The sequence below is a fragment of the Oryctolagus cuniculus genome, chromosome 13 (assembly GCF_051225735.1).
Source record: "Oryctolagus cuniculus isolate XC-2025 breed Fujian yellow rabbit chromosome 13, ASM5122573v1, whole genome shotgun sequence".
NCBI classification, from domain to species: Eukaryota; Metazoa; Chordata; class Mammalia; order Lagomorpha; family Leporidae; genus Oryctolagus; species Oryctolagus cuniculus.
Genome location: NC_142879.1, coordinates 22,427,130 through 22,663,309, shown reverse-complemented (window position 1 = coordinate 22,663,309; position 236,180 = coordinate 22,427,130). Strand labels below are relative to the sequence as shown.

Sequence of the window (236,180 nt, the reverse complement as noted above, 5' to 3'; positions counted from 1 at the left end):
AACATCTAAGGGGAACACCTGTGCAGCCCCTGAGAGAGCCGGCCTGCGGTGTGCCGCTCCCCTGCGGAAGTGGGGAATGTGGCAGGGGGAACCGCCCTTCCACGGAGGTAGAAGGGTCGGTAGCCCACCCGGGAAGAACCAGCAGCAAACCCGGGGAGGGCCGAGCAGACGAAAGAACAGCGCAGGGTCCTGTGTCGTTCCTCCACGAAGACGGGGAGCGACACAGCACAGACCCAGGGCAAAGACAGGGCAAGGGCTGTGGCTTCCAACAGTGAAAGAATTAGTGGGGCCAGTGCTGTGGCAGTGTCCTAAGCCTCCACCTGCGGCACTGGCATCCCATATGGGCACCGGTTTGAGACCTGGCTGCTCCTCATCTGATGCAGCTCCCTGCTATGACCTGGGAAAACAGTGGAAGATGGCCCAAGTGCTTGGGCCCCTGCACCCACGTGAAGCACCCAGAGAAGCTCCTGGCTCCTGGCTTCAAATTGGCTCAGCTCCAGCCATTGCTGCCATTTGGGAACTGAACCACCAGATGGAAGACCTTTCTCTGTCTCTCCCTCTCACTGTCTGTAACTCTACCTCTCAAATAAATAAATAATAAAATATAAAAAAAAAGAATTAAAGAATGGAAAAGGAAGGAGCATGTAGATGGCACCTGCTTTAGTCTAGTTGGGATTCTATTCTAGTCTAAGCTGAGAGCTAAGAAACAAAACTAGAGCAGAATAACCTTTTGGCCACTTTTCATCAAGTAATTTAAATGATGTTGGATGATATGAAGACTTACAGCTTCTATAATTTTTGTACTTTGAGATGAAGGCTTTAGAAAAGTAATTGTGTTTCTAAATCATCAAAAATACCAGTTTACACCAAATCCATTTTGGATCAAACTTTAGCAACAGTTTGGGGTTACATATGCATGTTTGGTACTCCAGTTATACAGTTATCCCTAGAGGTAGAAAAGTAACCCCATATGTTTTATTGTCTTGTAGAAGAAGTATCCAAGGCAATGCCATATTGTGGAGTATACATTCAATCTTCATCCCTGGTTGCTGGAAGGCCAACTCCTAAAATCTTCAAACTGGTATGTCTTTTTGTAAGCTAATGAGTTGTCTGCAGACTAGTATCTTCTAGAAAGCTCCGGGATGGGAGCTGGTCACCAAGATGACAGAGGCAGAATTAGAAGGTTGGAACTTTCAGTATCTACCCCTCTCCGTCCAAGTAACCTTCAAGGAGAGAGGGCCTGAAGGTCGAGCTGATCACTGGTGGCCAATGATTCAATCAACCATGGCTTTGTAATGAAGCCTCCACAAAAATTATAAAAGGACTGGGTTGTAAGAGCTTCAGGTCACTCAACAAGTGGAAGTTTCTGGAAGGTGGTCACCTGGAGAGGGCCTTGCATCGGAGCTCCACCCCTGCCTTCCCCCATACCTTGCCCTATGCATTGCTTCATCTGTGTCCTCTGTAATATATTTTATAATAAACCAGTGAATGTTCTTCCCAGTAGACCCTAAGGAAAGGGTTATGGGAACCCTGAGTTATAACTAGTGGCTCAGATGCATAGGTAAAGCACCTTGGAGCTTGCACTCAGCATTAGAAGTGTGTGTGGGGGGGAGGGTGGGTGAGGTAGTCCTGAAGACAGAACCCTCCAGCTGTGGGGTGTGGTGCTATCTCCAGGTAGACAGGGTCACTACTGAATTGAACTAGAGGACACCTGGCTGATGTCCCAGGCTTGCTGGGTGTGTGAGGACAATCTTCCCACATGAAAGTCTCATGTGCTGATTGTTGAGTGAGAGTATGGGAGAAAGGAGAAGCTACATCCATCTAGTCCAATCTTCTTGGAAACTGCAGTCAGTTTTTTTGGGGGGAAAGACTATTAAATGGTGCAAAGAAAATAATAGAAATCTCAAAATAAAGCCAGGTATTACCCCATTTTTTTTTTTTGACAGGCAGAGTGGACAATGAGAGAGAGAGACAGAGAGAAAGGTCTTCCTTTGCCGTTGGTTCACCCTCCAATGGCCACCGCGGCCGGCACGCTGCGGCCGGCGCACTGCGCTGATCCAAAGCCAGGAGCCAGGTGCTTCTCCTGGTCTCCCATGTGGGTGCAGGGCCCAAGCACTTGGGCCACCCTCCACTGCACTCCCAGGCCACAGCAGAGACCTGGCCTGGAAGAGGGGCAACTGGGACAGAATCCGGTGCCCTGACCAGGACGTGTGCCGGCGCCGCAAGGCGGAGGATTAGCCTATTGAGCCACGGCATCGGCCTACCCCATATTTTTAAAAACATACACACAACATGGATTTTAAAAACCTTCAGTGATATTAAACATCAGAATATTTTGCCAATAAGCTACTCAAATTTCAATAATATGAGTGGACACATTAATAACAATCTACACCCTAGTTACTCAGGTGCAGGATCTCAGGCTCCCCAGATCCAGTGAGTCGAGCATCTTAACATCCCCGGGTGATCTGCATGCAGGTTACAGTTAGAGAGGCACTTCTCTGAGTTCTAAGAAGAAAGGTATGCGCCACCCAACGTGAGAGGAGGAACCACAGCTATCAATATGGGACTCAAAGACTCAAAGCGTTAGGACTTCCATGTCCTGAAGCCAAACAACTCACCAAAAGAACCCAACTTTTGATTCAGCTATTATGCCTTTCTAATGGAGTATGTTGCTGTCCATCAAAGGGCAACTTATATTCTAAAAGATTTTACGTAGTTTATATTTTAGTTAAAAGGAGTTAGGAATGTCCTCTCTCCCAACTTTTGGAACTTTTTTTTTCTCAAGTTGTGCTTTTTTTTGTTGTTGTTCTTTTTTTTTTTTTTTTTTTTTTTGACAGGCAGAGTGGACAGTGAGAGAGAGAGACAGAGAGAAAGGTCTTCCTTTTGCCATTGGTTCACCCGCCAATGGCCGCCGCGGCCGGCGCGCTGCGGCTGGCGCACCGTGCTGATCTGATGGCAGGAGCCAGGAGCCAGGTGCTTCTCCTGGTCTCCCATGGGGTGCAGGGACCAAGCACCTGGGCCATCCTCCACTGTACTCCCTGGCCACAGCAGAGAGCTGGCCTGGAAAAGGGGCAACCGGGACAGAATCCGGCACCCCAACCGGGACTAGAACCCGGTGTGCCGGCGCCACAAGGCGGAGGATTAGCCTAGTGAGCCGCAGCGCCGGCCTCAAGTTGTGCTCTTGTAGACAGGATTCATTGTGGTGCATAAATATATAATATTGTCCCAAAAATATTTTAAACTTTTAATACAGCAATGTTCTGTTGGATACCCATGCTGTAAAATATTGGGTTTAGGAGAAAAAAAATCACAAAGCAAACTATCTTGGGATCTCAGATCACTATTGCCACTGAGACTTTAATTCGGGAACACAATGATCAGCTGATTGTTCAGCTTTAAAAAAATTTCCTAACTGGAAGCTAAGGAGGGTTTGATTGACACTTGCTAGAGAACCTTTAAGAATTTTGATGCAGTGATTTTTTTTAAAATAAGGCAAATGAGAAACAGCTATTTTGCTTCTCTTTGGAGTCATTTCTACACCAGCCTGTTGGAGTTGTAAAAAACAAAACAAAACAAAACAAAACAAAAAACAAAAAAAAACCCAAAAAACTCCACTGATTTTATTTCCTACTCACATTGTTGCACATATATAATTTAAAATGGGGTCAGCATTGTGGCATAGCAGGTTAAGCCACTGCCTGCAACACCCGCATCCCATATGGGCGCTGGTTTGTGTCCCGACTTCCTCACTTCCAGTCCAGCTCCTTGTTAACATGCATGACACATCAGCAGAAGAGACACAAGTGCTTGGGCCCCTGCTCCCCATGTGGGAGACCTGGATGAAGCTCTTGGCTCCTGGCTTCAGCCTGGCTTGGCCAGACATTTGCAGCCAGCTGGGGAGTAAACTAGTGGAAGATTCTCTCTCTCTGTCTTTCCTTCTCTGTAATTCTATACTTCAGATAAATAAGTCTTTAAATAAATAAATATATACACATACACAAATGACAGAGATATCAAATATGTATATCATGTGTTCCATAAACACAAGATTTAAGATGAAAAATGGGTGCAGGCATTGTGGCCTAAGAGAGTAAAGCGTTGCCTGCAACACTGGCATTCCATATAGGCGCTGGTCCCAGTCCCAGCTGCTCCACTTCCGATCCAGCTCCCTGCTAATGGTTTAGGAAAAGCAGTGGAAGATGGTCCAAGTGCTTGGGCTCCTGCCACCCACGAGGGAGACCCAGAAGAAGCTCTTGACTCTTGGTCAAGAGCTGTGGCCATCTGGGAAGTGAATCAGTGAATGGAAGATATTCTCTCTCTCTCTCTCACTAACTTTTGAATCAGTCAATCATCTCTAAACAAAAGATGCAAATGAAGGAATTGTGGGTACTTAGAAAATAACCAGTATGAAAAATGTTTGAGCTTTTTGTGAATGAAGAATATACTTTTCTTATATAGCTCAAAAAGCACCAAAAAATCTTAAAATTACTAGGTTTGATTTTAAAGTTATTTCTAAAGCTATGGGGAAAAGCAAAACAGTAAAAATGCATATTATCCTTCAGAAATCCCAAAGCATTTAACTCCAGGATTTATCGCTAATCTTTTATTAAATTGTAAACACTTTCATTTAAATTTAAGTTTGATGTTTCAGAACTCTTTTCCTTAGAAGATTTGTATTTTTGCATTTTTTCTATTCTCCCCCCTTTTCATTTTTATAGTTAAAACCCCATCAGTCATTCTGCAGCCTAATAAATTAGGAGAATATAGAGGAAAGTCAAATAGTGTTGTCATTAACTTCCCAGTTTGACATCTATGAGTAGCTCCAAATGAAATCAAATTGGATTATCTAAATGACACACCTATATAGTTTCTTACAACTAATTAGGTTATACAGACAAATGGAGGCTTGCATCATACAAATTTCAGGGAATACAACTATCAAGACCTCCTTGGAGAAATGCTTCCATTTTGGCTACCAGTCCATCCAGGAAATGTGTTATACGTAAAGTAGAGTCAGGGTGGCCTTGTGGTGGTCCACGATTCACTAACAAACTAAAACGTCAAGCCTCACAGAAGTCTATCTTCTAGTCTAATAGCTGCTGAAGCAATACTGCCCAGATTCCACACACTGCAATGATGTTAGAAGTAGTTGAAAATATTTTTAGAAAGGAAACGCAGTTTTGTAGGGCACGTGAGTGCTGGCACATTTTTAAAGAGAGCATGCAATTTAGAGGACAAACTTAAGCGGCACCCAAGTGTGTCAAGGAGAAGAGGGGCCAGTGAGTTGGAAGAGACATGCTTTAATTACCCTTTCTTCTTCCGGCCATGAATACATTTGTACAGGCAGGTGCAGCATACTGCAATCCCAGCAACTACAAGGAATCAGGAAGCAAACAACATGTGACTCTGAACACGACTTACATTGATTCAAAATCTACCAGAAATAATTTTGGTTCTATTTCAGTGATCAGAAAATGTTATGTTATTGAAGCACCTATACATTTCTCTTCCATCCAGACTCGTCATTACCTAAACCCTGTTTCCTGCAATTGCTTAGTCTGCAGGAAGTCAGAAGAGAAGCCTTGCTTAATCCAGAAGATTATTAAAAGCATATTTGGGGAGCAAACTGGCATTATGAATCATCTTGAGGAAACACATATTAGGAGTTCTTACTAGGAGGGTATATAGAGTATGAAACAATGTGAAACTACCAACTCAAGGTGGTAAATCATGGAAAAGGTCTCATTCCTCTAGGTTGGTTTACTTAAGCTAAACAAACTATAGAAACTGAAAAACATTAGGAATAAACACATTGAGTGGGCATTTAGCCCGGTGGTTAAGACATCTGTGTCCCATGTTAGAGTGTCTGGCTTCGATTCACGGCTCTGGCTCCTGACTCTGGGAGCTAACGCAGACCCTGAAAAGGAGTGGTAATGGCTCAAGCATTTGGGTTCCTGCCACCCCAGTGGGAGAACCAAATTAAGTTTCTTGTTCCCAGCTTCAGCCTGGCACAGCTTTGGCTGATGGAAGCATTTAAGGAAATGAACAAGCAGATGTGAACTTTCTCTTTCTGCCTTTCAAATACATAAAAATTAATTTTTTTAAATTTCAATTCTTTACAGTAACATTTCAATTTAAGTGGTTCAAACGGGGGATACTTACTTGCAGTAACAACAATCAGAGCAATGAGCCATGCATCTAAGAAAAAACAGAAACAGTTTGAAGATGTTGAACATAAATGAGTCTCTAGATAGCAGCTGTATTTTCATTTACATCAGCTCACATAAACCCCACAGCAAAATACAGGCTATCTGTCTAGTTCTAGCACGATGCCTGCTAGTGCACCTAAGTTACTCTGATCACAGAACCCTTCTAAGCAAGTTTCTGGGTTTAGGATCCAGTTGTGAAACCCTTAATGAGGGGCCGGCGCCGCGGCTCACTAGGCTAATCCTCCGCCTTGCGGCACCTGCACACCGGGTTCTAGTCCCGGTCGGGGCTCCGGATTCTGTCCCGGTTGCCCCTCTTCCAGGCCAGCTCTCTACTGTGGCCAGGGAGTGGAGGATGGCCCAAGTACTTGGGCCCTGCACCCCATGGGAGACCAGGATAAGCACCTGGCTCCTGCCATCGGATCAGCGCGGGCGCCGGCCGCAGCGGCCGTTGGAGGGTGAACCAACAGCAAAAGGAAGACCTTTCTCTCTCTCTCACTGTCCACTCTGCCTGTCCAAAAAAAAAAAAGAAAAGAATATCACTTTCCATTGTATGTTCTGAGCTTCCACATCAACTTATTTAGTAAAGGCTCTTAGAATTCACTAGAGAAAAGTCATTCAAAAAATATATTATCCCATTGTCTGCGGTTTCATTCTACATCCATTCTATCATTTCTGATTTTTAGAAGATCCCCAAGATGGATCTGTAGAATAAGTCATAAATAAATTTCTAATACCATCACGCAGGCACTATTTGTGGGGTCTTCATAAATAATGAAGACCTTATCATCAACTCCTTCCTCCCCAACTCTACTCGCTTTAAGACATAGTCCTTAGTACTAGGGAGATTCCCTCTAGAAATGGAAATGAAACACCAGGGTACATGGGCAAAAGTTATGCAGAGAAACTTCAATGTACATTTGTGACTAGCCAGAAAATACTAAATAATCCTACAAAATCTGAATTCTTAGAAGTGCTTCTGTTAGCAGTTCCTTTGCTTCTGAATTTTTACTTTTACTGAGTTGCTACAAGTCAGAGCATAAACTATTGTGTTTAATCCAGCGCCTCTCATTTCACGCAGTTACCAAGCATTGAACAGCTTAAAAACAGCACTGGATTTATTGATAACAATGACAGTTTGACCACAGAGGTGGAAGATAAAGTGTAAATAGATAGTCCCTAACAGTGGTTGGTTCAACTTGGCATTTTTTTGACCTATGATGGTACCGGAGTGGTAACATTCAGTAGAAACTGCACTTCAAATTTTCAATTTTGATATTTTCCTGGGTGGGAAACATAGCACGATACTGTGTCCAGACGCTGGGCAGGAAGCAAGCCACGGCTCCCAGCCAGCCACGTGATCTCAGGGGAACCGGCCAGTACTCCACAGCGGACTGCTGAGCCAGGATGCTGAGTGGCAGGTGCATCAGTGCACTTCAACTCGCAAGGAGTGTCCCGGAGGAACCCCATCAGGAGTTGAGGAGCGTTTATAAAGCTGTATTCTCTATTTGAAGGTTACACATCTGTGGATTAGTGAGTAGCCACAGAAAATATTTTTAAAATCACTGCATCTGTACTGAACATGTGTTATTGATCCCTAAACAATACACTATGATACCAATTTATATACTTTGTTTGTACACTGAATTAGGTATTATCAATGGCCTAGAGATGACTTAAAGTATGAGAGGTTATATGCAAATACCATATATCTTATATAAGGAACTAGGACATCCTCAGATCTGATATCTGTGAGAAGTGGGGAGGTCCTAGGATCAGTCAGTGGATACTAAGGATCAACTGTACTAAAAAACAAGCCAACAGTGAGTTTTATGAAAAGACTAGCCATTACTAAACTACTCTACTAAATGGAAAGTAATGGATTTTTGTCTCCTTTTCATTATCAAGAAATCCTTACATTTCAGTGAACTTTAATTTTCACAATACACTTCATCAGTTTCTTTAATATATTGTCTGAAATGTGTAAACCTATAGAAAGTATGCCAAACTAGCCTGTTATAGAAAAAAAACTAATGCAGCTCATACAGGATGTAATAAGAAAGAAAATGTATCAATTGCCATTGTAAAATAACACTGTCATGTGGAAAATGAGTTGTGTTTTATGTATTTTAACCTACATATAAGAACAGAATTTAAGAAGGTTACATCCCCCTACTAGGAATCCTCTTGGGTTCTATTGGGCTTCTATTTTCATTTAAACTCTTAAGACAGGAATAGAAAATGTCTGGTCCATGGGTTGTATAAGGCCCACAAAATCATTTGATCTGGCCCTGCCAAGGCAACTGCGGGCAGCACTCAAAATCCATTAAATCTATAGCAGGCTAGTTTGGTGATTTTGTATGGTCCTCAAATGGTGTTATAAATATCCAAATGGCTCTTGGCAGAAAAAAAGTTCCCCACCCCTGCTCTAACATATCATAATGCAGGATTAGTAACCAAAAACAGTAACCTATATCCTCGTTAAATATTTCACGGGGTTCAGGATATCCTAGGGGGAGAAAGAAAAGAAGAAAATGGGGTCAGTAAAACCACATGAATAATAAAATAAAATAATAAAGCTTAAAATCCTTTAAATTCATAGGTTGATTTTTTTAGCCTGGTATAAACCTTCTTAGAATTTCATTTTCTTATAAACCATATTAATGTTTCTCATTTAAAGTAGTGTCATAAAATTTTATGTTTATATTTAACATCATTATATATATTTTATGGTATAACATGCAAATTTATCTTTAATATTTCCTGAAAATCAGTCTGCGAATTCAAGGCAATTTTAATTAAAATTTAAAGATAGAGGCAGGCTCAATAAATGGTTTAGAAGGTGATCTGGAACGGAAGGAAACTTCCTCAACATAATAAAGCCCAGAGATGGAAATCCCACAGCTAACATCATTCTCAGTGATAAACAGCTGAAGGTCAGGAGCAAGACAGGGCACCCATGTTTGCCACTTTTGTTCAGCATAGTACTGGAAGTTGTAGCCAAAGCAACTAGGCAAGAAAAAGAAATAAAAGGGATCCAAATTGGGAAAGAAGTAAAATTACCTCTGTTCACAGATGACATGATCTTTTATGTAGAAAACCTGAAGGAGTCCACATACACACACATGCAAACACCTATTAAAACTAATAAATGAATTCAGCAAAGTTGTAGGATTCAAAATCAACACACAAATATCAGCTATAGTTCTGTACACTAACAATGAATGATCAAAAAAGGAAGTTAAGACAATAATTCCATTTATAATAGTATCAAAAAGAATATTGCTTTTGGGAATACACTTAACCACAGAGGTGAAAGACTTGTGCACTGAAAACTACAAGACACTGTTGATAAAAATTAAAGACATAAATAAATGGAAAGACTTCCTGTGTTCATATTTTTAAGCTGTCCATACTACACAAAATAATCTACAGACTCAATGTAAACCCTATCCAAATCCTGATGGTACTTTTTACAAAAACAGAAAAATCCATCCCCAAATTCATATGAAATCTCAAGGAAACCCAAATAGCCAAAACAAGCCTAGAAATGAAGGGCAAAATTGAGAGGACTCTTGATGTCAAAACTTCTTGATGTCAAAACTTACTACAAAATGGGGATGATGTGGTGCAGTGGATGAAGCCACTGTCTGTGGCACTGGCATCCCATATGGGCACTGGTTCCTGTCCTAGCTGCTCCATTTCTGATCCAGCTCCCTGCTAATGGCCTGGGGAAAGCAGCACAAGATGGTCCAAATATTTGGGTCTTTGCCACCCACATTTTGGTCATCTGGTGAGTGAACCAGTGGAGGGAAGATCTCTCGCTCTCTCTCTCCATTATTCTTTTAAAATAAATAAATAAATATTTTTTAAAAATTACTACAAAACTATATTAATCAAAACAGAATGGTGGGAGCTGGTGCTGTGGCATAGCTGGTAAAGCCACCGTCTGCAGTGCTGGCATCCCATACGCTTGCTGGTTTGAATCCTGGCTGCTCCACTTCCAATACAGTTCCTGTTAATGCACCTAGGAAAGCAGTGGAAGATGGCCCAAGTGGTTGACCCCTTATACCCACATGGGAGACCCAGAAGAAGCTCCTGACACCTGGCTTTGGATCGGCTTGGTTCCAGCTGTTGTGGCCATCTGAGGAGTGAACCAGTGGATGGAAGACCTCTCTCTCTCTCTCTGCTTCAGCCTCTCTGTAACTCTGCCTTTCAAATAAATAAATAAATCTTAAAAAGAAAGAATGGTAGCAACATAGTGATAGACATGGAGCCCAACAGAGTAGAATAGAAAACTTAGCAGTTAAACCCTATTGAATAGCTCAATGATTTTCAGTAAGAGTGCCAGTAGCAGTCAATGTAGAAAGAGTAGTCTCCTTAACAAATGGTATTGGTAAGATTGGATATACACGGCAAAAGAATGAAGTTGTACTGTTCTCATATACTTAACTTCAGATGGACCAAAGACGTAAATTAAGAGCTAAAGCTGGCCGGCGCCGTGGCTCACTAGGCTAATCTTCCACCTGTGGCGCCAGTACCCCAAGTTCTAGTCCCAGTCGGGGCACCGGGTTCTGTCCCAGTTGCTCTTTTTCCAGCCCAGCTCTCTGCTATGGTCCAGGAGTGCAGTGGAGGATGGCCCACGTGCTTGGGCCCTGCACCCACATGGGAGACCAGGAGGAAGCACCTGGCTCCTTGCTTCGGATCAGCGCAGCACGCCGGTCATAGTGGCCATTTGGGGGATGAACCAACGGAAGGAAGACCTTTCTCTCTGTCTCTCTCTCTGTCTATAACTCTCTCTCTGAAAAAAAAGGGGGTGGAGCTAAAGCTATCAAACTCTGAAATGAAAACACTTCATGACAATGTATGATGAGCAACACTTCAAACCTTTTGGGGAGAGGCAATAATGTTGCTTGCCTATTGGGTGGGGTGGGGAGAACCTTGTCTCACTCCATAAACCACAGTGAATTTCAAATGTAGCAATAATCTCAATGCAAAGCATGAAGTCAAAACACATGGTTGAAATTTTTACCCGATTCCAGCCTGGAGAAGTAAAGTTTCATGAGAAATACACAAAACTCAGAGTCATTGGGGAAAAGTTGACACATGCACCTGCCTGTTTGTATGAGATTTCTGAACACATCAATGACTGTGGGGAGCAACTCGGACTATACTGTTACTGGAATTAAGACTTATTCTATACATCTGCTCTCCCACAATATGGCGCTGGGAGAGGAGCAAACAACTTCTACCCAGCTGCCTCTCACCAACTTGACAAACTGCAGGAGCTGCTCCTGATTGGAGGAGAGCAGCGTGCTCAGCGTGTGGGTAGCAGAGCACGGATTGGTGGAGAGGACTATATAGGAGGAGAGAGACGGCATGGTGGTGTGGGTTGGTTGGAGAGTGCGGTGGAGAGTTCGTGGGGAAGTTCGTTGCTTCGTTCTTTCTCATTTCTCTCTACTCATTCTTGCTTTGGGAGTTCGCTGTTTACTTATTCTTTCTTTACTATAGAAAGGACTTGTAAAAAAGGGGAACAACAAGCGTCCGGTCCGGTGCGGCTCCTCCGCGTGCGGAGGAGCAGCAAATGGTGCCGTGACTCGGATATGAAGCCTAGGCAGGGTCCTGTGTCGTTCCTTCGTGAAGAGGGGGAGCAACATAATGGTGCCGTGACTCGGATATGAAGCCTAGGTAGGGTCCTGTGTCGTTCCTTCGCGAAGAGGGGGAGCGACATAATGGTGCCATGACTCGGATAGGAAACCTAGGAGGGAAGAAGTGGGAAGAAGTGGGAAAATACCGGAGAGAGAGACTAGCAAAGAGCCTAGGGAAAAGCCGGACGGAAAAGGTGCCGGAAGAAGCTATTGAAAGCCTAGGCATAGACTCGGATACGGACTGTGGGAAAGAAGTTAGGATTTAAAGTGAAAGCAAGAAGAAACTTAGACTCAGATACGGACTGCAGGTTGAAAGCGAAAGTGAAACCTAGAAGAAACTTAGACTCGGATACGGACTGTGGGGAGAAGCCAGGAGAAATGAGAGGGGAATATTGTTGGAAGAAAGGTTAGGAAACATACCGGGTAGAGAAAAATATGTTAGGGAGGATGAAGCCGCGGGGGCAGGCCTAGGCGGAGACGTAAGCTATCTTGGGATTGTCAAGTCAGCCCGGGGAGCAAAAGGCAAAAATCTGGAACCAGAGGCAGAGACGTGGGCCGCCAGGTTGGAATCCGTCAGATTAGCCCAGGGAGCAAAAGACGGCAAGCCAAACCGGGGGGCGCAGACGTGAGCTAGGTTGAATTCGCCAGGTTAGCCCGGGGAACTTGGACTGAATGCCGGTGGCGGAAACGTGAGCTGGGCTGTGTGACTCGCAGAAGCCGCCGCGTGCAGAGAGAGCACGCGGGGCACAAACGGGGAGAGCGCACGCTAGCGTGAAGGCCGTGGTGAGGGCACAAAGGGCGCGGAGACTGCGGAGCGCGCAGAGCCGGGAAGCCGCCGGCGGGTGAAGCGCCGAGAGGCAGCCTCAGGGCAGGCGCCGGGAAGCCGCGGGGATAAGAGAAATAGAAGTATAGAAGTAAAATGAGAGAAATAGGAATGCTGGCAGATAGAAGTAAAATAGGAGAAATAGGAATGCCCGGAGATAGAGAAATAGAGAAAAATAAGGCCTCCCCACAACATGGCAATGAGAGAGCTTGGATTCGGTCTGCCTGATTAGTAAGACGATAAGTACCTGTGGGCGGCTGCAGGTCACCGAAGACAGGCACGTTATCAACACCAATAAGTCTCCCACAAGACGGCAATGAGAGGGCTTGGATTCGGTTTGCCTGATTGGTAGGGCTTGTAAGCACCTGCAGGTAGTTCTAGCAGAGCAGAGCATGCGCTGCAGGGCACCGAACACAGGCACGCATCAGCGCCAAAAAACCTCCTCACAACATGGCGAAGAGAGGACCCGGATTTGGTTTGCCTGATTGGTAGGGCTTGTAAGCACCTGTGGGCAACTCTAGCAAGCAGAGCAGAGTGTGTGCTGTGGGGCACGGAAAACAGGCGCGTATCAACGCCAAAAATAAAAAGAAAGGGGGATCTGTGGGGAGCAACTCAGACTAGACTAAGTTACTGGAATTAAGACTTATTTTATGCATCTGCTCTCCCACAATATGGCGCTGGGAGAGGAGGAAACAGCTTCTATACAGCTGCCTCCAGTTCAACCAATAAACAGCAGGACCTGTTCCTGATTGGAGGAGAGCAGCGTACTCGGCGTGTGGGCAGCTGAGTTGGGATTGGTGGAAGAGGACTATAAAGGAGGAGAGAGACAACATGCACCAGGAACATCTATCTGAAGGAACACCTGTGCAGCCCCCGAGAGAGCCGGCCAGCGGTGTGCCGCTCCCCCGCGGAAGCGGGGAAAGTGGCTAGGGGGAACCGGGGGAACCGCCCTTCCACGGAGGTGGAAGGGTCGGTAGCCAACCCGGGAAGAACCAGCAGCAAACCCGGAGAGGGCCGAGCAGACAAAAGAACAGCGCAGGGTCCTGTGTCGTTCCTCCACGAAGACGGGGAGCGACAAATGACCACTTGTAGAGTAGTTGAATTGTGGCACATATTCAAGTCACCATTACAAAAGCCTGGGAATCTAAACAGAACCTCAATCCAAGACACAAAATGGAGAAAGTGCAAAGTGTAGGTAATGTTATTTTTGTTTAAGAGGAGGAAAAAATACCAGACTATATGTCTGACTGCTCATAAAAGGATGCTGATGTACAGAAACATAAAAGGAAACCCTAAGCCACTGGCAATGATTTACTCAACGAACTTGAAAGAGAAATAATCCTTACTCTATACTTTTGTAATGTCTGAAATTATTCAAAAACAATTCATATGATACTCATGTTGGTAAAAGTTATAAAAAACAATCTGTGTCCAATTGTACAAAAAATTCTTAAAACTGACTAGTAAATACAAACAAACAAAAAAACCCTAGGAAGAAAATGTTCATATGAAAAAGATTCAATATGGCCGGCGCCGCGGCTCAGTAGGCTAATCCTCCACCTTGCGGCACCAGCACACTGGGTTCTAGTCCCGGTCAGGGCGCCGGATTCTGTCCCGGTTGCCCCTCTTCCAGGCCAGCTCTCTGCTGTGGCCAGGGAAGTGCAGTGGAGGATGGCCCAGGTGCTTGGGCCCTGCACCCCATGGGAGACCAGGATAAGTACCTGGCTCCTGCCATCGGATCAGCACGGTGCGCCGGCCGCAGTGCACCAGCTGTGGTGGCCATTGGAGGGTGAACCAACGGCAAAGGAAGACCTTTCTCTCTGTCTCTCTCTCTCTCACTGTCCACTCTGCCTGTTAAAAAAAAAGAGAAAAAAGAAAAGAAAAAGATTTAATATATAATAAGCTCTCCAAAACTGGCCACAAAAATAATTTTTGAAATATAATAGAAAATAGGGCAGAGGCCATGAAAGAATAAATACAGGTCAAAAAAAGTTGGCTTTACTGAGGCTTAAAGAAATCCAAGTTAAAACATCATTTTTAATACATGCCCTATGAAGTTAACAATATCAGTAGGATAAAGAGTTACTGAACCTGGATAATTATAAACTGGAGGCTTGGTTGGATGAGTAGGCCTAGGACCTAGAAAGACAAATTTGATTTTATCAGTTCATTAGCCTTATCAATATATTATTAAAGATTTAATTTTGATAATTGATTTAAAAAAGATTATTTATCAAAATGAAAAATACATATTTTATGAATGTTACAGTTCTGGGAATTTAACTTGTATGTATATTTGCACAAGTGTGTATGCATATATGCACAAAATACTCATTTGTATTTTAGGATGGAAATCCTGGAAGTTAGATAATAATAAATCATATAAGTAATGTGTTTGGGGAAAACACATTTTTAAAATAAACAAGAATCCTAGTAGTATCATACTATATAATTTACATGTTACTCATTCTGCTTGGTATTTCTTGGACTTTTCTTTCATATTAACAAACTTAGATCTATGTTAACACCATTACATATTGCTATGGATACTTTTGACACAGTCTTTTGCTAGTGATGGCAAAAAGTGATTGACAATCCTCAGGAATTTTTGAGTTTTTTAAAAAATAAATTCCTGTGGTTTCTCTTCTTTATAATGTTTTTCTCATTTGATTCCCTCTTCACCTTTAAGCACTCAGCTAAATCACTGTTTTACAAATTCTTTATGAAATAGTTATGGTCAACTCTTTGGACAGAGAGTTATCAACAAATGTAATATACCATATACCCACTCAGAACACATAAGCAAACACAGATGATTGATTCAAAGAGTATAAACCTCACATATAATCTCAGTCCACCAAAAAATCATCACCTCCCTACCCTAAACCCCTTAGAACTCTGAGTACCTTAATTAGGTACTCAAAGAGGCTAACAGGCACCAAATTCTTATAAAATTTTAAAGAGATATTCTGATCATTATGTTACATGTGCAATTCCCCTCCAATCTAAAATATTAGAAATAGAAAGTATATTCATACAATGAGTCTGCAAAAAGTTAATGGAACATGTGTACTCTGAAAAAACTACACATGGTTTTCCAATTTTTTGCATCAAGATCTTTGAATTTCATTTTCCATGACCTTTTCAAAGTCTCTTTGTAGAAACAAATTAGGACACAATAGTTGAGAATTATTTGACTTCAAAACCCTTATTTAACCACAGGAAAAGTAAAGCCCATTGAAATGATGGTAGTTGAGTCAAGTAGAGTCCAACTAGGAACCTGTGTGCCCAGGCTAAGGCTCTTCCCACCATTCCTTTTGCCTCTTCTGCTGCAACCAAAGTGGAACCAGAGACAGCAGCACCGAAGTCAGGAAGATAATTCCTTCCTTCATACTGGAAAAAAACTCTCCAGCTTGAAGCTCAACAGTTGATTAGTAGCACCTGCAAGTCCTTTCCTTTTCATAAGTAAGGACTGTTCCTTCAAATAAAGCTGCTCCATAAAGAGATAAAACAACAATTATATGAGGTGGAGAAAAGGGCCAGGGAGGAGGTACAGAGACGGATCTCTTAGGAGAAAGCAATTTCCCAGTTTAAATGCACCGCATAAAAGAAACTAGGACATTCCAGGAAATGGGACATAGTCCTGCCTGGGAAGATCCCCAGGTCAGCTGTCAACAGATCTATGCAAAAAAGAGTAAAATAGCAAAGTTGAGGAAGCAGTAAACACATATTAACAAAGAGAGGCCATGGCAGGAGTCACTGTGCACTTGCTCCCCAGGTAGTGGACCTCTGTCCTTAATGTGTTGTACTATGAGAAATAACAGTACAACCAGTCTTCAAATGGTACTTTATACTTTGTGTGTCTGTGTGGGTGCAAACTTGAAATCTTTACTTAGTATAGAGTTAATCTTCTGTATATAAAGATAATTAAAAATGAATCTTAATGAAGAATGGGATGGGTGAGGGAGTAGGAGGTAGGATGGTTTGGGGGTGGGAGGGCGGGCTTGGGGGGGGGGAAGAACGCTATAATCCAAAAGTTGTACTTATGAAATTTATATTTATTAAATAAAAGCTTTCTACTAAAAAAACGATGCTGTAGGTCCTCCTCTTTATTGATATTAACTCAGTAGGGACATGAGCTAATATATTCGCTACCTTTAAGAGGTCCCTACCTACCAGGCACTGTGCTCAACACTTTAAATGCATCCTGCTTAAACCTTACTATCACCTAGTGAAAAAGGTACCAAATCATTTTACATGAGTAAACACACTTAAAATTTACATAACCTTCCCAAGTTCACATTCCTATTCATCTCTGGATGATGGCAGATAAACTTCCAGGATCACTATGAATAGCAGCTAAAATGGCTGTAAAAAAAAAATATCCTTCCTCTTTCATTCCTAACAATGAAATGGGTGGACATCACCATAAACTTATGGGATGTGTGAAAAAATCCCCAGGAATTAAAAGGATTGTTGAAAAATACAAGCAGGAATTACTAAACCTGAGGCAGTGGAATGGAGAGGTTTTGTACTGGGAAGGATCACCACTAGGAAAGAAAATACTGTAGACTGGATCAACCACTTGGGGGTTAATGTTCACATTTCACTCACATGAACTACACTTTGCATTTTTGACTTACTTAGATGAAAGTGCTCATGCTTCAATTTACTCTGAAAATGTTATAATCCACTTTTTAGAGGTAAAATTATTAAATGAGAAACTTACATACCCACATGAAGCACATAATGTGGAAAAACTTACAAAATCACAACAGCAGAGTTCTCTAAATTTTATGTCATACACCTGGCATAAAAATTAATACGAGACAGAGTTAAATGCTACAATTTATTCTTTTCAATTATTCTGTATAATTGATGATTAATGCCAAATAAATAAACTCTAAAAAAAACCAAGAAGAAAGACAAACAACCTTTGTACCTTTCACACATGTTGGAATCGGGGGCTCCCAGGTGCTATTGCTGTTACAGACAACAGTGTCACTGCCTCGAACATGATAGCCCAGGTTGCATTCAAACATAACTGTTGCTTGGTAGTAATATTTCTTCCTAAATCCTGTTATCTGTCTTCCATTTTTTAATTCTGGATATAAACACTTGACCACTGAAAAATCAAGAAACCTCAGAATAAATGGAAATACGTTTTTTAACATAGGGCCAGAAAAATTAGTACAAAGTAATCATTTCTAGTGGGAACAAAGTGACAAGGAATGGAATGCAAACTGTTAAAACAAAAAAGAAAAACTTTCATGTTAAAAAATTGTTTTATGTCAAGGCCAGTGTTGTGGCGTGTTGGGTAAAGCTGTTGCCTGCGACACTGGCCTCCACTTCCCATCCAGTTACCTGCCAATGGCCTGGGAAAAGCAGATGTTTGGGCCCCTGACACCCACATGGGAGACTCACAAGCAGCTTCTGGCTCCCGGCTTCAGCTTGGTCCATCCCCAGTCATTGCATTCATTTGGGGAGTGAACCAGCAGATGAAAGATCTCTGTCTCTCCCTTCTCACTGTAATTCTGACTTTAAAAAAAAGTAATGTAAAACAGTTTAATTCCAAAAAAAACTCCATAGAAATCTAATGACCATTCCCCCCCCCCCAAAAAAAAGAATATCATTATAGTTTATTGGTCTTGTTTTTCCCCATTGCTGACAAGTTTTGAGAAAGGTCTCACTATAAGATACAAATTTGGCTTAAGTTCAAAAACAAATTTTTTCAAGTTCATACTGTCATTAACAGTTCTCTACTTTTTTGAAAAGGTAGGAAAGATTTTTCTAAGAAGGTAATAATTTAGCTCAAATTTAAAAGTTGAAAAGAAGCTAGCCGTGCAAAGATATACCAAGAAAAGTTCCAGGCAGAAACAACATATACAAGCTGTAATGTTCACGGGATAAAAATGCCTGTGGAGTTAGGGCAGGGTTTTAACAACCCAGAGATCAAGCAACAAATCTAGACACAAGCAGACAGGCCTGAAATAAAAGTTAAAATCAATGCTTAGCTTTCAAATCAGTGGACTCTCATATTTCCCATTTTGCCCTATTTCTTTTATTTTTTTATTTTTTTTGACAGGCAGAGTGGACAGTGAGAGAGAGAGACAGAGAGAAAGGTCTTCCTTTGCCGTTGGTTCACCCTCCAATGGCCACCGCGGCTGGCGTGCTGCGGCCGGCCCACCATGCTGATCTGATGGCAGGAGCCAGGTGCTTCTCCTGGTCTCCCATGGGGTGCAGGGCCCAAGCACTTGGGCCATCCTCCACTGTACTCCCTGGCCACAGCAGAGAGTTGGCTTGGAAGAGGGGCAACCGGGACAAAATCCGGCACCCCGACCGGAACTAGAACCGAATGTGCTGGCGCCGCAAGGCGGAGGATTAGCCTAGTGAGCCACGGCGCCGGCGGCATTTTGCCCTATTTCTTAAGACATCAAATGTGGCTATGACCTACTAGATTAATTTCAGGATCTCGTTCATGGGCTTGGGAAAATTGGGGAAACAGAACAAAAAGGCTGGGCTGGGCACAGTTAGGGCGAGAGAATATCCCACTATCTTAAGTCTGAGCCATAGGCCGGGGCCGGATAATGCACAGACTGCTAAGCCAGGCTGGTGACCTTCCTTTTCCCCCGTGGATTGGCATTTCCATCTGGTATCATCTCCTTTGAGCCTGAAGAACTCCTTTCTGCAATTCTTGTGGTGCAATCTGACTAGCGACGAATTCTCTTAGCTTTTGTTCATCTGAAAATGTGTTCATTTATTTCACTTTCAGTTTTCAGTTTTCAAAGAGTCTGCCTTGTTATAGAAGTCTGGGTTTAAGTGTTTTGTTTTTCTTTTAGCACCTTTACAAGCATCACTGTGTTGTAACTGAAATTTTTTATGATTTATTTATTTGGAAGGAGGGGGAGGGAGGGAGGGAGGGAGAGAGAGAGAGAAAGAGAGAGAGAGAGAGAGAGAGAGAGAGAGAGAGAGAAATTGATCTTCTATTTACTGATTCACTCCCTTAATGGCCTCAGCAGCAAATATCTGGGCCAGGCCAAAGCCAGGAACCAGGAACTCAATCCAGGTTTCCCACATGGGTGGTAGAAGTCCAAGTATGTGGGCTATCTTCTGCTGATTTCCCAGGAACATTAGCAGGGAGCTAGATCAGAAGCAGGGTAACCAGAACCTGAACTGTACTCCCATGTGGGATGCCAGTATTGCAAGTGGCAGCTTAACCCTCTGTACTACAATGCCTGCCCCTCTGTAGTTTATTTTATTTTATTTTTTGCCAGGCAGAGTTAGCGAGAGAGAGAGAGAGAGTTATAGACAGTGAGAGAGATAGAGAGAAAGGTCTTCCTTCTGTTGGTTCACTCCCCTAATGGCCACTATGGCTGGCTCTGCACCAATCCAAAGCCAGGAGCCAGGTGCTTCCTCCAGGTCTCCCATGTGGGTGGCAGGGACCCAAGCACTTGGACCATCCTCTGCTGCCCTCCCGGACCACAGCAGAGAGCTGGACTGGAAGAGGAGCAACCGAGACTAGAACCCAGAGCCCCAACCGGGACCAGAACCTGGTGTGCCGGCGCCGCAGGTGGAGGATCAGCCAAGTGAGCCTTGGCACTGGCCACCCTCTGTAGTTTCTTAAGAGAACTCAGCTGTGATTCTAAATTGTCCCCATCCTCTTAAATGTAGTATGGATTGTTGATGTTTTTATCCCTCTTACTGCTTGCTTTTTCTCTTAGCTTTGCTTTTTAGTAATTCAAATAATTCTCCACTCCCCTCTCTCTTCTTTTTCTGATTCTCCAGTTACCTGAATGTTTGACAGCCTGATGCTCTCCCGCATGTCTGTGAGGTTCATACTTCATGTCTTTCTTCTCATACCATGTTGGATGTCCACTGCCTTGTCTCAGGTCACAGATATTTTCTTATTGCTGCTGTTGTGTCCATTTGCACCTAATGATTTTTTTTTTAAAGTTGGGTTTATTGGATATCATTTACATGCAGTACGCTCACTGTTTTCAAGTGTACAGCTGTATAGGTTTTCACAAATGTGAATAATCTTCACATAACTGCCACCAAATAAACATAGAAAAGCTCCATCACTCTTCAAAATGCAGTCATGCTTCTTTATGACTTATCTTTCCTGCCCCAGCCCTGAAACATGCCAACCACTGGTCTCTCCACCTGTCCAGCTTTCCTTAGAATGTCACAGACTAGAGTTATAACCTTCTGATAGTGACCTATTTCACTTAGATCAATGCTTTTGAGAGTCGTTTGTGTTGCTGCATGAGCTGGTCACTCACTCCTTTTTGTTGCTGAGTAGTATTCCATCATTTGGATGTAACATAGGTTGTTCCTCCAGCTGAAGGACAAGTGGTTTCCATTGTGGGGTGATGATGAATAAGACCTCTGTGAGCATCTCCACACAGAGTTCCGTGCGCACATTTTAGTTTCACGCGGGTTGCTTGGCCGTCTCTTGGCCCAAAGTGTTCCAAAGTAGTCATTCCACTTTGATATCTTACCAGTGATTTTTGAGAGTTCCATCTCCTGGATATTGTCAGTTGTTTATGTGTTTAAATTCTAATAGGCATTTAGTGGTATCTCCTGGAAACAGACAATTTGATTTCTTCCTTTCCAGACCATACACCTATTACTTTCTTCTGCTTATTGTACTGGATATCACCCCAAGATAACGGGAATGGAGTGGTAAGAGTGGTCATCCTTGCCTTGGTCATTCTTTAATCTGTTTAATTTTTAAAACAGTTTATTCATTTATTTATTTGAAATTTTTATGTGGTTTTGGTATCAGGGCCATGTTGTCCTCATTATTGGGTTGCATCTTCTTGAAAATCTTGTGTAGAGTTGCTATCATTTATTCTTTACATCTTTGGGAGAATTCCCCAGTGATGCTGTCTGGGCCAGCAGTTCTCTTTGTGGAAAAGTTATTAACTACAAGTTGTATTAGTTTAATAGATACAGGACTACTTAGGTTATCTATATCTTCCAGTGAGTTTGAGTATTTTATATCATTCAAGAAAATTGCCAATTTTTTAAAAAATGTTTTATTTATCATTTTATTTGAAAAGCAGAGAAAGACAAACAGACACACACACACACACACACACACAACACACACACACACACACACAGATTTCCCATCTGTTGGTCCAGTTCCCAAATGCCTATAATGGCCAGATCTAGGCCAGAATGAAGCCAGCAGCCCCAAACTGAATCCAGGTCTCCTACATGTGTGGCAGGGACCTGACTGAACCATCACCACTGCTTCCCAGGGCATAGATCAGCAAGAAGCTGTGACTGGAAGCAGAGCTGGGACCTGAATCCAGGTGTTACAGTGTGAGATGCAGGTATCTGACCTGCTTGTCTCCACCCCCCAATTTCATTTACAGATATATAAATAAATATATATACTGCCAAATTTATAGATATAAAGTTGCTTGTATTTTCCCTATCATCCTTTAAATAGCTGCTGGTTATTGCATGGTATCCTCTTTTTCACCCTTGATATTGGTCAGTTCTGTCTTTTTTCAATCTATCAGTTTATTCATTGTATCAGTCTGCTCTAGGAATCAGCTATAAGTTTCACTAATTTTCTCTTCTTTCTTTTTTTTTTTACTTCATTGGTTTTGTTGTTATGTTTACAATTTCCTCATTTTGTATTTAAACTTTTTCTTCATTTTTAGTTTCTTAAGGTGGAAGCTAAGCTTACTTGAAACTTCTTTCTCCAATGTAAAGTTTCATGTTATAAATCTCCCACTAAGCAATGCTTTAGCTGTATCCCACAAATTCTGATATTTTGATATACTGTGGATTTGTTTCATTCATTTCAAAATAATTTCCTATTTTGCTCCTTTTTTAAAAAAAATACAAGTTATTGAGAGATTTCTCATACAAATTTCACTGATTTGGGAATTTCCTAGATATCTTTGTTACTGATTTCTACTTTCATTCCATTGGGATTAGATAATATACTTTGGGTTTTTAATAATTTATTTTTTAAAGATTTATATATTTATTTAAAAATGAGAGTTACACACAGAGAGAGAAAGGAGAGGCAGAGAGAGAGAGAGAGAAAGAGAGAGAGAGGTCTTCTATCCGCTGGCTCACCTCCCAGCTGGCCGCAAGGGCCAGAACTGCACCAATCCGAAGCCAGGAGTTTCTTCTGGGTCTCCCACGTGGGTGCAGGGGCCCAAGGACGTGGGCCATCTTCTACTGCTTTCCCAGGCCACAGCAGAGAGCTGGATCAGAAGTGGAGCAGCCGGGTTTCAAACCGGTGCCCATATGGGATGCGGGCACTTCAGGCCAGGGCATTAACCCACCACGCCACAGTGCCAGCCCCAGATAATATACTTTGAATGATTTCAATTTTTTGACATTTATTAAAAGTTCCCTTATTTCCCAGACTACTCTTCACCTAAAGTATAGCCTGTGTGCACTTGAAAAACATGTACACCTGCTCTACAGGAGCGCCTCTTCCAAGGTGCAAATTCCCTCCAGTGTCTCCCTGCGTTTGGTCACTGTTCAGTGCCTTAAACACTGGAAGTTTAGTTTTTAAATTTAATTTTTATTTTTTAATTTATTTGAAAATCAGAGTTACAGAGGGAGAGAGAGAGAAAGGAAGGGAGAGAGAGGGAAAGAGAGAAAGATTGAGATCCTCCATCTGCTGGTTCACTCCCCAAAAGACCACAATGAACAAGGCTGGGTCAGGCTAAAGCCAGGAGCTTCTTCTGGGTCTCCCACATGGGTGCAGGGGGCCATCCTCCAGCACATTCCCAGGCACATTACCAGGGAGCTGGACTAGAAGAGGATCAGCCAAGACTCTCTCCGGTGCCCATATGGGATGCCGACTTCTCAGACAGTGGCTTTGCCTGCTACGCCATAACACCGGCCCCCATTTGAGGTTTAAAAATATCTTTTGCCCAGAGTTTGTCATTCTCATCAGTGAGAGATTTAGTTTGTTAGGATCTTTGCTACCTTTGTCTATAGTCAGACCTCTTACATTTCTTGCAATACAAGATAAAACTTTCTTGTTTTTAAGCCAATAGGTGCTGAATTTTTTGGTTCTTTCAAAGCAATCCGAACTCCCACGTACACACAGAAGTGCAACAATGTACACGACAGAATGCCAAGAGCACCATGAGGTGAGGGGTATGGCTTTCTACAACAAGAATTATTCTTTGACTTGACCTATACTCAATTGAAAGCCAATGCTACAGTAGGAGGAAGCACACATATCTTAGGTAAAATGTTCCCGAGTATTAACAAATGACAAATAGAAGGAAATAAACTGGAAGTTGATTACCTCTGCATTCGGGAGGACTGCTGCTCCACACTCCATTGGCGACACAATACAGCGATTTTTCTCCAACGAGTGAGAATTCATCTTCCCCATGAGAAGGATCACAGCTATAAGTTACTGACTCAGCATACTCAAATATATCTACATCACTAAAGGTGTATTTTCCATTTTTTATTTTTGGAGGTGGTGAACACAAAATCTCTTAAAAAGAGAAAAAAGGGAATGTAAAGGAAAGATGAAAAACCGAGGCAACATCAGTGAACTTCTATAAACTGACTTCCAAAAAATTTTCAATATAGGAGTTCCTCTCTTTTTTAAAAAATGTTTTAGTAGATTTCACAGCTAGTTAGGAATTCAGTATCCATTTATAAGAGAGTTTCTATGAAAAATTTTCTTATCCCAAATTCAAACTATTAACATAGAAATGAACTTTCAGAGCAAGACTCAAATTCTTAAGGTGTAAAACACCTACATTTATTTGCAAGGCCATGCTGTTTTGTTCTCATCACCATAAGAGATGCTGACAATTTGATGAGAAAATATGTTTATGATTAAAAATAAAACTGAGGCTGGCGCCGCGGCTCACTAGGCTAATCCTCCGCCTAGCGGCGCCAGCACACCGGGTTCTAGTCCCGGTCGGGGCGCCGGATTCTGTCCCGGTTGCCCCTCTTCCAGGCCAGCCCTCTGCTGTGGCCAGGGAGTGCAGTGGAGGATGGCCCAGGTGCTTGGGCCCTGCACCCCATGGGAGACCAGGAAAAGCACCTGGCTCCTGGCTCCTGCCATCGGATCAGCGCGGTGCGCCGGCCGCAGCGCGCCGACCGCGGCGGCCATTGGAGGGTGAGCCAACGGCAAAAGGAAGACCTTTCTCTCTGTCTCTCTCTCTCACTGTCCACTCTGCCTGTCCAAAAAAAAAAAAAACAAACAAACAAACAAACAAACAAACAAAAAAAAAAAACAAAAAAAAAAAACACTGAGTGCTGGTTGAGAAATGCTTTACAATTTATAAATATATCCATTCTCTAATTGGCGGTTCATGATAATACCAAGATAGCTTTTTTCATACTCACTCTTACAAGTGTACATTGACTTTTCCCAGAGGCTACAAATTATGTGCTAACCCAAGAGGTCAAATCCAAAAGTCTTTCTTTAAGGCAGACATGAAGAAATTTGCAACAGTTAAAATCAATGTTACTATCCTGACTATATATTTTGTTTGGGGGAAATTTTTATTTATTAAAAGATATGTTACATAGGTTAATATTATCAATTTTTTATTCATAAAAATGAATTAAATAATTATTTTTAAAAACTCAGCTTTAATTCTAATGTAATAAACACCAACAGATATAACCCACATTAACAAAAGCTCTTTAGAGTCCTCCTTAATCTCAGATCATAAGGGATCCCAGAGGCTGACACATCTGAGAACTGCTGGTCTACATTTTACAAGAGTTCACTTACTTTCACATCGTGGGACAGCATGGCTCCAGAATGTCCTTGCTCCTTTAAGCTGACAGAGTATAAATTTTCTACCAACTAGGTAATAACTAAATAAAAAGCAAAAGTTACTGTTTTCTTTAGCAGTTAATAAAAGGCACAAAATAACAAAAGGGATCTTCTATGGTTGTTTATCTATGCTGCCTAGCTTAAGGGAAAGGTTTCTTAACCAACGTATAATGAAAATGCTAAATAAATCTGTGTTTAATCCAGTAAATATTTGCGGATTAGAACACACCCTTGCCATCAGCATAGATGTCTAGAAAGATCTGCTGTGGCTGCCAGCCTGGATTCTCTGCTGTTTCCCTGCGTGCTCATTTCTCTACTTTGACTCACACATTCTGCTCAGCAAGGATGAGGACTGGGGAGAGGGAGGAGGCCCTGGAGCTGTCTGCCTGGCTTCCAGTCCTGGCTCCACTCCTTACTGGCTACTTGAGCTTGGGCAAACCACTGAATCTTGTCTTGCTCACTTCCCTCCCTCGGTGAAAGGAGGATGTCTTGCACAGACTGCTGCAAGATGAGAAGAGTAAGACCCAGCACATGGTAAGTGCCTGGTGCGTGTTAGCCCCGAGTGATAATCCTGCTATCAGAATCTCATCCTGGGAACAGCTCAGGAATACTTGCTCCCAGTGAATTCTCCCCTGATAATTTACATACTTAAGAATCTCTCCTCCTCCTGGGCTCTCACTGTCATGATCATGTGGCATTCTCTTTTGTGGTATGTCTCATTCACTGTTACACTTGGGCAGCTCTCCTTATAGAGTGTGCTTCTCAGTAAGGCTGCCACTTCTCTGAGAAGGAGCCATTGTCTTAAACTTTTGGTTCCCGAAGTTTCTAGTGAGCTCTATGTAACATTAGCTGAATGTTCCAATATTTTTACTTGATCAGGTTAAAAAACAGTCAGTGAAACTGCTTGTACGTTGTCATAGCTGACTTTTTCCCTAAGGCTCATTGATTTATTATATTTCCATGCACTCTATTTGTTCCCTAAAAACAGAGTTTTCATAAATGCCCATAATCCTCAATATATGCTTCTAAAGAACCTCACAGAACAGAGGTGAGTATTTGGGGCCCAGTGCCCCTTTTAGATGTGCTGCCCTCCTTTGTAGCAGTCTAAAAAACGAGGTTTTCCAACTGAGAGATCTTGATGAACATGATGGTAAAGACTAGCCGGCCAATTTTGGTTTAGTTAACACCTTATAGCATTATCTGGATATAAGAAAATCCTTGGCTGGCAAAATTCTACCTCTTGGTACTGCTTTGTGGCAAAGCAGGTAAAGCTGCCACTTACAGTGCTGGCATTCCATATGGGTGAGGGTTCGAGTCCTGGATGTTCCACTTCTAACCCAGCTCCCTGCTAATGTGCCTGGAAAAGCAGCAGAGGATGGCCCAAGTGTTTGCACTCCCCTGCACTCATGTAGAGACCCAGAAGAAGCTCCTGGTTCCTGGCTTAACCTGGCCATTGCAGCCATTTGGGAAGTGAACCAGCAGATGGAAGATCTCTGTCTGTCTGTCTGTCTCTGTCTCTCTGTAACTCTGCCTTTCAAATAAATAAAATCTTTCCAAAAAAAATTCTACCTCTCATTTTTGAGAGTCCTATTCAATTCAAGAAGCTAACAGTTTCAAACAGCGTTCACTTGGTTATGAAAGATAAAGTCATCATGATTATCATAGGCTTATTATTATGTATAGCAAATATTATTCAATTTTGCTTTCCTTTGATTTCATTTTCTTTCTATTTATTATGAACCCCTCTTGTCTCTATAAAACGTCCAAGAGTTGTTTGGCTAGAAGTACAACCTCTTTGAGAGGAAGCAGAATGAAAGCAAGTTTATATGAACACTTAAGAACAGGAGCAAAACAGAAATGGAGTTAGCAACATTTACCTTACATCCTCTAAGGAGCAACTTACTCACCCCTCGTCACACACAAAGTGAACCTGATGGCCCCACGCGATAGTTCCATTTACAAGGTGTTCTCTGCAGTGTGGGATGGTTGGCAGTTTGGGGCATTTTAGCTCTAAAAGAAAATAATTTTAAAATAGTTCTCAAAATCCAATTTCAAATATTTGAATCAAAACCAAAATTCTACATTGCTCTTTTGAATTTGTGGGAATATTGGTTTTTGCTGTAACTATTGCAAAGGCAAATCTAAGCTTGGCATTTACTCAGGCAACCAATTGCCAAGAAAATCATTCCCTGGCAATTTCTCAAAGCGCCGCCCGCCAGATATATTTCTATCTAAAACCTCATTTCACATGAGAAAATCATCATTGTAATAGTGGAATATGCACCCTAAAATGTGAAAATATTTAGAGCAAGCAAAAAAAAAAAAAAACCCTGTTTTATTTACTTACTTTCACAAGCCCAATCAGTGATAGGAAGCCATGAGTTGTTCAGTTCACAATATGTAGTTGTGGTAAACGTATATGCATGTTCCCATCCTTGTTTACACTTGTAATTTACCTGATCTCCAGGAGAATAAGAGGGCTTTTGTTTACCAACCATCTCCATAGCCTCAAATTTTGGTGGTGGACCACAGGCATCTAAGGACAAGGGAATAAAAATAGGAAGATAGGTGAAATATTGATACCATTGTCACCAGCCAGGAATTGTGATTTGGCAACAAGTAGTACAGAAAGCACGGATATCATATGTCCTTGACAAGCTTTCAATCAGTATTCCATGTGTTTCCCCAAGGTAGTAGTAGAGGAAGGTGACTTTTTTAAAATAAAGATTTATTTATTTATTTGAAAGATAGAATGAGAGAGAGCAGAGAAAGAGAGACAGAGAGAGAAAGAGAAAGGAAGGATCTTCCATTCGCTAGTTCACTCTCCAAATGTCCTCAATGGCCAACTCTGGGCCAGGCCGAAGCCAGGAGCTTCCTCTGGATCTCCCACATGAGTGCAAGGGCCCAGGGACTTGGGCCATCTTCCACTGCTTTCCCAGGTGTGTTAGCAGAGAGCTGCATCGGACTTGGAGAAGCCAGGACTTGCCTACACTGGGACATGGGCACTGTAGGCCTCAGCTTAACCCACTGCACAATGGCACCAGTTCTGGAATGTGCCTTTTAAGCCAACCATTTTAAGTACATACTATTTGTTTTTGGTTTGTTTGGGAAGAAACTGAGTTTTCATTCAGTGGTAAATTGAGCAGACTGTATCAATGGTTTTGATCTTTAAAATACATACTCAGGAGCCAGTGCTGTGGCGTAGAGGGTAAAGCCGCTTCCTGCAGTGCCAGCATCCCCTATGGGTGCCGGTTCAAGTCCCAGCTGCTCCACTTCCATCCAGCTCTCCGCTGTGGCCTGGGAAAGCAGTAGAAGATGGCCCAAGTCCTTGGGCCCCTGCACCCGCATAAGAGACCCAGAAGAAGCTCCTGGCTACTGGCTTTGGATCAACACAGTTCTGAACATTGTGGCCATCTGGAGACTGAACCAGCGGAGGGAAGACCTCTCTCTCTCTCTCTCTCTGCCTCTGTCTCTCTGTAACTCTGCCTTTCAAATAAATAAATAGATATTTTAAAAAAAATACAGGTATGTATCTTTCCCTACTTTTTCTACGTTCATTTCAAAACTGACCTCTAAGAGATCTTCTACAGTATGAACTCATATCACTGCTCAGATGCCTCTTGTATGCTTGGAAACACAGACTTAGGACAGCTGGTCACTTAAGATTCAGTCTCCGCCTAGAAGGAAAATTCCTGGGGATGGGCCTTGTGGTGCAGTGGGTTCAGCCACTGCCTGTTGATGCCAGCTTCCCACTGCTCCAATTCCGATCCAGTTCCCTCATAATGCATGTGAGAAAACAGTGGAAGAGGACCCAAATGCTTAGGCTCATGACACCTATGTGGGAGATCTGGATGGCTCCTGGATTTGGCCCAGTTCAGCTCCAGGGGTTGCATTCCTCTGGGGAGTGAACCAACCCTTACTCTACCTTTCAAATGAATAGAATAAATCTTAATAATAAAAAAGGCAAGTTCCTCAAGGCCAGGGACCATAGTGGTCTTATTCACTACATGCTGGCCCCAGACCCAGCAGGTACTTGAGAAATGCCATGGAGAAGTTGTTATTAAATAAGCATTGTGTGTGTGTGTGGGGGGGTGGACATTTGGTGCAGTGATTAAGATGCTGCTCAGGGGCTGGCACTGTGGCATAGCAGGTAAAACAGCGGCCTGCAATGCCAGCATCCCATATGGGCACTGGTTTGAGTCCTGGCTGCTCCACTTCCAATCCAACTCTCTGCTATGGCCTGGGAAAGCAGTAGAAAATGGCCCAAGTCCTTGGGCCCCTGCACCCATGTGGGAGACCTGGAAGAAGCTCTTGGCTCCTGGCTTCAGATCGGCCCAGCTCTGGCTGTTAAGGGCATTTGGAGAGTGAACCAAATGGAAAATCTCTTTCTCTCTCTCTGCCTCTGCTTATCTGTAACTCTGCCTTTCAAATAAATAAATAAATCTTAAAAAAAAAATATGCTGCTCAGACACCTGAATCCCATATCATAGTGCCTGGGTTCGAGTCCTAACTCTACTTCTGATGCTCCTGCTATGTACACTCTGGGTGGCAGCAGGTGATCACTTAAGAAGTTGAGTATTTGCTACCCGTATGGGAAACTCAGATTGAATTTCCAGCAAATTACAGAGCAAGGAGTTAGGCAAGTACTGCTTAATTCCCGACTCAAGGAAGTAAAGGCAGTGCATCAAAGTTGGGGGTGAGCAGGGCGTGACCCGCTCCTGTGTGGGGCCCTAGTTGGTCCACAGTGCAGGTGGCCTTCCTCTGATTGGCCAGTGATGGGGCCAGTGTGTTTCCTTTGGAATGGCAATGGTGAACTCCAGTCTGGGTGGGTCTGAGGGTAGACTGGGATTACTTTGATTGGGGTCTGTGAGTCCCTGCAAATCTCTCAGAATAGAGGCTGACATGGAGAAGTGGACTATTTAGGGCCCGTTATACTTGTGGCACTCCTTTAACTTAGTAAGTTTATCTTCCTAGAGGATCTGCCAGCTAAGGCAGGGACACTGATAAAGTGAACATCAAAAGCAATAGGGGCCGGTGCTGGCTCACTTGGCTAATCCTCCGCCTGCGGCGCTGGCACCCTGGGTTCTAGTCCCAGTTGGGGCACTGGATTCTGTCCCAATTGCTCCTCTTCCAGTCCAGCTCTCTGCTGTGGCCTGGGAGGGCAGTGGAGGATGGCCCAAGTGCTTGGGCCCTGCACTCACATGGGAGACTGGGGGGAAACACTTGGCTCCTGGCTTCGGATCGGCACAGCGTGCCGGCTGTGGCAGCCATTTGGGGGGTGAACCAACGGAAAAAAGGAAGACCTTTCTCTCTGTCTCTCTCTCCTCTCTTTCACTGCCTAACTCTGCCTGTCAAAAAAAAAAAAAAAAAAAAAAGCAATAGAGATAAGGGTCTCAGTGTTGCTCTCATTTCATGTCACATTCTAAATTCTAAGCTTCTCTCTGTATACACAGTCCAACATTTTATTTGATTCATGTCCTGCAATCTCTGTGTTGTCGATGAATTTTCACCGTTTGCACAGTGCTGACCTTGACATCTAAATTTCCTCAGCCTACCACCTAAAACAAAATAAAAGCAAAGAAAAGCGAACCCATTCTAGTAATTAAAGCAAACAGAGTTAGTACAGAGTTAAGTTTTACTGCTAACATTAAATTGACTGAGTACCCTGAGCCAGTCATTTTCAGTTTACAATAGGAAAAGGAGGGAGGTAGGGAGTCCCTAGGAACACTGTGCAATTCTGCTGTAGATACAAATGCTAACATTATTATAGAATTTCTTGGAACTGCCAAGATGGAAATCAGGTAACAGTATGTCAAAGACAAAACTATACACGTATTCTTTGTTTTAGATGTTCAATTTGAATAACTATGGACAGCAGCTAAAGAGTACAAACTCAACTCACACAAACAGTGCTCTGAGTGAAAGAAGAAATGTCAGTTAGATGCTTTAGTCCCATGTAGTCCATGGGAATTTGAAATATTTGAAATATTCTTCTCCCTAACACATATCAAGACAGAGATATGCTTCCAACAATATTCAGAGTTTTAAACCTTTTGACTGGCAACTAGTGGGTTACAAGCCTTATACCCTGTAATAAATAATTACCTCACTTTTTTAATAATTCAATTTCTTCTCTTCCTCAGATCACTGAATTTTCTTCCTGTGAAGATTCTTTGAAGTAAACACCCCCAGCTCCAGGAAAATTATCTTGAGTTCTTTTTCTAGATATTTTATGAAGTGGTTAAGTTGCACTGCTACACTTTAACGAGAGATGTCACTATTTAATATGATAGGCTGTCTCAGGCAAGTTTTCAAAAAGTGATTTCTCTCCCTACCCTGGATCTACTGAATCGTTCACCTTCTCTACATTTATATCTTCTTGCAAAAATTAATTCTCTGTCACACCCACACTGCACCAGAGGGTCCATATCATCAGGTGTGCACACCAGAATGGCGATGAAACATGACAGCAGGTCATTTCTGGTCCTCAGCTGCTCTGTCCTAGCTTGTTAAACGTGTTTGGACAATAATTTCGGTGTTACCTGAAGGCCCATGTGTTAAAGTCTTGATCCGCAGGGTCTTATGTGAATAGACTAAGGATGGAACTTAATGTAGTTTCGGTGTTGAAGCTGGGGCTTGGAAAGTGATTAGAGTGGATTCGGTTTTTGGGAGCACTTATGGTGGAATCATTGTGGCTATGTGGAGAGAGACACATGCATGTGCAAAGAGTGAGCATGCTCCCTGTATCTCTGTTTCCTGACTCACCATGTGACCATCATTCTTCCATCCTCTGGATTTAGCAAAGGCCTGAGCCAATGGGGCCACCGAGTCTTGGACTGTTAACTTCCAAAGCTGTAAAGCGAGACCTGCTTCCTTCCTAAAGCTCCTCCCACCCGGAGGCAGGAGGAATATTTTCCTGGGCTCTAACCTTGGTCAAAATATTCTCTATGATCTCCTAGTACTTAGTAATTATGAAAGAGTGTTGAGACTGAGGCAATAAATAAATAAATAAATAAATAAAGGACACCTGGAGCCACAGGTGTCACCACACAGATATCTGCATTCTAATAGGGAGCAACAGAGAGCAAAGATAGCTTTAGAAGGGAGATTAAAAGTGGGGTGGGGGTGGGCTTTGAGCAGGTCTGATATCTCTGAGAGAGGGTGGTGGGGAAGGTGAGGGGGGCGGTACAGTGAGGGAAGCCTGGCCTGCCTGGTGCGCAGAATCTTCCCTGCTCCTGTCACTGGTCTGTACTGTTAGAAGATCATGCACTTTCCTCCAGGGCCTGTCTCTGAGTTTATGGTCCATGTTTCTGTCAGTATTAAGCCTTGGGTCATGTCTGCCACTCCCTGAAAGTTTTAGCAAACATTTTTTGATTGTGTTCCTGGCACTGGAGATTCACCAGTGAGCAGAGTCCCTGCTCACACTCACGCACATATGAGGATGCTTCAGAATGTTTGTGGAAAATGAAATTAACAGGTGAGAGATTTTGAAATCCACGCATAGTTTTTTCATAATAACTTTTCAGGAACTTTTTGAAGAGCCCTGTAATATGTAATGGGATCCTAATTATGATAGCTGGGGCAAACACACACAAAGTACATAGAAAAGCACACAAAAAATACCAAAATGTTAAAAGTGGTTTTTCTTTGTGTGCGGTGTGCTCAATATTTTAAATGTGCATTTTAAAGTATTTATTCATTCAATGAATGATTAAAAGAACAGATTTAATTATAAGGCTGTAGGGAAAACTCACATTAACATGATTTAAGTCCCTTTCTTAAAATACTAATTTCTCACTAGGGTTGGCAACAATGTGGTTTATGCTCCTCCGGATCGCCTCAAATGTGACTCAGCCTTATGAAAACAAGGAAAATAACGCCAGAAACTCTTTAGGTGATAGAATCGGATACTGTCTGAATTGATTAGGAATGGGAAAAGAACTCCGTGGTTTATAAAAAAAAAAAAAAAAAAAAAAGAAAGAAAAGCAACTGTTTGTAAGCCAAGACTCATACAGTGTCTTGCTTCACTGGAGGTTCCGAAACGGTGGCGTGCTCTTACCGTTCCTCCAAGCAGGTAGCTCCAGGCCTGCAGAACCGCAGCCGGAGCACAGGCCGAGCGCGAGCCGGCCCGGAACGCAGGACAGCGAGCACTGCAGGGCGGGCCGCTTCGGCCACGCAGACTCCGAGCAGCCCTGGCCAGCGCATCTCAAACCCCGAAACCCAGCACAACCGGGCACGGCAGGCTCGCGACAGCCCGAGACTGTGGGGAGCAGCCCCACTCACCGACGCATCGGAGCAGGCAGGGTAAGCTCAGCGCGGGCCGCAGCAGCACCTCCACGCACCTGGGCAATCCCAAGTGCAAGAAGGCCTTTACGTGGTGCACCTGTTCGTGCTCAATCCCGGAAATGCATTGCAAGCTTGGGCTAGGGACAGTGCCAGGCGCCGGGGAGACGCCCCCGACGCCCGCCACTCGACCGCCAAGCACACGGTCGCTCGGGTGCTGCGTGGTCCCCACAGTCCCCCGCTACACGCGCGCGCTCCCGGAGCACAGGCACTGCACCTGCCCGAGCCGCGCCCGCCCGAGCTCCAGCCTCGCGGCCGGCGAGCGCGCCCTCTGCAGGGTCCTACCCGAGAAAGTGAACAGCAGGAACCCCACAGTCACCAGGAGCGTCCCAAGCACGCGCCACCGTGAAGGAAGCGGACTCTCGCGCCGGACCGACGGCTCCTTGCTCGGCGCGGAAGACGCCGTCATTTTTCCAGACCTGGGCGAGGAAAACTGGCAACTAACTGAACAGGGGAGCCCTTTTTGAGTCTGGGGAGCAAACGCAACAATCCCCAAACTCACAAAGTGTCAAGGTGGGGGTGGCCACGACAGGTGGGCGTGGCCTGGGCGGAAGTGACAGGAGGCCGAGCAGGCTGGGGCCAATTGGAGGGCGGAGGGGCGGGGCCTCAAGCGGACGGGCGGGGCCTGGAGGTGCCGGAGCGACCCGGGTCGGCGGCTGGCCAGGGCCTCGCGGTTCTTTGCAGACCGCGGCGTTTGTAAACAGGGCCGCTGCCCTACCCAGGAAGGGTGGGAAGAAACCAGCTGGTGCTGTTGTCATCGTTTCTGGGAACTCCCCCTTGAAGAATGAAGCCTGTCGGCCTAAAGAGCGAGACCCGGAGCGCAGGCCGGGGGTGGCGGTGGAGCCGCTCCCCTCAGGCCCCGAGGCTGTCCGGAGCGGCGGCCCCGGGGATGGCCGTTGTCAGGCGTGCTGGGGCGCCGGGGGGCCGGGAGCAAGCTTCGCTAGCACAGAGGCGTGGGAACCCGAGGACGCGCGGTTCCGGGGCCTCGGCGAGCGGCCGGCCGCGCTGAGGAGAGCGGCTGAGGAGAACTGTGGTGGACCGGCGAGACCGCACAGGCGCTGTGAGGGAGCCTGCGTGACGACAAGGGAAAGTAAAGAGCGCGTGGAGTGGCCGGCACGAAACCAGCAGACAAGACGGGCGGACGTGTTCTTCCTGTCAGACAGGCGGAGAGTGAAAACATCAACCCGTGCGAGTGGCTTTTCAGGACTCTTAGAGCCTTGAAGTGAACAAGCCTTGTGGGCCCCCCGTGCCCCTCAGTTTACACCAAAGACATCAGAGCTCTGAGCGAAGGTTTATAATTTCGGGAAAAAATAGAAATCCTAGAAGTGGCGAAAGCATTAAGGAATTTATGGTAGGTATCTTTATGTGTTGGAATTCAGGGCAGCAAGTATTGTAAGAGTATCACCGTGAGAAACTATGATATATTTGTATGCCGGAAAAATCAACTCCAAATCCGTACACGGCTTTTATTAACACAAACGTATCCTGTTGTTACCCATAAAGAGAGACATTGGAAATACACCCACAATAACATCAGCTGATAGGATTGTAGACATTTCATTTTCTTTTGCATTTTCAGCTTTCTGCGTTTTCTGTTGATCCTATGTTAGGTTCAGAATAAAATAAAACGTTTAAAAAAATTCAACCTGTATATCAAAGACTGTTTTGTTCATAAAATCATGAATTACACAAGACTGATGTAGGAGAGGATGGCATGGAAATAGAGGGTAACCATATAGATCTCAAAAGAGGTCTTCTGGAATTATAGAACTTTATCTATCGCTACTACAGCTCTGTGTCTGAGAGGTACTGAAGACTTTCTGGTTTCACCAAATCATGTAATTACTTTTGTCAGAACAACAATGAAGCGATTGATTCTAGGCAGAGCATAAAATACACTATGCCTGAAGGTGATGTATAAAATCAACACCTGAGAATCTTGGAGGATAAAATCCAGACACATCTCAATGTCAAGGAAATGAGGTATCGTTGAGAACACATCGATGAAGAATTATTATTTCTATTAGTGCCTAGGGTTATGCAAGGCAGACATGTTTTGTGACTCAGTGTCAGCACTTACTGGTGAAAACAGAATCAATTTGTTTCTGTATAACAATAAATGCTAAAAATGTCCCAGGCTTGGTAGTAAGTCACTTGTATTTTTTCTTCCAAGAAATTTAAAAAGAAAAATACATGGCTAGTGTTTAGTTTCATGTGCTGGATTACATTGATGTCTTTCTTATTGGAACTTGTTTCGATCAGAATTTCTGTCCCTCTGGTTTCTCAAGCGATTCTTAATGTACTTTCACATGGAGTTTTGTAAAACTAATTGTAATTTGACACAGTAGAGGCTCCATTTGAAATGTTCTGAGCCTTGTTCCCAATTTTGTGTGCAAGTTCCATGAACCAGGAGTAGAGTTTTCTTGCCATATTTCCGGTGCCAACTCATCTCAAATGAACACCTGGTAAACACTGTATGAGATAAATGAGTCTTGTTGTCAAGAGCAGTTAACATATCTCTGCCAGTTCTCTCCCAGCGTGAATGTATCAAATGCTAGAAAAGTTCTGACTTTCAGTAATTTTAGACACTAGGAGAAAAAGTGGGATTTGCCTCTAAAAGGAATGAATGACAACTGTCTGCACAGAAAACTGTCCCAAGTCAACCATCGTAAGCTCACTTGTAGAGTGGAACTACTGTCTAACCCATTAGCCTTGAGATGGTTTTAGTGGCTGAGTTCAAAGGGAGAGTTTTGAGAGTGAACTTCCTGAGGGGTAGAACTCAAGAGTCAATGCTTTGAATGAAATAGGGAATTAGATACCAGTGGTTCCACTGATTCCCCTCAAAGATTTTGTCAAATTGTCAAAGAGAAGAAAAGGGGAGAATGGAGGATCTAGGTATTTGTGGGCCAAGGTTTAGAACCATGTGTACTTTCCTTTAAGGCTTTATGAAGGGCAATGGAGTAGGGGTGACATGGAATGCCATTAAATGGTAGCCAACTTGTTTAAAATTTAATGTTAGATGATTCTCTGCCTCTGAGTCTATTTACATTATGCTTTTCCAGAAACGGATGCTACAGCATGAATGGACATCTGCTTGTACCTGGTGAGTACCAGCCAGCCAGTTGGCTTTCATGTTTAGTTGTGCCACAGTCTCTTTCCCCTTAACCAGCAAAAGCATTACTGTGGTATGCCATATCCAAGACAGGGATTCTGATAACAATCAAGGAGAGCAAGAAGGACATTTCTCAGAAAGGACATGTATTTATTTTTGTGTCTTCTTTGCTAGTAAAGGTTTTAGAAAGGTAAATTGATAATAGACACTATATTCCATAAATAGATTTGCAGTTAAAGTCTCATTCCTTTCTCATTTTAATGGTGGAGACAGAAAACTATTTAAATGTCATAGATTTTAACCAACTTACATCTCACACTTAAGTGTACAAAAAGAAAAAAAAAACAGTACATGAAAGAAAATAAGCCAGCATAGAAATATCTTAGGAGAGTAATTGGACCAGCCTGTGCTTTTCAGATAAAAAATAAGACCAGAGGTTAATAGAAATGCTTAAGAATACAAGTCATGCTAGACAAAATAGCATTTTACCCACAGTGTATATAGTATTTCCCGTGATAACTGACAAAATAGAAAAAAAATTGTGTGTCTTTCTTGCAATTAAAGTCACAGGCATCAGATACTTATTAATCATATTGCTCCAGACTCTATTCTGAAAGGAAAAAAATTTATTTTAATGACAGAAAGGCAAATTCTCAAACAACTGATTTCTAGCCCTTCTTTGAGTTACTTCTTCAAAATCCCAGGAAATAAGAGATTCATTAAAGATGCAACTTTAAGGGGCCAGCGCTGTGGCACAGGCTAATAACCTGGCCTGAAGCGCTGGCATCCCATATAGGCGCCAGTTCGAAACCTGGCTGCTCCACTTTCAACCCAGCTCTCTGCTATGGCCTGGGAGAGCAGTAGAAGATGGCCCAAATCCTTGGGCCCCTGCACCCACGTGGGAGAGCCAGAAAAAGCTCCTGGCTCCTGGCTTCGAATCGGCGCAGAAGCCAAAAACAAGCAGAAGATGGCCCAAGTACTTGGACCCTTACTACCCATTGGTTTCATTGCAGGACTGAACCAACAGACAGGAGATCTCTTTTTCTGTCTCTCCTTCTCTGCCACTTTGCCTTTCAAATAAATAAATCTTTTTTAAAAATGTTTTAAAAAAAACAACAGAAATTAGCAGTGGCCATATACAAAGCTGTTATTAGAACACCCAGAAAGATTCTGACATTTTCTAGAGATTATTAGCATGGTCTGTAATGCCATAAAAATTTTTTTAACTATAGGAGCGTGGCCTGATTAAGGATCACAGGGCCACTTATTTAAAAAGTGTCAACCCATGTTTATTAACTTGATAAATTCTTTTTAATTGACACATAAGAAATTGCACATATTTATGAAGTATATGTATTAATTCTTTGAGGTGAAAATATTAAAAATCCTTTCTTCTAGCTTTTAAAAAAGATTTAATGCATCATTGTTATCTGTAGTCACCTTACTGTGCAATAGAACACCGGCACTTATTTCTCCTAACTGTAACTTAAAACCTGTTGACTGATATATTTTTTTTTTTAGATTTATTTTACTTATTTGAAAGACACTGTTACAGAGAGAGGTAGAGACAGAGAGAAAGGTCTTCCATCTGCTGGTTCACTCCCCAGATGGCCGCAACAGCTGGAGCTGTGCCGATCCGAAGCCAGGAGCTTCTTCCGGGTCTTGGACTTGGGCCATCTTCTACTACTTTCCTGGGCTATAGCAGAGAGCTGGATCACAAATGGAGCAGCCGGGACTAGAACCAGTATCCACAATGGATGCTGGCGCTTCAGGCCATGGCTTTAACCTGCTGTGCCACAGTGCCGGCCCTGACTGATATATTCTTAACACTTGCACTTATCTCGTTAATGTAGGATATCCTCAGTCCATATAAAGGTGAGCTAATGTGGCCAGTGTTGTGGTAAAGCCACTGCCTGTGATGCCAGCATCCTGTATTGGCACTGGTTTGTGTCCTAGCTGCTCCGCTTCTTTGCTAATGGCCTGGAAAAAGCACTGGAGGACAGCCCAACTGTTTGGGCCCCTACTATCCACATGAAGACCTAGATGAAGCTCTTAGCTCCTGGCTTTGGCTTGGCTCAGCCCTGGCTTTTGTGGCCATCTGGGGAGTGAACCAGGAGTTCGAAGATCTCTTTGTCTCTCTCTCTCCTTTTACTCTTTCAAATAAATAAATAAATAAATATTTTTTAAAAATATGAGCTAGTGGCCGGTGCCGTGGCTCAATAGGCTAACCCTCCACCTGTGGCGCTGGCGCACTGGGTTCTAGTCCTGGTTGGGGCACCAGATTCTGTCCCGGTTGCTCCTCTTCCAGTCCAGCTCTCTGCTATGGCCCGGGAGGGCAGTGGAGGATGGCCCAAGTCCTTGGGCCCTGCACCCGCATGAGAGACCAGGAGAAGCACCTGGCTCCTGGCTTCGGATCAGCGCAGTGCACCAGCTGCAGCAGCCATTGGGGGGTGAACTAATGGAAAAGGAAGACCTTTCTTTCTGTCTCTCTCTCTCTCACTGTCCACTCTGCCTGTCAAAGAAAATAAAAAAAAGATGAGCTAGTTACCTTTAATAATGATTATTTTAATTTTTAATACAGAACATAGTATAAAGTGCTTTTGAAATAGATTATGAAATATCCTAACTTTCATTGTTTTCCTACATATTTTTCTTGTGTAGTCTTGACCACTGTCCCCAATAATCATTCAATGTATTTTTAGCAAAAAAATTATTTTCCTTTCCTAGAGAAATGAAAAACTTATGGAGCATATATTTATTCCAATCTATTTAAAAGAAATAGATTTTGCTCCATAAAATACAAGGGAACTTTAAAGAAGACATGTGTATATAAAGAAATACATAAATTAGTAAAGATTGGCAGAAAATGAATTAAAATATTAACAATGGTTATCACTGGTCATAATTATATATGACTTATTAGTGTTTGTATCTCTCTGCATTTCCCAAATTATCCTTAATGAGCCTATTCTATATTATAAACATTTTAAAATAAGAAAAATGGAAAGCTCCTCTGCATACCTTCTTCCTTTAGTAATGGAAATTATTTTCTATACCCTAAGTGTCCTCTGTCTTTCTGAGAAGATAATGTGTGCATTAGCACCAGGGAGGGAGTGACAGACAGAAATGCAAACTAAGGGGAGGGAAGCTCTGCTAGATATGGGAAAGCTTCAGCATCTTCTAGTGCATATGTTTGCCTCTGTGAAGTCGCTTCAAAGACTGTGAATCTCAGACCTCACGTTGTTAAAAAGACTTGGCTCTTTTCCAGCCAACATTTAATTCAAGGTCTTTTCCAGTTCAACAAGTACTGTGTCAAGGAAGGACACTGAGATAATAAGGTATTTTTATTTTGATGACAGCATTATCAACAACTGAACTGCTGAAAATTTATAGGCTGAATTTACATGCTTATTTTACATCATGATGTTAACATTACATGTAAATTTCCAGTTTATTAGAAGTGTTTATTGCCCTCTGTTGTGGTTGCTATGTGTGGGCACATGAAAGTATGGTGTAAGTTGAGACACTGAGTAAATAAGAGACTAACAGTAACTTGACCTTTTCCTTTTTTTTTTCTCTTCTTGGTAAAAGAAAAAAATATCCTCAGAGTTGAGCAACTAAAAAAAAGCACTCTGCCTTTCAAATGAATAAATTTTAAAAAAAAAGAACCTTCTTCCAGAACACATGCAAGTTGTTCCTAAGGCATAAAACATTTCCTTGAATGTTCTTCTGAACCATAAGGAGAGTCTGCTTCAGAAAGCAAGTCCTCTTCCCCTACTTACAGTAAAGCATGAACCAGGGAAGTATAGTTGGTCCAGTGTATCCATATTCTTCCCTGGCCTTGCTGGAACCTTTCTCCCCAAGACCAGGAATGCTGTCCTTGTACCAACAGATAGGCCTCCTGATGAGGCCCACTGGCTCACCTGATCCTTGGTGATTACAGCCATGTAATTCCTCATCATCATTCACTTCTTTTTTTTAAAGATTTATTTACTTATTTGAAAGGCAGAGTTACAGAGAGGCAGAGGCAGAGAGGGAGAGAGGTTTTCCATCTACTGGTTCACTCCCTAAATGGCTGCAACAGCCAGAGGTGGGCCGATCCAAAGCCAGGAGCCAGGAGTTTCTTCTGGGTCTCCCAAGCTGGTGCATGGGCCCAAACACTTGGGCCATTTTCTACTGCTTTCCCAGGCCATAGCAGAGAGCTGGATCAGAAGTGGAGCACCTGGGACTCCACCCAATGCCCAAATGGGATGCCGGCACCATAGGTGGTGTCTTCATCCCCTGCGCCACAGTGCTGGCCCCCATCATTCACTTTCTATGTCACACCTGCTACCTGCATTGCCTCCCAACATGTTCTTGTCGCGTAACACAGCGGTGTCTCTGATCAGAGTCTGCCTCTGCCTGCGTGACCCACTGTGCTCCAGCACCTGACTAGGGTGCATAGAAGGTATACTTTGTGTAAACTTTTAACTCATTCCTTGTCTGCCATATGTTATCACAAATGATTAACCTCATTCCTGTGAAACGTGGTTAAAATTCCAATGTTAACAAGGAAAGACAAAACTGTTCAGGACTTCCTATCTTTGTATTGACAGGTGATCAATATTCAATGTACACAATTTGAGGTATACTCTGATGTAAAAGAGTGATTTCAAAAACACTTATCAAAATGAAATTTTGATAAATTCATTTGAAAGCATTTACTGAATACCAGTTATTTGATTAATTCTGTACCCAGATGTTTTGAGAAATGTTAACAAATGGTCTTTACTCAAAGTCAATAATTTGGCAAGGGAAAGAAAACACACATAGGTACAATGCATGGTACAATATATGTGGCTAATGAATATTTACAGAATGAGCAAACGAGAGAATGCAACTGAGTTAATAGGCAAAAAGCACATAGCATGTTGAATACTATGGGAAGTGATTACATGCAGTTCTAATGACTGGAGAAATGGTTGTCATTTGGTGAAAAACAAAGAGGAGTCAATAAGATACAATCAATGTAATCTTAAAGCATAATCCTACAAATGTAAACTAACATGCACAGAAGTTTAAAAATACAAGGTTATCAGTAGACTGTATTGCAAGTAATTTTTATATTTTAATTTTCTCTGTATTTTCTTTTTTAATAATGTGCACATATTACTCTTACAATTGTTTATTTTAAAGGCAGTACAGTCAGGAAATGCTGCGAGATTCAAAAAGAGGCATCATTTTGGACTGGTGTTGTTCAGCAGAGCTTCTTGGATGAGTGAATTCTGAGCTGGGTCAATGAAACTTGAATAGGAAGAAAGGTGGAAGAGAGTTTTAGGCAGATAACCTGGCAGGAATGTGTCTAGATCAAACAATATTTTAAGCACCTTTGTGGAATATAAAAATGAACTCTTACGAGAATGATCATTGTCCTCACAGTCTACTGTTACTTTATCTGTTTGTAATTCATGGTAGTGTGGCTGACCTTGAATCAGCTCTACACAGCTTTTCTATCACAGCTCTCCAAGAGCAAAGGAAAGTGAGGGCCTCATCTAAGAACTTGGATGCATAACTTAAAGCATCCCTAAAAGTGCAATACCTTTGGTCTTCTTTTATCTTAAAACCTGCTGCATTATTTTCCTTTCACTCCCTTACAAGTATATTTGTGCTAATATAGAAATAATGCTATTTTCCTTTCAAACTATTGGAATAGCATTAGGAAAAGATATTCTCATAGGAAGCCATGCTATTGTTATCTCATGACTTTTTAAATCTCCTTGGTATTACCAACAGGCACCCCAAGGCATATGCTAATACCTATTAGAGAGGGGTCAGATTAGATGACCATTAAAGGCCTTAAAAAGTCCAGATCAATTCTGAATTTTTAAAGAAAAGAGTGCATATTTCATTTGCTTTTGTAAATAGTAGTGAAAAACAAATTATACAACAGAAGCAAAGTGACTAGGAAGCCAGAAAATAAACAGAGGGCACTGAAAGTTCATTTCTGTTATAGCAGAAAATACGATGCAGCCAGTATTTTTGTTATTTAGTGAAATTTGAGTTGCCTTTGCTTCTATCTTGGTTGACTATAACATATCTTTTCTATCACTTTACCTTTCCCTGGGACCTCTTCCATGTTCTGCCGCTGAATTTAGTATGTTTGACATCTGTGTAGAAATAAAATGCCAGGTTCAGTTGAATGCACATGGATATGAGAAAGAAGTAGGATATAAAGAAAGTACATTTGCTGACCGATGTGACACTGTGTCTGTATTAGGAGTAGCCTAATTCCATTTTAGTATACATAGCCCTGTGGTTTCTGAATATGTCCTGAGGATCTATGGAGAGGATATTTTAGGATTCCTGGGCCTAGCCAGAGTAAGCAAGGGCCAAATGAATTGCCCTGTGTGATGACAAAAAAATGCAGTTTTAAATTTGCAAGAGGCCCAAGAGTCAGAATGAGGTACCCTGAGAAGGCAGTCAAGATTTGAACAAATGAAAGGTGCATCTAATGAGAGAGAGGCCTGAGGAAAGGGTGGGAAGATGAGACTGAAAGAGACTGATAATATGCTATTGTGTAGGGGGCAACAGCCTCTTGCTGAAGGGCCAGCAGTTACAAACAGCATCTGGAAGTGAACAGGAAGGCAGGAGATCTCTGTCTGTCTCTCTGTGTTTCTGTCTCTCTCTGTCTGCCTTTCAAAGAAATAAAAATATAATTAAAAAAAAAGAGCTGCTGCACATTTACAGGAAATCAGAGTAATCACAGCAAATGCTTGTGTTCCTCAAGAAAAGGAAAAGCATGCTATTTCCCAAAAACTCACCTCATAAACACATAAGAATACAGGGTTGCTTTGAAAACATAGTTCCTGTGCACAGCACTAACAGAGTCATCATCCCAAATCATTGGAAAAAAACAACAATCCAGAAAAATAATGCAGAGTTTCCAGCTCCTAAAGTATTCTCTAAATTCTTTGGTATCAGGAACCTACATAGTACAATATCATATTCAAGTTCTGTTTCCACTTTTAGCATTGGTTATTGAACACATTTTGAATTTAGTGTTTGTAGAGGTACCTGCTATGTTCTTGATCCGATAGAAGAGTTTGAGGATGAACACAAATATCTTCTTGAGGATGTAAGTGGATTCTCACTTCTTTACATTTTTCATCCATATTGTTGCTAATTGGTAGAGGGGAAAAATGGAATTTGCCTTAATCATGTAAGCTTTGGTTTTGAAAGAAATCAGCGACTTTCATTTTGAGATTTAAAGGATAATTTGCACCAAGTTCCTAATATCTTTGCAAGATATCTAAAAAAGACAAACATAACCAAATTTCATCTTTCAACACCAGGTAAAAACTTGAATTAGGGAATCATGCTAAAACCATCCTATGGGTTGTTCCAGAAGACTCTAAATTGTTTATAGCCAGATATCTATGCTGTAGAACAACACATTTCACTATTTCTAAAATAATCTTGATTAGTAAATATGACCCGCCACAGAGTTTGACACTTCAGGCTCATACTAGACATGACCGTAATGACCATAAATGACCGTATGGCAGCCTGAGACACAACTAACTTTGTCTCCTGCGGTGCAGAAGCGTGTTTTGTTTTCTGTCCATGCAGTACCAACAGTTGAGCAACAGATGATGTCATAAAGTTACAGTCAGCTTTCTACATCCACATGTTCTGCATCCACACATTCAACCAAGCAGATATTCAAAGTAATCGGGAAAAAAATCCCTTGCATCTGTACTGAACACAAGCTTTTTTTTCCTTGTTATTCCCTAAACAATACAGCCAACAACTATTTACCTAGAATTTACACTGGATTAGGTATAATAAGTAATCCAGAGATGGTTTAAAGTCTACAGGAGGATGTGTGTAAGTGAAATATAAATACTGCACTACTAGGAACTTGTTGAACAGCCACAGACCTACAGGGTGTCCTGAAATCAATCCCCTGTGGATATCAAGGGACAACTGTATATCAGAACTGACAGCAGAAAGAAGTATTTAATAATTTTTAAAGCATTACTAACAGTGATAGAATAGCTAACATGGTCTGACATTCATCTTAAGTGAGGTATTGTGTTAGGTAGGAACTATTATCTCCATTTTGCAGGCAAGAAAAATGAAGTTTAGAGAGAATCAGTGTCTTGCTCCAGTTCTCATAGCCAATAAGTGATTGTGAACACAGATTTACTAACAGCAAAGTCCATGCTCTCACATGGCACGCCACACTGCCCGTTTGTGCCTTATTTAATAAACACCTCATTTTATGTAAATGAAATGATAAACACTATAATAATAGTACCTTTTTTACACATGAGTTGGTATTAGGGATTTAAGAATGGAAGCACAAAGAGATTCACCACTTACTACTACTTCCTCATCACTCAGTAACTCTTTACATTCTCATGGATCTTAGACTGAGGGCAGCACTTGAGACAGAGAATAAGACTGAGCCAGAGGCCAGAGTTTACATGGGTTGCAGAGTCAAACTTGAAAGCCATGGAGGAGGAAGGGTGGCGTTATGTGGTCAGGTTTCATGGGTTTCCAAGAAGGCATAGGTAAGTGGTTAAACCAGTAACATATGAATGGTCTTGGGTGAGGACTGATACATGGGGTGTGGTCCAGTATGGCCTGAGTGAGTATAGGTTGAATGAATGGCTGTTGGTTGGTTATTGGTGGTTAACGTGAATATAGGAAAGTGCAGGAGCCTTTACAGTGGATGGCCTTAGTAGTTTGATCCCTCCAGGCATCATACCACTGAAGGCTTTTTCTGACTATGGAGAAGAGGACTGTTTTGTAAAATGGGAATGGGTTTGAGGCAGCAAGAAGAGTCCAGGATAAATGGGCTCTGATGGAGAAGTCTCATGGTATTCTTCCTTAGTGATCCGTCATAACTTATTCTGGGTAATGTTCATTACAAATAGCAAATGTATGGTGAAATATCAACATGTGCAGGTTACAGCTTTTTTTTTTTTTTTTTTTTTTTTTTTTGCTAATGCAGTGTTAAGCTAGTGAGGTGGAATTATAGGAGTAACTTGCAAATCTGTGTGAATGAACAGGAATGCTTTCATTAAAGCTCAATGTGGAGACATGCTCTTGAAGAAATAAATTTATTTTCTTTTAGGCTAGTAACTCAGAAAGGAGTCAAAAAGGAGAGATTACCTACAATTCCCTAGAAAGATACTGGTTCAAGATACCAGAGTAGCTAAAATAAATCCAGAAAAATATAGGGCAAAAAATATTGAAAGAAAAAAATACCCAAGCTTTGTATTATATATAGTTCTGGACATTATATTTCTGTGATACACGTTCAGATTCAGAAATAAACTAACATCAGCTAGCTTATGGGGCTCAGTATTTTGAATCAGATACTCTAGACTAAAACCCTCAATCCTAAAGTTTTCTGTTAGTATGACTTTAAGCAAGCCACTAAATATATCTGTACCTGAGCCTTCTCTACTTTGAGATATCATTATTAATGGTCTTACATACTTCACAAAGATGATAGTAAATGGGAAAGAATTTTATAGAAAACAAGTTAATAGTTTTTTATTATTACTTGACTACTATATAAGTAGAGATTTAAAAATCACTAAATAATAATTATTTTGTATGGATGTAGGTGGTCTCAACTCATAGTCTGGGGATGGTGCATGTTTAGGCCTGAGTGGAGATTAAGAAAGACAAGAGATAATGTTAATTGTGTGGGTAAGGCCAAATTGGGAGAGAGAGGTACACAAAATAATTAGATATAACAAATCTGGGAAAACTGAGGATTTAGAAGGTGTGTGAAATGATCAATAATGTGATCTAAATTAAGACAGGTTTGCTTTCCAAATTTGGTGTTGGTATAATGGATTAAATGTTGGTAGTCTGTCTCCCAAATTTATATGCTGAAATTCTCACTCTCAGTGTGGTAATATTAGAAAGTCTGGCCCTTGGTTAATTAATTAGCTTATGATTATGGGGTTCTCATGAATAGGATTAGTGTCTCCCTCACCCCATTTCTGCTGTGTGAGAACATGGTAAGAAGACCACATGTGGACACGTGACTTGTTAACTAAGAAGCCAGCTCTTACCAGATACCACATTTGCAGGTGCCTTGATCCCCAGCCTCCAGAATTGTGGGAAATAAATGATTTGCTGTGTAACTCTGTGGTATTGTTGTAGCTACCCACATGGACTATGAAAGTATATTAGAACATGAGCAGCCTTGAAAACAGGGGTAAGCTTAGGACAGGATGTACTATGGAACTTGATAGAGAGTTATACTAGAGAATGTTCCTTTTGTGGTAGTGCTCTTAGTGGTATTTTGCACACTTACTCATTTAGTAAGTATATCTTTGTGCCAGAGACATTTCAGGTTTGTTACATACTTGTGGTGAGACAAAAATTCCTCACTTCATGGAGTTTACATTCTATTGGAAGGACAGAAAATAAACCAAGGAATGTAAGAACTTAATTGAAATAAAAGGGGATATGCCATTAGATATACAGCAGGGTAAGTGAGATTGGGAATATGGGATGGGGGGTGGGGATGCAGTCTTTAGTCATTAAAGTAGGCCTTACTGGGGAATGTTTTTGAGAAGGCATTTCCATGTGTATTCTTTCTGTTTTTGTCTCATTTTAGTTTCTTGGTAAGTCTTCAGACTGCTTTTACAGTTTCTGAACTGCCTTCTCTATCCAAGAAAGATTTCTGCTTGCACCCTTTCAGGTCTACTTTGCTCTGACATCTCCTATAGAGTAGGCCAGTGCGATGTTCCTCTGTCTCTGTCAGTCTCTTTTAGCTCAGCGATAAACCACTCTTCTGGCTAGTCAGCCATGAAACTCTCTGCACCCTTCTGTCCTTCTCATATGACTTGCTTCCTCTTCACTGTGATGACCATTCGGTTCTAGTCATCCTGTGAGGAAAGCTTAACCTCTAGATAAAGAATAATCAATAATCCTCCCAGCTTAGCCACATCCACATGGCTATGGCTCCAGCCACTCAGGGAGGTGTAACTGAATGACTGATCAGCCCACTGCTTCCCATGAGAAGGGACTTCTTCATTCTGATTATTTCAATTTAAAACCTTGTCTCTTTAATTTGTTACTTTTATTTTTTTATTTGACAGGTAGAGTTACAGACAGTGAGACAGAGAGACAGAGAGAAAGGTCTTCCTTCCATTGGTTCACTCCCCAAATGGCCACTACGGCCGTCTCTGCGCTGATCCGAAGCCAGGAGCCAGGTGCTTCCTCCTGGTCTCCCATGTTGGTGCAGGGGCCCAAGCATTTGGGCCATCCTCCACTACCCTCCCGGGCCACAGCAGAGTGCTGGACTGGAAGAAGAGCAAACGGGACTAGAACCCGGCGCCCATATGGGATGCCGGCACCGTGGGTGGAGAATTAACCAAGTGAGCCATGGTGCCAGCCCCGTTATGGGTTATTTCTAACATGAAAATAAATGGCATTAGGGGGGGCAGCGTCATAGCCTAGCAGGTTAATCTGCTGCCAGTGACACCAGCATGCCAGTTCATGTTCTGGCTGCTATACTTCCAATCAAGCTCCTTGCTAAGGTACCTGGGAAAGAACTGGAAGGTGGCCTAAGTGCTTGAGTCTCTGCCACCCATGTGGGAGACCTGTAGGAAGCTCCTGGCTGCTGGCTTTAGCTTGGCCCAGCTCTGGCTGTTATAGCCATTTGGGGACTAAGCCATAAGATGGAAGATCTCCTTTCTCTTTCTCTCTCCTCTCTCTCTCTCTCTCTCTCTAACTCTGCCTTTCAAATAAATAAATAATTTGAAAAAAAAAGAAAATAATGACATTTTGTTGCATTTGTGCACTAATTATCCCAAGAAGCAAAGAGACCAAAAATGAAAATTAGAAAATGTTTTGTAAAAGTAATGGATTAGGGCCAGCGCTGTGGCATAGTGGATAAAGCCGCTGCCTGCAGTGCTGGCATCCCATGTGGGTGCTGGTTTGAGACCTGGCTGTTCCACTTCTGATCCAGCTCTCTGCTATGGCCTGGGAAAGCAGTGGAAGATGGCCCAAGTCCTTGGGTCCCTGTACCTGCATGGGAGACCCGGAAGAAGTTCCTGGATCCTGGCTTTGGATCAGCACAGCTCCAGCCATTGTGTCCATCTGGGGAGTGAGCCAGTGCATGGAAGACCTTTCTCTCTCACTCTGCCTCTCCTCTCTCTCTGTAACTCTGAGTTTCAAATAAATAAATAAATCTTTAAAAAAAGAAAAAAGTAATGGATTACATGCATGTAATAGCTTTTGTTGTAAGTTACTCCCTGACTTTTGAGGCTAAGGAGGGCTACAATCTTTTCTCCTACCATTTCCATGGTGGACACAAGTCAGAGAGAGAATAGTTTGCCAAAAACATTATACTTTTTTTTTTTTTTTGACAGGCAGAGTGGACAGTGAGAGAGAGAGAGACAGAGAGAAAGGTCTTCCTTTTGCCGTTGGTTCACCCTCCAATGGCCGCCGCGGCAGGCGCGCTGTGGCCGGCGTACCGTGCTGATCCGATGGCAGGAGCCAGGAGCCAGGTGCTTTTCCTGGTCTCCCATGGGGTGCAGGGCCCAAGCACTTGGGCCATCCTCCACTGCACTCCCTGGCCACAGCAGAGAGCTGGCCTGGAAGAGGGGCAACCGGGACAGAATCCGGCGCCCCAACCGGGACTAGAACCCGGTGTGCCGGCGCCGCTAGGCGGAGGATTAGCCTAGTGAGCCGCGGCGCAAAAACATTATACTTTTAAGAATGTGGAAAAAACAGGAGGCAAGTTTTAAGAGATGGAAAACATCATATGAGAAAAGATATATGTTCTGCTGCTGTTTGTATTAGACAAGACAACCATTTGTACAATAATTTTCAGAAATGATTAGTCTTGTTTTTGCCTAAGCATGATTAAATATGAGAAAACAATCTGAAATTAAATAGGTATAAACAAATAGATAGTTAGACTTGGGAATTTGAGCCTCCAGTTAACTAACAAAAAATAAGCCATAGGGAAGAGAAATAAAATGCTGCATAATGAACTCTGATCAATGATAGAACAAATAACCAACAGTGTTGCACAGACTGTGTCCCTTGGTGACCTCATAGCCATCTCAGTTTGTGCAAGTGCACTCCATGATGTTTGCACAATGGTCTTTTAATGACACCTTCCTCAGAACCTATTCCCACTGTTAAGCTATGCTTGACTGTTGCTAAAGAGAGGAGGTAGGAGATCACATTAAATATTTCCATGAGGAAGAGATATTATATTCCCTGGGTGGTTTTAACTAGAGATTGGTTTAAACATAGTGAATTAGAAGCCCCAACTACTTTAATTCAGCCATAATTAAAATTTTAAAAAATTAACTCACAAATCATAGTGATTCTGAGTGAGATATGTTAGGGGGAAGCATGTATTGATGAACATGGGAAAGAGTATTGTCATGTCAACCCACAAAATATAGAGAACCGTAGTTAGGAACAATAAAGATTTAACTTAAATGTAAATCTCTATTAATTCCTTATTTTATCATGCACTTTAGTTCTGGACCAGGTGGTTTCATGGTGAACATTTTCTTTTTAAAAAGTTTATTGACTCGGGGGCCAGCACTGTGGCATAGCGGGTAGGGCCACCGCCTGCAATGCCAGCATCCTATAAGGGCGCTGGTTCTAGTCCTGGCTGCTCCTCTTCCAATCCAGCTCTTAGCTGTGGCCTGGGAAAGCAATAGAAGATGGCCCAAATCCTTGGGCCCCTGCACCCACGTGGGAGACCCGGAGGAGGCTCCTGGCTCCTGGCTCCTGGCTTCGGATTGGCTCAGCTCCGGCTGTTGCGGCCATCTAGGGAGTGAGCCAGCAAATGGAAGACCTCTCTCTCTCTCTCCCTCTGATTCTGCTTCTCTCTCAGAGTAACTCTGACCTTCAAGTAAATAAATAAATCTTTTTTAAAAAAAGTTTATTGACAGGGCCAGGTACTGTGGCTTAGCCGGTAAAGCTCCATCTGCAGCCCCAGCATCCCTTATGGGTGCCACTTGAGACCCGGCTTCTCCACTTCTGATCCAGCTGTCTACTGGGGTTCCTGGGAGGGCAGCGGAGGATGGCCTGGGTTCTTGGGCCCCTGCACCCACGTGGGAGACCCGGAGGAAGCTCCTGGCTCTTGGCTTTAGATTCGCCCAGCTCCAGCTGTTGGAGCCATTTAGGGAGTGAACCAGTGGATGGAAGATTCATTCTCTCTCTCTCTCTTTCTCTCCCTCCCTCCCTCCTTCCCTCCCTCAATCCCTCCATCCCTCTCTGAGACTCTGCCTTTCAGGTAAATGAATAATTCTTAGAAAAAGTTTATTGACAACCCTGTGAAATAGCACAACTTCAGCATCTTTAAAAGTTGTTATAAGAAACCACATTCGTTTGCATTAGGCAAACTAATGTAATCTGTTCTAGTGAAAATAGCATTTGTTTGGGATGTTTGCTATAGGAAACTGTTCACTAAAAGCCATAAACTCTTTTTCTCAAGGGTATAGATTATGCTTGTAACCTTTATATCATTGATGTCATTGACTCTGACCTCACTTTTTTTTTTTAAGATTTATTTATTTATTTGAAAGAGTTACACAGAGAGAGGAGAGGCAGAGAGAGAGAGAGAGAGGTCTTCCATCTGCTGGTTCACTCCCCAATTGGCTGCAACAGTTGGAGCTGTGCCAATATGAAACCAGGAGCCAGGAGTTTCCACCAGATCTTCCACATGGGTGCAGGGGCCCAAGGACTTGGGCCATCTTCCACTGCTTTCCCAGGTCAAAGCAGAGAGCTGGATTGGAAGTGGAGCAGCCAGGTTTTGAACCAGCACCCATATGGGATGCGGGCACTACAGGTGGTGGCTTTACCCACTACACCACAGTGTCGGCCCCTCACTGATTTGGTTATAATTTAATCATCCACGGGGCCAGCACTATGGCGTAGCGGGTAAAGCCACCACCTGCAGCACCAGCATCCCATATGGACACTGGTTCGAGTCCTGGATGTTCTACTTCTGATCCAGCTCTCTGCTATGGCCTGGGAAAGCAGTAGAAGATGGCCCAAGTCCTTGGGCCCTGTACCCATGTGGAAGACCCGGAAGAAGCTCCTGGATCCTGGCTTCAGATGGGCCTAGCTCTAGCCATTGCAGCCACCTGGGGAGTGAACCAGTGGATGGAAGACCTCTCTCTCTCTCTCTCTGCCTCTCCTTCTGTCTCTGTGCAACTCTGACTTTCAAATAAATAAATAAGATCTTTAAAAAAATCATCTGTTACAAAAACTGGGCATGTTCTCCTCCATGTCAAAAGATGTTTGTTAGATCTTAATTTTTGCAAGGTTTCTGCAAGTTTAAAAAGTAAATAGAGGCCAGCACTGTGGCTCAATAGGCTAATCCTCCGCCTGCGGCGCTGGCACCCCGGGTTCTAGTCCCGGTCGGGGCACCGGATTCTGTCCCGGTTGCCCCTCTTCCAGGCCAGCTCTCTGCTGTGGCCAGGGAGTGCAGTGGAGGATGGCCCAAGTGCTTGGGCCCTGCACCCCATGGGAGACCAGGAGAAGCACCTGGCTCCTGGCTTCGGATCAGTGTGGTGTGCCGGCTGCAGCGCGCCAGCCGCAGCGGCCATTGGAGGGTGAACCAACGGAAAAAGGAAGACCTTTCTTTCTGTCTCTCTCTCTCACTGTCCACTCTGCCTGTCAAAAAAAAAAAAAAAAAAGTAAATGGTGTTTGCAAAATATCTATTTATTAAAAATTTTAAATGTTTATTTTCATCTATTCAAAAGGCAGTACGAGAGAGAGCAAGTGACTGAGAGCCTAATATCTTCCATCCACTGAATCACTCCTGAAATGCCTGCAACAGCCCGGGCTGTGGGAGACCAACACCTGAAACCCATAACTCCATCTGGGTCTCCCATGTGGGTTGCAGGGACCCAAGCACATGGTCATCATTTGCTGCCTCCAAGGATTCATTAGTAGGAAGTTGGATTGGAAACAGAGCAGCTGTGACTCAGACAGATATTCTGATATGGTATGCAAGCAGCCCAAGTGGCAACTCAACCTACTGTGTGACAATACTCAAGATTTCTTTATAAAAATGCCCAGTGAAGGGGCTGGTTTGAGTCCTAGCTGCTCTGCTTCCAGAGAGCTGCTGCTAATGTGCTTGGGAAAGCAGCAGCAGATGACCCAACTACCTGGACCCCTGCCACAAACATGGGAGACTTGGAGGGGATTGTGGGCTCCTGGCTCTGGCTTGGCCCAGCTCTAGCTATTGTGGCCATTTGGGAAGTGAACCAGTGGATGGAAGATCTCTTCCTGTCTCTTCTTTTCTATGTATCACTACTCTACCTTTCAAATAAACAAAGCTTTTTTAAAGAAATACCCAATGCAAAGTCTCAATTCTTCCACACTAGCAGACTAAAATATGGGTGTCAGTAGGATACACTGTCTAACAACTATTACCATCATGGAAGCTGCGTTCAAAGTTAGGGTCTGTAATATATCAGCAAAAACAGTATTCCCACCTCATCAATACATTTACCTTTTCCCCAAACTCATCGATTTCCTCCCTCTATAAAACTCAATTTCTTTCTAAAATGCTACATCTTAAGTGTTCTGCATATCATATATATTTCCTTTAGTGTAAATACTTCTCTGTGTAAAATGTGTCAAGGGCCTTCTGTATAAAAATTGCCACATCCATTATCTAGTTGTGGTTGGGTTATTTTTGTTTTGTTTTTGAGGTTCTCTTTTCCTTGCTTTTGGCTTCCAACAAGAGGTAAGTATATTCTACAGCTCTTAGGGCAATGTGGCTATACTTACCCTTTTTTGTGCTTTAGAATCATCCAACAGGAAACAATGATGGTTAAAAGAAAGAAGACCATACCAAAGGAGATGCCTAGGCAGTAAGACAAGGTAATTAAATCCCCAGGAAACATAACACAGAGGTCTTCAAACTCTATCTTAATATCTACTCCCACTATAGGCTGCCAATGATTTTTTTAGAAGTGACTCTAAATTGTGCTTTATGCCAGGTTTAACCTAAAGCATTAATTTTACTACTACAGTGTTATAGTTGAAGGATGAGCAGGGCAGTTTTGTCACCTTTAGTCCCACAGCAGCCTTTCAACAAGTTGGCCAAGGAGAACCAGCAATGGGGCCACTGGGCTCCAGCTCTCCACCACACTGCCCAATGCTCCGTGTAAGATGTAAGACATGGGCTAGTCTATGCCGCAGAAATTCTCTTGGAAGCAAACTCTATTACAAGAGCTTCTTATATAGGCAGATCATAGAAATGGACTCAGCAAACTGGTATTGTGGCTTTCAGTTTGTACAAATGGGCACGTCCACCACCCAGAAGCATATTCCCAGGCCATATGCCAAAGATGAAGCTATACTCTCCAGCCACATTAAGATAAAGAATTTTTGACAGCAAAGGACAATTATTCATTCACAGTGGTTCAAAGACAGTGAAGGATGCAGTCAGTGCTCATGAGGAGGCCAGTGTTCCTACATCCTGGCCCGAACTCACCATCATTTTCAATTTCAATTTCATTTTCAATTTCAACCATTTACAAGATATTTTGATCTTCCTTTTTACATTTCATTCATTGTAAGTGGACACTTACTGTTCAGGATGCAGGAATTCCTCAGCAAGCCCTTCAAACAACTTACCAAGTATGAGAGCATCACGCTGGCCTAAAAGGAAGACAGAAGCATCATCTGGCACCCAGCACACTGAACAGGAACTCACCAGGACAGTCCATCCTGGGTTCCCCTCACTACACAGTCCAATATTTTTTTCTAACATAAAGAACCATTGGGGCCGGCGCCGTGGCTCACTAGGCTAATCCTCCGCCTAGTGGCGCCGGCACACCGGGTTCTAGTCCCGGTTGGGGCGCCGGATTCTGTCCCGGTTGCCCCTCTTCCAGGCCAGCTCTCTGCTGTGGCCAGGGAGTGCAGTGGAGGATAGCCCAGGTGCTTGGGCTCTGCACCCCATGGGGGACCAGGAAAAGCACCTGGCTCCTGGCTCCTGCCATCGATCAGCGCGGTGCGCCGGCCGCAGCGCACCGGCCGCGGCGGCCATTGGAGGGTGAACCAACGGCAAAAGGAAGACCTCTCTCTCTGTCTCTCTCTCTCACTGTCCACTCTGCCTGTCAAAAAAAAACAAACAAACAAAAAAAAAAAACAAAAAAACACCATTGGTTTCACTGGTACAAGTTCATTTTATCTTGTGCACTCAATGAAAACTTTTTTCTTTTTAAATTAGTACTTTTATCATAAAAGTGGTGTAACTATAGAAATTTATAAAAAAAGAACAAGACTATCACCTATTATGCTCATCCCCCAAAATGTTTTGGTATCTTTTCTTCTGCTTCTTTGCATCTGAATTTCTATATATTTATATAATAGGAATGCAAATTACAACAGAGAAAAACTAATATAATCTATTCTAGTGAATGTGGCATTGTATATTTAGTAATTTTATGATATATTTGTTTCTAGTTTCCTTTGGCATGAAAGTCTTAATAAATCATATAAAATATTTTAATTTAAATAATTTGATTGGCTTTCTAGAAGAACTCACTGGCAAAGATATTTGTATTATCCTCTATCTGCAGTGTGCAATTATTTTTCATAAGAGTTTTTGCAAATTTTCAGTGGTACTATCAACATTTGAAGACACCAGTTTCATCATATTCTTGCTTTATGCTGGGTATTCACCCAGAAACCTTTTTGTTGTTTGTTTGTTTGTTTATTTACTTATTTATTTATTTATTTTATTTGACAGGTAGAGTTATAGACAGTGAGAGAGAGAGAGAGAGAAAGGTCTTCCTTCTGTTGGTTCACTCCCCAAATGGCCGCTGTGGCCAGCACTGTGCTGATCCGAAGCCAGGAGCCAGGTGCTTCTTCCTGGTCTCCCATGTGGGTGCAGGGGCCCAAGCACTTGGGCCATCCTCCAGTACCTTCCCAGGCCACAGCAGAGAGCTGGACTGGAAGAGGAGCAACCGGGACTAGAACCTGGTACCCATATGGGATGCCAGTGCCGCAGGCAGAGGATTAACCAAGTGAGCCACGGCACCTACCTATTGTTAGTTTAACGGGCACACACACAAAAATAAGATACCTTGTTCTTTTCTTTTGTATTTCTTTGGTTCTAGTGAGGTTAGTTTCCATATATTTATTTCACAGGGAAAAAGATATTTATACCTCTCTCCAACTTGTGCATTCTAAGACAGTTTCTGCTTATCCCTGCTCTCTTCCAGGGCTGTGTGGTGTTGAACCAAGCAGAACTGGAAAAACTCCACTTCCTTAGAAATGGCGTGAGGTGGTGAAAGAGGATCCTGAACACAAGGGGGCAAGAGAAGTAGCCACCATGAGCTGGTGGCTTTGAGAGACAGTCCAGGCAGGAGAGAGAGGAGCTGGGTTCATGAATGGGGCACAAGGGAACAGAAATGGGTAAAGTGGGTAGTTGTACCTCACGTCTCCCTGAGCAGTTCCAGTGAAGACTTCTCTTAGTTTTTACATCTTTTCTGGAGTTGAACTTAATTGTCTGGGGGGGGGGGGTCACACAGTTAAAATATGGGTTATGTGTTTAAGTCTGGCCTTAGGGGAAGCTGAAGACCAGTCAGACCATTGCAATGGGGATGACTACCTGCGAATTCCAGGAAATTCTTCATTCTCTGATGCCAGTAGGCAGAGATTCCTTGTCCTATTTTGAATTGCTATTCTCAGAAATTCCCTGTGGCATGTTACTCGCAGCCTGAAGCACCTCCACAGTTTCCTTCCTCCATTTCCTTTTGAGGAAGGCCTAGGACAATTATCTTGTACGATATGTCCTAAGCCTTAGGAAAGATACTGTCTCCCCACCTCTATTTTCCATGGTCTCATCTTTCTTTGCCTGCTCTACTTACAAAGCAGAAAAATTTCAAAGACGAGATGGGGTAAAGAGACTAGAACAAGGCTGCTAAGGGGCCTGCTTTTAGTCTGAGTCTTTATGAAGCCCAGAGGGACTAAAGAAGAGTCCATATAGGATCCAGCCCATCTCATGAGGAGTCTATACAAGTTCCAAGAGCCTATTGGTTAATAGTTAGCCCTTTCTTGCTCTTTATAGACATTTCCTTAGTTTACCTGAAGAAATGTTTTTCGTCTGGCATTTGGGACCTTGGCCTCAATAGCTTTTCATTTCACTTTGACTACTACTGAGATAGTCTCTCTTAGCTGATTATATATTTAGGAGCTTTGTCGATTTCTTTATTGTTCCAGTACACAGTCTCAGTGGATACATGGATTGCCTGGTTGAACCCAGGCCACCCTAATTTTGTAGACATGGGCATGTTACTTAAGTCTTCTGTGTCTCAGTTTCTATATCTGAAGAAGGTAAAAAGACTGCCTTCTTCGTAGGGTTTTTCTTTTCTTTTTTTTTTTTTTTTTTTTTTTTTTTTTTGACAGGCAGAGCAGACAGTGAGAGAGAGAGAGAGAGACAGAGAGAAAGGTCTTCCTTTACCGTTGGTTCACTCTCCAATGGCCGCTGCGGCCGGCACACCGCACTGATCCGAAGCCAGGAGCCAGGTGCTTCCTCCTGGTCTCCCATGCCAGTGCAGGGCCCAAGCACTTGGGCCATCCTCCACTGCACTCCTGGGCCACAGCAGAGAGCTGGCCTGGAAGAGGGGCAACTGGGACAGAATCCGGCGCCCCGACCAGGACTAGGCAGAGGTTTAACCTAATGAGCCGCGGCGCCAGCCATCAAAGGTTGTTATGTACATTAAATTAGCATTTATCTAATACTTAGCAGTAGTTCTAAGTCTTTAATATTTGTTAACTTTTACAACTTGGTCATAACAACTACTACTGTCATAACAACTACTACTTTTATGATAACACTATTAAACACTATTTGTTATATTCTCCATGTATTTCTACTTTATTGACTTCTTATTTTTCGAAGAACATAAATTCAAGGACAAATTAGTTGGTAGGACAAAAAAGACAATTTTTCCTATTATAACTCAGTTCAAAAAGTTGGTCTCCTTTTAGCTATTTGACCAATATTCTTTTATTTATTTATTTACTTATTTATTTTTGTTTAGCTTTTCTATGGTTTGATTTTTTTTAAAATATTTATTTATTTATTTGAAAGTCAGAGTTACACAGAGATAAAGGAGAGGTAGAGAGAGAGAGAGAGGTCTTCAACCTGCTGGTTCACTCGCCAATTAGCTGCAATAGCTGGAGGGGAGCCAGGAGCCAGGAGCTAGGCCCCACATGGGTGCAGGGGTCCAAGGACTTGGGCCATCCTCTATTGCTTTCCCAGGCCATAGCAGAGAGCTGGATTGGAAGTGGAGCAGTGGGGACTCATACTGGCATCCATATGGGATGCCAATGCTGCAGGCAGTGGCTTTACCCACTATGCTGCAGTGCTGGCCCCCTATGGTTTGACTTTCAGAAGTTTTAACTCTTTATCTTATCTCTATTTATTGTAACATAAAAAGAAAGGCTCTATTTTTTTTTGAAATCTTACTTTTCTTTCCTATGGATTTATGGTATCCCCTTATTATGAGACAATTTTATTTTTATTTCTAACAACCTTTTTTTAATTAATATCAATTATGGGCCGGCGCCGTGGCTCACTTGGCTAATCCTCCGCCTGTGGCGCTGGCACCCCAGGTTCTAGTCCCGGTTGGGGCGCCGGGTACTAGTCCCAGTTGCTCCTCTTCCAGTCCAGCTCTCTGCTGTGGCCCAGGAGGGTAGCGGAGGATGGCCCAAGTGTTTGGGTCCCTGCACCCACATGGGAGACCAGGCAGAAGTACCCAGCTCCTGGCTTCAGATCAGTGCAGAGCTGGCCGTGGCAGCCATTAGGAGAGTGAACCAATGGAAGGAAGACCTTTCTCTCTGTCTCTCTCTCTCTCACTGTCTAACTCTGCCTGGCAAAAAATTAAAAAATATATCAATTACGTCTATTCTTGCACTGTGGTATGAAGTAATTTATGTAGGATAGCTTTATATTTTATTTTGATATTTGGTAGGGTTAATTTCCCAATTTTTAAAAATTTTCTATCAGTTCCAGTTAGATTTTCAGAATATTCCAAAGGCAGAAAGTCAGTTAGTGACCAAGATTTTCTCAAATAAATGAATATAGTTTAATTTTAAGAAAGTGCCAAATTTATAATTTAGAATTATTTTTAAGATCAGCTTAGTTAACAGATTTGAGAACCACATATTACAAATGGAAGTCATAAGAGTTGGGAGAGGGAAAAGCCTCTCACTAGCTTGGATTAAGAATGGACGTTTGATAAAACGGTAAAGATGCTGTTTGGGACACCCGCATCCCATATAAGAGTACCTGGGTTCGAGTCCCAGCTCTGTTCCTGATTTCAGCTTTCTGTTAATGCACACCCTGGAAGGCAGCAGGTGTTGGCTCAAGTAGTTGGGTTCTTGCCATCCACATGGGAGACCCAGACTGAGATCTGGGCCCTTGGCTTTGACCTGGCCCAACCCCAACTGTTGTAGGCATTTGGAGACTGAACCAGTTTATGGGAGATCTCTCTGTCTGCCTTTCTTACTGCCTTTCAAATACAAAAAAAAAAAAAAAAAAAAAACCAAATATTTTTAAAAGAAAGGTTATGCCTTGTTAATTTGGCTCATCTGCAGCTCAGTGTGAACAAGTTTTAGGATTTCCTAGTTTGCAGTACCTCCCAGTTGCCAGTAGAGGGATACTCTCCTATGGAGCTCAGTGGATTTCCAAACATGCTACACCAGCTGTACTAGCCTAAAACCCTAGAGTCTACAATAGTGAGGGAGACAGGCCAACGCTCTCTGAATCTTGGAAGATGCTCCCTGACCCATGCTGAAAACATTTCTTCCTATTCTACCACCAATGTGCTTCTGGATTTTAAGGTTCACAGGCTGTATTACTGTGCGAGGCTTGCAACCACAGACTGATACAGATGGAAAAGTTAGAGGGGCTCTGAGGCGAGGTGGACTGGTGAGAAGTATGGGAGCAATTGGCTCTTTGGGAAGAGGTAAGGGCTCCTATTGTACTCTGTAGCTCCAAGCATATGCTATAAACATCACACTACACTAGATGTCAGTAGGGATGAATGAACGAACAGTAAGCATGACTGGGAAGGGCCTGTATTCCCTGCACTTGCACTTACGAGATGTACATATGGCCAGAGGAGGGTCCCATCTGTCATCCACCTGGCACTGACTCCGGGGACTGCCTTCCAGAATATATCCATCTTCACACTCCAAAGTTACATTCTCTCCATAGTGATAGATTTTTCTCATTTTCAACTCCTTTTGGATACCATCCATAAGCTGTGGGAGGCCACATTTTACCTCTGAAATTAGAAAAAATCAGAAAGAAATTGATGTTTTATCATTAGATGAAACTCACATAATAGAATGACCTGTGACCCCAGACCTGCTTTGTTCCTGGCTAAGATGGGGCACGTTTTCCATCAATAACTGTTGACCTTCCTCCCCGACCACCTAGTGAAATAAAATTATTTGTCTTTTATTTCTTAGGTAAAGTAAAGTGGTATGGAGTATACTATGTATCCACTTTTGATTATTAACAACTCTATGACTAGAAAGTTGTAGAAAGATTAGTAGAAGTTAAGATAACCATGTGCTAGCCTTGGGCCCAGGTCTAAGCAGGAAAAGAAATATCATATTCATTCACTTCACATACACAGCAGAAACTGGCATTTTTTGCTTTTGATTAAATTCATGTTTCTGGCCCATTTCTATACATAGAAGAAAGAGGTTAGTAAATCAAAATTCTGAATTTAAAGTACCACTTTCCACTCAATTTTCTTTATCTCACTTAACTCATCCTTGGCTTCCTCTGCCCAGCCATCTAATACCTCCTTCAACTTCAAGTGAAACTTGCTCTTCAGTTGAAATAGTATCAAAATTAGTCTAAAATATTTTTCCCCTTGTAAGGTCCAAAAAGATAAAATGGTATTTCTTGAAGTATGATCTGTGGTCTTCTTGAGAATATTCTGATTGGTAGGTTGGTTAAAATAGACTGCTGACCCTATCTCAAAACCGAGTTAGATTCTATAAGAATCTATTTCTTTAGGGGTTGGTGTTGTGGTGCAGTGGGTTAAGTTATGCAGTGGGTTAAGTAACCATCTGGGACGCCAGCATCCCACATGAGTGTAGGTTCAAATCCCAGCTTCTCCACTTCCGATCCAGCTCCCTGCTAATGTGCCTGGAAAAGCTGTGAAAGATGGTCCAAGTCCTTGGGTTCCTGCTACCCACATAGGAGACACAGATGGAGTTCTTGACTCCTGGCTTCAGCCTGGCCCAGCCTTGGCCATTATGGCCATTTAGACAGTGAACCAATGGATTGAAAATCTCTCTGTCTCTCTGTGTAACTCTGCCTTTCATAAATAAATAAATCTTTAATTTTCTCAGCTAATGCTGAAGATGGAGAAGCTCTCTAAAGCAAGCCTGAACAGGACAGTTACTAAGACAAAATTAATTTGACACAAGTAAAAACAAAGCAGTTTCCAAATTAATAAAATGCTATTCTTTGATTTCCAGGAAAAGACCCTTACCAGAGTGTTGGCTTGTATCTTTGAAATGTTTCCTGACTCGTCACACTTATGTATACAAATAAAGCAGGTTGGGGGAACTTCCAAGTGTCTCTGAAACCATGTGTCTTATGCAGTTTCTTCCTGTACGTAGCATGTAATAGTCTCTCACCATCTTGGTGGTGGGCCCAATTTTCTTTTTTTCTAAAGTGAGAGGGCTACGAGCACAAGGATTCCTGAGACTTTGAGGACAGGAAGGTCCCTATATTCCTGCAACCAGGGTAGGCGTAGGACTGGTTTTTCCTTAATGTTTGAAGCACAGGCATGTTTGAAGTCCCTCCTCCCTCATCTCTACCCTTCACCTAGTATTTTTTAGAAAGAAAGAATAGATAAGTCAAGAAACAAAATACAAAATCACCTAACTTACAGTTTTATAAAGTCAAAACAACTCTACTTCAAAGGAGACAGTGGGGCAGGCATTTGGCCTAGCAGTTCAGATATCCATGTCTTATGTTGGAATCCTTGGGTTTGATTCCTGACTCCAGATGCCTGCCAGTATCGACACTGGGAGGCAGCAGTGATGGCTCAAATAGTTGGCTTCCTGCCCCCCATTTGGGAGACCTAGATTGAGTTCCCCACTTCTGGCTTTGGCCCTGGCCCCAACTCAGCCCTGGCTGTTGTAGGCATTTCAGGAATAGAATAGCAGATGGGAGATCACTCACTCTCTTTCTCTATCTCTCTCTATTTCACTCACTCACTGTTTCTCTTTGTCTATCTCTAAAAATATACAAAAATAAAGTAAAATAAAAGAAGACAGTACACAGCACATTGTTTAAAAGCAGGGGCAGAGCTGGGAACCAATCCTGTGCCTCTACTCACAAGCTGTTTAACAGGGACTAGTTGCTGGATCTCTCTGACCTTAATTTTCTTCTCTGAAGGATTACAAGAATAATAATCCAACTTCATCAAATTCTTTGAGTGTAACACAAATGAATTTTTCAAAGACCTTAGAATCCTGATAATCATAGACTATTATTTTTAGCTTTTTAGAACATTGTCAAGGAAGATTTTAAATTGAGGTGTCATTTTTGCAAACATAGACAGGAATAAAGGAAATATTTCTTGGTAACTTTTTGCACAGAACATATGAAATATTTGCTTTTTGGTCTTGAGGACTATAACGAGGCTCCTTTCTTGGTAATTCTAGGAATCAATTGCTCTTGACCTCTTTGCTGCTGTATAGTGGATAAGACTTCACAATAAGGTATACTTCTAGTTCCTTAATTACCTTCTAAGAATACTTGTTAGGACTGCTCATAACCCAGTGAGGTCCTTAGAACTATCAGTTAAAAGCCAGTAAAGCATTTGAACTTGGTGTTTGTTGTTTGTTGGATTACTGGAAATTCCTTCGTATATTCCTACTTATTTGGTAGAGTTGGTGATACTCGGGCAGCCTTCCTTTCTATGTTTTGTTCTGCTTTTCTTTTCCTTAATATTCATTTCACTCTCCTCTCAACCTTATTAAATTACCACCACTTAAATGTTCTCTCAGCCTCATGCATCAATTTTTCATACCAACCCAACATGAAAAAGAAGCAAGATACCTTTGCAGTAATGATCCAGTTGGCTCCAGGTTCCTTGGTCTGAACAGAAAATGAAGGCCTTTCCCACCAACAGGTAGCCAGGGTCACAGGTATAGTTGACAATCATTCCAGGGAGAAAAGGAGCGTCACGTCCTCCAGTGTGGTGCCCTCCCTGGATCTTGGGTGGAGGTGGGCATGCTAGGATCAAGTTCCCACACAAACACAAGAAAAGACATTCAGTAAAACAGAAGTATGAATAAACATGCCAACACATCCAATCATATTCATATCTGGCTGTCAGGAGTACATGATAACCTGAGGCAGGCAGGTCACAAGCCACCCACTGTTAGCTGATCAGTCAGTGGAAGACTGATTCTTTAAACCGAGACCTCTCCGCATTTAAACGCAGTCCTTTGTAATCTCTGCCTGTAAACTCTTTCAGACCGGGACACTGCACTGATCTACAAGCTACCAGCTCAGTGCTGTTCTGTCTTTCCTGGAGGATGGAGCTCGTGTGGGCAAGCACAGCCACAAATGAGCCTGCGATATCAGGTGCTGTCATTTGAGGACATGCTGATTTATTAAAAGAATGGGCTACAGATGCCCAGAGCATAACATTAACCTCCATTTCTCTGGGACATTCAGTATTGTTACTGAAGAGGTGAAGGGCCAACCAAAAATAGTCAGTGGCTTGACCAAAAAAAAAAAAAAAAAAAAAAAAAAAAGACAACAACAACAAAAAAATTGGAAGTAACAAAACTAGTATAAATACCTACATCTGAGTTTCTTGAATTATCAATTCTGAAGTAAAGTATGCCATCAATATGTACTTTTTCTCAGCATACCCAATCTAATAAGAGTATCTTCTTTGGCACTTGTTTTCAGTGTTTGAAAATATTTTCTGTACAGTCCGGACCTCTCTAGTTTTCTCCATCCACCACCTCCTTACCATCCCATACTCCTCACCCCACAGGAAAAGCCATTAGAATACTTGGTTGTTTACCAACTGGCACCCAGCACAGCACACCAAGACCTCTCTGTCATTCACCTGGGAGATAATTCTGTCTGTGATGTAACAAAGCTATGTTCATCAGCAAAGATGATTATCACTGTAGAAGTCTGGACATTCTTTCCTGGACATTTAGGATATGTGGAAGTGATACTGACCAACAGGAACAGGAAGTTCACAGCTAGGGGCAGGGTCACTCCAGATCCCGTTCCCTTGACTGTCACTCATGCAGCGGATGGTGCTCTTCCCAATGAGGCTGAAGGTCATCCCTCCTTCAGGATGGGGGTCACATGTGTAAGATACTTCTTTTCCATAAGGAATATCTCCCAGAGGAGGTCCTGTGTGTCTTCCATTAAGAATAAATGGAGGATTTGGACAAAGGATTTCTAGAAAGAAGACAAAAGCATGTCAATCAAGATGACTACAATAATGGTATTCTGTGACAGTGTTTCTTTTAGAAAGAACATAATGAATATGAATGTAATTTAAATCTGTCAGGTTTTTGCTAAGCAGGAACAGAGGTGAGACCTAAATTAGTTTATTTACAGTATCCTTGGATCATTCAGATAGCTAAGTTTTTAATGAATTGGAAAGTAACTTGTCTTTTTAACTATCATTTTTTTTGCCCGCTTTACATCACAAATAGTAAGAGTCCTAGGTAAATAATGGGATACAAGACAAACAAGATTTTTGGCTCTCAGAGATTATAAATTCCAGGGAAATCTCTATGAAATTTGTTAAACATGTACTGTCATCTTCAGAAGATAAAAATGTTCCTTGGTGACTTTAAACAATTATCACCAGTAATAATATTAACATTCAATAATGTCATCAGAATACAGATACCTATTAGACTCCTTATACCCAGATTAAATAGATTCAGAGAGCTTTTTGTTTCTTTTTTCTTTCTTTCAAAAAGAGGAAAGCTGTGCTGTCATTTCTTTTTTTTTTAAAGATTTATTTATTTATTTATTTGAAAGTCAAAGTTACCCAGAGAGAAGAGAGGCAGAGAGAGAGAGGTCTTCCATCTGATGGTTCACTCCCCAGATGGCCGCAACAGCTGGAGCTGCGCCGATCTGAAGCCAGGAGCCAGGAGCTTCTTGCAGGTCTCCCATGCGGGTGAGGGGTCCAAGGACTTGGGCCATCCTCTACTGCTTTCCCAGGCCATAGCAGAGAGCTGGACTGGAAGTGGACCAGCCAGGACTTGAACCAGCACCCATATGGGATGCCGGAGCTTCAGGCCAGGGCGTTAACCTGCTGCGCCACAGTGCCAGCCCCCTGTGCTGTCATTTCTTACTGCTTTTAGTATATCTGGAGCAGTTCTTTTCCTTAAACTAATTAAGTGCTTCTAATCTGATGTGGATGTAGGACTAGATACCCAAGTTTATCAGAATTGTGTATATAAACAAAACAAGGGCCTTATTACATCAAATAATGATTGATTTTTCCTATCTGAATTATGTCTATCTATGTTGTCCAAAGTTTACTTATACATTTAATTTCAGCTTTATGTGTTTCTGGAAAGTTGAGTTTGTTTGATACCTGAATTTCCTTTGTATTGAATATTCACATAAAATTATACCATAATACTCAACATCCAAACAGATTCTATCAAGGTATTTTAACAAAAACCAAGTTAAAATGACCACCTTTCAATCATTCAGAAGATGGAATTTTTTGAAATGTCAGGTTGGAACTGTGTTTGGCCTACTGGTTAAGCTGTTAGTTGGGATACTTGCCTCCCATATTGGAGTGCCTGAGTTCAAGACCCTACTTTATTCCTGACTCCAGTTTCCTGCTAATGCAGACTCTGGAAGGCAGCAAATGATAGCTCAAGTCATTGGCTCCCTGTCACCCATATGGAAGACCTGACTTCAGTTCACAACTTCTGGCTTCACCCTGGCTCAGCCCCAGCCATTATGGGCATTTGGGAAGGGAACCAGAGGATGGGAGCACACTCTCACACTCTCTTTCCCTTAAATAAATAAATAAATAAATAAGTCCAGTTTAAAAAAAAATAAAAAAGGTATATCTTGCTTTAGTAAACAGAATAGGAAAATCAAATGTCTTGGCATATAAAATGTGTTCTTTATCAAATTCCGAATTCTTGGCATGCTTTATTTCAGCAGTGGTTTGAAAATGTAGGGTCCTTATCATTTCAGATGCTGACTCACCACCCCAACTTCCTGCACACGATAATTTGTCAGAGAATTGTTTTATCTATGACACATCATTCTTTAGCATACTATTTAATATGGCCTACTTTCTCAAAATTTGTTTATTTGTTTTCTTCTCTTTTGTCTGCTTCCCAACTGGAAAATAAACTTCATGAGACCAGGGCCAAGCCTCTCCTGTTTCTGACTCTTTCCACCCCTGGAAAGCCCTGGCACATGGGAAGCTGTTCATCAGTAAATATCAGAGGCTAAGCAGCAGATAGAACAAATAATGTAGACAGCTGACGGGGTCAAAGGACATAAAAATTTAAGAGATTGCTCTGTGGTGACAAAACTAAAAAAAAAAAAAAATGAATAAAGAAAATTTGGTATACCTTTATGTCATCTTCTTCCCCCCACCCAGAAAATTCAACACTGTCATTAAACTAGTGCTTTACAGATTAGAAACATAAAACCATGATCTAGAAGATCTATAAGACCTTCCTTGAAATTCTTTGAGCAAGGAAAAAATTTTTTATTAGCAATTCAGTTAAAGATCCAGATAATAGTCAATCCCATGAAGCATAACACACTGGAAAAAAAAAACACAAAAAAACAAAAATGAGAGCCAGGTTTCACAGGCATTCTTGCTACTCACGTTCACATATGGGAACACTGCTGTTCCAAAGGCTTTCCATTCCAGCCAAGACACAATGACTGGCAGAGCTGCCCCTTAATCGGAACCTAAAGGAAGAGGAGCATTGGCAAATGGGTGAGTAGCTCTCACTTCCCCCTTTAGCTCTTGAATGTTAGATGCTCAGCTTCCTCACATCTGCCTAGCTACCTTTGCTTCTCAGGTTTAGGCCCAGCTGAAAGTGCCAGTTCAGTAGCTGGTAGAAACTCAACGGCCAAGTTATTCTGAAGAAGCACAGCATTCTATGAATGGTAAAGCAATTACAGCTCATGTGCTTAATTGTCACACAGACTTCATTGTCCACTTTCATCTATGGAAGACGCTGAACACTGAACCAGGTTTCTCTTTGTGCACACGACCATTCCCTTCCAAGGTCATCTCTCACTGATGGCCCCCGACATCCACTTACTCCCAGGAATGGGTCGTGAGGAAGCACAGCTCTTGATTTTGGTGAGCAAAGCAGAGAACATCCGGAAAGACAACAGGCAATGTTCTATTGCTGGTGCATTTGTAATGGGCCAGAAGAAGGCTCGCAGAAAAATATTGAGCCAAATGTTCTAGGAAAAAAATGCAGGGGGTGGGTGCAGTGGGGAGAGGCAGAGTCTTTGCCTCCCTGAAATACCTAGATATTATCGGGTCACATGTCCTTCTGAAATTGTTCTGAATTAAGAAATCATTGGGCAGTAGACCAAAGATCTCTTGGAAATTATTAAAAATAGATGCTTGAGTGGCCAATCATGTTGCCTCCCACAGACAGATAGTACATACCTTCCAGAATAGCCGACTGACATAGAGGACTAATGATATTCCTTAAAACATTAATATCGCTGGCACCGCGGCTCACTTGGCTAATCCTCCGCCTGTGGTGCCAGCACCCTGGGTTCTAGTCCCGGTTGGGGCACCAGATTCTTCCAGTCCAGCTCTCTGCTGTGGCCTGGGAAGGCAGTGGAGGATGGCTCAAGTCCTTGGGCCCTGCACCCGCATGGGAGACCAGGAAGAAGCACCTGGCTCCTTGCTTTGGATCAGCACAGCGCGCCAGCCATAGCGGCTACTTGGGGGGTGAACCAACAGAAGGAAGACCTTTCTCTCTGTCTCTCTCTCTCACTAACTCTGCCGGTCAAAAGAAATTAATATCAAAGATTATGATCCCAGTGTTACAGCCTTCACTGAAATGAAGAAGCATGATTGGATGAAACATGCTATCCATGCACTGCTATAATTCTGTTATTGGCTGGGAGTGTTTAAAAGATTTATTTATTCATTTGAAAGGCAGGATGACAGAGAAAGAGAGATCAATCTATCTTCCATCTGCTAGTTCACTCCCCAAATTCCCATAATGGTGTAGGGTGGACCGGCATAAAACCAAGAGCTCCATCTAGGTCTTCCGTGTGGGAGGCAGAAACCCAGGTACTTGGGCCATCAACTGCTGCCTCCAGACACTCTAGGAGGAAGATGTATTGGAAGTGCAGAACAGCTGGGACTAGAACCAGGCACTCTGATATGGGCTGCAAGTATCCCAAGAGGCAGCTTAACTGCTTTGCCACAACACCAACCCCAACAATCAACAGACTGGCGTTACTGACTTACCATAGTGCAGACAAATTTTGTTTTCTTCATCAAAACTCTTTCCTGGCAAACCTTTAATATACGTTTTAGGTCTCTAAATAACAATTTAACAATTCATTTCAAATTCTAACCCAAATTCAAGAGCAGAGACTATACCTGTGTTTGTACTTGACACTTAATTATGTGTGCCATGGAGTCTCCACCTTTATTTCAAAATGTTAATCTTCATGGAAACTTCTTTTCCATTAGGGCATTAGTCTCCTTTTTGCATTAATCCCTGAACTCAACAGTCACTATCCAACACTCAGTATCTGCTCTCTACTACAGTTCTTACTCACCCTTCATCACAAATGAAGGTCACTTTTGCCCCAAGCTGGAGATTAAGTGGACGTACCACACGGCCATTGGGCAGTTGGTCCAGGAAGTCATCGCATGATCTCACTAGGAAGAAAGAAAAACAGGAGTAAGACTGCAGTGTGAAGGGCAAAGAGATTGATCTGGTAGCCAGACCAGAATCGAGGCATTTGCACATGTCGGGGACAGGGCGCCAGTCTCCTTGGAGTGTACAGCACGGAGAAGCATCCCCTCCAAGGTGGTAGCTGGGCTCACAGATGTAGATCACTTCCCACCTAGTGGGAAAACATCATTTTGCTTAGCGTGCACTCACCATGCAGGATTTCTGAAGGTGTCTGACATGCTCCATAAAGGACAGATCCAAAGTACTTTTTAATTATGGTCTGTGCCCAAAGCTGACAGTGCTCCTGGCTTAAAAATTATAATTGCAGAGTAAACCTGTAGATGTTAGAGCAAAAGTTCTAGTAGTTCAGTATTCAGGTTTTACTGACAAGGAAGCTAAGGATGCAGAGCAGAGCTCACAAACACCTTGTCTGTGTTTTTTTTTTTTTTCTGCTGAAACGTGCTCCTAAGACCTCAGGGCTTTCAGGTTCTGGCTGGTTAGTACACAGCTGTCAGTGCTGGTGGCTCGTCCAGCCTTTTAGTCTTCATTTAGGACAACAACAAGGGAAGCTTTTGTACAAGCCTCATCTAAGAGACTTCTAGCCTGCTGTGCAGTCAGTCACAAAGTCCCTTCATTTCCCCAGTTAGTCTTTCCACTACCACATGGCTCAGCTGGAAACTTCCTTTCTGTCCCTCCCCAGCCTCCCCAGTTCTGATTCCTCCCACTCCACTGCCATGCCAGCCATGTCAGCACAAGACCAGAGAAGCCAATGAGAACAAAATCCCTTAAAGGAAAATGAGCAAACTACAGTCTTTGTAGTGAGAGAACGTATTGCTTAGAGAATCCTTTGATTCAGATTTTGGCTGTATCCATACATACATTGCCCAATTGGTGTGTGCTCAGGGCACCAGCATGCCATTGAGCCTTGATCTGAACCACAGATAATTGAAAAAACAAAACAAAACAAACAAAAAAAAAAAACAGAACACGAAGATATTTGGATTTGAGCAAAGCATTTCTTCTTTCTGAGCCTGTTTTTTTTTTTTTTATTTGTTTGCTTGTTTTAGCAATAACATGGAAGGAGCTGGAACAGAATGATTGGCATCCAAGGCCTTTTTAATCCAATGCTAGCATTTTGGTTGCCATGGCTCTTCATCTGCCTACTGACCTCCATGCAGTGATGGAGATAGGATCATTTTATTATGCTTTATTGTTTGTCACGTATTTCAGTACACGTTATCTTTGGGTCTGGAGCAAGAAGGCTCTTGAATTAATAGATCTTGCTCTCTTTTTCACTAGCCCTTTGACCTTGAAAAATTTATTTCACATCGGCAAGACTCAGTTTTCTAAAGGTAAAATGAAGATCAGAATAGTTGCTACCTCATATATTTGCTGTATTAAGGCATATAAAATATGTAATACAGACATAGAATAAACCATTGTTTTATTATTACCAGATATAAAACATAGAGCTAGTATTACATGCATTATTGTTTATTCCAGTTTCATAGCTCTTGTATACACACACACACACACATGCTTATCGCTTCTATAATTTCAATGCCTACCATTTATACTCCCTTGTAGCCCCTGGCAACAGTCTCAGAGGATCAGACTCACCCCTGGAGCAGCGTGGCAGCTCAGGTCCCCATCTGTTGTTGGCGTAGCACTGCACAGTGTTGGACCCTTTCATGACAAAGCCAGGCTGACATTTAAATCTCACGATCTCATTGATCAAAAATAAACTCCTATTTCCTGTGACTCTTACTCCATTTTCAACTTCTGGAGCTGTGCATTTATTAGTAGAAATACACTGAGGAGGAGGGCTGTTCCAAACACCGAGATGACCGTCTTTGCTGGTACAATATATTGATTGTTCTCCCACAAGGTCAAACACCTTTTCTCCACCTGGCCCAGTGTGGCACTGGTAAGTCACCACCATTCCATAGGGAAAAAATGTTCCATTGTAGCTGTAGAAGGTTCCATTGGATATGACTGGAGGTGGCTCACAAGATATAGCTGGGGAAAGGGAGAGTATGGTAAACAGAAGCTTATTTATTTATTTTTCACTATGAATTATTTTACTGTGGATTTAAATAACAAATAACAAAGAACCAAATGACTTCCTAAACTGTGGCTAATTATAATACTGTCATTTTCTTCTAATGCTTGCTAATAATCATATTTTTAACATAGCTGAGATGTACATGTGTGTGATGTGAATTTTGTTTATAATAAATAATTCGTGTGAAAATCCCGTCCCCTGTATTATTACAGTTTACATATTTGTGATTTTAAGTGGATAAGCTATGTGATTTTTGTCATAGATTTTTAAGGTATTTACCTACTGCTGTATTATTTTTTATCATTTTTTTAATGTTTAAGTATATATGTATGTATTTATCTACTTATCTTTAATTATTTGAAAAGTACAACAGAGAGAGGGATCTTTCAGCTGCTGGTTCACTCCCCAGATACAACAACTGAGGTTGGGCAAGGCTGTAGATAGAAGCCTGGAACTCCATCCTGGTCTCCCAGTGGTGGCAGGGACTCAAGTACTTAAGGATCACCTACTACTTCCCTGGATGCCATTAGCAGGAAGCTGGATGGAAACAGAGTAGCTGGGACTCAAACTAGGTACTCTGATATGGGATGCAGGCATCCCAAGTGGCAGCTTAACAGGCTGTGTCACCATGTCCACCCCTTTTAATTGGTTATTAAAGAATATCTTTGCAGGTTAAATACACTGCCTCTGGTATTGCTTATCAAGAAAAAGAGAGAAGAAAATATAAAAGATAAGGCATGAAAAGTGAAATAACCACAAAATCAGGGATAATGAGATGAACACCATGTGTTAGGATTTGAATATAGTCCTGTCTCCCCTCCAGTGTAGTAGTTTAATCCCCAATGTCATATGTTAACGGTGTTAAGAAGGTGGAAATGTTATCTGAGTAAGGTGTTTAAGGTGGAACTCCCATGACTGAGTCCTGGGAGAGAGTGACAAACACACACAGACCCACATGCATGTTCCCTGTCTCTGCCAACCCATTGCCATCAAGTGACACAGCCAAGGGAGGCTCTTATGAGAGCCTGAGCCATGCTATCCGGGCTTTCAGCCTCCAGACTGTAAGCTAGATAAACCCCTTTTCTTTACAACTTAGCCTGCCTCAGTTATTTCATTGTAGTAATGAGAACCTAACTAATCTACTATGTTCAATAATAAGATAATGTCGAAAACATGGGTAAAAGTGACTGTACACATGCACACATATCAGCAATGTTGACTCTGAGTGATTATTGACCTATAGACATATTAATGGGATAATTTTTCACAGGGAAAACCCCCAAGCCAAGAAAAAATTTTATAGTAAACTGATAATTCCTTTGCCACTTGAATTTCTTCAGAGGATTTAAATAAAGTAAGCACCTTATATAGTTTCTCATTCATGTTTTGGAATCTTTAAAAGTCCATTATTTCAGCCAGCGCCGTGGCTCAATAGGCTAATCCTCCGCCTTGCGGCACCGGCACACCGGGTTCTAGTCCTGGTCGGGGTGCCGGATTCTGTCCCGGTTGCCCCTCTTCCAGGCCAGCTCTCTGCTGTGGCCAGGGAGTGCAGTGGAGGATGGCCCAAGTGCTTGGGCCCTGCACCCCATGGGAGACCAGGAGAAGTACCTGGCTCCTGCCATTGGATCAGCGCGGTGCGCCAGCCGCAGCGCACCAGCTGCGGCGGCCATTGGAGGGTGAACCAACGGCAAAGGAAGAGCTTCCTCTCTGTCTCTCTATCTCTCTCACTGTCTGCTCTGTCTGTCAAAAAAAAAAAAAAAAAAAAAGTATACTAGACTGCCAGTGTATCTCTTGGTCATTAGCCTTCCAGAAGTTTGTTCCCATCAACTCTGAGTGTGCTGCTGATTTCTTCATGGCCTTAGCACTCTGCCAATTTGCAATCATTCTTCCATGTTCCTCAAAGTTTTGGAGGTTCATTTTAAAGTTTCACATGGGAAAGATAGAGATCAATCAAGAATGAACACAAAGGAAGATTAGACCTCAAAATGGCTAGAGTATGGGGACACTGCTAAGAACTTTAAGATCTCTTATTATTTGGAATCAGAATATTAAGGAAGGGAGTAGCTCAATTTTTGGAATTGTGACATGTAAGAATTGGGAAAGACAGATATAATTTGGTATATCATCTTTAAAATTTACTCACAAAGGAGAGTGACCCTTATACTGGAGAGAGTTGACTATCAGCCTAGGAAAGTAGAGCTATTTTGTCTGAGTTCAAGTCCACTTTCAGATAATTCACCCTCTAAGATAAGGAAAAGCCAAGAAGACCTGAAGAGTGTAAATTCTATTTTCAAGTATCTGAGCAGCTGCATTGTACAAGACTTTGTAACTCCAGGAATAAGCAGGATCAAATGGAAATATATGGGAGGGGGGTTGAATATTTCAACTCACTCTCACAGATAGGTGCCTCCTTATCCCATGCCACGCTACTGCCCAAGAGGAGACAAGCAGCAGTTGGGGAACCAACAAGGCGATACCTAAAACAAAGCATGAACAATGATTATACTCTATACCTATTATGCACTCAAGTTACCATTTGGAAAATAATGAGTAGATATCACAAATTGCAGGACAGATTACAGCATGCCAGGCCTCAGAAGGAAGGAATTCCAACTCCATCTGCAAATGAGTCCCACATTTCTTAGGACAAGTTTCACGTTTTACCTCCAATCCATCTTTATTCATAGTCCCTCGCAGCTGAATGAGGCATTTCCCTTATTCATCAGTAGGCATTTTGGTACTTATTTTTCACAGGTGTACTTCCATCCAGGAAATGACAAGCTCCTTGATTAGCAAGGAACCTGTCTCATGGAAATACATAACACTCAATAGCTTGTAGCCTAGAGATCCTCACACATGGAGCGCATAAGCAGCCCCTTTTGGGGGACGAAAGGAATGATGTTTTATCCTGAAGAGTCAGAGAATGAGGGCCAGAGACAATAGCTAAACATCTTCACATTTTAAAGGTAAAACACGGGGATAGTCGCCCACACTGCTGTAAAACCATACAGAGTAGGCCACAACATTTGGAATATTTCCTTATTTATTTTTTAGGATATCTACAATGTTACTATGAGAAACATCACTAAAAACACTAAGCTAAGCTATTCGTGTGTTCTGGTACACAGGAGGGAGAAATCTGTAGAAAAGCGAGCAGCCAAAGTGCAATGCCTTAACAACGAGGCAGTTACCGGAACAGCGAAACCCTCTTGCCTTTGGTCATTTAAGACGTGTGATCAGAGCAGTGACCATTAGTAGCAGACTGCTGACGTCATCCACAGTGTCACCTTTCCTCTCTTTTTTTTTTTTTTTTTTTTTTTTTTTTGACAGGCAGAGTGGACAGTGAGAGAGAGAGACAGAGAGAAAGGTCTTCCTTTGCCGTTGGTTCACCCTCCAATGGCCGCCGCGGCTGGCGTGCTGCGGCCGGCGCACCACGCTGATCCGATGGCAGGAGCCAGGAGCCAGGTGCTTTTCCTGGTTTCCCATGGGGTGCAGGGCCCAAGCACCTGGGCCATCCTCCACCGCACTCCCTGGCCACAGCAGAGGGCTGGCCTGGAAGAGGGGCAACCGGGACAGAATCCGGCACCCCAACCGGGACTAGAACCCGGTGTGCCGGCGCCGCTAGGCGGAGGATTAGCCTAGTGAGCCGCGGCGCCGGCTTCCTCTCTTTCATTAGTAATGGAGGCCTCTATTTTGCACCAGCCCGTTAGCCACCTGCGATGAAGACTTCATTTCTCACCTTCCCTTACAGCGAGCTATGGATACTTCCAGCAGATGGAAGTGGAGTGTTCCTGTGCATCTCCTGGAAAGTGTCTCTAAAGGGACTGCTGCCCTTTTCTTCCTCTTCTCCAACTGGAATCTGGGCCCTGAGATGGAACAGACTCTCATTTTCATAGAATCAGAGTAACAACATTAAAGGAACCCAGGTTTCTATGGGTTGCCGTATGAGCACTGGACTCCTTGCCATTATGGTTGTTTTTTCATTTTTCCTTTTGATTTTTTTTCTTTTTTGTTGCTTTCATGGTTTTTTAACTGGGACAGAAAGAAACCACTGTCCCAACATCCTATTATTTGACTTTTTTTGCTATTTCACAGCTGACTCTATCTTAGCTGGATTATACCAGCCCTTCCTGAAACAGTGACATAAATCTGAGGGAGCTGTCTGAGGCCACCAGGGGCAGTGGATGTTTTTCCAGCCACAGTGAATCACTTCTGTGGTCAGGCAGCAGCTGAATTTTACTTATGGGTAGCTTACTCAGTATTGGCTATGTGAAAAGATCTTTTCAACTGCGCCAAAAAAGCCTTAAAAATCGGTTCAAACAGGCTGAGGATCACTGAATAAAAGATGACAATTCCTCCAGCATGTGTGGATCTCTCTGCCTCTCACCCTTCAAAAACTTCCCTAGGAACACAGGCCCATGGGTGCCCGCTAACTTTTGACCTTATAGAGGTTGTTCTTATACGCTGAAGAAGGTTCCAGACTATGTATGGTGGCAGAAACACAGTGAAATCAGAGATTAAAAAGGGAATGTAACAACAGATACCATAGAAATAAAAAGAGTCATCAGAAATTACTACAAAGAGTTGTATGCCAGCAATCAGGGAAATCTGTCAGAAATGGATAGATTCCTGGACACATACAAGCTACCTAAACTGAACCATGAAGACATAGAAAACCCAAACAGACACATAACCGAGTCAGAAATTGAATCAGTAATAAAGGCCCTCCCAACAAAGAAAAGCCCAGGACTGGATGGATTCACTGCTGAATTCTACCAGACATTTAAAGAAGAACTAACTCCAATTTTTCTCAAACTATTCAGAACAATTGTCACTGATCAGGGAGAACATATGATATTTGTCCCTTTGGGACTGGCTTATTTCACTCAGCATGATGTTTTCCAGATTCCTCCCTTTTGTTGCAAATGACCAGATTTCATTTTTTTTTTACAATTATTCTTAGGTATTTAACTGAAAAGTGATCCTTGTTAAATATAAGAGTGGGAATAAGAGAGGGAGGAGATGTACAGTTCGGCACATGCTCACTCAGACTTACCCCTAATGGTAGAGTTAGAAATGTGCCAGGGGATTCCAATTCAATCCCATCAAGGTGGCATGTACCAAGGCCATCTTACTAGTCAAAGTGATCAGTTTAAGTTCATAATTGATCCTAATGATAGGATTAATTGTCAAAGGGATCATATAAACAAGACTAGTGTCTGCTGATACTAACTGATAGAATTAAAAAGGAGAGAACGATCCAACATGGGAAGCGGAATACACAGCAGACTCATAGAATGGCAGATGCCCTAAACAGCACCCTGGCCTCAGAATCAGCCCTTAAGGCATTCAGATCTGACTAAAAAGCCCATGAGAGTTTCTCAGGCATGCAAAGCCAAGAAACTGTGGCAAAAAAAAAAAAAAATGACCTAAATGAAAGATCTCTTCAAGTGAGATGCCAGTGGAAAGAATGGGCCATCAGAGAAGGAGGTATGTTTCTCTGAAAGGAGGAGAGAACTTCCACTTATACTATGGCCTTGCCTAAATAAGATCAGAGTTTGTGAACTCAAGAGGCTTCCATAGCCTTGGCAGCTCATGACAAGAGCCTTGGGTGATTACTGACGTCATAAATAAGAGTGTCAATTGTTAAATCAACAATGGGAGTCACTCTACACCTGCCCCCCAAGTAGGACCTCTGCCCTTAATGTGTTGTACTATGCGAATTAATGGTAAAACTGCTACTCAAACAGTCCTCTATACTTGTGTATCTGTGTGGGTACAGTATAGTATGTTGAAATCTTTACTTAGTATATACTAAGTTGATCTTCTGTATATAAAGATAATTGAAAATGAATCTTGACAAAGAATGGGATGGGAGAGGGAGTTGGAGATGGCATGGTTGTGGGTGGGAGGGAGGTTATGGGGGGAAAAGGCACTATAATCCAAAAGTTGTACTTTGGAAATTTATATTTATTAAATAAAAGTTGAAAAGTAATCCTGTTTTTAATTTACAAGTATTAATTTTATACATTTATGGAGTACAACATAACAGTTTGTATCGTGGAATGATTAAATCAAGTGGATTAACACATTCATCATTTTCCATACTCATTTTTTTCATGGTGAGAACACTTAAAATCTACTCTTTTAGCAATTTTGAAATACAGCAATGCATTACTCCTCACTATAGTCACCGGGCTGTGCAACAAATCTAACGTGCTCTGCCTGTCTAATTAGGCCTTTGTGCCCTTGGCCCACCTCTCCCCATCCCCTGCTCCCACTCCTTGATCCTGCTAACTGCCATTCTACTCTCTACTATTATGAGTTTGGGTCTTTTTAGATTCCACCTATGACTGAGATCTAAATTCTTTGTTGAAATTTGTGCCTGCATTATTTCACAGGGACTATTTTTGAAGATACTATAAGACACGAACATGCTCCGGCAGTGATTGTGTTATACTTTCTGAAAAGACGTCCATTCCTTCACTGAAGTCTATAAAAGGCTTCAATAAAGAGGTTAGGCTCCTTCCTGAAGACCCCCACTCTAAAAATAAATGTCTTCCATACATGACAGAGTTGTCTTATCTATATTCAATCCCCACTAATTCTCCAAGTAGTTTCCCAAACAAATGCAGTTCTTTTCCTAAAAGAATAAAATTTTAATATCTTCAGATATGTTTTAAGTCAGATGACTCATATCAGACATGGTTTTAAAACCTTTTTAAATAATTACGAATTATATTGTGAAACTTTCCTAATTATATATTACTCTGTAACATCAGTTTTAGCAGTTGCTTGTTGGTTATTACCTGGATGGACTGTAACTCATATAACAAATTCCTTATTCTTAGAAATTAAAGTGGCTTTTCATTTAGATGATTGGAAAAAACACTACAGTGCATATTCTTGTACATAAGAAAAGAAGTGAAGGGCCAGCGCCGTGCTATAGAGGGAAAGCTGCCGCCTGCAGTGCCAGCATCCCATATGGGTGCCAGTTTGAGTCCCAGCTGCTCCACTTCTGATCTAGCTCTCTGCTATGGCCTGAGAAAGCAGCAGAAGATGGCCCAAGTCCTTAGGCCCTTGTACCCATGTGGGAGACCTGGAGGAAGCTCCTGGCTCCTGACTTCAGATTGGTGCAGCTGCAGCCGTTGCAGCCAATTGGGAAGTGAACCAGTGGATAGAAGTCCATCCGTCCGTCCGTTTGTTTGTTCGTTCGTTCTTTCTTTCTTTCTTTCTCTCACTCTCTCTTTCTCTCTCTCTTTCTCTCTCTCTTTCTCTCTCTCCCCCCCCCGTGTGTGTGTGTGTGTGTCTACATCTCTGTAACTCTGCTTTTCAAATAAACAAATAAATCTTTAAAAACAAAAAGAAGTGAGATGAGAGCTTCGATGACTACAAAGAAAATTTGAGAATTCAGATTTCATATCTACACAAGAGAAAAGATTTGTGGATTTGGGTGAAGGGCTGTGCACAGGGTTATTGCCAAATTGCCCTCCACAAAACTGACCATGACCTACATAAGGCATGCAGTGACCCTTCTCTGATGCCAAATTGCCTCCCATAAAACTCTGACCGTGAACTACGTAAGGCATGGCAGTGACCCTTCTCTGAATCCAAACTAAGAGGCAAAAATGGCATTCCATTCTTAAAGTATGTTTCTCCTGTTACAAGTGAAGCTAAACTCATATGCTCATTTGACTATTTCCATTTTCTTTTGTAAATTATTTGTAATTTTTTGCTAATTTTCTATTTAAGTATTTGTCTTGTTATTATTGATGTGTAAAAACTATTTCTCTATTTTTACATGTAGAAAAGTTTGTTTTTAATTATTTAGCTTTACCAATCTTGTCCATAGACCTTTTCCTGTAGGGGTCTCACATCAGAAACACATCTGATGGGGGCCGGCACCGTGGCTCACTTGGTTAATTCTCCATCTACGGCACCGGCATCCCAGATGGGCTCCGGGTTCTAGTCCCGGTTGCTCCTCTTCCAGTCCAGCTCTCTGCTGTGGCCCGGGAGGGCAGTGGAGGGTGGCCCAAGTGCTTGGGCCCTGCACCCGCATAGGAGACCAGGAAGAAGCACCTGGCTCCTGGCTTCGGATCTGTGCAGCACTGGCCATGGTGGCCATTTGGGGAGTGAACCAACAGAAGGAAGACCTTTCTCTCTGTCTCTTTCTCTCACTGTAACTCTACCTGTCAAATAAAGAAAGAAAGAAAGAAACACATCTGACTAAATATTCATCTAGCACTTTTATTTTCTTTTAGCATTTAATCTTTAACATACACGGACTTTGCTCTGATATCTGAGGTGAGGCAAGGATCTAACTTTATCTTTTTGGATATTTACCCTGTGAACAAATAATTCCAGTTTTCTATGTCTTAAAATGTAATTTTATAATTTTGTAAAAAGATTAATTATTTATTTGAAAGGCAGAGTTACAGAGAGGCAGAGGCAGAGAAAGAGAGGAATTCCATCTCCTGGTTCATTCCCCAAATGGCCACAATGGCCAGAGCTGTGCCGATCCAAAGCCAGGAGCCTGGAGCTTCTTCTTGGTCTCCCACGTGGGTGCAGGAGCCCAAGAACTTGGGCCATCTTCCACTGCTTTCCCAGGTACACTAGCAGGGAGCTGGATTGGAAGAGGAGCAGCCAATACTCAAACAGGCACCCATATAGGATGCCAGCATTGCAGGTGGCAGCTATACCCACATTGCCACAGTGCTGGCCCAATTTTATCATTTTTAATTTCATTCAAAAACTTACATGTATTTCCTGGGTTTCACATTTTGCTCTATTAATCTGTATCCCTGTTCATTCATTGTGTCAATTATTTTATTTATTTTATTTTTTAAAACATAGCGGTGAGAGTGATATTTAGCTTAGTAGGTAACATGCCTGCCTTCCTTACCAGAGTACCTGGGTTCAGTTCCTGGCTCTGGCTCCTGACTCCAGCTTCCTGCCAATGAAGTCCCTACTAGGCAACAGTAATGGCTCAGCTAATTGAATTCCTGCCGCCCCTGTGGGAAACCTGGACTGCATTCTCAGCTCTTGGTTCTGCCCTGGCCTTTCCCCAGACATCATGAGCATTTGGGAATTAACCCGGCAGATGGGAGTGCACACTCTCTCTCTCTGCCTCTTGAATAAATATTTATTCTTTAAAAAAAAGAAGAAAAATAAAATATAAGAGTACTTCATAAAGTTCCTGGAAAATGGAATTAAAAGATAAGTTCATTTTGGTGCAAAATAAATTTGAAATCTAAGCATAATCTTTTCATAATATACATTTCCATAAATTTTTTAAGTACTTCATACATTTACAGCACTTCTATTATGTAATATATTCTGGTACCAACATGCCCTCCCTCTTGTTATTATTTCAGGAAATTCTACTAATGAGTCTCACAACATTTATAATCATCTGTCAGATTAAAAAATACTATTGGAAATCTGATTGAAATTCCATTAAATTTGCTTATTAATTAATGGATAGCTAACGTCTCCACCACATTAAATAAAATTTTATATTCTGCATTTATTCAAGCATTTTATGTCCCCCCAAAAGCTTTAAATCTCCTACTTTTAAGTCTTACATATTTATTATTAATTTTCTATCCAGATGATTTTGTTGTTATTGTGAATTGTATTTTTCCCCATTTTGTTCCACGTGGTTAGGCAAAGTACTTGAATAGAAATTTCTCCAAAGAAGATATATAAATGGGCAAACCACATGAAAAGATCCTCAAAATTGGTGAAATGCAAATAAAACTAACTTCATATCTATTGGGATGGTTATTATGGTTTTTTTTTAATAAAAAAACAAATTGTTGGTGAGGATGTGGAGAAACACTTGTATACATTGCTGAAAGGAATGCACATGGTGCGGATCTTGTGGAATAAGAGTTTGTCAGTTGCTCAAAAAGTTAAAAATAAAATTATCATGTGATGGGGCCGGTGCTGTGGCATGGCAGGTAAAGCTGCCACCTGCAGTGATGGCAATCCCATATGGGTGCCAGTTTAAGAGCTGGCTGCTCCACTTCTGATCCAGCTCTCTGCTATGGCCCAGGGAAAGCAGCGAAGATGGCCAGAGTGCTTGGGCCCCTGTACTTGCCTGGGAGACCCAGAAGCTTTTGTCTCCTGGCTTTGGATGGCCCTAGCTCCAGCCACTGTGGCCATCTAGGGAGTGAACCAGTGGATGGAAGATCTCTGCCTCTGCCTCTTTGTAATTCTGCCTTTGAAAATAAATACTTCTTTTAAAAAACTATCATGTGACTCAGTAATTAAATCCCTAAATGTATACCCCAAAGAATTACAATTAGGGAGTTTATCAGGTGTTCTGCCTATTTTTAGGATGTCCCAGTATCTTGTATTTTCCCAATGAAATGATGCATTCACAGATATTTTCAATTTTATTAGGATAGAGAAAATATTTTTGTAAAGTACTGAATTTCTTCAATATATATGGTTATGTCTTATTCACATGTCTTTGTAGATGTTACTTTATAAAATTACCATTGTCCCAGTTCTTTTTAATCAGTCCCCTAAAGAAACAGCTCTTAGATTTGTCATTTCTATTATTTCTTATTTCTTTATTCATAAATTTATCTTCTTTATTGATTCCCTAGTCCAACAGCCTTTACATGCACACAGGTACTTCAAAAAAATTCATGGAAAACTGAAATAAAACATGTTTATTTAGGTGCAAAAACAAATTTTGAAATCCATGCATGACTTTTTTCGTAAGAAGCATTTTCCATGAAGTTTTTAAGTCCCTGATCGGTGACAACTAACCAACCATAAAAAAGGAAACCTGTTGAAGTGAAAGGGACACTATGAGAAACAGTGACTTGATCAGCCCTTGTCCTGACTGTTGATGTACAATTTAAAACTTTATCCCTTTTAGTATTTTTTTGTTCTAGTTAATACTATTGGTTGAACTCTGTAATTAACACACATTTATTCTTAAGTGTTGAAATTTAACTGAAAAGTGATCCCTGTTAAATATAAGAGTGGGAATAAGAGAGGGAGGAGATGTACAATTTGGGACATGCTCAATCAGACTTGCCCCAAATGGTGGAGTTAGAAACGTGCCAGGGGATTCCAATACAATCCCATCAAGATTGCATGTACCAATGCCATCTCACTAGTCCAAGTGATCAATTTCAGTTCACAATTGATCGCACTGATAGGTCTAAGAGTCAAAAGGATCACACAAACAAGACTAGTGTCTGCAAATAACTAACTGATAGAATAAAAAAAGGAGAGAATGATCCAACATGGGAAGTGGGATACACAGAAGACTCATAGAATGGCAGATGCCCTAAACAGCACTCTGGCCTCAGAATCAGCCCTTAAGGCACTTGGATCTGGCTGAAGAGCCCATGAGAGTATTTTAGGCATGGAAAGCCAAGACACTCTGGCAAAAAAAAAAAAAAAAAAAAAAAAACCACACACACACAACAACAACCTAAATGAAAGATCTCTGCGAGAGATCCCAGTAGAAAGAACAGGCCATCAAAGAAGGAGGTACCTTTCTCTGAAGGGAGGAGAGAACTTCCATTTTGACTATGACCTTGTCTAAATAAGATCGAAGTTGGCGAACTCAAGAGGCTTCCATAGCCTTGGCAACTCATGACTAGAGCCTAGGGAGATTTCTGATGCCATAAACAAGAGTGTCAATTGTTAAGTCAACAACAGGAGTCACTGTGTACTTACTCCTCATGTGGGATCCCTGTCCTTAATGTGTTGTCCAATGTGAATTAATGCTATAACTAGTACTGAAACAGTATTTTACACTTTATGTTCTGTGTGGGTGCAAACTGATGAAATCTTTACTTAATATATACTAAATCGATCTTCTGTATATAAAGATAATTGAAAATGAATCTTGATGTGAATGGAATGGGAGAGGGAGCGGGAGATGGGAGGGGTGCAGGTGGGAGGGAAGTTATGGGGGGGGGGAAAGCCATTGTAATCCATAAACTGTACTTTGGAAAATTATAGTTACTAAATAAAAGTTAAAAAAAAGGGGAAAAAAAAGACCCATGTACTCTTATGTTTTTAATTTCTTAAACATTCTTAGGTAAGATGTTTTGTTCAGTGGTCTGCAATTTTTTCTTGTACAGTAAAAAAAGCATCAAAAATTTCTCGAAGGACAGTTGTGGCATCAGTGCCCCAGCAGCTTTTCTGAGTCCCATTTCCATCAGCATTTGTAACACAGGAGCCAAGTAATGCAAGGCGTATTCCTACCAGCTGGAGGCAGACTTCAGTGCTCAAAATCTAACCTCAGCCTCCGGCATCTGAGTCTGGGCAAATTAGTTCATCTGTTTTTGTTGTTTTGTTTTGTTTTTGTTTTGACAGGCAGAGTGGAGAGTGAGAGAGAGAGACAGAGAGAAAGGTCTTCCTTTTGCCGTTGGTTCACCCTCCAGTGGCTGCTGCGGCCAGCACACCACGCTGCCAATGGCAGGAGCCAGGTACTTATCCTGGTCTCCCATGGGGTGCAGGGCCCAAGCACCTGGGCCATCCTCCACTGCACTCCCTGGCCACAGCAGAGAGCTGGCCTGGAAGAGGGGCATCCGGGACAGAATCTGCGCCCTGACTGGGACTAGAACCCGGTGTGCCGGCACCGCCAGGCGGAGGATTAGCCTAGTGAGCCGCGGCGCTGGCAAATTAGTTCATCTGTTTTATCTTCTGTAAGATGAGGGCTATGCATAGTATCTACTTCAAAGGGTCATTTTGAAGACTAGTAGTTAATTAACATAAAGCACTTAGAAGAGTTTTGGGGTACATACACTGAGTCATTAGCTATTGTTATTCTACAGGTAATTGGCAATGATTTTTTTAATTTTGTTCCTGATCAAAATCCAGTGTACTCTCTTTTCCTGAAGCTATGATTTCTTAATTTATTCTTTTATTAATTCCTAGTTTTATTGTATTTTATGGAGAGAATATAATTATTTTGATCTCTCCTATGATCAAATTTATTGAGGTATATGCTGTGCTGTGATGGATCAATTTAATAAATGTTGTTTGTAACCTTTGGCAAGGATACAAAGTTGAACACACAGATACCAAAGCAGCTTGACTTCATTTTTATTCACACACATTTGCCCAAACTGAAGTTTTCAACTATGATTCTTTTACCAATTCATCTTTTTTACTTTACTTAAATACTTCTCTGACTGAATTGTAACAGGAATTGAAGAAAAATCATTTAATCCCTTCCTCTAATCAGTAATGGCCAGAGGAAGGCCCAGGGCCAGTCACATCCTGCAGCCTGTGTTTGTCATGACGTTTTGTTGGGACACAGCTATCCCTTCACTGCTCCACCATCCAGAGCTACTGTTCCACTACAACAGCAGCGCCGAGTAGTTGCACTAGACATTGCACGTCCACAAAGCCAGAAATATTTACTCTCTGCCTCTTAACTAATTTACCTTCACTTGGCCAAAATAATCTGTTTCATCCGTCCAGGTAAGCCTCTATTCATTAACTGTCTGGTTATTAAAGTTGTACTTGTTTTCAGAAATTAACAACATGATTTTATAAATCAATGTATCTACTCTTCATATATTTTGTCACTCTTACTCCAATCTCAGGCAACCTCAATGTTTTCCAAGCACATTTAAACACACAAATACGGATGTCTCCTCTAAATTTGTCATTGTTTTTCAGAATTGAGAAGACACTCCATATGCTCCGCTGAAAATTATTTTTCCCAATTAACATCACATCACAGTTGCCCATTCAGGTCACTAAACAGAGATCTAATTAAGTCTTTTAAATTGCTGCAAAATATTTGGTATAAATATCTCATAAAATTTATTCGATTGACTGCTAATAGAAGATATCAGGATTGTTTGCTCCTTTTCTTATATAAACAGTATTCAATAAAGAAACTTTTGTAACACTTTCCTAGGTGTGGTATTTCTCAGTCAGAAGATATTTGTACTTTCACTTTTTGTGAGTGGACTCTAGCAATTCACATTCCACTGAGCCACTGTGACAAGGCTCTGAATTCCTATTTATGTCACATCATTCTTTTTAAAATGTACAGAGATGAACATGAAAACCTGAGATATTTTTCCTTTAATTTTCATTTGCCTAAATCATAGAGAGGTTGGGCATTTTTGCTTAAATATTTAGCAGCTATTTTTATTTTTCCTTTTGTGAATTGCCTGTGCATCTTCTTTGCTCATTTTAATATTGGGTTGTTCATTGCTTATCAAAGGTTATGCACCTTTAACTTTTTCTCTGTCTTACCTGATACAGTTTCCCTCCAATATATTGTTTGTCTTCACATATGTTATATTTTCTCCACACTAAATTTGTTGTTTTCCCATCTATTAGTCTATTGACACTCAGATCTAATGACTGATCTTGTCAGCAAGGCAGCCATCTTCTTCCTCCCTCAGCATTCCTTTCCTGGCCAATCAGAGACCCAAGTTTACCCTGGTAACCCCAAGAAACTATGTATTTGGTAAAAGAAAATTTCCCTTTCAGGTGGTAGAAGACTTAGTAAGGGTATGTGTACTGTACAGCTGTGTCTTTATGAGCTCTCCTATCCAAACACATTTATTTGATATGTTTCCATATACTGTTTGGTGCTCTATTGTTCAAAACTTTTTACATTTATTATATACTAGAACAGGTATCAATATCTTAATAAATAAAATCTTTTAACCTATATGATACTTTTTGACTTAAGTACTTATTTTTCTTATATTGAGGGTCCTGTTTCTTTTTCTTACCTGATATTTGCATCATGTATTTTTAAAGTTTTATCTTTCTGTTGTAGCAAAAGAGAAATAACAATTTTGTCATTGAAGCCACATTTATAGATTTTTAAAAAATTCTTTGGGAGGCAGAGAGAGAGAGCAAACTAGTGCTACCATCTTCTGACTCACTCTACAATTGCCAGCAACCACAGGGGCTGGGACAAAATGCCAGGAACTGGGAATTCAATTCAGGTTTCCCAAATGAGTGGCAGGGATCCAGTTACTTTAACCGTCATCTACTTCCTGCTAGGGTCTGCATTGGGAGGAAGCTGGAATCTAGAGCAGAGCCTGGACTTGAACTCAGGTACCCCAATATGGGATGCGGGGATCCTAATCCAAGTTTTAATCACTAGGCCAAATACTCACCTGTTAAACCACTTTGAAGTGGACAGTTTGGTGGCATCAACTGCATTCACAATGTTGTGCAATCATCATCACTATTTCCAAAAATTTCACCACCCCAAACAGAAACTGTCTGCACTGAACAATAACTCCCTGCTTTCCATGCCCCTCTGGACTCCGGTCACCTCTCTAGTCCAGTTTCTGATCCAATGAATTTGCGCATGCTAGGGACTTCATACAAGTGGAACTGTATATTTTTCCTTTTGTGTCTGGCTTATTCTACTTAGTATGATGTTTTCAAAATTTATCTATCTTGTACTATGTATCAAAACTTTATTCCTTTGCATAACTGAGTAATTTCCACTCTGTACACACACACACACACACACATTTTGTTTAGGCATTCATCTGTTAGACTTTTGTTTCTGCCTTTAGGCTGTTAATACTCGAGTTTGAATATCTGAGTCCCTGCTTTCCATGCATGGTTTAGAGGTTGGCATTTTGATCTAGGAATCATATTCAAGCAATAGTGCTCCCAACTCACCCTTCATTACAAGAATAGTTGATTATTGATCCAAACTGGGTATCTGTATTTATATGTACCATTCCATTAAAGGGTTCTGGAGGAGTTCCACATGATTTTCCTAGGGGAAAGAAGCAGAATTGGGGACTCGGTGTAGGGTTCAGTTTACCTTTGATTACAAGGTTAAAACTAGACTTCACCATACTGAAAAGTCTGTATTATTCCGACTGTTCCAAAGAATTGACCATCCCAGGAAATCTACGATCTGACTTTGGAATCCAGCAGCTACAGAGCACTACATACAAAGGACTACCGTGCATCTCCCAATCAGAGTAAATAATAGAGCTGTGCTCTCATTCCACCAGCCTAAATCAAAGGCCTCAGAATGTGAAATTTTCCTTTATCTTTAAACAAGCACAGTTCACTGTGACCTACATAAGTTTCCTTTGTTCCCCTGTTTAATTCATTTCATAGTTTAAGTCATCAAACTTTATCTCCAGTGAACGCAGCTTTTCTTTTCAAATCCTTTTATAAGAGCCTTTTCCATGAAATGAATACCTAGTTGAGATTTTAAAACTTCAAGCAGTAAGAAGGGGTGACCCCCAAGACCACCCTCCATCAAAACTCTGAAAAATGTAGCTGCCTTGCCTCTAAAGTTAGAACAAATCAATCAAATCCCACAGATGCTTTTCCTACACGGAACAACTACCAGAGCAGAATTACTCACGTCTGCAGGTGTCCTCTGTGCTTGACCAGACCAAGTTTTCAAGGCAGGTGATGGAGAAGGTGCCCCCCAAGTACCCAGGGCCACATTCATAATTCAAGGATGTCCCAACTGGGAATTCAGACATATCAATTGGAGTTGTAGGACTGGCAAATGGGAACTGCTCTGGGATGCTACAGCGACCTGGAAAAACCCGCAGGGGTATCAGTTAGCAGAGAAACTCCCAGCCTTCTTTCTCCTCTTCTCTAGTCAAGCTGATAAATAGGACCACAGAAACAAAGAGACTTAACATAATGCCAAAATATTTTCTTCCTCTACAAGTCCCCTTAGGATGGTACATTCCAATGACATCTATGCGTTAGGAAAATTTTTCTGTCTAGAAGATCACTCAGTTTCCTGTTCTTTCTGCTCTAGTTTCATATGTCAGGCCTTCTATCTGAGTGACTAGATCCAGAATTAATCCTTCATTGTGCACCAAAAAATAGTTTTCCATCTTTCTCCATCTACTCCTCCCTCAGGATGCCCACCGCAGGTTGCCTCTCAGGCACTGAAGAGCAGTTACCACTTGCCATGGGCTGAATGTTGCATCCATCCAGAATCTCAGAATGGGGACTTATTTGGAATAGTGGCCTTTTAAGATACAATTAAGGATCTCAAGATAAAATCATCCTTCTATCCTTACAAAGAAAAAAAAAAGAGGAGTGTTGAGATATTGTGACATAGAGAAGAAGGCCACTTAAAGATGGAGGCAGGGACTGGAGTGATGCATCTCCAAGCCAAGGAATGGCAGGAAGTCCCAAAGGCTGGAAGAGGCAAGGATCAGGGTGTCCTGAAGGCCCTTAGGAGGGACGGAGCTCTGCCAACATCTTGATTTCAGACTTCAAGCATACAGAACTGTGAGAGAATGCGTTTCCATGGCTTTCAGCCACCTGGTGCATGGTATTTGTTACAGCGGCCACAAGAAACTATTGCACCACTCTTCTGAGGCTAAATCAGTCATTTTAGGAAAAGAACAAGACAGACAAGACCATCAGGCAGCCTCCTCCAAGACCTGTGTCTTCTTTATGAGGTGATATTTTATGTGTGCTATATATACATACACGTGTGTGTGTGTGTGTGTGTGTGTGTACTTATCTGAAGGAAGAGAGAGATCGATTTTCCATCTGCTGGTTCACTCCCCAAATGTCCACAACAGCCAGGACTGGGCCCGGCTGGAGCCAGAGGCCAGGTGCTTTCTCTGGATCTCTCTGCTGGTTTCAGGGGCCCAAGCACTTGGGCCATTCTCTGCGGCTTTTCCATCCACATTAGCAGAGAGCTAGATCTGAAGTGGAGCAGCTGGGACTCAAACTGGCATCCATATGGAATGCTGGCGTTGTAGGTTGTGGCTTACCTGGTTTATACCACAATGCTGGCCCCCTCATCTTTATTTTTTTCTAGGATTTATTTATTTGAAAGGCAGAGTGACAGAGAGAGAGGAAGAGCAGACAATAAGAGAGGGAGGCAGAGAGAGATCTTTCATCTGCTGGTTTACTCCCCAAATAGTCATAACAGTCAGGCCAACGCCAGGAGCCAGGAACTCCATCCCGGTTTCCCTCATGGGTAGCAGGGACCCAAACACTTGGATTGTCTTCTGCTGCCTTCTCTGGAGCATTAACATGAAGCTAGATCGGAATTGGGGCAGCCAGGACTCAAACTGGTGCTCTGATCTGGGATGCCAGAATCAAGTGGTGGCTTAACCCTCTAGGTCACAACATTGGCTCCTGGGGCCCGTCTAGTTTAACTAGTGTATAATGACAATTTTCATTTATGAGAAAGTTAAGCCCATAAGCACACATCCAACTCTAACTATAGAAACATGAGGAACTGGGACCAAATAGCCTGAACCCATTTAATATACAGAAGTCGGTACTGACCAACAGGAATAAGAAGTTCACAATGAGGGGCGGGACCACTCCAAACCCCTTTCCCTTGACTGTCACTCATGCAGCGGATGGTGCTCTTCCCAATGAGGCTGAAGGTCATCCCTCCTTCAGGATGGGAGTCACATGTGTAAGATACTTCTTTTCCATAGGGAATATCTCCCAGAGGAGGTCCTGTGTGTCTCCCATTAAGGATAGCTGGAGGATTTGGACAAAAGATTTCTAGAAAGAAAACAAAAGATGTAAGTTCTTCAAAATTGTAACTGAAGTGATTTTATAATTATCGGATTCTGTGATTGGGTTGCCAATTAAACAATTCCTTTTTGCTTGACAATTGAAACTGGAAAATAAATGTACTAGGCCTGTGCTGAAATGAAATCTAAATTCAAGTTTATTTCGAAAGTCTAAAAGAACTTTAAGTATCTGGAATTATTCAGATAGGATTTCTGAATAAAAATTTAGAGTGTATTCCTTTAAAATAAACAAAAATATTCTTGGTTATACTAAAGTAAAGTCGATCATTAATTCCACAAACATTTTGGAGCACTACTGACTGTCAAGTTATATTTTAAGCACAAAATGAATATTATCCTTGACGTCTTTGACGTTTATATATCTGTGATTTAATTTTTCTTGATGATGCCAGCCTGTAATTTTCAAAATCAAAATGAATGATTAAGCAATGCTGTCACAATGAAATGAAAAGTGCTCTGTGTTCTTGTTTGTGTTTCAAAAGCCCCAAGAATGTCATGCTTTGAGAGAAGAATGTTCTCATTGAAGAAACACAAATTTATTCCTTTGAGTGTTTTTATTTGGAGACACTCCTTCCCCATGCTAACTTTATTTGGATTTGGGAAGGAGATACTAAGAGAATACACTCAAAAGAGTTATGGATAAGCAAAACAAAGGCTTAACCAATGTTTACCCTCTAGTAAGTTATGTTAGGTATATCTTTGGGTTTATAACAGTACCTCTTAATAAGTGTTACAGGAAAGTTAGGATTGTCACATAACTGACTTCTAATTATGAAAGTTGAAATTATCAAGTTTCATCTTATAAATCAGTATAAAATGCAAATAATTTTACATTTAAACTTTAAAATTTTAAAGCAAAGTATTTCTGAGAGCAAAATTCTATTATAAACATATTTTTTATTTTTTTATTTTTTTATTTTTTTTTTATTTTTATATTTTTTGACAGGCAGAGTGGACAGTGAGAGAGAGAGACAGAGAGAAAGGTCTTCCTTTGCCGTTGGTTCACCCTCCAATGGCCGCCGCGGCCAGCGCGCTGCGGCCGGCGCACCGCGCTGATCCGATGGCAGGAGCCAGGAGCCAGGTGCTTTTCCTGGTCTCCCATGGGGTGCAGGGCCCAAGCACCTGGGCCATCCTCCACTGCACTCCCTGGCCACAGCAGAGAGCTGGCCTGGAAGAGGGGCAACCGGCAAAGAATCCGGCGCCCCGACCGGGACTAGAACCCGGTGTGCCGGCGCCGCTAGGCGGAGGATTAGCCTAGTGAGCCGCGGCGCCGGCCAATAAACATATTTTTTTAAATAACTCTGATCAGAGGATAAAACAACACCCTGTTTGAGTTAGTGAAGAAATAGATTGGATATATTAATGTTCTATATTAAAGGTACTACTTTGCTGTCATCTTAAAAGTAAAAAATAATCCACTTGATCCCATTTCCCTCTCCAGCTATAGTCCTATTTATCTACTCCCTCTACAGGAAAACTCTAAGATGTGGCCTGTGATGTGAGAGCTCTTCCCCTGCGTTCTCCCTTGAACTCGTTTCAGTCAGGTGTTGGCTCCATCACTCTCCTGCACCTGCTCTTGTTAGGACACTTATTCCTCCAAGTCACAAAATCTAATGATCAGTTTTCTGCTCTCATCTGACCTCTCTGTAGAATCTGACATAGTTAATTATCCTCCTCTGTTGAGAAGAATGTCTCCTCTTGGCTTCCAGGACACCTCTTTCTCTTGTTTTCTCTCACAATAGTGGCTGCTTCAACTTAATCCCCTTAGACAATTCCTTATCTTATCAGCTTCTTAATGCTGGATTCCTGGGATCCACCCATGTGTCTGTTTTCTAGCCATGCTCACTCCCTACAAGATCTTGCTTAATATCAACTTTAATTATAATAGGTACAACATTGGCTTCTAAATGTCCACAAGTCTGGTGTAGGTCTCTCCAAGATACCTATCTGAATATCTAATAGGAATGGTAAGCTTACATCCCAAGTTCAATATTTTATTTCCTCCCATTGCAAAACTTGCTCTTCACAGTTTTCTCCTCCAATTCAGTTCAGGGAAATTCTACCCTTGCAGTTGCTTGGGCCAAAAACCATGAAATTATCTATAACTCTTCTCTTTCTCTCACACCCTCTGTCTAAACAATCAGCAAATCCTATCTATCATCTCTACCTCCAAGATATATTCAGATTTGACAAATTTTTGCCTCCCCAACTGTTTTCCTGGGCCAAGATGGCTCATGAGATTGTTGCAATAGTCTCCCAATTTGAACTCTCAGCCATATCCACAGATTTATTTGGCTCCACCTGCCTTTTGTGTCCTTTGTTGGTTTCTTGATTGAGAACAATGATTAAAAAAAAAAAAAAAAAGAAAAGAAAATGCCAGGAACATTTCTGCCTTGTGGCCTTGCATCAGAGTCCCATGTACAGTTAAAGTTCATCCCCTATGTATGCACATTGATAGTCAACTAATTTTTATTAATGCCCACACATTTCTTTCTCAGAAAGGACTTCCTTATTTAAAACTGAAACTTTATTCTTTTCCTGGAATTCCTTATCCCCATTCACATAACTATTTTATTGCATTTCCTTGCATTTTTTCTTAATAATACTTGGTGTTATTTGGAATTTTTTGTTGGCTTGCTTGCCTTTATCTGTGCACAAAAATCTAAACAACATGGGAGCAGGGATGTTGTCTGTCTTATTTACAGATGTATTCCTACTGCCTACAGACCGCCTCACACAATAGGTGCTCAAAAACCTTTTTTTTGAACGAGTGAATATGTGACTGGAATGATGATTAACGAAAAGATATAAAAGTTGAACATGATTTTACTTTTGACAGGAAAGAAAAAGGAGAAATGTGGCAAGGCAAATGCCATAAATTTATTTCTATGAAACACAGTCCTTCTCATTTATAGCACATATAAATATTTTATGCTCATAAATATTTTATAGGATGACACCCAAAACATTTGATGCACGGGTTTATTTTCCTCAGAAACATTCCTCATAACTATTCCAACAGAGAACTATTTCTATCAAAAATAGACATAAACAGGGGGCAGAAATATAATTTCATGGGTGAAAATGAGAGAGAAGAAGCAGGAGCAGGAGGAGGAGGAAGAAAGAAGCACGAGTGAGCTCCAGGTCTGAGCAGGTGCTCGCCTACTCACGTTCACACACAGGCACGCTGCTGTTCCAAAGGCTTCTTGTTCCCACCAAGACGCAATGACTAACAGAGCTTCCCTTTAAATGGAACCTGAAGAACAAAACCAGCAGCAGCAGTGAGCACATCATTTCTTTTTTTTTTTTTAGAAGATTTTTGTTTAATGAATACAAATTTCATATGTACAGCTTTTAGGAATATAGTGGTTCTTTCCTCATTCTCACCCTCCCACCCCTACTCCCATCCCACCTCCTACTTCCTCTCCCATTCGATTCTTCATTAAGGTTTGTTTTTAATTGACTTTATATACAGAAGACCAACTCTATACTCAGTAGAGATTTCAACAGTTTGCACCCACACAGACACACAAAGTATAAAGTGCAGTTTGAAAACAAGTTTTACCATTAATTCTCATAGTACACCTCATTAAAGACAGAGGTCCAACATGAACAGTAAGTACACAGTGATTCCTGTTGTTGATTTAACGATTAACACTCTTACTTTTGACATCAGTGACTACCTGAGGCTCTTGACATGAGCTGCCAAGGCTATGGAAGCCTCCTGAGTCCACAAACTCTGTCAGTATTTAGAGAGGGCCATATGCAAAATGGAAGTTCTCTCCTCTCTTCAGAGAAAAGTACATCCTTCTTTGACGGCCCCTTCTTTCCACTGGAATCTCACTCACAGAGATCCTTCATGCAGAACAGTTTTTGCCACTATATCTTGGCTTCCCATGCCTGAAATGCTCTCATGGGATTTTTCAGCCAGATCCGAATGCCTTAGAAGCTGATTCTGAGGCCAGAGGAGCACATCATTTCTCTCTTCTCTTTATTGACAAATCTCAGCTTCCTCCCCAAGAAGACCTAAACTCATTAGCAACTGGGCTCCTAAGCAACTCATTTGTTTCCTCACTGGCACAAGATGGGAAACCAAGTCATTTAGGAGAAAGTGCAGCTTCCAGTGAGGGAGAAATCAACAACTGGTGAAGCTGAGTAACCAGACAGATACCATCACCCCCTCAACCCCCAGCCAGAACAGAAGAAAGAACAGAAAACATGACAAGCGTTTCCCTGTTCTGGCCTGGGCTTCAGGAGGTCACCTTTTCCCTGACTGCCCTCTGAAAGCCCCCTCAGAGGAGACACATTTCTTTTAAAATTTATCATTTATTTTCATTGTATTTGATGAGAGAGAGATAGAATGAATAAATGAATATCTTCCATCTGCTGATTCACTCCCCAAATACCTGCACCAGCCAAGCTAGAGCCAGGAACTCAGTTTGGGTTTTCCATGTGGGTGGCAGGGACGCAAGTACATAAATCATCACCTGCTGCCTACCAGCATGCACATCAGCAGGAATGTGATCAAAGGCAGAGCCAAGACTCAGACTCAGGCACATTCCGTAAGGGACGGGGCCTCCCAAAGGGAGTCCTAACCGCTGCACCAAATAGCCACCCCAGAGCTTTATCTTCTAATGCGAAATGCAGCTTTCCCCCTTTTGAAGACAGCAGATCGGGAAAACAGCCACTGTCTTGGGTTGGCAAATTACTAGGAAAGATATCAGAGGCTATGATTTTTGCCACTGTATCTGGTACAATACTTAAAGTATCCTTGAATTATTGAAAGGCAAAGCAAATTACCCTAGGAAAAAGAGAAAAAGTTGAGAAGGGAGGGCTCTTGGAAAGAAATCATCCCCAAAGGACGGGTTTATTGTCAGATCAATGGCTCCTGAGTTGTCGCCGGGTGTTTATTGAGTGACTGGAGTTTTATGTCAAGGAGTCCTTAAAATAAACTGTTTTTTATCTGCCAGTGGTCCTGGGACATAAAAAAAACCAAGAGCATTTGCTGTTCCATAGACTGAAGATATCCCCTGAGACGTGGACATCAGTCTTCATGCTCCCTCCAACACAAACACTCATTAAATGAAAAATAATTCGATGTTTACAACTTCTACTTACTATTTCATTCCTATCCCAAACTCCACTATTAATCCATTTAAAAGTTTTGTGAAATAAACTTTGTATGATATTTATCTTATATGTAACTTTCTCTTTTACATCAAAGTTTTTTTAACAACCCCCTAGAATATTTATCTCTTTATGCCTAGAATACTGCTTATCCATATACTTAATGTTTCACTATGGATTCAAGATCTGTTGTATTTTTGCTGTTCATTATATTTAAAAAATCTGTTCATGTTCCATGTGATTCTTACCATACTTTCCAATCATTGCTTTAGATATTAGTCTTTTCTATTCTTTTCCACTAGTTCAGTCTCCCTTTGTGGATAAACTCCCATTATCCAGGGTCTCAACATCCAGCACTAAGTCCCTGGTCTCTGTGTTGGGTCACACTCACCCTTCATCACAGACAAAGGACACTTTTGCTCCAAGCTGGAGATTAAGTGGAACTGATATGTGGCCATTAGGGAGTTGTTCCAGGAAATGATCACATGGTTTCACTAGGAGGGAAAAGAAAAACAGGAGTAAGACTGTGGTGTGGAGTGCAAAGAGATCGACCTGGAAACCAAACAACAGTCTAAGCACCTGCACATGTTGGGGCCGGAGGGTTCCAGTCTCCCTGGGGTGTACAGCGTACAGAAGCAGCCCCTGTGAGTTCATAGCCAGGCTCACAGCTGTAGATTACTTCCTGCCCAGGAGAAAAGGCGTCCTTGTGGCTTGGGGTGCGCTCACCATGCAGGATTTCTGGAGGTGGCTGACACACTGGGGAAGTGACAGATTCAGAGTTCTGGTAAATCAAGGGCAAATATCTTCCTAATCTCTATGCTTCCTAGGTTGCCTGAGGATCATACTTAGGGGTTCAGGCATAACACTGGGAGTCAAATGATACTTCACCCTCTCACTTCACTGATTTAAAAATTAATAAGGGGGACATGTAGCCCAAGGTAGAGAAAGAGAACCTAGCTTTCCCCAAAACTAAGTTCCAACTTACTCATCGGTCCCCAAGCACTGAGATTCCTTCTCCTAGCTCTGGCTATCCAGTAGAGTTATGAGTATTGGTGCATTCTTCACCTACATATCTCATTGGAAAACAATCACAATTTTTGGTTTCATTGTTCAGGTAATGACAAAGTTGCCTGGGCCTAAATTTTAGAATGGATTTCCCCTTATCCGTCATTGTACTCCCATGATGAAGGTACAGCTATCTATCCCTCTTTTATCTCTGTATCTTTTTGTTCTCCCAGCTGCTGTCTCAGTACTTGCACAAGGTTGACATGAGTTGGTAGAAGAGTTATAGGCTCTGTCCTTGCGTTCCAGCTACAATGCCTACCAGTCCACTGCTAAGCAAGCAATTTCAGCAAGCTAACAAGGACAAAAGCCACTGAATCAGTCAGCCCTGTACTCAGAGGCCGTAGAGCTTAGAATCTGACTCAAGATCTGCCTTCATTTCTAATCACTGTGGTAGGTGCTTATGGCACCAGAACCCATTTAACAACAACCAAACTTATACTTAATTAGAAATGAACGGAAAATCTGTTGGACTTTGAGCAAGTTACTTTCACTCTTGACTTCAGATTCTTAATGATAAAATGTGGGAGGTGAGAGGCAGGTATTTGGCACAGCAGTTAAAAGTCACCATTTCATGATACCCACATCTCATATCAGAGTGCCTGGTTTGAGTATCAGTCCCTCCGCTTCCAATCCAGTTTCCTACTAATGCTCACCCTGAGAGGCAGCAGTGGGTAGCTCAAATTCTTGTCCCTGCCACCCACATGGGAGACCTGTAACCCCTCCTATGCCCCAGCGAGACTCACCCCTGGAGCAGTGCGGCAGCTTAGGTTCCCATTTGTTTAGAGCTTTGCACCACACTTGGCTGGGTCCTTGCATGACAAAGCCAGGCTGACACTTCAACTCCACGATTTCATATAAGGAAAACAAGTTCTTGTGACCAGTTACCATGACTGCGTTTTCCACGTTTGGAGGTGTACATTTATTAGGTTCAATGCACTGAGGAGGGGGGCCGCTCCAGACGCCAACCTGATCATCATGGCTGGTACAATATATGGAGGGCTCCCCGATGAGGTCAAACAGCTTTCTGCTTCCTACTCCAGCTTTGCAAAAATAGGTCACCACCATTCCATATAGAAATTCTTCCCTGTTGGTACTGTAGAAATCTCCATTGGCGATGGCTGGGGGTGGTGCACAAGGAATACCTGGGAAAAGAACAGCAAGTTAAATAAATTTTGATTCCTTAAAGCTGTATTTAATTATGAAATTTGGTAACTTGTTTATTTTTTTAAAAAAATGAACTCCAATTACCAAAAAGTCAATATTTATAGTATAGCTGTTATCTGATCTTTGCTAATATACACACATGATTTTACATAATTGCAAATTAATTAGGTTACCACAATATTCTGTGTATTGCTCTTTTTGGTTAAAGATATTTCAATAACTATGTCCTTCTATAGTCCACATATTTACTTCTCATTTTAAATGCAAATCTAATTATGTTATTTCACCATTGTTGATTGAATTCTTTCTATATAGAAGGCATTCAGTTTTATTCTCTGTTATGAATATGGTAAAGCATGTGGTATAGCATCTTTATCAAATAAGCGAAAACAAAAACTGTGGCAAAACTAATACAGAAGACTAATCACAAATATGCAATATTACATGTAATAAACATAATAATTATAGATCCAGAAATGCTAAAAAGATCTGAATTCCTGGATTAAAGGCATGTATTCAGTTTAGAGTATTGATAAAGACTGTATGCTGGCCTTTTTACCCTCCCCACAGTGTGTTTCAAAGTTGTTGATTTTCCTACACCATCTCCAAATCCTGGCTTATATCTTTTTACATGCTTTGTCAATTTGCCATTGTTCATTCCTCTATGCTCCTCAGAGTTTAGGAAGTTTCCACACAGCTCACAGGGGACCTGGCACCACTGTTCAGACAATGAACCAGAAGGAAGAGAGAAGTGCTTGCACACATGTATGATGAGATCTGATAGGAAGAGCAGCCTGCACACACGTATCATGCTATCTGGTAGAGCTATCAGGGAGGAAATGGGGTTCCTTTCTCTAAATTTGTTTACTTCATTGAAGAGAATAATCTTCAAATTGGGAAATGTCCAGCCAACAAAAAGAGAAGTTCGGGGCTATTTAAAACAAGCTGGGGGCCAGCACCATGGTACAGTAGGTTAATCCTCCGCCTGCGGTGCTGGCATTCCATATGGGCGCCGGTTCTAATCCCGGCTTCCCCTCTTCCAGTCCAGCTCTCTGCTATGGCCTGGGAAGATGAGCCCAAGTCCTTGGGCCCCTGCACCCACATGGGAGACCTGGAAGAAGCTCCTGGCTCCTGGCTTCGGATCGGTGCAGCTCCAGCCACTGTGGCCATTTAGGGAGTGAACCAACAGAAGGAAGACCTTTCTCTCTGTCTCTCCCTTTAACTGACTGTAACTCTACTTCTCAAATAAAATAAATTTAAAAATCTTTATAAAAAAAACAAGCTCAAGACTATATTTTAAATGCAATTGTACGAAGTGAAGGAAACACCAGATAGATCTAGAAGGTTGGAACACTTTGATCAGTTATAAGAATATAGTTATACTCTTCAAATATTGGAAGGAGATCATCCCCAAGAGGAATGAGATTTAGTCTTTGTGATTCGAGGTGGGATAAATGGTGAAAGAGATTTCAACTCACGTTCACAAATTGGTGGCTCCGCCTCCCATTTGACAGTATTGCCTGAGAGGACACATTCGGCAGATGTTTGACCAAGGATTCGGTACCTAACAGCAAAAAATGGAAAATAATTATTCTGTACACATTCTACCAACTTTCCTATAGCACATACATGTGGCAAATCTTAAACATTAAAAAGTGGGAGAAGGTATAAGGCCTAGCCTAAACTTCACATGTTGTATCCAGCTTTTCTCATTTCTCTCTCACCATTGAAAGTGATGCTGCTTCTCCACTCCAAATGCTAACCAGGCCTGACCCTGGGTCGCTTCCAAGATCAGAAGAAATCAGATGTGTTCAGGGTAGTATGGCCAAGGTCAAGATTTTTTTTCACTAGCTCCTCATGGCCACCTTTGCTTCTTAGTTCCTTGACTACATTGTGGGTTGTACCAGGCACCAAAATAAGACAGTTGTTAAAAATTTATTTGGAAGGCAGAGTGACACAAAAAGAGGGAGAAAATCAGAGAGAAAGAGATCTTCCATTTGCTGGATCACTTCCCAAATGGCTGCAACAGCCAGGCCTGGGTCGGGCTGAGACCAGGAGCCCAGAACTCCATCTGGGTCTCCAACATGGGTGTACTTTGGCTATCTTCTGCTGCCTTCCCAGGCACATTAGCAGGAAGCTGGACTAGAAGTAGACCAGACAGGACTTGAACTGGCACTCTGATACGGATGCTGGTGTCTCAGGCAGCGACTGAATCCACTGTACCACAATGCTGGCCCCGAGTAATTGTCTTCTCAAACTGTTTTTCTCTCAAATGATTGTTGCCATTTTTTGTATGTGCACACACACATACATACAACAAATGAGTAACACTGCTGTGTCATTTCATTTGAGGCATGTGTCTTGTAAAACCACAAGATTCGATGGGTGATGATTCTATTTAAAGACTTTGTCTTTCAGCAGGAAGATTTTACTGAAACAAATGATACACTTGATCTTGCCTCGTCACCGTCCTGTTCACTACCTCCCTCATTTATTTCACAATGTCCAATGATGAGGATGAAGCAATGACTAAGACCAATGTTCCCCAAAAACAAGGGGGCCTATTTCTTAGAAGAGACAGATACACTCCATGCTATTCCTTTTCCTTCTCTCATTTGCTATATGGACAAGATATGTTCAACTCCTCTTGTTGTTTTAATATTTTGGAGTTAATGCCCTATCTTTTTCCATCAGGAAGTTTTTTTCATACATATATGTGTCATATGTGTGTGTGTGTCCACAAAAAGATACATTGAACTTTTGTATCCTGGTCTCTCAATGTGACCTCTGTCTGGAAATAGTCTTTGCAGATGTAATCAAGTTAAGGTTATTAGGGTGGGCCCTAATCCAATATGACTAAGAAGAAAGAACTTTGAACATAAACTTACACACAGAGAATACTATGTGAAAACAGAGACGCACAAGGAAAACGGCCATGTGACAACAGAGTAGAGACTGGAGTGATGCTGCCACCTGCCAAGGATGGCCTGGAGCCACCAGGAGCTGAAAGAGGCAGGGAGGATCCTCTCTAGAGAGCTCAAAAGAAGTATGATCCTGCCAGTACCTTGACTGTGGACATCTAGTCTCCAGAATAAAGCTCTAAAAATGTGCTATTATAAGTAACCAATTCTGTGGTGCTTGGACACAGCAGACCTAGCAAACTCACAGCACTGTAGTCAGGAATATTTGTCTCCTGAATGGCTGCCCTGTGAGCTTCCTTTCTCCCAGCAGGGCCCACTCTGCCTTAGGCCCTTTGTGGGCTTGCACACACCCTCCCCCCACTTCCTCCTCTCCCACCCAGTGAACACCTGACATGTCTGGTATGCACTGCCCTCCCTGACTTTCAGCAAGGATGTAGACTTTTCTCCTGAAGGTATCCTTGTGATACCTTTATTCACTTCAATCAGGAGTTAAACATCTAAGCCTTTTAAGACCAGATGGTAATAGCCTACTTGTCCTCTCTGAGATGTGACTGGAAGGTAATATTTCTGTATTAGGGCTATTCTTCTACCTAGAGCTGTTGCTGCCAACTCACCCTTTATTGCAAGAATAATGAATTCTAGCTCCAAACTTGATATCTGTGGTGACATGTACCATTCCATTCTTAGGATCTGGAGGGTTTTCACATGATTTGCCTACGAGAAAGAAGCAGAATGTTGGAACCAGGTAGAGTAATATGAGGGTTTTATTTGTTTGTTTAGTATAAAATGTCTCCACCTGACTGTCGCCACCTGATTGTCGCTTACTAACAAGCCAGTGCAGTTTTGACAATTTCACAGGTTTTACCACTTTGAGAAAACTTCCCAGACAGCTTTAGGATCAACCACTCCTAAGTACCCCAAACACCTCCCTCCAATTCTGTCTTAGCTCTACCTTTTATACCTTCTCAAATGTGAAGGGCATTTTTGGCTCTGTATACTGCCAGTAGATTTCAATGTTCTCAAAGAATTTCTCCCCACTTAGTTATTCAAACACCATTTGAGTCTTTTTATATAATTTTTTTCCTTGTCTGGAGTGATTCATTATTTACAGAGATTTTTCCTTGCAAAAATTCCTTGAAACATTCTCATGAGATGAACATTTCATCCAATAATCAGGGTTGAGCCACAAGTCCAACATCTACATCTGTCTATCTTAATGTTTTTGGAAAAAGTTTCCTGTGTCCAAAATTTGAAAACAATGAAGACACTACAGGTGCTCTGACAGACATAGGAGAGGTCCAGCACAGACTACTCACGGGCACAGACGTCTTTGGGCCTTGACCAGACCAGATCTTCTAGACACTTAATAGAGAATGGCCTTCCCAAGTACCCAGCACGGCATTCGTACTTCAAAGATGTCCCAATGGGAAACTCAAATTCGTTGGTTTGGGTTTTCAGTTTGGCAAATTGAAAATGTTCCGGGGCTTTACAGTGACCTAGAGATCAAGAAATGAGGACTATGTGAGTGATCCCAAAGTGGCCAATGATTCTCACCCTTGCTGGATTTGAGGCCAGAAGAAAACAATTTTTTTAGTTATGGGCATATAATTTCCTTGTAGTTTTTGGAGGGAAAGTTCCATAAGCACATGGCCCTCAAGAAATATACCACCTGGAAGGCTAGTCTGCTATCTGGTCTTTCTGCTCACATCATTTAGGGCAAAGGTAGCTCCAGTTCAGTTTTTCACCTTTTTAGGGAGCCATGAAGCATGCCCCTTGCCATGTTCCACCATCCCTGTCTTTTTCCCTTGTAACTTCAACACATCAAAACTCTAACAGAGGGCTCAGCGCATAGATGCAAAATTCATTGTTTCTTGGTACAGGGAAGCTGCCACCAATTTTCTAGGTCTGATTCCCAAGCCAGCCCTTTAAACAAAGAGGAAACAAATAGCAACTCCTTAAAACAAAACAAGCAACAAAAACTAGAATCCTCATTATAAGGGAACATTTTGAATTAAATTCTGGCTTTAGATCAGTATCCCCATGGCTCATGAGCTCTAGGCCCAAGGATTAAAAGCTTACTTTGGATTCAAATAACCTGAGGTCAGAAAGGTATACAAGCTTGGAAAATAGGGATAATTTCTACTTGGTTTTAGCAAAACTATCTCTCTTGGCTTCTATTTCGGTGTCTTCCATCTTCCTTCTAATTATCTATTCAAGCAGTAAATGACGTACTAGAACTAATGCTGTGTGTGGACCATTCTCTGTGAGAAAATTTATGAACTTACTTCTCATTTCTTGACTATAACTGAATTTTTCTTATTTCTTATTTTCTTCAGGGAAACTTTATGTATCTGTATTACTCATTCTCTTTACATCTGAGAGCTGGAATGTTAGCTCTACTAGCTTCTGGTGCATGGAGTCCATCTCATGATAAAACCTGGCATCCCAGGGCAACTCACACATGACATCAGTGTGGCAGGTCTCCAGTCCGAAATACAGCTTAATCAAACTGGGGATGCAATCTGAGAATAGGGTTCTGATCCGAAAGTATCTACAACCTGAAGATTGCCTCACTCTGTTGATTCAGCAAAGCAGGCAAGGTGATATGTGTTTGTAAATGTGTACCCCATAAAGAAGCCGTAGTGTTGGAGAGGGATGGTGAGAGCAAAAATGGGTTCTCAGTGACTATTCCTTTTAGAATTGCTCTTCTCTCCCAGATTCCTGCAGTGGTCAGTGTGTTAAACCAGGCCTACGGTCTCTCCTACAATTTACTTCCTCTTTCCTGTCTCCCCTGCCTGAACGTGGGTGTCTTAGTGGGGGTTGGTGTCTTAGTCATCCTTCTCCAGAACTTAGAAAGACCCGATCTCTTTATCTTGCATTTTCCCTTTGCTTTCTCTCTCCACCAAATGGGAAGTCTTCAGAGGCTAAAGCAAATAACCTTCATTTTAATTCAGAATTTAGCTCAAGGAGGCCAAGGGAATCTTTGTGGCTTGTTGACAATGCAGTCCAGTTTTCAAAGAGAATGTACAGTGGTCTCTGGCCAAATATGTTAATACAGAGATTTTGCCTGGTCTGTGCCTCAACTCCAAAACCTGTGAAGATGCTTAACTTATGCTAAGATTCATGGAGACTTGTTTGTAATTCCTATGACTGGCAACAATGTTCTTTCTAACTAAGGACCTTCGCACCATCTGCCATCTTGACCCTTCTAGCATTCCCTCCAGCAGCAAAGGATATCAGAAACTTCTGTGTTGCCTTCTTCTAGAACCATTTATTACTAACTTGGTGTTTGTGTCAAGGGAACACATAACTAAATACCACACTGTAATTATAGGCATGCAGAGGGTCTGGTTTAGATATTCTGAGTCCATTTGGGATGTGTAAAATTGTGCACTAACCTGGACGTCCACAGCGAGGGGCGGGGCCGCTCCAAATCCCATTCCCTTGACCATCGCTCATGCAATGGATGGTGCTCTCCCCCGTGAGGCTGAGGGTCAGCCCTCCGTCGGGGTGGGGGTCACATGTGTAAGTTACTGCTCTTCCAAAGGGAAAGACTTCCAGCGGTTTCCCTGTGTGTCTCCCGTTGAGGATGGCCGGAGGACTCGGACAAAAGATTTCTGGAAAGTAGATGGGTTTCATCAAGAGACTTTACCGGGGGATTCTGCAATCATAGGATGCTACGACTGGTGCCACTTAAACAATGATAAGGAGATAAAAGTACACATGAGGCCTTTAATGAGATGGACTACATAAGATCTCAATCAAAGTTGTTGCAAAAGTACAAAAGAAATGTGCCTATCCTGAATCTTCCAGATCGTTACATTTTTTAAATTGAGTATCAAAACATTTAAAGAAGAAATAGAGTCATTCATTCATTCAGCAACTATTGATTGAGCACTTAATCCGTGTGAGCAATTCAACAGGACCCTGGTGACAAGGCGGAAAAGAGCAAAGACAAGGTCTTTGTCCTTCAGAGAATTTACATTCTTGTACCACTCATCTTAAATAGTTGAAGTCTTTCCTCAACAACTTATTGATATTGATCATCAATCTTGATCTCAATGATGACTACTTTTTTTTTTTTTGACAGGTAGAGTTACAGATAGTGAGAGAGAGAGAGACAGAGAGAAAGGTTTTCCTTCCGTTGGTTCACTCCCCAAATGGCCGCTATGGCCAGTGCCACGCTGATCCGAAGCCAGGAGCCAGGTGCTTCTTCCTGGTCTCCCATGCGGGTGCAGGGGCCCAAGCACTTGGGCCATCCTCCACTGCCCTCCCAGGCCACAGCAGAGAGCTAGACTGGAAGAGGAGCAACCGGGACTAGAACCTGGCGCCCATATGGGGTGCCAGCGCCGGAGGCGGAGGATTAACCAAGTGAGCCACGGCGCCAGCCCCAAATCTCAATGATGACTATTAAAATGAATTGAAATATGCACAGTCATAGTAAAAAAAAAAAAACTAAATGGATTCAGACTGCTTTGCTTTTCAAAATTTCTGGGTCTGTGTAGGATTTATTTTCTCTTACTTTCTGCAAGATTTCAAGTTGTTCTTTCTGTTTTCTGAATATCAGTGTAGAACAGTCCCTTCCTCACTTCTGATTGACATTTATAATTAGGCTTGGAATTTGGAAGAAGCTGCTTAAGCAAGTAAGCATTGTGAAAAGACAGAAAGCGTGGGTAGTACAATCAATAACTGAGCTCTCACGCATGACACTCCAACAGCCACTGTCGTGTTGCTTCAAGGAAGGGAGAAAGGGGAAAGGAAAAGAAAGAGTAAAAGAAAAAATTTGTCAAAGCTTCGCATTTTCTAATCTCTCTTGTCCTGGTGGCAAACCACACAGGCTGTGTCACGTAGAACACATAATTCCAAACAGACTCAGCTGACGGTCCCCAAGCCAGGAGGTGCACACAGTGAATCACAACAAGGTGCTATTAAAATAAGCAATTTCTATCAGCCATTCAGACTAGAAAATAGAAGAAGCAAAACAACAGAGGCCATGGATCAAAATACTAAACTAATCAAGGAGAGGGATGGGCCTGAAATGATATTCCTCTACTCACGCTCACATACAGGAACACTGCTATTCCAATGGCCTTCCATCCCAACCAAGACACAATGACTGGAAGAACTGCCTTTTAATCGGAACCTAAAAAAGAAAATGGCCATGAGTAGGCAAGTTGTTTTGGTCAAAGTGCCATTCAATTTGCAGTCTGAGACTCAGCCAAAAACTCAGGATTTTGAGAATCCGAAACCAGCAGGTGGCAGAGTCCTTTTGGGAAAATCACAGCCTCTGGGAAGGGAACAACACAGAATAGTAAAGCACAGTGACTTGGTCACACGGTTGTCCTGGTTTGGCTGAGGAAGACAGCCACGGTGCAGCTGCCATCTCCCTGACCTTGGACTCAGTGTCACTGCTCATACCATCAGGAATCTGGTAAACTCATTCACTGTCATCGCTGAAGACCTGGGCAATATCCCCCTAATGGGATGTTAGACAAGCAAGGGAAACAGCTCCCAGCTTGGACTGGAAAAGCAGAGAGCAATCGGAAAGAGGACAGAGGTTGTTCTTTAGTCTCTACGTTCGCGTTGGCTGTGAAGAGGGCTCACAACAACAAGGTGGGCTGGTGAAGAGTAAGTGAATATTCTAGGGGAAAAGGGAAAGAAGTAACACAACCACTTTTTATGAAATCATCTAAAATTTGCAATGTACATTGGGCCCTAAATCTTATCAGGTGCTGGTATTTGGTGGCTGCTGAGGATTCCTTGGAACATTCTGAGAGCAGGAGCTTTGTTGCCCATGGTTGATAGTTCCCAGGCAGAGTTACGCACACTGTGAAAAGTGCTAAATTCAAAAAACCAAGGCAATAACCTCTTCTAGAATATTAGCACCAGCCACCATGATCCCATTTCAGAGTCCAAGGCCCATTACTAACCATGTGATATATGATTGGGGTGTTTCGAAGTTTATTCTTGGGGCTGACACTGTGGCATAACAGGTAAAGCTGCCGCCTGCAGTGCCGGCATCCCATATGGGCACCGGTTCAAGTCCCGGCTGCTCTTCTTCTGATCTAGCTCTCTGTTATGGCCTGGGAAAGCAGTAGAAGATGGCCCAAGTCCTTGGGCCCCTGCACCCGCATGGGAGACCTGGAAGAATCTCCAGACTCCTGGCTTTGGATTGGTGTAACTCCAGCTGTTGTAGCCATTTGGGGACTGAACCAGAGGATGGAAGACTCCCCTCCCCCTCCCCCTGCCTCTATCTGCCTCTGCCTCTCTGTAACTCTGTCTTTGAAATAAATAAATAAATAAATAAATAAATAAATAAATAAATCTTTTTTAAAAATAGTTCATTTGTCCCTTACTCTTACTTACTATAAGCCCTTCAAAAAGTTAATCTCCCTGAACATTTAGATTTATTTATTTATCTTTATTTATTTGAATGGCAGGCATGTGCACATGCACATAAACACACACACACACACAGAGGAAGAGGGAGAAGGGGAGGGAGAGAGAGAGAGAGAGTATTGATCTTCCATCTGCTGGTTTACTCCCCAGATGGCTGCAATAGCCTGGCTAAAGCCAGTAACTCCATCAGGGTCTCCCATGTGGGTAGCAGGAACCCAATTACTTGAGCCGTCACCTGCTGCTTCCCAGGGTGCACATTAGCAGGAAGCTGGATTGGAAGAAGAGACGGGACTCAAAGCTAAGCACTCGGATATGGGATTCAAGCATCCCAGGCAGTGGCTTAACCCTGTGTGCTCTGTTTGCCTCTGAGTATTTTTTAAAGCCACATAAAACCTTCCCTTTTTGAAAAACCTCTAACCTTAATATCAATGCCCTGTTAGTCAGGCAAGCCCACACTCACCCTTCCTCACAGACAAAGGACACTTTGGCTCCAAGCTGGAGATTAAGTGGAAATAACACACGGCCATTAGGGAGTTGGTCCAGGAAGTAATCACAAGATTTCACTAGGAGGGAAAGAAAAACAAGGAGAAGTGACAGTGGTACGTGAAGAATAAGGGCACAAGCTGACAACGCCAGGTGAGTGTTCAGGCACCTGCACATGTCGGGGCTGCGGGGCTCCAGGTTCCCTGTGGTGTGCAGCGCAGGGAAGCAGCCCCTCTGAGGTCATAGCCAGGCTCACAGCTGTAGGTCACTTCCTGTCCAGGGGAGAAGACGTCCCTGTTGCTCTGGGTGTGCTCCCCATGCAGGATTTCTGGAGGTGGCTGACACACTGGGGAAAGAGAACCAAAGGACTATTAATTGTGTGAAATTAACTTCTCTTCAAAGAGGATAATTACAGATCTACATGTAAAAGAAAATTTAGTAGACTACCACCCTTATTTTACTGATGACAAAACACACACACACATGCACACACACACACACACACACGGTCTCTTTAAAAGCCACAACAGTGGTACATGTAGAAAACTGACTAGAACCAAGGTATCCTTAGTTCACTGATTTCCATATGAAGAACTCATGTATACAATAGAGTGCATGACAGATGGTTCTCTCTAGAATACTTCCAATTTCTGTTCCCCCAGTAAAAAAAAAAAAAAAAAAGAAAGAAAGAAAAGAAAGAAAATTGTTAGGACTGATGGAGCAATAAGTCTTCATACTTCCTTTTCAGGAAGTATCACCAATGTGCAGTTCCACACCTGAGGAGTGCCCATGCCTGTGTCATTAGTGGATTCCCCATCACCTGCCAAACCCTGAGCACACAGGTTCATGTATCTATTCACACCTCCTTTCAAGTCCTCTCTCAGTGGCCATCTGACTCCAGTTGGTGGGGAATTTGTTTCCTTCCATGCTCTATAGAACCAGGCGCTCCTCAACTACCCACTTCATTGCAGTGAGAAGATGGGCAAGCACTGAACAAGCTCTTCTGAAAACCCCACCATCATCAGCATGAGAATGCACGGCATACGGAATGTTGTTCCTGAGTCTCTTTTAATACAATCGGTTTGAACTCAGAGAACCAGAATGTATTTGGGTCTCAAGAAAATTATATAAAAGCATTGTAAAATAAAAATAAGTCATTTTACTTCGGCTTTGGGCAGGTTAGTTCCCATCTCTGGACTGTTTTCTGCCTAGTGTGAAATGGAGATTGGCCTAGAGTAACTGAGTTCCTAAGGAATTTAAAAATATTCTGAAGCTGTAGAATCCATTTTCAGGGCTCAACACCTCAGCATTTCCCTAGACAAGTAAAATACACTGTGATGTGATATTCAAGTGCTGTACTAGTTGACTGACAGCTGGCCCCCCTGCCTCACACTTCTATATGCTTCTTTGACTGCTAGGGGTGGAAGTATGGAAACTACAGTTGCTTGCCTTTCTTGGCAGCTGGGCTGTGGCTCCTTCTACTAGTTGAAGGCATATATAGCACATTAAAAGGCTGGCAGATGACAGCAACCATTCTGTTATGAGGGGTGGCTTGGGCAGTCGTAGCTGTCAGCTGCAGCAACTTTAATTCTAGCAGTGCCAATGACTTTGGCTTCAGCAACATCAGCTATGTTCTGGCAGCAGCAGCGGTGGCCGGGGCTGGGCCTTTCAGCAGTGAGCACAGGGTGCTGTGCTCCAGGTCTGGAGCAACAGCCGTTCTGGCAACTCTGCCATCCTCCATTTGCTCTTTCTGTCCTTCCAAAGTCTTTCCAGCCTATTACCTGCATGAAATCCCTCATTCCTCAAAGAATCGAGGGTAGCTCAGGTTTCCTGATGGGCCCAAGCTCTGAAGTCAGGCAGATTTGGGTTCCAGTCTTCAGTCTGCAAATTAGTGTTGGTTTCATCCAAGTTATCTAACCTCTCTAAGACTCACTTTCTCTGTAAAACATGAAAAGAATGATAACCGCCTAGTGGTTTGGTTTTAAGGGTAAAATGAACATGTAGTCGGTATTGTAGTTCCTGGTTGGAGGACTCATTCATTGCATATGTGCAATGTATGCAATTATCATGCTCACAGGTAAGACACTGGAGGCTGCAGACAGTGATTTGGGCAGAGACCTGTTTATTGGAATCTCGAGGAAACATCATACTCCTTGCCCACCTTTGGCTTTGCTTCTCAGTTTGAACACATGTGCATACGCACGCACGCACACACACCTTTTCAATTTCATGTTCTCTCCCAAGAAAGTTCACTCATTTGACCTTCTCACCACCCACTTCTCCCATAGAACAAACACTGATCTCACCTGCAACAAGTCGCACCATTTGGAGCCCCTCCAAGGCCCCAGTGAGACTCACCCCTGGAGCAGTGCGGCAGCTCGGGTTCCCATTTGTTTAAGGCTTTGCACCGCACTTGGCTGGGTCCTTGCATGACGAAGCCAGGCTGACACTTCAACTCCACGATTTCAGTTAAGGAAAACAAGTTCTTGAGTTCAGATACAATGACTGCATTTTCCACGTCTGGAGGTGTACATTTATTAGGTTCAACGCACTGAGGAGGGGGGCTGCTCCAGATGCCAACCTGATCATCATTGCTGGTACAATATATGGAGGGCTCCCCAATGAGGTCAAACAGCTTTTTCCGGCTCTTTCCAACATTGCAGGAATAGGTCACTACTGTTCCATATGGAAAATCTTCTTTATCAAAGCTGTGGAAATTTCCATTGGCAATGGCTGGGGGTGGCTTACAAGAAATACCTGGGAAAAGGGAAAAGCAGATTAAATACCAGTGAATTTTAAATAACAAGGAAGAAAAAATCTAAGAAGGCACTAAACTGTTGTTATTTTAAAGTTTATTTATTTTCATTTATTCAAAAGGCAGAGAGAGATCCTCTATCTGCCGGTTCACTCCCCAAATACCCACAATAGCCAGGACTGGGCCAGGCCTAAACCAGAAGCCAGGAATTCTGTGGGTGGCAAGCACCCAAGTACCTGGACCATCATCTGCTGCCTCTCAGGTGTGCATTAGCAGGAAACTGCATGGGATATGGAGGTGGGACTCAGTCCCAGGCATTCTGATATGGGATGCAGACATCCAAGTGGTGGCTTGATCCACTGAACCACAACAGTAATTATTTGATTTTTGCTAACACATAGGTATGTTTTCACAAAGTTGTAACTTAGGTGGTCATGTTAGCATGTGTGTCTTCCTTCCCTATTTATATTATTTCCCACAAACATATGCGTTTATTAACATAATCCACATTCTCTGAATTTTTTAAAAATTAATTTCTTTATTTATTTGAAAGACAGAATTATGGAGAGAGAAGGGGACAGAGAGATAGATCTTCCATCTGCTGTTTTACTCCCCAGATTGCCATAATGACTGTGGCTGGGCCAGGTTGAAGTTAAGAGCCAGGAGCTTCATCTGGGTCTCCCATGTAGGTGCAGGAGCCCTAGCACTTGCACCATCTTCTGCTGCTTTTCTTAGGCCATTAGTAGGGAGCTGGATTGGAAATGGAGCAGCCATATGGGATGCTGGCATTGCAGGCAGCAACTTAACCTGTTACACCAAAATGGTGGCCTCCATTTTTTTATTTTTAAATAGCACTTTGATTAGATTATTCTAGAGTTCACACAGTTTTCCTCTACTCTTTTCTACTTGCTTTTTTTAAATTTTTTTTATTTTTTGACAGGCAGAGTGGACAGTGAAAGAGAGAGAGAGACAGAGAGAAAGGTCTTCTTTGCCGTTGGTTCACCCTCCAATGGCCGCTGTGACCAGCGCACCACGCTGATCCAAAGCCAGGAGCCAGGTGCTTCTCCTGGTCTCCCATGGGGTGCAGGGCCCAAGCACTTGGGCCATCCTCCACTGCACTCCCAGGCCACAGCAGAGAGCTGGCCTGGAAGAGGGGCCACCGGGACAGAATCCGGCGCCCTGACCGGGACTAGAACCCGGCGCCCTGACCAGGACTAGAACCCGGTGTGCCGGCGCCGCAGGCAGAGGATTAGCCTAGTGAGCTGCGGCGCCGGCCTCTACTTGCTGTCTTAATTTTCTTTTGCTGTTATTAACTGAGTATAGGTTTATTTAAAAAAAAAAAGAAGAAACTTCACTAAAAGGTAAATGATAAGGAGAGAAACTACAAATACACAGCAGTGGGAAACAGAATTTGAATATATTTGAACACATGAGAATAGTTATGATACTGAAGATAACTCTAAATAACACAAATGAAAACAAAAATTGGCAATATTCACCTATGACGATGTTGAAAGTTAGTATTGACTAAGAAACTTGTAAGAATGGAAAAAGAACTCATTGATAAGTTCTATCAAACTTTTAAGTAAGATATAACTCCAAATATAATTTCAAGTTTGATATCATAACATGATGGCTATGTAAAAGCAATCACATATTAGTCTACAAAGCCTATAAATAATTTTAAAATGCAGAAGTAGTATATCATTGTTGTTATATTGCTATAAAATAGCAGTGAACAACTTTCCACCAAAATCTCATAATACTTGAAACTAAATAATTAAAATTCTTAAGGAGATCAGCTGCCACACTTCTCTCTCCCCACAGAAAGACTATAAATGCTGGAAAGTTTAAAAATATATATCAGAGATCTAATAAAATAGTTAAGCCAATATGGGCCAAGATGTGGGAGAAGATGAAAATTTAGGCAAGAGTTGGCTGCTTTCCCCTTGGGAATGGGGAGCTGACTGGGAATGGGGAAATGTAATGTGTGTAGACGTTCAAGTCTCACAAGTCAAAGGACAAAAATTGGAGCCCAAGGCCTGCCAATTATGGGAGCTCTGTTAATATCTTCTGATGTTTACAGAGACCACAAGGAGCTCGGTCATGGGAGTCAAATTTAATTGAAAGTAAACTGACTACCTCAACAAGTGGAGCTGTTCTTCAACTATTGTAGATGGTTCAGAAAAATCAGAGCTCTGAGAGTGAATTAAAGCATGCTAGACTGCCAGTGTCCTCTGGTGCCAGACAGAAACAAAGCAAAATCCCTCTGGAAGAAAGGAGGTATCAAGACCTCGAAATTATTTCTCTGGACAAATTTTCAGATAGTGCTCGCATCCTCAGCACATATATTAAAACTGGAATGATACAGAGAAAATTAGCATGACTTCTACGCAAGGATGACATGCAAATTCTTGAAGCATTCCTTATTTTTAAAAAAATTCAAAGATAGTGCCTGATATACAATTAAAGGTAACCAGAGACTTGAAGAGATAGCATGAAAAAAAATCAGCACAATCTTCAGATATTGGAATTTTCACTCACAGATTTAAAATAACCATGTTTACTTGTTCAAGGACGTAATACACAAAACTGAAACTTTAGGTAGGAACTTAGAGACTATTAAAAAGAGCAAAGAAAATTTGGAAAGCAACTAAATATATACTTCAGATTTATAAAATATAATCACTGAAATTAAGAATTTGGATAGGATTAACAGCAGGTTAGACACAGTTGAAGAAAAATCAGTAAACTGAAAGCTAGAACAGGATGAAGTATACAGAAAAATGCACAAAGAGACAAAAGGACCAAAATACTAATAAAGAAACTTATGGGGGAGAAGGATATGTTTAAGTCAAGTCCCACAATGAGAAGACAGAGAGAATGGAGCATAAACAACTTTTTAAAAATAAAAAATTAAGAATTCTCCAAGACTGACGAAACCCATCATCAAATCATAATTCAAGAAACCATATAAATGGAAGTATTTGTGTATAATGCAAATACAAATAAGTCTCTCCCTTGAAACATCATGATATAAAATCAAGTACAGTAATTTTTTTTCAACTTTTATTTAATAGGTATAAATTTCCAAAGTACAACTTTTGGATTATAGTGGCTTTTCCTCCCATAACCTCCCTCCCACCCGCAACCATCCCATCTCCCACTCCCTCTCCCATCCCATTCTTTGTCAAGATTCATTTTCAATTATCTTTATATACAGAAGATCAACTTAGTATATACTAAGTAAAGATTTCAACATACTATACTGTACCCACACAGATACACAAAGTATAGAGGACTGTTTGAGTAGCAGTTTTACCATTAATTCGCATAGTACAACACATTAAGGACAGAGATCCTACGTGGGGAGTAGGTGCAGAGTTGACTCCCGTTGTTGATTTAACAATTGACACTCTTATTTATGACGTCAGTAATCACCCAAGGCTCTTGTCATGAGCTGCTAAGGCTATGGAAGCCTCTTGAGTTCACAAACTCTGATCTTATTTAGGCAAGGCCATAGTCAAAGTGGAAGTTCTCTCCTCCCTTCAGAGAAACATACCTCCTTCTCTGATGGCCCATTCTTTCCACTGGGATCTCACTCACAGAGATCTTTCATTTAGGTCATTTTTTTTTTTTTTTTTGCCACATTGTCTTGGCTTTCTATGCCTGAGAAACTCTCATAGGCTTTTTAGTCGGATCTGAATGCCTTAAGGACTGATTCTGAGACCAGAGTGTTGTTTAGGACTTTTGCCATTCTGTGAGTCTGCTGTGTATCCCACTTCCTATGTTGGATCATTCTCTCCTTTTTAATTCTATCAGTTATTATTAGCAGTCACTAGTCTTGTTTATGTGATCCCTTTGACAATTAATCCTATCATTAGGATCAATTATGAACTTAAACTGATCACTTTGACTAGTGAGATGGCATTGGTACATGCCACCTTGATGGGATTGAATTGGAATCCCCTGGCACGTTTCTAACTCTACCATTAGGGGTAAGTCCGAGTGAGCATATGCCAAACTGTACATCTCCTCCCTCTCTTATTCCCACATATTTAACAAGGATCACTTGTCAATTAAATTTAAATGCCTAAGAATAATTGTGTGTTAATTAAAAGAGTTCAACCAATGGTATTAAATAGAACAAAAAAAAAAAATACTAAAAGGAATAAAGTAGTAAGTTGTTCCTTGACAGTCAGGACAAGGGCTGATCAAGTCATTGTTTCTCATAGTGTCAGTTTCACTTCTACAGGTTTCCTTTTAGGTGCTTGGTTAGTTGTCACAGATCAGAGAGAACATATGATATTTGTCCCTTTGAGACTGGCCTATATCACTCAGCATGATGTTTTCCAGATTCCTCCATTTTGTTGCAAATGACCATATTTTATTTTTTTTTTACTGCTGTATTCTATAGAGTACATATCCCATAATTTCTTTATCTAGTCTTCTGTTGATGGGCATTTAGGTTGATTCCTTGTCTTAGCTATTGTGAATTGAGCTGCAATAAACATTGTGGTGCTCCCTGTTAGGAATTTGGAAAACATTATGCTGAGTGAAATAAGCCAATCCCAACGGGACAAATACCACTTGTTCTCCTCAATAGGACTAAGAACCAAAGGGATCACATACACAAGACTAGTGTCTGCAAATACTAGCTGATAGAATCAAAAAGGGAGAGAACGATCCAACATGGGAAGTGAGATACACAGCAGACCCATAGAATGGCAGATGTCCTAAACAGCACTCTGGCCTCAGAATCAGCCCTTAAGGCATTCGGATCCGGCTGAAAAGCCCGTGAGAGTATTTCAGGCATGGAAAGCCAAGACACTCTGGGGGAAAAAAAAATGAAAGATCTCCGCGAGTGAGATCCCAGTGGAAAGAATGGGTCATCAAAGAAGGAGGTACCTTTCTCTGAAGGGAGGAGAGAACTTCCACTTTGACCATGGCCTTGTCTAAATATGATCAGAGTCGGCGAACTCAGGGGTCTTCTATAGCCTTGGCAGCTCATGACAAGAGCCTAGGGTGATTACTGATGCCATAAACAAGAGTGTCAATTTGTTAAGTCAACAACAGGAGTCACTGTGCACTTACTCCTCATGTAGGATCTCTGTCCTTAGTGTGCTGTACATTGAGATTTAATGCTATAACTAGTACTCAAACAGTATTTTTCACTTTATGTTTCTGTGTGGGAGCAAACTGTTGAAATCTTTGATGTATGCTAAACTGATCTTCTGTATATAAAGAGAAACGAAAATGAATCTTGATGTGAATGGAAGGGGAGAGGGATTGGGAAAGGGGAGGGTTGCGAGTGGGAGGGATGTTATGGGGGGGAGGCCATTGTAATCCATAAGCTGTACTTTGGAAATTTATATTCATTAAATAAAAGTTTAAAAAAAATAAAGTAAAATATCTAAAATATGGAAAAAAATTGAGGTGCAGACAGCTCTTTTATTTGCCAATTTAATTTCCTTTGGGCAAATTCCAAAGAATGGGATGGCTGGGTCATGTGGTAGGGCTATATTCAGGTTTCTGATGAATCTCCAAACTGTCTTCCATAGTGGCTTTATCAGTTAGCATTTCATGTGTCTGTTGGCCATTTGGATTTCCTCTTTTGAAAAATGTCTATTGAGTCCTTGGCCCATCTCTTAAGTGGGCTGTTTGTTTTGTTATTGTGGAGTTTCTTGATCTCTTTGTAGATTCTGGTTAATAATCCTCTATCGGTTGCAAAATTTGCAAATATTTTTCCCACTCTGTTGGTTGTCTCTTCACTTTCCTGATTGTTTCTTTTGCAGTACAGAAACTTCTCAATTTGATGTAATCCCGATTGTTAATTTTGGCTTTGACTGCCTGTGCCTCCGGGGTCTTTTCTAAGAAATCTTTGCCTGTGCCTATATCTTGGCAGGGTTTCTCCAATGTTCTCTAATAATTTGATGGTGTCGGGTCATAGATTTAGATCTTTAATCCATGTTGAGTGGATTTTTGTGTAAGGTATAAGGTAGGGGTCTTGCTTCATGCTTCTGCACGTGGAAATCCAGTTTTCCTAGCACCACTTGTTGAATAGACTGTCCTTGCTCCAGGAATTGGTTTTAGATCCTTGACCAAATATAAGTTGGCTGTAGATGTTTGGGTTGATTTCTGGTGTTTCAATTCTGTTCCATTGGTCTATCCATCTGTTTCTGTACCAGTACCATGCTGTTTTTGAATATAACTGCCCTGTAGTATGTCTTAAAATCTGGTATTGTGATGCCTCCGGCTTTGTTTTTGTTGTACAAGATTGCTTTAGCTATTCGAGGTCTCCTGTGCCTCTATATGAATTTTAGCATCATTTTTTCTAGATCTGAGAAGAATGTCTGGTATTTTGATTGGTATTGCATTGAATCTATAAATTGCTTTTGGGAGAATGGACATTTTGATGATATTGATTCTTCCAATCCATGAGCATGGAAGATTTTTCCATTTTTTGGTATCCTCTTCTATTTATTTAAAGTTTTGTAATTCTCATCGTAGAAATCTTTGACATGGTTGGTTAAGTTTATTCCAAGATATTTGATTGTTTTTGTAGCTATTGTGAATGGGGTTGATCTCAGAAGTTCTTTCTCAGCCGTGGCATTGCCTGTGTATACAAAGGCTGTTGATTTTTGTGCATTGATTTTATATCCTGCTACTTTGCAAAACTCTTCTATGAGTTCCAATAGTCTCTTAGTAGAGTTCTTTGGATCCCCTAAATAAAGAATCATATCATCTGCAAAGAGGGATAGTTTGACTTCCTCCTTCCCAATTTGTATCCATTTAATTTCTTTTTCTTGCCTAATGGCTCCAGCTAAAACTTCCAGTACTATATTGAATAGCAGTGGTGAGAGTGGGCATCCCTGCCTGGTACCAGATCTCAGTGGAAATGCTTCCAACTTTTCCCCATTCAATATGATGCTGGCCATGGGTTTTTCATAAATTGCCTTGATTGTGTTGAGGAATGTTCCTTCTATTCCCAATTTACTTAGAGTTTTCATCATGAAAGGGTGTTGTATTTTATCAAATGCTTTCTCTGCTGGTAGGAGTGGTATAGTAAAGATGGTGCAATATTTCATTGCACTATTCAGGATGGCATGCAATTTAAAACTTATGGATTATTTATGTGTTAACTTTCTCATTTAGTATTTTTCTTCTTTTTAAAATATTATTTAAGGTATAAAAACTTTATGCATTTCATATACACAGATTTAGGAACACAGTGGTTCTTCCCACCCTACTCTCTCACCCATGTTCCCACCCTTCTTCCTCCTCACTCTCCTATTCCCACTCTTGATTTTTACAAAGGTCTATTTTCAGTATATGTTATACTCATAAGATGAACCCTACACTAAGTAAAGAGCTCAAAAAATAGTATGAAGAAAAAGAGCACTGAGCCACAGTTGACTTCAGGTCAACTGACACCATGGACAGCAACATTGAGGCTATGAGGGACACTACTGTGTTTAGGAGGGATGCCAAGGTAATAGAGAGGGGCAAGAATTCCCTACAAGGGAAATATAAATAAATAAATGTTTTTAGGAAAACAACAATAATCTCTTGTGAAATACCAAGTATGTGTAAAAGTATGGCAATAAGAAGGAAAAGGTGGGAAGAAATAAATGTAGTTACACTGGGTTCTTGTGTTCTTAAAAGTATAATTGAAATTAGATTAAAATAAATCAAAGATATATACTGTCATCTTTGATTAACCGTTAAGGAATAAGAAAGTAAAGTATAGGCCGGCACCGTGGCTCAATAGGCCAATCCTCCACCTGCGGCGCCGGCACCCCAGGTTCTAGTCCTGGTCGGGGCGCCGGATTCTGTCCCGGTTGCTCCTCTTCCAGGCCAGCTCTCTGCTGTGGCCCAGGAGTGCAGTGGAGGATGGCCCAGGTTCTTGGGCCCTGCACCCACATGGGAGACCAGGATAAGCACCTGGCTCCTGGCTTCGGATCAGCGCAGTGCACCGGCTGCAGCGCGCTGGCCGCAGCGGCCATTGGAGGGTGAACCAACGGCAAAGGAAGACCTTTCTCTCTGTCTCTCTCTCTCTCTCACTGTCCACTCTGCCTGTCAAAAAATAAATAAATAAAAATAAAAAATAAAAAAAGAAAGTAAAGTATAACTTAAAAACTATTGGGAAGAAAATATGCAATAGTAAAATACTTGATTAATTTAAAATGTGAGAAATGAGGACTGAAAGAACAAAAAATGAGAAAATAGAAAAAAGTAACCAGGTTTTAGGCTTATACCAACTACATCAGTAATCAAATTAAACTTACATGTTCTAAATGCCCCAGTTGAAAACAAAGATTTTTGGACTGAATAAAACAACAGAATCTGACTAGATGATACTTGGAAGAGACAAGCTTTAAATATAAAATGGCCAAAAGCAACAGTGTTGTGTGTGTGTGTGTGTGTGTGTAATATAAAAACAAAGAACAGGGGCCGGCACTGTGGCGAAGCAGGTAAGGCCACCGCCTGCGGTACCAGTATTCCAAATGGGCACCAGTTCGAGACCCGGCTGCTCTACTTCCAATCCAGCTCTCTGCTATGGCCCGGGAAAGCAGTAGAGGATGGCCTTAGTCCTTGGGCTCCTGAACACGCCTTGGGGAACCCAGAGGAAGCTCCTGGCTCCTGGCTTCAGGTTGGCGCAGCTCTGTCCATTGCGGCCATTTCAGGGGGGAAGACTTCTTTCTCTGCCTCTGCCTCAGCCTCACCATGACTCTGCCTTTCAAATAAATAAATAAATCTTTAAAAAATGAAAAATAAAATGATAGAGGAGTTAACTAAAATTAAATAAAAAAAAGAACAGCAACAAAAAAGGAACCTTGGTATAGCTATATTAATAACAATGAAGATTTTTAAGGCAAGTAGTGTGAGAAATAAAGAGAGAATTTCATTATGAAAAAAGAGGCAATTCAGCAGGAAGGTACAATAAACCAAAATTTTATTGCATGTAATAACATAGGTTTAAAATACATGAAGTAAAATTGCTATAACTGAAAAGACAGACAAATCCATAGTCATCATTCAAGTTTGTAGTGGGTTAAATGGTGACTCCTCCCCAACCCAACACATTTGAGGAGGCCAGATAATCTGAATGCCCAAATAGGACAAGGCGATTAAAAGAAAAGCAAATTATAATCCAATATCAACACAATTTTCCAGACAAAATGTTAGGAAATTCAATCCAACTATTTTTGAAGTATGATACCAAGATCAAAGTGGGGCTTGTGTTGGCTCACTTAAAAATTTTAAACAAACCTTGCAACGCTAGAACAAAAGAGATTGGCAAACACACACATACCCCTCACACAGGATAATCATATATAACACATCATGATCATGATGTGTTTCTTCTAGGAATTCAGATTTAGTTTGCCTCTAAAAGATCAAGCAATATATAACCTTAAAAGTAAAGGAGAAACAGGGGCAGCAGTTTGAGTTCCTGCTGCTCCATCAGCTCCCTGCTCATGTGCCTGGGAAAACATCGAAAGATGGCCTGTTTGTGCTCCTGCCACCCATGTGGGAGACCTGGATGGAGTTCATGGCTCCTGGCTTCAACCTGGCACAGCCTTGCCAGTTGCAGTCATTTAGGGAATGAACTAGAATATCTTGATTTCTATCTCTCTCTCCCTCTCTCTAATTGCCTTTCAAATAAATAAATCTTTTTAAAAAAGGAGAAACAGATGATTATATCAATATGTACAGGGATAAATTAGAATATACATTCATAATAAATCATTTAGCAATCTTTTATAAAAGATTTATTTAATTTATTTGAAAGGCAGACTTACAGAGAGAAGGAAGAGACAGAGAAAAAGAGATATTCCATTAGCTGGTTCACTTCCCAGATTGCCGCAATGGTCAAGGCTGGGCCAGACCAAAGCAAGGAGCCAAGAGCTTCATCTAGGTTTCCCATGTGGGTGCAGAAGCCCAAGCACTTGGGCCACCTTCTGCTGCTTCCTCAGGCGCATTAGCAGGGAGCTGGATGGGAAGTAGAGCAGCCAGGAATGGAACCATTACCTGTATGGCTGGCAGGAATTGCAGGTTGTGGCTTAACCTGCTATGCCACAGTGCTGGCTCCTCATTTAGCAAATTAAAAATTAAGGGAAATTTTCTTAATCTGATAAAGGATATCTTACAAAAAACCTGTGCTAAACATCATGTTTTATGATGACAATTAAAAACATAATATCATCTCTTCTATTTGACATTGTATTGGAGGTTTTGGCCAATACAATAAAGCGTAAGAAATAAATAAAAGATCCAAGAAAGGAAAAGATTTTTAAAATTGATATAATTCAAAGATGACTACATAGCAAATTCAAAATAATATGCAGATCAATAATTTAATTTATAAGTAAATTTAGCAAGATTTCTGAGGTCCAAGATCAAACAAGTTCATGTCTAAGGAGTAAACAATTAGAGAAAGAAAATTAAAAAATGATATCTAGTAGCAAATATAATAAAAGATGTAGAAGACATCTATAAGACAGATTAGCAAATATTTCTGAGAGGAGGAATATATCATATTTGTAAATCTAAAATTCAAAAATACAAATCTCTGCAAATTTTTCTACTGAGTTGATGGAAACCCAGTACAAACTCACGTAGGATTCTTTTTGTGGAAATTGACAAGGTGATTCTAAATTTCATATGGAGACACAGCCAAGAATCACCAAGTAAGTCTTGAAAAAACACATAAGTAGAGGTTTTATGCCACCAAATATCAAATCTTGGTATAATGCTATAGTAAGTAAAATAAGGTTGTCATTAGAGCAGTGGAACAGAACTTCTCTGGAATAAGACAAATATATAGCGTCACCTAACTCATGATCACAGTGACATTGCACTACAGTATGAAGGAAATAGTCTTTCAAGTATTTAGTATTAGATCAAATGCCTGCCCTCAGTATAGCACAGTGCTGGGTCCTCCACAGCTTCATGAAACTTGACGCGTATCAGTTTTAAAGGTCTTTACTAGTTTTCCTAGCAGAAAGATTATTATACCAAAGACGGTAGAACCATGTAATTCCAAGTTAACTGATATAAAAAATAAGGGTTAAAGGATCTTATGCATTTAAGAGCCCAGATTTAGAAAAGCTATATTCCAGGATAAGGAAGAACTTAAGGAAACGTTGCCAAGAACACCTCAGGAACATCTGACAGCATGACTGCTGTCTTCAGCTTCCTGGAGGACAGACTCTACAAAAGGAATTCAACAAATATTCCTATAGTTCCTAAGGAAAATTAGACTCTACTAATGAAAAATAATATAAACTTATTTCAGCTCACTCTCACAGATTGGCGTTTCACTGTCCCAGGCAACACCGTCACTTGAGAGGAGGCATTCAGCATAGGGTTGGCCAATGAGCCGATACCTAGACACAAAGAATAAGGCACATTATCATCTAAATACCAGGCAATCTGCCTGCTTCCACTGCTGCTTCCCAGAGATTACAGACTTGGAGATTTCAGAAGGAGATTTTCCACTTTTCATAAACTGCAGATCTTCTTGATTTTCTTCATGCTTTTTCACCTGGATGGGGTTTCTCTTCTGTATTATGACATATTTTTGTATAACCTAAGGGAAATTATAGTTATTTCCTACAAGTCTCACTTTTTAAAAGCTATTCAAGTTTCTTGAGTGCAATCTCTCTCTCTCTCTCTCTCTCTCTCTCTCTCTCTCTCTCACACACACACACACACACACACACATTCATGCACATATTCATACTATAGGTATTTCCTCTGCCTTGTAAGAATTAATGTGTGAATTCATGAGTGAATGTTTTATTAATGACACTCATCAAACTGGAACCAGAGGAAATCCAAGTTGACCAGAGAGTTGAATGTTTATATTTGATCCTTAAAATGTTAAAGTCAACAACTCTCAGTTAGAACACTACAAACTCTTCAAAGTGTGCCATACATTTTAGAAACTTGTAATATTCATTTTACCTGAGATCATGTACATATTTCATTAGATTGAGACCCAAGCTTGTCATTTTTGGAGGGGGCAGTAATATAAATGGTACTGTTTTTACTTTCCAATTCCACTTGCTCCTTGCTGGCATATAGGAAAGAACAGCTATGCAGTTTTATATACGCACAGATTCATGCACCTACCACTACCATAAGAACCAGAGCAACTTTCTGTGAGGATAATGAGTAGTCCTTGTGTGATCACACCCACCTTGTTCCTCTTCATTGCCAGTGCTCCACCCCCATTCTTTATCTCTGACAGCCATAATCTGATCCTCCATTTCTACAATTTTGTCATTTTGAAAATGTTGTATAAATAGAATCATACAGTATGTAACCTTATGGATTAGCTTTTTTTCTTTCAGTGTAATCCCCTGAAGATTCATTTAAGTTATTCTTGTATAAATATTCTTCATCCTTGATGTTGACTTGCATTCCTTGGTATGCATCTACCATAGTTCACTTAACCATTACCTATTGAAGGACACCTGGGGAATTTCCAGTTACTGACTATTATGAATAAAGCTACTATGAAGATTCTACACAGTTATTTTGGCAAACATAAATTTTCATTTCTGTAGGAAATTTCTGGTTCTTTAGTAACTGTATATTTAGTTTTAAAGAAATTATCACAGCGTGAGGTGGTATTTTGCTCTAATATGTATTTCTTTGGTGACTAAGGATAAGTATTTTTCACTGCTTATTGGTCCTTTGTAGTTTTTCTTTGGAGAAATGTCTATTCAAGTCTTTGCCTATTGTTAAATTGGTTCGTCTTTACACTGTGGAGTTGTAAGAACTCCTTCTATATTCTGGATATGAGAACTTTATAAATCTATTATTTGCAAATACTTTCTGTCTTATGGGTTGTCTTTCCACCTTCTTGATCGTGTCCTTTGAAGAACAAAATTTTCGTTACTGTTTTGAAGGGCAATTTACCGATTTCTCCTTTGATGTCTTGTGTGGCAGAACAAATTTAGGCAGTCTCCTCCAACAAGCTTAGCTGATCACATTACGAGTAAGATTGAGGCTCTGCCTCCACTATGTGCTGCCTTAGGACAAGCACTGATGGTAGAGTCATACCCTTTGAGCACTTTGTGCTTAGCAGTTTCACTCTGCTATGGGGCAAATTGGGTCCACAAAAGTATATGTTAAGATGTAACCCTCAGTCCCTGTCCATGTGATCTCATCGGGAAATAGGTCTGACCTGAGGTGTAACTAAAAGGAAATATTTCTGTATTATAGTTGTTTCTGAACCAAGAGGTATTGCTGCCAACTCACCCTTTATTGCAAGAATAATTAATTCTGGACCCAAACTGGATGTTTGAGACTATGTGCACCATGCCATTAATAGGGTCTGGAGGATTTTCACATGATTTGCCTATGGGGAAGAAACAGAACGTTGGAACCAGGTAGAATAATATGATCTTTTTTGTTGTTATTGTTTTAATTTTGATACATAAAGGCCGCACCTGACTGTTGCTTACCGGAAAGCTTATGCAGCTGTGATGATTTCACAGATTTTGCAACCTTGAGGAACTCACCGGACAGTCATAGGGCCAGGTACTAGTTAGCATCCCTTTCCAAAAGATCTTCCCGCCTTCCTGTCTCATCCTTCCACTGCTCAGAAAAATGCTAAATTTCATCTGTCACTGAAGTTTTATGCTTTGTAACTCAGAGTCTGGTTACTCATTTTCAAGTTATTCAACACACGTTTTCTTTCCTTCTGAATCAATTGGTACTTAGTTCTAGTTATGAAAATGGGTTACCCCTAGGAAATGGGGATTTTCCTTCCATCATGCCTTGTGGTAGTCATCTCTCATGAAATTAACTTATAGGAAGGTTCCAGGAACTCAAAGCACAAGCGAGACATGATTATAAGAATAACAAACATTACAATGTTGGGCAAAGTTATTAAGTCATATGTGTCTTACTCGTAAAATTTGAAGAAATTGAATCAGACCTTACAATGCATGACCTGCAGAAAGGAATTTCTAATCCAGGGCTACTCAGCTACTCACGTTTACACTGGTCTTCTACCTCTGTCCAGACCGCGTTTTCTTGGCAGGTGATAGAGAACCGCCTCTTGATGTAACCGGGACGACATTCATACTTCAGAGTTGTCCCAATGGGAAACTCAGACTCCTCCGTTGGATTTGTAGGCTTGGCAAAAGGAAACTGTGGGGCCTTGCATTGACCTTGGGATCAAGACCACAGCAATGTCAAGGTTAACAGAGAAGCTTCTACTGCATTTCCTCTTTCATAATGGTACACTTTCACAATGGTAAAAATGATTGATTCCTTTAGTGGCCACCTTAGAAAAGAGCTTTTTAAAACCCTTTAATCAGTATCCACCTGTTATAAAGTCTCTGCTATTTTGAAGGCAATTAAGGTATATAACAGGGTACTTCAAAAAGTTTGTGGAAAATGCACGTTATGAAAAAATCCAGCATAGATTTCAAACATTTCCCCCCCAAAATAGACTTATCATTGAATTCCATTTTCCCACAGACTTTTGTAAATTGTATACAATCTTCCACTGAAGGGGAAACTCCGGTTCACAGCTTCAAGTTCTAGTCAATCAGAAAGTGCTTGTGCTTGCGCTTCCTCTCTCCCATCCTCATGGACCCTTCTATCCTGCAACAAGACCCACTCATGCATTTCACCACCCATCTTCACTCCTGGTGGCCCACCTACATCCAGAGGGTCTACCATCCGCTTCTCATGCCGTTTGTAGCATTAGCATTGGTGGAGGTCTGTTGCCAAGGGAAAAAGCAGCCCAGACTCAACAACTAATGCTATGCTTCACTTTATGGAAGCATACATTTTCTGATGCACATTTTGAATTAAATAATAGACAGCTACTCGCCTGTTAAGGTCTAGTAGGTTAAAGGAATAAGAAATGTTATTTATGGTTAAATACCTTATAATCAAGAGGTATCTGTTGGGAAAATATCATCATTTTACTTTAGTTTTGGAAATCTCTTCTGTTGTTTTATTTTTGCTTCTATTTCTCCTCACTACCTCTGCTAATTAATTCAAGTTATGAAGGCTACATTGAGATCAGATTGCCTTTTATTATTTTTCAAGGAACCAACTTTCATCTTTGCTGATTCTGTTCTAGTTTTATCTTTACTGCTATTTTATCTGAGTTTATTGTTCTTTGTTTAAAATATTTTTTCCTGAGATGATTACCAAGATTTGAAAACTTTTAAGCCTGTCATCATTTCCAAAATACAAACGTGAAACTATGATTTCTATTCTAAGCATAGATTTGGCTGCAGTCCACAAACTTCAATGTGTCATATTTCTTTTTTCAGTTCAATATGTTTAATAATTGCAGTTGCGATTTCTTCATTGACCTTTGGTTCACTTAGAAGATTTGCATAATTTACAAACATTTGAGGAATTTAGGGTGATAAATATCCATTGTCAATTTTTGAAATTGAGTCTTGATTTATGGTCCCATTTATAGTCAATAGCAGTAACTGTAGCATGTGCACTTGTGGAAAACAGTACAGCAGTAGTGGTGCAGTGATTTGAGAATATCAGAGAGTTCTAATTAGTTAGCCATGTCTGTTCAGATCCTCTAGACAGTGTTTTTTTGGGGGAGTTGCTTATTCTATCAAATACTAAGAGTTGTGTTAAAACATTTGCCCATTTCTCCTTCTAATTCTACCCATTTTATATTACATATTTTGAGTTTATTTTATTAGATCAAAATTTTTAATTACTATGTTTTGCTGTAGATTGACCCTCTATCATAATAAGATATTAGTCTTTAGTAATATATTTTTACCTAAAATTTACCTGTCTACTTTATTTGGAAGATCAATGAAAAACAAGAGAGATGGCACCTTTAATTTTATAATATATCAACAATTATTTTAAATGTAAAACACTGATAAAGTTTCACATAAAATTACTTTAAAGGCAAAGATGTGACATTGTCCCATTTTCTAAAGCAGCTTCGTTTTGGTTTGTTTTTGCATAATATATTTTCCATCTATTTATATTCCTCCATTCTCACTTTGAACATGTGTACTGTCTCTTTTAATGAATCGTATAGTTTTTAAATTATTGAGAGTTTCTCAAACTTAGTCCATAGCACCCTTACAGTTTCAGTCATTTATTCCTAATCTAAAAGAAATACATAACAGTATTATTTATTAAATAAGTTCAAACCTTATAATAAGACTGTCCATCACAATCACATAATAATGGGATGTTGAGTACTACCCAACTTCTCCACTTTGGAATCAGACTGGGAACTGCCACTTCCTTTCCTACTCCACATTCATTTTCATGTAATGCTCTTTTTTTTTTTTTAATCACAACTTGCTGAAAACCTAGCTTTATAAATATACAACATCATCAAGAGGAACCTAGTGTGATCTAGTGTTAAAACCAGGAGTTATTCTGAGCTAGTAATTTGTAATTTACACAGTATCTGAGAAATGACAAGTATGGTCATCTCCACTGAAAATTTAAAGTCTTGATTTGCCACTGTGGGTTTTCCATGGCCCTCAGGGCCCCTATGTCCACAGTTTAGGAAATGTCATCCTGTGACAATCTTTGTCTTTCATTGGAATTGTGTGTCAATATTTAATCAACTATTTGGGCTTATATCTGGCATTTTATTATTATTTATTTGCTTGCCTTTTCCATGTTGTTTATTCTATTTTGCAATTACATTTATTATTTTCTTTTATTAGATTAGTTACATATTCTTTTATTTTTCCTTTAGTGATACCATGATCCTTAAATGTAAAAAAAGATTTATTTTATTTATTTGAAAGGCACAGTGACAGAGAGACAGGGAGAGGCAGAAAGAGAGAGGGAGTTGTGGAAAAAGAGAGAGAGAGAGAGAGAGAGATCTTCCATCAACGGGTTCATTCCCCCAAATGGCTGCTATAGCCATGTCTAGGCCAGGCCAAAGCTAGGAGCCAGGAACTCCCTTCTGATTTCCCATGTGGGTTGGGTCACCATCTTCTACTTCTCCAGGCACATTAACAGGTAGCTGGATGGGAAGCAGAGCCACAATGCTACAAGTGGCAGCTTAACTTGCTGTGCCACAATGCCAGCCCCAATTCTTAATGTATTAACAGCTAATCAGCAATTGTCATTTTACCAACAAGACAAGAACCATAGCAAATGATAACGCCCTTTATTCTTTACTGTCTTTTGTCCTATCATTATTGCTATTTCAGTTCTGGCTGTATTTTAAACCAGCACTTTCCCAGTCAATGTAGATGCTGCAGGCTGTTTGTTGGACTCTACCTATTTGCTTCCAACATCATTAACCCTAATGTTAAGAGACTCTGACACCAGGCTCAGCTAAAATTTTGAAAATCTGTGTAGAAAGGTATAGTGGGCTAAGTAATGACCTCCCAAAGATATACATGCCTTAATCCCTGGAGCCTGAATGTTCCCTTTAAGGTATAAGGACTTTGCAGATGTGATTAGGAATCTTGAGATGGGCAGGTTGTCCTGGATTATCTGGTAGACCCTGATGTAATTGCAAGAGTCCTTATTAGAGGGAGCCAAGAGGGTCAAAGGAGGCAGAAGACGACTATTTGAAGGTGCTACACTGCTGGCTCTGACGGTAGAGGGAGGAAGCTAAGAGCCAATGGCTGTAGGCAGCCTCTGCAAGCAGAAAGAGTAAAGACACCTGTTTTCCCTTGAAGCCTCCATGTGCAATTGAGCCCTGCACATGCATTTTAGACTTTGGTCTCCAGCAGTATAAGAGAACAAATCTTTTTTAAGCCATTAAGTTTTAAGTCATCAAGTTTGGCCGGCGCTGCGGCTCAATAGGCTAATCCTCCGCCTGCGGCGCCGGCACCCCGGGTTCTAGTCCCAGTCGGGGCGCCGGATTCTGTCCCGGTTGCCCCTCTTCCAGGCCAGCTCTCTGCTATGGCCCGGGAGTGCAGTGGAGGATGGCCCAAGTGCTTGGGTCCTGCACCCACAAGGGAGACTGGGAGAAGCTCCTGGTTCCTGGTTTTGGATCAGCGTGGTGCACTGGCCACAGCGGTCATTGGAGGGCGAACCAATGGAAAAGGAAGACCTTTCTCTCTGTCTCTCTCTCTCTCACTGTCCACTCTGCCTGTCAAAAAAAAAGTCATCAAGTTTGTCATTAACATTAGAACATTTGTCATTAGCACTGGAACAATCATGGTGTATAGTGGCAAATACTTTGGATTCATTCAGACCTTTGAACCCAATGTCTTCCAGCGAGGAGGTCTTAGATGAGTTACTTGATGTCTCAAGCCTCATTTGATCTTCACAAAGGGGAAGGTGGATTTACTAGCAGGCTTGCTGGAAAGATCACAGGTAGCATGTGCAAAGCACTTAGTAGCATGTCCTACACAGAAGACACTGGTGAGTTGTTCTTAGCATTATGACTCATTGGAAAGGAAACAAGCTAGCAGATCCAACATTCTGAGAGAGTGGTCATGCTCACTTTTTTCCCCCAGAGTTGGGCAGAAAATGAGCCCATTTGTCAGGAAAGCACTGGAGGAGCTCAGTGATGGGTAACCCCAGAGCTCCTCTGAGTATGGCCCAGATGCAGCCTAGGGCGTATGGTCTATACCTCATGCGCTAGCTGCATGACACAGGATTCCACACTGTTTCCCTCAATAGATATTAGACATGCATTGCATGTTTTTTCCCTCTAAATTTACACCTAGCCGAGGTGTTTAACACTTGCACTCAGTGCTTATTTGTTGCAATGAACAAATAAATAATGAATTGCCCTAAACAACTTAAAGAGTCCAGAAACTACGATTCAGTGGGCCTAGAAATTGTTTTTTTTTTTATAGTCACAGGTTATTTTTTGATAGATCCCAGCACTCCGAGAGCCATTGAGCTAAACAGAAGGAAACCCCACTGGTAAAACACGGGTGCCGTGCGTTCCAATGTGATGACTTGACCTTGTCTCTAGTGATTTGTGGGGTGAATATGACTTGGTATTTGGCTCATCCATGGATGTGGGTAAGGGAAGAGGTTCCAGATGAGGCTTCTGGTGCTCAGAGTTTTGATGGGAAGAGGCTGGACAGAGCTCTAAGCCACAACATGTACCAATATCCTTTCCTTAACTACCTAAAATTCTTCCCTGAATTGTAGCATAGAGATAGTATGTGTAATAGTGAAAATTAAATGTGCTTACAGCCCAAACAAAAAAGGAGTATGCGAGCCTCCAATACAGGAAACTTGATCTAGTTTTGTTCTCTTGCTTTACTTGCCTCAAATTATGGCAAGTTCAGTGATAAATACATTAATTCAAACTGCATAGCTTTTTTAAAAAATGCTTATAGCTTTATAAATGTGATTATTAGAAAATTGGTGAATATCTAAAGTACATAACCTGATGACCTAACACCGACACATACCATGAAGCTGTCACTGAAATCGGGACCATAAATGCTTCTATCACATTCCTCATGGCTCAGGACTCCCTCATGTCCTTTGACAATCCATCCGTCCCTCCGCCCCCTTCTCCAGGCAGTCTCCCTCCCACTCTCCTACTATGATTTACTTGACTCTCCAGAACGTCACATCAACAGAATCACTGAGGTTTGTTGTTGTTATTTTAGCTTTCCTACAGAATAATTATTTCAAAATCCATCCAGGTTGTTGTACATATAAAGAAATCTTTTCTTTTTATTGCTATGTAACATTCAACTGTATAAGTGAACGCATCGTAGATTAGTTTATCTAGCCATTTGCTGAAGGACATTTGCGTTGTTGGTTATTACAAATTAATCTACTACATACAGGTCTTTATGGGGACATATGCTTTCATTTCTCTCAGGTAAAAACCTGGGAGCAAAGTACTAAGGCACATGCTAAGTGTGCGTCTAACTTTTTCAGGAACTGTCAAACTGTTTTCTAAAGTGGTTGTATTATTTTATCTGCTGATGAGCTGTGTTTGGTAATTCCAATTACTCCATTCATGGCCAATGACAGGTATGGTCGATCTTTTTTATTCTTTCTAGTGAGTATATGTTGCTATCTCATTGTGGCCTTTATTCTGGATGACACAGCCCACTTGTAAATACCCCTGACTCAAACCTATCATTCAAGGCAGGTTGATTTGTTCTGTGCTATAAGCACAACTAGCTCATGGTTGCCTCTATAAGTATAAGCTGCCAACCTGGGGTATGCTCTGCTCCTCATGTGACATCTTCTACTCTTGAATGAAGGGAGCTGCAAATACCTTATTTAAGCACCCCTCTCTGTTAAAAGAGAGAGGGGGAAAGGGTACATGTACTTTCAAAAATGTAAACTTATAAGTTATAGATGTACACCAGTATATTGTGATACTTCTGTCTGAAATATCCCAACTGCCTTTCTACCTTGCTTCACACAGCAAGGGCAAGAAAACAAGACAGTCGTGGAGACCAGAGGAGGGCGCCAGAGTCCACCCTTTTTAAAACAATGTTCTGGTGATGCCGAATTACTACTTTGACGGCCCAGGATGTGTTTAATATCGGTGAAGGTTCCCTGTAAGCCTGAGAAGAATGTATTCTGCTGTTGTTGGATGAAGTAGTTCATATGAGCCGATGAGAGCTCACTGATGGCACTGCTGAGTTAAACTGTGTCTTTACTGATTTGCCTGCTGCATCAGCCCATTTCTGATACAAGGGTGCTGCAGTCTCCTGCTGTAATCCTGGGCTCATTTCTTTCTATTTGCTGTTCCATCAGTCTTGCCTCACGTATTTTGATGTTCTTAGATGCATACATGTTGTTACATCTTCCTAAATAAATTATACTTTATAATGCTTCTCTTTATCCCTGGCTACTTCCCTAGCTCTGAGGTCTGCTCTGTCTGAAATTAATAGTTATTCTAGCTTTCTCCCAATTAATATTAGCATGCTATATTTTTATCTATCCACTTACCTTTAATAAACATGGGTGTTTATATTTCAAGTAGTTTACTGTGGACTACAGAGTGGGTTCCTGTTTCTCCAAGCATTCTGACAATCTCTGTCTTTTAATTGGTGCTCTTAGACCATTAAGTGTTCAGAGTGATTACCGACATAGTTGGTTTGCTATCTACCATGTTATGATTTTCTATTTGTTGCCTTGTTCTTTGTTCCTACCTTTGTCTCCCACTCTTTTTCTGCCTTTTGCAGTTTTAATTGAACATGTCATATGGTTCTATTCTTTATTAGCATATCAGTTATAGTTCCATTTTCTTTTTTTTCAGTGATTGCCGGAGCGTTTGCAAGTATTTATAACTAATCCAACTCCATTTTAGAATAACACGTTACAACTTCACAGGTGAGGCAATTATCTTATAATGAGAGAATCTTAATTCCTTTTTTTAATTAGACATAAATACACCCATGGATCATTGTGTTCAACCTGTGTCTGGGCTCACTCTTTAAACACTGCTAAAGCCAGGCTTCCTCCACTGGCTTTTCCCATCACTGGAACCAAGATTTCTTCCTTTTCAGTTATCCTGTAGCCTTCAGGCTCTCTTGCATGACCTCTTAGTCACAGCTTCTCAGATCTGCCTGGGGCTTTTCAGTTACAAAACACTGTCACATAGGCCAACTCATCTGATTTTCACAATCGCCCGCTCCACACAGGGTGCCAATCGTGTGCATTTTCTGCAAATGGACTCTGAAGGTCAGGGCTGCTAGTGGACTTGCAGAGTGGGAGCCCTTTAGCTACTCTCCTTGTTAATAAGTATCAGGAGCTAGAAAAATCAGGATTCTGGCCTCCTAATCAAGTAGACTTCATGAAACTCCACCTCCTACTTCCTTATACTCTAACTTCTTGCAGGCGTCGCTTTCTCTGATATGCCTTTCCAGTTCCCAAGTGTTGTGCTGGAGACATTCCAGTGGCATTTTCTTTACTTAAATTACTTTCCCATCCAAACTACTGGTTTAGTGTAGGCTGTTTTGCACTGGAAGGTTATTATGATAATCTCATTATTATTAGTATTACTACTACTAGAAGTTAATGGTGTCTGGGATTGTTTACAGCCATAACTTAATAAACACCGGCAAACTATCACAAAACGCCAGGAAGAAGGGAGTCAGTACTCCCAAAGACCACAGACATTCCTAAGCAGTGGCAACAGATTGCTTCGCCGCCTGGGCCCTTGTTCCTTCTAAAACGAGGAATGTACCTTCATCACATCACTTCCCTGACAGGTTACTTTCTGACGTCTAAGGAGATCAGATAGACATCATCCCCTCTGTGGAAACTTGTTTTTCCTTAACTCCCTGAGAAGGAACAAGGAAACAATACGTGCAACACGTGTAGTGGGGAAGAAACTGCATTGTTAGGAAAAGCCCGGACACTTCCACGGACACATGCCAGTGAATCGGCAAGCGAACTTGGGAGGAGGCCAGAACGAAGGAAAGCTCAGAATCGAAGGTGTTCACATACTTGAACTTCAGAGGAAGGAAGCGAAGATGTAGACTCAAAATCCCCCTGCTAGTTAATGATCGGTTTTACTTCCTGCTCCACGCGTGCCTAAAATAACTCTGCTGCCCTCTCCCCTGCGGCCAGATCCACCGCACCTTCTGCCGGCTCTCCAAGCCCCAGATTCCTGGCACGGGAACTGTCTGAAAACAGTTCAATTAAGCGCATGTTGTTGTTGGCTGCACTTTGGGGCGGGGAGTGAGTCCAGCGAAGGCGGGGCAGTTTCCAGGTGATAACTGTACTCCTAGGAGTGTTTATCTGGACACCCTTAATCCAAGTGCAAAGGCAATGACGGCGGGCGGGGTAAAAATTAAGTGACCGGCGCTGTGTTAGGCACCTGACACGCCGCTGTATGCCATTTATGTAGCGACATCCTGATGCATGATGCGGAGATACTTCTCCATTTTACGGCTGAGGAAGCAGACAGGTGTAGCAACTTCCCTCCCAGTTAAGTTTCTAGGGTTAAACGCAGGTTCGTCGAATTTCCAACACCACCCCCCCCCCCCCCCGCCTTCGCCTCCGCCACGCTCCGCTGTGACTCCGCAAAGCCACGGATGCACGCGCGGCACCCGCTGAACCTCTGCGCCCCGCTCTGCACCGGGCGCGCACCGAGCCGCTGCAGATGCGAACTTGACCCTCACCCAGCGACCGCAGTCACCGCCGCACAGAGCGAGCTCCGCTCCTTCGGGTTCCCGCACGCTGAGTCCAGCCACAGCAGCGCGGTGCCCCCAGCCCGCCCGGCGCCCCCTGCCCTCCCGCGTCTCACCCCAGGTTGCCGGCAGCGCCAGCAGCAGCACCGCAGCCGCCAGGAGAGCTCCCCCGCAGAGGGACAGGCGAGGTGGAGGCGCTGGGCTCCTCGCGGAAGCGGATCCCATGCTCCCCCAGCGCCTCTAGAAACTCGGCGGTGGGAGGAAGGAGAGCACGCGGCGGAGCGGAGAGGCAGCGGCTGGGCTCCGCGCCTGAGGTCTGGAAAGGGATGCGGAGGTTCCGGGGCAAAAAGCTTCCGACCACAGCTTCCCCTTAATGAGCGCGGGCTTATTTACTCCCCATTTGCATTGTTTCTAAGGAGACTCCCTCCCAGAGAGCGCTTTAGAGACCCAGGTGCAGGCGCAAAATCTGCCGGTGCCTCAGTTCCCAGAGGAGCTCCACTTGGGGGCGTGCGGGTCGGAACAAAGGCGGTGCTGTTGGCGAATGGGGGCTTGCGCCCCGGCAGGAATCCGTGCGGCAGAAGTGCAGCTGGACCGCCTGCCCGGTGTGCGGAGTCCAGGGGGTGCCTCCACGGAGGACCGACTTCTGCTCAGTGCATTGACATATCCGGCCCGTTAAAAGATTTCCGGAGAAGATGTGACCCAGCAGATTTACAGTGTAAAAACATAACCCTCGGTGGAGTCCGCAGACCAGGTTAGAAGAGAGCAGTGGTGGGTGGGGGAGATGGGAAGGAGACTTTGGCATCAACCCAGTGAGATTCGATGGTGGCCTTGTCTCGGTTGATAAAATGGACACTTAACAAAGACATTGGAGATGGAATGGTCGGATTTGCTCATGCGTTGGATTTTGGTTATTTCCATTTGCCATTCAGAAAAAGAAAGGAAGCAAGATTAGCAATGGCCAGAGGCACTATTTATTGAAGTGAGAAATAGCGGAGAGGGAATAATTCCGGACAAGCGGTTAAAAATCCAGGGTTGAGAGAAATGAAGTGTGTAGTAGATTGAATGCCCCCCCCCCCGCAATGTCCACGTTCCAATCCCTGAAAGCTGTGAGTGTTACCTCACCTGGGGAAAGGGGCTTTGCAAATGTGACTAAATCCAGGAGTCGGGAGAGTGCCCTGGATTAACCCAGAGTGATCCTAGAGATCCTTTAAGAGGAGGGCAGGAGCACAGCGTGGGAGGAGCGATGATGAAAGCAGAGATCCCAGTGTTGCTGCCCTACCTGGGAGTGCCTGCGCCTTCAGCTGGAAGAAAGACTCCCTGGGCTTTCAGGAGCACCAGCCTTGCCTGCACCTTTTATTTTCACAAAAGAATAGATCTGTGATCTTGTAAACCACAGGACAATGCATTACAGCAACAGTGGGAAGCTAATGGGAGGAGGAGAGGGATTAGTACCATCAGGGGAGAGCGGCACAGTAAACAGCTGGAACAGACTGAGCATGCGCTCACGGGGTCTAGTCAAAGCCAGGAGACCAGGGAATGTTTAGGAACAGGTTGGGGACATGGGTAATTTGTTGATTGTGAGGCTGAGCTTCCAAAAAGGCCTGACCAGAGGACTTCTGAAAGAGGCATGAGAGCAGATGGTCAGAATCACAGGAACTGATGAGGCTGCAGAGGGAGAGTCTGTACACAAGATGAAGATCAGAATGGAAAGTAAGGAACCAGATCCTGTGTGTCGCATACATCCCTCCCCCACTGGTCAAGCTATGGGTCCCTTCATAGAACTATTTTTAATGTATAAATAGAGTGCACAGAAATGTAAAGATGTTATCTACCAGTGCATCTATCAATCAATCAATCAATCAATCTATCACTAGTTCTAGTCATGGACTTTTGTAGGGCCACGGCCCCTAAGAAAGAATCCCAGATTCACCAATTGGTGGAAGCAAGAGTCAGTTGCTTCTAAGGCTGGAGCTGGAACGAGTTGGTGGAGAGGGGAGTAATTCCAAATACCAAGTGCTATAGAGAGGGGGAGAGATGAGGGTGGAAGAGACACGAGTGTTGTCGCAAGTGTTTTAGTAAATGTGCTCATTCCTTTGTACTCCACGCAGAAGCATGATTTGTGGAGGGTAGATGTTCAAGGCAGAAAAGTTGTATGCACAGTGCATCTTCGCGAATGGAGACCCACACGTACGCAGTGCTGCAAATGGGTGCTGCTAGCGTGACCAGCCTTACTTCACCCAAACATTCTGGAACGCTGCTTTATTGAAGTCTCAGCTCCACCCCTCACTTACTGGGAAAGGGCCATCTTCCAAAGGCCTAGTTTGTTTCCTATTTTTCATTAGTTTCCATTAGCATCTCTCTCAAGACTCAGTTGCAAGAAACATCTACTTTGATTGTATCACTCATGATATTTCCACTTCAGTCCATCTAATACCCTTCCTCAAGGAGCTGATCCATCCTTTTAAGTTGCTCTCTGGGCCATGGGAAAGGGGTGAGAAGAAGGTTCAATTCCCCAGCCTTAGTCACATGCTGTCAGAATGTGCCTCTCCTTAACTCTTCCTTTAGCCCACATCTCTTGTCATGTGCTTTCTCCCATCATTCCTTGAAGCTTTCACTTTGAGCTCCTGGCCATCTTTTCCACTCTTACTCCTGTGGCAGTCTTTGCTGATTTGTATATTCACAGCAATAGTATTTTCACATACTTGGCTTTGGTGCCTTGACATCTGGTGATGATCTTGCCCTCCACTGTATCCTACAAGTTATGCCCATGTCTGTTCCCTGGAACCTGTCAATACAACTGCACTTCCTGTATAATCACAAATACCCCACTCTCCAGCTACAACCCCACACTTGTGATTCAGCCCCTTGTACCCTGAAATTGAATCCAAAAATCTTTGTATCTCTCAGTGCCTGAAACCTGCTGATCCAGCCACCATTTCTCAGCCTCACCTCCTTCATTTATTTAATTTATTATTATTATTCAGGAGGCAGAGAGAGATGGGTAGACAAAATTCTTGCCTGGTGGCCCATTCCTCCAGTGCCTATAAGATCCAGGGCTGGAGCCAGGAGCCAGGAACTCAGTCGAGGTTTCCCCCTCACGGGTCAGTTATCTGACCCATCATCTGCCTTCTCCCAGGGACTGCATTGACAAAAAGCTTGTATCAGGACCTGGAGCCAGGAACTGAATCCAGGCACTGGGGGGACACTCTGATGTGGGAGTCAGGTGAATGACATCTTAACTGCTAGGTCTAAAGGTTCCCCTTCCCCTACTGCTTTGTGCTTCACTTTCACCCTCACCAAGTTAAATGCCATGTTCTTTCATGATAACCACTATTTTGCACACACCCTAAGCCCCCTCACCCTTATCATATTTGTTAGGCAAAACAACAATCTTAGATACACTCAGTTCTCTGTTATGTTGCCTCTGGACCTCTGAAATTGAATGTGCCTGGAGAAAAAAACGTGTCCACGATGACCAGTCTTACTTTAATGACATCTTGGCTCAGATGTACCATTCTCATTCTGCCTGGTGCACCACTATTTGTCTAGTTCATTTACCCTCCCATTCTCCTAAAAGACTGTTGCATATTTTATTTTGACATTGAACCCTGACACTACCTCCATTATTCTTAATTCCTGTTTATAGATTTGTTTTTTTTTCCACTGAGAAAACAGAAGCAATGAAAGAGAACTTCTGCTATCTTCTCTCATCACCCACATGCCTGTATTTGGCCTATGTGGCTGGTTATTCTGTTAGTATGGCAGTGCCCATTTGCACCCTTATCCAAGAGCAACCTGAACTCATGCACTGGATTTGATATGCTCTTACATGCTCAAGGAGATCACTGCAGAAATTCTTCTCCCTCCAGCATCAATGATTCCCCCTGTTCTGCTGGATTCACCATGGAAACAAGCCATTTCTTCAAATACAGCAGGTGCACTTTCTCCTTGGTTCTCTACTCCCCTGCCAACCATTAATATCCCTTTTACCTGGACTGCTGTTTACATGGGTGAATGTCCACATGGCCCTTTCCTCACCTGCATGGGTTCTTTTGCTCAAGTGTTACCTTCTCAATGAAACCTTTTTGGCCACTGTTTAGAATGACACATTCATTCAGAACTAACTTTCCTCTTTTCCCACTGTATAGGCTTATTTTTTCATTTTATTCCCATCATGCTTAGTATTTCAGTCTATTGCCATCTGAGAACATGCCTCCTGTTGGTCTTTTCCCACTGGGCTGAAAGCTGCATGAGGATGCATTGATCTGTCACTGTCACCTCCCATGATCTGACCAGTGCTTAGCATACACAGGGTTTCCCTGATCATTTACTGAATGAATGAATGAATGAATGGGTGCAACGATAGAGACAGCTAAGGTCAACCACTCTCAGAAACTTCAGTGGTGCAGAGATTTAGTTTAAAAGAGAATCATGGATGGCTTGGGGAAGATTTGAGTGGAGGATGGGGTAGGTATCTCTTACTTTAAATGAATCCCTTTCTCTGAAATTTGCCCCCAGATTTTTCCCTTGGGAAGTCCCCTCTTTGCTGTGGTTCAGTGGGGGTCAAGTACACTATGGTTTCTCAGTTTCAATACTTTTCATGTTTTGGAGCAGATAATCATTTGTTGTGGGAATGTCCTGTGAACTGTAACATGTATTGGGGTAACTCTGGCCTCTACCCATGAGGTCCCAGACACTTCTCCTCTGCCAGTTGTAACAACCAAATATGTCTCCAGACAATGCCAGATGTACTCTGGGGAACACAACTGCCCCACTGTAGAATGAGATGGACCAATACCAACCCCAGCTCCAAGGCAATGCAGGCCACTCAGGCTTTGTCATCTGTCTTTATGTCACTGTCATAATAATTGGTTCATTTGGGAGAGCATGACCCTGTTTGGAGAAATGAGCCATTGAGGGGACTTTTGAAGGAGATACTGGACAAGCAAGCTCTTTGTGATGAAATGCTGAGCAGACAGCCAGGGGTTTGACATGGAGAACAGACATTTTACCCATTTTTAGGAAGGGTCTGTCAGACAATGAAGCCATCAATGGAAAGGAGAACTAGAGATAGAATAGATTGAGGACACTGTTTGAATATTTAATTCCTGTTTGACAGACGACAAGTACAGCCTTGGTCTTTTACATACTGTACCATAACATTTGGATCAGGTCTAAGCCAGAATGAGATAGATTTCTGTCACTCCTGGTTTGGGAGGTTTGTGGGTGGGTAGAAGGAGCAATGATGGGACAGGACATCACTGTTGGAGCAGTGTCCAGGGAGAGACAGATTGGGGAAGGAACTAAGAAGGGCATGAATGGAGCAGGCAAGCATGGAGGTCAAGGGAAAGGAGGCTTGGAGAACTGTCCTCAGATGTTCTCACATCTGCTCAGAGAAGGAGAAATGCAGGTAGAGTGGAGTGGATGGGTTGGAGTGAGTGAACAGGTAATGTGAGGGAGTGCAATCAGCGCTGAACAGTGCCCCCTTTGTGGTAAATATCCCAAAGAATCAAAAGTAGTGTCTGAAGAGAGATTTGCAGCACAGATAGCTTCATGGCAGCATTACGCACAGAGCTAAGAGGTGGAAGCAACGCAAAGGTCTTTCCACGGATGAAAGGCTAAACAGGATGTAGTAGCCACAAGCAATGGACTATTATTCAGTCTCAAAGAGCAAGGAGATCCTGTCACATGCCGCAACACGGATGGATCTTGACGACTTTGTACTAAGTGAAATAAACCAGTCAGGAATGAATACTGCATTATCTCACTTACATCAGGTATCTAAAATAGTCAAATTCTTGGAAACAGAAAGAATGGTGGCTACTAGAAGCTGAGGAGATAGGAAGTTGTTATTTGTGTTCCTAGAGTTTCAATGTGACAGTATTAAACTTGCTACAATAGTAAATAGTTTTGGAGATCTGTTGCACAACAATGTGAATATATACTTAACCCTACTGAGCTGTAACACTTTACACTTTAAAATGTAAGATGATAAATTTTATGTATTTTCTATCACATAAAAACAAAAGCAGATGCTGACTGCATACCTAGTCTAGGAGAAGGTGGAGAGGGTGAATTTGTAGTTACCAGTAAGCCAGGTTTTGTTTTCCCAATAGTTTAAATGTTGGAACAGAGGAAGTTACTAGGTGGATGTATAATACAATGGAGGAGGACAAGAGAGCCAAGGGAAGCTGTTGGGTGGGAAAATCCGAGAAAGTCTTGAGGGCAAGGGAATTTAAGTTTTTGGATGAGAGTAGTGTTATAATGACCAAGTTGTGGGATACAGAATAAATAACTATTACATCATGAACTCTAAAAAAAATAGGACTATATCTGTTATTCAAGATTTGCCTCCAGAAAAAAATTATATGTCAATTTAATAGATATAATTTATTAATACATAATTAAATGACATTTTACAAGCAACTGGAGCTTATGACAAAACTGCTAAGGATATATCCAAAGCTTGAGTTGTATACCAAAAATTTAGAATTAAAACTTAACTTCTATAATTTCACAATACTTATGAAAATTGGAATTACTGAGTGAGCATGGAAAGTATGTATTGTGAGAAAACTCGAACCAAGTGGGGATACAAGTGAGATGTTTAATGATGTTGGAGGAGGAAGCTGCTGTTAAAATACAAGCACACTTCCCAATAAGAGTATGGCCATCGTAACCACAGGAAATACCTCCCACTTAACTTAAATAATTACAACCACATTATAACTCAAAGCATATGGTAGCAGTAAGTATGTCTTATGAAAAGAAGATGGGTCTTTATATGAGATCTCTTTTTAGTGCCTGCCTTTAAAAGGTGACACTTTGAGATCCATATAGTTGCTGATAGTTGGCTTCAGGCACATATCCCATCAGTCTTCAGAAACTCCTTGAAGAGCACATGGCAGTGAGACTGGGCTCCTTTCTTTACCATCAAGCCAACGTTCTCTGTTCTGCTTGAGAAAAGGTGCATTTGGAGGTTATATAGCTTATGAATGATTTCATTGACATTGAGACCACAAAGAGAGTTGCTGATATTAGCTGGTTTCTTTCCAACCAGTGTTCAATTGGATTCTAAGCACGGAACACACTGAAATAGATCACTTGTGTTCAGGAGGCGGCATGAATAGCAGCGGTGCAGCTCCAAGTTTAAACAATCAGACAGTTAATGTTCTCTCTATACACTGATTATAGCTGTAATCCAATGAAGCATTGAGTCTATTAGAAGACATTCTTCTACTAGGAGGTCTTCAAATAGTATGATCTGGAACAAATAAGAACTACAATTTATATTAATGAATATTAATAAAACCAAATAAGGAAATGTAAGCAACATTCTCATATTTGTGCATTCATTCAATACCTATTTACCTAACGGCTTGCCTCTGGGCCCGCCCTAATCTTGATTGGAGTTCATTCTGACATGGTCTCCCTTGTTCTCCCCTTTCCTTTTCTACAACTCATCACAGAAAGTAACCTGCTCGTCCTCAGCTGCCACAGAGCTGTGCGAAGCCTCATTTATGGTACTAAGTAAGAGGGGAGAGGTGGTAACTTTCTATTTTATAGATTACATCCATTTGGGATGCCAGCTTTACTTGCTATGCCACAGTGCCAGCCCCATCCTTGACTTCTAATGTAGGAGGATCCAGGGCTCAGTACTCAGACTGTCTCTCCCCTAGCCTCTTTCACCCTCTTAGTGGTCTTGTTCAGTGTTGTCATTAGATACAGCCATGCACTGATGAGGCTCAATTGCGTATCTCCAGCCTGGATCCATTTCCTGATATTCAGACTTGTATATCAGCTACCTTATTGACACTTCTACTTGGATGTCTATTAAACATCTCAAATTAACATCTCCAAAATGGAACTTCTAATTTTTCTCCCTAATCCTGCTCTACACATTCTCAATCATGATATTTCTAGCCTTCCACTTGCTTAGACCAAAACCCCTTGCATTATCAATGACTCCTTTTCTCTTTTACACTGAGATACCGTTGGTAAATCCTATTGTCACTCTTTTGAAAATACATACACAATCTGAACTCTTCTCTCCAACTTGGTGGTAGCCACTCATGATTTCTTGCCTAGATTATTGCAATATACTCTTCACTGATCCCCCATCTTCCATCCTTTGCTTCCTGTAGTCTCTTCTTATCAGTAGCAGTTAACATAATTTGTGTTGCTTCTCTATCAAAACCTTCTAATGTTTCCCATCTTAGGATAAAAACCAAGCTCAACTCAACACACTAACCTAGCATGGTCTGTATGATTTTCTTCTCCCCACTATCCCTTCCTTGTTTCTCTGATTTCCTCTCTACCCGATTCCCCTGTGATCATCCTACTGGAGGTTACCCTGGGCTCATGCTGTGTCTCCAACACAGGAGGTACACCCCGCATTATGCCCTCTGCATCTCCTATTCTTTCTTCCTGGAATGCTGTTCCCCTGCAGCCACTCTACTTCCCTCTGATCTTTGCGCAAATGCCATTTTCTTAGTAAGGACTTCCTGGCAGCCACCTTGTTCTCCCTATCCCCTTTTATTGCCTTATTCTTTTACAGTATTTTGCATCTTCTTACTTGCTTTACTCTTAGTTATTTTGCTATTTAGTTAAATATTTGTTGAATGGATTTAAAGAACTGGAACATTGTTTGGCAATGTGTACTAGATAAATTAACAATTGCTATGCATGTTTGCCAAAAACTTACACAATAGTCAGAACCATATATATTCAGTACTTTGCTAATTGGCAAGGATAAACTGAAGGCAGTTTTGACAAATTAATTAAAACATTTCAATTTCAATAGGTACCAGTTGGTCTTCTGATTAACTTGCTGGGTTGTATGGATCAATAGGATATACTTCTTGTGTTTCTAAATGACCAGCTCCTCCTTTAGGGCTTGTATTTGTATAATAATTCCTGAATTGGAGAAAGGAGAAAAAAAAAATCTTTACTCATTGACCACAATTCCTATAAAGATGTAACAGTTGTTTGCCACTCATAATTCTCAGTATAGAGTAATTTTCATGGATGAGTTCATCTCATTATTTTAAGGATCCCATGAAGTAAACCAGGACACTGTCTGTTTTGGAAAGGCACAGAAAATAACAAAACAATGATGGACTAGACTTGAAATGTCCAAGTCAGAAACAGACACTGGGTGGCTTTACCCCAGATCCCGGACTCTTAATAACTAACAACGATAAATTTTAGGAAAAAATGGAAAAGAAGCTTTTATTTTAGGATGTGATCATAACTTTACCCTTTTGGGACACAGACTTCCAGCCTAACTTAAAAGGAAATTTATATATATATTTAACTCAAAATTCTTACAGTCAGCACTAAAAATTTTAAATGATTTCAAGAGAAAGTTTTCACTTTTACCCTTTGACAGTGTGCCTACATGACTGCTTGTAATGCCACAATGTCAGAATTAGTGAAAGTAATAAAACAATTTATACTATCATGTAGAACTCTAAAGTATTCTAAGATTACTGGGGAGAAAAGATTACTGTTAAGGGGACAAATGGTAAGCCACTAACTATCTTCTCTAAAAGATCAGTTTATTAGAAATATATTAATAACATTATAAAATGGTAATTTTAGGTCAATATGAGATTTAGACTTTGTTAAGATATTTTAGATGATCAGAAAAGAATAGCATAGTTTCTTTCAAATGTTTTGATGATTTTTAAAATATTTAACTTTGTCATTAGACATTCATTTTTAGATGATTTATTACTCATGTCATTTATAAAAATTATTTAAAGCAACTCAAATGCCTATATCAATGAATCAGAAAATAAGTTGGAAGATGGTAATAAAACGAGTGAAACTTAGAAATTTAAGTTAGAATATACCTTTAGTTTGTGTCAATTTAAGCTCTTAAATACCTGATTAGGACAGGATACAATCATATTAACAAACAGTAGCCATACTGAAACATCTGAATTCTTTGAGCTTGTAGGCATTCCCCAAATTTGCAAATTTTCCTGTACATGCAGTGCTGTGATAGCAGACTTAGTGTCATGAAGGGAAGAGATAGATACCACATTTCCTATTTATTTAAATTTCCAATAAGTCTTGGCTAAAATTATCTTCTAACTTCCTTTGAGGAAGGCCATGCAAATGACACACACCCCCTTTTTTTTTCTGAGAACTCTGCTCCCTTGAATTCTGTGAAGTTACTCTCTCCTAGTTTTCCTCCTAGTTCTGACTGTTCCTTCTCCCCCTGCCTCATCCCCATTTTTACCTTTTCTGTGCTTTTTGGTCTCAAGGCACCTGCAGTGATCTAATCATCACCTTCCTGAGTCCAGGCCCCGTCCCGTCCTCTATCGTGGGTGACAGGTCACCCATGTGACAGGTCAGAGCCGAGCTCGTCATCGCCCTGCACAAACCTGCCCTTCTCCTCCCTGGGGGAATCACTGGGTCTACCCACGCACCTCCATGTGAGTCCTTCCATGTGCCCCCTTCTCCCATACTCAGCAAGTCACTAAGTCCTGGAAATCCTCTCTTCTTAGAGCAAAGATACCTCTAGTATCTGTTCCGTCCTCTTGATCCTGATCCCTGCCACTGCCTTTTTTTTTTTTTTTTTTTTTTTTTGACAGGCAGAGTTAGACAGTGAGAGAGAGAGAGAGACAGAGAGAAAAACATCTCCCTTCCGGGCTGGCGCCGTGGCTCAATAGGCTAATCCTCCGCCTTACAGTGCCAGCACACCAGGTTCTAGTCCTGATCGGGGCAACGGTTTCTGTCCTGGTTGCTCCTCTTCCAGGCCAGCTCTCTGCTGTGGCCCGGGAAGGCAGTGGAGGATGGCCCAAGTGCTTGGGCCCTGCACCCCATGGGAGACCAGGATAAGCACCTGGCTCCTGGCTTCGGATCAGTGCGGTGCTCCGGCCGCAGCGCGCGGGCCCTGGCAGCCATTGGAGGGTGAACCAACGGAAAAGGAAGACCTTTCTCTCTGTCTCTCTCTCTCTCACTGTCCACTCTGCCTGTCAAAAAAAAAAAAAAAAGAAAGGAAAACATCTTCCTTCCGTTGGTTCACCCCCCAAGTGGTCACCCCCCAAGTGGCCAGCAGCCAGGTGCTTCCTCCTGGTCTCCCATGCGGGTGCAGGGCCCAAGCACTTGGGCCATCCTCCACTGCCTTCCCGCTGGCCCTGCTTTTGAATATGAAAATCTGAACACTTTATCCCCTTGCTAACTGCACGATAAACTTCAGCTCCTTGTCAGGCATGAAAGTCTTTGGGTGATATCGCATCTGATGACCTTTCTAGATTTCTCCAATGTCTGTTAAATGGACACTTAGTTCCATGTGATACTAAAAGCCTTATGTGAAAAAAAAACTAACAATTCTTTCTCTGGGTGAGAGAGAGGTTGTGGTGTGAACAATTCTATAGCCTATCTGCAAAAACAAATAGAAGAAAATTTCAAAATATTTTAAAGGAAAAGAAAATTGAACTATCAGAAAAATATTGTACTACTACAATTAGTAGAGTAGCTCTGGCTCATAGAGACAAGCAGAGCAGTGGAACACAATCTAACTCCATATCTACGTTAGACCACTTGAACAAATAGAAAGGTGTACCATCTTTCTGAATGAGAAGATGTTATAGGAAAGACCAATTTCGCACAGACTATAGTTTTAAATGCAATCAACATGTGTCTGTTTTTAGGAAATGACAAATGATTCTAAAACTCACCCATAAGAACAAAAGAGAGATGAAATTCCTTAAAATTATAGTGGGGGTTCTTGTCCTACCAGATATTATAGTTGGATAAAACTATACTAATAAATAGAAATTGATTTGTGATGGAGAGGTAAACAGACCAATGAAACAGAAAAAAACTTAAAAAAACTATTTAGAAACATTAAAATTTTATATATGATCAAGTAAAAACAAACTTTCTGAGAGGTCATTGTGTGATACATTAAACATATTAAATACTCATACATTTATCCTTGGTAACTCTAGAAAGTGATTATCCTAAGGAAATAATTAGATACAGGAAAAATTGTATCAAAAGTTTTCCTTTTTTTTTTTTTTTTTTTTTTTTTTTTAAGGCAGAGTGGACAGTGAGAGAGAGAGAGACAGAGAGAAAGGTCTTCCTTTTGCCATTGGTTCCCCCTCCAATGGCCGCTGCGGCCAGCGCGCTGCGGCCAGCACACCGCACTGATCCGATGGCAGGAGCCAGGTGCTTCTCCTTGTCTCCCATGGGGTGCAGGGCCCAAGCACTTGGGTCATCCTCCGCTGCACCCCCTGGCCACAGCAGAGAGCTGGCCTGGAAGAGGGGCAATCGGGGCTAGAACCCGGGGTGCCGGTGCCGCAAGCGGAGGATTAACCTATTGAGCCGCGGTGCTGGCAAGTTTTCCTCATTTTTATCAACAAAATAAATGTGGAAGCAATGTAAAGTTTCTGCACAGAGAAATCCACGTGATGGAATAATATGCTATTAAGTTCCTCACTTTATGATCTTTCTTATGAATCCCACATTACTCTGTTCCTTTTATCACCTCGCATTATTCATTTCATACAACTCATGCTTCTTCCAGGCAAGAAGTCAACATCTTTTGTGCATTTTGGTCAAACTTGCATTTGAACTTACCGTTCTCTGTGTTTTGTTATCATGAATAAGGTGACGCTAACCAAGAAGATAAGAAATACAGAACCTGCAAAAATACCTATTGGAAAAAAAAAAAAGAGCAAATATCAATGGCTAGAAAAATTTGGGCTAAATCATTTTGAAGTAATTGGGGCAAATATTACATGACTTTTATACTTAACTTTTCTTGGTCATAAACACTGAAGTCTTGAGTAATCATATTTGGGCTTAAGTCTATTCTGATTTGATCTGCTTTTTGTTTAACCTAGAGCCCTAAGCATGTGACCACAGGGCTCCAGCCGACTTTCTGTTAGAGCTCTCTATGTCCTCCAATTTTGTTAGTGACATTCTTATCCCTATGATGAAATTAGGAACACAGGACCCCAGGATCCCATCCTTTTGCATAAACACACCTAACTCTCATTTGTGAAACACATTTTCCTGTAGCAGAATAAGCCAGCCTGTTTTGATAGCAAAGTATGCAAAAGACCAAGACTTAGTGAAAACTATTTCAATTGAAAAACTGGGAATAGTTGGTTGTTTTAATCATTTATCTAACTCTAACTAAAAGTGATATTTTTAATGTGAGGTGTACATTAAAATTTCCATAAGACACCAAAAAATATAATTTCCTGGGAGGTGAAGAGAAAACCAATGGGTAGAATATAACACCTTCAGGTGGATTTTTTTTTTTTTTGCTATTTTTTAGTTTTCTGTCTTTTAAAAATTTTTATTAACATAAAGAGAACAGATTTCATGTATTTCATAGATACAACTCTTAGAAGATAATCATATTCCCCTCTCTCCTTCTTTTCCTTCCTCAATTCCCTTCCTTCTTTTTTCTTTAATTTTTGCAAAAACATCATTTCAGTCCACTCTATAATCACAGGCTTAATGCACCACTAACCATAATGTTCAACAAATATTTTTACAAAACATCCGAAGAGCTTCAAATATTCAAGAAAACTTACCACAAAGAAGAGGAGCAAGTGGAGCAGGTGAGCCTAAAGAGAACACGAAATCATTGAAAACATTGGTCTAGCGGCAAGATCCCTGGTGCCCAAAGTCCTGGGCCACGTCCCAGAAGTCAACACTCCCTTGTCTTCTAAGTCCAGGTAAAGACACTGGAAACCTGAGTTATCTGCACGCTTTTCTCGTGTAGGGGCTCACTGGGCTGTTTTCCCTTCACTTTCATTAGGCAGATTAGCGGGTTTTCCAATGAGAAAAAACAACACAATAATCTTCCATGTAACAATCAGCTTCGAAGTCAGTGGTTCCTCAGGTTCTCTTACAAATACTTCCCGAGTTTTGGGAGCTCCCTGTCAAAGTGGTGCACACTTACAAATCAGGACCCAGCTGGCAGGGAAGTCTCTGTAGCAAGTCTTTCCAAAATCAAGGTTGATATTTTTCAGTTTTGCTCCCTTTCCGTTCTTGCTCATATCTCTTTCTTTTTATTTACTTCTCCTGCCCTTAGAAAGTTGTGCTTTTTCTAGACTAGACCACCAATTTTAAGTTCATCTGTTAGTGTACCGCTGGTCATGACGACCTATTTCACTGAAAACTTGGGGGTCACTGTGTTAAGCTCCCTAATTTTCCCCTCTCCAGAGACAATGAGGCCCTTTGCACTTACGGGATCTGCAAACAGCCAGGGGAGGGTTCCACTGGTGGTCGTCTTGGCACTGGCTCTGGGGGCTGCCTTCCAGGATATACCCGTCTTCACACTCCAGAGTTACAATGCTTCCGTACTGGTATGTTTTCCCAGGCTTCACAGCCTTCTGCATTCCAGTCATGGCTTCTGGGTAGCTACAGTTTACCTCTGGAATTAAAGGATCTAATTGAAGTCAAATCACATGTTGTCCTCTCACCAAAAAAGCAGACTGCCCTTAATGGAAAGGTTTAGGAAACCAGTGGATTTCACCCTCAATAAGCAAAGGTTCATCGACATAAAACGATATTCTAGGCACATATTTAGTGGCAGCCACCTTTGTCATTAACCTCTAGGCAATCTATTATTATTCTCTTCCCTTTTGCTTCAGAGTCTAGGCCAACAGTACTGAATAATACGGCTTCCTAGAGAAATGGAGAGGGCTGAACATGTAATGAACTTTCTGAACTATCATCCTGAATTGCTGCTGCTAGTCTTACTCTCTAATCCTTCACACCAATGTATGCATTGCTGTTTCTTCTACATATTTTCAGTGTAGGGGCCAACAGTGTAAGATCTTGGATTTGAGTGGCGACTCTAGTGCTTCCTCGCTGTATGACATTATGTAAGTTACAAGTTTCTCTATGCTACTGCAACCTCATCTGTAAAACAGGGATGATAATGACATCAACCTCCTGTGGATCTCATTAGGATTAAGGAGATAATGCATGTGGTATATTGTGTACCATGGCTGGTATATGTTAAACAGTGCTCCACAAACATCGGGTGCTAATTTACTGCTTCTAGTTCATATGCATTATGATAACAAAAATGGCTCTCTGAAATTTTTTATAAACATATAACAACATCCACACCACAACTCACAAGAAATATAGTCAAAAGTCCTTTGTGCTTTTTATTGGCATTTTTGTCAAATGCATACTAATCATAGCAGTCACCACAGTGTATATACAATCTGTACTTTAGTAGTTTAATTTATAAAAGTACTTCAACATTCTATATGTAAATGATTACATACACAGCCATTCATCAGATAGATGATAGTCTAAGTCATTCTTATTTTGAAATATTTAGATTAATTAATGTTTAATACAGTTAAAACATTTAATAATGTATTGGTTTAACATTAGACTATCAGTGACTCATTCAATGCATTAACAAAGGGAAATTTAGAACCACCTGGTTATGTAGATGCAGGAAAGTGTTTTATAGAATTATATTTGTATTAATTCAGTTAAATGAACTTAATTAAAAGATCCAACTATTGCATTTCTTTGATTGTTTTAAGTTGAAATCACCTATCTGAACTATCGATTTAGGACAAATTTCATTTAATAATAAGATGGAAAAATAGACAATGCACCTTTACAATAAGGGGCAGGTTGGCTCCAGGTTCCTTCATGAGTGCAAAGAAGATGTGCTTCTCCCACCAGCAGGTAGCCTTGGTCACAGCTATACGTGATCGATTTTCCAGGGGGAAATAGAGTTAGATGTCCACCATTATGACTTCCGTTGGGGATTTCAGGTGGAGGCTGGCACCTTAATAAAGCTTAGAGACCAATAAGAAAGGATCTTTAATTCAGCACAGAGGAATACATAGCCAGCACTATTGATAGTGATACAGAAAGGCGACAGGAAACAAGGCTACTAATTGACATCCAGACACATACATGCATCCCATGTAGACCAGGCACTGCTAAACAGAGATGTGCATCTCCCACCTAGCTCATGTATGATCTGAAGGGTCACAAGTAAGATACTGAAACACTGGTGGCCATGGTCCACAACTGGGATCTATCAGCCAGCAACATACTCTCCTTTTCCCTTTGAACAGCAGACAGGCTGCAGTCTAAGGATCATACATTCAAATGCCTCTCAGAGCTAGCAAGGGAAGTTTCCACATAAGACAAATCAGAGAGCCCCTATCCTTCTATGGCAGCCACTGCTCACTCACATTGCCAGGGCCTTGCAGGGAAGCAAAGCGGGCTCTCCTTGTTTGCAGGTTTATTAACTAGTCTGGGCTATTTACTTTCACTTAAATGAAGACCACTATGCTGGCCAAAGAAATCTGTTCTGGGGAGTGAAGATCAGCTCTCAGGCCGCCCGATGGCAGCCTGAGCTATAGATGGCCACTGACAGGCATAAGGCTGCAAACTGATAACTAAATGACAGGGAAAATGATTCAGTGGGTTTGATGGCTGGCCTCAGCCACCAGAACACCCAAAGCTCTCTTTCTGGCTGATAGCACAGCCCTCCAGAAGGCAGAGGTGCTACAAAGCCACATGGCTGCTTTAGACTTTAGGTGCTTTTATGTAGGCAAAATGGCAAGGACGTACTCAAAGCTCCTTTTTCTTTATTTTGTACAACATCCCACCTTTCATCCCTGAAAATCTCTTACCCTTCTTAATACAAGCTGGTACACCTGGAATCCACGTGTTATCCGTATGACACCTAATCAAGGGACTGCCAATCAGCAGGAAGCCAGGATTGCAGGCAATGTTCACTGTGTCACCGTGGGAATATTCAGAGGCAGTTTTATTGAGCTTGTGGCCATTTCTGACGTCTGGGTCAGGACACTGAGTTGCAGGAGGAGAGTGCAAGCACTGTGGGGGAGGGCCACTCCAAGACCCACGTCCTTTGGAATCACTTCTGCACTGCAAAGTTTTCTTGCCCAGAAGGTAGAATCCTTGGTCACACTGATAAGAGACTTCACTGGCATAACGAAACTGTTGTGTCATCCCGCTGGTGTGCCTCCCGTTTTCAATCACTGGTGGAGGTTGACAGTGAATAACTGTGAAAGAGATACAGGGAATTCTAGTTTGGCTAGTACATCCAAATGGACAGTCTTAACTCAGGTACAAAGACACAACACTACTGTATATACTTCACATAGCTAGAAAGTTATTTGAATTTTGGAACCTAGATTGTGCTTTTAAAAAAATAGTTCTATTAAATGTAGTTATACGCACAATAGACACTCATCCCAAAGAAATCTAAAAATACAGTAAAATATTAATGAAAGAAAAAAATGTAGCTATGTTACCATGACTTAGAAATCTGGAGTTTGCTTTTTATCTCTAGCAAAATTAGCAGACAAGTGGCCAATACCCAGTTCCTACTTGACAGCATTGTTTGCCAGTGCTGACTCAACACTGAAAGATTTCCCCATCTTACTTACACAGTGGGAGACACATGGATTTGAAATAGTTGTGGTCAGCTTTTCAGAGGCTGATGTCTGACCCCCTACTGCCACTGTCAGTGTTTTTTCTAACCTACCTTCACAAACTGGAGTCTTTTGGAGCCAGATTCCTTTCTCGACATCCTGACACTTGTGATAAGCATATTCAGCCAAATGGTACCTAGACAGACAGATTATGATACATTTTCTTTCCAATACCATGTCTTTACAACCTAGCCTCTTCAAACCACAAATATATGAAAATTCTCAGTCCTCCAAATAAGAAAACTACATTAGACTTAGAGTCACTGGCAGGACAGTGCTTTCCATGTCAAAAAAAAAAAAAAAAAAAAAAAAGAACTGAAAAGTTAGGGATGCTGGTTAGGGACATTGGAATTTCCCGTTCTCTGTGGGTGTAGTAGTGAAGACCCTCCAAAGGGAGTCACCCAGGCATGGAGTTAATGCACAACCCAACGGGAGGATCTTTCTTTCTCAGAATGGATCAGCTTAGACTCACCCATCTTGACAGGTCGCATTAACTAACTCCACACGTAAATCAGCCAAAAGTTCTTGAGGATCTCTCACAGGCTGGCATGCCTCTGGAGGGGCAAGGTTGGAATTAGTTCCAGCTGCTTCATACCCAAGGGAAAGACAACTCTAGGACTGAAAGTACCTTCACACCATGGGGCAGAAGGACTCCCCGCTTCCCAAAGGCACACAGTGAATGGGTTTGTTTCACACAAGCAAGTACTCAGGGTCACAAGCATAGTCTACACTCATCCCAGAGACAAAAAGGACCATACTTGCACCCGTATGCTGACCGTGTGGGAGCCTGGAAGGTGGCTGGCAGCCTGAAGACCCCCCACATAAATACTAGCACAGAGAGATTTCTACTCACACTAAGCATACAACACTTAACAGACCATCTGCAGCTGTGAAACTAATTCATCACTGAGTTTTTTTCTGTTCTTTTAAAGAAAGTAGGTCTCTTTACAAAGACCCTTTCATTATCTACTCTGAATATGTCCCAGATCCAAGTCACCACTTACATAAAGAACACACTCAACACATCCAGAGCATTCTACTACAGGGTGGAAGAAATGCAAAAAGTAATCTGAGACCCTTGTCTTTGTCCATGACTTTGGGTGGGAGATACGAAACAAGAAGAGGTAGCACCTTTCTACTCCCCACCCCAGTGAGTTTTTACCTTTTTCACAAACTGGTATTTCAGGATCCCAGACGTTATTGGCCTTGCAGCGAATCTGTCTACTGCCCTTCAAGGTAAATCCAGGGTTACACTCGAATGTCACACTGTCGTTGTAGAAATACGGGGCTTCCTTGCCAGCTATCCTGTGTGCATTTGCAACGTGGACGTGTGAGCACTGGACATCAGGGGTGGAGAGAGAGCAGAGGGGAGCAGGGCCACTCCAGATGCCCCTCTTTTGATCATCACTTGTGCAGCGAATGGTGGGCTCCCCAATGAGGCTGAATTGCACTCCTGTCTCAGGCCCAGGATTGCATGTGTAAGTGATGGTGGTTCCATATGGAATATCTCCTGAGGGACTCCCTGTGTGTGTCCCATTGTAGATGGTGGGGGGTGAAGAGCAGGTGATCTCTGGAGAGAGAAAAAGATACTACAGAATTCTACTGCAGCTTTAGACACCAAAGAAGATAAACAAAGCTGGCTATGCCCCTGTTGTTTTCTGGAGGGTATGGGTGAGTTTACTTGGTGTGAGTTATATCAAAGCTCATTATGTATGTAGAATTCTATTTAAACCGATTTCACAGGAATGAAATATCTATTAAAAGTGAACCTGCTGGGGCCAGCATTGTGGTGTAGAGGGTAAAACTGCTGCCTATCCCAGATGGACATCAGTTCGTGTCCCTGCGGCTCCACTTCTCAGCCAGCTTCCTGTTAATGGCCTAGAAAAAGCAGCGGAAGATGGCCCAAGTGTTTGGGTCCTTGCCACCTATGTGAGAGACCCAGAAGAAGCCGCTGGCTCCTGGCTTCAGCCTGGCCCAGCCCTGGCCACTGTGGCCATTTGGGGAGTGAACCAGTGAATGGAAGATACCTCTCTTTGTCTCTCCCTCTCTATATATAACTCTGGCTTTCAACAAATATTTAAAAAGACATCTCTCTTCTCTCTCTCTCTCTCTCTCTCTCTCTCTCTCCTCTCCTCTCCTCTCCTCTCCTCTCCTCTCCCCTTCCCTTCCCTTCCCTTCCCTTCCCTTCCCTTCCCTTCCCTTTCAAGTAAATAAATAAATGTTTAAAGGAATTTTTAAAAAGTGAACACGTTAACATGCTAATCCACATCATATAAGGCAGTAAGGCCCAGCAGTCAGTTGCTAATTTAAAAAAAATTATTTTTAAATACCCAATAGGGAAGTAAAAGGCATAGGGGATAGAATTCCACTTTCTGGGTGCCATCTCTGTGCAAGTGATATGATAGTGTAAGGGTTAACTGAGAATATTTACTGTTGATTAGGCCTGCCTTGGGCCAGGCAGTTTTGTCATCCAAAACGGATGTTGTCTTGTGCAAATTTAGACTGTAGTTCCGTGCCAGCTTAACAAATGAGTGACTAGTGCTCAAAGAAGTTCTATCAACTGCCCAGCATCATACAGCTATTAAGCAATAGAAACAGAATCTGAGTTCCAACCTGACACCAATCCCCTAAACCACCATAAACCCCCAAATGAAGGGTAGTATCTCATATACTTATTACTATCATTACTATTGTAACTGTAAATAAAAAAAAAGAGAATCAGTCTTTAAATACATTTAACTTAACAAACTGAAGTAGGAAAAGGTGACAACAGGAAGACGTGGCGAAACTATGCCCCTCTGTCAACAAAGTTAATAGAATCTAAGGCTCTACTTCCCATAGCATCACCTAAAACAGAAATCTCCCAGGATATGCACAGATCTCACATTATTTTAGCTCCTCTGTCATTTTTGCTACTCACCTTTACAAAGACGAATCTCCATATACCAAGGAACTGTACCTTGACATAGCTGATAGACGCTCTCACTTAGCCGGTACCTAGAGAGTAAAGAGTCATTTGGCCATCTGGTGACCACTAGACCAAGCAAGAGCTTTTGACTCCAAAGCAGACTCACCACTTTCAGGACAGAAAGCAATAGCAACAAAAGTATAGTCAGCCTCAGCACCACCCATCTATTGCACAGGCATAGTTTCCATGCACAGAGGTGTAGGATGACTGACACTTCAAAGATCACGTGACAGGAAGACCTTTGGCATAAACTCTTCCATAGAGCTCACGGTGTGCCTGATAAGCCAGACACAGTTCAGGCAGCAACAGCCTTCACTCACCCTTCATCACAAGAAGAGCTAACATCTGGTCTAACAAATCCATCCTGGGGTTTTTTAAAGAGTTGATTTCCTATGGGATCACACTCCGCCACTAAAAAAAAAAAAACGAGAGACAAGGATAAGAAATCAACTCAAGGCAAGCTTAAAATCAGCAAAACATCTACATTTGAAGCTTGGTACCTTTGCATTGTGGGGCAGTGGGTGTCCACTCCCCATCAGAGGTGCACTGTATGGATTCTTTTCCCACGAGCACATAGCCAGGGTCACACCTATATTTTACAGATGTTCCAGGGTCAAAGTGGGTCAAGTGCGTATCTTCCTTATGCCCATGGAGGATTTTAGGAGGGGCCTGGCATTCTAAGAGAAAGGAAAATCAAAACAAAACAAAACACTTGTAAAGGAAACAATAACAGAAAGAAACAGACACAGAAATTGCCAACAATGTTGCAAGTCCACTCTGGTTGCAGTCATATAATACAGGGGGCATCTTACAGCTCCGTTTTTGAATAATTTTAGATGAGTTTTTCTCAGTCTTTTGTCCTTTCCTGCACATGGGCCACTGCAGGTCCCCTTCTGTTTCCACTTGGTGCTGTGACTCCTGTCCTGCCTCTCCCCACCTTAAGGAACCATCATGTGTGTTTGTATGGGAGAGTCTGATGTACTGCTGGAAAGAGAGCTTTTACAATTCACCATTCAGACCAACAAGCATTTTTCTACCAGTTTTTTTTCCTTCCAAAGAAATAGGCAACTTAATGATCCCTAATATTTTTCCCCAAGCATATTCCCACAAAATGAAACAGTGCTGTGTGTGTGTGTGTGTGTGTGGCGGGGGTGGGGGTGGGGGTGGAGGGGATTGTGCTGACAGATCCCCTACACAGAGCTCACAGTATCTGGTATACATGAGGGCAGCAGCAATTAGAAAAGGCCCTCCTGAGGCCCACAGCCTCTTCCTCTACCTTGTCAAGAAGGAGCATCAGTAGCACCATTTTGAGTACTGGGACACCTACCCTTTTCTTTTTTAAAAAGATTATATTGAGTTATTAATTAAGAGGCAGAGTTACAGACAGAGGGAGGGAGGGAGGGAGAGAGAGAGAGAGAGAGAGAGAGAGGTCTTCCATTTGCTGGTTCACTCCCCAGGTGGCAGATCCGAGGCCAGGAGCCAGGAGGTTCCTTGCAGGGGCGCAAGGGCTTGGGCCATCTTCTACTGCTTTTCCAGGCCACAGCAGAGAGCTGGATCAGAAGTGGAGCAGCCAGGACATGAACCTGTGTCCATATGGGATGTGGCAGTGCTGCAGGGTGAGGCTTAGCCTCCTATGCCACAGAGCAGCCCCAACACCTACCCTTTTCACAGATTGGTTCCCGCGGCTCCCACGTGCCCTGGGCACTGCATCGGATTCGCTGGCTGCCCTTCAAGGTGAAGTCAGACATGCAAACAAATACCACGGTGTCATTATAGGAATATCGGGCTTTCTGCCCAGTTAATATTCGTCCTCTTCGGACCTGAGGATGTGGACACTGAATGGTAGCAGTATCAAGTTCACAGCGTGGGGCGGGGCCACTCCAGATCCCGGCCTCATGGCTGTCAGTTGTGCAACGGATAGTGGGCTCCCCAGTAAGGATGAAGTTCACGCCTCTCTCTGGACCTGGGTCACAAATGTAAGTGACTATGCTTCCATACGGAACGTTGGCTAAAGAGCTGCCTATGTGTCTTCCATTGGGAATAGGAGGCGGCCGTGGGCAAAAAATTCCTAGAGAAATCACAGAGAGAAATAACAAGATCACAGGTATGCTGCAAACAAAGGAAGTATTAGATTTGCTTAACACCACCCTCCCCACCCAAGTCCAAATTCAGAGAGATCTGAATCTGTAATGAATCAATTGAGGCAGCTAATGCAATTTAAACTAAAAGTATGACATAAAAACTTCATTCCTGAGTAAATCTACTGTGCTGATCCTTGTGGTTTTTTTTTTTTTTTAACAGGCAGAGTGGACAGTGAGAGAGAGAGACAGAGAGAAAGGTCTTCCTTTTTGCCATTGGTTCACCCTCCAATGGCTGCTGCGGCCGGCGCACCGCACTGATCTAATGGCAGGAGCCAGGTACTTCTCCTGGTCTCCCATGGGGTGCAGGGCCCAAGCACTTGGGCCATCCTCCACTGCACTCCCGGGCCACAGCAGAGAGCTGGCCTGGAAGAGGGGCAACCGGGACAGAATCTGGCACCCCGACCGGGACTAGAACCCGGTGTGCCGGTGCCGCAAGGTGGAGGATTAGCCTAGTGAGCCGCGGTGCCGGCCTGATCCTTGGTTTCTTTTACCAAATCCACAACCCCCTTCATGTATATGGCTGATGTAGATGACTTAAAAAGTTTGCATTCCTGGGATTGGCCTATTTCACTAAGCATAATGATCTCCAGTTCCATCCATTTTGCTGCAAATGTTGGGAAACTAATAAATAAAGTATAAAAACTATGTGGATGTTGTACCAATTTAGCTATAAATCTTGCTTCACTGAACATACCACTTAAATGACAATATACTCTTCTATCCCCATGCTATGATAACTGTCTTGAATCCCTCTGTGATATTAATATCTCTGATTTCAAGGAAAAATGGTTTATATGAGTATGTATGTCATGTCTACATTTGAAGTGAATGGGGAAAATGTTGAAAAATTGTAAAATGAAGAAAAAACAGAAAGTCTGCTTTGCTTTCAGAGAAGGGAAAGTCTAGAAACCTGCTTGACCTGAGGAAGCAGAGCGTAAGTGGGTGACTGAAGGGCGCGTCAGTGAAGACTCGAGCCTCTCTAGCAGTTCTTTGCTCTCTAAGAGTTGCTACAATAGCATTGGCACCAGAAGCTTCTAGTAGAGTTGAGAACACAGGGTGCTGTTGAACCTCTGACCAACCCACAGAGGCCTTACTTACTCTCACATACAGGCATCTTGGTCCAAACAGCTTGCTGTCCAAAAATCACACACTGACTAGTCGGCTGGCCTTTTAATCGATACCTAGAGACAGAGGGTTGCCATTCAGGACTGCTTGGCAGCTGGTGCTGAAGAGCAGCAGCCTCTACTGAAACACCCAAGCAAGTGTACTTAATGTGTGTGTGCCTGCTCCTTCTGTCAGCACAACCTCTCACAACCTCACACCAGGCTGTCCTTAGATCTGTACGGAAGAGTCTCCGGCAGTTTCACAGTCCGTGCCATGCAAACACAAGCCAAGTGAATTAACTCTCAGACCTTCTGGATACTCACCCTTCATTGCAAGAAATGTTCACAACTGCACCAGGCCAAAGACTTGGAGGCTGTTTGATCTTCCCGTTGGGCAACTGTCTTGGAGGTTCACATTGTGCCTCTACATAAACAACCACTGGTGAGCAAAGCATGGCAAACAACAGGACATCCCAAATCCTTACAAGAGATGGACAGTTTAGGATACCTTTACATGTGGGAGTGTCAGCACTCCAGTCTCCTGAAGACAAACACTTAATAGTCTCTTCCCCAACAAGCAAGTAGCCAGGGTCACAGCTGTAAGTCACAGACAATCCTGGGACAATGGCGCCAATATCCCCCGCTGTGTGATGTCCATGGGGGATCTGGTGAGGTGGTGGGCACTCTAGAGGGAAATCTTTATACAGGAAAAATGTCATCAGATGATACATCCTTGACAATCTGGGTGCTGATTTAGGACAGAGCTCCAGATACATGACAGCTGATCAGTGCAGCTGATCAGTGGTCACCAGTCACCAGTAGCTGTCAACTTAGCCTTTTAGAGATCAAACAGATGTTGTTTAGTGGCCTCTATTCTCTGCCATGACCAGCACATTTTTTCTCATTTTTAGTTACACCATATGAATTACATTACCAAAAAAAGTCCATTTTCACACTCTATTATTAAATATTTTCTCTGCTCCAAAATTAGATTGTTATCATTTACAGGGTTATCCTTCCAGTCACCACCAACCAAGTGTTTTGGGACTCCATGTGTGATCAACACACACACACATACATTGTGGGTACCTGAGATACACCCTTCTATGCCTTTCTTCCTTTCCTTATATAGTGTGTATGTCCACAATGTCTTTCCATGCCAATGTAGATAGGTCTACCTACATCTTTGTAAAAATGTAATTGTTTTCCATAGCCACTCCATTTGTTACTACCTTAGAATCTCCTACCTCCAAGACTATCTATATATCAATTAATATATATATATATATTATATATATTTTATAGAATTACATTTCAAAGACAAAAGTTTCTCAGCTCTTTAATCCACTTAAAATGGATCAATATTATTGATAATAATTGATCAATTATTCTTTATTAATAAAATATATGCCTAATTTTGATGGTATAACTTTTGTCTAGTATCAGCAAGCCTTATATTTATATCCTTGAAATAGCCACACCATAAACCAAATCAAGTGAGGAAATGAGTAATTTGCAGGAGTCCTGGCTTTCAGTCATTTGATTCGGAATGTGATGGCTCAGGAGGTGGTGTGGGGAAGAAGCAGATCACTTCAGAACGCATTGACGGAGGCCCCAGGGAGCAGAGCTTCCCTCATCACCAACAGCTGGTGATTAGCAGTTTTTCAGCTCCTTGGGTGTAGGTTTTCTATTAGATAGCACATTTCTCATTTTACATAACTCACATATACAATGTAAAACCACACAGTTCCCACAGCTGGCCTTGACCTTGTAGAGCTCATTCCATTCAGTGATTGAGTACGTTCAATTCCATTTTCCCCTTATACTCCACTGATGCTCTTTGAGTGAAGTTTTATTCCTCCACAACTCAGAAAAACCCAGAAACCACAATTTCCACCTCTTCCCTTATTTCCTCCCTCCACCCCGTTGCTCACACAGCCATACTGTTCTTGCTCAGGAGGGTATAACACGACGCACAGAGAAGCCATACTCACTACTCTCGCAGGTTGGCAGTTCCGACGGCCCCCAGGTCTTGTTTGCTTGACACCAGACGGATTTGTTTCCTTTCATGGTGAAGTTGGCTTTACAGGCAAATACCAGAAGATCACCATGTATGTACGGTGACTTGGTCCCTTTCACTTTGTATCCCCCAGGCACTATGGGCTCGGGGCAAATCGAGTTTTTATTGTAATATTCACATACGGGAGCATCTCTATCCCAGACTGCCTTCACTTGGTCTTTAGTTATGCAAAAAAGCGTTTTTTCTCCAATGAGACGGTAAGTGGTGGGGCAAGAGTACCTCACAACAGTGCCCACGTGTATAGGGCCAGGATGGTAACTGACTCGGCCATCCGCAATAGGAGGAGGAGGGTCACAAAAAATCCCTGCAAAGCAGAAAAGAAGCTTTGTGGGCAAACTGATCGTGACAATAAAAAGAGTCAAATTTAGATAAAAGGCACAAATATAGGTTATATCACTTCTTCAGAAGCAGGCCTAGAGATCTGTACATTTCTGATTCTTAGCCCCAAATCCCCTATTCCCAAGAGCCTAAGTTCTTACCTCTTGTGCCTCAGTAAATAGACCAATATGAAACTTCTTGATTACACAATAACCACAAAACAGAATTTATTCAATTGTTCTGAGTCCAGTTGATTTTAACAATGAAAAACAAGCACAGATAGCACATGAAAATGACATATTAATGACATGCCAATTATGTGTGGACTAACAATTACCATGGACTAATGAAATTTGGGCTCAGGAGAACTGGTTTCAGCTCCCAGTGTTATCCAGTATCTGTGTGATGTTAGCCAAGTTTTAACCTCTATAAGCCTTGGTTTCCAAGTCCACAGTATAAATCAAGCTACTTTATAATATGAAAATCCAGAGAGATAAAGAAACATGAAAGGAGTTAGTACAATATTTGGAGCCTATGATTAATCAAGTCTGTATTTTAAAATTAAAATTGAAAGGCACAGAGAGAGAGAGAGAAAGGGAGAGATGACAGATATCTCTTCCACTGCTTCCTTCTCCACATGTCTGTAACAGCTAATGCCATACCAAAGCCAGGAGCCCGGAGCTCAGTCCAGGTGCCCTACATGGGTGAAAAGGACTCAGATATTTGATCCATCTGCCAACTCTCAGGGTATGCATGAGTAAGAAGCTGGAATCTGGAGCACAGCTGGGATTGTAACTCAGGCACTCTGAGATGGGATGCAGGGGGCCAAAGTGGTGCCTCAACCACTGTGCCAGACGCCCACCCCTCCATAGCTGTTTTAGACACACAACTGGAGCCACAGGTGGTGTGAACACATTCAATCCTGCTACTAAAGATGCTACAGCTTCACTACAGACCATTTGGCATCCCTGGTGCAGGACTCCTTTGAAAAGCCACAGGACGTGAACAGAAACGATCACCTCATATCTTGCATTGTCTTTGGGCTAGTGGGCATGAAGAATATTCATAGTTTATACATATACACACGTTTTCTGGGTGAGGCTCAGGATAAAGGGAAAATTGCCATCCTTCAGATTTCAGTTAATTTGCATTTTGCTCCAAGAAGACCTCTTGGGTAGAAGAATTGGCATGGGAAGACCCAACCAAACCTTCTAGCACATCACTGCTATATTTGGTTTCAGTAGGGACACTTTCAAAAGCCTTTATGTTAATACATGCAGAATCTACAATATAACGTATAGTCAACTAAACAAATGTCAATACTTCCGGTCTGCAGTCTAGAACATAAAGGAGAGGCATATATGTGTTGAAAGCACACACAAGGATCGATAGTGTAAATGTATGGAAACACACCAGAGATCAAGAGGCAAGATTTGTACTTCATTGCTTTGGTTTTTTATTCATAGTCAGAGCCAGGAAACAGTAGTCCCAAGGACTGCCCTTCCTTCTGGGATACACTGACTAAAAGGTTTGCCTGTTTACCACGAACCTTAAACCTCAAACAAGAGAGTAGAATATGTTCCCTGGAACAGTTCAATTCTCAGCTGCGTGGAATTAATCACTTCTCTAAAATTCATAGTTTTAGTGGGGTCAGTGTTTTTAAGCATTTCTGGCTTAAGGAAAAAGCCAAAGGTTGTTTGTGACTCAGCTCATCTGCATGATGACTTCAGCCTTAGCAAGTGAATTCTTTTTTTGAATTCTCCCTTTCTCTTTAGCATCCAAATGCAAAGACTATCATGATCTTCTTTAGGAAATAAACCTCAGTTCCCAGAGAAGAAAACTTCATTCCCTAAGTTCACCCCAAGTCCCTCTTCCCAAATCCTAAATCATTCCTTCTCCATAATAGAAGCCTTATGGACCAAACCTTTTTTTTTTTTCTTTTTTCCAATGATGGAACAACAATTCTGAGCTGCCTGCGCCACTGGAACAAGATCTTTATCCATCTGTTATAATTAGCAGGGTGGATACAGGGAGGTAATACACTCCCTGAGAAAAGAACAGGGCCAGTTTTTGTGTAAAACAAGAACTTTCTTCTCAGCAACTTCCGGTCTGGTTGGGGTTGGTAGAGGTGGGATGAAGGAGCTCACGTCAGCTCCTCTAAGGGAAAGCGGAGGCTCCTTGGGGTGCGGTGGGATGGGACAACATGCATTGCATTTCTTCAGGAACTATGAACCACGCAACTGCTTTTTCTGCCTTGATCTTTGCCAGGACACATTATTCTTGCTGGTTAGTTTCCTCTTCTCCTCTCCTCTCCTCTCCTCTCCTCTCCTCTCCTCTCCTCTCCTCTCCTCTCCCTCTCCCTCTCCCTCTCCCTCTCCCTCTCCTCTTCCTCTCCTTTCCTCTCCTCTTCCTCTCCTCTCCTCTCCTCTCCTCTCCTCTCCTCTTCCTCTCCTTTCCTCTCCTCTTCCTCTCCTCTCCTCTCCTCTCCTCTCCTCTCCTCCCCCCCTTCTCTCTTCTTCTTACCTGTTAAGATTTATTTATTTGAGAGACAGAGTTACAGGGAGAGGGAGATACAGAGAGAAAGCTCTTCCATCCGCTGGTTCACTCTCTAATTAGCCACAACAGTCAGAGCTGGGCCAAAACAAAGGCAGGAGCCAGGAGCTTCCTTTGGGGCTGCCATGCGGGTGCAGGGTCCCAAGCACTTGGGCATCTTTCACTGCTTTCCCAGGTGCATTAGCAGGGAGCTGGATCGGAAGAGGAGCAGCTAGTACTCAAATGGGTGCCCATATGGGCTGCGGCACCACAAGCGGTGCCAGTGTCAGGCCCATTGCTCATTATTTTTCATTTCATTCAATGGAAAGAGTCTGAGATATCCTCTCACCAATAGCATAACCATAGAAACTTAAAACAATTTATTTGCTTATTTGAAAGTTAGAGTTACCAAAAGACAAAGAGGGAGAGATAGAGATATATTCTATTTGCTGATTCACTCCCTATATGGCTGCAATGGCCAGGGCTGGGCCAGGCCACAGCCAAGAGCCAACAGCTTCTTTTGAGTATCCCCCATGGGTGACAGGGGCCCAAACACTCTGGCCATCTATCACTGCTTTTCCAGCCCACCAGTAGGGAGCTAGATCAGAAGTGGAGCAGCTGGGGCCTAACCTGCACCTATAAGGGATGCTAGTATTGCAGGCGACGATGTACCCGCTATGCTACAACACTGGCCCTGAAACTTTTGTTATAGGTTTTCACCACTCAAATCTACCTCTTCTCTCCAGTCCCCAAAACAAGATGGCTGAGATACCTAAGTTTTATGAAGGGGCTCCCAAGACTGCTAGATTTGTAGGAAGTCAGACACTTCTCAATAAGAGTAAGGGAGAAGAGGGGATGGAGGTTAGAAACCCAACCTGGGCCGGCGCCGCAGCTCACTAGGCTAATCCTCCGCCTTGCGGCGCTGGCACACCGGGTTCTAGCCCCGGTCGGGGCGCCGGATTCTGTCCCGGTTGCCCCTCTTCCAGGCCAGCTCTCTGCTGTGGCCCGGGAGTGCAGTGGAGGATGGCCCAAGTGCTTGGGCCCTGCACTCCATGGGAGACCAGGAAAAGCACCTGGCTCCTGCCATCGGATCAGCGCGGTGCGCCGGCCGCAGCGCGCCGGCCGCGGCGGCCATTGGAGGGTGAACCAACGGCAAAAAGGAAGACCTTTCTTTCTGTCTCTCTCTCTCACTGTCCACTCTACCTGTAAAAAAAAAAAAAAAATCTGACTTTAAGTTTCTTCCACAAAGATAATGGTTTTCAATATGACAATGCATAATATCTATATGGTATTTTGAATCAAATTCCAGCCTAAGAAATTTCTACCAATAGCATGGCCAAAGAATGTAATAATCCATTGTATCCTCATTTACATAAAATCTGACATGTATATTAATATCTTTATGTTTTCATAAGAGGTACTGAATCATACACACACACACACACACACACACACAAGTGCAACGGAGAGGGGGAGATAGGATGAGCTCCCCTACAAATTCCCAGTCAGGCCTGGACCAGGTCTGCATTAGTAGGAAGCTGGAGTTAGGTGTTGAAGCCAAGAATTGAACCCAGATACTCTGATGTGGGACACAGGTGAATTAATCAGTATCTTAACTGCTAGGCTAAATACCTGCCCCTTGTCTTTTTCATGAAAAGCATCTTCTAACTCCCCCTCCATTAGCAGAGATATAGCACCACCCTATACTAAATTTCCTATATCTTTAACATTTAGATATTACCTTCAGAGTTTATTTTTAAATTCTTTGACAAGGAAAACCAACCACATATACTATCTTCCTTCAACTCTTCCAATAGGCACCATCATCTATTCCTCCAAAATGCTAATTTTATATCTAGGTAACCAGTTTCAAGTCTACACACCTCCAACGCCACTTGGCATTGGAGGATTCCATTTGCTGTTCGACTGGTGCCATACCACTTTGTTGCCTTTCGTAATAAAACCAGGCTTACATTAAAACAACATTGTATCACTTAAGAAAGACCAACATCCAATCCAGATTTTGTAATTTCATTCCCAAATTCTGGAATTGGCTTTGACTAGATAATTCACTGAGGAGAAGGATCCTCCAGATTGAACTTGATTGTTCTTGCTGGTGTGACATGTTGACTTCTTACCACAAGATTAAACAGCTCTTCCCTGTTCTGCACAATTTGCCACTGTTAAGTGATGGCCATTCTCCAGTAAGAGCTCTCTGTCCTGCTGCTATTAAAGTCTCCATTGGAGATGGCTGGGGGCCACTCACAAGAAGCAGTGTTTTTTGTTGTTGTTGTGGGGAGGGTAGGTGGGAAAAGAGAGAAGGCATTTAAATGCTGTATGAGGGTACTTCAAAAAGTTCATGATAAATATGTATTATGAAAAAACTTGCATGGATTTCAATTTTTTGGCAATAAAATAAACTTATATTGTAATTCCATTTTCCATGAACCCCAATTAGTTCTGAGAATTTTTCTTCACTCAGCCTACATTTTACCATATTATTGAAATTCTACATCCTGACCTCAAAGATGTTTCCAAACAGGGAATAGTCATGTGGGAAGATACACGGAACTGGCTGATGAAAACGTAAAACTTTATGAGTTGGTTGCTAGTCCCCACCCCAAAGTACAGATAAACAGTTATGAGAGGCACCTAGAGTGGCTTACTTTTTGCATGGAATAAAATTGACAGGGTATATAATCTCATAGTAGATTTGGGATTTAACCACTTATTCACCATGAAATAATTCACATCAAAGCATAATAATGAAAGGAAAGTGGTGATACTGGGGCCACAGAGGTAGATACATAAATCACAGCTCTGGGGGCCAGAACTACCCGAACCCAATTAGCCCAGCATGGTCCTTATTTTGATGTATAGATACCTGCTTTCCCTATAGAAGGAGGCACAAGAATTAAATAGGATCAAATAACAGATTGTGTCACTCATAGCCATGAAAAGGCATGTCCTCATCCCAGGTTAGAATGTCATCTGAGATAATCCATGTAGTACATGGGTCACCAATGAGCTGAGATCTAAAGACAGAGAGATGATTCCTCCTCTGCCAGCTTACTACATGTTAGAAAAGCCCCATCAAGAATGGCAAGGAACAGAATATCACGTGTGACAAGGAATGGGGAAAGATTAAGGTCTTAAAGGATTCGACAGTCTAAAGGCAAATGAAATCTGACCCCTAGTCAGCAGAGTGGAGATTTAGAGCTGGAACTTCTTTCTCTACCAGGGGTTCTCTCTCATGAGCAATCCTAATGAGTTGTCTCTGGAACAGACCAAGATGAATCCTTCGTGCTTATACATTTTAAAGGGTAGATGGCAATCACTCAGACTGCCTTTGGAAAACTGATGGCTTCAGGCTGGAACTACTGTTCTAGTATCACTTCCCCTGCAGATGCCTCTACACAACCCACCCTCTATTACAAAAAAATATGTAACTGTTGACCCAAACACCATGCCCAGAGATGGAAGCATGGAAGCATAAGGAGTTCTCTTGGACTCATATGATTTACCTATGAGGAAAAACAAAACCAAAGAAAACCGAACATGGAGGGCTTTTTTATATTAAATCCTATCATTGGACTTGCTGATGAGCCCATTTACATTTACTCAAAGAGACTTTTGACATCTACAAAGTGCGTACCTTCCAAAGGGTCAGTCAACTCTAGAACACTATTTGCTTAAAGTTCACCATCTGTATTTCTGAGAATGGATGCAATGTGGTCAATTATAATTGATCATTTCCATTTCCCCTTTTATGTTCTGTCAGTTGATGGCATCATCTACCAAGTCTCTTGGTTTAAAAAAATTTTAAAAAGCCCATAGGCATCATTTTGTTTCTGTAACTCATTCTCTACCCAGCTCCCTCTGGAAATCTCCCCAAACCAACCCTTTGGTCACTTCTGTAATCTCTCATTGGATTTTTTTAAAAAGATTTTATTTATTGTATTTGAGAGTTAGAGTTACAGACAGTGAGAGTGACAGTGAGACAGAGAAAAAGGTCTTCCTTCCGTTGGTTCACTCCCCAAATGGCCGCAACAGCTGGAGCTGTGCCGATCTGAAGCCAGGAGCCAGGAGCTTCTTTGGGGTTTCCTACGTGCGTGCAGGAGCTCAAGAACTTGGGCCATTGTCTACTGCTTTCCCATGCCACAGCAGAGAGCTGGACTGGAAGTGGAGCAGCCAGGACTAGAAACGGCACCCATATGGAATGCTGGCACTGCAGGCAGAGGATTAACCCACTGCACCACAATGCCAGCCCCCTCTCATCAGATTATTGAGTGACGTGATATCCTTTTCTATCTCTGACCTTCTTGGGCCTAGTACAGCTTCTGTATTGCTGTAGAGATTATGCTTCTAAGGCACAAATGTGGTCATGGCACTCAGCATTTAACGACACACAACAGTTTACCTTCATTTATAAGGGAAAAAAAATGAATAGCCTTTGGCAATTAGGCTGCAGTCCACTTACTCCATTACTGTTTCTCACCATATGCACCACACTCCAACCACACTGATTTTTTTCCGAATACGTGATTTTGTTTATACCTCAGTGCTTTTGTATTTGCACAAGCATCCTCTGTAATTCTCCGAAATAGCATTTATTATTTTCTTCTCTGTGATCTCCTACCCCTTTATCTCGATCCATAAAATAAATAACATAGTTCACATTTAAGGTTCAGTCTTTATTTCTAGCTTGGAAATTCATTCTTCAAAGGCAGAAAAAGATTGTTTTTTACATCCCTCCCAAGACTCACTGTGTAGTCTCATGCTTCATATCTACTACTTAACTGAGAAATATTTCTTGAATCAAGTACAGAGGAGGTAAAACTAATGTTCCTTGTTTACTCACTTCTATCGTCATTCTAAATCAGTAGAGGATCCATAGAAGCAAGTCACAGAGGTACAGAATAAATAGGGATGGCCAGTTGTAAGGACTTAACATCCCAATCCCAAGCCTTCAGGAGTAAAAGAAAACATGGAGAACCCACACGCCTCCTTCAGTTTTGACATCATACTAATTCACTGGTCTTTCAACTGGAAAATAACAGGTTACCCCATGCAGAAATCCCAGAGGGCCAAAGACGCTGACAGGATTCCTCACATCCACAGAACTGTCGGTTGTCTGACTGCATACAGGTCTCTAAGCAGGTGATCAAGAATGACCCCGTCAAGTGCACACAGAGACACCTTTATTTCTGACATGTCCCAAGCAAATGCAGGCTGATCACTCTGAATTTTAGGCTTAGCAAAAGGGTACCTTATTAGGAACATAAATTGACTTAGAGACAAAAAAAAATGAACATCAAACTATAAGAAGCTAAAACTTCTCTGCTTCTATCACCAACGATTCTGACAGCTTTCGACTTTAGAAAGTAAATATGCACTGGGCAACATTTTCTGGAACAATGAATACATGTTTTCATAGTATGGATGAATGTGCAGGGACATTAGCTTCAGGGTTTAAAGAATTGTTAGGATAGACTCTAGAGGAAGAACTGGAGAGAATCATTTGTCATAAAATTCCAGAGAGACCCTGAGGTTGGTCCATCTTCTTCAAACCTGAGAAGCAGAAACAAGTGGAGGATTTTTGTTTGTTTCACAGCTAGGTCAGAGCCTGGAGGAAACAGCAAGGGCATTAGTTTTGATTTGGTTTTTTGCTTTTTGTGCTTTATATTTTTTGGGGGGGTTAAAGAAAAAACATTGTTATCTCAGCTTTCTTGAGGTATAATGGGTGTGCAAAACACTGCACAAAATACACACTCTCTAGTGAATTTGAAGCAAAAATATTAGTTTTTCATAAGTAAAGACTAAAAACTTATAAATAAAAATATTATAAATAAAATTTTTTCTGGGATTGCACAGAGATAGATTTTGTAGAGAGCTCAGTTCATGTGTGGCCCCTTAAAACTGCTTTAATGAAGAGCCAGCGATGTGGTGAAGCACCACCTGCAGTGCTGGCATCCCATATGGGTGCCGGTTCAAGTCCCAGCTGCTCCACTTCCGAGCCAGTTCTCTGCCTCAGCCTGGGAGAGCAGTGGGGGATGGCCCAAATCCGTGGGCCCCTGCACCCACGTGGGAGACCCAGAAGAAGCCCTAGCTCCTGGCTTCAGATTGGCACAGCTCAAGCCAATGCGGCCATCTGGGGAGTGAACCAGTGGATGGAAGACCTCTTTCTCTCTGCCTTTCCTTTTTTTTTTTTTTTTTTTTTTTTTTTGACAGGCAGAGTGGACAGTGAGAGAGAGAGAGACAGAGAGAAAGGTCTTCCTTTGCTGTTGGTTCACCCTCCAATGGCCACCGCGGCCGGCGCGCTGCGGCCGGCGCACCGCACTGATCTGATGGCAGGAGCCAGGTACTTCTCCTGGTTTCCCATGGGGTGCAGGGCCCAAGCACTTGGGCCATCCTCCACTGCACTCCCTGGCCACAGCAGAGAGCTGGCCTGGAAGAGGGGCAACGGGGACAGAATCCGGCACCCCGACCGGGACTAGAACCCGGTGTGCCAGTGCCACAAGGCGTAGGATTAGCCTAGTGAGCCACGGCGCTGGCCCTCTCTCTGCCTTTCCTTCTCTCTCTGCGTAACTTTGAATTTCAAATAAATAAATAAATCTTTTTAAAAAACTGCTTTAATGAACTTGCATAACTATCTTGAGCACCATACCTTCAGGGCCTAGAGAGAAAAAAAGTTTATTATTTTTCATAATTTTTTCCATCAACCTAGTAGAGTAATATGTCCCCAAGGAGAGTGTAGTAAATACTTTCTGTTGAGAGTAAGGTAAAAGGAAGTAATCATTTCAAGATTGTTTTCGGGTGGCTCACTTGGTTAATCCTCTGCCTGCAGCGCCAGCATCCCATATGGGTGCCGGGTTCTAGTCCCGGCTGCTCCTCTTCCAGTCCAGCTCTCTGCTGTGGCCCGGGAAGGCAGTAGAGGATGGCCCAAGTGCTTGGGCCCCTGCACCCACATGGGAGACCAAGAGGAAGCACCTGGCTCCTGGCTTCAGATCGCTGTAGCACTGGCCGTAGCGGCCATTTGTGGGGGTGAACCAACGGAAGGAAGACCTTTCTCTCTGTCTCTCCCTCTCTCACTGTCTAACTCTGTCAAATAAAAAAAAAAAACTGTTCTCTGTGACTTAATAATAATAGCAACACAATAATAATGAATGTTTTTCTAGAAGATGGAAAAGAAACTGTAGAAACCATATACTTCAGGATGGCCCTGGAGAAGTCATCTTTCTAGATAGGAGAGAGAGTTCGCATTTCAACTCCCTAAATTTATATGCGATTCAGATGCTAGTCCAGGAAGAAAGAGTATCTAGCTGTGAAGTCCTCCAAGAATATCAGTAGGTTCAAATATCGGACTTACAAATTTTCAAAACAAGTCTGAGATGGGTACAGGTGAAAGTCGAGGAATACACATGGACAGACACAGAGGCAAGCACAGAGCTCCCAAGGTCACAGCCAGACTTAGCTTTCCATGGCTCCGCCTGCTACAGGGGAAGCCACACAGACTGGATCTAAGAATTGCCATTGCTGTTGGACCCAGGTCCCACATGGATCCCCTTGTATTTGTGCCTCTTCTCCTTTGGTTCCTTCCATGAGTGCACACAAATGTCTCCAAGTGCACACTCTGGAAAAAATATCAAGATTCTATAGGGAAATTCAAGCTTTGACCTCAACAAACACAAATTTCATGACCTGACACCACTCCTACCAGTCTCTTAATAAGGCGATTTAACCTGTAATTATAAAACGCAAATAAGGACAATACCAAATTGGAAAAACTGTTTAAATTCACAAGACTTAATCAGTAGCAATGACAGACAGAGATGGACCCAAGATGTAGAAGCAGCAAAAGCAGAGAGTGCATCATAACGTGACCTTCCATGGTGAAAGGAGATAAGAGTCACAGTTTCTGGATGAGTAATAATGGAAGAGTGTCATCCCCAGTAACAAGACATGCGGATTCTCTCCCTTGGGGACACTGTTCCTGCTGGCAATGAGGTTGTCGAAATCCCTGCTCAAGGACAGAATTTCCAGAGATCAGTGTCTCTTCCTATTAGCAAAGAGAAGGTCAATCCATGAACCACTAAATGACAGGAATCTTCTTGTGGGTCACTGTGTGCTCTTTATATCTTCCTACAATCTGGAGTAAAAGTCAGAGTGGATCATGACTGGGTTTAAAATAGAAGATGATGGCAAGACAGTCACGTGCACTCCTCAAACCATGTTAAAAACTAACCAGGCGGAGCAGTGTCTGGAGAGGCAGGATGCATGTTAAGTCTTTATTTGGGCCCAAGGGGCTTTATGTGGAATGGCTTAGAGATTCATTTGAAATAAAGAATATATGGTAATAAAAATAAAACCAAAAAGTTGGCCAGGAAGCAGATAGAAGGGGGAATTATTATTGAGGATAATAATCAAACACCGTAATACTGGGTTTCCTGGCTAGCTGATAAACAAATTTTAAATGACGGTTATTCATATTAACCAAGGCATCGTCCCTAGCACAGGAGATGCATCAGTGACCTTCAGAGCCCAGCTTCCTGCCCTTAGAGAATTTAAATTCCATAGAGGAAGACAGGCCATATTTAAATACCAGGAAATAAATTACATGGTGCTGATAACGAAATGAGCAGAGTAATGTGTCAGAATGCAATGTACCTGAAGCAGGAGGAGGCAGGGCAGCAGGCAACTTCAGTTATGACAGTTATGACGTATGCACTGGAGGCATAAGTAGTGACATTGAAGTTGTAACTGAAAGATAAGGAGGAGCCAGCCAGGTGAAGGCTGGATACAACATTTTAGGCAGAGTCCTCCCAGCAGGAATGGATCGGATATGCTGCGTGGATAGATGGAGGGCAAGGATGGCTGGAACACAGTGAGCAAGACTGGGAGGTTCAAGATCGAGTTAGAAAGCTCAGCAAGGGGGATCAAGTAGGGTTCCCTGGACCACAGAAAGATGCTGGATGCTATCCTCAAAGGATAACACTGGAGAGGCCAAACAGGAGAGCCACGTGACCTGATTCACTTTTTTAAAACTATTCTGGCAGCTGCATGGAGAAGGGATTGGCATGAAGTTCAAGGCAAACAAAATGAGGCTTGGACCAAAGAGAGGCAATTAGAGAAATGAATATATTTGGAAAACATTTTAGAAATCAAATTAGCAAGATGTTCTGCTGGATTAGATGTAGGGCTTGGTAAGACTTGCTAGGAGTTTAACTTGAGCTACTTGATTGATGGGAACAGCCTGGACTGGGACGGGAAAGCCTGGAAAAGAAATAAGCTGTACGTACAGGTGCAAGCTGTGGGCAGCAGGAATGTGTAGAGACTCCATTCTACATCAGACTTGATGTATTTCACACACCTACTGAGCATCCAGATGAAGACGCCAAGGAGGTGGTTAGATGCACAAACTGCAGCTCACGAGAGAGGTTAGTACTACAGATAGCAGGTCATCAACATATAATAGTAGATGAAGCATGAGAATGGACGAGATCCCTTAGGAAGGAGATAGGGAGAAGGCAGAGGTCCAGGGATAAACTTCAGGACCTTGGCGTGTGTGTGTGTGTATGTGTATAAAATATTTATTTTAAAGGCAGAATTACAGAGAGGAAGAGGTAGAGTGGGGGGTGGTCTTCCATCCGCTGTTTAACTCCCCAGATGGCCACCAACAGCCAGAGCTGTGCAGTTTTGAAGTCAGGAGCCAGGAGCTTCTTCTGGGTCTCCCAGTCGGGCACAGGGGCCCAAGGACTTGGGCCATCTTCTACAGCTTTCCCAGGCCATAGCAGAGAGCTGAATCGGAAGTGGAGGGAGCATCCAGGACTCAAACCAGTGCCCCTATGGGATGCCGGCACTGCTGTTGGCGGCTTTACCTGCTACGCCACAGCGCCAACCCTAAGGACCCTGATATATTTAAATAAAGGCAAAAGAGACTGAGAGTAACCAGGGAGGTGTAGAAAGAACAAGCATGAAAGTCCTGTTTTGGAAGATAAAATCAAACTGTTTCAAGACAGAGGAAGTAATCACTTTTGCTGAAAGACTGAGACAGAGAAAGACAGAAATGAACATTGGATTTGTCAGCATGAAGGTCAGTACTGACTTAGCCAACAGTAGCTTCGGGGGCATGAAGCTTGTCTGAAGTCGGTCAAGGAGAGTAGGAAATATGAGCAAGCAGAAGAGGGATAGAAAAAATAGCATCCCACTGGGTGACAGAAGCCCTCCCTGTCCCCCACGAAGGAGGTGCTGGGTCATAGTTAAACACTGATGAGGATGACCCAACGGAGGGCAAACGGACAATGAGAAACAGGGGCTACCTGCAGAAGTCAGGTCCTTGCAACAGCAAGAGGGGGCGGGCTCTGACCATGAACACAGCAGAGACATGGGATCATCAAGGCCAAGGATACTGCTTCTACTGCTACAGAAAGGGAGACACTCTTTCAACCAGGAGTTACTGAATTCCTAGTTACAGACCAGTGCTAGGGATTCAGATCAGACAGCAGACCCACAAAGGCCATGCTGTCATTGGAACATGTATTGCAGTGAGAGGACAAGAAATAAATAGGTAAACAAATACATATATGAGACTTTCAGATGGTGATTGACAAAAACAGAACAGGGTGATGTGCTATACAGTGACTTGTGATGCAGACTAGTTGAGATGGAGTCAGAGGAGAGTGACAGTGAACAGCGATGCGAATGTTGAGAAGTGTCGAAAAGGGGCCAGGCAAGGCCCAAGTGCAAGAAGAATGCCTCATCAGGGAGGATGCGTGGTGCAAAGCGTAGGCTCTGCTCAAGCAGTAAAGAGAAGGCCAGGGTAGCTGCAAGCTGGGGAGTGAGGGGACATCGAGAATTCCAGAGAGAGGCAATTGAGGATAGGGCCATGGATTTCACTTTGGCAGGGTGGGAAGACCTTGGCAGGTTTTAAGCAGGGGAGAGAGGGGTCTGATTCCAGATGGAGATAGATTTGTAGACTATCTGATTGGAAAATGAGGGAATTCCTATTTCGTGGTTTCGGTTCTTGGTGTAGGATGAAACCAGGTTGTTAGTGAAGGCTCGGAGAAATCAAAGAGTTCAGGGGGTTTGAATCCATTTATGCAAACCGACAAAAGGAAAAGGTAGGGGAAAAAAACACTGCAAAGGTCCTTTGTCTCCTACTGACTTCGCTCACAGCCATGCACAGTGAAGACACTGGCTTCAGAGTCTTCCAGAGAGCTCGCTGAGTCTGCACTTCCCAGGCCACACTGGTAACCTGTAAACCTCTGGAGGAACCGACCAAGACCTGAGCGATGATCCTGGGAGGGTACAGAGCAGCAGTAAAGGCAAACAGAGTGGGGAGGGCTGGGCGATGCACCAGTAACGGAGTCAGGAGGGCCACAGGGTGAGCAGCGCATGCGCAACAGGGAGCAAGGGGGGTGCTGGGCAGGCTTGCTGAGATCCAGTCACAAAGGGTTTGCAGGCTGAGGGGTGGAGGGTTTTGCTCACAGGCAGCAGGGGTCCAGTTTAGGTTTTTGAACAAGAGAATGGAATAAAGAAAAAATATTTATATGTCTACAAATATATAATATTTTTTCATGATTAGAAAGGTTAGAGAGTGGTAGCGGGTTGCTTAGGGTTGGGGCCCACACTGTGGCACAGCGGGTTAACGCCCTGGCCTGAAGCGCCGGCATCCAATATGGGCGCTGGTTCAAGTCCCAGCTGCTCCACTTCCGATCTAGCTCTCTGCTATGGCCTGGGAAAGCAGTAGAAGATGGCCCAAGTGCTTGGGTCCCTTGCACCCGTGTGGGAAACCCAGAAGAAGCTCCTGGCTCCTGGCTTCAGATCTGCTTAGCTCCGGCCGTTGTGGCCAATTGGGGATTGAACCATCGGATGGAAGACCTCTCTCCTCTCTCTCTCTCTGCCTCTCCTCTCTCTGTGTAACTCTGACTTTCAAATAAATAAATAAATAAATAAATCTTTTTAAAAATGCCTAGGGTTAGAATATTGGCATAAGAAGGAGAGAAGGATCAACTGAGGCACGGCAGTCCAACCAGCTGGTCCTCATGAGTCTGGAGTTAAGAGACCCGGATGGTGTCCCTGCTCTTGTGTGGCACACAGACTTGGAGAGGTCGATGATTGGCTGCGCTGGTGAACCAGTTGGTAACATACTCTCTGAAATTTAGAAACAGGAATGCAACGCTTCGAGAAGTCAGGTGTGGGAGGTGTTACACAAAGCTGTGTATGTGTGTTGATGCTAAGGGGGTCCACCGGTAGCCAAGGGAATGAGAGAAGAGAAAGATGTGGGGAGGTGTTCCGGTAAGTGTGAGAGACAGTTAAATGTTGGGAAAACACACCGTCAAGTCAAGTCGTAGAAGAACCGATACATGCAACATCCCAGACACCTTAGCCAGCTGCGAGATGAGCGCCTGAACGCTGGCTCAGACCTAGGACTGAGCTTAGTAGGAAGTACCCCTAGGTTCCACTGGCAGCTCAGGGAGGGGGCAGGGCAGGTCCCATCAGTTTCATTGCACTGTTGAAGAAATCAAAGACCAGGAGCTAAATGACCTGCCCAGTGTCGCCCAGCTGCTGGTGTCTCCGTGGCCAACGCTTTGTAAACCCAGAATTCACTGTGCCCTGCAAAGTCAGCCCCATCTTTCAGCCCCCGGCAATGCAATCAGAACAAGTTAGAATTCTTCTTTAAAACTGAGGCGGTCTGGGGCGGGGGCCGGGGGCCGGGGGCCGGGGAAAAAGCTAAGATGAACGTTGATGAAACGTCCTGAGCCCCACACCGTTCCACGAGGGAAACCGCACTAAGGAAACTACAGTTTAAATTCACGTCCCGGCTTTTAAAAATTGACTCCAGATGGTTAAGGTTTAAGAACTCTTTAGCAATGATCCCATCACAGTAAATAATAAAATAACAAGAATAAAAAAACTCTAAGAACCTCGCTTGGACACCAGAGCGTGACCATCTTTGGGGAAGGATCTGTGCAGTCTCCGCGTTCGGGCTGCGTGGGCTTCCGTTCCTCCGCGCGCGCCACTCACGCACCTGCTGCAACCCGCGAACCACTCCCGCCCCTCCCACAGGAGAGAGCGGGGACGCCAGCAGCGCAGCTCTGCGCAGCCTCCAGTTCTGATACTGGTCCCACTCCAGGGGCACCAGGAGACCGCTGCGGCTCACCAAAAGTAGCGGGAGACCACCAGGTGTCCGGCACTGCCCCACTAGTTTCTCGCTTCGGGTTCTCTGCACAGAACCCCTCCCTGCCCCCGACGCGTCCCTACCTCGGTCACCGAAGACCCCTGGCGCGAGGACGGCCAAGAAAACCCAGAGCGGACCCGCGGCGCCCATGCCCCGGCTGCAGCCCCGGCGGCGGGGTGCGTTCAGGCACGCGGAGCGGAGCGACAGACAGCTGCCAGACGGGGCAGGCGGGCTCTTAAATAGCGGCAGGCACGTGTGCTCAGTCTGCGCGCACACCTGCATGTGGTCTGGGGGGCGGGCGTCTGGGCCGGCGAGCGTGGCAGCCGCAGGAGGGGCGCCCCCGCGCCGCGGCGGGCCGCAGCTCTGCCCGCCTGGCTCCGGCTCAGCCTCGGTGCGGTGGCTTTCCAACTAGGAGCGCGCCACGCAGCACGCCCACTTTTTTTTTCTTTCTAGAACTGAAACAGAAGTTTCACCGAATGTTCGCTTGCCCCCAGTCTGCTGTGCTCCTCTGCCATGCGATGCTGTCTGGTCCTAGGCTTTGCACAAGTCCTGGTTTGCACAAGTCCTGGTTTGCATCCACTGAACCCATTCCAAGATCCGTTCGTGGAGTCAGCCTCCGGTGTGAGAAAACAGTTGAGGTTTCCTTCGAGCGGAATTTAGGAATTGCTCTTTGAACGCTGAAGTGGCGTCCACAAAAACGTTTCAAGACTAATACAGCAAATTCCCAGACGCTGACATTCCCAGTCTCTGAATGTTAATGTTTTGCATTGTTTTCCTTACCACTCTTTCTAGACAAAGATATGCACGTGTACACATTCAGGCCTCTGTTTATAATTTTGTAATTATTGCTTGGACATTTGTCTCTCCTCCAAGTGTTCAGTGTGTTTTCTAGAAACATGGGAATTCTCATCCATCACTTCAGCGCGGTGGTCAAAACAAGAAATTAGCATCAACGCAGTGCTATTTTATGCACTAGAGGCTTGTTCAAATGTCAGCATCCATCTCGATATTCCTCACTATAGCAAAACTGAAAATCAATATTTTTTTCCTGGTCCACAATCATTCCAGGATCATGCACTGCGTTTGACCATTGTATCTGTTTTTTCTTCTGTAACCTTTGACATTCTGTAGACTGCCATTTAAATCGGGTATTTATCACACAGTAACAAATTGCCTTAAACTGAGGGTCAGGACTGCATTTATCGGCCACCCAGTTTCTGCGGTCAGGACCGTGACAGCAGCTTGGCGAGGCGTAGGACCTGCATGAGGTCACGGTGAAGACCTCCCCCAGAGCTGCGGGCTCTGAGGGGTTCAATGGGCCCCAGGGCCCAGCTCCACCAGGCGACTTCACCAAGTGGCACTTGACCTCAAGCTTGAATGATGGGTTCCCTCCCATCATGGAACAAGAAAGGCAGAGCCCACATGTCCTTGTGATCTAGCTCTCCGGGATACCCCATTGATATACAAAGTGGCCCTTTCTGGTGTGGGAGGGCACCTCTATGCCCCTAGGAGCACTGGGAGGCCAGGGTCACTGGGGACTGGAGACTGTCCTGGAGGTGTGTGTCTAGCGTTTCTGCAGGATTTCAGGATTAGACCCAGGTTACATTTTTTTTTTTTTTTCAGGAGAATCCTAAAGAAAGAATATAGTGTTCTCGATGGGAGCTGCATGTGATGTGTTGGGCCTCTTACTGGCCTGGTGACACCGATGGCCTATTACGTTGGTATCTTCCAGATAGCTCTCTATAAAGTAACTATTTTTCCTTTTGTAATTAATAAGTATTTTTGCAAGGAGGTAATTTAAAACTGTGCCATTTCTGCCTCTTTCATCATATTTTCACCCATTTGTGTTAGCATCCATCGATGATTCTTGCCTGAATCAATTATTCCTATTGATGGCTGACAAGTGGTATTTTAATTCAGTCATTATTACTGTATTCGTCAGCCAGCATTCTCCCATAAAGAATAGCTTTCCCTTCTCCTCTGCTTGCTTATTCGTTCATTTGTCTATATCAGTGTGGATCCAGTGTCTATAACCATGTGAACTTTCTTTCTTTCTTTCTTCAATGGGTCATATTCATTACAATCATTACTTGTTATAGTGCTCAAACGGCCCCTGAGGTGGCCAGTGGAGGCCGGCAGAGGTCCTGTGTCGCTTTGACTTGTTCCCAGCGTCTTTCCTGTTAGAGGCCCCAGGCTCACCTTGCACTTTTCCACATACACAACTGAAACTCGTCCTTCCTCCAGGGACTGCTGGTCTTCCTTGGTAGAGAATGGTATTAGGAACCAAGATCTGGATGCCAGCTGTGTTCATTGTTGCCTATGTATCGCTGCTTCTATACCCTCCGGGCAGGGCAAGGAGATCCACTCTTGTGTCTACTGAAGTCTGTTTCCGCCTGTGTTACAGACTCTCCGATTTCAGTCAATGACCATAGATTTCTTTCCATCCTTGCTCCTTTCTCTTTGTAAGCCCCTCTCCAACAGTGAGACCCCAAATCCGCAGTGTGTTCACTCATTTGGTCAATGCTAGAATATGCAGAAAGCTTGGGCTTGCTAACTCCATGCCACGGTGGAAATCAAACCCACTCATTTTTAAAGTTTCATTTTGTTTATAGCCTGCAAGTATAAAAACATTACTGTGTTCAAAAGTTATTTACTTATCCCTACCTCAGTGCAACCATCTAGTTCATTTGAAACAGTCACATTAATTTGCTTCTCTTTACTTTCCATTTTAGTTCTCCCCAATTCTAATTTTTTGTGTAGATGAATCATTAATACAGCTCTAAAGATCAGACACATATGAGGAGTTATGATCAGAGAAATGACACTTCTCCCCATCACTTCTCTTCTCACCCATCCCCTATTTGCACTTTTAATTTCAGTAGTTTATGGTTTATCTGTCTTTATTTTTGCTTGAATGAGTATTTGCCTTATGTCTTCTTCATTACTGTCTCAATCCGTTTTCTGCTACTGTAACAGAAAACCACAGACCGGGCAATTTATAAAGAAAATACGTTTATTTCTCAGTGTGAGGCTGGGAATTCCAACACCAGGGTGCCAGCATCCGGTGAGGTCATTTTTGCTGCGTGGTCATGTGATAGAGGGTGCTGTCATGGGAGAGCGCGAGAGGGGGGACCCATTGTCGCAACAGCATTGACCCATTCAGAAGGGCGGAGTCTCCGTGACCTTATCACCCCTTAAAGGTTCAGCCTCCCCGCACGCCATCACTGTGGCAGTTACAGTTGAACAGTCTTAGAGGGGACATTCAAAACATTGCAACTCCGTCACAGGAAAGAAAGCATGCTCTAGGTACTCTTGTTCTTGGCTTTCTGCGTTAAACAGATTTGCTGGCATTCACTCCATGTAACTTCAGAAACACTCTTATTTCTTTTGTATAGATACGTGTTACTTCACTGTGTGACTACACCATAGCTTACTATGGGCAGTTTTCAGTGTTATAGGGAATAATCTTGTGCATATTTATTTTTGTATTGTTGTAAGGATGTTCTGGTCAAATTCCTAGCAGTGAGATTGCTGGGTTACATGGTAAACACCTCTGTTGTTTTGTTAGATACTGCCATAAATCCCCTCGGTGAGTTGTGCCAATTTATGTTCCTATCAGGAATATATGAGAGCACCTGTTTCCCCAAACGCTCACTAATCTAATGTGTTGTCATCACAGTTTTAAGCTTTAACTATTCTAAAAATGAGAAATTGCATCTCATGTAATGTGACTCGCATTCCTTTCCTGATGAGTACACGTGGACATGTCTTCATAGGTCTAATAGACATTCTTACTCTTTGTGAATTCTGTGCTCATGCTTTTGTCATTTTTCTGTCGTGTATTTTTGTCTTTCCCTCCCTCAGATTTTCACATTTGTTCATATCTGCAGGATTACTGGTCTTATCTGTGAGGTCACTTGCATTTATTTTCTTCTTGTTTGCCGGTTGTCTTTTGACATCATTGGTGTTGTTTTGCTTTATAAACATTTTCTAATTTTAAGCAGTCAACTTGATCATCTTTTCTTTATTATGTCTGCATTAGAAGCAGCAGTTTAAAGTCCTTTGTCTATTCTTCCTTTATTTTATATATATAAATATATAATAAATATATATAATATATATTCCTATAATTTTTATTTTAGATTCATGAAATGTTTGGTGATTATTCTTGTGTCATGCCTGGATTTCCAATATATATTCTTTTTTTTATTATTTGAAAGATTGATGGGGAGAGAGAGAGAGAGAGAGAGAGAGAGAAATCTTTCATTTGTGTCACTCCCCTATGCCTGCATATGCCAAAGCCAGGAAACTGGGCCTCCATCCTGGTCTGCCATGTGGGTGGCAGGGACTCAGTTACCAGTGTCATCCCCTGCTGCCTCGCAGGGTGCTCATTAGCAAGAAGCTGGATCCAAAGTGGAGCAGGAACTGGAAGCAGGTTCAGGTACGGGATGTGATTGTCCTAACCACCACGCAAATGGCTGCTCAACCCCTCCTCCCCTCAATATATTCTTTTACAAATAAACATTTATCAACACAAAACCCAAGTCCTGTAATTGTGCTGAAAGTCTAGTATTCTGTAACAATCTTGTTTAAACTTCTATCAAAACAAAACAAACCTACTCCTTTCTGTTCCAACCCCCCCAGTAGTTTTTCCTATTTCTTTCAAGTGGAAAAACGAATGCCCTGACTCTGCCCTAATTAGTCCAATGTAACCTGCGTCCCCCTCACCACTCTGAGTCCCTCTTCTGCTGATTTCGCCTTCTTCCCATCGGCCACAGTGGCCTCTTCTGTTCCAGAAAACACTTCTCCTGCTCTAAGGAGGTCCTTTGCCCACAGTGTTCTCCTGAACGTCCCAGAGCCAGCGCCCTCATTTCTTTCCAGTCTTCTCAGGGAGACAGTCCCTAGGTAAGATCTTACATTTTTACCTACCTTCTCCTTCCTGTTGTAGCACTTGGCTCTACTGAACACATTACGTATCTTACGATGATACCGTTTGTGTCTGTCTCTCTATACAATGCAGGATCCACAGAGACAGAAGTTTTTGTCTCTCTGTTTGGTTTTAACTATGTCCAAGTCCCTTAGCTTTAATAATATTACCTAGAACATGCTAGAAACTCAATAGAATGGTTTTGAAGAAATATATTCCATCAGGGTAGTGGATTGGTGGATGGAGATTCTGCAGTTTAACCACTATGTACTACACTTAGTGCATTTAGGTACTAACCAACTTTTTGTCACTAAAATGACAGTTAACTTTACAAAGAGACAAGGTTTATTTAGTTCCTAGTATTTGACGATTCAAAGTCCAAGATCTAGCAGGCCCAGAGGTTTGATCTCTGCTAGGGTAGCTGATGGCAGCACATCATGCTGGAAGTGTGTGTGTGAGGGAACTTACATCACCCAACGGGACTTCAGAGAGAGGGAGACTGGGCCCCCCCAAGCCGGGCAAAGGTATGTCCCCAGTGGCCCAGGATCTCCAACCAGGCCCCATGTCTCAAAGACTCCAGCACCTCCCCGTAGTGCCTCCCTGGGGACCAAGTTTTTAAACTGAACTTTTGGGGGATGCGCAAACCACAGTAGTATGTATTGGAAGGATTTTGTAGTTGTTTACATTAAACAAAATCCAGAATGCATTGGAGTTGGTGCCAGTGAGGACAATAGAAAAGAAAGATACAAATGGAACTGAAATGGAAGTGATTTGTATGTGTTTGCAAAAGTAGCTTGCCCTGGAGCAAATGTCAATGTTTATGACAATAATGAGACTGAGTTTTCGGTGTAGGGATTTTCACAAAGAAGGTGATGTACTTAAATTTCTTGAATTAAGCTGAGGAACCTGGAAGAACCTGGTCCTCGGCTTTTGCCTGAAGGAAACACCTCCTTCCACAGAGGAAGTAGTACTGGGAAAGCTGTAAGGGTTTCACACTTTCAAATTAACCTCAATGGTAAGCCCATAATCAAAGTATTTAATATATTTAGCAGATATTTTAAAAATATTTTTAATTAAATAAAAAATAATAAAGCATTCCATTAGCCTGATGATGGTCTTTACAAAAACCCTCACAACAAATATTCTTCATGGTGACATATTAGAGTCATGCTATTTATTTTTTTTATTTGACAGGCAGAGTTCTAGACAGTGAGAGAGAGAGAGACAGGGACAGAGACAGAGAGAAAGGTCTTCCTTCCACTGGTTCACTCCCCAAATGGCTGCCACGGGCGGCACTGCGCCAATCCGAAGCCAGGAGCCAAGTGCTTCCTTCCAGTTTCCCACACGGGTGCAGGAGCCCAAGCACTTGGGCCATCATCCACTGCCCTCCCAGGCCACAGCAGAGAGCTGGAGTGGAAGAAGAGCAACCGGGACTAGAACCCGGCGCCCATATGGGACCATGCTATTTTAAAATGGATTCATTTTAAAGATAAGATACTTACCAGAAATGAGTATAACAAAATATGTGAAGAATATTTATGCAGGAAATTACAAATTGTTGTTCAGAAAAATTGAATCTGACTTAAATAAATGGAAAAATAAGCATATTCACAGAAAGGGAGACTTGGTAAAAAAATATATCAACTCTACCAACTGGTCTACACATTCAGTGCAATTTTAGTCAAAACTTAACTACATTTGACAAGAGACCAACAGTGTCTAAATACATAAAAGAAGAGGAAAAGAACAGGAGTAGTCCAGGTGACATCTAGTAATATTCCCTTTTTAGGTATGAAGCTATACAGACTCTTTAGGATGATACGGTGTTGGCAAGTGGGTGGACAAATAGATTAACGAGAAAAAGAGAAAAACCTCCTGGGTAGAAATAGACACAAGGCATGGATGGCACAAAAGGTCGCTAATGAAGAAGGAATTGTTCAACAAATGCTTTGGGGACAATTAATTACACAAACAGAGCCATGAAATTCGATCTCTATCTTACTTTAATTCTATTCACAATACTGGTTTAAGTATGAAAGGCAAAATATCAAAACATACAGGAGAAAATACATGTGTAAGTATTTTTATGATCTCGAGGTAAGGCAATATTTCTTTATTTCATCACTTATTTTTTAAACCTTTTTTTGTTATTTAAATATTTTATTGAAATACAGCATAGATACCAAGAAATGCATATAGGTGTACAGACAAATGAGTTTTTGGTATTGTTTGCTTTTTTTTTTTATTTTTGACAGGCAGAGTGGACAGTGAGAGAGAGAGACAGAGAGAAAGGTCTTCCTTTTGCATTGGTTCACCCTCCAATGGCCGCCGCAGCTGGCACACTGCAGCCAGCGCACCGCGCTGATCCGAAGCCAGGAGCCAGGTGCTTATCCTGGTCTCCCATGGGATGCAGGGCCCAAGCACTTGGGCCATCCTCCACTGCACTCCCTGGCCACAGCAGAGAGCTGGCCTGGAAGAGGGGCAACCAGGACAGAATCTGGCGCCCCGACCAGGACTAGAACCCGGTGTGCCGGTGCCGCAGGCAGAGGATTAGCCTATTGAGCCGTGGCGCTGGACAGTTTTTGGTATTCTAAGCATATTAATAACTGATACCCAAATTAAGAACAAAACACTACTAGCAGCCCCAAGAGTCCTCAGTATCCGGCCCCTCCATTTTTTTAAACTGGAGAAAGAAGAGTATATTGTCATTTGGGTGGTATGATTCCGTAAGGCACGATTTGTAACTTAATACCAAATGATACGGCATCCACACAATTCTTACAATAGAAAAATGAAAAAGGTATAGAAAAAGACAAATGAACTTAACTATACAACATCTAAGAACTTTTTTCTTTCTGTTGATTCCCTGTTAAATACATGTAATTGGGGGCTGGCACTGTGGCATAGTGGGTTAGGCCTCCACTTGCGGCGCCAGCATCCCTTGCGGATGCCCGTTCATGCCCTGGCTGCTCCTCTTCTGGTCCAGCTCCCTGTTTATGGCCTGGGAAAGCAGCAGAAGATGGCCCAAGTGCTTACGTCCCTGCACCTGCATAGGGGACCTAGGAAGGCTCCTGGCTCCTGACTTCAAATCGGCTTAGCTCTGGCTGTTGTGGCCAACTGGGGAGTGAACCAGAGGATGGAGGAACTCTGTCTCTCCCTCTCTCTGTCTGTAACCCTGCCTCTCAAATAGATAAACAAATCTCTAAAACAAATACACATAATTGCTCTTTAGATGTCTTTCTCTTCTGAAGCGTCTTTTCCATGACTTTGTTCCACTGGAGTTGTAGCTGCTGGTCCTCTATGTTGCTATTGATTTGAGGACTCTGTTGGATGTACATATTGTAAACGTCTTTCCCCACTTGGCAGCTTGCCTTTTCAATCTCTTTTTTTTTAAAGATTCATTTATTTGTTTACTTATTTGAAAGATACAGAGAGAAATAGACAGAGAGAGAAAGACCTTCCAACCACTGGTTCCTTCCCCTATGGCCAAAACAGCTAGGACTGGGCCAGGCTATGCCTTCTTCAATTGCCTTCCCAGGTGCATTAGCAGAAAGCTGGATTGAACCTACATTCTGATATGAGATGCTGGCCTTGCAAGTGGTGGTTCAACTCAGTGCACCACAGTGCTAGCCCCAACAACTAAGAACTCTGTTCATTAAAAGATACTATTAAAAGAGAAAAATCATATGCATAAATTAAGACATTTGCAATACATATAATTAAAAATATTATTATTCAGAATATATGAATAACAAAAAACCAGAATTCTACTTTTAATAATATTATGAGCTAGGTTAACTGGATAAATCATTCCAATGAAAAGAACTCCAAGTGTTGCAATCTGTATGTGTGCATACATGGATGTGTGTGCACGAACCTATCTCTATCTATCTATCTATCTAGAGATCTCTTTATACATAGTCAGAACAAGTAACTGAAATTATCAAGGCTAAAGGAGAAAACAGTAGTGCATTTTAGATGTGCAGGAGAATCAGGCTTTGATTTTTTACAGACTTTGGAGCCACTGGAAACAGAAAGCAAGTCTCACTAGGATAGCTAGAACGAAAAAGTCAGCAAAAACTTGTTAGGGAGGATGGAGAGAATGGGAACCCTCATACACTGCTAGTGGGAATGTAAAATGCTGCAGGTACTTCAACAGTGTGTTAGCTCTTCAAACAGTTAAACCCAGCAATTTTACACCTAAATGTATATCTGAGAGATGAAAACATAGTTCACACATGAACACACATATACAAAAAATAAACACCTTGTACATGAAAGTTTGTAGCTGCATTATTCACAACAGCCAAAAGGTGTCAAAAATCCAAATGTCAAAAAAGTAATGAATGGTGATACAGAAAGTGGGATCCATCCACACCTTGGAATATTACTCAACCATAAAAAGGCAGGAAGGACTGACACATGCTCCAACATAGGTGAGCCTTGAAAACCTGCTACATGAAAGACACCCGTCACAGAAGACCAGACATTACATGGTCCCATGCATGTGACAGTGCACAGCAGAGCACGGAAAGAAATCGCGTAATCATTGCTTACCAGGGAGGGCAGGATAAAAGGAAGCAACAGGAGGATGATACCGAAGGGAATGGGTGCCTTCTTGGGGTGATGAAAGTGTTTGAAACTGACTCTGATGACAGCTGCACGTGTCTGTGAGCATACTAAAAGTCATTAAATTGTATCTTTTACATGGATGAATTTCATGGGATGTGAATTATAGCTCAATAAAAGTTCAGGGGTCAGCATTTGGTACAGCAATTAAAACGCCATATGGGACACCCATATCCCATATTAAGAGTGCCAGATTTCAAGTCCCAGCTATGCTTCCAATTCCAGCTTCCTACTAATGTCCACCCTGGGATGTGTATATAGTGGCCTAAGTATTTGGATTCCCTGCTACCCACGTGGGAGACCAGGATTGAGTTCCAGGATTCTGGCTTTGGCCTGGCCCATTCCCTGGGTGTTGCAGGAATTTTGGGAAGTGAAATGGTGGACGGAAGATCTCTGTGTGCCTGTCCATCTGTCTACCTGCCTCTGTCTCCCTCTCTCTCTTTCTCTATCTCTCTGCCTTTCAAATAAATAAAAAGCAGATAAATAAAAATTAACTAAAAAAATTCCATGGAAAATAGAATTGAAAAAAAGAGAAAAAATAAATAACTTTTTAAATTTTTTTAAAGATTTATTTATTTATTTGAAAGGCAGAGTTACAGGGAGGCTGAGGCAGAGAGAGAGAGAGAGAGAGAGAGAGAAAGAGAGAGGTCCTTCATCCGCTGGTTCACTCCCCAAGTGACCACAACGGCTGGAGCTGGGCTGATCTGAAGCCCAGAGCCAGGAGCTTCTTCTGATTCTCCCATGTGGACACAGGGGCCCAAGCACTTGGTCCATCTTCCATTGATTTCCCAGGCCATAGCAGAGAGCTGGATAGGAAGTGGAGCAGCTGGAACTCACACCAGCACCCATATAGGATAAATTGAAAATAAATAATAAAAATAAATAAATAAATAAAATGAAAACTCATACCATGTGATTCACATAGGAGAGGTGAGTACCTTGCAGAACACTGTACCTGACAAACATGGCATACTTCTCTTTTCTTCCCCAGGTTCATAGGGAAAAGTCACAAAAAGTGAGTAAATTATGGGTAGGTCTCATAAAGCTTCAAAGATCAAAATCATTCAGGACCTGTTCTCTGACCTCAATACCATTAAGCTAGAAATCAATAAGTAAACAAATACATTTTGAAAAGAAAGATATATCATGTATCTTGGGTCAGAGGAAGCAAATCATAACAAATAACATATATGAGCATGTATTTTAGACTGAACCAGAGAGGAATGTTGCTTATGAAAATGTGTGAGATGTACCTAATGGAAGTTCTAGAAGGAGATTCTCAGGAAGTTAGAGAAAGAAAGTAGAAGGAAGGAGATACTAAAAATAGGGTGAAAATTCACCAAATACAAAACAGACAAGAATCAAATTGGGTTCTTTGAAAAGTCTATTTAATTTTGAAATGATTAGTGGGAGAGTACAAGAGAAAATATAAATATTAAAATAAAAGCAATAAAGAATATTAGAAGTGTACAGTAAGTCATTGCTGCAGATGGACCCAGAAGACTTGGTAAGTTTGCCTGATGAATGAAGCCCAGCCAAAAGCCCTCAGCAAAATGCTTCGCAGTTTGTGATTTATCCAAAGATATTATCTATTACTATGATCTGTTTTGGAACTTCCGAAGTTCTGGTGAATTGTTAAAGAGACTCATATCAAACCACGTGCAACTAGACTTTGCAGTTCCCCTTCCTTACAACAAAATTATCTTCACATCCAGCCGACCCTTAGATCATAGCTTGCGGATGGATTCTCACGCCAGCACCAAGCAGATGCCATTGTACAGATGTGGCTAACACATCTGCGGGTTGTGGTCTTTGGTGCTTCTGGGGTCTGGGGCCTGGAATTCATTGGGGGTATTGCCAAGGACACACACACACATACATGGCATAGTGCACATGGGTCACTCCAAGAGAAGAAAATCATTTTCCATGACAATTTTTCTCACGTCAGATATCTTAAAAATTGATTTCAATGTTTTATAATGAATTAAACTAATGCTACTTGAAACATGGGTATCTTGACTACAATGTAAAAGTCATTAAGTGAAAAAAAAATATTCCTAGAGATTTTTTGGGAAAAAATCTGGTCAGTTAACTTGAAGTGCAGAAGAGGAAGCGCTCCCTTTAGGGGCTTTCCACACTGGGGAGAAGGATGGCGAATGTTGGGTTCTCCACAGTGAGAGAAGTTCATTCAGGAGTCACCGAAAGAGGAATATTCTCTGCAGCATCTGGATAAGCAGCAGCAGGGTCCCGATCCCAGCGAGGGTGGGTGGCTCGTTGGAAAGCAGCGCCCTCCATGGTCAGTTGTCCTGGAATCCTTGTGTCCCTTAAAGTCATCAACAAGCTTCCCCCAGAAATGGTCAACGTCTTGACAACCCAGAGCCTTGAGAGCAGGTGGTGTTGCTGGTCGTGATGTGGAGCGGGGTGGGCCTGGGGACCTCGCCCGGGGCTTTCCAGGCTGCCTCACGCCCTGCAGGCATTTCATCACCTTTTCTGTCTGCACTCCTTCCAAGCCGTGGCAGACGGGGGTCGGGCTGTTTGGGACCTGTTCTGAGGACCACGTTTACTGTATTTAGTCTGCTACAGGTCCTGTGTTTATGGCGTGCTGAAGCACACACTGGCCCACTCAGAGTTCCCGGGGGTGCAGAACATCCGAATGAGGTCACCCTGAGGACATCAGACGGATCATCCCCGGGTCCCATCTCCGCCCCTGCGGTGGCTGCTGGCTGGGCTGAGCAGAGCAGCGAGGGCCCGTGGGCAGTGCAAGGGCTTCCTTCCCCACTCCTTCCAAGCCTCCTCACACTTTCCTAATAGCCCCTTTGTTTCCCTAACTGGAGTTGATCCAAATTTTAATTTAAACAAAGGTCTTTGGCTTCAGGAAGACAAAGTCTTAATCATAACCCCTCTTCTTTATTTCTATTTTACTCTGAAATGTGGAGAAATTCTTCAGTTGATCTTCCTAACCTATGGTTCACTTTAAAAATAATGAATAAACTAAATTACTGCTGACATTAAAGAAAGTCCCAAACACTTTCCACAAAATTGCATTAAGAATTCACTTGCTTTAATTTACCCAGCAGCCAAGTATTTTTCAAGTGTTCTTTGCTGAAAATTTGAATATTGAGGAAAGAAAGTGAAAATTTCTACAGCTTATTGGTAGTTCATTGAGATATATATTCAAGGTTATAAAGAAAGTCAAAGTGGGATTTTAAAAAGGTATTTTTAAAAAATATTTTATTTATTTGAAAGGAAGAGTTAGAGAGAGAGAGAGAGGGAGAAGCAGAGAGAGAGAGAGAGAGAGAGAGAGAGAGAGATCTTCCATCCATTGGTTCACTCCTCCCAGATGACCACAACAGTCAGGGCTAGGCCAGGCCAAAGCCAGGAACCTGGAATTCATCCTGGTCTCCCACATGGATGGCAGGGGCCCAAGCACTTTGGGCCATCTTCCCCTACATTTCCCAGGTACATTAGCAGGCAGCTGGATGGAAGTGGAGCAGCTGGGACTTGAACTGGCACTCATAGGGGATGGAGCATCACAGGTGTGGCCTAACTGGCTGCACCAACCCCTAGAAAGGCATTTTTGAAGACCAAGAACATTTGATATTCTCCTGGGAAGCAAAATGATTTTAATAAATTGGATTTCAGATTGTGTTTTAAGAGAAATTAGAATTATTCTCAATACCGAAAATAAAGAGTAATCAAATGAAATAAGTTTGAATTTCATTAAAATCAATAATCTGGGGCCGGCACTGTGGCATAGTGGGTAAGGCTGCCGCCTGCAGTGTCAGCATCGTATGTGGGTGCTGGTTCAAGTCTTGGCTGCCCCACTTCAGGATCCAGCTCTCAGCTGTGGCCTGGGAAAGCAATGGAGGATGGTCCAGGTCTATTGGCCTCTGCACACATTTCAGGGACCCAGAGGAAGCTCCTGGCTCCTGGCTTCAGATTGGACAGCTCCAGCTGTTGCAGCCATCTGGGGAGTGAACCAGCGATAGAAGGCTTCTCTCTCTCTCTGACTCCGCCTCTCTATAATTCTGCCTTTCAAATAAATAAATACATAGTTTTTAAAAAATCAATAATCTATAAAATTGGTAATTAATATATACATAAGTAACACTGTGAAAACTTAATTTGTTCATTACAGAAATAATACAGGGCCAGCACTGTGGCACAGCATGTGAAGCCGCTGTCTGGAGCAGTGACATCCCATATTGGCAACGGTTCAAGTCCTAGATGCTCCACTTCTGATTCAGCTCCCTGCTAATGTGCCTGGGAAAGCAGCGAAAGATGGTCCAAGTACTTGGGCCGCTGCACCCAAGTGGGAGACCTGGAAGAAGCTCCTGGCTCCTGATTTCAGCCTGGCCTAGCCCCAGCCATTGTGGCCATTTGAAGAGTGAACCAGCAGATTGAAGATTTCTCTCTCTCCCTCCCTCTCTCCCTCTCTCCTTGTAATTCTGACTTACAAATAAATAAGAAATAACATGCATACAAGTATATAGGCCTATATAAACCTATTAAAGCAATCATAATCTATCTGTAAGAGCTACAAATCAGCATGTTCACTTGAGTTAGGATAAGATTAAAATAAAAGCAATTTCTGTAAACTTAAAAATAACAGCAGGGGCCGGCGCCTGGCTCACTTGGTTAATCCTCTGCCTGCGGTGCCAGCATCTCATATAGGTGCCAGGTTCTAGTCCCGGTTGCTCCTCTTCCAGTCCAGCTCTCTGCTGTGGCCCGGGAGGGCAGCAGAGGATGGCCCAAGTGCTTGGGCCCTGCACCCGCGTGGGAGACCAGGAGGAAGCACCTGGCTCCTGGCTTTGGATCGCCACAGTGCGCCGGCCGTAGCGGCCATTTGAGGGGTGAACCAACGGAAGGAAGACCTTTCTCTCTCTCTCTCTCTCACTGTCTATCTCTGTCAAATAAAAAAAAAAAATCCCAGCAAACTAAACCTAATAAAACCTTTATTTTATTTTGTAAATAGTTCCAAAAATCCCTTTCTATGTTGTTTTTTTGAAAATGTATTTTTATTTATATGAAACGCAAAGACATACAAACAGTCAAGTAGGTTTCTCATCTACTGATTCATTCACCAAATGCCTGCAACAGCCAAGGCTGGATCAGACAGAAGCCAGGAGCCGGGAACTCTGTCTGCATCTCCCACATGGGTGGCAGGTACCCAAGTATGTGATCTGTCCTCTGCTGCTTCCCAGGGTGTGCACTAGCAGGGAGTGGACTTGGGAGCAGAGCCAGGAATTCAACTCAGGTGTTCTGATCTGGAGTACAGGCGTCCCCAGCAGCATCTCAATCAGTGTCCCAAACGCCTACCCCACCCTGCCCCCCAAGATCCCTTTTTAAACTTCCCAGATTACTGATGAGCACAAACAATGTGAGAGTACAGATCGTTAAGTAGGACAAGTAGAAGTAGATCAATGATAGCCAACAGCTGAAGGTCAAGGTTCGGAAAGGGTCTGTAGCTTACAGTCACTACGTTAAATAGTACAAGACAAAGAGGGAGCCCCAGTGAGTAAACAGAAACACATTTGCACAGAGTCGATCTCACTTTTAATTCTGGTTAATATTGGAGTAAAGAAATGTAAATCAGCTGTTACAGCAGAAAGGGATGTCAGAGAATCTATCATCCCCCAAACTATAAAATTCCCAGGAAGTCTGTAACTTCTTGCCAGCTAATGTATCATTTTAAGAGGCAAATTAGCAGGTCAGCACTGTGGCATAGTATACTTAGCCTCCACCTGTGGCGCCAGCATCCCAATATGGGTGCCTGCTCCTCTTCCGATCCAGCTCTCTGCTAATAGCCCGGGAAAGCAGTGGAAAATGGCCAAAGTTCTTGGACTCCTGCATCCACATGGGAGACCGAAAAGTTCCTGGCTTCAGATTGGCTCAGCTCTGGCCATTGTGACCATTTGGGGAGTGAACCAGTGGATTTCTCTCTGTCTCTCCCTCTCTCTGTCTGTAAATCTACCTTTCAAAGAAATAAAAATCTTAAAAAAAAAAAAAGAGGCAATTGGCCATTTCAAGTTCCACTGTCAATCTATAGCAAATCAAAGGAAACAAAATTCTTCCTTCAGACATTTTAGGAAAGAGCTCTTGAGTCAAAGTTAAATGAAAATATTAATAAACCACTATTTAAACACATTCACTATTCCTATTAGTACTCATTTATCTTGTAACATCATGGAGGTCTTCAGCCATCATAAGTTATAGGTCATAATTCCCCAGTATTTTGTCCATGATATATCTAACAATTTTACCTCTTCAAAACACTTGGTAGAAGAAGTAGCATATAAGTAGTAAAATGTGGACTTGCTGCAAGTGTCCAGACATGAGGGTTTCCTTCAGGGATCTTTTGTTTGGCAAGCATTGCTACTTGGTTGACAGCAGTCTTGGAACCTCAACAGCAGGCAGGAGGATGTCCTGATGGAGTCTGTGGCTCTTTGCAAAGGTTGTGGAACAGGGCCCCCACCAGGCAGGAAGACCCGTGTGCTGGGAAGCCTGATTTGGGCCAGACTTTGGTCTCTGCTCCAGGAACAGAGCAGCACAAAGCTGCAGTCACACAAAGAGGCTAAGCTTCAGCCCTCCCACCAGGCTCTATCGTGCTGTCTGTTTCTGCCTTCCACTGCATCCATTCTTAATTGTTCTCTCATTGCATCACTCTCTCCTCTGAGCATTGCTGTCGTGCTTCTCCCACCTCCCTGGACCAAAGTCTATCTGGAAAATGAGGACAATTCCCCTGGGTGGGAAGTCACTTTCCAGTCTGAGCATGGAATAATGCATCACACCGCTTCCTCCGAGCCTAACTTCTCTTTCCATGACTAACTTGCAGCCGGCCCTTTTCCTCCTCTCATAAGTCTGTCTACTGTACTTGCTACTCTATTAACTATTTCTGCCAGCAGTAACGTATTACTGAAGGGAAAGTATTTTTATTTTTTTTAAGATTTATTTATTTTACTTGGAAGTCAGAGTTACACAGAGAGAAGAAGGAGAGAGAGAGAGAGAGAGAGAGAGAGAGAGAGGTCTTCCGTCTGCTGGTTCACTCCCCAATTGGCTGCAATGGCTGGAGCTGCACCTATCCAAAGCCAGGAGCCAGGAGCTTCTTCTGGGTTTCCCCTGCATGTGCAGGGGCCCAAGGACTTGGGCCATCTTCTACTGCTTTCCTAGGCCATAGCAGAGAACTAGATTGGAAATGGAGCAGCCGGGACTCAAAACAGCGCCTATATGGGATGCCGGCACTGCAGGCAGCAGCTTTAACCGCTGTGCCACAGTGCTGGCCCCAAGTCTTTTTCTTAAATATTTATTTATTTGAAAGGCAGAGTGATGGAGAGAAAGGGAAAGAGAGAGAGAAAGAGAGAGAGAGAGAGAGAGAGAGAGAGAGAGAGAATCTTGGTTTACTCACCAAATGACCACATTGGCCAGGTCTGGACCAGGCTGAAGCCAGCAGCATGAACACCAACTGGTTGTCTCCCATAGGTGATAAGGGCCCAAGCACATAGGCCATAGTCCGCTGCCTTCCTGGGGGCATCAGTAGGAAGTTGTATGGGAAACAGAGCAAGCAGGACACACAGTGGCACTCTGACATGGGATGCTAGTGTCAGAAGTGGTAGCCGAACCCACTGTACCACAACGCTGGCCCCTGAAGGGGAAGTCTTATGGAATTTGGAGGAACTGAATGTTTTTCTTATCATATTGATGAAGTGGACAGCTAACAATGATATGGACAGGATTTGCCTCTCCAGGGATGCCCCCAGAGGTACAGAATACAATGCCCACTGTCCTGGCTGACTGATTCTTTGAGAAAAAAGCACTTTTGAAAAAAATGTTGGAGGAAAATGGGTATCATAGAATATGCATGAATTGCAAAATGTTTTATATTGTCTTAAATGTAGCTCTAATTTCATTTTCCATCAACTTTTTGGAGTCCTTTCATGGTGATCCCCATTTCTCCATAGCAAGCCTTCCCGAGGGATTTCTAATTTGAGAAAAATCAACCTGGAAATCCCACACTGAAATCAGTAACTCGGTTTGTGTTATGCTTATCTTTGTTTTCCTAACAGTTGAAGAGACTCCTCGGGGTTTTGAAAGCTGAGACTCCGAGGGAACTGGCAAATGAGCTGCTGTTCACTTCTGTTCCATGTAAGAGCCGTGCTCCCATGGGTTCTAACACTGAAATAGGTTTTGTTTTTGGAAAAATCATAAGCAAACAAAATGATATTTGTATGTGTTAGTATTAATTAGTTTTCCCATTTATTGACTCATTCAACAAATGCTTACTTGAACACATGGGGTAGTCCAGATACCATTCTAATTGCTGTACAAAACAGACAAACACTTCATCCTAGTGTAATTAGGCGATCCCAAAGGTTAATTGCAGGTCACAAACTTCTGTGAGTAACAAAATGACTGTGCACATGTTCTAGTTCCCAAAAGATTTCAGTGTCGGTGCGGCCTCATCCTCTTTCCAGGAAGCATCTTTTCTTGTGGAAGGTGATGTTGGGAGTCCCCTTCTCTGTCTGACCATTATGAAATGGAATTTTCTGGTAGGTAAAATATGGGGTCTATAAAAACGATGAAATCCCTTCCCCTCTGCTGTTGGTTAAGACAGAGGAGTGCTTTTCCTTCAATGCTGTCCATTGTTTCATCCCAATCCTCTTCTTTCCCAAACTTTGAATTGCCTACATTTTCTCACTTTTGGCTTTTATGTACCAAGATCCTTTAATATTGTCCTCTGAGAATTCTTTGTAATTTGTAATAATTCATGATCAAATAGGTATCTGATTCTACATTTCCATTGACAAGCACATTTTTGAAATATTCCCTTCTGAAGAATATTTTAAAAACTTATTCTATGCTAAATAATTGTGCTCAGGCTAAAAAAATTCATGATCACTGCTTCCCAGAAAAGGAAGATAGCATAGCCAATAAATGTATAAGAAAATGCTCAACCTCACCAGTAACTGAGGAATTACAACTTAGAAACAGTATTATTTCATGCCTACATGCTGGCCAAAGTTTAAAGTCTGACAGTGCCAAGTGCTGAAGAAGTTGTGACTCAAAGGGAATTTCACATCTGGCTGGTGGGAGAGTAACTTGGAACTGCTCTGGAAAGTAATTTGGGCCATATCTGTTAAAGTCTTTTAAAGATAGAGTTTTCACTTTAAAATTGTATGTGCAATTGACCCAACCATTCCACTTTCAGGTATGTAGTGCACCCAAGAGAAACAAATGGAAGTTGCTTTTATAGGAACTTCTGGAATTGTATACTGGTGACAGTGATTGAATTAAAGCTACATGTATCAGCATGGGAATTCTCAAAAACATAATCAAGCAAAGGTGGCAAGCAACAGGATATGTGTAGGTTGGTATCACTTACCTAAAACTTACCAGTCTGTATCCATTTCTGGTGGAAGGATAAAACATGCATAGAAAGGGTGAATTCCACCTGAGGAAGAGAGGTCACCTCTAAGCAGAGAAAGAAGGAAACTGCATTTGCACAGGGCAGTACAGGAGACCTAAATCCATACCTGTAATTTTATGAAAATATCTGCATATACAAAATAGTAGGATTTGACAAAGCTTGGTCTTTTAGGGGCACGTTCATTAGTCACACTATTTTTCTTGTATGCTTGAAATCTCTTGTAATGAAAAAGAAAGTATATGTCAACAGAACAAAAACCAGAACTCTTGAGGTCAGAGACCAGAAAGTTGCCAGTGTGTACCCATTCTTGTCCAACCCAGCAAATGCTGGATTTGGAGGGACAAGGACATCTACTTACCAGGGAAGCCGTCATCAGGTTACGGCAGGGCCTACATCAGTGGCTGCACATTAGAATTACATGAGAGATTTACAGACACCTAAAGCTTACTCCCAGAGGTTTTGACTTCACTGGTCTCCGAAGGGTACCAGTATTGTTAAAAACAATACTGTGATTCTGTGCAGTCAGAGCTGAGAGCTGCAGGCTTGAGTGAAATCTCTCTCTCCTCCAAGTCCAGCTTAAGAAGCGACCTCTGATGTTCTCCCGTGTAGACCTTGCTCCAGGGCGGGGACAAGTGGCTCCCTACAGGAGATGGGAACACACTGGTCGCTGGAAAATTCACACCCTCTATAAACCCAGTTTCTTGGGGGGTTCTACTACTAGAAAACCATCTGTGGTCCTTACGCTGATGAGAGTCCGACTCTGGAACTGCAACTGTGAAGTCCACGCTGAGGTCTTACACTGACACTGAGAAGTCTTGTCTGAGTGACCAGCCAGCCTGCTTTTCCCATCACCTCACGCTTTGCTACTACCTAATTCTGTTGTTCCACATAAAATCCTTTGAGTTCACACTACGTTCCAGTAAAGCCCAAATACCTCCACACGGCACTTCCAGTAGGGATCCTTCAGCCTCTTGCTCTCGTCCTCCCCTCTGGATGGCTGCACTGCTTCCTAAACACGGAGCGGGCCGCGTCTGGGCTTTCGTCCTGTCCCCTGCTCCCTTGCCTAGGTCGTTCCCCACCTCCTTTTCCACACTGCTGTCACCACCCCTCTTTTAGAACAACGACTCCACCTCTCGGGTGTCAGCTTGTAACGCACATTCGGGGCCGGCGCTGTGATGCAGGAGTTAAGCCTCTGCCTTCAGTGCCGGCATCGCCTATGGGCGCTGGATTGGAAGGAGAGCAGCCTGGACTCCAGCTGACTCTAATGCTAATGGCCTGGGAAAGCAGCAGAAGGTGGCCAAAAGGCCTGGGCCCCTGCATCCGCGTGGGAGACCCAGAAGAAGCTCCCGGCTCCTGGCGTGGCCTGACCCAGGCCTGGCTGTTACAGCCTTCTGGGGAGTGACCCAGCAGGTTGAAGAGCTCTCTCTCGCTCTCTCTCTCTCTCTCTCTCTCTCTGTCTCTCTCAATTTATGTATTTCTGCCTTTCAAAGAAGTGAAATGAGTCTTTAAAAAACCTCACATTCGCTTGGGGCCTTTCTCTGCTCCCCAGGTCTAGATTAGTGCTTCTACCAGTGGCCTGTTCTAAATGGTGCTGGAGCTAGAAGCGGGTGGGGGTGCACTGTGGGTGCTAACAGCTTGCAGTCACATTTCTATGTCTGTGCCAGCTCTCCTCTCTCCACGGTATTCCTCCACAAAGGAGATCCATCTCTCACTTATCCATACAAGGCCACTTACATTTGCCCAAATGCAAAGACCTTCCTTTCAAAACTTGGAGTCTCTGCTCTATTTTTGTTGCTGTTTTCAATGTTTTTTCCTCGTTCTTGTAGTAGACGAACATTAATTGAGAACTTGCTCTATTCTGGGCTCTGTGCTGATCTTGAGAAAATAACCTTGACAAAGATAATCAATTCCTCCTGATCCTTGTAGGTCTCCCTCTGGGCCTTTCTTCTTCCAAGAGGCATCCCTCACACCTCACAACCAAGTCATGAACTCCTCCCTCATCTCCCACAGCACCCAGGACTACCCCCATGTTCCCAGAGCTTCTCGCTCTGGAGTCACCTGTTTATGTGTCTGCATTCCTCTGTTTGCCTTCAGACTTTGAAATCTGTGAAGACAAATATGCTTTATTTACTGGCATATCCCCACTACCTAGGCAATGCCTAGCACCATAGTTGAAGTTCAACAAATATATGTAGAAAGAATAAACATTTTGTATAACAATGAGCAGGAATTTGGAATTTTGAAGGTTGATGATGAGATACCCCAGTGCAGTCATTCTATCAACAGCCCGGGATGTGGAACCAGCACGTGGGGAAGACAGAATGTGAAACATAGATTGAAGTTTTTCGGCACAGGAAGATGAAGTGGTGAGTAGCATGATGACTTCTCTTGGTAACGGCACAGAAACAAAAGAAAAACAGAATCGCAGAGACTGTATTTGGGTGGAAAGCCCCTGTCCTAGACGAAAGAGATTGTAGCAGAAGTGCTGTAGCTATTGGTGCCACCTTGATATTTCAATTAAGGCTCTTGATAGCCCACACTGAGCCCCTCTGTCTCTGGGCTTTTTCTCATCATTGGGGGCATGTTGGGGCCAAACGGGGCAAGTCAGCAGTGATGGAAAATCATGCTCCCATAAGCTGTTCTCAACTAATTTCAGGCAGGAAGTTGGTGGAAAACACCCCACCTTCTCTACCCTTCTCTAGGAATAAATTTGGGATAGGTTCTCCCCTGGTCCTCAGAGCTCCAGTGGGGTCGGGTACCAGTCGTCCTCAGCGGTGCTTGTGTGATGATGCACGCTTGATTGCTGCTCTTCCCTTTCTGGTCTCACTTCCCCATGCCTGACTAGTATTTCCTGGAATCACCTCCTCTATAGACTACTTATGCTCCTATCTGCTTCGGGGGAAACCCAGATCAAAATAGGGCTAATGAGAGAAGCATGTAAAGAATAATTTAAAAACTTGGGACATTAGGATGTCTGGGACTTAGAGAAATGGTTTAAAGGGAAGGAGGTCTTTTGCCGTGTATGCACTGCCTAGAGCGCTCAGGGTGGGGTCCAGACAACTCCAAAACTGCTTTAATGCATTTGTGGGAGAAGCCCAGGAAGATAAACAAGAAAGACTTTGCTTGGCAAGATTGAGAATGTGCACAAACTTCTTAATTTAACTTAATGTATTGATTTGAGAGACAGGGGGACAGAGACAGACAGACATCCACTGCCTCACTCCCCAAGTGCCTACAATGGCCAGGGCTAGGCTGAAGTCAAAGCCAGAATTCAGGAACACAATCCATATCTCCTTTGTGGGAACCCAGTCCCTGAGCCATCACCACTGCCTCCCAGGGTCTGCATTAGCAGGCAACTGGAGTCAGAAGGAAGAGCTGGTCTTGAACCCAGGCACTCTGATATGGTACATGGGCATCTGAACTGGTGTCTTAATCAGTAGGCCAAATGCCAGCCCCAAGAATGCACACAAACATTTTCCTTCTACTGTTAATACCACCTGTTTTGGGAAGTTGCCATTTATTTCACACAAAACTCATATTCTATGGCATGTCATGTTTTACAGCTTTCTCAAACTAATTTGGAGTTTGAGGGTCAACTTCATTAACCCAGCCAAATGCTCTTTGGTTCCCGTTATAATTCTATACTTTAAAGATACTTCACTACAAAAATTCCACATTTCCTTCACTTTTGAAGTGAAGGATCATTATATAATACAGTGCAATTGTGTCCTTATGTTTCCTATTCATGAATCGAGACATTCTTCTAAAGATTCCTAGCTACTATAAAACTATTGTTTAAATCTCTTCTCCCAAAGTTCCATTATTTCTCAGTTCTCACTTTTGACCAAGGAGTCTACTTAACTATTTAAACAAATTTTTAAACAATATTTATTATTTGAACAACTTTATCAAGAATTATCCCATAAGCCATTCTTGTTAGGACAGTAGCTGCATCTATTTTGTGTCCTTAATTTTATCAAAATGCAAAAAATACTTTTTCTACAGTTATAATAATATTGTATATTTTGTCAGATTATTGTTTAAAATTACTTCCACACTAGGCCAGCACTGTGGCTCAATAGGCTAATCCTCCGCCTTGCGGCGCCAGCACACCGGGTTCTAGTCCTGGTCAGGGCACCGGATTCTGTCCCGGTTGCCCCTCTTCCAGGCCAGCTCTCTGCTGTGATCTGGGAGTGCAGTGGAGGATGGCCCAAGTGCTTGGGCCCTGCACCCCATGGGAGACCAGGAGAAGCACCTGGCTCCTGGCTTCGGATCAGCGCGATGCGCCGCCCGCAGCGGCCATTGGAGGGTGAACCAATGGCAAAAGGAAGACCTTTCTCTCTGTCTCTCTCTCTCACACTATCCACTCTGCTTGTCAAAAAAAAAAAAAAAAAAAATTACTTCCACACCAATTATACATTGTTGTGCTTGAGCCAGTACAGAGGAGTCCCACACATTGGTACAATCTGATGGTCCTTTATTGCCAATGGTGGAGAGTGGGCTCATGCCCTAAAGAACTCCCAACCCTGAAGCTCAAAGCAACAGGGTTTATAAAGGAAAAACCACAAAAATGCGAGGGGGAATACATGGTTGCTAGGATTGGGGGGAATACATGGTTACTAGGGTCAAGCTGACCTAAGACCTATGCAAAACTAATATCAATTACAATCTTGACAATAGACAAATTGCAATCTTTGCATTAATCCAGGTGCAGCCTATCTGCTTTATGCTTGAGTGATCATGCTAGGGAGCTTCTATGCTCTGCCAAGTGGGATGCATATGCTGTTGTTGAATGAGAATTGTTGTTGTCTGAGTTTTAGATCATAGTTTCAGACCAGAATCTCATGGTGGGGGGTGTGGTGCTTTCTCAAGATGGAGTCTCTTGGGGCCACCGCCGTGTCATAGAGCATAAAGCTGCCACCTGAAGTGCTAGTATCCCATGAGCACCGGTTTGAGTTCCGGTTTGAGTCCTGGCTGCTCCACTTCCGATCCAGCTCTCTGCTATGGCCTAGGAAAGCAGTAGTAGATGGCCCAAGTCCTTGGGCCCCTGCACCCATGTAGGCGATCTGGAGGGGGCTCTTGGCTCCTGGCTTCAGATCGGAGCAGCTCCAGCCATTGTGGCCATCTGGGGAGTGAACCAGAAGAAGGAGGCTATTTCGTAGGACAACCTCTACAAGAGACTCTACCTGGTTATATAACAGACCAATAGAAGATTGGAGGTGGCTGATGTTTACATATGGGAAGTACTAAGCTCACCCTGAAGCAAGGCTGCTGTGCTGAGAATAGCAATGGCTGCATACTGAACCCATCTAGAATGGGAACTAACAGGAAGGCAGTGTGACGTTGGAGATTGTTTAGGCCAGGGGGGATTACATACTGTAAGCACAGAGCTAAAGAAGGACTTGTACAGTGATATGAAGGCCTGGACCTTTCGGTGCCAGTCAGAATGGAAGGTGCTAAGAGCTTGTTTTCTCTCTGGTGGTCCCAGCCCCATCTGCTGCTCACTTTTGGGTGGAAGATTCAAAGATGTGGTTGAACAGGATGTCATAGTGGGGAGAGGTGGGAGCGGGTCTCATAGCAAAGCTTTCTGTCACAGCTTACAGCCTGTATGCACGAAACATTTTGCTAAACCCTGAGGGGCCCACAGACACTTAGCCCAGCTGGATGGCCTCAGCTCTCCCCCACCTTTAATCCACAGACTACTACTGTAGGGATCTGGGGTGTCGGTTTCATCTTGGCTACTTCCTGCTGACAGGGGGTCTCTGTCCTAGGGGCCCCTTAGGGTGCAGAGTGGAGAATGGCAGTCAAAACAGGGCTCCAACAGCAGGTGGCCTCTCAAGGAGGCTGCAGTGCCAGCTTGCAGAAACTGCTCTCATCCAAGGTTTTATGTGCATGGCCATCTAGAATTTTATTATAAGTCTGGAAAAAAAATGAATCTAACAACCAGATTAAATATACAGGATCCAAAACAAAGCATGGAGTTATTATTAGAGGACCTATGAAAAGTGCTGTCTAAACCAGGAAGCAGTTTTTTCATTTAGTGGCAAACAGAAACTGACAGGAGGGGATTGATAGTAATCATTTGATGTTAAGGCCTGGCCAGGTATGTGAGGCCTAGACCTATCTAGCTCTTTACAATGGAGTACTGGAAGAGACACCATAAGGGAGGTGTGACCCTCCTTAGGGCAGGCACCCTGTTGACTCCCATTTCCCAGCTGGCCTGGAGCAGAGCCGGCCTGAACAGGAGGTCAGTATAGACTAGGCAGAATCTCCAAAAGCAGACCTACAGCTCTGCCTGCAATGTTACTGACCCTAGGCTGTCCCCCTGATGGCGATGGTTACTTTGGAAGCTGGACAGAGTGAAGGACTTTTAGCTTGGAGCCAACAAGGTCTGCAGCTCTGACCGAGGAGTCCTTTGGCTCCAGGGCAGTTCCATTTGCAGTGACACAGCTGTGAGGGGCAGAGCTGCCAGGGCTCTTCAGAGGCCGCCTCCCGTCATGACTGTGTCTGTCCGAAGCCCTGGCTTTTCCCATTAAAACACCAATGCCATTCGGAGTGGACTGGCCTTGTTGGGGCTCTGTGATAGCAGACAACTATCTAAAGCTGTTATTAATCGGCTCTCACCTATCCTTACACTACTCCTGCCGTCTAGCTTGCTCTCCTTGTTCCTGGTCTTTGTAAAGTAGACCACAGAGGAGGCCTTTAGGATGTCGGCTGAGGGAGTGCTCAATCTCATCTCTGATCTTTAGTGGCCTGAGCTAGAAATCTGTGGTCACAGGCATGTTTTGACACTGTTCTTCCTGTGAGATAAGAGGAGGAAAGTTACGATTTTTTTAGGTAAGATCAAACATGAACACCATTATCCAAAGTGTCTATAAATTTTGAGGTAATTAGACTTTTGTATCTCCACTTTGTTTTGGTTTGAAAAGGGAGGTTTTGCGTGTTTACTATGCCCATGACAAAATAAATCTGCCTGTAGAATCATATCATAATGCTTTTATTTAGGCTATGTTATTTGTTTTTCTGCATGTGGCCAGGCTATTTTGCCTTTGATATGTGGCCAAGACTAGTACAGAAAATGTTAGACATCCTTTTTATAAGGTCTAAAGAGCAAACTGCAGATCCTGATGGAGAATTTAGAATAGAAACAGTTTCTCATCTTGAAGAGAATAAAGGCTTCTTAGATTGCTTACTGTCAATAACTTAATATTAAATGAAAACAGAAAGCAATTTTAACTGTCAAATAACAACTCAGGAAACTATCTATCAAAAGGCTTAATGTCATTCATAAATTTTTTAACACAAGTATTACTTGTTTGACCAGCAAACTCAAGTATAAACATGTCAATGACTTAAAAAAAACATTTTTGGTTTCTTTGTACCAGCAAGTTTAAAATATCTGATATAGAGATTTATTTAGGTCATGTGAACCAAAAATGTATTTTGGGTTAACTTAGCAGTTTAAGATTATGACCAATCTTACCTATAAGCCAATTAAGACAGAGTTCTTAATAAATTTTTCCATATAGACATAAAATATGTACACATGTATAACATATAACATACATTATAGGATAGAACAATAAAGTAGTTTTAGTAATAGCTTTTAAAATTCTTTAACTGTTTTTTAAAATAAAATAATTAATTAATTAGAATTACATCCTGCTTTTAGTAACCTGAATTAACCATACTTTTTCTCAGTTGGAACCTGTTAAACTTTGGCTTTATCTAGTTGCAGAGACGTCCCAAAGTACTGAATACAATAAAGGTCAGGAAAAAGAGGACACATTTAAAGACAGAACCAACAATGCTTTAATTTTCATAAGCAGTAAATCTGATTTTTAATGTTTATAGCAAAATACAAAACTGAATGACAAAAGACTTTAAATAGCCATGGTTAAAACTTAATAACCAACGAGAAGAGGCACTTGCTTACTCTACATAGTATTTTAGAAACACCTTAAGATTTTATAAAGCCTTTATCCTTTTTAGTCCTCTGGGCCTTTTTTATTTTATTAAGATAACCATCATGACTGATAACACAACAAAACCATTAGGCTTTTTTAACTTTTGGACATTTGTATCAGTAGCATTTTACATTATGACGACTTAAAATTTAGTACCACTTCACATCTTGACAGTATTTTTTAATAATCTAAATAGCCTAATTAGTTGGTGTTTATAACTTTGAATTTTTGAATGCCTGTCAAAGATGTCAAGAAGGCTTAAAATATAACATAGGCCGGATTTAATCATTGTTATAAAGTGACGAACCAAATGTTTTTGAATGAGTATATATTTAAACAAACCGTAACTCTTTTAATAAAAACTTAGCTGTTTTTAAACAATCAGAACTTAAGAGTGTTTATAACCTGGAACAATTTAAAGAAGTTACAAATAAGGAAGAGAAGAGAATTTACTGGAACTGGCTAGAAAACTGACAGAGTCACCAATCAAACAAAAACTGTTTACACCTGGATGTCTTAACATGCTGCTATTATACCGTACGAACATCTGCATTAAGGTCAAAATTGCGTTTACATGAAATGTTACTCTTTTTATAAAATTCTAGCTGGAAATCAGTGACATAAACCCAAGATTGCAAAATCTACCTTAGGGGACTGTAACAAGAGCTGATTATCTAGTGCTATTTTTTTAAATCTGGATCTATAAAAACCAAGTCACAAAACAAGTATGGCAGGTTACTAGGCAATTTTTTTAGGCAATGATCTTTCTAGATTTAACAGAGAGAAATTCTTGAATGTACACTGAAAAGGTATTGGTTTAGACTGAGCAGAGCCCACGGTCAATGGAACGGACCGAGAGACTCCAGAGACAAAGGGATAAAGGAGACAGGCAGGACAAGGAAAAGAATTCACCTCCTGGGATTATGGATGCAGACAGAACATCAGAAAGTGACCACGAAACAGGAACAGAAACCAGTTATATCCAGCAAAGGTTAATAAGCCTTTTCTTAACTAGGCCAGAATCTCCTGTCTTAATGTTTCAAACAGGAGACAGAGGCAAGAATAACAGTAACGACAAATAGCACAATGACAGAAAAGAAATTGTATCCAGGAAAGGCCTTTCTTTTACCAGACCAGAGTCCCACTTCCTAACGCGGTCGCGCTCAATCGGAAGGGGACTTGTGTTAGTGTCAGACATCCAAACACCCAGAAGGTGCCACCAGAAAGCAGGAGTTGACTTACTGGAGGACCTAAGGCCAACTGGCCGGGGAAGAGGTGGAGCCGAGCCTCCCAGGTTGGTGGATCAGAGCATGGGGCCTTGGGACATCATCGGGGGCGCCTCCCCTGTGGCCAGAGCCCTGACCTGGAAGCATCAGTGTGAGATCTTCCCCCAGGGGTGGTCTCCGAGTCTCTCTGGGGCCTCTAAATGTGGTGCCTGAGCGAGCGCAAATAGAGGAGCCCCTCACATTGGTACAATTGGACGGTCCTTTATTGCCAGTGGTGGAGAGATGGAGTGCCGGCTCATGCCCTACAGAACTCTCGACCCTGAAGCTCAAAGCAACAAGGTTTACAAAGGCAAAAACCACAAAAATGGGAGGGGGAATACATGGTTGCTAGGATTGGGGGGAATACATGGTTGCTAGGATTGGGGGGAATACATGGTTACTAGGGTCAAGCTAACCTAAGACCTATGCAAAACTAATATCAATTACAATCTTGACAATAGACAAATTGCAATCTTTACACTAATCCAGGTGCAGCCTATCTGCTTTACGCTTGAGCGATCATGATAGGGAGCTTCTATGCTCTGCCAAGTGGGATGCATATGCTGTTGTTGAATGAGAATTGTTGTTGTCTGAGTTTTAGATCATAGTTTCAGACCAGAATCTCATGGTGGGGGGTGTGGTGCTTTCTCAAGATGGAGTCTCTGGTGCTCTGAAATGGAGTCCCTACTGCCAAGGTGACACTTCAATGTCACAACAATTCATATGTATCTTTGTTTTTTAAAGACTGATTTATTTTGGGAGTCAGAGTTACAGAGAGACATCTTCATCCAGTGGTTCACTCCCCAGATGGCCGCCACAGCCAGAGCTTGGCCAGGGCTGGGCCAGGCCAAAGCTAGGAGCTTCATTTGTGTCTCCCATGTGGGTAGCAGGGGCCCAATCACTTGGGCCATTCTCTACTGCTTTTCCCAGACTATTAGCTGGGAGCTGGATCAGATATGGAGCAGTCAGGACTCAATCTGTTGCTCTTATAGGATGCTGGCATAGCAGGCAGTGACTTTACCTGCTATGCCACAATACCAGTCCCCATATATACCTTAAAAGAGAAAACTTACTCTGAGTTTTAAATTTTCTTCAACATACACCCAAAATCTCCATATGTAGCACTTTGGTATTCACATAATATCCTACTAAACATATTCCAAAATTTACTTAACCATTTATCCAACTTAACTATAACTTCAGACTCTTATTCAAAAAGGTTGAATGACAACTAGTTAAATTTTTTATTCTTATAGCATTTCTATATGGTCTTATTTTTTGTTTGTTTTGTTTTTCAGTTTGATAGATGGACCAAAATCCTATTTCCTTCTTAGATAATTAGATGTACCATAATATTCTCTCCTTGACATTAGGTTATCTGAGGCCTCTGCAACCTTTATCCTAATTCTAAAATATCTCTGTAACTTTAAATCATTCTAGTGCCTACAGTGGCATAGCACAGTTGTGGTAGTAGGTGAAGGCAATGCATTTTGTCTAGGTGTCAGCCCTTCTCCCACAGCCTCCCAAAAGCTTACAATGTCTTTTGTGCATCTAAATCTCTTTCTTGGCAGTATTGCCTTCTTTGCATATGAAGTTTCTGGTCCCATTTATTATGTTCTATTTATGATGGAAACAATATCTCAATAAATACTCATGCAAAGGATCCTAGATTCAATTCAATAGCCAGAATTTAGGCTCCTGTTCCTTATAGTTGCTCTTGAATGACCACAGTCATGGATTCCTCCCCATGCCCATCCTGCCTGTTTTCTACGCATGGAACATATCACCACTTAGTTCTCATTGTCAGCACAGGCCACGTAACCACCAGCCATGTCTGCCCTCACCACCGCCTACCGCCCTTGAACGGGGCTACTGTTCCTGGGAGTGGAGTGCCTTTTCCTCTACAGCTGAGAAAGCAGGCCCAGCTTCTAGCCCAGACTCGCACTAGGGAAGGACTTCGGTCAATTCCCATTCCTTCTCTGGGCCTTCATTTTCTCACCTGTAAGAGGGGAGTTGCACTCAAAGTCCTTAAATGTGATTTCAGCACCTGTGTTGGATGAGTTTTGAGTCTCTCCCTTAGCACTTTCAGGATGGGTCTGCCGAAAACAGGTCTACAGCCCCACCTGCAGAAACTCCACCTTCGTCCCAGTTTCTCAGGTCAGCAATTCTTGCTCTAAGAACGTGAACTGCCCTCTGAGGCCCTGGTGTCACATGCTCGGTCACACGCGCTGGAGCCGGAATCCAGAAGCAGATAACAGATATCTCAGAAACAGTTCCTGAGCGCTCCTGACGTATGTTCTTGTTGACTAAAGGACATCTGTGCCTTGTGAACATTTTAATAATATTAAGTGATTTTATTTCTAATATGTTTTTGAAATGAGTGCCTATCAGTACAGCTGGATGGTTGGACAAAAGATCCTTTCTCTCTTGGAAAATCCCTCCATCAGACCAAGAAAGACCGGTGCTTTCTGCAGGATAGTACAGGGATATAATATTTGACCCTGGGACTTCTGTGACATCTGAAAAGTATCAATGTTCTTAATCTCCCGAGATAACTACACAATAACAAACTAGTAACTGTTTTTTTTCTAAATGCTTCCAATTTTCTTTCACATCATATTTTAGCATATTCTTATAAGTTAACCAATGTTAAATTAATAAATATAAATTAAATCTTAACCACACTGAATACTGTGGAAGGCTGTGTGGCCAATAGCATCACTAATTGTAAGCATTTGTAATCATAGGCTTCTATTTGAAACAGAATCTTATAAATAATGATTCTGTGATTTCTGAGCATAGTTGGTCATCACAATGGCCCAGAAGCACGTTCAAAAAATACAGGTTCAGGGGCCAGCGCTGTGGTGTAACAGCTAAAGCCGCTGCCTGCAGTGCTGGCAACCCATGTGGCCGCTGGTTCATGCCCTGGCTGCTCCACTTCCAATCTAGCTCTCTGCTGTGGCCTGGGAAAGCAGTAGAAGATGCCTCAAGTCCTTGGGCCCCTGCACCCATATGGGAAGACCTGAAGGAAGCTCCTGGCTCCCGGCTTCAGATTGGCCCAGCTCCAGCCGTTGCGGCCAATTGGGGAGTGAACCAGCAGATGGAAGTGAAAGACTTTCTCTCTCTCTCTCTCTCTCTCTCTCTCTCTGCCTCTCCTTCTCTCTGTGTGTGACTCTGACTTTCAAATAAATAAACAAATCTTTAGAAAAAAATACAGGTTCAGGGCCAGCACTGTGGCATAGGGGGTAAAGCCGCTGCCTACAGGGCTGGCATCCCATATGGGCACCGGTTTGAGTTCCAGCTGCTCCACTTCCAATCCAGCTCTCCGCTGTGGCCTGGGAAAGCAGTGGAAGATGGCCCAAGTGCTTCAGCCCCTGCACCCATGTGGGAGACCCGGAAGAATCTCCAGGCTCCTGGCTTTGGATTGGCCCAGCTCTGGCAGTTGCAGGCATTTTGGGAGTGAACCAGTGGATGAAAGAGCTCTCTCTCTCTCTCTCTCTCTCTCTCTCTGCCTCTGTAACGCTGCCTTTCAAATAAATAAAGCTTTAAAAAAAATACACATCCCTATGCCTTGAACCCATTCCCAATGACTTAAAAGCTCCAGGTAAAGTATCTAGAATTTGTGTTTTTAATGATTTTCCAGGTGATTCTTTTGCTGTAGTCAGCTTGGAACCAATATTTGAAAAATTTTGGGGTGCCATTAACATTTCATTCCTCTCTCTTTAAGGGACTTTGCTTTTAACAGTACTGCAAATAACTATGCCAGTTCTCTCTTGGCTTGAAGTTTGTTGAGGCACTCTCTCCTTTCCTGTTTGGCATGCAGACAAAATTTGTCCACAAATTCTTTTCAACCACTGGTGTTACTGAGTCTTGCCCATTGGAACTACGATAATTAATTTACAGCTACCTCCCATAATTGACACCAGTTATGAAGTCTTTCTCTTACAAAGGCCAAGTATTTTTACTTCCTTAATCATATTATATATGTATATGATCCAGGTTTTTCTGCCATCTCCTTCATTCACTGTTGGATAGAACCCACCTTGCATGTGCACCTTCTAAAATGTGGAGGGCAAAGCTGACTTCAAATCATGCAGCACTGTCAGTGAAAACAGGGATGAGAGTACCACTTCCCACTTCCTGAACTCTGCATGTGTACTAATGCAGTCCAAGAGAACAGAAGTGACTTAGACAGCTTCATCACATCATTGGCTCATATTGCACTAATTGCATGGTGAAGTCGTTTTCACATGTGTCAGTTCCCATACTGAACTTATGCACTTGAACATTTGAAGATTTTTTTTAAATTAGTCACATATCTGTATTTTTAGTTATTTGTAGTAGTTCTTCACGCTGGATTTGATGTAAAGTCAATATCATTTTGGATCCTCGTCCTTTCAACCACCTCCAGCTATTCATCCCTGCTCCATGTCGGTCACAAATCTGATACACGTGCCATTAAAAAGTCTGCCAAGTTACTGCAACAAGTCACAGAATCTCTACTTGGAGTGAATGATTGATTGTTAGGAATAATTATTTCTTAAGGATTAAGATAAAAATAAAATGAATCGAACTTCAGCACAACCCTTAAATCAATCATATGCTTCCCAGTGGTGTTTTGTAGTTGAACTGTATTCTAAACCTGTGGGCTTTAAAGGGGTTTAATGTCTTCTATCTGGAGCTGTAAAAATCTTCTTGCTGTTTTAATCTAGATAGTCTCTGGTTGCCCTGAGTTACATAATTAAATTCACTTCCTCCCTTCCCCCATGGGTTTTGTTTTAAACTCTCATCATATAGGAAATAGGAACCAAGGTACATTGCACTTGCTTTTCAATTCTTCTTTTTCCGATCCTTCCTTGGTTGAAGAGCAACTTTGAAAATTTAGTTTTAAGTCTCTGATTGTTATTTTAGTTAAAAAATAAGCTAATATTAGGAATAAACATACAATCTAAAATAAGAGTGAATATATCATCTTTAAACCAAAATGCAAAAATCTTTCTTCTTTGTGGCATGTGAAGACGATTACTATAATACAAAGTTAGTTGTTGAACTCCTGTAGAAATGTGAAGATACTGTAACTAATCCCAACTCTTTTCTATCCGAGTTTATAAATCACTTGCAATTTGTTCTCTTCATGAATTCCTTTTTCTATTTTTGAAGTTTTTGCCACCATGATCCTTAATCCAAGCTTCTACAATAGCCCCCACGTTAGCTCTCTTTTCTAAAATTTTAAAACTCAGATAAGAGAATATAAGGATTTAAGAAAGTGTTGAAATGGATATCACAAATAGTCATAGCACTTTCCAGTAAAGTCCATAACACAATTATAATCATGTAGCAATAAAATTATTATCTGAATATTGCTCTTATAATAGAGAAATCATCCAATAGGTAGCCTCCTTTTTAAAAGATAACAAGAAGGTAAGATAATTGTCCTAAAATTCTAAACTAATTCAAAATCCTTAATTCATCCCATGAAATGTAAATTTGGCCTCCATTTGCTTGTAGTTCCTGACCCATTCTTCCAGGAGTCAAGCTGACTGGTTTGAGATGTCTAACTGTGGACATTTAGGCCGCAGAACTGGCAAGTCTAGCGGCAGACCGCTGAGAACGCCTTCCCCATCTCCCAGGGCAATGGGTGACATCCTCGAGCAGTTGTCAGACCCACTTGAGGAGCTTTTTGGTTTTGGTTTTTATTATACAAATTCCCACACCCCACGTGAGAACCACTGCACGGGGTGGATGTGGGAAGACTGAGAATTTCCGAATTTAAGAATCTCCCCCAGATGATTCTGATGATCAGCCAAGGTTGTGAACCACAGCCTCAGGAAATTCTGGTAAATGGGTAAGAGAAATTTGAATGCCAACAAGAGGAAGTATGCCACCCTAAATATAAGTTTTTACAGTTGCAACCAGTTAAAACCATGTAAATGAAGTCTTTGAAAATGGATTAAGAGACGGAACACATATTTTCCTATTGGATTTATTTTAAAAATAGTTGAAGTCTCAATGTGAAGGTTAAAATTGTAATCATATTAACTTTGCAGAGTGAATAACGTTCAAATCTAGCATGGTTTCAAGAAGATGCTGGGGGCCAGCGATGTGACGTAGTGGGGTAGGCCGCTTCCTGCAACATCAGCATCCCATGTGGTCACCCATTCAAGTCCTGGCTGCTCCACTTCCAATCCCGCTCCCTGCTAATGAGCCTCGAAAAGCATTGGAGGATGGCCCAAGTGCTTGAGCCCCTGCCCCCATGTGGGGGACCCAGAATAAGGTCCTGGCTCCTGGCTTCGGATCGGCCCTGCTCTGGTTGTTGCAGCCATTTGGGGAGTGAATCAGCAGATAGAAGATCCTCCTCTGTCTCTCCCTCTCTCTCTGTAACTTTGTCTTTCAAACAAATAAATATTAAGAAAAGTAAAATCTTTAAAAGAAGAAGAAGATACTTTCAAAAAACTCCCTTGGTAACACACCAGATTTGTTAGGCTGTAATATTGAACCACTTCCAAAACTGCTAGTGCCAACATCCTGTTCTCTGTATATAACCTCCTCTACATCTGCTTACTCACCCAAGGGTCAAGTCAAATGATTCCAACCTTGTTTGACCTCATTAGGATATTCTGTCCCCTGTCCCCCCATTTTCCTAATCCACCTGCCCACTCTTTCTTCAGCGACCTCCTTCCTCCACCCAGAGACTAACCCACAAGATCAGCACCACGCCTGCCAATCACATCAGCTGCTTGCCTCTCCATTTCCTTATCACAGGTGTTTAGAAAATCCTCGACCTGGACCAATACTGCCACAGGTAGGCACACAGTAGGTTTCGCTAGTGTATAAATTTGGGGTAACAAACAACAAATAGGTCCTCAGCCTTGTATGGCACCCTTATTGCTTCCCTATTATAAATTCCCCTTCTCAACAATACCTTTGTACTTTCTTTGCATGTCCCTCCACATAATCCATTCACATGAGAGTCTCGGATTCTGTTTTCCTGATTTTGCAGAAGTCGTTCATTATGAAACAAATTTCACTCCCTCACCTGTGTAGTCAACTGCTTCCTAACACGGGTCGTTCCTAGTGACATTTAAGAATGCTAAAAATGTTTGAAAATAATTTTGACCCAATTTTTTTCTACTCGGATACCCTTTTTCTTCACTTTTAGGACCAAGTTTCTTAACCTCCAGACAGTCATAAATGGCCTTCCCTTTTCAGCACTGTTATGATCTGGGTATGAATTTGGAGGCTAGATGTCCCCCTAAGGCCTGTGAGTTAAAAGCTTGGTCTCTTGTGTTAATGGTACTAAGAAGATAGAAACTTAATCCAACCATGGTTTTTAGAGGTGAGGCCTTTGGGAAACTGGATTGGGTCCTTAGGGAAGAGCCCATGTGACTAAATCCTAGGTACTTTGTAAGAGACCACATAGACAGTGTGTGTTCCCTGTCTTCTGTCATTTTCAGGTGTCCTATACCATCACAAGACTCTTCCAGCAAGAAAGCCCTCACTAGATGCTGAACCAATGGGACCATCTAATTTTGGACATGAACTTCCAAAATTGGGAGCTAAATAGACCTTTTGTCTTGATAAAGCTAGTTGCCTCATGCATTTCATTGTAGTAGCAAAAAGTTGACTAACACACCTTTTACTAACATTCAACCTACTCTGATTTGGTCTCTGCTTTTCTCATTGCCAAACCCAATGGACATTTTTCAGCTCTTGTTAGAATTCGACACTAACCACTCATTTCTTTTTGAAAGGTTGATCTGCTGGCTTCCATGGATACCTTTATCTACTGGTTTTCTACCTAGCTCTCTGGCCACTCTTCCTTAGGTAATTCTCACTCTCTCCATTTCTTCCTTCCTGCCTGCCTTCCTTTCTTTCTTCTCTCTCTCTCTCTCTCTCCCTTTCAGACTCACCCTTCTCTACATTTAATCTATGGATTCAATGTTAGAGTTTCTTAAGGCTCAATCATGGGAGCTGTTTTGTTTTGTTTTGTTTTGTTTTCTTCACATTCTGTTATATTTCAACAGGCAATTACTTCTGTTATCAATTATGTGACTTGAAAAATTCTAATCTAACTCACACCTCTCTTCTAAGTCTAAAACTCTTCATGTATTATTTTCTTTTTTAAGATTTTATTTGTTTACTTGAAAGTCAGAGTTAGAGAGAGGCAGAGAGAGAGAGAGAGAGAGAGAGGTCTTCCATCCACTGGCTCAATCCCCAGATGGCGGCAACGGGCCAAAGTTGTGCTAACCCAAAGCCAGGAGCCAGGAACTTCGTCCGGGTCTCCCACATGGGTGCAGGGGCCCAAGGACTTGGGCCATCTTCTACTGCTTTCCCAGGCCATAGCAGAGAGCTGGATCAAAAGTGGAGCAGCCAGGACTCGAACGGGGGCCCATATGGAATGCCAGCACTGCAGGCAGTGGCTTTATCCACTACACCACAATGTCGGCCCCTCATGTATTATTTTCCATCTCAGTGTGATTCTTCAATCTCACTACGTCAATGACCAAAACTCTAGCCTTCCCATCAAAATTTGTTTGCTCCCTCTGATATTTCTAATCTTATTAAAGGATCTCACCATGCATCTATTTGCATAATGTACCAATTTCAGATTCAACCTTTATATCATTCTTTTCACATTCTAATATTGTATTCATCTTCTAAAGATCCATATATTTTTATCTTTAATGCATTTTTTACCCATTCACACTTTTCATATCTTCCACGTCCATTTTCCAAGATATAATCATCTCTAACTTAAAATAATATACTAGTCTTTGAATAGATTTCCCTTCAATTTTTGTGTCCCCCATTCTAACCCATTTTTGATACTACACCAAGACTGATCTCTAAAACGCAGTTCTCACTTTGTTCTTCTTGGCTAGAATAAGTTTCTCCCTATTATTGAAATAATGGAGAAAATGTCATCCCCATAATACACCAATCCCTAAAGCTTTACAAATACTTAAAGCTTTCTATCATTATTGAGCTAAAGACCAAAATCCTCCACATTTTTAAAATCCTTGATTACAAGAAGTTCTTGCATTGTTTGGCCCTTGATTATTGTTCTAGCTCACTTTATATCAATAACATCCTAGTTTTTCTCTGTCCTAAATCTTTTTTGAACTAGAGAGGTGATCAAGGTTATTACAGAGTAAATTAAGACAGAGGGCTGGGGAGTTGACATGATTCTAAGTAGAGTAGAAAAGTGGATTGACAGGCTTCCCAAGTGAAGGTCAACTGACTTGGGTGGTTTCCACGAACAAGAAAAAAGAAAAATATTTTTTGGAACATTAGCTGTGTAGCAGGCAGGAGGAGCTGTACTGACTGGCTCTAGCAATTGGAGTTATACTTCAAGTTAATGATAAGCCAATATCATTTCCCTGACCATTTATCTTCTGATTGGGTCACATAAGGTAATTGAATGAAGATGCTGAATGAAGTTCTGAATGTTTCAGGTTTTTTGATGGTTACACTAATCTCTGCAGTTACTCCAGGAAAGTGGTATTGCTTTTCGTTTACTCTTTTGGTAAGTAGAAGCAGGGCTGAGAGTTTCCACTTGGCCTTTCCTACCAGGGAAATACACTGAGTAGGGGGGAAAAAATCAGTGTGTTGATCAGCCCTCAATTCACTGACTTGGAAAACAGTATGTAGAGCTTTCAAACTGTTGAGTATGGACATTCCAACTGTACATTACAGAATTGGAAAATAGCCATGAAATGTGTTCAGGGACCACATCTTCCACCATGATGTGGCCCTGAGTCAAACTCCGCTCATCATTCATCTGAATCAGTCAACCTCAATCAGTTAGTCAATACCAGGGAAATCTGTGGCCAACCATTCTTATTACTGCTTTGAGTGAGGTGTTAATTACAATAACCACATCCATCTGGTCTCTGCTGAATGAATGCTACTACTTGGTCTTTACCACTTCAGGGCCCAATCAGCCCCACTGAATTCAAAGAGGCCTTTTCAATGGCAGAATTTCCCAGTGTCACTTCTGGCTTGCAAAGAAAACCCAAGGCAGAGGACTTAAAGAATGCAGGAAGTCTTCCAAACAAAGTATTTCTCAAGTTTTGGAGAAGTTGTATCCTCAGGATTTCATGGGACATAATTCAGTGGCAAGTGAATTGCTTGCACAAAATCCATTTCAGAATTCCAATCTCTCTTAGTGTTTTCATAATAAGGAAAAAACTTACGTATTTATCCATGCAGTTACCATTTATGGTACTCTCGATTCATTTGTATAGGTCATTATTTCCATCTAGTATTTTCCTTTCTCCTAAAAATTATCCTTTACTACTCTCCCATAATGTAAGTCTGCTGGTGATTAATGCAGTTTTTCTATGCCTGAAAAATTCTTTATTTTGCTTTTGTTTATCAAAACAAAAGATATTTTCACTGCAATTATAGATCACCAGTTTTTTCCTCTAGTATTTTCTAATTGTTGCTGTACTGTATTCTTGTTGGCATTATCTCTAACATAAGTCTGCAGCATATATGGTACATACAGCATGTGTGTGTGTGTGTGTGTGTGTGTATACTGTATCTGTATCTCTCTTCCCCTGAACATAAGTGGCTATCTCTAATTGCTTCTTTTTTTTTTCTTTTTTTTTTTCTTTTTTTTTTTTTTTTTTTTTTTGACAGGGAGAGTGGACGGTGAGAGAGAATGACAGAGAGAAAGGTCTTCCTTTACCATTGGTTCACCCTCCAATGGTTGCCGCGGCCGGCGCGCTATGGCCAGCGCACCGTGCTGATCCAAAGCCAGGTGCTTCCTCTTGGTCTCCCATGTGAGTCCTTGGGCCATCCTCCACTGCACTCTCGGGCCATAGCAGAGAGCTAGCCTGGAAGAGGGGCAACCGGGACAGAATCCGGCGCCCCGACCGAGACTAGAACCTGGTGTGCCGGCGCCTCAGGCAGAGGATTAGCCTATTGAGCCACAGCGACGGCCTCTAATTGCTTTTAAGATTCTCTTTTTAATTAGTATTTTTATTTTGTTAATTAATTTAAAAGGGAGGGGAAAGAGATAGTTCAACTTTTTTTTTCTTTCTGTTTAATTTTGGGTAGTTTCTATACTATGTCTTCATGTTTACTAATCTTTTTTCTACAATGACTCATCTACTGTTAGCCTTTTCTAGCATTTGTTTAATTTGGGACATTGTGGTTTTCACCTCCAAAACTTCAACTTGGGTCTTTTAAAAATTCCTTCCATGCCTATAATTTTATTTTGTAGCATATGAACTCTAACTATGTTTGTTTTGATCTTCTTGTCTACACATTTCAACATCTGTGTCAGTTCCTGGCAGATTTCAATTGATTAATGTTATCTCCTCATTAAGAACAGCATTTTCTCTTATTTTTTTTAAGATTTATTTATTTATTTATTTGAAAGAGTTACACATAGAGAGAGAGAGAGAAAGAGAGAGAGGTCTGGTTCACTCCCTAATTGGCTGCAATGGTCAGAGCCTCGCTGGTCCGAAGCCAGGAGCCAGGAGCTTCTTCCGGGTCTCCCACATGGGTGCAGGGGCCCAAGGACTTGGGCCATCTTCTATTGCTTTCCCAGGCCACAGCAGAGAACTGGAGCAGCCAGGACTCAAACCGGCGCCCACATGGGATGCCTGCACTGCGCCACAGCACCGGCCCCAGGAACAGCATTTTCTTGCTTATTTCCATGACTGGTAAATTTTGATTCAGTGCTAACCATTGTAAATTTTATGTTTTTATATGTTTGATATTCTCATCTTACATAAATTTATTGAGCTCTGTATTTTTGATACAATTGATTTACCTAGTTTACTTAGTTTTACTTTTCTTTTAATTTATTTACTATTTTTGCTTATTTGTTTGTTTTTGCAATAATATCCCTCTTCTATTGCCAGATCTTTATAAAATACTTTTTTTTTCTGAAGAAAAGAAGCCACAATCAACAGCAATGTGGTTTTCATGTTTGGGGAAACAGAAGAGTAGGAGCCACATGATAAGAGAAATGATAGCAGGTGCAGTGTTAGGAATGTAGAGCACACTGGCCAGTAGAACTTTCTGCAATCATGGAATGTTCCAGATCTTCAGTCTCTAATAAGACAGCCACTAGCATCATGTGCCTATTGAATATTTAAATGGTGGCTAGTGAGACTTGGCTTACATTTTCAATTTTGTTTAAATTTAACCAGCTTAAATCTAAATAACTACATGTATGTAGTAGTTATAGTATTGGAGAGCACAGAGCATCCACAGGGGAAAAACAAACAGATAATCATGGGGTGGGTGACAGGTGGAGTAGTGACGATGCCACCTGGTTTGCCCACAGCCCGTATCAGAGTGCCCGAGATTGATTCCCAACTCCACCACTTACTCTCATTTCCTGCTAATGTGCATTCTGGGAGACAGTGGTGATGGCTCAAGTGACACCCACATGGGAAATCCACACTAAGCTCTTGGCTCTTGTCTTTGGCTCGGCCCAGCCTGGGTATTTGGGGAGTGAACCAGAAAATGGAAGATTTTTCTTTTTTATGTCTCTCTTTCTATCTTCCTGCCCTCAAATAAATAAAATAAATGAAAAATTTAAACAACAAATCATCAGAAGTATATAGGCATGTTTTATGTCATTCAGAAAATTCAGAACTAGCAGAGAAGACACTGAACTGCTGGAAATTACATGAAATTTATTTAGTTACCTAAGAAAGGGATACGGAAACATTGACAGGAAAGAAATATAAATGAAAGTAATGTTAAAAACTCATGAAAAGTGTAATTAAATTATAAGCTTATTTTTATGAAAAGGAATCTGAAATCCACATGTATGAGAGGTCTTCAAACAGTATACAGAAAATGCCCATTATGGAAAAATTATTAATGGATTTCAGTTATTTTTACCAAAATAAATATATATTTTAATTCCATTTTTCCATGATCTTTGTGAAATGCTTGTATGAACTTCAAGTTGTAAAGAAATATCTGTCTTAGAGAAAAGACTGAAAGAACATACCTATATATTGAAATGTTGACTTTGGGTAGTGTAATTAGAAATAATTTCTATTTTTCTTTATGCCTTCTGCAGTTCTCAAAATTTCTAAGTGTATAAATTTTTCATTTTTTATTTTTAAAAATTTATTTATTTATTTGGAAGGCAGAACAACAGCGGATGACAGATTTTCCATCCACTGATTCACTCCCACAAATGGTCACAATGGCCAGGGTTGGGCCAGGTTGAAGCCAGGAGCCAAGAACCCATCTGGGTTTCCCACGTGGGTTGCAGGCACTTGGGCGATCATCTACTGCCTTCCCAGGCACATTAGCAGGAAGCTGGATAGAAACAGAGCAGCTGGGACCCAAACTGGAGCTCTAATATGGGATGCTGGCATTGCAAGCAGCAGCTTAACCCGCCGCACCACAGCTGGCCCCTAAAAGTCATTATTTTTCTATTTGTTTTAAGTCTGATTTGACTGGATAATATTTTGAATATTTATGGCCTTCCCTGTTCCCTGACTAGAGCAATTTCTCCATTTCCTCCCCTACGCAACTGATCTGATGCTGACCCTACATCATTGTTCATGGGAGATGCCAGGTTGGCCAGAAAGCAGAAGTTAGCTGGATGACCTCCTGTCTTTTATTTGAGGATGTAACAGTTGGCAAAATGTTTAAGAGAAGTTGCGAGTTTGGAAGAAACAGAAGAGGGACAGTGAAACTTCTTCCAGAGAACAAAGCGATCCCCTGTGTTTAAAAGAGAAGTCTGTGTGTTTCAGAGCACAGTCATCCTCAATATCCCAACGCATTCGTTCTGGGACACCCTTGTGTTGTCAAAACAGAGGATGCTCAAGTCCCTCACATGAAATAAAATGTATAGTATTTGAAATAACCCCTACACATGCTCCAGTACAGGTTAAATCAATTCTAGGCTATTTATAATACCTAATGCAAAGCCAATGCTATGTGAATAGTAGTTATACTCTACTGGTTGGGGAATAATGAAAAGAAAAAAAAAAGTCTGTACAATTTTTTTTCCTGAATCTTTTTGATCCACAGGTAGCTGAGTCCAAGGGTGCTGAACCCAAAGGTAAGGAAAGCCCGCTGTACAGGGGTACAGGGTGGGCGTGTTGGTAGTGTGAGGACTTGAGTGACTGAGGGCAATGGCCGCACGCTACATCTAGGGAGCAGAACTGATAGGCCCTGGGGACCCTGCCTTACAAGAATGCCCCATGTCTCAAGTGCAGTGTGAACGCCACAGAGACTCGTGAGCCCTGAAGGTGTCAGACAGTGGCAAAGAACATTTCACTGACGACCCGTACACATCAAAGGGCCTAGTGGCCAATGCCCTGTGTAAGTCCCTCAGACTGCGCCTCAGCCTTGGCACGAGTGTGGAGGACATTAGAAGAAAGGAAGTAAAATTTTCCACCACTAATTAATATATTTAATTTAAGATTAATATATTAAAAATGGTGCTGAGGAATTGGAACCCTTCTGTATTGCCGGTGGGAATGTAAAATGGTGAGACTACAGGTGGGAGACAGTCTGGCATTTTCTTGAAGTTAAACACAGAATTATTATATAACCCTGCGTTTCCACTTCTAGGTGCAGGACTCAAAAGGATTGATAGTAGGAACTTTAACAGATACCTGTGCACCCACGTTCAGCACAGCAGTGTTCACAACAGCCAAACAAAGCAAATGTCCAGCAACAGAGAGTGGATGTTTAAAAGGTGGTGTATTTGGAAAATGGAATATTCGGCTGTGAAAATGAATGATGTTCTGATACACGCCACAGTGTGAATGAACTCTGGAAGCATGCTTAGTGGAATAAGTTAGACACCAAAAAGCAAATGCTGTGTGATTCCATTTGTATGAGGGACATTGAATAGGCAAATCAGTACGAGTGAAAAGTAGGACAGAGCTTACCAAGGGCTGGAAGAAGGTGGAGAATGGGGAGTTATTGCTTAATGGATAGATTAGAAAGTTCTTGAAATGGATAATGATGATGGTTGTACATCATAGCAAATGTACTTAATGCCACTGAATTGTATGCCTAAAAAGAATTAAAATAATACACTTTTGTTATGCCTATTTTACTGCAAAAAAAAAAGACATAAAATACTGTGTCAGATGTTTTCCTGTTCTTAAGCTGTGTTAAGCAGATTCAGAACAGCCTAGAGCTAACTTCAATGCTAAGGCAATAGCCTTTTGGGTTTCTACCTGCTGCCCCATGAGTTATGAGGCCTTCTCATTCTAGCCAGTGAGAACACAAATTCTCCCCAGCCTCGCTGAGTTTCAAGAACGTTCTGCCTACGTCTTTCTGGTGACCAATTCTCTGGTCTCAGGAAATTGCCTGTGCGTGTGTTGATAGTACCTAGCCAAAGATTTGAGAGCACCTATCTGTAGGTCTCTGCAGAGCCTTCCTCTCTGACACCTGGCCCTGCACATCCCAGCCACCCTGCTCTGTCTCCTGCGCTCAGGGAGACGGGTGGCCTCTGGGCTGTTGCCTGGTAACCATCTCCAGGTTGCAAGCCGGTTGCATGGTGAGGCTCCCCCTGTCTCCAGGATAGCAGCCCTGCGCCGGCTCTTGTACAATGCCTGCGTCACGGCGGCCCTCGGGTCTCTGGAGCTCTTTCTGTCTGTAGCTCTCTCTACGAAGCACTGTGTCTAGATAATGCTGGCCACCTGTGACTCCCTGGCACTTGGTCTCTGTCTCTTCACGTCCAGGAGCCTTCTGCACTCTGCGCGGACTGTCCCTCTCTCCGCTGCGCAGAAAGCAGTGTGGGGCTCCTGGTTCTCCCCTGGCTCAGGTTGGCCTTCTGGAAACCACTGCTCTGCATATTTTATATGGCTCACTCACTGTCGAGGGCAGGGCACCCTCGTACTCGTTCTGCTGTCTGCCTGGAGGAGGAAGTGTGATTACTAACTTTGTAAAGTTCAGAATTTCTGATTGGTCCTCTCCTGGACAGGTTTGATCCCTTTCTTCTTGTATTGGGGTTTCCTCCTTCCTTGCCTTGGAACACTGTGAAGACCTCTAACTTCAGGCATTGCCGTGTTTTTCTGTTCTCTGTGTGTCTTTGGCTGCCATGCCTCAGCTGACTGTTTTCTACTTCTTCATCTCCTCCTGTGGATGATACATTGAATTTCACCAAGGATTCATCTTTTCTGGGAGTGGCTGCCCCCGGAATGAAGCAGGCAGGTCGATGGAGATGTCTCTCTGGGGCCGGAGGGTGTTTGGCTCTGCGAGGGCCCCAGGGGTTTCAGATTATATAAGAACGTAGCAGATGGGGCTTTCCACACGGTCAGATTAATGCAAATTCATACGGCAGCCGCAGCAAGGTTCCCAGGTGAGCTTCCTGCCTCGGTTTCTCCGCAGCCGAGTCCTTGGCCTGCTCTTGCGTGGCCTCACTGCCTTGGTGGAGAGAGTATTCTAGTTTCCTCTTCATAGAATTGCTTTCAGATTTATTAAAGGGCCAATTTCTGGATGCCAGCATTTTCTGAGACTTTAGATTCAAACCCAGAACCCTGGTATGTGCCACGACCAAGGATCCCATCGGGGATTTACCACATTCTGTTTCCTTCATAGGTCACTGGGTTTAGCTCTTGCTCATTACATTGATTTTGAATATTCTATAAATGTCTTCTTCCTGGGGATTTCCTTCTCTAAATTTCAATCAGCTCAAAAAGCTTGTGGGAACAGGCAGTTAGCCTAGCATCCCACATAGGAGCGCCCAGGTTCAGTTCCCGGTTCTGGCTCCTGACTCCAGCTTCCTGCTCATGCAGGCCCTAGGAGGCACTGGTGATGACACAAGTACATGGGTTCCTGCCACCTACAAAGGAGACCCAGATTGCATTCCCAGCTCCCAGGTTTGGCTCAGCCTGGCCGTGGTTGGCATTTGGAGAGTGAACCAGAGGATGGGAGCTCTCTTTCTATCTGCCTTTGAAATAAAGAAATAAAAATTTTATGGAATTAAAAGACAAGTTTATTTCAATGCAAATATTTTTGAAATCCATGCACACTATAAAAATTTAGGTTGTTGCCGGCGCCGCGGCTCACTAGGCTAATCCTCCGCCTAGCGGCGCCGGCACACCGGGTTCTAGTCCCAGTCGGGGCGCCGGATTCTGTCCCGGTGGCCCCTCTTCCAGGCCAGCTCTCTGCTGTGGCCAGGGAGTGCAGTGGAGGATGGCCCAGGTGCTTGGGCCCTGCACCCCATGGGAGACCAGGAAAAGCACCTGGCTCCTGGCTCCTGCCATCGGATCAGCACGGTGCGCTGGCCGCAGCGCGCCGGCTGCGGCGGCCATTGGAGGGTGAACCAACGGCAAAGGAAGACCTTTCTTTTTTTTTTTTTTTTTTTTTTTTTGACAGGCAGAGTGGACAGTGAGAGAGAGAGACAGAGAGAAAGGTCTTCCTTTTGCCGTTGGTTCACCCTCCAATGGCCGCCGCGGCCAGCGCGCTGCGGCTGGTGCACCGCGCTGATCCGATGGCAGGAGCCAGGAGCCAGGTGCTTTTCCTGGTCTCCCATGGGGTGCAGGGCCCAAGCACCTGGGCCATCCTCCACTGCACTCCCTGGCCACAGCAGAGAGCTGGCCTGGAAGAGGGGCAACCGGGACAGAATCCGGCGCCCCGACCGGAACTAGAACCCGGTGTGCCGGCGCCGCTAGGCGGAGGATTAGCCTAGTGAGCCGCGGCGCCGGCCAGGAAGACCTTTCTCTCTGTCTCTCTCTCTCACTGTCCACTCTGCCTGTCAAAAAATAAAAAATAAATATAAAAATAAAAAAATTTAGGTTGTTGTATCCGATTTTTCTAATTATTTTGTGCAGATTAGCAAGCTTCAAAAGTAGGCCTGGTCCGCCTATTTCTCTGATATGTGTCCTGTTAAATTCATCATTCTGCCTCTGAGAATTCTAATTCTGCCTGAGTCATGGATAGCCTTTAACTCTTGATGAATAGATTGTTTATCTCATGCATTAGTCTCCAAAAATGTTACCTGCTAGTATATGCATTTTTATTATCTCCTTATTTCATTGTAAGCCTCTTAATGGCATGGGACTATCTATTTATCTATTTGAAAGGCAGACAGACAGAGACAGAGAGGTCTTCCACCCACTGGTTCACTTCCCAAGTGTCCACTACAGTCAGAGCAGGGCGAGGTGGAAGCCTGGAACCAGGAACTAGATACAGATCTCCCATTTGGTGGCAAGGACCCAAGTACTTGAGCTGTCCCTACTGCCTCCAGGGTGTGCATTAGCAGTAAGCTGGAATTGGAAGCAGGGGTGGGACTGAAACTCAGGCGTTCTGACAGGGGATGCAGACATGCCAAGTGTTGCCTTAACCCCTGCACCAAGCGCCTCTCCCAGAGCCTGTTATTGTAATTTGTACCCTCCAGGACTCCTAATGGAACATGGCCTACCTAATACAATGTTGAACAAGTATCTGCCAAAATGAACAAAAGATATTTTCTAAAATTTGATTAAGAACTTGTATTCATCAAGTCCAATCTCTTTAAAATGAAATTGAAGACACACTTGCCCTTTTTTTTTTGATTCAAGGTAATTTTTAAATATCTCAGTACGTAAGTGATCACTTAATGTGGAATGACTTTTTATTGTCTCCATTAGCCAGATGAGAAAATGTAGCATTAGGGAAAAAAAACTCAATAAGTGGTATCTCCTCAAAGAAGCAATGCTTCCATTAAGCAGAGCTAAAAGTGATCAACTAGACCCAAACCTTTGCATTTACTATAATTAAGTAATTCAGATTCCTAAGGATGTAGAGGGAATGATACAACAAACATCCAGCAACCAGCATGAGCCCTAAAGTCTCAGAAATGGGGGTGGGAGACCATGAGGAGTGCGTGGTGGTCTCAGGAGCTGTCGCTGGGCCACTGGGCAGCAGTGTCAGGATCTGCAGTCAGAGCTAACAGGGATGCAGGGGCAGGAAGTGGGAGCCATGCTGAGCGAAGCCTCTCACACCTGCTTGCAAGGGGCGGGGCGGGGGGGCAGGAGGAGGGCGTGCGCAGCGCAGGCCCTGAGTGCAGGCTTTAGGAGCAGCTGGTAGCACTCCCCGCCCTCCCAATCTGAGAACCCCCCCCCCCCGGGACACTAAACTGGGAATTGATGCAGCTGGGTTACCCCCAGATTTCCCTGAGGCAGCCAGGACACTGGTGACCTTCTGGAAAGGAATGAATCACTTGGAAAACTTGAGACTGAAGAGTCTTTCAGAAAATGTGTGTAAGTGGAGGGAGGCACAGAAAGGATTGCAAGAGGGGAAGCGTGACCCTGATTGGAGAAACTTAAGAGGGGGCAGCCAAAGAACTGGTTTGAGGGTCCGTTTCCTCTTAGAGGGATCTCAGGGAGCCTCCCTCGGAAGGAGCCAGGGATGCTGCCGGGGCAGGTAGGGGCGAGGGTAGGTTCTGGGGGTCGGGTGGCCTCAGCACGAAGCCATCATGCAAGTCATTGCCTCAAGGGGCACAGAGGGCGATGTCCCACCCAGGGTCCAGAGGGCACCTGATAGGAAACCTCAAGCTGTGCATTGGAGAGAAGCTGAAATCGCCCAAACACCTGCCATTTCCATGAAATGAAGACATCTAGCCTGGCGTTTACTAAGTAAACGAGAGAGGAAGGCTGGTGATGGCAGCAGCAATTCTCCAGATCAGGACCCCCGCAGTGGAGTGTCTGCCAGTTTGCTCTTGTAAAACCAAAGATCAACTGCACTGACAATGACCAGCCCTCAAGGAGAGGAGGGCTCCTTTCTTGGAGTCCCTTGCGCCAAGCTTACGGGAGGCTCCCCTGCAAGGGCTGCTCACAGAACTGATGCATTCCGTCCTGGGGACTCAGCGGCAAAGCTCAGCAGGACACTTCCAGGTCTTGATTAAACTATAGACCCAGCTCTCTACTGCTAGTGGAGACCTTTGATTCTCCCCACTTTACCCCATTAAGTTGGTAAGAGAGAGAATTGGGGTCCTGAGAAGTGGGGAGCTAGCCCGGGCTCACATAAGCCAGTGACAGCTAGGCCTGGGATCAGTCAGCCTAATAACTTCTGCTGCCACCCAAAAGCTCTTCTGGGCTGGGGAATATGCTAACCTTGGCCTATCTGTGGAATACAATTAAGGTAATTCTGACCTCAGGTAGGAAATCTCTATAAGAAAAGCAGTGTACCAGCCGATGCTGATGTATGGGGATGGGGAGGGAGGAAAGTCTAACTTCCAAGGTCAACTGCAGGCCCTCTGTTGAGTCTAAAATGGAAAGTTGAGGTTAGTTTGAGTATGCTTCATTGGATTAGGCCGCAGGCAATTCCTGTGACCTCCGGTTTTCTGCAGTGACTGATAAGGAGACAGTATGAGATCAACTTTGGGGTTTTGCATCTCATCACTTTAACCACAGTTCGTGCAGGGCTGGCGCTGTGGCATAGCAGGTAAAGCCACTGCCTGCAGTGCTGGCATCCCATATGGTGCTGGTTCAAGTCCCGGCTGCTCCACTTCCAATCCAGCTCTCTATTATGGCCTGGGAAAGCAGTAGAAGATGGCCCAAGTCCTTGGTCTTCTGAAAGAAGCTCCTGGCTTCTGGCTTCTGATCAGCACAGCTCAGGCCATTGCGGCCATCTGGGGAGTGAACCAGCATATGGAAGACCTCTCTCTCTCTCTCTTTTCCTCTCCTCTCTCTCTGACATTCAAATAAATAAATCAATCTTTTTTTTTTTTTAAAGGCAGTTTGTGGATTAGGTGGGGGTCAGGAGACAAAAGTTAAGAGAAACAAAGGTTGCAATCCAGTTGCTCTGCGTAGTTTACGCTCAGCATCTGCTTTTCTCATGTAATGGGAGCTCAGGGAACCACTCAGCTTAGACTGGGAGGCTGCTTGTCCAATGTCACAGGACCTTGAGAGGCAGAAAAGGAGGCGACTCAGCTTTGGTCTCGCGCCTCCATTCCTCTCGGCTCACAGCCTCATACAAGTCAGGAGCCCTTTGAAGGGAACGGAGTGAAATGGGGAAAGTCCTGGCCTTGCTCTTCACAGCAGAGCTCCAGCCCCAGCACAGGCACTTCCGGCTCACCTGCCTCCTGTACACGGCCAACTCGTACAGGCACTTCCGGCTCACCCTGCCTCCTGTACACGGCCAACGCGCACAGGCACTTCCGGCTCACCCTGCACCCTGTACACGGCCAACGCGCACAGGCACCTCCGGCTCACCCTGCACCCTGTACACGGCCAACGCGCACAGGCACTTCCGGCTCACCCTGCCTCCTGTATACGGCCAACACACACAGGCACTTCCGGCTCACCCTGCCTCCTGTACACAGCCAACACGCACAAGCACTTCCGGCTCACCCTGCCTCCTGTACACGGCCAACACGCACAGGCACTTCCGGCTCACCCTGCCTCCTGTACGCGGCCAACACGTACAGACACTTAGTTTACCTTCCGTCTGTAGACAGACGCTCGTCTAGTTCATGGTGAAATCCTGGACCCAGCATTGAATCACCCAGTAGTCTTTTAAGAACTTAGCCACCCGAAGGAGAAGGGAGGCCGCAAAACACACGTTTAAATAGAGTGTACACATAGCAAGGCTTTCAGACTTCTGAAGCTTTTTAATCTTGAAGGTCAGCTACATTCAACCCAATGTACTTCCTTTTCATGAAGGATTTCTCCATTTTTCTTCCCACTTAATTCTCAACTCGAAGATCACCTTATTATCTTAACTAGGCGTCTTCAAAAAGTTCATGGAAATGAATATTATGAAAAGACTATGATGGCGTTCACCATTTTTTGCACCAGAATAAACTTTTCTTTTCCGTGAACTTTTTTGAAATTCCTTTGTATTATATAGCTCTACACTTACACTCCTGTAGGAATTAAGTATCTGAACACATATTGGTGGCTTCATCATAATTACAAACAGGCAAATCTGATACAAAGAGCACTGAATTTGGCATCAACAAATGTAGAATAAATTCCAGCCCTTCCTTTACCCGTTTCTTGGGTTTGAACAGTTCTAAGATCTCATCAGCCCACATTTTCCTCCTGAGACAGAGGTGTTGAGCACCTGCCCCTCCCCTTCATAGCCCTGTGGAAGGGTACAAGAGGAGGAGTGTCTGTAAACACAGGAACAGTGGGCGTTGTCCATTGTCGTGTGTGTCGACACTGTCACAGAGGAAGCAGCGAAGATGCTGACTTAGTGAGCAGATGGAGAGTCGTCCCAAGGACGAGTACATGTCAGAGCTGGGACTCTACCGAGTTCCGGATGCTGCACATAGCCATGGCTGAGGGCCGGCAGCTCTGAAGTTCCCGCAGAGCAGAGAAGAGAAGAAGCCCAAAGTGAATGCACAAGCAGGGGCCACCGGTGTCTTCAGTAGACACTAGAATTTAAATTTGTAGGAAAAAAATCTTTTTTTGAAGATTTATTTATTTGAAAGGCAGAGTTACTGAGAGGCAGAGGCAGAGAGAGAGAGAGAAAGTCTTCCTTCTGCTGGTTCACTCCCCAAATGGCCATAGTGATCGGAGCTGAGCCAATCAGGAGCGAGGAACTTCTCCCACTTGGGTGCAGGGCCCTTCTTGGGCCATCTTCCACTGCTTTCCCAGGCCATAGCAGAGAGCTGGATCAGAAGAGGAGCAGCTGGGACTCGAACTGGAGCCCATATGGGATGCAGGCACTGCAAGCAGGGGCCTTACCTACTACATCACAGCACCGGCCCCTAGGAAAAATCTTGTGAGTACTTGAAAAACGTGATGCTGACTAATTTGCATGAAGGACTACACAATTTAAATGAACGTTATTGGCAGGAAATGTGACCACCTCCCTGTGTAACAAGATAAGCTGTGGTGACCCAGATCCTGTGTGCCCAGTGACAACCACAGTTTCAGTGTGGTAATGGCTTTACTAATTGTACAAAGATGCAGACTGCATTCCTGCCACTAGGTGGAGACACACTATAACTGATCAAAGTCCACTGACCTATTTAACAGAAAGCAAATACCTTGGCCTACAATAATTATATTTGGAAAAGGATACAGTCATTACAATACAACTTGATTTCAACCATCCTTGCTATATATATATTTTAAAAGATTTATCCATTTACTTGAAAGTCAGAACTACACAGAGAGAGAAGGAGAGGGAGAAAGGGAGAGAGAGGGAGAGAGAGAGAGAGAGAGAGAGAGAGAGAGAGAGGTCTTCCATCCTCTGGTTCACTCCCCAATTGGCTGCAATGGCCAGAGTTGAGCCTATCTGAAGCCAGGAACCAGGAGCTTCATCCGGGTCTGCCACGCAGTGCAGGGGCCCAAGGACTTGGGACATTTTCTACTTCTTTCCCAGGCCATGGCAGAGAGTTGGATTGGAAATGGAGTAGCCAGGACTTGAACCGGCGCCCACGTGGGATGCTGGCACTGCAGGAGGCAGCTTTACCTGCTATGCCACAGCACTGGCCCCCTTTCTATATATATATATTTTGACAGGCAGAGTTAGACAGTGAGAGAGAGAGAGAGAGAGAAAGGTCTTCCTTTCTGTTGGTTCACCCCCTAAATGGCCGCTACAGCCGGCGCGCTGCACCAATCTGAAGCCAGGAGCCAGGTGCTTCTCCTGGTCTCCCATGTGGGTGCAGGGCCCAAGCACTTGGGCCATCCTCCACTGCACTCCCGGGCCACAGCAGAGAGCTGGACTGGAAGAGGAGCAACCGGGACAGAATCTGGCGCCCCAACCGGGACTAGTACCCAGGGTGCCAGCGCCACAGGCGAAGGATTAGCCTAGTGAGCCGCGGCGCTGGCCTCCCTTGCTATGTTTTTAAAAGATTTAATGATTTAAAAGGTAGAGTGACAGAGAGGGAGAGAAAGGAAGCTCTTCCTCCTGCTGGTTCACTTTTCAAATGACCACAAAATCCAGGGCAGGACCAGGCCGAAGCCAGGAACCAGGAACTCCATCAGGGTCTCCCATATGGGAAGCAGGGTCAAAGCACTTATGCCATCTTCCACGGCTTTCCTGGGCACATTAGCAGCGAACTAGATCAGAAGTGGAGCAGCCAGGATGGGAACCAATACTCTGGTATGGGATACTGGAGGCTTAACCCACTGCCCTAAAATGACAGCTTCTGTCTGATATTTTGTTTTTTTTTTTTATTTTTTTTATTTTTTAATTTTTTTTTGACAGGCAGAGTGGACAGTGAGAGAGAGAGACAGAGAGAAAGGTCTTCCTTTGCCGTTGGTTCACCCTCCAATGGCCGCCGCGGCCGGCGCGCTGCGGCCGGCGCACCGCGCTGATCCGATGGCAGGAGCCAGGAGCCAGGTGCTTCTCCTGGTCTCCCATGGGGTGCAGGGCCCAAGCACCTGGGCCATCCTCCACTGCACTCCCTGGCCACAGCAGAGGGCTGGCCTGGAAGAGGGGCAACCGGGACAGAATCCGGCGCCCCGACCGGGACTAGAACCCGGTGTGCCGGCGCCGCTAGGCGGAGGATTAGCCTATTGAGCCGCGGTGCCGGCCTCTGTCTGATATTTTGATGTCATGTGCTTGGTTTTTGTTTTTTTGTTGTTGTTGTTGTCGTTTGTTTGTCTTTTAATTTTTTTAAGATTTATTTATTTATTTGAAAGGCAGAGTTATAGAGAGGCAGAAGCAGACAGAGAGGAAGAAGGGCAGAGAAGGGGGGGGGGTGTCTTCCATCCACTGGTTCAGTCCTCAAATGGCCACAACGGCCAGAGCTGGCTGATCCAAAGCTAGATGCCAGGAGCTTCTTCCAGTCTCCCATGCAGGTGCAGGGGCCCAAGTACTTGGGTCATCTTCCACTACCTTCCCAGGCCATAGCAGAGAGCTGGATCAGAAGTGGAGTAGCCAGGACTCGAACCAGAGCCCATAAGGGATGCTGGCACCGCAAGCAGAGGCCAGCAGTGCTGGCTCCTCATGTGCTTGCTTTAATGCTCCAGAAATCTGAAATCCTGTCAAGTACGAAGATTCCGGATGCAGATAAATACTGCATCCTGCAGATGCAGTGCTTACACCTCCAGTCTCTGGAACTGAGCCGCAGAATACAGGAGGTTATAAAAGCCAAATAAAAATAGTATAGGTAAGGTTTTTAGAAGAGTGGCCAGGATGTAGTCTCCTCTCTATTAAGGAACATGAAAAAGCTTAACAAATATAACAACAGAAATTTTATATACAGGAGCACTACTTTCTGTCTTAGAATTCTGAGGGTTTTTTTTTTTTTCAGCAAAGCCTGCATGAAGTATTTGCCTTATTGATTTTGAGATTCTGTGACCCTATGCACTATAGATTAAAGAATATTTTCAATTTCCTTTACTATGTAAATATTCTATTATGATACTGTGCCCTCAAGCATATACATATATTATATATATACTTACATAATACATCTTTTTATAGAACAGATATCATAAAAGTGAGATTTTTGGGTTAAAATCTACTTATATGTTAATAGATACTGCCAGATTACTTTCCAAGTACTTTCCTGCTATTGAAATTCACACCTCCATCACCAATGTTCTTGTATATGTTTGTTTCATCCAACTCTCTTCAACACTAAATGCTTGTAAAATTTTGCCAATTTGGGGAATGAAAATTAATCTGCATTTTTTTATTAGCAAGTCTCTGAATGCCTGTGAGGTTGAGCTTCTTTCCTAGATATGTGAACTGTTCCCTAGTAGTTGCATATTTGTGTGGTTTGCCCATGTTGTTTTATTTGTTTATTAATGTATACAGAATAGAGCTTATGAATTTCAGAGATGTGATTCTAAGTGCAATTTTTTTTAAAAAAAGTATTTATTTGAAAGGCAGAGTGACAGAGAGAGAGAGAGATCTTCCATCCAATGGTTCACTCTCCAAATGGCCACAATGGCCAGGATTAGGCCAGGAGTCTGAAATGCAATCCAGACCTCCCATGTGGGTGCAGGGGCCCAAACACTTGAGCCATCTTCCACTGCTTTCTCAGGCACATTAGCAGGGAGCTGGATCAGAAGCAGAGCGGCTGGGACTAGAATCAGTGCTCTGATATGGGATGCTGGCATTGCAGGCAGCAGTTTAACATGGTGCGCCACAATACCAGTCCCTTGTCCAATTTTTAAATTGAATTGCTTGTCTTTTTTTTTTTTGTAATTTGTAGAGTTCATTTTATATTAGTTATTAACTTATCTATTACATCAGGTACCAATATTTTTTTCTCTGGCTTATATTGACAATGACTTTTGTCACATAATTTTAATGGAATCAAATCTTTTCATTTATAATCAGATTTTTTTGGTCTCTGTTATTGAAGTCTCTTTAGCTGTTATTCTCAATTTTCATCATATATATATAAATATATATATATACACAGAGAGAGAGAATAAAATTACATGTGTGTGGGGAGCAGCTCGGACTAGACTGAGTTACTGGAATTAAGACTTATTCTATGCACCCGCTCTCCCACAATATGGCGCTGGGAGAGAAGAAAACAGCTTTTACACAGCTGCCTCCAGTTCAACCAATAAACTGTAGGACTTGCTCCTGATTGGAGGAGAGCAGCGTACTCGGCGTGTGGGCAGCCGAGTTGGGATTGGCGGAGGAGGACTATAAAGGGGGAGAGAGACGGCATGCACCGGGAACATCTAAGGGGAACATCCGAGGGAACACCTGTGCAGCCCCCAGAGAGCCGGCCGGCGGTGTGCCGCTCCCCTGCGGAAGTGGGGAATGTGGCCAGGGGGAACTGCCCTTCCACGGAGGTGGAAGGGATAGTAGCCAACCCGGGAAGAACCAGCAGCAAACCCGGGGAGGGCCGAGCAGACGAAAGAACAGCGCAGGGTCCTGTGTCGTTCCTCCACGAAGAGGGGGAGCGACACATGTGAGAGTACATTAAATTTTTCCTGAAACTGTAATTAAAAGATGTTTATTTTGGCATGGAAAAATGAGAAATCTATGTGTGTTTTTCCGTAACACGTATTTCCACGAACTCTCTGGAGCCCTTCATATGTGTATTCAAGTTTCAGCTCCCTAGCTCTTCCTTACACAGTGCTGCACTCTGTTTTCTGTTGTGAAATGCGGACCTGCACCCTCTGTGATTAACTTCAGTCTCATGGTTTGCTAGATCCTGACTTCAGACATGAGGGAAATTAAACAACGACACGCGTGAAAAGCAATGGCCGAGCCCTCGGGCTCAGCATCACCCCTGGCCCAGGGGAGGGGCGACGTCTTGTGTTGCTCTTGGGGAGGCCTTGGGAGTTGCAACACTGAGATGATTTGCAGCTTTCCTGAACCCTAAACACAACACAGTGCCTTTTGTTTGAATCGGCTTTCCAGAATGAATAGTTCTCTTGTCCGGCTTTGATTTCTTTTCCCTGCAGTAAACAATTCTGTTTTCTTGGTAGCAGTGTGACATATCGTCTCATTGCAAATTATCTGAACTGACCGAAAGCCATTTTTCTCCGAGTGGGACTTTTAGGAGGGGAAAGCCTGGGCCGCCTGCTGAACTGTATGCTCCCCAGGTTATGGTCTGCCCCCTCCCCATCCCCAGAACCCCCCATCCCTGCTGCCAAGACCTAAACGCCATCCCACGGTCCCTAACACCAGGGGGTCATCTAAAAGTTCATGGAAAATGCATATTGGGAAAAAATGATGCATGGATTTCAAATTTTCTGCACCCAAACTTTTCTTTAATTCCATTTTTTCCTCCACAAACTTTCTGAACTATCTGCTGAAACTATGGGCTTGTGATTCACTGTTTTAATAACTTCTGCCCTGGATATAATACCTAAACTCATATTATCTGTTTCCATCAAAGATAAAAACAATACTTGTGTCAGGGGCAGGTGCTGTGGTGTAGCAGGTAAAGCCACTGCCTGCAGTGCTGGCATCTCATATAAGTGCATGTTCGAGTCCCGGCTGCTCCACTTCCGATCCAGCTCTCTGCTATGGCCTGGGAGGGCAGTGGAGGATGGCCCAACTCCTTGGGCCCCTGCACCCACGTGGGAGACCCGGAAGAAACTACGGCTCCTGGCTTCAGACTAGCACAGCTCCGGCTGTTTAGGCCATCTGGGGAGTGAACCAGCAGATGGAAGACCTCTCTCTCTCTCTCTCTCTTTCTCTCTCTGTCTCTCTGTAAATCTGCCTTTCAAATAAATAAATGAATCTTTAAAACACACACACACACTTGTGAATCTTGCTCTGGAGGGGAGAGTCTTGAGGTTCTCTTTCCCATTGTTGCAAGGACAAAAGGGGATCGCAGCTTTGTGGGATTCCAAGTTCACGAGGGGCTTAGAAGGCCTCCCCTCTTGGATTGCTGATTGGCTGGGGTTGCACGCAGCTGAGTGCTGTGGGTGCGCTCCCACAGCACAGGCAGGGCTCGCCTGCCGCGCGGGCGTGCAGAATCCGCAGCGGCAGGTGCACGCCGAACCGCCCGTCTACACAGCTGGAGCTGGTAGTTACTGAGGCTGGACCACCCCTCCCCAGGACCCGAATTCCTGAATTTATATGCCTTTATCGTTTGATGAAGTCTGCGCGGGATTACGTTCCTAACAGCTGCATTTCCGGCCGCCCACGGGCGAGGACCCTCGTCTGACTGAAAGCGGGCAGCGGGCGGGGGCGCGTGCGAGCCGAGGCCCCCAGCCCCAGCGGCGGGTTGTTTCCTCGGGCGGGCGGGGGGTGGGGGGGTCCGCTGGCCGCTGCGCATGCGCGTCCGCCCGCCCCGGCGTCCGTCCTCAGAGCAGGGCGCTATCGCCCCCTGGCGGAGGGTTGCAGCATGGGCGGCCCCGGCAGGAAGCCCCGGTCCAGGGCCGGCCCCTGTCTGCCATGGTCCAGGCTCCCAGCTCTTGCCGCTCCTTGCTCCCTCCCGCACGAGAGAACCACTGGGCAAGCCCTAGTCCCAAGCATCTGCCAGGACCCCTGGCGCCCCCTCGGGGGCTGCAGCCTGGAAGACGCAGGAGCGGCTGGGTTTCCTCCTGAGAAGTGCGTTGGGCGTATTGAAGACGACCTGGATAAAGCCCCGTTTCCACTGAGTTCAACTTGACGGACCCCTGTGCGTGCATCTAAAGACAGAAGCAGTGAGGACCCTCCAGGGCAGCGCAGGGTCCAGGGTCTTAGTATAAAACGACCACCGAAGGCGCACACAGATCTGGGAGAAAAGTTCCAAAGACTCCAATAAAATTAAGAAATCAAGATAACGTTACTAACGTCGAGAGGGCTTCGCTGGGAAATGAAAACAGAAACCATGGGCAAATGGCAGTCACACACATCTGCCCTTGGTGAGGCCACTATTCATGTGATACGAGGAGATATTCAGAGGACCAGGTCTGGGAGTGTTAATTTCACAATTTTTGCCTTCCGAAGAAAAATACGGATTTATGCAGCTGGGTTATAGCATCAGTGGCCAAAGATAACAAAAGGAGGAAGAAAATAAGTACCTGTAGCTGTAGAGGAAAGGAAATCCAAACCATAAATGAAAATCTTAGTCCTGGTATCAATGCTTTCTATCCTCAAGGAAGATTTGGATGAGAAAACGAAACTCTAGCCACAGCTTAAGGCCTCAGGATCCTTGCTGGATTACATGAGGGATTAAAAAAAAATAGATACAAATGAACAGAAATCTAGGAATTGATAGTCAAGAAAAGGCCAGGGGCCGGCGCTGAGGCATAGCGGGTAAAGCCACCACCTACAGTGCCAATATCCCATATGGGCGCCAGTTTGAGACCCAGCTGCTCCACTTCCGATCCAGCTCTCTGCTATGGCCTGGGAAAGCAGTAGAAGATGGCCCAAGTCCTTGGACCCCTGCGCCCGCATGGGAGACCCAGAGGAAGCTCCTGGCTCCTGGCTTCAGAAAGGCACAGCTCTGGCCATTGTAGCCATCTGGGGAGTGAACCAGCGGATGGAAGACCTCTCTGTCTGTCTGTCTGTCTCTCTCTATATATAACTCTTTCAAATAAATAAAATAAACCTTTATTTTAAAAAAAGGCCAAAAAATAAAAACAAATGTGGTAGGTATTAGACCTAAATTTCTATTTGCTGTGACACCTAACACACATGGGAATGACTTTAGAAAGTGCTTTATTATTATTGACTTCTATTTAATTTCTATTTCACTTCATAAGCACGGAACTTGCTATGAGCCGAGCAATATTCTAACCACTCTACAAATACTGACAAGATGGCCAGGCTTGCAGCCACCTGCTTCTGTGGCTCACCTGGTGGGGCGAGCAGGGGGATGTGTGTGTGGGGGGGGGGGGGTCTCCAGCGTCTCTTCTTCTAGGGGCACTATTATTTTTGGTGTAGTTTCTAGGAAGCTACTCTCCTTCTACTGTCCCAAGGCAACTGAGCTGAGTGTCATTTTTGTTAGATTACTAGAGATTATTTACATATTTCCAGGGCAAGGCACTGGGCAGCCCACTTCCACCACTAACCCTGGGGCTTGCAAATCCGAGTGAGCCCCTGTGGCGGCTCTGGCTTGTTGCAGTCGCCCTGGCTCCCACGCGCCCCTAGCGGTGGCGGAGGGGAGGGCGGTTGCCAGAGGGAATTTCGTGGGTTCTTTTCCTCAGCTCAGTATAGAAATAAAAAGCCGGGAAACAGTTTGCAAAGAAGCAGACACTTTTCCTTGGTTGGCAAGCGACAGAAAAAGCGTCTAGCCCAAGAGGAGAGCAGGGCTCTGACTTTGAGGAAGTGCCCAGGTTTTTAACACCTTCTCTAGGGGTGCCCGTTGGACAGGGGTTTTCACATGCGGTATGTTGATTGGCATGGGGATCATGGAGATAGCGGGGGATCTCTTGGAGATGGCCTGACTCCCCCTAGGGGCTCAGCCCCCTCCTCTGCCAGCTCTGGGTGAAAGATGACCCCCACCCTGTAGGTGTGAGTTAAAGCCGCAAGGTCACACAGGCAGCACAAGCAGCTGTTAGTGGGGGAGAAGCCGGCCGGTCTGGAGACAGGCTTTCCAGCCCCAGCTGACAGCTTGCTTGTGAAGACATGCTACCCACGTCTGAGGGGCCCACAGACCCCCGCCCCGCTGGACGGCCTCACTGGGGCATCCTGGGCAGCCACGCCCCCTGGCTGGCAGGCAGCTCTCCAGGTGTGGCCGCTCCTATGCCCGCGCCCAGCGCGCTCCAGGCTGCTGCTGCACATCACAGAGAGCCCCCCAGTGCCCGTTTCATCTCCATCACCGAGAAACAGGCTGCTTGCCCTGGAGGGTCTCGAGGCGCGGGCGCAGCCATGGGCCTTCCCCGTGAGGCGGGGCAGCTCTTGCATCCCTCGCGTGGCCTTCTCTGCCCTCTGCAGGCCGAGTGCGGAAGGCGGGGATCCCGTGCGCACAAGAAGTCCCAATGATTTTGGCCTTGCAGCTGCGGTTCTCATCGAAGATGCAAGCTTTGAGAGTCTTTGGAAGTGACCAAGGTGGCAGGATGGAGGCGCAACTTTGTGAGCCACGAAATAATGACCACCGGGTTAAGTAGAGTAGGGACCCCCAGGGGCAACAGAGCCATGCGATTTCATGCTTTACGAATAGGTTCTAAAGAGACTTGGCAGGGGCTGGCGCCGTGGCTCACTTGGCTAATCGCCGGCATCTGGCATCCCATATGGGCGCCGGGTTCTAGTCCCGGCTGCTCCTCTTCCAGGCCAGCTCTCTGCTGTGGCCCAGTAGTGCAGTGGAGGATGGCCCAAGTCCTTGGGCGCCTGCACCCGCATGGGAGACCAGGAGGAAGCACCTGGCTCCTGGCTTTGGATCGGCGCAGCGCCGGCGGCAGCAGCCATTTGGGGAGTGAACCAATGGAAGGAAGACCTTTCTCTCTGTTTCTCTCTCTCACTGTCTAACTCTATCAAATAAAAAAAAAAAGAGAGAGAGAGAGACATGGCACTGCAAAAATCAGTGCCCCCTCCCGTGGGGCCGTGGGTTTTGTAATCCATTTTTAAGTCAAGATTTGCCTGGGGCCTCGCCTGCCCCGAGGTTGGCCCTGCGTGTAGGAGAGCAGGTGCTGCCTGTGCTGCTGGCTCGGGTGCTTGGTGGGGTGGAGGGCGGCGCAGCACCAAGCCCCAGGTGGAGTCCTTCCACAGGCCGGCCTGCCCTCTGCTCTGTGTCCTGGGCCCATTGCTGTCTCCAAGACCAGTGCCCTCCAGTGCTGACGCTGCTCTGTGCACATCCGAAGCCAGATCTCTCCCCAGTCAGCATCATTTCTGTTCAGTTCCCAACCCTTCTGTCTTGCACAAAATTTAATAAAAGCTGGCAGTTTCTGGGTGCATGGTGGGCTACCATGTTTGCGGCAATCACCAAGCCACAGGTGGAAATTCAGGCACATTCTAAACAAAGCTGTTCCTTGGATAGGCTTAGAGAAGCTACCTGGAAAAGTGGAACCAGAAGTTAGCCCGCCTCACTGGGGCCTGCTGTGGGTCATGATGGATCGTAAACACTGGCCACATTGTCAGGGTAAACCACGGGGATTTTAATAAAGAATTACGATGAACAGAATAGCAGAGCAAGCCGGATAAAGAATTTTAAAAGGACAGGGTTGGTCCTTTAGTGTAGGAGGTAAGACTTCTGCACCCCACGTTGGGGTACTGGGTTTAATTCCCAGCTCTGGCTCTTGTCTCCAGCTTCCTGCCAACACAGCAGTGATGGCTCAAATCACTGGGTTCCTTCCACCCTTGCAGGAGACCTAGACTGAGTTCCCACCCTCTGCCCTCATCTTGGCCCAGACCTGGCTCTTTAGGGAGTGAACCAGTAGATGGCAGTTCTCTCTCTCTCTCTCTCTCTCTCTCTCTCTCTCTCTCTCTCCCTCGCAAATGAATGAATAATTGTTTTCATCACAAAAGAATTGGGTGTCAGTGTAAGCTCCATGTAACTACTAATGTAAGGCATTAGTAAAGCAGACACTTAAACCAGAATGATGGACAACTGAGTTTTAATCGTATAGAAATGGTACAAGGGCCGGCGCTGCGGCTCGCTAGGCTAATCCTCCACCTGCGGTGCCGGCACCCTGGGTTCTAGTCCCGGTTGGGGCACCGGATTCTGTCCTGGTGCTCCTCTTCCAGTCTAGCTCTCTGCTGTGGCAGTGGAGGATGGCCCAAGTGCTTGGGCCCTGCACCCACATGGGAGACCAGGAGAAGCACCTGGCTCCTGGCTTCGGACCAGCGCAGCATGCCGGCCGTAGCGGCCACTTAGGGGGTGAACCAACGGAAGGAAGACCTTTCTCTCTGTCTCTCTCTCTCACTGTCTAACTCTGCCTGTGAAAAGAAAGAAAGAAAGAAAGAAAGAAAGAAAGAAAGAAAGAAAGAAAGAAAGAAAGAAAGAAAGAAAGAAAGAAAGAAAGAAAGAAAGAAAGAAAGAAATGGTACAGAAAAATCCTCCCCTACTTTGTCACCATTTGCTCACTGCCTATGTACATTTCTACCCAAATCATATTTGCTTTACTCAATGTTAAAATTTAAAAATTATTCTGAGTTTATAAGTTGACATGTCCCTTTGGGTCATTTATGTAATTTTCTTCCAGTACTTCAATTGTTTTCACATCTGGGTACGAATAGAAAATAATGATGTGTCTATGTCATCCTATAATACATAGGAAGTATTTGGGGCTTTTTATAGCTCGAGGGGAAAACTCACCATATTAAAAATGAATAGCTATTGTAAGAAAAATACAAGGATTAGGAATAGCATTCTATATTGAATTTAGGTGAAATATCCAAATGGAATATTTTCAGAATTGTAAATTAGAAACTTCAGCTTTCTCACCCGTGGAGTTTTTTGTATGTGCTCTTCCATTTG

The 236,180-nt window shown here is 42.9% G+C and overlaps 3 protein-coding genes, 2 long non-coding RNA genes and 1 other non-coding gene across 15 annotated transcripts; 2 read left to right on the top strand and 4 right to left on the bottom strand.

Moving 5' to 3' along the window:
- Positions 1-5,307: 5,307 nt before the first annotated feature.
- CD46 (CD46 molecule) lies at positions 5,308-34,370 on the bottom strand. Of its 5 annotated transcripts, XR_016218848.1 has the most exons (11): positions 34,111-34,370; positions 27,830-28,018; positions 27,390-27,492; positions 25,438-25,523; positions 23,980-24,177; positions 17,623-17,805; positions 14,772-14,819; positions 9,273-9,353; positions 8,680-8,718; positions 6,166-6,201; positions 5,314-5,375 (listed from the first exon to the last, which is right to left on the bottom strand). XR_016218848.1 is itself a non-coding variant. In XM_089311417.1 (10 exons), exons 1-10 carry the CDS (start codon positions 34,232-34,234, stop codon positions 5,308-5,310), a joined length of 1,074 nt encoding a protein of 357 aa, XP_089167543.1. In that variant the 5' UTR covers positions 34,235-34,370. The 5 variants fall into 5 exon arrangements, 4 of the variants coding, with proteins under 4 accessions (XP_089167543.1, XP_089167540.1, XP_051676479.3 ...); XM_089311417.1 differs by lacking the exon at positions 9,273-9,353 and having other exon boundaries at positions 5,308-5,375; XM_089311414.1 differs by lacking the exons at positions 5,314-5,375; positions 6,166-6,201; positions 8,680-8,718 and having other exon boundaries at positions 9,152-9,353.
- A 43-nt stretch (positions 34,371-34,413) lies between these two features.
- Positions 34,414-217,597, top strand: LOC103350988 (uncharacterized). Of its 3 annotated transcripts, XR_011381411.2 has the most exons (6): positions 34,414-35,176; positions 36,888-36,928; positions 191,924-192,002; positions 195,571-195,650; positions 216,536-216,566; positions 217,082-217,597. It is a non-coding gene; the product is annotated as an uncharacterized LOC103350988 (long non-coding RNA). The 3 variants fall into 3 exon arrangements; XR_016218872.1 differs by lacking the exons at positions 195,571-195,650; positions 216,536-216,566; positions 217,082-217,597 and adding an exon at positions 193,066-193,199; XR_016218871.1 differs by lacking the exons at positions 191,924-192,002; positions 195,571-195,650; positions 216,536-216,566; positions 217,082-217,597 and adding exons at positions 53,744-53,819; positions 56,171-56,300.
- CR1 (complement C3b/C4b receptor 1 (Knops blood group)) lies at positions 37,067-133,229 on the bottom strand. Of its 2 annotated transcripts, XM_017347820.4 has the most exons (31): positions 132,616-133,229; positions 123,434-123,610; positions 122,694-122,793; positions 120,726-120,811; positions 109,022-109,420; positions 106,833-107,009; positions 106,641-106,743; positions 104,839-104,924; positions 103,180-103,398; positions 101,098-101,277; positions 100,396-100,495; positions 98,339-98,424; positions 96,440-96,838; positions 95,211-95,387; positions 95,023-95,125; positions 92,675-92,760; positions 89,245-89,472; positions 87,335-87,514; positions 86,629-86,728; positions 73,366-73,451; positions 70,530-70,928; positions 68,791-68,893; positions 66,851-66,936; positions 64,198-64,425; positions 63,052-63,228; positions 60,059-60,244; positions 54,579-54,602; positions 53,727-53,802; positions 43,991-44,095; positions 43,031-43,083; positions 37,067-42,220 (listed from the first exon to the last, which is right to left on the bottom strand). In XM_017347820.4, the coding sequence occupies exons 1-30, from the start codon at positions 132,722-132,724 to the stop codon at positions 43,068-43,070; spliced, it is 4,581 nt and encodes a 1,526-aa protein (XP_017203309.3). In that variant the 5' UTR covers positions 132,725-133,229; the 3' UTR covers positions 37,067-42,220; positions 43,031-43,067. The 2 variants fall into 2 exon arrangements, with proteins under 2 accessions (XP_017203309.3, XP_089167531.1); XM_089311405.1 differs by lacking the exon at positions 122,694-122,793 and having other exon boundaries at positions 132,616-132,843.
- On the top strand, positions 111,746-111,852 carry LOC127483608 (U6 spliceosomal RNA). The gene has a single exon (XR_007910049.3). It is a non-coding gene; the product is annotated as a U6 spliceosomal RNA (small nuclear RNA).
- On the bottom strand, positions 138,860-174,683 carry CR2 (complement C3d receptor 2). Of its 2 annotated transcripts, none has more exons than XM_089311406.1 (19): positions 174,388-174,683; positions 158,189-158,578; positions 156,703-156,891; positions 156,519-156,618; positions 156,190-156,272; positions 154,611-155,018; positions 153,451-153,627; positions 153,271-153,361; positions 152,903-152,979; positions 151,145-151,552; positions 150,455-150,536; positions 150,036-150,118; positions 149,158-149,550; positions 148,123-148,308; positions 146,724-146,909; positions 146,065-146,097; positions 145,097-145,172; positions 141,307-141,415; positions 138,860-139,779 (listed from the first exon to the last, which is right to left on the bottom strand). In XM_089311406.1, exons 1-18 carry the CDS (start codon positions 174,584-174,586, stop codon positions 141,322-141,324), a joined length of 3,255 nt encoding a protein of 1,084 aa, XP_089167532.1. In that variant the 5' UTR covers positions 174,587-174,683; the 3' UTR covers positions 138,860-139,779; positions 141,307-141,321. The 2 variants fall into 2 exon arrangements, with proteins under 2 accessions (XP_089167532.1, XP_017203310.3); XM_017347821.4 differs by having other exon boundaries at positions 138,860-139,763.
- LOC127483424 (uncharacterized) lies at positions 185,227-193,944 on the bottom strand. 2 transcript variants are annotated; one of them, XR_016218874.1, is made up of 3 exons: positions 193,251-193,326; positions 191,266-191,381; positions 185,227-186,831 (listed from the first exon to the last, which is right to left on the bottom strand). It is a non-coding gene; the product is annotated as an uncharacterized LOC127483424 (long non-coding RNA). The 2 variants fall into 2 exon arrangements; XR_016218873.1 differs by lacking the exon at positions 185,227-186,831 and adding an exon at positions 193,391-193,944 and having other exon boundaries at positions 193,240-193,308.
- Positions 217,598-236,180: the final 18,583 nt, after the last annotated feature.

What these genes read in the sequence shown, in the direction of transcription:
- CR1 (XM_017347820.4), bottom strand. Translation starts at nt 132,724, where the DNA reads ATGGGATCCGCTTCCGCGAGGAGCCCAGCGCCTCCACCTCGCCTGTCC. An exon ending in GCTGCCACGCTGCTCCAGGG is followed by an intron (nt 68,894 to 70,529) that starts GTGAGTCTGATC and finishes CTTTCTTCCTAG; the next exon opens with TGAGATCATGCGATGACTTC. An exon ending in ATTCTAAAGCACAAAAAAGG is followed by an intron (nt 44,096 to 53,726) that starts GTAAGTATAGCC and finishes TCTACCAATTAG; the next exon opens with CAACAATATGGATGAAAAAT.
- CD46 (XM_089311417.1), bottom strand. Translation starts at nt 34,234, where the DNA reads ATGACGGCGTCTTCCGCGCCGAGCAAGGAGCCGTCGGTCCGGCGCGAG. An exon ending in CCTGCTGTTCACTTTCTCGG is followed by an intron (nt 28,019 to 34,110) that starts GTAGGACCCTGC and finishes CCTTGTCCTTAG; the next exon opens with ATGCCTGTGGTCCACCACCA. An exon ending in TCCAGTTTATAATTATCCAG is followed by an intron (nt 8,719 to 14,771) that starts GTTCAGTAACTC and finishes TTCTCCCCCTAG; the next exon opens with GATATCCTGAACCCCGTGAA.
- CR2 (XM_089311406.1), bottom strand. Translation starts at nt 174,586, where the DNA reads ATGCAGGTGTGCGCGCAGACTGAGCACACGTGCCTGCCGCTATTTAAG. An exon ending in GGAGATTCGTCTTTGTAAAG is followed by an intron (nt 151,553 to 152,902) that starts GTGAGTAGCAAA and finishes TTCTCTCTCCAG; the next exon opens with AGATCACCTGCTCTTCACCC. An exon ending in ACCAGCTTGTATTAAGAAGG is followed by an intron (nt 148,309 to 149,157) that starts GTAAGAGATTTT and finishes TTGGTCTCTAAG; the next exon opens with CTTTATTAAGGTGCCAGCCT.